This window comes from Barbus barbus (assembly GCF_936440315.1).
Source record: "Barbus barbus genome assembly, chromosome: 37".
Lineage (NCBI taxonomy): Eukaryota > Metazoa > Chordata > Actinopteri > Cypriniformes > Cyprinidae > Barbus > Barbus barbus.
The window spans coordinates 25,467,140-25,755,497 of record NC_136715.1 but is presented as its reverse complement, the minus strand read 5'-3'; the positions used below and the strand labels follow the sequence as shown (position 1 = coordinate 25,755,497).

The window sequence follows — 288,358 nt, the reverse complement described above, 5'->3', positions numbered from 1 at the left end:
TGCAATAATCATGCTCGCTAATCATCATCTTGATATGCCACACCTGTGAGGTGGACGGATTATCCCGGCAAAGGAGAAGTGCTCACTAACACAGATTTAGACAGATTTGTTAACAGTATTTGAGAGAAATAGGCCTTTTGATAAAGTCAGACATCAAAAGCCATAGGCCGTTACACAACCCTGGCCTCACATGGAAAGTGACCTAGGAGCCCATGCCCCATTCTTGGCAGTTCCGATATGGTCTAGCGCATCTTAGAAGAAAGAACAAGCAGAGTTTGATTTCACGGTCCGCCGTCAGAGGGCAAAAGGAAGTTCCCTGACTGGGAATCGAACCTGGCCCGTGGCAGTGAGAGCACCGATCCTAACCACTAGACCACCAGGGAAGGGCTACCTTTTTGCTGGCCCATGGTCAGCAGTTCCCATATGGTCTAGCGGTCAGGATTCCTGGTTTTCACCCAGGCGGCCCGGGTTCGACTCCCGGTATGGGAAGGCAGGAAGGCTCCTCTTTGCTTCCGTCCTCGAACGGCAATCGTGTCTCACTGAAGTAGAAGGCATTTTTTTAGCAGCAGTCGAGCTACACAACCCTGGCCTCACACCAGCCACGTACATGGAAAGTGACCCAGAAGCCCATGCCCCATTCTCTGTATTTTTAGTTTTAGTTTTTGACTAACCACGCATAAACTTTCCTTTCTCATAAATACAATCATGTACATTAATGCTGCAAACATATTAGTGTAGCCCAGTTTATGCTGTTTACAGTGTTATTAGACTTTAACTATTTACATGTTTATAAGCAACTGAAAAAAGCACAAATATCAGGGCATGTCAAAACTTCTCCAGACCCTCAAAAATCCCTTAGACCCCAGAGGGTTAATGACCAGCTCATTGTATCTGTTCAGCGATCACAGGATCCCTTTGGGTGTTTCTCGTCTTGCTAGATTATTCTCACATGGATAAAGTCAGACATCAAAAGCCATAGGATGCTAACACAACCCTGGCCTCACACCGGCCACGCACATGGAAAGTGACCCAGAAGCCCATTCTTGGCAGTTCCCATATGGTCTAGCGGCCAGGATTCCTGTTTTTCACCCAGGTGCCCTGGGTTTGACTCCAAGTATGGGAAGGCAGGCTCCTCATTGCTTTCCTCCTCGCACGGAGTTAAGCGCATCTTAATGCGGCAGCAGCTTTTTTGGAAGCAGTCGAGCTACAGAATTCTGCTCTGGGAATGTCGTCCCTTCGATAGCTCAGCTGGTAGAGCGGAGGACTGTAGGGGAATCGTTGGCAATCCTTAGGTCGCTGGTTCGATTCCGGCTCGAAGGAGGGCTGTTTTAAGGCGCCCAGCAGCTTTTTTGGGCCTGGCTTCTCACTGAACAACTAGAGCTTGATTTCACGGTACGACGTCGGAGGGCAAAAGGACGTTCCCTGATCGGGAATCGAACCCTGGCCGCGGCGGTGAGAACGCCGAATCCTAACCACTAGACCACCAGGGAAGGGATGTTTGCGCGGTGGTCTCTTGATAGCATGAGATGAAGCAAATAAAAATACAGATCTCTGCCACGTCCGAAACGGACAAGACTGGTGCAAACACAAGTCCTAGCAGCTTTTTTGGGCCTGGCTTCTCACTGAACAACTAGAGCTTGATTTCACGGTACGACGTCGGAGGGCAAAAGGACGTTCCCTGATCGGGAATCGAATCCTGGCCGCGGCGGTGAGAACGCCGAATCCTAACCACTAGACCACCAGGGAAGGGATGTTTGCGCGGTGGTCTCTTGATAGCATGAGATGAAGCAAATAAAAATACAGATCTCTGCCACGTCCGAAACGGACAAGACTGGTGCAAACACAAGTCCTAGCGACCAGTGGGCCAGTGGCGCAATGGATAACGCGTCTGACTACGGATCAGAAGATTCTAGGTTCGACTCCTGGCTGGCTCGCTCTGCAGTTATTTTGCGTCGCCTTCACTCCATAGCAGACCGCAGACAAGATGGCGTTCCAACCTGTGTTTCTTGTTATTGTTGTTCCTATGTTTGTTTCTGTTTTGTAACCAAATATTCTGTAGCATTATTCCTAACTGCCACCTGAGCACTGAGAAAAATGTAGTAAACTAAATGAAACCGAACTAACAAATAATCAGCAACTTATCCAATTCAAACTGGGTCTCAGCTTCTTCGTTAATTTCACAATAAAGCACCAGATCAGCTAGTTTGACATAATCTTACATTAGTACTATTTAAAAGTAAATAAAAGTAAATGGAGAATCATTGTTCTGAATATTTTAATTAATTTGGGGAATTATGGGAATCGAGTCAAAACTGCAGTCAGGTCGAGACCCCGATGAGGATGGCGAGCATGCAGATGAGCTTCCCTGAGATGGTTTCTGACAGTTTGTGAAGAAATTCTTTGGTTATGCAAACCGATTGTTGCAGCAGCTGTCCGGCTGGCTGGTCTCAACAAGATCTTGGAGGTGAAGATGCTGGATGTGAAGGTCCTGGGCTGGTGTGGTCACACGTGGTCTGCGGTTGTGAGGCTGGTTGGATGTACTGCCAAATTCTCTGAAACACCTTTGGAGACGGCTTATGGTAGATAAATGAGCATTCAATTCACGGGCAACAGCTCTGGTGGACATTCCTGCAGTCAGCATGCCAATTGCACGCTCCCTCAAAAATTGCGACATCTGTGGCATTGGGCTGTGTGATAAAACTACACATTTTAGAGTGGCCTTTTATTGTGGCCAGCCTAAGGCACACCTGTGCAATAATCATGCTCGCTAATCATCATCTTGATATGCCACACCTGTGAGGTGGACGGATTATCCCGGCAAAGGAGAAGTGCTCACTAACACAGATTTAGACAGATTTGTTAACAGTATTTGAGAGAAATAGGCCTTTTGATAAAGTCAGACATCAAAAGCCATAGGCCGTTACACAACCCTGGCCTCACATGGAAAGTGACCTAGGAGCCCATGCCCCATTCTCAGCAGTTCCGATATGGTCTAGCGCATCTTAGAAGAAAGAACAAGCAGAGTTTGATTTCACGGTCCGCCGTCAGAGGGCAAAAGGAAGTTCCCTGACTGGGAATCGAACCTGGCCCGTGGCAGTGAGAGCACCGATCCTAACCACTAGACCACCAGGGAAGGGCTACCTTTTTGCTAGCCCATGGTCAGCAGTTCCCATATGGTCTAGCGGTCAGGATTCCTGGTTTTCACCCAGGCGGCCCGGGTTCGACTCCCGGTATGGGAAGGCAGGAAGGCTCCTCTTTGCTTCCGTCCTCGAACGGCAATCGTGTCTCACTGAAGTAGAAGGCATTTTTTTAGCAGCAGTCGAGCTACACAACCCTGGCCTCACACCAGCCACGTACATGGAAAGTGACCCAGAAGCCCATGCCCCATTCTCTGTATTTTTAGTTTTAGTTTTTGACTAACCACGCATAAACTTTCCTTTCTCATAAATACAATCATGTACATTAATGCTGCAAACATATTAGTGTAGCCCAGTTTATGCTGTTTACAGTGTTATTAGACTTTAACTATTTACATGTTTATAAGCAACTGAAAAAAGCACAAATATCAGGGCATGTCAAAACTTCTCCAGACCCTCAAAAATCCCTTAGACCCCAGAGGGTTAATGACCAGCTCATTGTATCTGTTCAGCGATCACAGGATCCCTTTGGGTGTTTCTCGTCTTGCTAGATTATTCTCACATGGATAAAGTCAGACATCAAAAGCCATAGGATGCTAACACAACCCTGGCCTCACACCGGCCACGCACATGGAAAGTGACCCAGAAGCCCATTCTTGGCAGTTCCCATATGGTCTAGAGGCCAGGATTCCTGTTTTTCACCCAGGTGCCCTGGGTTTGACTCCAAGTATGGGAAGGCAGGCTCCTCATTGCTTTCCTCCTCGCACGGAGTTAAGCGCATCTTAATGCGGCAGCAGCTTTTTTGGAAGCAGTCGAGCTACAGAATTCTGCTCTGGGAATGTCGTCCCTTCGATAGCTCAGCTGGTAGAGCGGAGGACTGTAGGGGAATCGTTGGCAATCCTTAGGTCGCTGGTTCGATTCCGGCTCGAAGGAGGGCTGTTTTAAGGCGCCCAGCAGCTTTTTTGGGCCTGGCTTCTCACTGAACAACTAGAGCTTGATTTCACGGTACGACGTCGGAGGGCAAAAGGACGTTCCCTGATCGGGAATCGAACCCTGGCCGCGGCGGTGAGAACGCCGAATCCTAACCACTAGACCACCAGGGAAGGGATGTTTGCGCGGTGGTCTCTTGATAGCATGAGATGAAGCAAATAAAAATACAGATCTCTGCCACGTCCGAAACGGACAAGACTGGTGCAAACACAAGTCCTAGCAGCTTTTTTGGGCCTGGCTTCTCACTGAACAACTAGAGCTTGATTTCACGGTACGACGTCGGAGGGCAAAAGGACGTTCCCTGATCGGGAATCGAATCCTGGCCGCGGCGGTGAGAACGCCGAATCCTAACCACTAGACCACCAGGGAAGGGATGTTTGCGCGGTGGTCTCTTGATAGCATGAGATGAAGCAAATAAAAATACAGATCTCTGCCACGTCCGAAACGGACAAGACTGGTGCAAACACAAGTCCTAGCAGCTTTTTTGGGCCTGGCTTCTCACTGAACAACTAGAGCTTGATTTCACGGTACGACGTCGGAGGGCAAAAGGACGTTCCCTGATCGGGAATCGAATCCTGGCCGCGGCGGTGAGAACGCCGAATCCTAACCACTAGACCACCAGGGAAGGGATGTTTGCGCGGTGGTCTCTTGATAGCATGAGATGAAGCAAATAAAAATACAGATCTCTGCCACGTCCGAAACGGACAAGACTGGTGCAAACACAAGTCCTAGCGACCAGTGGGCCAGTGGCGCAATGGATAACGCGTCTGACTACGGATCAGAAGATTCTAGGTTCGACTCCTGGCTGGCTCGCTCTGCAGTTATTTTGCGTCGCCTTCACTCCATAGCAGACCGCAGACAAGATGGCGTTCCAACCTGTGTTTCTTGTTATTGTTGTTCCTATGTTTGTTTCTGTTTTGTAACCAAATATTCTGTAGCATTATTCCTAACTGCCACCTGAGCACTGAGAAAAATGTAGTAAACTAAATGAAACCGAACTAACAAATAATCAGCAACTTATCCAATTCAAACTGGGTCTCAGCTTCTTCGGTAATTTCACAATAAAGCACCAGATCAGCTAGTTTGACATAATCTAACATTAGTACTATTTAAAACTAAATAAAAGTAAATGGAGAATCATTGTTCTGAATATTTTAATTAATTTGGGGAATTATGGGAGTCGAGTCAAAACTGCAGTCAGGTCGAGACCCCGATGAGGATGGCGAGCATGCAGATGAGCTTCCCTGAGATGGTTTCTGACAGTTTGTGAAGAAATTCTTTGGTTATGCAAACCGATTGTTGCAGCAGCTGTCCGGCTGGCTGGTCTCAACAAGATCTTGGAGGTGAAGATGCTGGATGTGAAGGTCCTAGGCTGGTGTGGTCACACGTGGTCTGCGGTTGTGAGGCTGGTTGGATGTACTGCCAAATTCTCTGAAACACCTTTGGAGACGGCTTATGGTAGATAAATGAGCATTCAATTCACGGGCAACAGCTCTGGTGGACATTCCTGCAGTCAGCATGCCAATTGCACGCTCCCTCAAAAATTGCGACATCTGTGGCATTGTGCTGTGTGATAAAACTACACATTTTAGAGTGGCCTTTTATTGTGGCCAGCCTAAGGCACACCTGTGCAATAATCATGCTCGCTAATCATCATCTTGATATGCCACACCTGTGAGGTGGACGGATTATCCCGGCAAAGGAGAAGTGCTCACTAACACAGATTTAGACAGATTTGTTAACAGTATTTGAGAGAAATAGGCCTTTTGATAAAGTCAGACATCAAAAGCCATAGGCCGTTACACAACCCTGGCCTCACATGGAAAGTGACCTAGGAGCCCATGCCCCATTCTCGGCAGTTCCGATATGGTCTAGCGCATCTTAGAAGAAAGAACAAGCAGAGTTTGATTTCACGGTCCGCCGTCAGAGGGCAAAAGGAAGTTCCCTGACTGGGAATCGAACCTGGCCCGTGGCAGTGAGAGCACCGATCCTAACCACTAGACCACCAGGGAAGGGCTACCTTTTTGCTGGCCCATGGTCAGCAGTTCCCATATGGTCTAGCGGTCAGGATTCCTGGTTTTCACCCAGGCGGCCCGGGTTCGACTCCCGGTATGGGAAGGCAGGAAGGCTCCTCTTTGCTTCCGTCCTCGAACGGCAATCGTGTCTCACTGAAGTAGAAGGCATTTTTTTAGCAGCAGTCGAGCTACACAACCCTGGCCTCACACCAGCCACGTACATGGAAAGTGACCCAGAAGCCCATGCCCCATTCTCTGTATTTTTAGTTTTAGTTTTTGACTAACCACGCATAAACTTTCCTTTCTCATAAATACAATCATGTACATTAATGCTGCAAACATATTAGTGTAGCCCAGTTTATGCTGTTTACAGTGTTATTAGACTTTAACTATTTACATGTTTATAAGCAACTGAAAAAAGCACAAATATCAGGGCATGTCAAAACTTCTCCAGACCCTCAAAAATCCCTTAGACCCCAGAGGGTTAATGACCAGCTCATTGTATCTGTTCAGCGATCACAGGATCCCTTTGGGTGTTTCTCGTCTTGCTAGATTATTCTCACATGGATAAAGTCAGACATCAAAAGCCATAGGATGCTAACACAACCCTGGCCTCACACCGGCCACGCACATGGAAAGTGACCCAGAAGCCCATTCTTGGCAGTTCCCATATGGTCTAGAGGCCAGGATTCCTGTTTTTCACCCAGGTGCCCTGGGTTTGACTCCAAGTATGGGAAGGCAGGCTCCTCATTGCTTTCCTCCTCGCACGGAGTTAAGCGCATCTTAATGCGGCAGCAGCTTTTTTGGAAGCAGTCGAGCTACAGAATTCTGCTCTGGGAATGTCGTCCCTTCGATAGCTCAGCTGGTAGAGCGGAGGACTGTAGGGGAATCGTTGGCAATCCTTAGGTCGCTGGTTCGATTCCGGCTCGAAGGAGGGCTGTTTTAAGGCGCCCAGCAGCTTTTTTGGGCCTGGCTTCTCACTGAACAACTAGAGCTTGATTTCACGGTACGACGTCGGAGGGCAAAAGGACGTTCCCTGATCGGGAATCGAACCCTGGCCGCGGCGGTGAGAACGCCGAATCCTAACCACTAGACCACCAGGGAAGGGATGTTTGCGCGGTGGTCTCTTGATAGCATGAGATGAAGCAAATAAAAATACAGATCTCTGCCACGTCCGAAACGGACAAGACTGGTGCAAACACAAGTCCTAGCAGCTTTTTTGGGCCTGGCTTCTCACTGAACAACTAGAGCTTGATTTCACGGTACGACGTCGGAGGGCAAAAGGACGTTCCCTGATCGGGAATCGAATCCTGGCCGCGGCGGTGAGAACGCCGAATCCTAACCACTAGACCACCAGGGAAGGGATGTTTGCGCGGTGGTCTCTTGATAGCATGAGATGAAGCAAATAAAAATACAGAGCTCTGCCACGTCCGAAACGGACAAGACTGGTGCAAACACAAGTCCTAGCGACCAGTGGGCCAGTGGCGCAATGGATAACGCGTCTGACTACGGATCAGAAGATTCTAGGTTCGACTCCTGGCTGGCTCGCTCTGCAGTTATTTTGCGTCGCCTTCACTCCATAGCAGACCGCAGACAAGATGGCGTTCCAACCTGTGTTTCTTGTTATTGTTGTTCCTATGTTTGTTTCTGTTTTGTAACCAAATATTCTGTAGCATTATTCCTAACTGCCACCTGAGCACTGAGAAAAATATAGTAAACTAAATGAAACCGAACTAACAAATAATCAGCAACTTATCCAATTCAAACTGGGTCTCAGCTTCTTCGGTAATTTCACAATAAAGCACCAGATCAGCTAGTTTGACATAATCTAACATTAGTACTATTTAAAACTAAATAAAAGTAAATGGAGAATCATTGTTCTGAATATTTTAATTAATTTGGGGAATTATGGGAGTCGAGTCAAAACTGCAGTCAGGTCGAGACCCCGATGAGGATGGCGAGCATGCAGATGAGCTTCCCTGAGATGGTTTCTGACAGTTTGTGAAGAAATTCTTTGGTTATGCAAACCGATTGTTGCAGCAGCTGTCCGGCTGGCTGGTCTCAACAAGATCTTGGAGGTGAAGATGCTGGATGTGAAGGTCCTAGGCTGGTGTGGTCACACGTGGTCTGCGGTTGTGAGGCTGGTTGGATGTACTGCCAAATTCTCTGAAACACCTTTGGAGACGGCTTATGGTAGATAAATGAGCATTCAATTCACGGGCAACAGCTCTGGTGGACATTCCTGCAGTCAGCATGCCAATTGCACGCTCCCTCAAAAATTGCGACATCTGTGGCATTGTGCTGTGTGATAAAACTACACATTTTAGAGTGGCCTTTTATTGTGGCCAGCCTAAGGCACACCTGTGCAATAATCATGCTCGCTAATCATCATCTTGATATGCCACACCTGTGAGGTGGACGGATTATCCCGGCAAAGGAGAAGTGCTCACTAACACAGATTTAGACAGATTTGTTAACAGTATTTGAGAGAAATAGGCCTTTTGATAAAGTCAGACATCAAAAGCCATAGGCCGTTACACAACCCTGGCCTCACATGGAAAGTGACCTAGGAGCCCATGCCCCATTCTCGGCAGTTCCGATATGGTCTAGCGCATCTTAGAAGAAAGAACAAGCAGAGTTTGATTTCACGGTCCGCCGTCAGAGGGCAAAAGGAAGTTCCCTGACTGGGAATCGAACCTGGCCCGTGGCAGTGAGAGCACCGATCCTAACCACTAGACCACCAGGGAAGGGCTACCTTTTTGCTGGCCCATGGTCAGCAGTTCCCATATGGTCTAGCGGTCAGGATTCCTGGTTTTCACCCAGGCGGCCCGGGTTCGACTCCCGGTATGGGAAGGCAGGAAGGCTCCTCTTTGCTTCCGTCCTCGAACGGCAATCGTGTCTCACTGAAGTAGAAGGCATTTTTTTAGCAGCAGTCGAGCTACACAACCCTGGCCTCACACCAGCCACGTACATGGAAAGTGACCCAGAAGCCCATGCCCCATTCTCTGTATTTTTAGTTTTAGTTTTTGACTAACCACGCATAAACTTTCCTTTCTCATAAATACAATCATGTACATTAATGCTGCAAACATATTAGTGTAGCCCAGTTTATGCTGTTTACAGTGTTATTAGACTTTAACTATTTACATGTTTATAAGCAACTGAAAAAAGCACAAATATCAGGGCATGTCAAAACTTCTCCAGACCCTCAAAAATCCCTTAGACCCCAGAGGGTTAATGACCAGCTCATTGTATCTGTTCAGCGATCACAGGATCCCTTTGGGTGTTTCTCGTCTTGCTAGATTATTCTCACATGGATAAAGTCAGACATCAAAAGCCATAGGATGCTAACACAACCCTGGCCTCACACCGGCCACGCACATGGAAAGTGACCCAGAAGCCCATTCTCGGCAGTTCCCATATGGTCTAGCGGCCAGGATTCCTGTTTTTCACCCAGGTGCCCTGGGTTTGACTCCAAGTATGGGAAGGCAGGCTCCTCATTGCTTTCCTCCTCGCACGGAGTTAAGCGCATCTTAATGCGGCAGCAGCTTTTTTGGAAGCAGTCGAGCTACAGAATTCTGCTCTGGGAATGTCGTCCCTTCGATAGCTCAGCTGGTAGAGCGGAGGACTGTAGGGGAATCGTTGGCAATCCTTAGGTCGCTGGTTCGATTCCGGCTCGAAGGAGGGCTGCTTTAAGGCGCTCAGCAGCTTTTTTGGGCCTGGCTTCTCACTGAACAACTAGAGCTTGATTTCACGGTACGACGTCGGAGGGCAAAAGGACGTTCCCTGATCGGGAATCGAATCCTGGCCGCGGCGGTGAGAACGCCGAATCCTAACCACTAGACCACCAGGGAAGGGATGTTTGCTCGGTGGTCTCTTGATAGCATGAGATGAAGCAAATAAAAATACAGATCTCTACCACGTCCGAAACGGACAAGACTGGTGCAAACACAATCCCTAGCGACCAGTGGGCCTGTGGCGCAATGGATAACGCGTCTGACTACGGATCAGAAGATTCTAGGTTCGACTCCTGGCTGGCTCGCTCTGCAGTTATTTTGCGTCGCCTTCACTCCACAGCAGACCGCAGACAAGATGGCGTTCCAACCTGTGTTTCTTGTTATTGTTGTTCCTATGTTTGTTTCTGTTTTGTAACCAAATATTCTGTAGCATTATTCCTAACTGCCACCTGAGCACTGAGAAAAATGTAGTAAACTAAATGAAACCGAACTAACAAATAATCAGCAACTTATCCAATTCAAACTGGGTCTCAGCTTCTTCGTTAATTTCACAATAAAGCACCAGATCAGCTAGTTTGACATAATCTTACATTAGTACTATTTAAAAGTAAATAAAAGTAAATGGAGAATCATTGTTCTGAATATTTTAATTAATTTGGGGAATTATGGGAATCGAGTCAAAACTGCAGTCAGGTCGAGACCCCGATGAGGATGGCGAGCATGCAGATGAGTTTCCCTGAGATGGTTTCTGACAGTTTGTGAAGAAATTCTTTGGTTATGCAAACCGATTGTTGCAGCAGCTGTCCGGCTGGCTGGTCTCAACAAGATCTTGGAGGTGAAGATGCTGGATGTGAAGGTCCTGAGCTGGTGTGGTCACACGTGGTCTGCGGTTGTGAGGCTGGTTGGATGTACTGCCAAATTCTCTGAAACACCTTTGGAGACGGCTTATGGTAGATAAATGAGCATTCAATTCACGGGCAACAGCTCTGGTGGACATTCCTGCAGTCAGCATGCCAATTGCACGCTCCCTCAAAAATTGCGACATCTGTGGCATTGGGCTGTGTGATAAAACTACACATTTTAGAGTGGCCTTTTATTGTGGCCAGCCTAAGGCACACCTGTGCAATAATCATGCTCGCTAATCATCATCTTGATATGCCACACCTGTGAGGTGGACGGATTATCCCGGCAAAGGAGAAGTGCTCACTAACACAGATTTAGACAGATTTGTTAACAGTATTTGAGAGAAATAGGCCTTTTGATAAAGTCAGACATCAAAAGCCATAGGCCGTTACACAACCCTGGCCTCACATGGAAAGTGACCTAGGAGCCCATGCCCCATTCTCGGCAGTTCCGATATGGTCTAGCGCATCTTAGAAGAAAGAACAAGCAGAGTTTGATTTCACGGTCCGCCGTCAGAGGGCAAAAGGAAGTTCCCTGACTGGGAATCGAACCTGGCCCGTGGCAGTGAGAGCACCGATCCTAACCACTAGACCACCAGGGAAGGGCTACCTTTTTGCTGGCCCATGGTCAGCAGTTCCCATATGGTCTAGCGGTCAGGATTCCTGGTTTTCACCCAGGCGGCCCGGGTTCGACTCCCGGTATGGGAAGGCAGGAAGGCTCCTCTTTGCTTCCGTCCTCGAACGGCAATCGTGTCTCACTGAAGTAGAAGGCATTTTTTTAGCAGCAGTCGAGCTACACAACCCTGGCCTCACACCAGCCACGTACATGGAAAGTGACCCAGAAGCCCATGCCCCATTCTCTGTATTTTTAGTTTTAGTTTTTGACTAACCACGCATAAACTTTCCTTTCTCATAAATACAATCATGTACATTAATGCTGCAAACATATTAGTGTAGCCCAGTTTATGCTGTTTACAGTGTTATTAGACTTTAACTATTTACATGTTTATAAGCAACTGAAAAAAGCACAAATATCAGGGCATGTCAAAACTTCTCCAGACCCTCAAAAATCCCTTAGACCCCAGAGGGTTAATGACCAGCTCATTGTATCTGTTCAGCGATCACAGGATCCCTTTGGGTGTTTCTCGTCTTGCTAGATTATTCTCACATGGATAAAGTCAGACATCAAAAGCCATAGGATGCTAACACAACCCTGGCCTCACACCGGCCACGCACATGGAAAGTGACCCAGAAGCCCATTCTCGGCAGTTCCCATATGGTCTAGCGGCCAGGATTCCTGTTTTTCACCCAGGTGCCCTGGGTTTGACTCCAAGTATGGGAAGGCAGGCTCCTCATTGCTTTCCTCCTCGCACGGAGTTAAGCGCATCTTAATGCGGCAGCAGCTTTTTTGGAAGCAGTCGAGCTACAGAATTCTGCTCTGGGAATGTCGTCCCTTCGATAGCTCAGCTGGTAGAGCGGCGGACTGTAGGGGAATCGTTGGCAATCCTTAGGTCGCTGGTTCGATTCCGGCTCGAAGGAGGGCTGTTTTAAGGCGCCCAGCAGCTTTTTTGGGCCTGGCTTCTTACTGAACAACTAGAGCTTGATTTCACGGTACGACGTCGGAGGGCAAAAGGACGTTCCCTGATCGGGAATCGAACCCTGGCCGCGGCGGTGAGAACGCCGAATCCTAACCACTAGACCACCAGGGAAGGGATGTTTGCGTGGTGGTCTCTTGATAGCATGAGATGAAGCAAATAAAAATACAGATCTCTGCCACGTCCGAAACGGACAAGACTGGTGCAAACACAAGCCCTAGCGACCAGTGGGCCAGTGGCGCAATGGATAACGCGTCTGACTACGGATCAGAAGATTCTAGGTTCGACTCCTGGCTGGCTCGCTCTGCAGTTATTTTGCGTCGCCTTCACTCCACAGCAGACCGCAGACAAGATGGCGTTCCAACCTGTGTTTCTTGTTATTGTTGTTCCTATGTTTGTTTCTGTTTTGTAACCAAATATTCTGTAGCATTATTCCTAACTGCCACCTGAGCACTGAGAAAAATGTAGTAAACTAAATGAAACCGAACTAACAAATAATCAGCAACTTATCCAATTCAAACTGGGTCTCAGCTTCTTCGGTAATTTCACAATAAAGCACCAGATCAGCTAGTTTGACATAATCTAACATTAGTACTATTTAAAACTAAATAAAAGTAAATGGAGAATCATTGTTCTGAATATTTTAATTAATTTGGGGAATTATGGGAGTCGAGTCAAAACTGCAGTCAGGTCGAGACCCCGATGAGGATGGCGAGCATGCAGATGAGCTTCCCTGAGATGGTTTCTGACAGTTTGTGAAGAAATTCTTTGGTTATGCAAATCGATTGTTGCAGCAGCTGTCCGGCTGGCTGGTCTCAACAAGATCTTGGAGGTGAAGATGCTGGATGTGAAGGTCCTAGGCTGGTGTGGTCACAGGCTGGTTGGGTGTACTGCCAAATTCTCTGAAACACCTTTGGAGACGGCTTATGGTAGATAAATGAGCATTCAATTCACGGGCAACAGCTCTGGTGGACATTCCTGCAGTCAGCATGCCAATTGCACGCTCCCTCAAAAATTGCGACATCTGTGGCATTGGGCTGTGTGATAAAACTACACATTTTAGAGTGGCCTTTTATTGTGGCCAGCCTAAGGCACACCTGTGCAATAATCATGCTCGCTAATCATCATCTTGATATGCCACACCTGTGAGGTGGACGGATTATCCCGGCAAAGGAGAAGTGCTCACTAACACAGATTTAGACAGATTTGTTAACAGTATTTGAGAGAAATAGGCCTTTTGATAAAGTCAGACATCAAAAGCCATAGGCCGTTACACAACCCTGGCCTCACATGGAAAGTGACCTAGGAGCCCATGCCCCATTCTCGGCAGTTCCGATATGGTCTAGCGCATCTTAGAAGAAAGAACAAGCAGAGTTTGATTTCACGGTCCGCCGTCAGAGGGCAAAAGGAAGTTCCCTGACTGGGAATCGAACCTGGCCCGTGGCAGTGAGAGCACCGATCCTAACCACTAGACCACCAGGGAAGGGCTACCTTTTTGCTGGCCCATGGTCAGCAGTTCCCATATGGTCTAGCGGTCAGGATTCCTGGTTTTCACCCAGGCGTCCCGGGTTCGACTCCCGGTATGGGAAGGCAGGAAGGCTCCTCTTTGCTTCCGTCCTCGAACGGCAATCGTGTCTCACTGAAGTAGAAGGCATTTTTTTAGCAGCAGTCGAGCTACACAACCCTGGCCTCACACCAGCCACGTACATGGAAAGTGACCCAGAAGCCCATGCCCCATTCTCTGTATTTTTAGTTTTAGTTTTTGACTAACCACGCATAAACTTTCCTTTCTCATAAATACAATCATGTACATTAATGCTGCAAACATATTAGTGTAGCCCAGTTTATGCTGTTTACAGTGTTATTAGACTTTAACTATTTACATGTTTATAAGCAACTGAAAAAAGCACAAATATCAGGGCATGTCAAAACTTCTCCAGACCCTCAAAAATCCCTTAGACCCCAGAGGGTTAATGACCAGCTCATTGTATCTGTTCAGCGATCACAGGATCCCTTTGGGTGTTTCTCGTCTTGCTAGATTATTCTCACATGGATAAAGTCAGACATCAAAAGCCATAGGATGCTAACACAACCCTGGCCTCACACCGGCCACGCACATGGAAAGTGACCCAGAAGCCCATTCTCGGCAGTTCCCATATGGTCTAGCGGCCAGGATTCCTGTTTTTCACCCAGGTGCCCTGGGTTTGACTCCAAGTATGGGAAGGCAGGCTCCTCATTGCTTTCCTCCTCGCACGGAGTTAAGCGCATCTTAATGCGGCAGCAGCTTTTTTGGAAGCAGTCGAGCTACAGAATTCTGCTCTGGGAATGTCGTCCCTTCGATAGCTCAGCTGGTAGAGCGGAGGACTGTAGGGGAATCGTTGGCAATCCTTAGGTCGCTGGTTCGATTCCGGCTCGAAGGAGGGCTGCTTTAAGGCGCTCAGCAGCTTTTTTGGGCCTGGCTTCTCACTGAACAACTAGAGCTTGATTTCACGGTACGACGTCGGAGGGCAAAAGGACGTTCCCTGATCGGGAATCGAATCCTGGCCGCGGCGGTGAGAACGCCGAATCCTAACCACTAGACCACCAGGGAAGGGATGTTTGCTCGGTGGTCTCTTGATAGCATGAGATGAAGCAAATAAAAATACAGATCTCTACCACGTCCGAAACGGACAAGACTGGTGCAAACACAATCCCTAGCGACCAGTGGGCCTGTGGCGCAATGGATAACGCGTCTGACTACGGATCAGAAGATTCTAGGTTCGACTCCTGGCTGGCTCGCTCTGCAGTTATTTTGCGTCGCCTTCACTCCACAGCAGACCGCAGACAAGATGGCGTTCCAACCTGTGTTTCTTGTTATTGTTGTTCCTATGTTTGTTTCTGTTTTGTAACCAAATATTCTGTAGCATTATTCCTAACTGCCACCTGAGCACTGAGAAAAATGTAGTAAACTAAATGAAACCGAACTAACAAATAATCAGCAACTTATCCAATTCAAACTGGGTCTCAGCTTCTTCGTTAATTTCACAATAAAGCACCAGATCAGCTAGTTTGACATAATCTTACATTAGTACTATTTAAAAGTAAATAAAAGTAAATGGAGAATCATTGTTCTGAATATTTTAATTAATTTGGGGAATTATGGGAATCGAGTCAAAACTGCAGTCAGGTCGAGACCCCGATGAGGATGGCGAGCATGCAGATGAGCTTCCCTGAGATGGTTTCTGACAGTTTGTGAAGAAATTCTTTGGTTATGCAAACCGATTGTTGCAGCAGCTGTCCGGCTGGCTGGTCTCAACAAGATCTTGGAGGTGAAGATGCTGGATGTGAAGGTCCTGGGCTGGTGTGGTCACACGTGGTCTGCGGTTGTGAGGCTGGTTGGATGTACTGCCAAATTCTCTGAAACACCTTTGGAGACGGCTTATGGTAGATAAATGAGCATTCAATTCACGGGCAACAGCTCTGGTGGACATTCCTGCAGTCAGCATGCCAATTGCACGCTCCCTCAAAAATTGCGACATCTGTGGCATTGGGCTGTGTGATAAAACTACACATTTTAGAGTGGCCTTTTATTGTGGCCAGCCTAAGGCACACCTGTGCAATAATCATGCTCGCTAATCATCATCTTGATATGCCACACCTGTGAGGTGGACGGATTATCCCGGCAAAGGAGAAGTGCTCACTAACACAGATTTAGACAGATTTGTTAACAGTATTTGAGAGAAATAGGCCTTTTGATAAAGTCAGACATCAAAAGCCATAGGCCGTTACACAACCCTGGCCTCACATGGAAAGTGACCTAGGAGCCCATGCCCCATTCTCGGCAGTTCCGATATGGTCTAGCGCATCTTAGAAGAAAGAACAAGCAGAGTTTGATTTCACGGTCCGCCGTCAGAGGGCAAAAGGAAGTTCCCTGACTGGGAATCGAACCTGGCCCGTGGCAGTGAGAGCACCGATCCTAACCACTAGACCACCAGGGAAGGGCTACCTTTTTGCTGGCCCATGGTCAGCAGTTCCCATATGGTCTAGCGGTCAGGATTCCTGGTTTTCACCCAGGCGGCCCGGGTTCGACTCCCGGTATGGGAAGGCAGGAAGGCTCCTCTTTGCTTCCGTCCTCGAACGGCAATCGTGTCTCACTGAAGTAGAAGGCATTTTTTTAGCAGCAGTCGAGCTACACAACCCTGGCCTCACACCAGCCACGTACATGGAAAGTGACCCAGAAGCCCATGCCCCATTCTCTGTATTTTTAGTTTTAGTTTTTGACTAACCACGCATAAACTTTCCTTTCTCATAAATACAATCATGTACATTAATGCTGCAAACATATTAGTGTAGCCCAGTTTATGCTGTTTACAGTGTTATTAGACTTTAACTATTTACATGTTTATAAGCAACTGAAAAAAGCACAAATATCAGGGCATGTCAAAACTTCTCCAGACCCTCAAAAATCCCTTAGACCCCAGAGGGTTAATGACCAGCTCATTGTATCTGTTCAGCGATCACAGGATCCCTTTGGGTGTTTCTCGTCTTGCTAGATTATTCTCACATGGATAAAGTCAGACATCAAAAGCCATAGGATGCTAACACAACCCTGGCCTCACACCGGCCACGCACATGGAAAGTGACCCAGAAGCCCATTCTCGGCAGTTCCCATATGGTCTAGCGGCCAGGATTCCTGTTTTTCACCCAGGTGCCCTGGGTTTGACTCCAAGTATGGGAAGGCAGGCTCCTCATTGCTTTCCTCCTCGCACGGAGTTAAGCGCATCTTAATGCGGCAGCTGCTTTTTTGGAAGCAGTCGAGCTACAGAATTCTGCTCTGGGAATGTCGTCCCTTCGATAGCTCAGCTGGTAGAGCGGAGGACTGTAGGGGAATCGTTGGCAATCCTTAGGTCGCTGGTTCGATTCCGGCTCGAAGGAGGGCTGCTTTAAGGCGCTCAGCAGCTTTTTTGGGCCTGGCTTCTCACTGAACAACTAGAGCTTGATTTCACGGTACGACGTCGGAGGGCAAAAGGACGTTCCCTGATCGGGAATCGAATCCTGGCCGCGGCGGTGAGAACGCCGAATCCTAACCACTAGACCACCAGGGAAGGGATGTTTGCTCGGTGGTCTCTTGATAGCATGAGATGAAGCAAATAAAAATACAGATCTCTACCACGTCCGAAACGGACAAGACTGGTGCAAACACAATCCCTAGCGACCAGTGGGCCTGTGGCGCAATGGATAACGCGTCTGACTACGGATCAGAAGATTCTAGGTTCGACTCCTGGCTGGCTCGCTCTGCAGTTATTTTGCGTCGCCTTCACTCCACAGCAGACCGCAGACAAGATGGCGTTCCAACCTGTGTTTCTTGTTATTGTTGTTCCTATGTTTGTTTCTGTTTTGTAACCAAATATTCTGTAGCATTATTCCTAACTGCCACCTGAGCACTGAGAAAAATGTAGTAAACTAAATGAAACCGAACTAACAAATAATCAGCAACTTATCCAATTCAAACTGGGTCTCAGCTTCTTCGTTAATTTCACAATAAAGCACCAGATCAGCTAGTTTGACATAATCTTACATTAGTACTATTTAAAACTAAATAAAAGTAAATGGAGAATCATTGTTCTGAATATTTTAATTAATTTGGGGAATTATGGGAGTCGAGTCAAAACTGCAGTCAGGTCGAGACCCCGATGAGGATGGCGAGCATGCAGATGAGCTTCCCTGAGATGGTTTCTGACAGTTTGTGAAGAAATTCTTTGGTTATGCAAACCGATTGTTGCAGCAGCTGTCCGGCTGGCTGGTCTCAACAAGATCTTGGATGTGAAGATGCTGGATGTGAAGGTCCTAGGCTGGTGTGGTCACACGTGGTCTGCGGTTGTGAGGCTGGTTGGATGTACTGCCAAATTCTCTGAAACACCTTTGGAGACGGCTTATGGTAGATAAATGAGCATTCAATTCACGGGCAACAGCTCTGGTGGACATTCCTGCAGTCAGCATGCCAATTGCACGCTCCCTCAAAAATTGCGACATCTGTGGCATTGTGCTGTGTGATAAAACTACACATTTTAGAGTGGCCTTTTATTGTGGCCAGCCTAAGGCACACCTGTGCAATAATCATGCTCGCTAATCATCATCTTGATATGCCACACCTGTGAGGTGGACGGATTATCCCGGCAAAGGAGAAGTGCTCACTAACACAGATTTAGACAGATTTGTTAACAGTATTTGAGAGAAATAGGCCTTTTGATAAAGTCAGACATCAAAAGCCATAGGCCGTTACACAACCCTGGCCTCACATGGAAAGTGACCTAGGAGCCCATGCCCCATTCTCGGCAGTTCCGATATGGTCTAGCGCATCTTAGAAGAAAGAACAAGCAGAGTTTGATTTCACGGTCCGCCGTCAGAGGGCAAAAGGAAGTTCCCTGACTGGGAATCGAACCTGGCCCGTGGCAGTGAGAGCACCGATCCTAACCACTAGACCACCAGGGAAGGGCTACCTTTTTGCGGGCCCATGGTCAGCAGTTCCCATATGGTCTAGCGGTCAGGATTCCTGGTTTTCACCCAGGCGGCCCGGGTTCGACTCCCGGTATGGGAAGGCAGGAAGGCTCCTCTTTGCTTCCGTCCTCGAACGGCAATCGTGTCTCATTGAAGTAGAAGGCATTTTTTTAGCAGCAGTCGAGCTACACAACCCTGGCCTCACACCAGCCACGTACATGGAAAGTGACCCAGAAGCCCATGCCCCATTCTCTGTATTTTTAGTTTTAGTTTTTGACTAACCACGCATAAACTTTCCTTTCTCATAAATACAATCATGTACATTAATGCTGCAAACATATTAGTGTAGCCCAGTTTATGCTGTTTACAGTGTTATTAGACTTTAACTATTTACATGTTTATAAGCAACTGAAAAAAGCACAAATATCAGGGCATGTCAAAACTTCTCCAGACCCTCAAAAATCCCTTAGACCCCAGAGGGTTAATGACCAGCTCATTGTATCTGTTCAGCGATCACAGGATCCCTTTGGGTGTTTCTCGTCTTGCTAGATTATTCTCACATGGATAAAGTCAGACATCAAAAGCCATAGGATGCTAACACAACCCTGGCCTCACACCGGCCACGCACATGGAAAGTGACCCAGAAGCCCATTCTCGGCAGTTCCCATATGGTCTAGCGGCCAGGATTCCTGTTTTTCACCCAGGTGCCCTGGGTTTGACTCCAAGTATGGGAAGGCAGGCTCCTCATTGCTTTCCTCCTCGCACGGAGTTAAGCGCATCTTAATGCGGCAGCAGCTTTTTTGGAAGCAGTCGAGCTACAGAATTCTGCTCTGGGAATGTCGTCCCTTCGATAGCTCAGCTGGTAGAGCGGAGGACTGTAGGGGAATCGTTGGCAATCCTTAGGTCGCTGGTTCGATTCCGGCTCGAAGGAGGGCTGCTTTAAGGCGCTCAGCAGCTTTTTTGGGCCTGGCTTCTCACTGAACAACTAGAGCTTGATTTCACGGTACGACGTCGGAGGGCAAAAGGACGTTCCCTGATCGGGAATCGAATCCTGGCCGCGGCGGTGAGAACGCCGAATCCTAACCACTAGACCACCAGGGAAGGGATGTTTGCTCGGTGGTCTCTTGATAGCATGAGATGAAGCAAATAAAAATACAGATCTCTACCACGTCCGAAACGGACAAGACTGGTGCAAACACAATCCCTAGCGACCAGTGGGCCTGTGGCGCAATGGATAACGCGTCTGACTACGGATCAGAAGATTCTAGGTTCGACTCCTGGCTGGCTCGCTCTGCAGTTATTTTGCGTCGCCTTCACTCCACAGCAGACCGCAGACAAGATGGCGTTCCAACCTGTGTTTCTTGTTATTGTTGTTCCTATGTTTGTTTCTGTTTTGTAACCAAATATTCTGTAGCATTATTCCTAACTGCCACCTGAGCACTGAGAAAAATGTAGTAAACTAAATGAAACCGAACTAACAAATAATCAGCAACTTATCCAATTCAAACTGGGTCTCAGCTTCTTCGTTAATTTCACAATAAAGCACCAGATCAGCTAGTTTGACATAATCTTACATTAGTACTATTTAAAAGTAAATAAAAGTAAATGGAGAATCATTGTTCTGAATATTTTAATTAATTTGGGGAATTATGGGAATCGAGTCAAAACTGCAGTCAGGTCGAGACCCCGATGAGGATGGCGAGCATGTAGATGAGCTTCCCTGAGATGGTTTCTGACAGTTTGTGAAGAAATTCTTTGGTTATGCAAACCGATTGTTGCAGCAGCTGTCCGGCTGGCTGGTCTCAACAAGATCTTGGAGGTGAAGATGCTGGATGTGAAGGTCCTGGGCTGGTGTGGTCACACGTGGTCTGCGGTTGTGAGGCTGGTTGGATGTACTGCCAAATTCTCTGAAACACCTTTGGAGACGGCTTATGGTAGATAAATGAGCATTCAATTCACGGGCAACAGCTCTGGTGGACATTCCTGCAGTCAGCATGCCAATTGCACGCTCCCTCAAAAATTGCGACATCTGTGGCATTGGGCTGTGTGATAAAACTACACATTTTAGAGTGGCCTTTTATTGTGGCCAGCCTAAGGCACACCTGTGCAATAATCATGCTCGCTAATCATCATCTTGATATGCCACACCTGTGAGGTGGACGGATTATCCCGGCAAAGGAGAAGTGCTCACTAACACAGATTTAGACAGATTTGTTAACAGTATTTGAGAGAAATAGGCCTTTTGATAAAGTCAGACATCAAAAGCCATAGGCCGTTACACAACCCTGGCCTCACATGGAAAGTGACCTAGGAGCCCATGCCCCATTCTCGGCAGTTCCGATATGGTCTAGCGCATCTTAGAAGAAAGAACAAGCAGAGTTTGATTTCACGGTCCGCCGTCAGAGGGCAAAAGGAAGTTCCCTGACTGGGAATCGAACCTGGCCCGTGGCAGTGAGAGCACCGATCCTAACCACTAGACCACCAGGGAAGGGCTACCTTTTTGCTGGCCCATGGTCAGCAGTTCCCATATGGTCTAGCGGTCAGGATTCCTGGTTTTCACCCAGGCGGCCCGGGTTCGACTCCCGGTATGGGAAGGCAGGAAGGCTCCTCTTTGCTTCCGTCCTCGAACGGCAATCGTGTCTCACTGAAGTAGAAGGCATTTTTTTAGCAGCAGTCGAGCTACACAACCCTGGCCTCACACCAGCCACGTACATGGAAAGTGACCCAGAAGCCCATGCCCCATTCTCTGTATTTTTAGTTTTAGTTTTTGACTAACCACGCATAAACTTTCCTTTCTCATAAATACAATCATGTACATTAATGCTGCAAACATATTAGTGTAGCCCAGTTTATGCTGTTTACAGTGTTATTAGACTTTAACTATTTACATGTTTATAAGCAACTGAAAAAAGCACAAATATCAGGGCATGTCAAAACTTCTCCAGACCCTCAAAAATCCCTTAGACCCCAGAGGGTTAATGACCAGCTCATTGTATCTGTTCAGCGATCACAGGATCCCTTTGGGTGTTTCTCGTCTTGCTAGATTATTCTCACATGGATAAAGTCAGACATCAAAAGCCATAGGATGCTAACACAACCCTGGCCTCACACCGGCCACGCACATGGAAAGTGACCCAGAAGCCCATTCTCGGCAGTTCCCATATGGTCTAGCGGCCAGGATTCCTGTTTTTCACCCAGGTGCCCTGGGTTTGACTCCAAGTATGGGAAGGCAGGCTCCTCATTGCTTTCCTCCTCGCACGGAGTTAAGCGCATCTTAATGCGGCAGCAGCTTTTTTGGAAGCAGTCGAGCTACAGAATTCTGCTCTGGGAATGTCGTCCCTTCGATAGCTCAGCTGGTAGAGCGGAGGACTGTAGGGGAATCGTTGGCAATCCTTAGGTCGCTGGTTCGATTCCGGCTCGAAGGAGGGCTGCTTTAAGGCACTCAGCAGCTTTTTTGGGCCTGGCTTCTCACTGAACAACTAGAGCTTGATTTCACGGTACGACGTCGGAGGGCAAAAGGACGTTCCCTGATCGGGAATCGAATCCTGGCCGCGGCGGTGAGAACGCCGAATCCTAACCACTAGACCACCAGGGAAGGGATGTTTGCGCGGTGGTCTCTTGATAGCATGAGATGAAGCAAATAAAAATACAGATCTCTGCCACGTCCGAAACGGACAAGACTGGTGCAAACACAAGTCCTAGCGACCAGTGGGCCAGTGGCGCAATGGATAACGCGTCTGACTACGGATCAGAAGATTCTAGGTTCGACTCCTGGCTGGCTCGCTCTGCAGTTATTTTGCGTCGCCTTCACTCCATAGCAGACCGCAGACAAGATGGCGTTCCAACCTGTGTTTCTTGTTATTGTTGTTCCTATGTTTGTTTCTGTTTTGTAACCAAATATTCTGTAGCATTATTCCTAACTGCCACCTGAGCACTGAGAAAAATGTAGTAAACTAAATGAAACCGAACTAACAAATAATCAGCAACTTATCCAATTCAAACTGGGTCTCAGCTTCTTCGGTAATTTCACAATAAAGCACCAGATCAGCTAGTTTGACATAATCTAACATTAGTACTATTTAAAACTAAATAAAAGTAAATGGAGAATCATTGTTCTGAATATTTTAATTAATTTGGGGAATTATGGGAGTCGAGTCAAAACTGCAGTCAGGTCGAGACCCCGATGAGGATGGCGAGCATGCAGATGAGCTTCCCTGAGATGGTTTCTGACAGTTTGTGAAGAAATTCTTTGGTTATGCAAACCGATTGTTGCAGCAGCTGTCCGGCTGGCTGGTCTCAACAAGATCTTGGAGGTGAAGATGCTGGATGTGAAGGTCCTAGGCTGGTGTGGTCACACGTGGTCTGCGGTTGTGAGGCTGGTTGGATGTACTGCCAAATTCTCTGAAACACCTTTGGAGACGGCTTATGGTAGATAAATGAGCATTCAATTCACGGGCAACAGCTCTGGTGGACATTCCTGCAGTCAGCATGCCAATTGCACGCTCCCTCAAAAATTGCGACATCTGTGGCATTGTGCTGTGTGATAAAACTACACATTTTAGAGTGGCCTTTTATTGTGGCCAGCCTAAGGCACACCTGTGCAATAATCATGCTCGCTAATCATCATCTTGATATGCCACACCTGTGAGGTGGACGGATTATCCCGGCAAAGTAGAAGTGCTCACTAACACAGATTTAGACAGATTTGTTAACAGTATTTGAGAGAAATAGGCCTTTTGATAAAGTCAGACATCAAAAGCCATAGGCCGTTACACAACCCTGGCCTCACATGGAAAGTGACCTAGGAGCCCATGCCCCATTCTCGGCAGTTCCGATATGGTCTAGCGCATCTTAGAAGAAAGAACAAGCAGAGTTTGATTTCACGGTCCGCCGTCAGAGGGCAAAAGGAAGTTCCCTGACTGGGAATCGAACCTGGCCCGTGGCAGTGAGAGCACCGATCCTAACCACTAGACCACCAGGGAAGGGCTACCTTTTTGCTGGCCCATGGTCAGCAGTTCCCATATGGTCTAGTGGTGAGGATTCCTGGTTTTCACCCAGGCGGCCCGGGTTCGACTCCCGGTATGGGAAGGCAGGAAGGCTCCTCTTTGCTTCCGTCCTCGAACGGCAATCGTGTCTCACTGAAGTAGAAGGCATTTTTTTAGCAGCAGTCGAGCTACACAACCCTGGCCTCACACCAGCCACGTACATGGAAAGTGACCCAGAAGCCCATGCCCCATTCTCTGTATTTTTAGTTTTAGTTTTTGACTAACCACGCATAAACTTTCCTTTCTCATAAATACAATCATGTACATTAATGCTGCAAACATATTAGTGTAGCCCAGTTTATGCTGTTTACAGTGTTATTAGACTTTAACTATTTACATGTTTATAAGCAACTGAAAAAAGCACAAATATCAGGGCATGTCAAAACTTCTCCAGACCCTCAAAAATCCCTTAGACCCCAGAGGGTTAATGACCAGCTCATTGTATCTGTTCAGCGATCACAGGATCCCTTTGGGTGTTTCTCGTCTTTCTAGATTATTCTCACATGGATAAAGTCAGACATCAAAAGCCATAGGATGCTAACACAACCCTGGCCTCACACCGGCCACGCACATGGAAAGTGACCCAGAAGCCCATTCTCGGCAGTTCCCATATGGTCTAGCGGCCAGGATTCCTGTTTTTCACCCAGGTGCCCTGGGTTTGACTCCAAGTATGGGAAGGCAGGCTCCTCATTGCTTTCCTCCTCGCACGGAGTTAAGCGCATCTTAATGCGGCAGCAGCTTTTTTGGAAGCAGTCGAGCTACAGAATTCTGCTCTGGGAATGTCGTCCCTTCGATAGCTCAGCTGGTAGAGCGGAGGACTGTAGGGGAATCGTTGGCAATCCTTAGGTCGCTGGTTCGATTCCGGCTCGAAGGAGGGCTGCTTTAAGGCGCTCAGCAGCTTTTTTGGGCCTGGCTTCTCACTGAACAACTAGAGCTTGATTTCACGGTACGACGTCGGAGGGCAAAAGCACGTTCTCTGATCGGGAATCGAACCCTGGCCGCGGCGGTGAGAACGCCGAATCCTAACCACTAGACCACCAGGGAAGGGATGTTTGCTCGGTGGTCTCTTGATAGCATGAGATGAAGCAAATAAAAATACAGATCTCTACCACGTCCGAAACGTACAAGACTGGTGCAAACACAAGCCCTAGCGACCAGTGGGCCTGTGGCGCAATGGATAACGCGTCTGACTACGGATCAGAAGATTCTAGGTTCGACTCCTGGCTGGCTCGCTCTGCAGTTATTTTGCGTCGCCTTCACTCCATAGCAGACCGCAGACAAGATGGCGTTCCAACCTGTGTTTCTTGTTATTGTTGTTCCTATGTTTGTTTCTGTTTTGTAACCAAATATTCTGTAGCATTATTCCTAACTGCCACCTGAGCACTGAGAAAAATGTAGTAAACTAAATGAAACCGAACTAACAAATAATCAGCAACTTATCCAATTCAAACTGGGTCTCAGCTTCTTCGGTAATTTCACAATAAAGCACCAGATCAGCTAGTTTGACATAATCTTACATTAGTACTATTTAAAAGTAAATAAAAGTAAATGGAGAATCATTGTTCTGAATATTTTAATTAATTTGGGGAATTATGGGAATCGAGTCAAAACTGCAGTCATGTCGAGACCCCGATGAGGATGGCGAGCATGCAGATGAGCTTCCCTGAGATGGTTTCTGACAGTTTGTGAAGAAATTCTTTGGTTATGCAAACCGATTGTTGCAGCAGCTGTCCGGCTGGCTGGTCTCAAGACGATCTTGGAGGTGAAGATGCTGGATGTGGAGGTCCTGGGCTGGTGTGGTCACACGTCGTCTGCGGTTGTGAGGCTGGTTGGATGTACTGCCAAATTCTCTGAAACACCTTTGGAGACGGCTTATGGTAGATACATGAGCATTCAATTCACGGGCAACAGCTCTGGTGGACATTCCTGCAGTCAGCATGCCAATTGCACGCTCCCTCAAAAATTGCGACATCTGTGGCATTGTGCTGTGTGATAAAACTACACATTTTAGAGTGGCCTTTTATTGTGGCCAGCCTAAGGCACACCTGTGCATTAATCATGCTGTCTAATCGTCATCTTGATATGCCACACCTGTGAGGTGGACTGATTATCTCGGCAAAGGAGAAGTGCTCACTAACACAGATTTAGACAGATTTGTTAACAGTATTTGAGAGAAATAGGCCTTTTGATAAAGTCAGACATCAAAAGCCATAGGCCGTTACACAACACTGGCCTCACATGGAAAGCGTGTCTCACTGCAGTAGAAGACTTTTTTTAACAGCAGTCGAGCTACACAACCCTGGCCTCACACCAGCCACGCACATGGAAAGTGACCCAGAAGCCCATGCCCCATTCTCGGCAGTTCCCATATGGTCTAGCGGCCAGGATTCCTGTTTTTCACCCAGGTGCCCTTGGTTTGACTCCAAGTATGGGAAGGCAGGCTCCTCTTTGCTTTCCTCCTCGCACGGCGTTAAGTGCGTCTTAATGCGAGAGCAGCTTTTTTGGAAGCAGTCGAGCTACAGAATTATGCTCTGGAACGTCGTCCCTTCGATCGCTCAGCTGGTAGAGCGGAGGACTGTAGGGGAATTTTTGGCAGTCCTTAGGTCGCTGGTTCGATTCCGGCTCGAAGGACTGTTTTTTTAAGGCGCCCAGCAGTTTTTTTGGGCCTGGCTTCTCACTGAACAACTAGAGCTTGATTTCACGGTACGACGTCGGAGGGCAAAAGGACGTTCCCTGACCGGGAATCGAACCCGGGCCGCGGCGGTGAGAGCGCAGAATCATAACCACTAGACCACCAAGGAAGGGATGTTTGCTTGGTGGCCTCTTGATAGCATGAGATGAAGCAAATAAAAATACAGACCTCTGCCACGTCCGAAACGGACAAGACTGGTGCAAACACAAGCCCAAGCGACCCGTGGGCCAGTGGCAAATGGATCCCTTTGGGTGATTCTCGTCTTGCTAGATTATTATCACATTGATAAAGTCAGACATCAAAAGCCATAGGCCGCTTCACAACCCTGGCCTCACACCGGCTATACACATGGTTAGTGAAAAACTAAAATTATGATGTCACTTAAATAAGGCCATAAAAAGCATACAGAATATTTGTTCACAAGACTTTTGAGAACTGGATCTTGTAGTCTAGAGTTTTTGCTTCAAAATAATGTGAAAATCATCTTACTTGCTAACAGAAAACAATATATTGATTTAAATTTTCTATGTCACTTTTTGAGTATAAAGGGTTTATGCGAGAATGTGTCAACCTTCACATTCACACCTGAGAAGACAAAGGCCTGCATAATGAGCTGCATAAAGAGCTTCATAATGAGCCATTCAGTCAGGTGACTGAGAGGGAAGAGTTACAAGAAAGAATATGAGGACAAAATACATTTATATATTTTTTTGTTTGTAGTTTATTTAGAATATATTTAGCTATCACACAAAATAACTTGATATTCACTTGCGAGTGCAATTAATAATTTTATTAGGAACAATCAAAGCTGACTTTTTAGCATTATTACTCCAGTCACATGATTCTTTAAGAAATCATTCTAATAATCTGATTTGCTTCCCAAAAAATGTTCATTATTATTACTACTATTATTTTTTTTAAAACAAATCAAGCTCTACTTGCACTTTCAGAAGCCAGGCACAAATAACTGCTCAGGACGTGAAAAATACACTCCTTCAAGCCGGAATTGAACCAGCGAGCTAAGGATTGCCAGCTATCCGCCTACAGTCCTCTACTCTACCAGCTGATATAATGAACTGGTCATTAAAGTCATGTTCAGGTGAAAATACACACGTCATGCATTAGAAAACACGCATGGTGTTGCATGGTAAGCGTTAACTTGAGGATAAACAGCCTATCGTCGCTCTGTTAAGGTACAAAAATGACAAATTGTGAAATTAAATGGCTATATTCACATTGGTTACACTTGATTAATTTATATTTTGTTTAATAAAACTATTCTACAAGAACCATCAGACTTAAAGGACTCTTTGTATATGTTGTGTTGTTTCAGTTCAGTGGCAAAATACATTTTATTTTGTATTTTTTATTGTTTTATTGCCTTCATTGTTTACACCCAGCATACAATTACTGAAAACAATTCCCCTTTTCATTGTGTTACCTCTGGCGATAAGGATGAGTGTTACTCTACCAATATTCAATATTTAAATTTAGTTCCTACTCTGTACATGATTTTGGATGCACCACTAGTAACTCTTAGACCATGATTAGCTTGTTAAGGTGTGTTTGATTAAAGCAGCAAAACTCTTCAGGAATGTGGCTCTTCAGGAAGTTGGCCACCCCTGAGTTGTCCTAACATTATTGTTATACATAGCCTAAACATTGATGATAACATAACTTTAGTAAACAGAATATGAAGTTTGCAGCATTGAACTGTACTGTAGATATTGCCTGTTAATCTCCTTTATATAAAAGGCTTGGCAGTAAAATTAAACTATCTGCTGTGTCATTATTTTTGCTGAATTGTTTTTTCTGTTTCTCAAATAAATGAGGCAGGATGCAGTGCTCAGCTCTTATCCCCTCACAACGCTGAAATTTAGGGATGTCCCGATCAGGTTTTTTGTACTCCAATCCAATCTGAGTCATTGAATATTGGGTATATTTCAATACCGTGTCCCGATCCGATACATATATATTCCTAGTGTCTGGTGTCCAATTAAAGAACATTAAAGTTATTAAAATCAATCCAATTGATACAGAGTTGGGCAGAGAGTAAAAGTAATGTATACAGTTTTTTACAATCATTTTTACACAAATAATTGAACCTTGATGTCAAAACAAAACTCAAAACAGTCATTATAATGCCAACCCCTCAGAGGTCTTTGGAGGATGCCAATGCTCAGACAACATATAGAATTACCAAATTTTGCCATAAGTCAAACATATTAAGGTTCTGTAATATATAAATATATTGTGGAAACTTAAATTCCTGTAGAGCTGCTTTGCAACGATTTGTATCGTAAAAAGCGCTATACAAATAAATTTGAATTGAATTGAATTTGTATCACAGGCTATCCAATATTCAAAACTTTGCATATTGCATTCATATCTATAAAGAGGCCTTGTATTTGCAGAAGCATTGGTTCAAAAAACTAATGTATTATGATTTATCATAGGAACATTAATTTAGATCACCCACACACAAGATACCCATAGTTTCACTGTTTAGTTTTTAGTGCAATCATTAAATATAGTTGTTCAAAACACATGATGCAGCTTTCATTATGGTTCTACACATTCATGCATCATTGTAATAGACTAGAGAGAAAAGTACATGCACTGGAATCATTAAACTAAATTTGAAAATGATGTATGACATAATCAACACAACAGGTTTTTTAAAAAAACTTTAAATAATAAAAAAAAACATTAGGCCTACAGTAAAATGCCAACTGGAGTGTCTCTAACTGCACTGTTTTTATCAACCCTGTCTTGTGGATTTGGCCACAGGTTCTCATCCACATCATAATGGATGTTTTCATTAGTTATGTAAACATCTTGAAAAAAATCTTCTGGTATGGCAAATACAGGCCTGACATCAGTCTCCTTTGATATCATTGCACATATCATCTTTGACTTGGTGAAGAGGGACCTGTTTGTGAGGTCTATTGTGAACCTTCCACCTCCATGTGGAGAAAAACTCCTCAGTCAGGGTACAGTAAAGAAAGGGGAATATGGGGTAAATACAAGGTGATAAACTGTGGATGGGCCTGAAACCATGATTGCTCTCAGTGCCGTCACTAGGAATTCCGGGCCCATTGCACTGATTTTGCTATAGGTCCACTCAAAATCACATTCAGTGTGGGGTGGTTAGGCCCCCAGCGAACATCGTTCTGGGCCCCTCTCAACCGCTGGGCTCTCAATCTTTCATCCATGTCATGGCCTGCCTCATCCAAAAATAGGAATGGTTTTCATCAGCTTCCAGCTCTATCAAACTCTAAAAAGACTGTAGGAAAAACAAATACTGATAAGAATGACATAGAATTTTTGGGATTTATTTTCTCCCAACAACAGGCATCTTGAAACTGATCATACCTGAATATATTCAGTCCTCAGTTGTTTCACTTTCGTAACGTTGTTCATAATTTTCCATAAGAGTAATGCAACAGTTACAGTTGTGGTCAGAATTATTGGAACCCTTGGTAAATATGATCAAAGAAGACTGTGAAAATTAACCTGCTTTGTTAATCCTTTTGATCTTTTATTTTAAAAAAAATCACAAAAAGCTAACCTTTCATTGGATAATAAGAATTTAAAATGGGGGGAAATATCATTATGAAATAAATGTTTTTCTCAAACACACGTTGGATACAATTATTGGCACCTTTTTATTCAATACTTTTTGAAACCTCCATTTGTCAGTTTAACAGCTCTAAATCTTCTCCTATAATGCCTGATGAGGTTAGAGAACACCTGACAAGAGATCAGAGACCATTCCTTCATCCAGAATCACTCCAGACGCTTTAGATTCTCAGCTCCATGACGGTGCTTCTTCTCTTCAGTTCACCTCACTCATTTTCTACAGGGTTCAGGTCAGAGGACTGGAATGGCCAGCAGAAGCTTGGTTTTGTGCTCAGTGACCCATTTTTGTGTTGTTTTTGAGGTTTGTGTTTGGATTATTGTACGGTTGGAAGATCCAAACATGGCCCATTATAAGATTTCTAATAGAATCAGTCACTTATTGATTTTTTATCTGTTGGTATTTGATAGAATCCATGATGCCATGTGTCTGAACAAGATGTCCAGGACCTCCAGCAGAAATATAGGCCCACAACATCACAAATACAGCAGTATATTTCATTGTACACATGGGGTACTTTTTACCCCTGTGTTCACCAAACCCATCTTGAGTGTTTGCTGCTAAAAAGCTCATTTTTTAGTTTCATCTGACCATAGAAGCCAGTCCCATTTGAAGTGCCAGTCCTGTCTGATAACTGAATATGCTGGAGTTTGTTTTTGGATGAGCTAGGAGAATTTTTCTTGAAATCCTCCCAAACAACATGTGGTGATGTAGGGGCTGTTTGACAATTTTTTTTAAGGTTTTCTGACCCCGAGACTCAACTATTTTCTGCAATTCTCCAGCTGTGATCCTTGAAGAGTCTTTAGCCACTCAAACTCTCCTTCTCACCGTGCATTAGGACGATATAGACACACGTCCTCTTCCAGGCAGTTTCATTACATTTCCTGTTGATTGGAAATTCTTAATTATTGCCCTGATGGTGGAAATGGGGATTTTCACTGCTCTAGCTCTTTTCTTAAAGCCACTTCACCAATTTGTGAAGCTCAATTATCTTTTGCTGCACATCAGAAATATATTCTTTGTTTTTTCTCATTGTGATGGATGATTAAGGGAATTTGGGCTTTGTTTTCCCTCCTATTTATATTTCTGTGAAACAGGAAGCCATGGCTGGATAATTTCATGTTCATAATCACCCTAGAGTGCTCAAAATTGTGAATATGAATGGGAGTATACTTCAGAGATATTTTACTCTTAAGAATTTCTAGGGGTGCCAATAATTGTGTCCAACGTGTGTTTGAGAAAAACATTTATTTCATAATGATATTTCCCCCCATTTTAAATTCTTATTATCCAATGAAAGGTTAGCTTTTTGTGAATTTTTTAAATAAAAGATCAAAAGGATTAACAAAGCAGGTTAATTTTCACAGTCTTCTTTGATCATATTTACCAAGGGTTCCAATAATTCTGACCACAACTGTACATAGCATTTTGAGCAGTTGTATCAATTGATAGTTAGATCATTGTAACGAAATGAATAGACAATCAATTCAGATGTAATGTGGGAGATGCATTTTGAAATAGTAATATTTTGATGTTAAGTTGTGTCATTTTGAACCGGTGATTTTAGCTCAATGAACAAAAGATCTTTGGTTTATGTGTATTGTATCCAAGCATTTGAAAAAAGTGTTAAATATTTTGAAAAATGTGCATTTTGATCATCAGTTGTGAATTATGTGTCTAGAGTTTTAAAAAATTATATTAAGGTTCTGTTAATAGTCCAAAAATGATTGTAAAAAACTGTAATATAATATAATATAATATAATATATAATTATAAGATACACTCTCTCTATCTATGCACACGCTATATAAAGACTTTCATAGATGAAAACATGTCACAATTGTAGACATTGTAAACAGACTGTGTGGTCACAATTGTGAATATGAGACTTCTGATATACAGCAAACATCTTGTATTTTATATGTACAGTAAGTAAAATAATTTCAACATGGTCAAAAAGCAGATAGCTTGCAGTATCAGAACACCAGTCTGTCAGTAAAATCTGAAGACGCAACCCATAGCAGCACGTTATAACAATGACGGCTCAGATAGTTTGACGGGAGTTAAAAGTAAAGGATAAATGAAAGAAAGATCGTAACAAATGTGTGTATCAAATACACTGAACACAGAAGCTCAAACATGTGTGATGCGCTAGAACAGTCCTTGCAGGTTCTCGTGTGTCACACATGCACATTTCTTCTTTTTTTAGTTTATTTGATCATCTTTTCCTTTTAACAGCAGTTGGCAAACCCACTTAAAGATGCATGACGCCACCTACTGCATGACACCAGTATGACAGCTGAAGGATTGGGCTTAAGGCATTACAGACTAAACAGTATGACTTTCTGTAAATCTGATTTGGAATGATGTATACTATGAAAAATGCTAAACAAATAAAACTGACTTAACGTAATAGCTTTTTATCATGAGGGTCTTTGGATGATACATGTTAAGATTCTTGCAAATTGAAAACTTTATCATGTTCCTCGTATGATATAAAGACCCTTAAAATATGTTAGAGTATTCAAATGTTTTAAATTTCTAAAGGCACTGAACTGTAGTTGATACAGAACCACCGCTGTTTTAAGAGTTTTATGACCAATGAAAAATGCAACTTATAAAATGCTGAATAAAAATCTGTAACAGTATATGTTTAATGTCACTGTGAGTCCACTGCATTCTCTGGTTGGCGTCAATGTTGCTGAGGACAAAAGTATGCTTATTAGATTAGATTGTTCCATCACTCCAGTGGGTAGCCCATTGTTTTTTGTGCAAAATAAAAGTCTTGTCCTGAAATTGTGTTTCTTGCCGCAGGATCTTCACAGCCTTATACTGGGGCACTTTATCTTTATACTGAACCCTTTGGAAGAAACCACACTGTAAAAGAGAAAGAAGCACAATGAGATAAAACATTTTAAAAATGTTTTTTTTTTTTTACAACCAGGTTAAAATCATGTGAGAGATTTTACCTGCTCTTCTAAGGTTTGAACTTCCATTCCATTGTCATAATAACAATGTACTCAATTGGCAGGTGTGGCAAGACATTAATTTACACCATGCTTGGTCTATTTCAGCTTTTTAACTGTTATTTTGATAAAGCTATTCGCTGCTTATCAGATCTTCTTTTGATGCCCTTCTCACACAAGCTAAGCTAAGAGTCTAACAACTCTTACTCACATCTAATAATTTGCACATCCTTTCATCAAACTTTTAGTCAGTCAGTGTATAGTCAGATGTATTCCTTTAATGTCCTAATCATCAATCTCTATGTTACACTCTGCATTTACTGTTACTGTTGTACTGAATACAAAGCAGATTTCCATCATCCTGCAGGCTTTAATTTTTTTTAAAGAAGATTATAATGTTTCTTAAATGGATAGTTCACCCAAAAATGAAAATTCTGTCATTAATTACTCACCCTCATGTCGTTCCAAACCCGTAAGACCTTCGTTCATCTTCGGAACACAAATATTTTTTTTTGATGAATTCAGAGAGTTCTCTGACAACATATGTACGCGGGTACATTGTTTACGTTCAGATCAAAGTGTAAACAATGTAAACAACGTATCCACTGTTGGAAACGTTTTCCTTCGTCAAAGCAGAGACCAGGAGACTTTGGGATAAGTTACTCTTTATTGAGAACTCACTGTAGTCGCTGTAGTCATCCAAGTCTGACTCAAACAGTATACATGGTAGTTTATATACATTTCGAGGGGGAGGGATACATAGAGGTGGAGACAATCTAAACAAAGCATGCAAATACAGTACAGGAATCGGCCCATTACCAGAATTTCCCTAGCCCTGACATCATCAGCATAACAGTGTGATTCAAATGCATAGGTGCTAATCCAATCAGCCTAGAGACAAAAGGTTAATGTCAGACACCTGGATTGCTTGACTTCATCATCTATCCCTGAAATGCTAAATTAAGTCTACTAAACCTTCTCAGTTTATATACTATTGTATTGGAACCTAAATTAAACATTTAATAAATTTGTAATACAACAGTTCCCCCTTTGAGAGTTCTAATAACTCTCACAAAATACAAATTTAGACACTTAAAAGTTCATTCTTGTAACTTGTGATCGTTACAGGCACATAGCAAATGCTCTGTGTTGATTTTCTGTAATTGCATGCTGACACAGAAACAAACATGCAATTAGGGTCCGTGAAGTTCTTACGGGTAATAGTCTTTTCTGGTTGGAATTGTCATTTTCTCGTGAGAGGCGTGAGTCATTTGTTGAATGAAACACTTGATACTGTGGACGCATAGATAGTACGCCAGTAGGAGAAACAACAGAAGAATTGCTATTTCCTTGATCCACAGCCAGGGTTTACCTAAATTTCCGAACCATGAAGAATTATCTTCAGTCATCTTGTGTAATATTTCTGAAAGATCAAGAATGTCTTGTTGGATTTTGTTAGTAGTACGACAATCTTGATCATGTTGATGGATGACTGAAGTTCCCGTATGTGAGTCTCTGCGTTGTGTATTTTTTTTGTTTGTTCTGTCTTCCGTGACAGTTGGCTCGGCAGTGGGTCTAGTTGTCTTTTAGAGGTTGTGGCTTCATATGCAGGTGAGAAGGTTGGTACGTATGGGTCTCGGGACAGCCATCAAGTGGTATCTGCACAGAGTAAGAAAGAAAACAAAAGACGACAGAGCAGTATTTGTTCTAAAAGATTGCAAACCCTAAGGTTGTGTCCTTTGTTCAATCTGAGTCTGCTATTGTTGTTCCTTCTTTCCCTATTTCTTAATTCCTGCGACACCTAAAGAACAGTGAGGTAAGGATGGACAAGTGAATGGGGAAGGCCTATGAGGGAGTCTTCACCGCAGGGTTGGCCCCCGAAGCCTGTTGCATTCGGTTCTTCCCTGGGCTCTCACTGGTCTGTGTGTCCTAGTCTGTCCCTGTAGTTGGTGTACAAACTTTACTGTGCGACATCTCCATCCTCTAATGGAACATCAGTCATAAGAAACATCATAACCCAGAGAGGATAGGTGAGTGACTGGAGTGTGCTGTAGTATAGCTTTGAAGGCTGTGAGTGTACTTAGCTAGCGTTCTCTCAATGGACATTACTCGTGAAGTTAAGCACTCACAGCCCTAACAGTTAACACCTAAGCAAGCTGCTCCAATAGTTCGGTGAAGTGGGGAGGGTCTGCTTCAGAGAAGCAAGTAGACTGAGTAGGAGCTGAATAAAGCTGTTAATTTCTCCTAATGTCTTTTTACTTTTCCTACACTCTTTCATCCAGTGTCCAGTTTTACCACAGTAATGACAACTGCCCTCCTTCTTAGGACATTTACGTTTCTGGTGGTTCTCTGTATTGACCTTATAGGATGATGCTGCAATCTTTACTCTGGCTTTAACATCAGAGTCTGTTTCCCAAGTAGCTAACCTGTCTAGGTTACTTCTGAGAGTTCTGTTAGACCAAGTTAGATCTAGAAATGGCAAGGCTCTTCTGTATTCAGCTACAAGGCCATCTGCCCAGATGCGGACTAGGGGTCCTTTGTCATCTAACACACTTTCAGAATCATCAACTATTCCACTGTAAGTTATGGCTGACTGACAAAACCTTTCAGTGTATTCACTTACAGTTTCTTCTTTCCTTTGCATACAGTTAGTGATTCTGGACCAGTCTATTTTGGGTTCCATGATATTCTTTAGAATTTTCAAAACACCTTCTCTCAAATCGCCTTTACTGGCATGTTGTAGTTCAGAAGTAACAGCAGACTCAAAACTGTTGAATTCAGATTCAGTTAGAATTTGTGACATTAGCTATGTGACTTGTGCCAACGACATGTCATAGAGACGCATTTTGCTGATCAATGCTCTTCTAAATTCAGAAAAATTTGTGCGTGCTGAGGGTAAACTCTGGGATAGTCTCTCTATATCTTTAGGTCCTAGAACTTTGGCAACAGTTTGTATTTGGACAACAGAAGAGTTGGGAGGAACACTTTCAGTTCCCTCAATTCCCTGCGATCTTCTCCTAGCGCCACATACCTTCACTGAATCTACAGGCACATCAGTTACTGATTGGATGGTTACATCTGTTTCAAAGAAAGCTTGTAAGTCAGGATAATTGTTATCAGGCTGACTAACTTCTTCCACATCAGTTTTTGCTGAAGCTTTGTTGCGGTTCAATTTCTTAGTCAAAGAATATACTCTAGCACGGAGCTCTTTGTTCTGTTCCTCTAGCTCTGAGTTACGCTGAGACTGTTGTGTAGCTAGCGTTAAACCAAATTCTCTGTGGCAGCATATAATGCCTTTCACGTTGTTCTTGTGAATACATGCTCCTAGTACCTTTTTATACTCATCTACAGACCAAGTCTTGTCTGGATGCATCTCATATTTCTGAGTTAGTTCTTGTCTAACTTTCTCAGTGACTATTAAGTTCATTTGTACTCCTAACAGTGATTTGAATTTGCTATCTGACCACAAAGGAGTTGCTAGACCACCTTTTTCAGTTGTGGGGATCAGTCTAGCATTCTTTCTAAACATTTTGTGAGTTTCTTTGTTACCACACAATCAAAACACTAAAACTTCTCTGTTCAACAGAGGGTATGCTTGTTAACACATCAACTATTGTTAACCTTCCTTGCCAGAGCAACGGATACCGCCAATTACTAGCACTTTACGCTAATCTTCTCTGCCGAAACAGAGGGTAACAAATATTAGCACGTAATGCTAATCTTCCCTGCCTTAACAGAGGATAAATTTCATCTCTAAAAAAAAAACTTTAGAGGATAACTTAGTTAACCAAACCCTACAGCTGTCTGTTAACTCTTCTCTGACGGTGCAGAGGATAATACATTTGTACTGGTCTTAAAGGTTCTTTTGGATAGAGTGGCACTCACCAACCCTTGGTTTTACAGAAAGATTCAGTCTGGAATGCAGTCAGATCTTTGTTGAGCTTGAAGTTTCAATCTGGATTCAGAAGATTCAGTCTGGAATGCAGTCAGATCTTTGTTGAGCTTGAAGTTTCAATCTGGATTCAGAAGATTCAGTCTGGAATGCAGTCAGATCTTTGTTGAGCTTGAAGTTTCAATCTGGATTCAGAAGATTCAGTCTGGAATGCAGTCAGATCTTTGTTGAGCTTGAAGTTTCAATTTGGATTCAGGTGAGGAGCTCTATCTGGGTCACGGCACCAAAACTGTTGGAAACTTTTTCCTTCGTCAAAGCAGAGACCAGGAGACTTTGGGATAAGTTGTGTCACTGTAGTCGCTGTAGTCATCCAAGTCTGACTCAAACAGTATACATGGTAGTGTATATACATTTCGAGGGGGAGGGATACATAGAGGTGGAGACAATCTAAACAAAGCATGCAAATACAGTACAGAAATCGGCCAATTACCAGAATTTCCCTAGCCCTGACATCATCAGCATAACAGTGTGATTAAAATGCATAGGTGCTAATCCAAGCAGCCTAGAGACAAAAGGTTAATGTCAGACACCAGGACTGCTTGACTTCATCATCTATGCCTCAAATGCTAAATTCAGTCTACTAAACCTTCTCAGTTTATATACTATTGTATTGGAACCTAAATTAAACATTTAATAAATGATGATGCATTTATATAGCGCCTTATTGTGTATTGCTGTACACCCAAACCGCTTTACAATCATGTGGGGGGTCTCTCCTCAACCACCACCAGTGTGCAGCATCCACTTGGATGATGCGACGGCAGCCACAGCACAACGGCGCCAGTGCGCTCACCACACACCAGCTACAGGTGGAGAGGAGAGAGTGATAGAGCCAATCAAGTGGATGGGGATTATTAGGAGGCCATGATAGACAAGGGCCAGTAGAGGGAATTTGGCCAGGATACCGGGGTTACACCCCTACTCTTTACGAGAAGTGTCATGGGATTTTTAATGACCACAGAGAGTCAGGACCTCGGTTTAACGTCTCATCCGAAAGACAGTGCTTTTTGACAGTATAGTGTCCCCGTCAATATACTGGGGTGTTAGGACCCACACAGACCACAGGGTGAGCACCCCCTGCTGGCCTCACTAACACCTCTTCCAACAGCAACCTAGTTTTCACCGGAGGTCTCCCATCCAGGTACTGACCAGGTTCAACCCTGCTTAACTTCAGTGGGCAACCGGTCTTGGGCTGCAGGTTGATATGGCTGTGGCATAAATTTGTAATACAACACCACGTACGGTGTTGCTGACACAGAATGTATGTGATACTCTCCACAATGGCGCTTTAGGGTGATGCAGAAGAGACAAATTGTTGAATAAAGTCGTTATTTTTGTTTTCTTTATGCACAAAAAGTATTCTTGTAGCTTCATAAAATTACGGTTGAACCCCTGATGTCACATGGATTATTTTAACAATGTCCTTGCTATGTTTCTGAGCTTTGATAGTGTTAGGATCCTTGCTGTCTATGGGAGGGTCAGAGAGCTCTCAGAATTCAGCGAAAATATCTTAATTTGTGTTCCGAAGATGAACAAAGGTCTTACAGGTTTGGAACGACATAAGTGTGCGTAATTAATGACAATTTTTGGTGAACTATCCCTTTAAACCCTTACAGTGTTGAGTATGTAACACCCTTATAGTGAAAAATTTGTGGAGTGGAGAGAGATATTTGTGGCTGACCTTATCGCATGAGTTTCACATTCAGATGCAAAATATATTCATTTAGAATAAATCATGCAATGCAATTTACTAAGGTATGTGCTGGTCAATTTACTGGTATTCGCATCATTATTTAATGTCACGTGCACTTAATTATCATAGGCTTTGCTTGTTTGTGACTCTATGCTAATTATGGAAATGATCTGTATTTTTTTATTTGCTCATTTGCTCAATTACTATCTATTGTTAAAGGAAATTAATTGCTTGTTCTGCCTTGCGTCACTGATACCACTGCCATCAAAAGTCATTTACAAATGTAAATCTCATATCAAGTGGCTTGTAATTCTGTAAATGTGCATGCTAATTCTATTTCCTAGGGAGAGATTCTCTAGCAGTTTAGCAAAATAAGAAGGTCTGGCCCTGGTGCCTTGTCTCAATGATTCTTCAATGACAGCTACTTGTATTACATCATGGATGTTAAGTTGTTAGGCATGCCTATTATTATTCAAATACTGGTTATCATGCCATGACACTTAAAAGTTTGGAAAGCCACAGCACAGCAGCACACTCCACTGCAGAATTGAGCTGTACCACATGACGGATGTGCTGGAGGAAGATCAGGCTGGATGTGGCTCTTAGTGAAGTTCAATGGCCTGCTTCTCCACATCAGATGGCTGCAGCTGCAGTTGAGCATGGTAATACTCGGTTTCATACTGAGGCTGCCTCTCTGTGCGCTTGAAAAAGCCACACTGCTCCACCAGACAGGAATATATAACAGAAATATGCAAACAAATGTCGGTACAGACAGAAGAAAACAGGAGTAACTAGCAATGGGTAGTTAAATAATTAGAAGTGAGGAAATATTATGATAAACGTTATAAGACAATAGAATGCATAGAAGGAAAAGGGAATCAATTTAGTCACATATGCACAATGACCACTTTTACATAGGTGCACTTCATTAAGTACAGCCATGAATAAGAATTCTGTCATCTTTTATTTATATGTTATGTAAATTATGGTCAATCATAATAATCAATGGCACCAAGGAAGCTTGATGTCACTGTTGAAAGACCTGTCATTAGATGAGCGAATTTCCAATGTTTCATAAAGTGAAAGATTTTTCATTTGACCACTGCAGTTTTCTCAGTTCCTTCTTTCTTAAACATCTTAAAGAGTGAGCAACTCTCTTTGCTGCAAAGGTGCTTTACTATACAAATAAATGGAAAAAAATGTAATAAAACATGGAGGTTTTTTTTTTAGGAGGAGAATCCAGAAGTAAATTGCTAGACTGTGTCCATAAGAGTACCTGACTGGCAACCAGTAATCAAGCTGTGATCAACGTTACTAAATTGCCACTCCACTAATTAATCAGACAGCAACTTGACTATGTCATCAAGCCAAATTATATTCTTTTGGACATTCACCAGGACAGTAGTCAAACAAGTGACAATTCACCAAGATCATGGGTGCAGGTTGTGGGGTAATATCATGGTTTCACTTTGTCTGCAATAAAGATGCTTGTTAAGTGGGTGCAGGTGCATGCTTACCTTCCACAGTAAACACACGAGTAGTGCGAGAACAATAATTCCAGCCAGGACAGCAATGAGAATGATCCACCATGGGATGCTGTGCTGGTCTGAGTGCCCATGCTCTGGGTAAATCATTACTGACACCTGCACACAAGCAAAAAATAATATGCTAACATGAACATGCTCAGATGTGAGAATGTGTGATCACCAGTGAGTGTGTGTGACCTGTGTAGCAGCGTCCTTCAGCACCAGATGTCTAATGTTGGATTTTATGGTGATATTGGCTCTGACCAGCAGCTCCACAGCACTGACAGATGAAAACTCCTAATGGACAGAAAATAAAAAAGTGAACACTGTACTGATAGTTCTTCTTCTGCAGTCGAATTGGATGAGCCGATAAAACAACCCACAAATACACCAGAATATCAGATTAACGTTGTATTAAAGCTTCATCAACACTGCAGCAATTTTATAAAAATTTTATTTGTTCAAAAATACAATGAAGGTAGTAATATTGTGAAATATTATTACAGTTTAAAATAACTGTTATCTCTGTGAATATGTTAAAATGTAATTTATTCCCATGAAAGCTGGATTTTCAGCAACATTGCTCCAGTCTTCAGTGTCACATGATCCTTCAGAAATAATTCTAATATGCTGATTTGCTGCTCAAGAAACATTTCTGATCATTTTTTTTGTCAAATACGTTTTTATTCAGTCATCAAATAATCTTACAATAATAACATGTTCCAGGATTAATTTTATTATATGCACACACACAAAAAAAAACCTTGAATATAATACCACTACCCCGGCCTGTTAATATACAATACAGTGACAATCAAAACAACTTTTAAGTTACAATACATTGAATTAAGGAATAGAAGTGCTCTTTAAGTAACAGAAGAAAGGGTCCCAAATCTTGTGAAATTGTCCAGTGTTGCCTTTTAAAAGATATCTGGTTCGTTCCAAGTGCAGAGTAGATATCAGTTCCTCAAACCACAGTTTGACAGCGGGAGGATTAACCTTTTTAAACATTTTAAGCATCAGAGGATGCTGATTTAGCTCAGTTTTATTTTCTGTCATAAAATACAGGGATTCTGGTGTGAGGTTTTTAAGTGCAGAGTAGATATCAGTTCCTCAAACCATAGATTGACAGCGGGAGGATTAACCTTTTTCCAGAACAGTAATAACAGTTTCTTGGCTGTTATCAAACAATACGTAAGGAATTTCTATTGAGCGCTGTTCAATGAACATGTATAATTATAATGACCTAATATAATGAGCACAGGGTCTGGATCCAAGTTTACATTAAGGAAATCTGAAAGCACTTTATAAAAACCTCACACCAGAGTCCCTGTATTTTATGGCAGAAAATAAAACTGTGAGCTAAATCAGCATCCTCTGATTTGCATTAATCACAAATAGGAGAGACACTGGGGAAAATCCTGTGTAATTTCTTTTTAGAGAAGTGTATTCTACATAGAACCTTAAACTGAATGAGGCATAATCTAGTGTTGACCGACTGTTTATCAATATCCTCCAAGCCGCTCTGCAAAATCTCCTCAGCGATTCCAAGACCAATCTCTCACTCCCATTCCTCCCTGATCAATTTTGTAGAAGGGGAAATAGCTGCTAGTATGAGAACTGTATGAGACAATCATCAATGACTGAAGACAGGAACTCGTCTAGGGAAACGTGTACGCAAGTAATTCCTTATTTGTAAAAATCTGAAAAAAAGTTTTTTTGGGAGGTTATATTTCTGTTGAAATTGCATAAAGGAAGCTAAAGCCCCATCAACATAAAGGTCCTTGATTGTGCATATACCCAATTCCTTCCATTGGGTAAAGGTTGTATCCAACCTTGAGGGGGGAATGATGGGTTATTTGCATTTGGAATTAAGAGAGAGAGTGATTTTATCTTAAGGTATTCTCTTATCTGTCTCCAAACACGTAACTGACTCTTTATGACAATACTATTAACTGCTGTTTGGTCTAATATCACTGGGGAAAGTAGCACTGCTCCAAGATCATAAGGATGGCAGTAATCCTGCTCTATCTGAAGCTAATCTGAGGTAACAGCCGACTGTTCTAACCAAAGTGCAAAAACTTGTAAATGAGTAGTCCAGTAATAAAGGCGAAAATCTGGAATGGCCAAACCCCCCTCATGTTTGGGTTTACAAAAATTAACTTTTTTGATTCTGTGACTCTTATAATTCCATAGAAAGGGAAGAATAATCAAATCTAAGTGTTTAAAGAAGGACTTGGGTAATAGTATTGGAATATTACAAAATAAATATAATATATAATAATTTTTATCACATTTATTCTGCCCATTAGGGAGATCGGGGGAGTCCTCCAATAATGTATACAGTTTAAGGGGTTGAAATTAGCTTTGAAGAGCAGAGAATGTTTATAAGTAACCACAATTCCCAAGTATACAATTTTTGTCCGTGGAAACTTTAAATGGGGAAGAATGTATTACAGACAAATCCTTCAAACCAAGGGGCATGAGTTCACTTTTTTCAAAATTAACTTCAAAGCCAGAGAATTTCCCAAAGGTAGTGATGGTCTCGAGTATAACAGGAAGGCTCAACTGTGGTTGAGTAATATAAAGCAAAATATCGTCTGCATACAGCAATATTTTATTAATGGTGTTTGAAGTACTGAAACCATGTACTTTGTACCAAGTACTTTGCCAAGATGGCGCCGCTGAGTTCGGAAGCCTTCCAGGTCGCTCCGCTTAGATTGTGCTTTTATTTACTTTTTTACTTACTTTTACTTTCTCTTTTTACACATTTAACATTGGCACTGATCACTTATGACAAAGAAACACTTTTGGACATTGGAAAAAGCTACACTAACCTGTTCAGGACACATTATCCACGAATCCATCGTGGCCACTGGAGATTCTTTGGAACGCGGAGATAAACAATAACCCCCCGAGGTGACGGCTCAAGAAACACCACGGTAACGCGCTGGGATCTGTGACAGACTCTGGAAAAGGGCTCATAGTCCTCCTCTTCCGAGCATTCTGCTCACAAATGTCCAATCCTTGGAGAATAAAATGGACGATTTTAGAGCCAGGATTAGATTCCAACGGGACATAAGGGACTGTAACATCCTTTGTTTGTCTGAAACATGGCTTACGCCCTTGGTCCTGGACACTGCTGTAATACTAAGCGATAACACTTCTGTTTTTCGGATGGACAGAACAGCAGAGGCCGGTAAATCCAGGGGTGGAGGAGTGTGTTTCATGATCAACAAGAAATTACCCCAGGAATATCTCCATTCTGTCGCGTTCCTGCTCACCTCATCTAGAACATCTTTCCATTATTTGCCGCCTATTTGATCTGCCCCGGGAGTTTTCATCGATCATTGTTAATGCTGTTTACATTCCACCACAGACAGACACCAGCTTGGCTTTGTCTAAGCTTCACGATGTGCTCAGCGGCTACATCAACAAACATCCTGACGCTGCCTTTATCGTCGCGGGAGACTATAACAAAGCCAGCCGCAGGCAGGTCATGCTGAACTTTTATCAACATGTATCCTGTCCAACTACAGGACCTAATACACTGGATCACTGCTACTCTCAGTTTAAGAATGCCTACAAAGCCTGCTACCTACCGGCTTTTGGCAAATCGGACCATGCCGCCATTTTCTTCACACCGGAATATAAACAAAGGCTCGTTCAGGATCCCCCGGTGCCGAGAGTAGTGACGCGCTGGTCTTCCCACTCAGAAGCTATGCTACAGGCGGCTCTTGATGATGTCGACTGGGACATGTTCCGGGCTAGTTCATCTGACGTCAGCGAGTTCACGGATGTAGCATTAAGCTTTATAAACATGCTAACCGAGCAAGCTACAGAAACAATAACTATAAAGACCTTCTCCAATCAGAAACCGTGGGTGGACAGAACAATCCATGCTGCGGTTAACAAATGCACTGCAGCTTACAATGAGGCTCTTTTGACCGGGAATATGAGCGAGTACAAAGCATCGTGCTATGCTCTCCGATGCGCAGTAAGAGCCGCCAAACACAGATATAGAGAGAGAATTGAGTCTCATTTCCAGCTCAAGGACTCTCGACGGATGTGGCAGTGTCAGGAAGCAGCAGGCAGAGCAGCGATAATCCTGTAATCACTGTGTCGGAGGATGAGGTTCGGAGGGCGCTAAAGAAAGTGAACGTCAGGAAAGCAGCCAGACCTGATGGGATAACTGGCCGTGTTCTGAGGTCCTGTGTAGAGCCCTGCATTTCGGCCCAGGCACGACGGGCCCCGACTTTTTTACACCTCTAGGGTCGGGCTTCGGGCCAATTTCCATGTCATAGTCCAGATGCGGGCCGGGCCTCGGGCCTGTTTTGGGTTTCTCCTTATTTTTATATTGTAGACATCTATCGATTAGTGATGAAAAAAATTGCCGCGCTGGTGGAAACAACACGAGACCGTGCCGTGACTGAGAGCAGCTCGATGGTGTTTAGTGTCCCGCAGCAGCAGCAGCGTGCACAAGTGACTTCAGCACAGCTGAAGAGTTCTGCGTTCAAAGGCATGCAATAGGCTAAAGCTTTCTGAAAAATCCCAGCAAGCATAATCATGAATGTATCTGCGGGAAATAGTAAGGAGATATTTGAATTATTTACTAATAGAGTCTGTGTCGCAATGATGAAGTTGCTGATCCTAACTCGCCGTCTACTCATTAGATGCGCCTTTAGAGAGAAATGCATCTTTATTGATTATGATTAAGATTATAATAAAAGAGTTTTTGTTTTCGATTTTTTTATTTTGTTAAGTGATAATTTAAAGCTTTCTATAGATATATTTATCATGTCTGTGAGGCATGTATTCACTCAGCTTCGGTTCATTTTTGTGAAGCGCTCCTGTTCAAGACGGCAGAAAGCACATCATGTTTGTTTTCTTTGTTTTATAAAATAACTACCTTTTGTTGGTATTGTGAGTGCACACAAATACTGTACAAGTAGACCCTTTACAGGTCCGAATGATGTATTACTCTTACCTTTATCAAAAAAAAAAAATGACAGCGTAGGCTATTTTAATTTGTTTCCACTGAAAAAAATCCAACTGTTTGCGCTGGTGCCTCCATGTCCTGCAGAGCGCGCTTTAGCTTCCACTCTCCGCACAAACTTAGATATAGGCTAGCGCACATTATTATTATAGCGCAGGTTTAACGTTTAAACATTGTTATATACTTGAACTGTTTAAGTATATCTATGGATTTTATTTTAGGCAAGTCGTGATGATATGAGTAGGCTAAATTGATCAAATATAGGCTATGATCAGCTCATGCAGCTGGCCGCTTGGTCGTTACTTTAAAAAAACTAAAACTTATAGGCTATTTAACGAACAAAAATGCTCCAAACGTTTTTCTAAATTAACTTAATTAGTGATCAAACTCCATCGCACACCTGCAAGTAATAGGTGCGTAGGACAAAGGACCAACCAGGTGGATCGCCTCAACAGACAAGCAATTCCCGCACACTATCGTAACTTGCAAAAAAGTAATATTTATTAACAACGTTTCGGTCACACGACCTTCATCAGGAGTATACAAATGTTCAAATTCATCTCTTTTAAGATGAACACATGACCACTTAACGAAGCTCCATCTGTAAACAATTAAGCTCATTAGGAGTATAAATTAACATCACATCGTAAACAGTTACAAATTATGATAGTTACAACAACCAACAAAGATCCCACTACAAATTCACAAGATCATCTAAAATACATAAACAACACGTTGTCTTCAAATAACATCAAATTATTACACAAATCAGTCAAAACTCCATAACCACTCAAACTCATTATAAATTCATAATAGAAACGGCACATCATTCAAAACAATTACACCACTATAACATTACATTAAATGGTGCTTCATCGTTCATACCCATAGGTGATAAAGTTTGAAGGGTATAAATCCAAAACAATTCACGTCTCTGTAGAAGTAATTCAATGTCTCCACCCCTAGGTGGCAAAGTTACTTTCTCAATCCCACAAAAACGTAAAGAGGTAACATCGTGATTCAAATTTAAAAAGTGTGCCGCAACTGGATAATTCATATCTTTTCTTCTGATCGAACCCTTATGTTCACTAATTCTTTGTTTCAATTGACGTGATGTTTTTCCCACATAGCCTATACCACAAGGACAACGGATCAAGTACACAACATGAGTGGAAACACAAGTAATCACAGATTTGATGTTATATTTTTTACCAGTTCTAGGATGACAAAAAAATGATGTTTTAAAAGTATTATTACACTGAGCACAATTCCCACACCGATAATTGCCCTTCTGTATAGGACTAAGTAAACTCTGAGATGCACAAGAACTGGCGCTCTGAAAACGAGCATGTACCAAGCTATCTTTTAAATTCCTGGCGCATTTATATACAATCAAAGGAGGATATCTAAAAATATCCTTCAACTCCGAATCAGAAGACAATAAATGCCAGTGTTTTTTAAAAATTGATTTTATCATGTAAGACTTAGGTGAGTATGTTGTAATACAAGCAAAGGAGTACTTTCTTGTTTTCATTATCTTCTTTTTTAGCAATTCAGACCGTGTCTTTTTAAAAGCTGTATTATATCCATCTTCGACCCAATCCAAAGGATAACCTCTGTTCAAAAAATTATTTTTCATGATTTTCGATTTCTCAATAAAATCGGAATCAGAATGGCAAATCCTCCTACTGTTTCGGCTATTAAAATAGTTCAGTTTTGTATAAACTGTTTTAGGAGAAGGGGAAAAAAAGAAGGGCTCGGGTCGGACTCGGGCCAGTAGTTCTGACAAGCTATCGGACTTGGGCCGGGCTAGGACCTGAGCGTCTCGGGCCAGGGCTGTGCTAGGGGCTAAATTTTAGGCCCGTGCAGGGCTCTAGTCCTGCGCTGATCAGCTCGCTGGTTTGTTCACTTCTATCTTTAATGAGTCCCTTGCTACCTCCGTGGTTCTCACCTCATTTAAAAAATCTGTCATTATCCCTGTGCCAAAGAACAATAAACCCTCTTGCCTGAATGACTATCGCCCAGTTGCCCTCACATCAATAGTCATGAAGATTTTTGAGAGACTTGTAAAGAGCCACATTTGCTCCTCCATACCTGTTACCTTGGACCCTCTTCAGTTTGCTTATCGCCCAAATAGATCCACTGACGATGCCATCCCAGATAGCAGACGGATGTGGGCCACTTCAGGCAATGATGCGGCACTGGTGGCCTTCTTATGGCCTGCACCAAATGTGTCTGAGCCTGAAGTGGCCCACATGTAAAATGGCAAATATGGCCCAAAAAATGTAAATCACATCTGGGCCATTTTAGGCAAAGATGCGGCACTCATGACAATGTGTAATCTGAATCTGAGCCTAAAGTGGCCCATATGATAGATAATAAACATGGCCCAAATATGACAAACCAAATGTGGGCCACCTATGGCAAAAACGTGGCACAATTGACAATGACTAATCTGGATGTAAACCAAATATGGCCCACATATGTTTCAGCAAATGTGGCCCAATTATCTTAAAACATATCTGGGCCAGGTTGGGCAAAGATATGGCACAGTGGCATTGGCTCATCTGGATGTGAGCCAAAAGTGGCCCACATATAATCCTGAAAATGTGGCCCAGTTATCTTATAACATATCTGGGCCAGGTTTGGCAAAGATATGGCTCAGTGAATACTGGCTCATCTGGATGTGAGCCAAAAGTGGCCCACATATAATGTCGCAAATGTGGCCCAGTTATCTTAAAACATATCTTTGCCAGGTTTGGCAAATATATGGCACAGTGGCACTGGCTCATCTGGATGTGAGCCAAAAGTGGCCCACATATAATGTTGCAAATGTGGCCCAGTTATCTTATAACACATCTGGGCCAGGTTTGGCAAAGATATGGCTCAGTGACCACTGGCTCATCTGGATGTGAGCCAAAAATGGCCCACATATAATGTTGAAAATGTGGCCCAGTTATCTTAAAACACATCTGGGCCAGGTTTGGCAAAGATATGGCTCAGTGACCACTGGCTCATCTGGATGTGAGCCAAAAGTGGCCCACATATAATGTTGAAAATGTGGCCCAGTTATCTTATAACACATAATAATAATAATAATTCATTACATTTATATAGCGCTTTTCTGCTTTTTCTAAGCACTCAAAGCGCTCTACATTGTGAGGGGTGGTGTCTCCTCGTCCACCACCAGTGTGCAGCATCCACCTGGATGATGCGACGGCAGCCATAGTGCGCCAGAACGCCCACCACACACCAGCTTACTGGTGGAGAGGAGACAGAGTGATGAAGCCAATCAGTGTAAGGGGATGATTAGGAGGCCATGATGGTCAGAGACCAATGGGAAATTTGGCCAGGATGCCGAGGTCACACCTCTACTCTTTTCGAAAGACATCCTGGGATTTTTAATGACCACAGAGAGTCAGGGCCTCGGTTTAGCGTCTCATCCGAAAGACGGTGCTTTTTTTTTTGACAGTATAGTGTCCCCGTCACTGTACTGGGGCGTTAGGACCCACACAGACCGCAGGGTGAGCACCCCCTGCTGGCCTCACTAACACCTCTTCCAACAGCAACCTAGTTTTCCCAGGAGGTCTCCCATCCAGGTACTGACCAGGCTCAACCCTGCTTAGCTTCAGTGGGCAACCAGTCTTGGGCTACAGGGTGATATGGCTGCCTGCAATATGGCTCAGTGACCACTGGCTCACCTGGATGTGAGCCAAAAGTGGCCCACATATAATGTTGCAAATGTGGCCCAGTTATCTTATAACACATCTGGGCCAGGTTTGGCAAAGATATGGCTGAGTGACCACTGGCTCATCAGGATGTGAGCCAAAAGTGGCCCACATATAATGTTGCAAATGTGGCCCAGTTATCTTATAACACATCTGGGCCAGGTTTGGCAAATATATGGCACAGTGACCACTGGCTCATCTGGATGTGAGCCAAAAGTGGCCCACATATAATGTTGCAGATGTGGCCCAGTTATCTTATAACACATCTGGGCCAGGTTTGGCAAAGATATGGCTCAGTGACCACTGGCTCATCTGGATGTGAGTCAAAAGTGGCCCACATATAATGTTGCAAATTTGGCCCAGTTATCTCAAAACATATCTGGGCCAGGTTTGGCAAAGATATGGCTGAGTGACCACTGGCTCATCAGGATGTGAGCCAAAAGTGGCCCACATATAATATTGAAAATGTGTCCCAGTTATCTTAAAACACATCTGGGCCAGGTTTGGCAAAGATATGGCTCAGTGGCCACTGGCTCATCTGGATGTGAGCCAAAAGTGGCCCACATATAATGTTGCAAATTTGGCCCAGTTATCTCAAAACATATCTGGGCCAGGTTTGGCAAAGATATGGCTGAGTGACCACTGGCACATCAGGATGTGAGCCAAAAGTGGCCCACATATAATGTTGCAAATGTCGCCCAGTTGTCTTATAACACATCTGGGCCACGTTTGGCAAAGATATGGCTAAGTGACCACTGGCTCATCTGGATGTGAGCCAAAAGTGGCCCACATATAACGCTGTAAATGAGGCACAGTTATCTCAGAATGTATTTGGGCCAGTTTTGGCAAAGATATGCTACAGTGGCACTGCCTCAGGTGTGAGCCGAAAGTGCCACCCATATGGCAAGGCAAATATAGCCCATATAATTCATAATAATTTGGGCCACATTTGGAAAATATACGGCACAGTCAGCATTGGCTAATCAGGGTGTAAGTCTAACTTGGCCCACATTCGAAATATGCCCCCCAAAAATGTAAACCTACGTGGTAAGTCCATTTCTGGCTTAGATGCAACACTTCTGACAATGGCTAATTTAGCTTAAAAAGGACAGACTTTGAAACTGCCTTGAATTTTTTTTTAACAACATTTAACAATATTTTTTGGTATAGATGCAGCAGGCACTTAGGCTGTGTGTCGTGTCCACCAATGCGTTTTTTTTCACGCGACTGGTGTGTTTATTCAATTGTTTTCAAGTGCCGCGTTTTTAAAACGCCATGCATTTTTCTGGCTATAAAGCGCTGAACACTCAGCGTTTTTTATAGATCGGCGAGAGTTAAAGAATGTTAAACTTTGGTTAAAACGCTCATCGCTGTCACTTTCTACCAGACCGTCCAATCACAATGGAGGAGGGGCGGGAAAAATACCACACCGACCAACTGTCACAACATTCTTTCTGAACAACATCAAATAGCAGAGTAGATGGAAAAATTATATTTCTGGTTTCCGAACATACGTGTCTATACCATATGACATCCGTACTATACAAACATTATTAGTATTATACAAATTATCAGCGAAATCAGTTACAAGTAAACTGTGCTACGGATATTCTGTATAGCAAGAAAGCGTCTCAAAAAAAAAAAAAAAAAAAAACAACAACAAAAACGCTGCACTGCCAAAACACTTTCAATCGCCCACAGCTAGGCGTTTTCTGCAGATTGCCTAGCATTTTCGGCTGGCTAAAAACGCTTTGGTGGACATGTCCTTAGGCTGGATGTGAGGCTACATGTACTTACATCTATAACATATATGCTATTGCTGACATATGTTTTGTAGGTAGAGTGTCTCAAAAAGTTCAAGTGTCTAAGTTCAAACTTATGAAGAGTTTTTTATGGTTTTGGGATGTGCAAGAAGATACTTTAGTTGCTGTTTGTGCAAAGCTTGGGGCACAATGATTTTGCCAAGTACTGTATCAACATATTTTTGTTGATCTTGGAACATCATTCCTGTCCATAAAAATAGTCCTAACCCTAACCCTACAATCAGAGGGAAATGATAATAACACTGATCTAGAAGCATGGTTGAAAGCCTAAACTTGGCATAACTTCAAACTTCAATTCTAATTGGTCGATATGAATGCTGTTCCAGGATCAATAAAGATGTTGAGCCAGGAACATGTTGTAGCCTACTCGGTGAAACCTTGCTTATACAGGTCCTTTTAAAAAAAATAGCATATTGTGATAAAGTTCATTATTTTCTGTAATGTACTGATAAACATTAGACTTTCATATATTTTAGATTCATTACAACACAACTGAAGTAGTTCAAGCCTTTTATTGTTTTAATATTGATGATTTTGGCATACAGCTCATGAAAACCCAAAATTCCTCAATTTTAATCTCAAAAAAATAGCATATCATGAAAAGGTTCTCTAAACGAGCTATTAACCTAATCATCTGAATCAACTAATTAACTCAAAACACCTGCAAAAGATTCCTGAGGCTTTTAAAAACTCCCAGCCTGGTTCATTACTCAAAACCGCAATCATGGGTAAGACTGCCGACCTGACTGCTGTCCAGAAGGCCATCATTGACACCCTCAAGCAAGAGGGTAAGACACAGAAAGAAATTTCTGAACGAATAGGCTGTTCCCAGAGTGCTGTATCAAGGCACCTCAGTGGGAAGTCTGTGGGAAGGAAAAAGTGTGGCAGAAAACGCAGCACAACGAGAAGAGGTGACCGGACCCTGAGGAAGATTGTGGAGAAGGACCGATTCCAGACCTTGGGGGACCTGCGGAAGCAGTGGACTGAGTCTGGAGTAGAAACATCCAGAGCCACCGTGTACAGGCGTGTGCAGGAAATGGGCTACAGGTGCCGCATTCCCCAGGTCAAGCCACTTTTGAACAGAGAAGCAGCACTGGACTGTTGCTCAGTGGTCCAAAGTACTTTTTTCGGATGAAAGCAAATTTTGCATGTCATTCGGAAATCAAGGTGCCAGAGTCTGGAGGAAGACTGGGGAGAGGAAAATGCCAAAATGCCTGAAGTCCAGTGTCAAGTACCCACAGTCAGTGATGGTCTGGGGTGCCATGTCAGCTGCTGGTGTTGGTCCACTGTGTTTTATCAAGGGCAGGGTCAATGCAGCTAGCTATCAGGAGATTTTGGAGCACTTCATGCTTCCATCTGCTGAAAAGCTTTATGGAGATGAAGATTTCATTTTTCAGCACGACCTGGCACCTGCTCACAGTGCCAAAACCACTGGTAAATGGTTTACTGACCATGGTATTACTGTGCTCAATTGGCCTGCCAACTCTCCTGACCTGAACCCCATAGAGAATCTGTGGGATATTGTGAAGAGAAAGTTGAGAGACGCAAGACCCAACACTCTGGATGAGCTTAAGGCCGCTATCGAAGCATCCTGGGCCTCCATAACACCTCAGCAGTGCCACAGGCTGATTGCCTCCATGCCACGCCGCATTGAAGCAGTCATTTCTGCAAAAGGATTCCCGACCAAGTATTGAGTGCATAACTGAACATAATTATTTGAAGGTTGACTTTTTTTGTATTAAAAACACTTTTCTTTTATTGGTCGGATGAAATATGCAAATTTTTTGAGATAGGAATTTTGGGTTTTCATGAGCTGTATGCCAAAATCATCAATATTAAAACAATAAAAGGCTTGAACTACTTCAGTTGTGTTGTAATGAATCTAAAATATATGAAAGTCTAATGTTTATCAGTACATTACAGAAAATAATGAACTTTATCACAAAATGCTAATTTTTTGAAAAGGACCTGTATTGCTAGCAGTGTCATATAGGCCTAACTTCTAGAGCAGACACGGATAAACTTCCAATGAGGCCTCAAGATGAGTTAAAATTATGACAAATTAGTCAATCAAGATATTTCTTATTATTTGGCTATTTTTATAACAAATGTACTGGATTTGTTGTGGAGAATAGGACTATAAGGAGACATTAAAGTCAAAAAGGTTGATTCACTGTTCCTATGTGTCTCAAGTGACCCCACAAAGGGTAATATTTGAAACCCCCTTAAAATATTCAAATATTTTAAAATAATCCAATTCAAATATTGAAAATATATATAAAAAAAAATATTTTAAAAATGAAATAAACATATTTTAAATAAATAAATAAACATTTAATTTTATTACATTCAGGGTTCTCAAGTTTTATCAAAATCTTGATGCGGTTAGGGGAGGATCCCTAATGGAGCCCCAATTTTACCCATTGTTCATAATTAACCAGCACAAATTGAAATTATAACAATTGGTAAATCTGATAAATGACAGAGCAATTCATCACATCAAAAATACTCTTTAATGTTATATTTCAAAATGACAAATATACACAAATTACAAAAATATAACAAATTGCTCAAGAGTACACACTCCAGCTTATGAAATGTGTTTTGTGTTGTAAGTGTTTGTTGCACATTTTGATGCCTTGATAACAGGGGTAGGGGGCTCCCAGACATTTTCACTGTCATAATGGATGACAGTGTTCCGTCCAGAGCCAACCTGTTTTGGTTTTGTTCAAACCTATCTCCATCAGGACGTGTGTTCGCGCGATGTTGTTGGTTGCCTAGTAACGAACGTACAGTGGCCGAGAATGTTCCGTCAACTTTGTTCGCGCATCTATGTTGCCTATACGTGCTGGCAGCAGGAAACGTCACTTTGGCTGTATCCGAAATCGCCCCCGGTTGGCATTGCCTTTTCAGCGTGAGAAATACACGGTGTGGCGTACAGCGTGTGAACTGGTTGAATTGCGTGTGTCTCACGGCCACATTTCTGGCTTAATATAATTTACATTTATACAACTGTAATTTTTAGGCTATAAATAATCTTTCTTAAAGATAAAAAAATATATCATTTTAATTGACATTATAATTGATGAAATACGATTAAATGAACGACAAAGCTCTTGTGAGAAAATATTATTATTTTGATAATTAACTTTTTCAGCCCCCTGCATTCATGAAAAAATTGTCACATTTTTTTGCTTCAGCTTACTTATTTATTAGAGATACGATCTCTATTTTGTTTATAACAAAATATTTATTGCATTTGAAGTTGTCTTTGAAAAAAAAAAATCAAACTGATTCGGCCCTTTAAATTTAAACATAGCCGTAAAGCGCGAAAAAGGCGCTCGAAACCAAAAGGTCAGAGGATTGTCAGTTGGAGGGAGGACGAATACTGCAAACAATCAAGGTAAGATCGATACATTTATATTTTCTTAGCGATTGCTTCGTTATATCCATGTTGTGTGAGTTAATGGAATAACTTCTAATTTCGAAGTAACATTATTTTGGCAGTTTATAGCTCTAAGCTAGATCTATTATGGTTATCGAATGCGAAATGAACAAGTATCGATTGAACGGCGCGCCAATACATTTAGATTTGCTCATGTTGCTCCGATCTTGCCAACCTTCAGTCAGTTCTGCACGGTGAAAGTATTTAACTCTTGTCTTATTTTGGCACAACAATGAAAAATGTATATATAATAGCCTATAGTGTAATTTTTCATTCATGTTTATACATTGGGCATACAGTAATACTGCAGTAACTGCACTAGTTTTATTACTTTGTGACAGCATTTTTCGTTAACTAGCAATAATGCACAAATTACTACATGCTTTTTCTTACAATAAAAGCTTTTATGAGATGATTACAAAGTAACAATAGCCTAATAGATATTATTGAGCAAGTTGATTCAGGTATTATTACTCTATGTATTTCACATTTTTAGTATACCCTAGTAATTTTAAAATTAGTTTGCCAGCTTTTTTTTTTTTTTTTCATTTAATGTTTTGAGTCAGGATGTTTTTCACCTTAATAACACATGTTGATGTGATTTGCTACAGAAAACTGCTGGTGGGAATAAAATGCTACAGTTTAGAGTTCACTGTCACCATTAAGGTAAGCTGCTGATACATTTCATGTGGTACAAAATAAAAAAGTATCAAGGAAATTTTTTTTTGTTTTGTTAGTTTTTTTCGTTTATATAAGCTACAATTTAAAAGTGTAATTTAAAGTGTAAAACTTATTTTTTAAAGTGTAATTATTATTTTTAAACAGTTCTTATAAATACATACAGTATGTAATTCCATCCAAAAAATTTTTTTGAGGTGACTCAATCATGATCATGAGGTGACTAAAGATTCCCAGTTCCCAGCCATATTATACAATGATTTATTGCTTGTCTTTGTTGAATAATACAGAAGATAAAGAGCTTAAACAACTAGTATATTAAATCGCATTATTAGTAAAAAAAAAAAAAAAAGTAAAAAAAATAATTTTTAAATAAAAAACACATTTAGATTATTTTCCAAAATCGTTCGACTAACATTATTACTTGTTCGGCCTCAAACTCTGACCATGATGACATTGTGTCACTACTAAAAGAGATTGAATCTGATCTTAGATTTGTTAGTCTACCTCTACTCCGTGTGTTTCTCTGCACAGACCCTGTGCACCCAGAATGCGATCTTCCCAGATGTCCTTCATCTCCACCCAAAACCGCTTCGCCCCCCTCCGCGAGACGGAACGCGATGCTGTGATCGTCGGAGGCTCCATCGTCCGGCACGTCCGTGCTACGTCAGCTGAAGGTAGAGTGCACACTCACTGTTTCCCCGGTGCTCGTGTTCTCAATGTTTCTGCGAATGTTTACCCGCGATCCTGAAGGGCAACGAGAACATCGGTGCTGTCGTGCTGCACACGGGGACAAACGACATCAAGCTGCGGCAGGCGGAGACACTGAAGAGGGACTACAGGAGCCTGATCGAGACGGTACGCAGCACATCGCCCACGGCGACGATCATCGTGTCAGGACCGCTTCCCACGTATCGACAAGGAAACGAAAGGTTCAGTAGACTGTTTGCTTTAAACGAATGGTTATCGTCATGGTGTAAAGAACAGAAACTGCTCTTTGTTAATAATTGGAATATTTTCTGGGAGCGTCCTAGGCTTTTCCGTGCTGATGGTCTGCACCCCAGCAGAGTCGGAGCGGAACTCCTGTCGGACAACATCTCCAGGACGCTACGCTCCATCTGACTAGTAAGACAATTCTCAAATAACTGTCATGATGACTTTTGTTCTACCCACTTAAAAGATAGAAGTGCTTGCGTTGTCCAATCTATACAGACTGTGTCTGTTCCCCGAATAGCGAGGTCTAAATATAAATTTAATGCAGGATCTAGAAAAAATCTGACCGTGATTAAACCAGAAAAACGCAAAATAAACGAACAAAAACTATTTTTAAGCTTGGGCTCCTAAATATTGTAGGTAGAGTGTCTCAAAAAGTTCAAGTGTCTAAGTTCAAACTTATGAAGAGTTTTTTATGGTTTTGGGATGTGCAAGAAGATACTTTAGTTGCTGTTTGTGCAAAGCTTGGGGCACAATGATTTTGCCAAGTACTGTATCAACATATTTTTGTTGATCTTGGAACATCATTCCTGTCCATAAAAATAGTCCTAACCCTAACCCTACAATCAGAGGGAAATGATAATAACACTGATCTAGAAGCATGGTTGAAAGCCTAAACTTGGCATAACTTCAAACTTCAATTCTAATTGGTCGATATGAATGCTGTTCCAGGATCAATAAAGATGTTGAGCCAGGAACATGTTGTAGCCTACTCGGTGAAACCTTGCTTATACAGGTCCTTTTAAAAAAAATAGCATATTGTGATAAAGTTCATTATTTTCTGTAATGTACTGATAAACATTAGACTTTCATATATTTTAGATTCATTACAACACAACTGAAGTAGTTCAAGCCTTTTATTGTTTTAATATTGATGATTTTGGCATACAGCTCATGAAAACCCAAAATTCCTCAATTTTAATCTCAAAAAAATAGCATATCATGAAAAGGTTCTCTAAACGAGCTATTAACCTAATCATCTGAATCAACTAATTAACTCAAAACACCTGCAAAAGATTCCTGAGGCTTTTAAAAACTCCCAGCCTGGTTCATTACTCAAAACCGCAATCATGGGTAAGACTGCCGACCTGACTGCTGTCCAGAAGGCCATCATTGACACCCTCAAGCAAGAGGGTAAGACACAGAAAGAAATTTCTGAACGAATAGGCTGTTCCCAGAGTGCTGTATCAAGGCACCTCAGTGGGAAGTCTGTGGGAAGGAAAAAGTGTGGCAGAAAACGCAGCACAACGAGAAGAGGTGACCGGACCCTGAGGAAGATTGTGGAGAAGGACCGATTCCAGACCTTGGGGGACCTGCGGAAGCAGTGGACTGAGTCTGGAGTAGAAACATCCAGAGCCACCGTGTACAGGCGTGTGCAGGAAATGGGCTACAGGTGCCGCATTCCCCAGGTCAAGCCACTTTTGAACAGAGAAGCAGCACTGGACTGTTGCTCAGTGGTCCAAAGTACTTTTTTCGGATGAAAGCAAATTTTGCATGTCATTCGGAAATCAAGGTGCCAGAGTCTGGAGGAAGACTGGGGAGAGGAAAATGCCAAAATGCCTGAAGTCCAGTGTCAAGTACCCACAGTCAGTGATGGTCTGGGGTGCCATGTCAGCTGCTGGTGTTGGTCCACTGTGTTTTATCAAGGGCAGGGTCAATGCAGCTAGCTATCAGGAGATTTTGGAGCACTTCATGCTTCCATCTGCTGAAAAGCTTTATGGAGATGAAGATTTCATTTTTCAGCACGACCTGGCACCTGCTCACAGTGCCAAAACCACTGGTAAATGGTTTACTGACCATGGTATTACTGTGCTCAATTGGCCTGCCAACTCTCCTGACCTGAACCCCATAGAGAATCTGTGGGATATTGTGAAGAGAAAGTTGAGAGACGCAAGACCCAACACTCTGGATGAGCTTAAGGCCGCTATCGAAGCATCCTGGGCCTCCATAACACCTCAGCAGTGCCACAGGCTGATTGCCTCCATGCCACGCCGCATTGAAGCAGTCATTTCTGCAAAAGGATTCCCGACCAAGTATTGAGTGCATAACTGAACATAATTATTTGAAGGTTGACTTTTTTTGTATTAAAAACACTTTTCTTTTATTGGTCGGATGAAATATGCAAATTTTTTGAGATAGGAATTTTGGGTTTTCATGAGCTGTATGCCAAAATCATCAATATTAAAACAATAAAAGGCTTGAACTACTTCAGTTGTGTTGTAATGAATCTAAAATATATGAAAGTCTAATGTTTATCAGTACATTACAGAAAATAATGAACTTTATCACAAAATGCTAATTTTTTGAAAAGGACCTGTATTGCTAGCAGTGTCATATAGGCCTAACTTCTAGAGCAGACACGGATAAACTTCCAATGAGGCCTCAAGATGAGTTAAAATTATGACAAATTAGTCAATCAAGATATTTCTTATTATTTGGCTATTTTTATAACAAATGTACTGGATTTGTTGTGGAGAATAGGACTATAAGGAGACATTAAAGTCAAAAAGGTTGATTCACTGTTCCTATGTGTCTCAAGTGACCCCACAAAGGGTAATATTTGAAACCCCCTTAAAATATTCAAATATTTTAAAATAATCCAATTCAAATATTGAAAATATATATAAAAAAAAATATTTTAAAAATGAAATAAACATATTTTAAATAAATAAATAAACATTTAATTTTATTACATTCAGGGTTCTCAAGTTTTATCAAAATCTTGATGCGGTTAGGGGAGGATCCCTAATGGAGCCCCAATTTTACCCATTGTTCATAATTAACCAGCACAAATTGAAATTATAACAATTGGTAAATCTGATAAATGACAGAGCAATTCATCACATCAAAAATACTCTTTAATGTTATATTTCAAAATGACAAATATACACAAATTACAAAAATATAACAAATTGCTCAAGAGTACACACTCCAGCTTATGAAATGTGTTTTGTGTTGTAAGTGTTTGTTGCACATTTTGATGCCTTGATAACAGGGGTAGGGGGCTCCCAGACATTTTCACTGTCATAATGGATGACAGTGTTCCGTCCAGAGCCAACCTGTTTTGGTTTTGTTCAAACCTATCTCCATCAGGACGTGTGTTCGCGCGATGTTGTTGGTTGCCTAGTAACGAACGTACAGTGGCCGAGAATGTTCCGTCAACTTTGTTCGCGCATCTATGTTGCCTATACGTGCTGGCAGCAGGAAACGTCACTTTGGCTGTATCCGAAATCGCCCCCGGTTGGCATTGCCTTTTCAGCGTGAGAAATACACGGTGTGGCGTACAGCGTGTGAACTGGTTGAATTGCGTGTGTCTCACGGCCACATTTCTGGCTTAATATAATTTACATTTATACAACTGTAATTTTTAGGCTATAAATAATCTTTCTTAAAGATAAAAAAATATATCATTTTAATTGACATTATAATTGATGAAATACGATTAAATGAACGACAAAGCTCTTGTGAGAAAATATTATTATTTTGATAATTAACTTTTTCAGCCCCCTGCATTCATGAAAAAATTGTCACATTTTTTTGCTTCAGCTTACTTATTTATTAGAGATACGATCTCTATTTTGTTTATAACAAAATATTTATTGCATTTGAAGTTGTCTTTGAAAAAAAAAAATCAAACTGATTCGGCCCTTTAAATTTAAACATAGCCGTAAAGCGCGAAAAAGGCGCTCGAAACCAAAAGGTCAGAGGATTGTCAGTTGGAGGGAGGACGAATACTGCAAACAATCAAGGTAAGATCGATACATTTATATTTTCTTAGCGATTGCTTCGTTATATCCATGTTGTGTGAGTTAATGGAATAACTTCTAATTTCGAAGTAACATTATTTTGGCAGTTTATAGCTCTAAGCTAGATCTATTATGGTTATCGAATGCGAAATGAACAAGTATCGATTGAACGGCGCGCCAATACATTTAGATTTGCTCATGTTGCTCCGATCTTGCCAACCTTCAGTCAGTTCTGCACGGTGAAAGTATTTAACTCTTGTCTTATTTTGGCACAACAATGAAAAATGTATATATAATAGCCTATAGTGTAATTTTTCATTCATGTTTATACATTGGGCATACAGTAATACTGCAGTAACTGCACTAGTTTTATTACTTTGTGACAGCATTTTTCGTTAACTAGCAATAATGCACAAATTACTACATGCTTTTTCTTACAATAAAAGCTTTTATGAGATGATTACAAAGTAACAATAGCCTAATAGATATTATTGAGCAAGTTGATTCAGGTATTATTACTCTATGTATTTCACATTTTTAGTATACCCTAGTAATTTTAAAATTAGTTTGCCAGCTTTTTTTTTTTTTTTTCATTTAATGTTTTGAGTCAGGATGTTTTTCACCTTAATAACACATGTTGATGTGATTTGCTACAGAAAACTGCTGGTGGGAATAAAATGCTACAGTTTAGAGTTCACTGTCACCATTAAGGTAAGCTGCTGATACATTTCATGTGGTACAAAATAAAAAAGTATCAAGGAAATTTTTTTTTGTTTTGTTAGTTTTTTTCGTTTATATAAGCTACAATTTAAAAGTGTAATTTAAAGTGTAAAACTTATTTTTTAAAGTGTAATTATTATTTTTAAACAGTTCTTATAAATACATACAGTATGTAATTCCATCCAAAAAATTTTTTTGAGGTGACTCAATCATGATCATGAGGTGACTAAAGATTCCCAGTTCCCAGCCATATTATACAATGATTTATTGCTTGTCTTTGTTGAATAATACAGAAGATAAAGAGCTTAAACAACTAGTATATTAAATCGCATTATTAGTAAAAAAAAAAAAAAAAGTAAAAAAAATAATTTTTAAATAAAAAACACATTTAGATTATTTTCCAAAATCGTTCGACTAACATTATTACTTGTTCGGCCTCAAACTCTGACCATGATGACATTGTGTCACTACTAAAAGAGATTGAATCTGATCTTAGATTTGTTAGTCTACCTCTACTCCGTGTGTTTCTCTGCACAGACCCTGTGCACCCAGAATGCGATCTTCCCAGATGTCCTTCATCTCCACCCAAAACCGCTTCGCCCCCCTCCGCGAGACGGAACGCGATGCTGTGATCGTCGGAGGCTCCATCGTCCGGCACGTCCGTGCTACGTCAGCTGAAGGTAGAGTGCACACTCACTGTTTCCCCGGTGCTCGTGTTCTCAATGTTTCTGCGAATGTTTACCCGCGATCCTGAAGGGCAACGAGAACATCGGTGCTGTCGTGCTGCACACGGGGACAAACGACATCAAGCTGCGGCAGGCGGAGACACTGAAGAGGGACTACAGGAGCCTGATCGAGACGGTACGCAGCACATCGCCCACGGCGACGATCATCGTGTCAGGACCGCTTCCCACGTATCGACAAGGAAACGAAAGGTTCAGTAGACTGTTTGCTTTAAACGAATGGTTATCGTCATGGTGTAAAGAACAGAAACTGCTCTTTGTTAATAATTGGAATATTTTCTGGGAGCGTCCTAGGCTTTTCCGTGCTGATGGTCTGCACCCCAGCAGAGTCGGAGCGGAACTCCTGTCGGACAACATCTCCAGGACGCTACGCTCCATCTGACTAGTAAGACAATTCTCAAATAACTGTCATGATGACTTTTGTTCTACCCACTTAAAAGATAGAAGTGCTTGCGTTGTCCAATCTATACAGACTGTGTCTGTTCCCCGAATAGCGAGGTCTAAATATAAATTTAATGCAGGATCTAGAAAAAATCTGACCGTGATTAAACCAGAAAAACGCAAAATAAACGAACAAAAACTATTTTTAAGCTTGGGCTCCTAAATATTAGATCACTCGCACCCAAAGCAGTTATTGTAAATGAAATGATCACAGATAATCATTTTGATGTACTCTGCCAGACTCGATAAAACAAAAACAACAAGCAGCCGAAAATGAATAGTGGAATAAAGTCGTTATTTTTGTTTGTTTTTTTGCGCACAAAAAGTATTCTCGTCGCTTGATAAACTTATGGTTGAACTAACATGAACAAACAGTGAATGACTGTAACATTAAAAAAGCTTAATAAATAATGCAGTTCATGTTAGTTAATACTAGTTAATACATTAATTAATGTTAACAATTAAGGCCTTAGAGTTACCAAACTGTTTAATGCACTGGTAGTTCCAGTCCATTTTCTCCCCATTCAGTATTAATGTGCTATTGCTATTAAAACACTATTGTAAAATCAGCATTCAACAGTGTATTTTTTTTTGTGTGTATCCAATAAAGGCTTGCAAGATTGCCATGATGACGCAGATGGGCCCAGCCAAGGTGGTCAAATTCTTTAATTTTGGATGGCTCCATTTGCCAATGTCTTCTAGTGTGTTTACTTCTGCGTTGTCTGTTTTTTTTTTTTTTTTGGATGACCAACAGGAAACATGTTTTGTTTTGTTTTTTGTTTAGTTCTAAGATGCTTTATATGCACATATTTTGTGTTTTTATTATTATTGCTATTATTTTTTTTTTAGATTGCTTTCCAGTTTTGAAAATGGAAACTTGCACTTGGTTGTTCTTTGACAATATTAATAAATAATGCAAATGTTTTCAGAAATGTGTTTAAATCATCTGTTGTAACTTCTCTTAACATAAAAAGGGGGCATTTTTAAATTTCTCTTTAGTTTATATCTCTTAGTGTCAATGATATGGCACAGCATGCACACACAAAAACACACAGTTATGGTTTATTTATGTAATTCTTGGCTAACATGTGGCTGAACAACTGGCCTACTTGTGGAGCAGATCTGGCAAACAGGAGTGCATTGCAAAAGTGCCACCATTCCATGCTGCATGAGGAATGTTGGGAAAGACCAGGGTTTGTATAAAAATCAACTGTGGCCAGGTGTGGTTTATTTGGTTTGTTGTTGGGTTACATGTGGCATTGCTATGGCTTAATTGTGGCCCAAATCTGGCAAACAGGAGTGGACTGCCTTAAGTGCCATAATGTTCATCGGCCCCACATACCGCGTGGAATGATGGCACTTGGGCGGTCCGCTCCTGTTTGCCAGATTTGGGCCACAATTAAGCCATAGCAAAGCCGCATGTCAGCCATAAAAAAAACAAACAAATGAAGCAGAACTGGCCCACATCTGGCCCAGACACCAAAATTGCTGTGGCCCAGATCCGGCCCACACTTGACACTTTCATCTGGCCCACATACCGCGTGGAATGATGGCACTTGGGCGGTCCGCTCCTGTTTGCCAGATTTGGGCCACAATTAAGCCATAGCAAAGCCGCATGTCAGCCATAAAAAAAAAACAAATGAAGCAGAACTGGCCCACATCTGGCCCAGACACCAAAATTGCTGTGGCCCAGATCCGGCCCACACTTGACACTTTCATCTGGGCCAGTTCTGCTTCATTTGTTTTTTTTTTACGGCTGACATGCGGCATTGCTATGGCTTAATTGTGGCCCAAATCTGGCAAACAGGAGCGGACCGCCCAAGTGCCATCATTCCACGCGGTATGTGGGCCAGATTTGTACTTTGAGTTTGAGGTACTTCACCTCAAACTCCATCACCCTGAACATAGGAGCCCCACAGGGCTGTGTCCTGAGTCCCCTGCTCTACACGCATGACTGCGTGTCCTCTCACAGCTCCTCATCTATTATCAAATTCTCTGATGATACTGTGGTTCTGGGCCTCATTTCCAACAATGATGAGACCGCTTACTTGGATGAGGTAGAGAGACTCACATCATGGTGCCAGGACAGCTGTCTCTCTCTGAATGTGAGAAAAACTAAAGAGCTGATCATGGACTTTAGGAAGAGACAGCAGCGGCCCTACACTCCTCTTATGATCAGTGGGACCCCTGTGGAGAGGGTGAGTAGCTTCAAGTACCTCGGTGTGAACATCTCCGAGAACCTGACTTGGACTACACGCATCCAAACACAGGTTAAGAAAGCCAGGCAAAGACTTTACCATCTGCGACAGCTGAGGAAATTCAGGATCTCACCAGCAATCCTCAAGGACTCAAATCACCCTGGTAACCATCTATTCACTCTGCTACCATCTGGTAAGCGCTTCCGTAGCCTGATGATCTCAAAAATTGAGAGACTTAGGAGGAGCTTCTTCCCCCAGGCCATCAGGCTCCTAAACTCTAACTCTAACCCTGTGTCATAACATCTCACGACTCCATGTAAATATCACTACATCAATAAGTTATTCATATTTTTTCTACCTCGTATTGCTGCTATGTAAATACCCTGTAAAACCTTTTTGCACATTCCTTCTTATACTACTATTTAAGTCAACAACATACTGACCTGCACATTTATATTTATATTTTTATCTTATTTTATTATTTTATTTTTTCTACTTTTCTTTTTCTCAATATTTATGTACATTTGGTGTTTTGTATTCTATATAATTGCACTGTCCTTGGAGCGGACCTGACTTACATTTCACTGCTGGTTATACTTTGTATAATTGTGTATGTGACAAATAAAATCTTGAATCTTTTGAATGTATGCAAGAGTTAAAACGAATGGTTTCGGCAAGGGGCTCTACAGTCAACGCAAACAAAAGGAGTGAAAGAGGACAGTCCTGTCTGGCTCTTCTTTGAAGATAGAAAGAATCTGAAATTGTTTTATTTGTTAAAACCCGTGCTGATGGATTACTGTTTAAAATTTTATTCCAGGTTATAAACACATCTCCCATATCAAATTTCTCAAGGACAGCGAACAAATAACGCCACTCCACTTGGTCAAATGCCTTTTCGGCATCCAATGAGATCACAATCAAATTTTCTCGGGTTGCCTTAAGGTGATAAATTATATTAAATAGTCGTCTAATATTATGCATAGTGCTTCTTCCTGGAATGAATCCATTCTGATCTATGTTAACCAATTTATTAATTAATTTGCCGAGTCTATTAGCAAGGGTCTTGCATAATACTTTTTGATCAACATTGAGAAGGGAGATAGGCCTGTATGCCTCGACTTCTTCAGGATTTTTACTTTTTTTAGGAATTACAGTGATAATTTCCTCGGAAAAAGTCGGTGGTAGTCCAATTGTTAATGCTTGCTGAAACGTTTTAAGCAAATATTGAGTAAGGATGTCACTGAATTTTTTATATAGCTCGGCTGGCAGCCCGTCAGGACCGGGAGTTTTCCCGCTCTTCAACATGTTTGTTGTGTTCTTTAATTCCTCTATAGAAATATCTTTATTAAGAGATGCCCGATCTTCTGAAGATAGCGTGGGGAGATTACATTTACGTAAAAATGTATCCATTACTTTTGCGTCCAAATCAGTGTCTGAAGAGTATAATTTTGAGTAATTGGCGGGTAAAGGATGTTTGATCAAAAACAACTTCAAATGAAACTGGGGCGTGGTCTGAAATTAGTACATTGTGAATTTCAGAATTTAGGATATTGGAAATAAGATTGCTGTCCACTAAAAAAAAATCAATAGGGGTGTATACATTATGTACATGTGAGTGAAATGTATAATCTCTTTCGGTTGGGTGCATAAGTCTCCATATGTCTACCAAACTAGAATTATTAACAAATGCTTTTGGGATTTTGAGCGATGATCTATCGAGATATGTGTCAAGGACACAATTAAAGTCCCCACCTATATATATTTACACAATTATATAAAGAGTCAATGCTGATTAAAGTTTTCCAGTCACATTATTCTGATCTTACTTGACTCAGTCCAACGACATCTTTTACACTAGTCCTGAATTAACTTGACTCAGTCCAAAGACATTCTTTACACTGGTCCTGAAATTTCAAAGTTGTTTCTGCAAACTTTACCACTTTGGCTGGATCGGTGAAGTAGAACTCTTTGCCGTTGTGTGAGACCCTCAGTTTAGCAGGGTATTCCAGTCCGTATTTGACTCCAGGTTTATCCTTCAGCAACTCCCTCACATGTTTAAAAAGTGCACGTCGCTTTACCACAGCAGGCGGGTAGTCCGAAAAGATGTTGATTCTTTGGCCCCTGAAGAGAATCTGCTGCATACTTTTGCATTATTTCTTCCATCTCGTGGACATAATGCAAGCGCAGAATGAAGGCTCGAGGCGGCTCATAATTTCCAGGATGGGCGTGTAGAGCTCGGTAGGCTCGGTCCACGTGCGGGGGTTTCTATAAGGACAGGGCCTCTGCGAGGAGTTGGGCAACGAAATCTCTAGGCTTTATTTCGGATTCAGCCCCCTTTTTGATGTTCAGTATATGGATATTTTGTCTTCTGCTGCGGCTTTCGAGGTCAGTGTATTTTTCTGTAAGCTGCTCCATGGTACACTTTAGCTTTCCCAGATCTTGTTCCATCTTAACCATTGTGTCAGAAGAAGTGGAAGCAGAACTTTCCAGGCTTGTCAATTTCGCAGCGTGGTCGTCCATAGTAACTTTAATCTCTTGCTGGGCCTTAACACCCCCCTCTGTAATTGAATCCTGGACTTTTTAACTGCAAGACCTCAGTCAGTCCGTGTCGGCCGCAACTCCTCCAGCACTACCACACTGAGCACAGGTGCCCCACAAGGCTGTGTGCTCAGCCCGCTGCTCTTCATGCTGCTGACCCACGACTGCACTGCCAAGTCCAGCTCCAATCACATCATCAAGTTTGCTGATGACACAACTGTGGTAGGCCTCATCAGCAACAACGATGAAACACTCTACAGAGAGGAAGTGGCACAGCTTGCGAAATGGTGTGGTGCTAACAACATGTCCCTCAATGTGAGTAAGACAAAAAAAAAGCGCTATATAAATAAAGGTGACTGACTGACTGACAAAAGAGGTTGTGATGGACTTCAGGAGAAACTCTGTTGACCACCCCCCACTGACCATCGACGGCTCAACCGTGGAGAGAGTCGGCAGCACTAAATTCCTGGGGGTGCACATCTCAGAGGATCTCGCCTGGACCACCAACGTCACGTCACTCAATAAGAAGGGACAACAGCGCCTCCACAGCAAACCAAGAGAACATTTTAGTGCAAATCTTGTGATTGGAATTTCTGTCCATTTAAAACTAAGAAACGTTAATTAGAATATTACTAGAATACTCATTTCTGCACATGGAAATTTTGTTTACTTGTTACTAAGTGTCTTGATCAAAAGTCTGAGTATCTATCAAACATGCTAATCCAGGGATTATTGTATTGTTATGTTGTACATCAGTCAGGTAACAACAAGATTTTTTTGGCAGAATTTAGGGATAAGAGACCTTCCTAAAAAAGTCTGGTTCGTCAATATTTGGACCTTAGACGTTTATTAACGTAATCGGGAAACCATAAATCTCACCAGACAGAATAATGTATCTGTAACGGGCCAACAAGACGTGAGACATGCGGATCCATGTGGAAGCTTTATTCAAAGGCAAGGTAATCAAACAGACATGGGTCAAACATTGGCAAACAGGTATATAAATGGCAAGACAAGAGTAGTCCTAGGGCAAGTGTGGGTCTTTGATCGGCGAACTACATATGGCGTCGATGATGGCAGCTATTGTGCATTGCTCTTCAGTGTTCGTGTTGTTTTTGTTCGTTTTTCCTGTTTTTCAAATACGATCAGTTTTACCAGGGATGATCTGCTGAACATTCGGCAGAACACACCACAAAATCTTTTACCGGATTTTGATTTTTCGGACATTTTGCTGGACATTGTAGTTGGCGGAGCCATAGCTCTGGTCAAACGCTACAGGAGGTGCAGACGGGGAAACGAGCTGGTGCGCTCGTGAAGCTTCGTTAGCGCGGATTTCGAACGGCGTTGCCTAACATCCATCTGGTGAATCTCCGCTCTCTACCCAACAAAACGGACAAACTCCTTCTGCTCTCCCGGACAAACAAGGATTTTTCTAACTCTGCTGCTCTGTGTTTCACGGAAACCTGGCTGAATGGCGACATACCGGACAGCGTGCTACATCTGCCTAATTATCAGCTGATCAGAGCAGATCGGGACACGGAATCAACAGGGAAATCGCGCGGCGGCGGGACGTGCTTTTACATCAATGAGAGGTGGTGTACAGATGTAGCTGTGTTAAAGAAGATGTGCTGTTCAGATCAAGAAACGGTCTTCATTAACTGCAAGCCGTTCTATTCGCCGCGGGAGTTCTGCTCATTCATTCTCGTGAGTGTTTACATTCCACTGCAACCGCACGTGAGCACAGCTTTACAGAAACTCGCTGATCTGATCACAGAGAGTGACCAACAACACCCAGACTCTGTTTTAATCATTCTCGGGGACTTTAATATAGCAAATCTCTCCCGCGAACTGGCAAAATACAGACAGCACATCACATGTCCCACCAGAGACAGTAATATATTGGATCACTGTTACACAACAATAAAGGACGCATATCACTCGGTTCCACGAGCAGCTTTAGGACTCTCTGATCACTGTTTGGTTAATCTAATTCCGTCCTACAGGCAGAAACTTAAGTCTGCAAAGCCTGTATTAAGATCTGTTAAAAGATGGACTAACGAAACAAGCCTGTTTCGACCTCACTGCAAGCCTGTTTCGACCTCACTGATTGGACTCTTTTTGAAGCTGCTGCAAATGATCTGGACGAGCTCACAGAGACTGTGACATCTTATATCAGTTTCGGTGAGGACATGTGCATTCCTACCAGGACTCATCTATTCTACAACAATGACAAACCATGGTTCACTGCCAAACTCAGACAGTGTACAAACAGAATCTTTTTGTACAAACAGGCAAAATACACACTGGAAAAGGAGATCAGAGTGGCAAAGAGGAACTATTCTGACAAGCTAAGGAAAATATTCTCTCCCAGTGATCCTGCTTCAGTGTGGATAGGAATGAAGGATATCACCAGTTACAAGACACCATCCCCCAGCTCTCTGGAGAATCAACACCTGGCAGACGACTTAAACGAGTTCTTTTGTCGTTTTGAACGATCACCCCACACCCGTCCTGAACACCTCTTCACACAACCATTAACAGGGGGAAGTCGTGGCCTAATGATTAGAGAGTCGGACTCGTAATCGAAAGGTTGCGGGTTCGAGTCCCCGGCCGGCAGGGATTGTAGGTGGGGGGAAAGCTCCTGAATGTACAGCGCTCTCTCCACCCTCAATACCACGACTGAGGTGCCCTTGAGCAAGGCACCGAACCCCCAATTGCTCCCCGGGCGCCGCAGCATGGCTGCCCACTGCTCCGGGTGTGTGTTCACGGTGTGTGTGTGTGTGTGTGTGTGTGCATTTGTTCACTACTTTTTTGTGAACAAATGCACACACAAATGCACACACAGTGCATTTGTTTCACTACTATTTGTGTGTGTGCACTTGGATGGGTTAAACGCAGAGCACCAATTTCGAGTATGGGTCACCATACTTGACAATACGTCACGACTTTAACACCTCCAGCAACCCCTCTCTCCCCCACATCTACAATTCAAATCAGTGAAGAAGATGTGTGCCAGGTCTTCAGATCATTAGGATCGAGTCAGTTAGAAATACCAAGGGTTCACACAAAACAAGGGGAGTCTGCTTTTAGCTATTATGCAACCCGCAGTTGGAACCAGCTTCCAGAAGAGATCAAATGTGCTAAAACATTAGCCACATTTAAATCAAGACTCAAAACTCATCTGTTTAACTGTGCATTTGTTGAATGAGCACTGTGCTATATGTCCGAACTGACTGCAATAAATTTTAGGTATAATCATTTTCTTTAAATTTATTTTAAATCATTTTCTATATCATTTTAAAATTCCTTGTTTTTATTATTTTTATTTCCATGTTTTTATTGATTTTAATGTCTATTTCACTTACTTTTATGTAAAAGCACTTGGAATTACCACTGTGTATGAAATGTGCTATATAAATAAACTTGCCTTGCCTTGCCTTGCCTTTCAGGAAAAACAAAAGAAGGAAAGCACCAGGTCCAGACGGTGTGTCACCAACCTGCCTAAAAATCTGTGCTGATCAGCTGGCCCCCATCTTCACACAGATCTTCAATAGATCACTGGAGGTATGTGAAGTCCCCTCATGCGTCAAACGCTCCACCATCATCCCTGTCCCAAAGAAACCCAAAATTACTGGACTTAATGTCTACAGACCTGTGGCCCTAACGTCTGTAGCCATGAAATCATTTGAAAGACTGGTTTTGGCTTATCTGAAGGACATCACTGGACCCTTACTGGACCCCCTGCAGTTTGCCTACAGAGCAAACAGGTCTGTGGATGATGCAGTCAACATGGGACTGCACGTCATCCTGCAGCATCTGGACAGACCAGGGACTTATGTGAGGATCCTGTTTGTGGACTTAAGCTCCGCTTTTAACACCATCATCACGGAAATCCTTCAAAATAAACTAACCCAGCTCTCCATCCCCACCTCCGTCTGCCAGTGGATCAACAGCTTCCTGACAGACAGACAGAAGTTAGTAAAGCTTGGTAACTTCACATCCAGCACCCGCACCATCAGCACTGGAACTCCTCAGGGCTGCGTTCTCTCCCCACTGCTCTTCTCCCTCTACACCAGCGACTGCACCTCTAAAGACCCCTCTGTCAATCTCCTGAAGTTTGCAGACGACACCACACTGATCGGCCTAATCCAGGACGGCGACGAGTCTGCTTACAGACAGGAGGTTAAGGAGCTGGCTGTCTGGTGCAGTCTCAACAACCTGGAGCTTAACGCACTCAAAACTGTGGAGATGATTGTGGACTTCAGGAGAAACCCCCCTGCTCTCCCCCCACTCACCATCATGAACAGCACTGTGACTGCAGTGGAGTCATTCAGATTCCTGGGCACCACCATCTCTCAGGACCTGAAGTGGGATATTCACATTGACTCCATTGTCAGGAAGGCCCAGCAGAGGTTGTACTTTCTTCGCCAGCTGAGGAAGTTCAACCTGCCACAGGACTTATTGAAACTGTTCTACTCCGCCATCATTGAATCCATCCTCTGCACTTCTATAACTGTCTAGTTCAGCTCAGCGACCAAATCTGACCTCAGAAGACTACGGAGGGTAGTCCGGACTGCTGAGCTTGGTACAACCCTCCCCACTCTCCAAGAACTGTACTCATCCAGAGTGAGCAAAAGGGCTGGTAAAATCACTCTGGACCCCTCACACCCAGCACACTCCCTCTTTGAACTGGTCGACGCTACAGAGCTCTGTGCACCAGAACGACCAGACACAGAAACAGTTTCTTCCCTCAGTCAATACATCTCATGAACACTCAACAATAAACGTGGAACACATACATTTGAACTGGTCGACGCTACAGAGCTCTGTGCACCAGAACGACCAGACACAGAAACAGTTTCTTCCCTCAGTCAATACATCTCATGAACACTCAACAATAAACGTGGAACACACAACTAATACATTATCCATTCACCACACTCACTTATTTCATTTTTATTTTTCTCATTTCTAATTCCTAATTTGCACATACTTGACCTGTACATACATAGTTGTCTATATTATATATGATGTTTTTTTTTGCTGCTTTGTACATTGGTTATTGGCTATTTTTTGTTATTTTGTTTTTATTATCTGTGTCCTGTCCTGTTGCTTTCTTTCTGTTGCACTGTAGAGCTTCTGTCACTACAACAAATTCCTTGTATGTGTAAACATACTTGGCCAATAAAGCTCATTCTCATTCTCATATCCAACAGGGGCAAGGCAAGAGAGATAATCCAGGTACACAGCAATAATCCAAATGAGGTGCAAACAAAGTCCGAATGGCAAGGCAAAGGGTTAATCCAGGAAACACGGGCAGGTATCAAACACGAGAAAACTAACACGGCAAAACTATAACAACTGAGAGGGCTCTGTAGAGTAGCTATCGCTAGGATATATGCTAAACAATACTCAACGATCACAGAGAGGAAGTCCAAGGCTTATAAAGCGTGTGATTGTGTGATCAGTGAAATCAGCTGTGTGTGTTGTTAGTGCAATGGATGATGGGAACTGTAGTCCAATGGTGAAGTGCCAGTAGTGTAGTGTAGTGCAAGAGTCCATGGAGTGAGCGAGTGACCTCTGATGGTGAGCGAATCGAAGTTCATGGCCAGGATTCGTGACAGTAAAGACCTTCCCTATCTGTTCTCAGAGCGTTTTGTTTAAATGGAACAAAACCCTTTTCGAAATAAAACAGCAACTCCCCTAGATTTAACTGAAAAATTAGATTGGTAAATCTGTCCTATCCAACTAGCTTTTAGTTTGTCTTTAGAGTCCACTTCGAGATGAGCAGGACTGCTGCTACTCTCTCTAGGAGTTGTGGTCTTAACTTGCGTTGAATCCCACCACGCCTCACACTGAAGTACTGCAATCCGTTGTGCATGACAACACATACAGTATATGAACCGGATAAACACTGTGCACATTTATGGATAATATTTCACTGGCTGTGGGCCTGCACTATATGTGTTTGTAGTGATTGCTTTGGCACCGTTTTCTTGTCTGACATTAAGTGTAAATGTGTTTCCATCTTTTGAAATCATTTTTATAATGTACAGTAAATATTAACTGCATTCTGTATTTGCCCGACTGTGTTAATATTAAAAACAATCATTCACCTCAATGAAAGTGCTGTTCCACATGTGTGCTCGGATCCTGAAAGGGATTGATTCGCCATTTTGTCTACTGTCCTGGTTTGCACTCACCAGTGTGAGAGACTTCCTTCTCTCAGATGCAGAAACAGCTGCAGTGATTTTTCCAACTGGGCTTTTGGGAATAAGGCCTTCTTTGGTCTCTTGATGCGAGCGCACCTTTCTGCTGCCCTGTTCACAGATAAACGTCTCACTCAGTACTTGCATTTATCAATGACCAGCGGCTTCATTTGATGAGTGTTTGAGTGTACCTTGGGTTTTCTATCTGCGGCGGTTGGTCGAGGATCAGGCGCAGAGGGTTGAGCGCTGACTGGAGTTCACAGTGAGTGGGTGGCTGGCCATCCACCTGCAGAGTACCTGGATACAACAGTCACTTTCTACTGATCAGCTCGTACGGCCACAGAATGTTCAGATTGGCCGAGCCAAAAGTGTGGAGAGACTGCCCAGTATTAGACACCTGTTATCACACAAGACAATAATCATTACAAATTCTGATTTCTATCCTGTTCCATCCATTTCTACTAGACAGAAATAAATGAACAGGAGAGCAAAAGGAGACCTCTGCTAAAATCTCAGATAGACTGCATCTCACATTTATCTCCCTTGCTTCAGAAGAGATTTCAACATTGTCTCAAAGTGTGCTGAGTTTAAAGCCCCACTTGCCAGAGATGAATAATTTAGACATGCAAATGGATCTGGACAGGACAGTTATGGGAATAGCAAGGCTTTCTCTTTACTTGCCAATGTACTGGAAATAGTGGGAGGGAAAAAAAATAATTATCTGACTCTCCAGGGCCCATATCCCTAAAGAATTTTTGTGCAAAAAGTGGCTCCTAGCGGCCAAATTCTAAGAAAATTCTCAGAGTCATGACGTTTTCTTAGAATTTCCCCTAAAAGTGACACGAAAATCCCAGTTAATATAAAAGCTATTCCTCAAGATTCCTAGCGCTTAAAAGGGCTCCTAAGGCGAGATCTGCTAAGAGCAGGGAAGAGGACTTTTAGTGGCTTAGGAGTTCCCCTAAGCAGCTGCACAAAATGGCCAACAGAGGAGGCAGGAGAGATGTCCTGCAAACACTGGATGACAGGGAATTATTGAGACGCTACAGATTGGATCGTGCAGGAATCATGTTTGTGGTGGATCTCCTTAGAGATGCAATTACTTCACCAACTCGATGCCACAACGTTATTACACCGGAGAAGAAAGTAATCACAACCCTGAGGTATTTGGCAACAGGGAAAATGCAACAATGCAGCAGTGATGACTTGGGTCTGTCCCAATCCTCCGTCAGCAAAGTCATCATAGCCTGTGCAATATTACACAATATTTGCAAGGTTAGACAGATTGCAGAACCTCTGGAGGATGGCGATGAGGATGAGGATGAAGACAACAATGAGGATGGTGGTGAAGAAGATATTCACATTCCACAGGGGAACCTAGCCCAGAGTGGACTGCCTTACAGGTCAAACTTCACAAATTTACATTTCAGGCAAGCTGTAGCCCCATGTCATTTGAGAACTTGTGATGGTATTAAGAACTACCACAGTTTTACTGCACATCACCTGCAATTGTTAAATGCAAGACACAGAACACAATCTGCAAATGGTTTATTTTTTAGGTGTTCAATTTTAAGGCGGTAGTACTCCTCCTGAAGGGAAAGGACTTTTTTTTGTTGTTCAAACACATCAATTGTGAGTTGCAATCTTCTCTCCTGCAGGGATGCTGACGGAGCAGGTGCTGCGGATGGGAATGGTGTTTGATCCGCCGGGCTATCCTGAGTAGCAGCTGCAGATGGTTCAGGCGGCAATCTTGTCGGCAAACTTGATAGGCCCAGTTCTTGTGATGGCTCCATTCTACAGAAATACATAGGCCTAGTTTAATTATTGTTTTGATTAAATTAATTTAATACAATGAGCATGGATGAAATGGCTTCTGCAATGAATAAACACTGTTGATATGAATAACCCTGTGTCCTACCTTTGCTGCATTTCAAGGGCCTGCATCATTGACGTGTCAATGCCTGTTGGCAGCCCGGAGACACTGACCTCAGAGTGTCCCAGGACTTGAAAGACAGTGTCGGCCACCTGGGACAGCCGCTTTGCAGGTGGTCCACCCCCTAGAAAGAAACAGTCAATGAACACAGTACTTAGGCATGTAAATTAACTTTGCCAGCAGGAGCAAGTTGCCAGATTATGTGGTAGGCTATAACCCCTACATCTTACTATTCATTTTCCAGATATTTTCTTGAATGTGAAATATTATTTACAATTACAGTCTGCATAAGATTAGAGTGTATAATTATGTTTATTGATTTGAGGGTACATCCGTTGCTCATTATCACCAAAAGTTCATTTTCATCAAACTTGTAGGATCAACCAATCACGGCTTTTGAAATGATGACTCATACCTAGCAACGGGGTCAACCACACCTCCTCACTAAGATAGGATTTTCCATCCATTCCTTGCTCAGAGTTCACTGAAAATGTTCTGGAATCACTTCTAAGCTAAAACTCCTGGCAAGGAATTTTTAGGTTAAGTTAGGAGCTCTCTGAGAGGATTCTCAGAATCTTTAGGGATACGGGCCCAGGTCTTTCACCAATTATTCTGAATCAATTCTTTAATTCTGTGGAAATACACTTTTTGAGTGTCTGCACTTTACTTGAGTACTATTTTTCTGGAAACTTGTGACTTTAACTTCACTACATTTGAAAGATAAATATTGTACTTTTCACTCCACTACATTTCAATCAAGGTCCTCGAACCAGAAAGTCGTTACTATGTCGCAGCTTTGAAAGTCAGTGGGTGATTCTTTTTCTTCTCTAAAATTTGACTTTTTTTTCAGACATTCTATCAGCAATCACTGTTGTAGGGCTACGTGAAGTGATTTCCCAGCATTTTTTGAACACTGACCAGTTGCAAATGTGATATTTCTTTAGGCAAGGCAAGTTTATTTATATAGCACATTTCATACACAATGGTAATTCAAAGTGCTTTACATAAAAGGAAGTAAAATAATCATAAATAATAATAATAAAATAAATAAATAATCACAACAATAAAACCAGAAATTTAAAATGTTTAAAATTATTTCAAAATTGATTTAATATGAATTTAGAACAGTTAGAAATAAAAATGATTATACATAAAATATAGTGTAGTTTACAACAATTAAAAAATAAGTTAATATTGTGGTATATATTAGACACAATTTTGTCTGATTTTGCAAAATTGTCTAAACTAAAATATTACCTATAAAGCCACAGAAGAAATGTTTTGCATCTCCTAACAAAACACAATAGGTGTTTGAATTGAAGCAGCACTGCACAGACCGTTCTGTGTATGACATCAAAGTACAGCGAGAATGATAATGTCAAATAATTCTTGCGGTTTTTTTGTTAGTGTTGCTGTTGTAAACTTATACAGCTACAGTTGTTTGCTGGGTTTTAAAGCAGGTTTTATTTTTTTTTCTTATCAGTCTGTATTTACAGCAATTTCACTGTCCAGTCAGTTCAAATGTGGATGAATGTCTATACACAGATGTGAAAAGCTCTTCATTACAACGATACTACAAGCTAGTCAGTGTATTCAATAGGTATAATGTATTGTAAGTTGCTTCAGGTGCATAAGGTATTGCAAGAATTACATACAATTACATACATACAAAAATAATAAAACAGTGTGCTGACATAAGAAAGGAAATTTACTTTTGGTACTTTTTGGTACTTCAGTACTTTTAAAAGCAAGTACTTCTCTACTTTTACTTAAGTAAAAATCTGTCTTTACAGCTTTCACTTTTAATGGAGTAATACTTGACCAGCAGTATCTGTACTTTCACTCAAGTAATAGAGTTGTGTACTTTGTCCACCTCTGATCAGATCGGTTGTATTTGCACTAAATGAAGTTCCAAATGTAGGTTTGGGAGGAGCCTAATCATTCAGTCCTTTCAATCATCATTACGAGCCTATATAAGCAGCTCTCATTGCACAGCCCCAGCGTCAATTCTTCCGGTATATGACTCCGCCCTGTCTGAACAGCATCCCAGCTTGACGAACTCCTGCACTTCTGCTCCAACGAACAATGATCTGCAAAGACACTATTATAATCCGGCTAAACTTTCAGCTCATGACAAGGGAAATTGAGCTGGCCAATGATCTCCAACAGATTTTCCCAGCTGCCTCCATCAAACATGTTTCTCCTGCCCGGGTAATGTAGGCATCCGGGCACTACAGCCGCTTCAACTCCTAACATTACTCAAATTCCAGCTAAACCACCTTCATCCATAAAATCTATCGTTCTTAAAATAGGATCGCAGACAGTCAAATGTTTGAAGCATGCTCGCCGCACCAAACATCTATTTCCCACAAAGACAAACAGAAATTCAGCTCTGCTCACCTTTTCCGTCACTATTCCGGCCCAGTCACTGCTCCGAGCAATTTCCCTTGACATCCCAAAACCATTTATAATGACCTGATGCCTAAACGGCATTCCTAAATGTATAATTTCATTGCATAACCTTCATATCATGAGCGTGTAATGTCACAGCTCCATGCGCTCCTACTCTACAGCGTATGGTAAATGATAGACATGTCAATCTGAGCAAACAATCCAATCCAAATGCGCTCCAGCTGTTAAACAGTGGCCGATTGGTCTATGCATATCACCCCCACCCAATCTATCCCAGATCAAGTTCCCATTGGTCAGATTACTGTTGCTTTTAAAATGATGTTTTCAGTACTGAATCATCATTGCGACATGACTGGATCCCGGAAGTCTCAGCATTAGGCAAATAGCATGTCATGGAATACCGTAAGCTTTATCTCAAGATCTATACATCACTTTATGTTGTGCATAGGCTCATTTTAATCGAGATGAACTGCTCTAAATATCGATATTGTGATGATCCAAGGGGCTGTGGTACTTTATTTTGTCCAGCAGGTGTCTCTAGGTAACACTTTTTGTGTCTCCAGGTTAATTGTGTCACAGGTGTGGAAAATTGGTTGATTAATATTGTATATTTTTGTTTACTCACTATAACATTATCTTATTCAAAATGATAGACATGTTTAAAAATGTAATCCATGTACTAGTCTATGCAAAAGTGTGATATCCTACTGTACTGGATGTCTGAATTCTTATTAATGGTCTTGGAGTGCCATCTACTGGTCATACTGAGTGTAAAATGTTTTGAGGGATATGCGACGGTCAAGGGTGCAGGTGTTGCCTGTGAACTTAGAATAACCCGAGGAACTTTGGGTGACTTCCAGAATATGACAAATACGTGTAAACAACTGTGATGAATGTCTTCTGGGAGCACTGCCAACCAATGGGAGTAGAAGAAGAACTTTTACTTTTAAAAAAATGGCGAATATGAAAAATGACCAGGTGGACTAGTAATTAAAAGTGGTAAATCAAATAGACAAGGCCAAATAAGAAAAACAGGAACTACCAAATATGGGCAATAAAAAGCATATATATACTGTACTGACACTCACAGAACTCAGACGCAGTTTGATGTGGCGGCTGTGTTCTCGGCTTTGTTATCTTGTCATAATAAAGTCTTTTCTTTCACATTTGAAACTCTGCTGTTTTTGAGCCTTTCTGATTGCACCAACTGAGATCCAGACTAGACAACTCCGGCGTGCCACGACATAGCTTGGCGTCACGAACAGGATTGGACTGGGGTCCGGTGTCCTGGAGGACCGTTGCGGGCGGGAGGCCTGGGTTGACACGCAAACAATCAGAAATTAAAAGAGGCCTCAGGTAAGCAATTTTTGCTTATATATATTGGATATAAGATTGTTTGCGTGGTTGACTAGGGTGGCGCCTGTGATGGTGGTCTAGGATAGGGCCTCACCAATCAACGAATTTAAGAATATTAAAGTAAAAAGGTGCATATAAGATTGATGAGTTTCAAGTGTTAAAGAATACGCCCATTAGTTAAAAGAGCACAGATGGTGCCAATATAAAGTAGTAGTGAAAAAGCCTAGTGAAGAAGGGCAAGTGTGAGCGTCTAGTTAAGAGGGGCGCTGGATGCCGGCAAACGCCTGGTTGAGAGGCGTTGAACCTGTGGTTACCGGCCCTGAGAGAGAGGGCGCTGCTCGGACAGGTTGTTTGCAAACGGGACCGTTGGTCTGTGTTCGTTATATGTTATATGTGAGTGTTGGTACACTTGAGCAATATATGTTTGTCTGAAATTGCAATTGCACGGTTATTTGATAGAACTGCAGAGAAAAATCACTTTAACTATTGAAAGAGAATATATTGAATGGAATATATTAGAATAATAAAAGTTGAAAGAACTAAAAACACTCCAAAAAATTGGCTGTGTCGCTTGTTTGGACATTCTCCACAGTGTCGACGCTGTGATCCAAATTGTGAGACTAAATTGTTGATAAAGAGAGAGAAGAATTAATTAACCTTTGTGGAAAGAGAGAAAAGACAGTTGAGCTCTGACTCTTTGAGCAGGAGAGAAGGAGGAAAAAAGGCCGGCTGTGTGTGTGTGTGTGTGTGAGTGTGTGTGTGTGAAAGTATATGAGCTCATTGTGTGTGTGAAAGGATACATAAACTGACTGTGTGTGTGCGTATGTGCCCGGGCAGAGTGCAAGTGTGTGTGAGAAGCAAGGAAGAGCTAAGGAGGAAGGAATAAAAGGGAGATTTGCCATTATTTTGTGCCTGTCTCATCCAAAATAGAATGAAACGAACAGAGAAAAAGAAACACATTGGAAAAATCAAATCACTGGGACAGTGAGAGAGAAAAACAATTACAGGAGGCTTTGATTAAAACAAAAGGGATCCACAACAATTTTTGGTTGGAATCAAGTTTTGTTGATTTGGATGGACAGGTACAAAAGCTGACAGAATACAAGAAAAATAATTTTCTTAGGAAATTGATTGAAATTACAAATTTGAGAGAAAAATCAATTGAATGGCCAGGAATACCCTGGGAAGATGTGGTGTACAAACATATAACAATTTGACAATTGGCAACAAATTTAGTTAGGCTCTGTGCTCCAGCATCTTCCCAATTGGAAAATAAATTAAATGTAAATGACATTAACGATTAATTAGATTAATTAATTTAGAAAAAGATAAAAAAGGGGGGTAAAATGACAGAGATAGAAGAAAAGAGGGAAAAAGAAGGGGAAAAAGGGGTAGAAAACTTCTAATAATGCGGGAAAAAAGGTTATTGATTGATTATATGGAACCCTTAAACCCAATGTGGTGTACAAGAGACGAATTGAACATTAGTATATTCAAGATAAAAGGGTTTTGCATAAAATTAATGCCATCTCTCACTTACATGAGAGGAGACTGTGGAGTTTTGAAGCTTTCAGCTTGGGGGAACACATCATTTGGACAAAAAAATAATCTTCAGATAAAAGAACCAAAAGGCATTGGGTCACCCTTTAAGTTATTAACCAGAAAACATATTGGGATTATTTTGAAATATTTGAGGTAAACCAATCAGATTCTATAAATAAGGTGATAAATCCTCAGCCCAGTAAAAGTCCAGGTGTAATCAGGGGTCGGATACTTTTAGTGGTCCTCGTCTGATGAGCTTGGTGAAGATTAGCTATTAAATTTAAATAACTGGGATTAGAGAGGTAAATCACCTAATAAAGAGAGAAATAATTAAATTAAAACAATTTACCAAGCAAATTGATAAATAAAGTTTCACAGTGTCTGCTCCAGTAGAGGTATTGGCCTCTGAGAATCCAGCATGTAAAGAAATAATAAGGGAGCTCTCAAAGAGATGGGCAGAGAGAACAAAGAAATTGGCCACCAAGTGGCCGGTGGAGGGAACATTTAATGTGGCTATGTGTAAAGAAATGGAAGTGTTGATTAAAAATCACAAGACCAATGACAAATCTAGAAAACGAAATGACAAGAGGGAACAAGAATTAGGGGTGTTGAATTTATTCAAACAATATGGGATCAAATTACTAAAATTGGAAAGGGAAAATAAAAAGAATGAATTAAAAGAAGAAAGACCACCTCCATATGTCCCTTGCGGTGACCAGGCCGTCAATCAGATGCCAATCATACAGGGAAAAATAGATATAAAAGGCCCGACAGAATTTGAGGGGTATGTACATGAAACAAGCTCAGAAGAAGAAATAGAAGAGCAGAGCTGCCCAGAATCATTGTCATTAGAGAGTAGGGAGAAAGAATATGCTTGCAGGGTCGTGAAGGAGGGGCTGGAGCCACAGGAGGAGGGGCTGGAGCCACAGGAGGAGGGGCAGTGGACATCTACACCAGCACCACAGCCAAGACAAGAGAGAAAGAGAGCAACCTACAAAGAAAAGTCAAGGATTGAAGGAAGGGGGGCCAGAGACTACAAGGAGAAAAAGAAATCAGGTGAGCCTCTCACACACCGTGAACTTACAGCAATGTTAAAAGAAATGGAGGAGCGTTGTAAGCACGAAACAGCAGCAGGTGGAGACAGCGAGAGAAGTGAGGAGAGTGAGTCTGAAAGATCATCTGAGGAAGGAGCGCCCTCTGCTGACTCCATACAGGAAGAACTGGCTGAGATGGAGGAAAGATGCAACAAGACAAGAGAGAAAATCAAGCAAGCTCTCAGCATGACAAGAGAAGAATATGATCAAGTAGAGAGATCACTACAACAAGAAGCAGATGGAACCTCCTTTGACAAACATCGACGTGATATTTGGAGGGTACTGAGAGCTGAGTACCCAATGCAAACTGACCCAAGCTGCCTGAAGGGGGAGCCAATGGGAGAAACAGAGAATCCCACCACTTACATTCAGAAACAACTAAGACGATGGAAAGAAGAACTGGAAAGAGATCCTGAACAAGACAGAGTACTGACAGCACTCTTCAGGACTGCAATTGTGGAAGCCATGCCTGCATCAGTAAAGCTGAAGCTGGAAGATGTGGTAGGTCTGAATTCGAAGTCACACAAAGAATTCAGAGACCATGTGGTTCATGCTGTGGAACAATACAGAAAGCAAGAACTGAAGATGAGAAACCAAGAAAAAGAACTACAAAGAAAGCTGACCCAAATGCAACTTGAAGAGCTCCTGAACAAGAAGAAAAGGATCCAAGCAGTACAAAAGGAAGACTCATCAGCTGTTATGGCACCTGTCAACACTTCAGTGCCAGTCAATCCACCAGCACCAATGAATGTGGCTGCACCTGCAAATCAGATTGTGACAGCACAGGCGCCACCTGCTGGACCAAGCAATGCACCACAAGGACAACCAGTGGTCATATATCTCAAGCCAGAGCAAGTAAACAACAGGAATTGGAACAGACCGCAACAAGGAGGACGTGGTAGAGGCAGATTTAACAACAATCAACAGAGACCAGGAATATGCTGGGGATGCAATCAGCCTGGACATCTTAAAAGAGACTGTCCATCCAATCCTTGGATGCAAGACCAACTGATGACATCAGGGGTTAATTATGAACAACAACCAGTACAGACCCGAGCTCAAGGACCTGTCAACCCGTGGCGAGGTCCTAATCAAGGTTACTAGGGCTGCCCAGAGAATCCTGAGGGGAGGAACCAACTTCCAATGATATCTTCGGATGCTGATTAAGAACCAATGTTGCGAGTTGATATCGAAGGAAAACCAATAACTCTTATGCTCGACACGGGGGCATCGTACTCATGCATAAATCCAAGATATGCCTCGCACCTCCCCATGTCTGGAAAATATATAAAGACAGTAGGATTCTCGGGAGTGACTCAGCTACTTCCTATGACGGCCCCTGTAAGCATAAGCTTAGAAGACACAGAAATAAGATTACCAATTTTAGTTTCAGAACATACACCTGTCAATTTGTTGGGTAGGGATGCTATATGTAAATTGAAAATGCAAATATGGTGTACTCCAGATGGAATTTATATAAATGATAAGGCAGTGAGACAAATGAATCTGACAGATTTACAACAGACACAAGAGCCATGTGCTAACATATATTGGTTAGGAGATTTGAATGAAGATGTAGAAAAAACACTTAGCAAATGGGGAAGATACATAAGAGAACAACTTTGTGAACCAAGTCTACCAAAAACTGAATTTCATTGTACTATGAAGTATGATGAAAGCAAAGACCCTGATTTTGAAAAAAGATGGTTAAAAGACACAAAAGGACTGACAATCACTATGATGTCACAATATATAGTGATAGGACCAAAAGGCGCAGCTCTGCAGATAGATAGAGAAAAATTAATTGATGAATGGTTTGAGGTGTCCAATTCAGTTACCCATGTTACTTTGTATGTAAATAAAAATTGTGTTTCTAAAAACTTAGGCCCCATGATGCATGAAGCAGAAAAAAGCGAATGGTAAGCTACAGAGAATCTTCTAATATTTCAATCAGCAGATAATATGATGTAGGGTTAGTAAAATCTGATCCAATTAGAATAACACTTAGACTTGGAGCTAAAATACCCAGGAAAATACAGTACCCTTTGAAACCAGAAGCTGTAGAAGGAATAAAAAAGACAATTGAGGGATTAATGGCAGCAAGAGTACTCATTGAAACTAATAGCCATAGTAACACTCCAATATTCCCAGTAGCTTATGTAATTGATTGCACATTAGACTTTGAGTGCTTCAACAAGACAAAAGGGAAAAATGACCTGGGAAAATTCAAGGGAAATTATGTAGTTATTTGGCATTTAAATAGAGAAATGTATCAAGACCCAGAAGTGTTTAAATCAGACTATAAAGACAAACATGACAATCATAACGGTTAAGGATAATTGCACAGAAGCTACCATATAGCTTTCCCCTAATTATCATTATGGACGAACAATCAGAAGCAGTGGCAGATGACTATTGGGTATGTGGAGGAAAAAGATTACTAATCACACTCCCAAAAGATTGGAAAGGTATCTGTACTAGAGTAAGATTGTTGCAAGGAATAACAATAATTGAAGGAGACATAGATAGTGTAAAGGATCCCAAACCACAAGGAAGCAGAGCAAAGAGAGCGTATGCTCCAGATCCAGATGTATATTTGGATGCAATTGGCCAACCTAGAGGAATACCAGAAAAATTTAAAGCGAGAAATGAGGTAAAGTCTGGTTTTGAGTCTATACTTATATGGATAGCCACCAACAAAAACACTGAATGGATTAATTACATTTACTATAATCAGCAGAGGTTCATTAATTACACCAATGATGCCTTAAGTGCTCTTGGAGAGCAACTAGATGCAACAAGCAGAATGACATGGCAAAATAGACAAGCATTGAATTGGCTATTGGCGGAGAAAGGGGGAGTTTGTGTGATGTTTGGTTCTGACTGTTGTACCTATATCCCAAATAATACAGCACCAGATGGATCATTCACCCAAGCGATGGACAAACTGAAAAATCTGAGAGAAGAAGTAACCTTGAATGCTGGAGCAGATCTGCAGATTGGAGACTGGTTAAATTCAATTTTTGGGTCTTGGAAAGGGTGGTTGATTAAGGTGGGCATCGTAATAGCTATTGCTATTGTTGTGTTTTTTGTATTGTTTTGTTGTGTTATACCTTTCATCAGATCCATGCTAGCCAGTGCTGCAGCCAAACAGATGCTAAGCATATCAGTAAGACCAACCGGAGTTGACATTGGATATGCTCACGGATACACTGTGGGCCCTGGACTGGACGAACTAGACGACTTTGACCTAGAAGAGACTATTCTGTGAAACCTTTCCTGAAAGAACAACGGAGTGGTAGGGAAGGGGTGCCTTTTAATTTTTTATATACTTCTTTATTTTCACTTTTGTAGATATATTAGAGGTGTTGGATAGTGTAGGGAGAGAGATAGGGGTACTATGTATTTTCCTTTGGCATATGCCCCTTCCTGAAGTCATTTACTCCTTATATCATTTATATTTCATTTATATTGAAATTTATTTGCTAATCTTAAATGTATAATGTAATTAATGAAAGAAAAAGGGAACGATAAGGGTCTGAAGCAGGTCATTGTCCATGTTATGAGGCATTGCAACCAGAAAAAGGGAATGACAAAGAAGGATTAATTGGTATCTGAAAGGTGATTGAGGGTCTGACCCAAGTCAGGAGTGCAATAACAGTGTTTATTCATTTAGCCCAGCCTTCAGAGATCAATATGTATTTTTTCTATACTTATTTTTTATGCTATTACACTAACATTCCATTAGTTACTATAACAATGATTGCTGTACACACTGGGACATGCCGCCAGAAAGGAAGAATGTAGGATCGACGAGCACTTCAGTGCTTGGCAACATGAGTAGATTCAACTGGGGTTTAAAAACCCACCATCTACTCCAACACCAGATAGGGCTGGAGGAAGCTCCTCTGGCAACGAAGGATAACATCACCAGATAGCGCTCTGGGCTACCGGAAATGCCTAGAGTTCCTCTGGCTGCGAGGGACAAACCAGTGTTTTAAATCGATTTTCCAGATGTGTTGATTAATCACTCATATATTCTACATGACCATGACAACCATGGGCAAGGCTTGAACATTTTGTGCACATGCTTACACACACATTGATGATTGAATTGTTGATCCCCAAAAGTATGTTTAGATGGGAAGACAGATTCTTTTACTCTCCTCTAGTCAAGGGTGAGGAGAGATGTTTGGGTCTGGCTTCCTCTGGAGTGCGGTATCATGAAGAAACCATTTGATAAGAGGTTATGAGAGGCCATACACTGGCTGAAAGAGGGTATGAACTGAGGGGTGGACTCATGGAACTGCACTCTAGGTAATGGACGTGATGGTGAGACTTAGTAAGTCTCAAAGAGAGGAATATATTGTATATTTTTGTTTACTCACTATAACATCATCTTATTCAAAATGATAGACATGTTTAAAAATGTAATCCATGTACTAGTCTATGCAAAAGTGTGATATCCTACTGTACTGGATGTCTGAATTCTTATTAATGGTCTTGGAGTGCCATCTACTGGTCATACTGAGTATAAAATGTTTTGAGGGATATGCGACGGTCAAGGGTGCAGGTGTTGCCTGTGAACTTAGAATAACCCGAGGAACTTTGGGTGACTTCCAGAATATGACAAATACGTGTAAACAACTGTGATGAATGTCTTCTGGGAGCACTGCCAACCAATGGGAGTAGAAGAAGAACTTTTACTTTTTAAAAAATGGCGAATATGAAAAATGACCAGGTGGACTAGTAATTAAAAGTGGTAAATCAAATAGACAAGGCCAAATAAGAAAAACAGGAACTACCAAATATGGGCAATAAAAAGCATATATATACTGTACTGACACTCACAGAACTCAGACGCAGTTTGATGTGGCGGCTGTGTTCTCGGCTTTGTTATCTTGTCATAATAAAGTCTTTTCTTTCACATTTGAAACTCTGCTGTTTTTGAGCCTTTCTGATTGCACCAACTGAGATCCAGACTAGACAACTCCGGCGTGCCACGACATTAACCAGGCTGCTTTTAAGATGCTGGCTTTTCACCCTGAGGGGGAAAAAAGGAAAGGGAACAATTGGGTTTGGTCTCTGCTGGTCTCGCGGCTTGGTGGACATGCTGACTTTTCCTCCTCTCCAGTCCAAGGCTTGATGTTGTGGTTTTTGTATTTGTAGTTTTTTTTCTTTTATTTTAAATGTAGTTGTGTCTGTTTTATAATTAAAATACTTATGTGCAAATTTGATCATGTGGTATGGCCTCTCCATTTATGTTGCTGCTCCTTGAGCCAAGGGGTTGTAACATATGGGGGCTCGTCCGAGATTAACTAAATTGGCTTAGGGTTTTGGTATAATTTGGATAGTTCTTTTAATTAGAATTAGAATTTGGATAGTTCTTTTAATTAGAATTAGAATTTGGATAGTTCTTTTAATTAGAATTAGAATTTGGATAGTTCTTTAATTAGAATTAGAATTTGGACAGTTCTTTAATTAGAATTAGGACAGTTCTTTAATTAGAATTAGAATTTGGGTAATTCTTTAGATTTACAGGTTGGTTTATCCTTTAGGTAAAATTATTGGTTGGGCAAAATAAGTTTTGGGGAGTGCCATATGAAGGTATTTTTTGTTTTGATTAGTGGTTTTGGACTGGAGGGAGAATTGTCCAGCAGTTGCACTAAATTGTTCAGATGTTGCGGTTTAGACTGCATAAGCCAAAAATAACCCGTGTTAGGTTGAAGAGCGCTTAACGCTTTTTGTTAATTTAGTTTGTTATTTTAGTTTGTTGTTTTTGGTGCGTCGGACGCGGGTAGACTGGTTAGCAGTTGAGCTGCATGTGGGCGTGCAGAAGACTAGGGTTGAGTATAATTAGTAGAGTGTGTATATTATTTAGATACGGGGTGGCTTAACAAATTTTTCTGGCAGTTGAAGTGTGAACTGTTGGGTTTGGTGAGTATTAATATTTTGTTGTTCAAATGACCTTTTAGTAACAAAGTCAGGTAGAAATGGATTTGTTACAGGATTTCTTTGTTGCTCCTACAATGGGTAAATTAGAGCATCTTTCAAAAGAGCAATTATTTAAAGTAGCCGAACATTTTGAGTTTGAATTGGCTTTAGCGATAAGTACTAAGGTAAAACCTCTGCGAGGGGCTGCAGAGGAGAAATTAAGAGAGATGTTGGATTTGACTTCTGAGACCCAGTCTGAGGAAGAGGTGATACCTGAAGGTATTTCCACACCTCATGCGTTGTTAGATCCTAATAGGTTAACCTATGAGCAACAGTTAGAAATCATTAAGATACAAAATAAAGAATGTAAATTGGACAGAGAACTTGAGTTACAGAAATTGAGAAGCCAAGAGCGAGAACAAGAATGGAATTTTGAAACGTTTAGAATGCAACAAAAAATGGAAGAGGTGAAATTAGCTCAGGAGGCTGAACGGTTAAAATTGATCGGACAAGGGAAGTTTTCTGGGGGTAATGTTGATTCTTCAAATGGTCAGGAAATTGCAGAGGCGAGTGGAAATCGAATGACCGGTTTAGTACAGATGATTAAACTCTTACCTAAATTCAATGATCGAGACCCAGATGTGTTTTTTTTTCTCTATTTGAAAGCTTGGCTGAGGTTAGGGGATGGAACGATGCTGAACGTACACTTTTACTACAAAGTGTTTTGGAAGGAAAAGCTCAGGAAGCTTTCATTTCACTTTCTTCTGAAAATCGAAGGAATTATAAGGTAGTAAAAGGGGCGGTTTTAAAAGCGTATGAACTTGTCCCTGAAGCGTATCGGCGACGTTTTAGAGGTTGGAAAAAAGATGAGCGCAAAACGCACGTTGAAGTGGCAAGAGAATTGACAAGTCTCTTTAATCGTTGGCTTACATCGTTGTGTGTTAGGACTTTTGAAGAGCTTTCTAATCTAATAGTTTTGGAGCAGTTTAAAAACATTATTCCAGAGCGTGTCACGATTTATGTAAACGAACATAAGGTGACGACGGCTGCTGAGGCTGCCATTCTTGCAGACGAATATGTACTAATCCACAAAAATATCAATGATTATGTTTATAAAAAACCAAGTAACAGCGGAAATGCAGGGAGAATGAGTCCGAACAGATCAGAGCATGTTAGGAAAATGGATCCAGAGTCAAGTTGCCGGTATTGTTTGGAGAAGGGTCATTGGAAAAAGGAGTGCCCTATATTAAGAAATAAGTATAAGTCCGTGGTTCCAAAAGCTGTTGGTCTCGTGTCTACTACTGGTTTGATTTTTAAATCAGATGTAGGAGAAGCAAAGACTTATGGGGGAAATAAGGGGCTTTTGCAAGCAGGATACGAACCGTTCATAACTATGGGGACTGTGTCATTGAAAGATTTTATGAGAGTGCCTGTTACGATATTACGTGACACAGGATCATCTGAATCTTTCTAATTGGATTCGAAACTACCGTTTTATTCTAAATCAGATACGGGGAAAAGCGTTCTAATTCAAGGTATTGGATTAGACGTATTTTCGGCTCCTTTGCATCGAGTTCAGTTAGAATCTGACATCGTGAAAGGTGAGGTGGAAATTGTATTAAGATCAGTTTTTTGCCTATCGAGGGGGTGGATTTGATTTTGGGAAATAATTTGGCTGGGAGTAAAATATGGGGTACGGAAATGTTTCCCGTTGTTAACCCTTTGGGGTCGGCTGTATCGCCGGCGATACGAACTCGGTTTTTTTACGATAAGTGCAAAAGACACTAAAAATGCTCTGTTGATTTTGGTCACACAAATAAGTGTTATACATCAATCGAAACTGTTAAGTGTCTACTTTTTTTTCAGTACACTCACGATTACAACAAAACTTTGTGGTTTTGGGGAAAAAAGAAAACAAACATGATGCGCTCTCTGTCTTCTCCTTCTCCGCGATATGTTTATAGTAACGCGTCACTAAAATGAAGTGTAACTCAGCAAATACTCAACACAGAAACATGAGTTATATCTATAGAAAGCCTAAAGTGTCTGCTTTCAACTGAAGTAAGTGTTGCCGAAAACAAATGTTCTGTGATAAAGTAATCCGTATGAAACCGACACGATGTTCAGTCTGTCCAGTCTAACTCATTATTTCTAATGTGATCCCGCCCCCTCGTGTTCACATGTAAATAACCACGTGACGCGCGCGCGCTTGGAGACGCCCAACAACAAACACACAGTCACGAGACTCCATCTCTGCTGCTGTTAGTTTCTGGAAGAAGACGCGCTGAGTAAAGGCTGGATTTACCTCAGAATGAGAGGAGAGTTACAGAGTCCAGAATACATCGATCGATCTGATAAGTAAGTAAATGCTTCTTTTTTGCATTAGTTAGCTGTTATTGTGACAAACCTGAACGCGTTTAGTTGGGTTTTCCCCAAACGACAACATGATGAATGCTACGCATCTAAGAATGTTTAATGTTCACAAATATATTTAATATCGTCCTAAACAATAACAATTAGTTTCTCAGATATAAAATATCCTTTTTTAATGGTACAAAGTACATCCTTTTGTAGTTCACAGCATACGTGAGTCTATGGCTGCAGAATCATAACAGCTTCTATAAAATCATACATACTAGACTATATGACTGCAAAATCATAGTTGGTTTTCTCCCAAACTGTAATTCCAGACTACAGTGTTTGAATATGATGGACAATTCATTGTATTTAAATTTCTTACGGCACGATGATGTTTTCATGCCCTATATAAAACAATAATATGAGAGTATATTGTAACATGATGAATGCTACGAGTCTAAGTATGTTTACAACATGTTTATTATTAATAGTCTTCTCTGTTCAAAAAATAGATTTAAATAAAGTGCTAAACAATAATAAATAGTTTCTCAGATATAAAATATTTTTTATAGTACAAAGTACATCCTTTTGTAGTTCACAGCATACATGAGTCTATGGCTGCAGAATCATAACAGCTTCTATAAAATCATGCATACTAGACTATATGACTACAAAATCAAAGTTGTTTTTTTTTGGGGGGGGGGGGGTCCCCAAACTGTTGTTTTCATGCTCTATATAAAACAATAAAAGTAATATGAGAGTACATTGTAATGATGAATGCTACGAGTCTAAGTATGTTTACAACATGTTTATTATTTAGCCTACTCTGTTCAAAAATAGATTTTAATAACGTACTAAACAATAATAATTAGCTTCTCAGATATAAAATGTCTTTTTTTTGTGTACGATAGTACAAAGCATGCATGAGTCTATGCTCACAAATTATTTTTTTTTTGGTTGTTTGTATTTTATTGAATCAGGTACCTGAACCACAGATGAATCCTGATGACTTTCTTCAAGATGTTTTCCTCTGAGAGCGCTGTACCAACATCAGATGGTCAACTACACTGATATTCTATGGTAAAACAAGATCCTTGACTACTGATTATGTTTTTTTCTTCTTGAATCCATGGAAATAAGTAAATGTTGTTGAACAGAATCTGTTGCAGGAATGACTCAAAGTCTGTTCACATCTCTGTGGTTAGATCAGTGTGCACAATAATGTGTCTTTGACCTTCATTATGTATGCTTTAATTATACTGTGTTGTAAATAAAATACAAATAATTTAAAAACCCCATTTTTTCAGTCTCCTCACACTCTGTTTTACCTGCCTCAGTCACAGTCACACTGATGGGCCATTAGCAGCTTTAGGGGAGGGCCCTTTGTCTCTCAGGTGAGAATCACTTAATATTCAAGGCTATTACCACTCCCTCGCATATACGCTTTCTATCACAAAACATGTCTTTAAAAATTTAAATCAATATATTGTTTTCTGTGAATGAGTAAGCTGAATGATTTTCACATAATTGTGAAGTAAATATTCGAGCCTAGAAGACTGATTACACAAAAGTCTTATTCAGGACGATTTAGTGTGGCTTTTATGCCTTATTTAAGCTACATTTTTTTCCCCAAAACTTACTGACCACGCATAATATTTTTTTTATAACAAATGCAAACATGTACATCCACCTTGGTCACATATTATTGTAGCATAGTTTGTGCTGAATACAAAAAAATACATGTTAGTCAATAGTATATTATAAGTAGCTGAAATAAGCACAAATATCAGGGCATGTCAACACATCTCAAGGGCCCCAAAATTACCTCAGACCCCAGAGGGTTAAAGCCACTCCGGTCTGCTTGGTCGAGTCAGGCAAATGTGTGCAAGAACTGCCTGAAGTTTTCTGTTCCTGTGCCGTAACACGAGCGATGAGTAGGAACAAAGGAATGGATGAGTATGAAGACCAGGAGGGATTTCCTTATGACCTTTCTAGGAATTTGTCTTGGTTTGTTCCATCGATCTCTCGGCAGGATTTGATTGAAGAGCAAAAAAATGATGTGCAGCTGAACGTATTGTTTGAATCTGTTAAATCAGAATATGAGATGAAAAGTTTGGCTAGTGGATATTTTACACAGAACGGATTGTTACTTCGTAAATGGACGCCGTGTTATGATAAAATTCTGGGTGACCCGGTGGTTCAGATAGTGGTACCAAAGGGATTGCGGGAGTTCATTTTAAAAACCGCTCACGGAGACATTGCTGGTCACTTTGGAGTAAAGAAAACCTATCACAAGGTGATGCGTTATTTCTTTTGGCCTCGATTAAAGCGAGACGTGGCTGCTTTTATAAAAACTTGCCATGTCTGTCAATTGGTCGGAAAACCGAATTAAGTGTTCTCTCCTGCTCCATTGTATCCTATACCGGTGGTAAAAAATCCCTTTGAGTATTTAACGATTGATTGTGTGGGGCCATTACCTCCTTCTAAATCTGGTTCCATCTATGTTGACCGTGATGTGGCAAACAACGCGATATCCTGCTGCGTATCCGTTGCGCAATATTACTACAAGGTCTGTAGTGAAAGCTTTGACTCAATTTATTTCCATATTTGGAATTCCTCGTGAAATTCAGTCGGACAGGGGAACAAATTTCACATCACATATGTTTGCCCAAATTCTAAAACAGTTGCGAGTAGTTCATCACAAAAGCAGTGCTTTTCATCCTGAGAGTCAGGGATCCCTTGAACGCTTTCATCAAACACTAAAACAGTTGTTGAGAACGTACTGTATTGAATTGATGAAAGACTGGTAGGAGGGACCTCCTTGGTTGATGCTTGCTACTCGCGAGGTCATTCAGGAAAGTTTGGGTTTCAGCCCAAATGATTTAGTATTTGGACATACGGTGAGGGGACCGCTTGCGCTTTTGCGTGATGATTTATTGGAAACCGAACCACCAACAAATCTTTTGGATTATGTAAATGGGATCCGATTTAGGTTGTATTTGGCTAAGGCACAATCTAAAATGAAAATCTGGTTTGATCGTAAGGCAGAAAGTAGGGAATTCAGTTCTGGAGATCAGGTTTTGGTGTTGCTGCCGAAGACTGGTTCCTCTTTTGCTGCCAGATTTTCTGGACCTTATACGGTGCTTGAAAAACTCTCAGAACAAAACTATATGATTTCCACTCCAGATAGAAAGAGGAAGGCTCAGTTGTGTCATGTAAATCTATTGAAGCCTTATTTGTTTCCAAAAATGGGACTAAATTACGCTGTTGGAGGTGCTGAAATTAAACCTGTTGCGATTGCTGTAGGGGACGAAAGTGGGGTTGAGAAGGATATTTTTGATGAATGTTTAATTCAACCTAGACTTCGAAATTCTGAGCAGTTAAGTAAATTGGAGGTTATGCTTGGGCATTTATCCCAGGATAGTTGTGAGGAATTAATACATCTGATATAGGAGTTTCAAGCGCTTTTTTCTGATATTCCTTCAAAAGGAGTTGTTGGCATTAATTTGGTCTTTACAGCATTTCGACGTGTATGTGCTTACAGTCCTTGTGTAGTCCAAATCAACGACTTATTCGTTGGGCTTTGTTTTTACAGTCTTATAGCCTCGATATTCGTCATATTAAGCTGGTAGATAATATTATGGCGGATACTTTGTTACGAGCTCCATTGAACGAGTAACCTAGTACAATTTTGTTGGTTCTTGTCTTTTATTTATTTCACCTCAGTTATGTTCTCAAGGCGCCTGAGAGCATTGAGAGGTGGAGTTGATAAGGTGTAGGTGGTAAATGAGAGATGGTAAGTGGAACCAATAATTTTGTTTGATTTCTAAATTTGATTAAAGTTTATTTTGTGATTTAGATTGTTTTGTATGTGTTGTGTTTCATGTATTATGTTTACAGAGTACCTTTTTATAAGGGCCTCTGTCTTTGGGAGGGAGGTGTGATGATCCAAGGGGCTGTGGTACTTTATTTTGTCCAGCAGGTGTCTCTAGGTAACACTTTTTGTGTCTCCAGGTTAATTGTGTCACAGGTGTGGAAAATTGGTTGATTAACCAGGCTGCTTTTAAGATGCTAGCTTTTCACCCTGAGGGGGAAAAAAGGAAAGGGAACAATTGGGTTTGGTCTCTGCTGGTCTCGCGGCTTGGTGGACATGCTGACTTTTCCTCCTCTCCAGTCCAAGGCTTGACGTTGTGGTTTTTGTATTTGTAGTTTTTTTTTCTGTTATTTTAAATGTAGTTGTGTCTGTTTTATAATTAAAATACTTATGTGCAAATTTGATCATGTGGTATGGCCTCTCCATTTATGTTGCTGCTCCTTGAGCCAAGGGGTTGTAACAATATGCAATTTACTATCACTTAGTAATGTTTCGCAAAATTCGCGAAAGCATATTTGCTATACAGTTTACATTCACATACGTGACATTTTTCTCACAAATCTGTACAATTTGATCTCTAACTAAATCAAGTTTACTTGTTGCATTCCACTAGTTGAGATCTTATAGATATTTATCCTGACTATCCTTTATCATGCTTTTTCAGATCTTTGTCAACTAAAGTGATAATTTCTCGCTTCATATCATGAAAATGAAGCACTTTAATGTTAGCAAAGTTTAAAGCCATTGTTAAGAGTGATCAGACACTCCTTATCCATGATTTTTCTCTTGCTGTTTTACTTTGCTACACCCAAAACACACCCATCTTCGCTCCTCTCCATTTTCTTCCTCTTCAGTTGTCTCTGAAGCAGTCCCTAGCGTGAGGCTGCCTCCGCAAGAAGGAACTGCTCTGGCTGCTCCTTTGCATACCTCTCTTTTTTTCTTCCTACAATCTTTCTTTCAGAAGTGCCCTAGCGTGAGGCTGCCTCCGCAAAGGCGACTGCCTTTTCTCTCCCCTTTGCTAATTATCCACAACCTACATCAACTGAACGGCCATCTTGCTCCATCTTTATAGCAACCCACCGCTATGGAACCTCCACCTGTCTGGGTGTTTTCACACCTGGTAATTTTAAGGAGTCTGAATATGTTCCACTGGATGTGGCTCATATATAAGCACTTCAAAATATTGCAGACCTTTGTAAATCAAGTCCATCTTGGAAGGTGGTCTAAGTATGGTTCGCTTTCAGCTATCAGTATGGTTCTCTAAACCATGCAGGCTAACTAAAAGTCGGCCATATGCTGTGATGCTACAAACTTCGGCTTATGAAGAAGGATACTTTAAACGGCCTGTATCATCAGTACTTGATGTCTCACCTGTTACTTTAGCACATTACATTATTTCATTACTCTGTTTTGCAGCAGCTTTATGATTAAACTGTGTTACTTATCTGCCGCAGCAGAGATTTCTCCCTCTGCTTGTCATGTCCACTACCCCGTGGTTGAAAGAATGGGCCTCCCAAGTGTTATCTTCCATCGGGACAACTCCAGCGAGTGCACTGTAGTCTTTTGTTTCAACAAATACAGATCAAGTTCTGCCGAACTAACGCAGTTCCTCAGTTGGTTAATCTGGTCTTCCGTTTGCATTAGCAGAACTTATAACAGGAGTTAAAATTCAAACTGCCATCTCTCACACTTTCTCCCTCTCCAAAATGTAGGTAATTGCTCCATATTAAATCGGTCGTTCCAGTAATTCCAATTTTTCTATAAAATAATATTTGGTCAGCAGTGCCCTGCTAATACTTAATAACCCATCCATCTCCCTCCTTATCAATACATCCAAAAAATCTCTACCCAGTCAACTAGATTTTCATTTGCCATTCCTCAGCAATAGCAGGATTCCCGTAGGGCTGTCACGATCACTGCAATATCGCAATACCACGCTATTGACGAGCCAACCGCAGAAGAATGCAAGAACCGCAGCAACCAATATATGTTTGTGTTTTCTTTCTCACAAGTTCATGCCCTTTTCGTTTTACACTTTGTGCATGTGTACTGATTAATAAATAAGATAATTATAACATGTGTACCATGCTGATTTCTACAGAGGTTCTACTTACAGAGGTAGATTTGTACTTAAGCCCAGACAGACAGTGAATGAGAAAGAAAATGACTGAGCGTGGGTGATTACCTGCATCTGTCCTTAAGGCCAAGTCTTATATTCATGAAAATAGCTTGCCGTGCTCAAAGAAAGTGAATCTGACACTACAATGTCAGCGCACTGACTGACAGTCAATCTAGAATAAGCAGGTGAAATATCAGCAGAAAGTCTCTTGTCCAGTCAGATTCAAGGGTCAGAACTAACTGTTATACATATATGCTTACAATAGCCCAACAATCTTATTTTCAGGTTCATGATATGTGGACCGTTATTTCGCCATTCTCTTCTGTTCACTTTCCGTTTAAACGCTATTTAATCTGGGTTTATTTAATCTATATGCCGATAATATCGGATGTCGGGCTATTCAGCCACTCAAAATTACAGCAAGGGAAATTCTTTCACTGCGACAGCCCTAGATTTCCACCACGCCACTCATACCGCCTCCGTGCTGTGAGCCTTCCACTCAGCGTGAGATTTCCCTCAGGAAACTATAAATCTTGGACCCCTTCCTCCCTCTCATTAAGTCTGTCACCTAGCAAATCTTCAATATGTCTCTGCCGCAGCAGCGTCATTTTCCACCATTCTCAAATCAGCCCTGTTATTTCTTACTGACACTGCAGTGATTTCCCCCTACAAAAATTTCCACAATTTTACTGCCCCAGCAGTGATTTCTAACCCATCAATAATTACTGCAGCAGTCTTTTCCTCCAAAAAAATTTGCAATCACTTAGTATTACTGTCTTCAGTAGAACTACCCATAGCTAAACTAAACTTGATTGAACTCTGCACAGTCATTGCATGCAATTGAGTCATTACTGATCAGAATTGAACTGAATATTCATTATTGTTTTACTTCAGCTGACTTATAGCAGAATTCAAATTGATCATCATGAGTTGGCATCATTAATTCTGTTACTTTACTGTCAATGCTGCAAAGCCACTTCTATTCAATTCTATCATTCAGTCAATTTATATATTTTAAAGTTCTATAAAAACGTAGGGGGGGCACTGCTGCAGCAGTGCTTTCTTCCACCAGTCTCAGAGGAGTTACCATACTAAACTCTGTTTCTCACCTCCTCAACAATGACATCTCCCAAATCTTTTGCAGCAAATGTCATTCCAACTTCCATTTCTCACTGCCACAGCAGGGATTTCTCCCCCCAGTCTCAGAGCAGGTATCATACTAAACTCTATTTCTCACTGCCGCAGCAGTGATTTCTCCCACTGGTATCAGCAGATGTCATTCTAAACTCTATTTCTCACTGCCGCAGCAGTGATTTCTCCCACTAGTCTCAGGACAGATATCATACTAAACTCTATTTCTCACTGCCACAGCAGTGATTTCTTCCGCCACTCTCAGAGGAGATACCCTACTAAACTCAATTTCTCACCTCCTCATCAATGACATCTGCCGCCTCTCTTGCAGCAGATATCACTATATATCACTGCCGCAGTGTTTTTTCACCCCTCTCCTACAGAAGCTCTCTCGTTAGCCATGAATGGGCAGGCGACCTCGTGAAATGTTATTTGTTACACTTTGCACTGTTCAGCAAGAGACATCAGAACCTTTCTTTTTTTCATTTCACCTTCTTTATGAAACTTGGCAGACCGTTCTCAGCGTGTAGGACATGTTACTGGAGTACTGCTAAAAAAAAAAGTTGGTAAAAACCGACAAATTAGGATTATGAGTTCCGCGATATTGGCTCATTTCATGTCAGAATCACTGATAATTAGTTTTGATCGATCTCTTCAGTGTTGACTGGAGCCGCAAACTGTTTCAGATTTTTCAGTCCAATTTGGTGAACTGGTTCATTCAGTTCACTAAAAAGAACTGGTTGAAAAGAATGGTTTGTTTACTAACTGGACATTACTAATAATGCTCTAAAAAACTTTCATTTATGCCATATGGAATACAATATAAATTCAACACACAAAACTCACGTTTTGTGTGTGTGTTCTCTCTGTGCAAACAGTCAGTGATGGAACTGTAAACAGACAGGACAAAATATCTGATAAAGTATGTCAAAACAGATGGTAACACTTTAAAATACTGTTCCATTCTGAATGAATAACTACAATATAATATAATGCTTAATATAAAATGGCGGCGCGCACAGACGCAGCGGCTTCTCTCTCTCCTGACAGAACGGTGTTTTCATGTTTTTTGTCTTGTAATTCGCAATGTTTTTGTACATCTTCCTCTCGTCTACCTGTCTTTAAGCGCGCATACAGTCGTGAGTTTCTGCTCGATGTCGGCAGAATCACATTTTTAGAGTTAAACTCAGCACACGCCGAAGAGCTGCTGGACCTCGGACTGCTCCGAAAGCCTACTCCATCACCGACCCCCACTACTGCACCTCGCCCACAGCGGAGGCGCTACAAGCGGCGTGAGAGGAAGTACTCCAGTACTCCAGACCAAGAGACAGTACTACTAGGATAGCCCATCGTTTCAGCGACAGCAGAAACACTCGGAGCCTGTGGCAGGGGATACAGACCATCACGGACTACAAGCCCCCACCACAGACCTGTGACAGCACCATCCACCTGCTGAACGAGCTGAATACCTTCTTTGCTCGCTTTGAGGCACAAAACAGCACCACTGCACAGAAGACTCCACCTCCTCCCGGCGACCAGGTGATGACGCTGTCCCCGCACAGTGTGAGGAGATCCCTCAGCAGAATCAACGCACGCAAAGCTCCGGGTCCTGACAACATTCCTGGGCGTGTACTGAGAGACTGTGCAGTGGAACTCACTGATGTCTTCACAGACATCTTCAGCATCTCGCTAAATCAGGCCGTTGTCCCCACATGCTTCAAAGCCACCACCATCATTCCAGTCCCGAAGAAGTCATCTCCATCCTGTTTCAATGACTACCGTCCAATAGCACTCACTCCTATTCTCATGAAGTGCTTCGAACGGCTAGTCATGCACCACATCAAGTCTGTCCTCCCCCCCTCCCTGGACCCCTTCCAGTTTGCATATAGGTCCAACCGCTCGACCGATGATGCCACTGCCCTCCACCCAGCCCTCACATATCTGGACAAAAAAGACTCATATGTCAGGATGCTGTTCATAGACTTCAGTTCAGCCTTCAACAAAATCATCCCTCAACAGCTCACTCACAAACTGGTCCAGCTGGGGCTCAACATCTCTCTGTGCAACTGGCTGTTGGACTTCCTGACCAGGAGACCTCAAGCAGTATGGGTTGGCAGTAACACATCCAGCACCATCACACTGAACACTGGGGCCCCCCAAGGATGTGTGCTGAGCCCACTCCTCTTCACTCTGCTGACCCATGACTGCACACCGTCACACAACTCCAACCTGTTCATTAAGTTTGCGGATGACACAACTGTGGTGGGTCTCATTAGCAACAGAGATGAGACAAACTACAGGAGCGAGGTGAGCCACCTGGCCGGGTGGTGCAGAGACAACAATCTCTCTCTGAATGTGGAGAAGACGAAGGAGATTGTTGTTGACTTCAGGAGAGTACACACTCAGCATGCCCCTCTGACCATCAACGGTGCGAATGTGGAGAGAGTGAGCAGCACCAAGTTCCTGGGTGTGCACATCACAGAGGACCTCTCCTGGACTAAAAACACTGTAGCACTGGCCAAGAAAGCACAGCAGCGTCTCTACTTCCTCCGCAAACTGAGAAGAGCCAGAGCCCCTGCCCCCATCATGTGCACCTTCTACAGAGGCACCATCGAGAGTATCCTAACCAGCTGCATCACTGTGTGGTATGGCGCTTGCAACGCATCCTGCCGCAAGTCACTTCAGCGCATAGTGAGAGCAGCTGAGAAGATCGTCGGTGTCTCTCTCCCCTCCCTCCAGGACATTTACAGCACCCGTCTCACCCGCAAAGCCCTCCGCATTGCAGGTGATCCCACCCACCCGACACACAGCTTCTTCAGTCTGCTGCCATCAGGGAGGAGACTGCGGAGTCTCCAGGCGAGGACCAGCAGACTGAAGGACAGTTTCATACATCAGGCTGTCAGGAAGCTGAACTCCCTCCCGTCCTTGCCCCCCCTCCCCTCTTTTACCCCATGCAACACTGAACTCTGACACTATGAGCCCCCCCCCACCACCAACTTATAAACTGTAACCAGCATATCTGCACAGTTTTGTTTTTATTTAACTGGTTTGCACTCTATCTATTCTGCCATGCGCCTTATGCCACTTTATCTATTTCTTTATTTTTCTACAATGTCCTCATTTGTATAGCTGTATAGTTGTATGTACATATGTTTAAACTGTATTATCTGTATTTGAACGTGTTTAATGTTAACTGTATGCACCAAGGGTCTGAGAGTAACGCAATTTCAATTATCTGTATGTATGCGCCGTACATGTGGAAGAATTGACAATAAAGCAGACTTGACTTGACTTGACAAAGAAACAAATGACTAATGCACTATTAACATTTTAGTAACTACTATTAACTAACAAGAAACTCTGATTAACAATTTAGTAAGTAATAGTGATCGGTTGAAACTGGTAGTTCACTACTAGCTAGTCAATAACTACTATGTTTTCATATATCCTTTAGAACTACTAAGAACTACTGTATACAGGTTCATAGCTAATGTGAATTATGCATAATGTATAATTAATTCTAAATTGAAGATCATGCTAACTCACTAGCAATGACTCAATGACTCAGCTATTACCAAATCCTTCAAAAGGAACTACTGATTATTTGGATTAGTATTCTAAAGTGAAAAGCGTGACAACTCCCTAATATTGGCTGAAGTCACTGTAAGCTTTTGAGAAATATGTAAGGTTTTGGATAGCATCATTCTGAAGAAATTACTAATTGTTTGGATCAGTATTCTACAGTGAAGATCACGGTAACCCAATAGTAATTTAAATGTTACCAAATCTAGCTAAATGAATTACTAACCAGAACCTTATAAAAACCTCAAAATTGTCAATGATTTCAGTAGTTACAAGGGAGTTATCACGATCTTCACTTTAGAATACCGATCCAAATAATTAGTAATTCCTTCTGAAGAATTTGGTAATACTCGAGTCATTACTAGTGGTTTACCACGACTTTCCCTTTAGAATTAATTACACCTTATGCATTGTTCATATTAATTATGAACCTGTATACTGTTGTTGGGGAGGTATGAAAAAAGTAGTTACTGATTAGCTACCACTACAACTTTTGACTAAGCATTATTACTTACTAATTAATTAATCAGAGTTTCTTTTTAGATACTACTAGATAGTAAAGTGCTTATATTGCGTTACTTATGTGTTCTTGTCTAGTTATTCAATTATTGATGGAACAGTATTCTAAAGTGTTACCAAACAGATATATGCATTTGTGTGAATGCAGCTGGTTAGATCTACGATGTTATCAATAATAAGCAAACCTCAATAATGATAAAAAAGGGAAATCAAGCACTGCTCTTGTCTGGAAACATTCAGATACTGAACGCACTTATAAATCCTGATGCCACCCTTTGTTTATTTCTTATGAGTTTCATTGTTTTTATTTATTACTGACTAGTATAACCTAAATTACACTATTTTTTACTCATTCTTAACATGAACATATGCTAGTTTGTACAGAAACTTACAGACAAGAATGTGGAATTTAACAAGGAATTTATCAAAGAAAAATATCTGAAGTGCAGCACTTGAGATGTGATGCAAGATCTTCTGAGGAATAAAATATTCTTATGCATACATGAACTTACAATGAATTCGTAGTCCACTGCGCTGCCAATGTCCTGCAGTGATGTCATAGTGCTCTCTCCCCTCACTGCTCCACTGAAGAACAGGTGATGGGGGCGAGCCAGTCTGCAGGAGACCAAGACAACTTATAAACTAAATTAATAATAATAATATTTTTCTGTACTAACTGAGACTTGTAATAGCACTTGCACGTTGTCGCTCTTTTGTTGGTTTTGATTGCTTCTTATGTCCTCATTTGTAAGTCGCTTTGGATAAAAGCGTCTGCTAAATGACTAAATAAATAAACCACAGTCAACACATTTAAAGAACATTTAGAGATATTCTAAATGAATGTGAGAGCAGCAGTCATGAGAAAATAAGCTGTTATTTAAGAAACCATGTGTAAACATAAAAAATCAGAGAAGGAAGTGAACAGCTACCCGCTAAGCACAAGAGGAAGCTCGATCACCACTCGCGCATACGCTGTGACAGGGGCTAAAGCAGGCTGCTCGCTTATCCTGTGTGTGATTTACACATATTCATTTTACATCATTTGTGTAAAATTATTTTGCTTTGATCACAAAAGAAACATTTTCAAATAGCAGGCAGAAAACAGAACTGAAAAGGCTGAACTCACGTAGACAGTGCAAGATGAATGGAAAGCGACGTTGTTTCTATAGTGATCCCAGAAGTGCTCAGAACAAGATAAAATTTGACCTGACATAATTAATTGTTAGACAGTTTCTTGAAGGTCAGAACAGTGTAAGTGTGCATGTGGGACCGTTACTATACCGTTGCTTCTCTTTTCAGCGGATTGCCCAGTTCACACAGCGCCTGAGAGCCATTCTGATTAACTTCACACAATACCTTCAAGACAACAACACACAACTCAGTCAGGATTAGGAAACAATGAGAAATATGATTGTGAAAAGAAAGACTGCTGACTGTCACTGAGACACAAATAGACCTGCTGCCCCATGAGTCCAGAGTACGAGAATGTGTTGGGCAAAGACGCCAGTAGCTGGGTGGCATGGGCATCATCTCCATCTTCCTGTGGGTTTTCCGGGTCAGATGGCATGTTAGTCACATTGACCTCCAGCCCTACTGACCTCTGATCCGACAGAGAGAACACTGGCACATCAGACTCATCTCTAAATGCAAAGCATGTGGGAGTAATTAAAATAATGAAGACCTCCTGACTGATGAGTAGAGTTATTAATACTAAAATCTTGTATGGAAATATGTGAGATGTCAGATTAAGACTCTGAATGTCCATGAAGCAAAGCATGTCAGCACTGTCTGTATTTGTGCTCTGCACACACTGTAAGCATGCAATGACTGAGGCAGAACATACTGTATGTGTACAAACACTTACCGTGGTAGAGGAATAAAGGCATTTGAAATGGGTGCTTTTGTGCCAAACTGATAGGAGAGTTGAAGGTTGCTCTGGCATAGTTTATCCTCACCACACCCTTCTCTGACAAAATTGACCTGAGAAGTAGACAGAAAGCTTGCACTAAGCATATTTGCTGTTGTGATACTGTTTTTGAGTTCCCGATGGGATACTAGAATTACCATTCCATGAATGTTAAATAAAATATAATGTACACACAGCTTGCCCTTTTCACAAAATAAACATGAAGTGGATATCTGACTACTTACCAAATTAATACACAGCATGCAATATCAATTTTGAGGGTAATATTGCAATATGCAATGCAACATTGAGTGAAAATACTTTTATTATGTGAAGATTTAAGGTCGCACGACTATTGCAATAATGGTAACTGTAATCTAAATCATTAATGTAGATTTTGAAATTATTAGATACTATAAAATACTTTGTGTGGTATTCATCATGCAGCCAATACCAGGATACAGTATGACAATATCACAACACCCGTAATGACTGTTGCTTGCTGCACTTCAGATTGAGCTCACTGATGTCCACACAAATATAATGGGAATACTAACATTAATACTAAGTGTGTGTGTTGAGCACCAGTGAACATGTAAGGTAAATGTGGAACAGAAGTAAAACATGAACATGTGGAATACATTGTTAAAAACTGTCTCACTGAGACAATAGAAACCATGTATCCAAAGGCACTAGATCTAAATATAAAGCTCCACCACTTTTCATAATTTGTCACAACAGCCATAATCGTAATTGTACTGGCCTTATTAGATTTCTCTGGCATCTAACTATCCAGTAAGTTAAACAGTGACTCAAAAACCTCGCTGGACACCTCAAGTCGTTTATGAAGTTTATGATTCAACTGTGAAACTGTAAAAATATACAAAAGATACAATCACTAAATATGAAATTGGAAAATTACAGATTGACAATAACGCAAGGATAATTAAACTAAGAAAATATACATCTTATTACCAAATAACCTTCTCAAATGTATCACACAATAAATTTAACACTGTATACTTACAGACATTGCGTCTAACAGATGAAAAGAAAGGTGATGTTTAGAGATGTCACACAGCTACCACATTTTGCTGAACTATTGCAGTACTTCCTGCTTCCTGAACTAAGAGGCTGTCTGTGCTTTTCAAAATTAAAGTCCTCACTAGAATACACATTTACAATATGATAAATCCACAAAAAAATCTAAATAAATTCAGTCCTGCACACTCCCCGCCTGGGGTTTTTAGAATCCCAAATCAACTTATAGCTTATCATTGGGTGACAGAAGAAGGACAAGTTCAGAGACAGGACGTGACAGGATCTTCTGAATGCCATCCTTAGTCACTTTAACATCAGCTTTCCTCACCAATCCATCTTTGCTTGGTGATGTTTTTACAACGATTGCCATTGGCCACTCATTTCTGTTCACTTGAATGTTCTTTACCAAGACAATATCCCCTTCTTTCAAATTAGTTTTTTTGTCTTGCCACTTTCGTCGGTGTTGCAAAGTACTAAGGTATTCTTTTTTCCATCTTGTCCAGAAGACATCTGCTAACCTTTGCACTTGTTTCCATTCTTCCTTAAGCAACTCATTATTCCCGAAGTCTCCAGGTGGGGGAAGTGTTGCACCTGTCTTTTGTGTCAAAAGAGTTGCAGGGGTGAGAATAAAGGGAAATTCTGGGTCAGAGGACACTGGGATTAAAGGCCGTGAATTCATCACTGCAATAACTTCCGCCATGAACGTCGTCAAGACCTCATGTGTGAGATGGGAAGACTTCTCTTTAAGTAGCATGCAATCAAGAATGAGACGTGCAATCCCGATCATTCTCTCCCAGTGACCACCCATATGAGAGGCATGAGGTGGATTGAATATCCAGGTGCAATTGTGTTCTTTCAGATATTTCTGCACATTCTCTGAGCTGACACAAGATTCATCCATTTTGAGCTCACGGGAAGCTCCAACGAAATTTGTCCCACAATCTGAATGCAGTTGTTTAACTGGCCCTCTGATTGCAAAAAATCTCCTTAAGGCATTGATGAAACTACTAGAGCTCATTGCGTCGATTACTTCAATGTGGACAGCTCTTGAGCACATACATGAAAACATAACTGCCCACCTCTTGGAATTAGCTTGACCTCCTCTGGTCTTACGGGCAGTCACTTCCCATGGTCCGAAAACATCAACACCCACATAGGTAAAGGGTGGAGCTACTGTCAACCGTTCCACTGGCAAATCAGACATCTGCTGATGCTCTGTCTTCCCTCGCAGCTTCTTGCAGATTACACACTTGAAAAGTTTGTTGTGATACTGTTTTTGAGTTCCCGATGGGATACTAGAATTACCATTCCATGAATGTTAAATAAAAGATAATGTACACACAGCTTGCCCTTTTCACAAAATAAACATGAAGTGGATATCTGACTACTTACCAAATTAATACGCAGGCATGCAATATCAATTTAGAGGGTAATATTGCTATATGCAATGCAACATTGAGTGAAAATACTTTTATTATGTGAAGATTTAAGGTCGCACGACTATTGCAATAATGGTAACCGTAATCTAAATCATTAATGTAGATTTTGAAATTATTAGATACTATAAAATACTTTGTGTGGACCACTTCATATTCATCATGTAGCCAATTCCAGGATACAGTATGACAATATCACAACACCCGTAATGACTGTTGCTTGCTGCACTTCAGATTGAGCTCACTGATGTCGACACAAATATAATGGGAATACTAACATTAATACTAAGTGTGTGTTGAGCACCAGTGAACATGTAAGGTAAAAGTGGAGCAGAAGTAAAACATGAACATGTGGAATACATTGTTAAAAACTGTCGCACAATCAGTTTTGCCACATGATGTGTACCCGAGATGATAATAGGGTTAACTTCACAAGTTTCCAGACTTGACCTCACAATACGACCCCTTACTCGAAGTAAGCCATCGCTGTCAAGGACAGGAGATAGTTTCCTCAACACACTCTTATGAGGAAGGTTGTGAGTTGCAGTAATGCTTTTAATCTCTGTTGGATAACTCTCATATTGAGCAGTCTTCAACGCAAGGATTTTTGCTTTCTCCAGCTCTTCTTCAGAAGGACCTTTGCAGCAGATATGCCATCCTCTGCAACTATCATCTTGCGAGCATTTGAAAAAAGATCTGGCAATGTGAATCAGACGTGCTATTGCTCTGATGAGAGTGTTAAAGTTAGAGAATCTGCTCAATCTCTCAGAATTCCATGTGACCTTGGGAATTTCAGTAAGGTTTGAAACCACAAGCGGGCGTATTTCAGAATCTGAGGTTGGGTCCACAAGCACAAATGACTTTTGTGATTCAGACCGAAGCTGAGAATTATGCAAGAATTGTGGGCCTGTGAGCCATGAACTGGCACCTAGCGATGCTGCAGGTACAGATCTGGATCCGTGGTCTGCTGGGTTAAGCTCTGTGGGAACATATCGCCATTGTGCAGGCGAACTGGATTTATGTATACGTTGAATCCTGTTGTTCACATAGACATAGAACCTCCGTGTTTGATTATGAATGTAGCCTAGTACTACCTTGCTATCAGTATAGTACCAGATATGATCAAAAGTCATGTCCATCCATTATCCAAGATGAAAGTCTTGAAAGTATGAACTGAAGATGGCCTATGAGCTCCTCTGAGACACACATCCCCAACGACAACCCAGCCCAAATCCAGTTTTTGAGCGAAAGGGGCATTATTTGGACCATTAATTTGTTTGCGTACTTTGTGTACTTGCAGGATGTCTCTGCCCAGTAAAAGAAGAATCTGAGCATCAGAGTCGAGAGGTGGTATTTCTTGTGCTATGTGTCTCAAGTGGCTGTGATGGAACGCTGCACGAGGAGTTGGAATTTCTGTACGATTGTTTGGAATCTGATTACATTCTAGAAGAGTAGGGAGAGGTAGACTTATCTTTCCATCAATGGACTCCACAATGAAATCTGAAATTCTTCTCCCTGCTGTCTCTAAAAGGCCTGCACATGTTTTCAGTGTGTAGGGCAATGGGGTTGTTTTGATGTTAAAGATGTCAAAGAAATCTTTTCTCACCAAAGAGCGGTTGCTTTGCTCATCTAAGATAGCATACATCCTCTTTGCTTTCTCTTTGTGTCCAGCTGGATAGACGGAAACTAGACACATTTTCGAACAAGACCGTGCACTCAGACCTTCTCCGCAGACTTCCGTGCACTCAGATGTAACCTCATGACTATCTGATTTGTATTTCTCCCCGCCATGCTCTGAGGTAGGGGTAGATGACTGAGATTTCCAGGGGGCAGGACCTGGATGAAGGGCCGAAGGATGGCGATCACTACCGCATTCTTTGCACTGAACTTCTACAGTGCAGTTTTTGGCAAGATGGTCTGTAGAAGAACAGCAACGGAAACAGACAGACCGCTCTTTCAGGAACTGCATTCTATCTTGTAGAGATTTCTCTCTGAACCCTCTGCATCTTCTCAAAGGATGAGGTTTCCCATGTATTGGACAGCTTTTGTTCGGGCTAACTGATCTCTTTTCCTGTTCAGATTGTATTTTAGTTGAAGGATTAATTTGAGTCTTGTGAACAGATATTGGCATTTGTCTTTGTCTCTCAAACCTTTCTCCTTTCCCGTATTTCACATGAGGAAATGTACTGAAACTAGGATCTGTACGTGCTTTTGCTTCTGAACGAACAAAATTTGCAAACACTGAGAAAGGTGGAAAAGCAACATGATGTTCTTGCTTGTATTTGGATCCAAATGACATCCACTTTTCTTGAATGTTATATGGAAGTTTTTCCACAATAGGATTCACCCCCTTAGAAGTGTCCAAGTATGCCAGACCTGGTAAGTATCCTTCAAACTTAGCAGCTTCTAGTTCTGAGAGGATGTCTCCTAAATCTCGAAGCTTTTGTGGATCTTTGTTTGTCACTCTGGGGAAGTCTTCTAGTTTGGCAAAAAGAGCATGTTCAATTGCTTCTGGAGAACCATTTATTTCTTCAAGCCTCTGCCATGTCATTGTCAGCGCACCTGATGGATTCCTGATGTAAACCGCTTTCAGTCTCCGTGCATGTTCAGAAGATTCTCTACCCAGGTATTTGATTAAGAGATCAAGCTCTTCTGCTGGGGAAAGACCCAGACCAGAAATAGCACCTTGGAAAGATGATTTCCATGCCCAGTAATTAATGGGCTTGTCATCAAAGTAAGTAAGCCCTGCTGTCACAAGTTGCGTACGAGCTAGATACTTTGCGAGGTCATATGTAATGTCTCCTTTATCAGGAGGTCTACTCTGCATTTGATAGTGATAAGGAGGGTACTGCATTTTAGTGGCATTTTGACTCATATCTGCTCCAAAGTCCAAGGTTTGTGAACTAATTGGTACATTTTTTAAATCTGACTCACTTTTAATTGGGCTTACTAAGTGAGAAGCTTGAAGTGGTGGTTGAATTTCTTGTCCTCCACTAGATGGCAGTATACCACTACTGACTTTAGATTGTGATTTCACATAATCTGCTGTTCTGATTCGACTGTCCTCGATGGGAACAGGAACTAATACTCTGCTGGCTGCGCTACGTTCTGTTTCTAACAATGCTTCCTCCAGTACCTGAGCTTCTACCAAAGCAGCATCCTTTTCTTTTTCCTCTTGCAAAGCCTCCAGAGTTGCTTGAAGTCGTGCCTGTTCAACTTTCAATTCTATTTCTCTTTTAGCATATGCTGCTCTGGCTTGCGCAGCTTCCGCTTTTGCTCTTGCTTTGAAAACCGCTATGCTGGCACTTGAGTGGCGACTGGATGCCCTTGAAGAACGACTGTATGCTTTTGAGGAATGTGTGCTGACAGAGTGCACATCTTCAACTGCGCCTTTAAGATCTGCTGACTCTGTCTGACCTTCTGCCATGCTTATATGATACTTAATAATATGCAGAAAAATCAGATTGATGTGATGGAGACTTTGGAATGTTTAAATCTTGATTCCATAAGGTTCTTGAGCGTCTTTCTCAGTCTGTTGTATTGTTGTCTTTTCACTGTACTGGCCTTATTAGATTTCTCTGGCATCTAAGTATCCAGTAAGTTAAACAGTGACTCAAAAACCTCGCTGGACACCTCAAGTCGTTTATGAAGTTTATGATTCAACTGTGAAACTGTAAAAATATACAAAAGATACAATCACTAAATATGAAATTGGAAAATTACAGATTGACAATAACGCAAGGATAATTAAACTAAGAAAATATACATCTTATTACCAAATAACCTTCTCAAATGTATCACACAATAAATTTAACACTGTATACTTACAGACATTGCGTCTAACAGATGAAAAGAAAGGTGATGTTTAGAGATGTCACACAGCTACCACATTTTGCTGAACTATTGCAGTACTTCTAGTACTTCCTGCTTCATAAACTAAGAGGCTGTCTGTGCTTTTCAAAATTAAAGTCCTCACTAGAATAAAACATTTACAATATGATAAATCCACAAAAAATCTAAATAAATTCAGTCCTGCACAGTAATCTTGATTATTTTTCCAGTTCATTGTGCAACCCAACACAGGGTACTACAAGAGAGATGAAACTAACACAGCTATGAAGGACATGTCTTTCATGAGACAAATGTACAGTGTAGAGTCATTATACACAAACATCCAAACACAGAATGCAGCAGTTGACCAATCACAACCAAATTCAAGAAGTAGAGCACAGAAAGTACATGTGTTTTACCTCAGAGTAGAGTGTGTTTGAGAGACTAAGGCTCAGTATAGGACTCAGCTGGTTATGGTGTTTATGTCCCATGTGGTGGTGATGTCTGCTTCTCCGTATAGTGTGTGTGATAGCCAGAGAGACGGGTCGCAGCTTGTCCCAAATGTTTTCCTAGTGAAATGAGAACAAAAGAGTTCCTTCTCATTTCACCTAATATTAACATGCATATCAAAATGCATCTCCTGTGACCACTTGTGATCTGATATCACTGAATGAATGAATGAATGTTCTACCTGTAGAACAAAAGTCAATGTTCTACCTGTACAACAAAAGTCACTGTTTGGCAGTCAGGATGTTTTTGTCCACGTAGCTCCACTTCCACCACTACTCCGGCTCTGATAAACTGCAGCCCAGGAAGTGAACTCTGTGAGGAAGACCCAACTTCCTGCGCTCTACATCTGCCTCAAAATGTACACCAAGTGCTGATATGGGAGAGCAACACAAACATTCACACATATGTGTATGTCTGCACTTATGCTGTATGTTGTGATGGAAGATGTGGTTTATCTTACTGATATGTGGTGAGTAGGAGTCTGGCTAAGCAGTGTACGTGTAGCAGGCCTTCACATCCACACTAGATAAAGACGTTACTAGACAGGCGTTACAAGTGATGTTAAAACATGTAATAAAGTTTCCAAACAAGATGTCATAGACACGATGTGAAGACACAATAAGACCTATGTGGTGACATAATTACAGGTATTGTTGAGTATTCATCTAACTGCATAGCCTTAAGGAAAAAAATAAATAAATAACAATAATAATAATAATTATATATATATATATATAGTATATATATTTAGTCATTTGGCAGACGCTTTTATCCAAAGCGACTTACAATTGGGGAATACAAAAAGCGATTAATCTTGAAGAGGCAATCAGACAGAGGAAGTGCTCTTAACACCAAGTCTCAGTCATTGTTCAAATAAGTACAAGCTAGTAAGCGGAGAGAAAGATAGAGGGAAAGGTTTTTTTTTTTGAGTTTAGGATGAAGTCATGTACTGCCGAAAGAGATGAGTTTTCAGTTGTTGCTTGAATATTGCCAGGGATCCGGCGTTCCGGATAGGGGTGGGAAGATTATTCCACCAGCCAGGAATGGTGAACGAGAATGTTCTGGAGAGTGATTTTGAGCCTCTCTGTGATGGTACCACAAGGCGTCGCTCACTAGCAGATCTCAAACTTCTGGAGGGGATGTAGGTTCGTAATAGTGAGTGGAAGTAGGAGGGTGCTGAGCCTGTGGTAGTTCTGTACGCAAGCATCATGTCTTGAACTGGATGCGAGCTGACACTGGTAGCCAGTGCAAGGAGATGAAGAGAGGTGTAACATGCGCTCTTTTGGGCTCGTCGAAGATCAGTCGTGCCGCTGCATTCTGAATCATTTGTAGAGGTTTGATTGTGTTTGATGGCAGACCAGCCAGAAGAGCATTGCAGTAGTCCAGTCTAGAAACAACAAGGGCCTGGGCAAGAAGTTGCGCAGCATGCTCTGTCAGAAAGGGCCTGATCTTTCTGATGTTGTGTAGTGCAAACCTGCAGGATCGAGCAGTCTTTGCAATGTGCTCTTTGAAGGTCAGCTGGTCATCAAAGATTACACCAAGATTTCTGACCGAAGTTGATGGGGTAATCATTGATGAGCCTAACTGAATCGTGAAGTCATGCTGTAGAGTCGGAGTGGCAGGGAAGACCAGAAGTTCCGTCTTTGCCAGGTTGAGCTGTAGGTGATGTTCTTTCATCCATGCCAAGATGTCCGCCAGGCAGCCTGAGATCCGTGCAGCTACCGTTGGGTCATCTGGTTGAAAAGAGAGCTAGAGCTGTGTGTCATCGGCATAGCAGTGATAGGAGAAGCCATGTGCATGTATGATGGGACCCAGCGATGTAGTGTATGTGGAGAAGAGGAGGGGTCAAAGAACCGATCCCTGAGGAACTCCAGTGACCAGTTGATGTGGTTTGGATACCTCCCCTCCCCAGGCCACCCTGAAGGATCTGCCGGTGAGATAGGATTCAAACCAGCGAAGTGGAATCCCAGTGATGCCCAGTGATGAGAGTGTAGACAGGAGAATCTGATGATTGACAGTGTCAAAAGCAGCAGAAAGATCCAGCAGAATGAGGACTGACGATTTGGAATCAGCCTTTGCAGTTCGCAGGGCTTCAGTGACTGAGAGTAGCGCAGTCTCTGTTGAATGGCCACTCCTGAAACCTGACTGTTTAGCATCCAGTTTGTTGATAGATAGATTAGGATAGATAGATAGATTCAGCAATTAGGTTGCACTTATTTCTTGTGTGACCAAGTAATCAAAAATATATTCAGTATATCACACTCATATGGAAATATTTTTGTTGCATTATTCCAAATTAATAGATTTTGACCCACAAAATAAATGTATAAAGATTAACAAAAAGAAACATATTAACAAATAAGTAGAGTGGAATCCCAAAATTAATCTTAGAATTTCACAAACATGAATTAAATTAACAAATAAATAAAATGACATTTTCAAATAAAAAACATATTCACAAATATTTTATGTCATCACAAACACAACTTTGCCTGGCATTCATTTGTGAATTGCGTTCTGTGCATTTGTAAATTTCTGCACATATGTCCTGTACATTTGTGAATGTCTTTCTGTGCATTTGTGTATCGCTGCAAACATTTCTGGATTTTGAAACATTTCTAGTGACAAGACGTGCTGACAAATCCACAAATGCATGGACTCCACCCACCGTCTACTCAAGCCAATCAGATAACAGCCACACTTCGCTGACCAATCATAGCATCTTCTCGCTATAACCTTCATTCTTCTGCATTGGCTCAGCAAATATAAGGGTGTAATGACCCTGAGTCTTCTCCTGATCCTATTGGGGCAGAGTGTCTGAGATTTTGATAGGTCTTCCCCCATGTTAATTGATAATTAGAGTACATAGGAGTGTTGTGTGTTAAATGGGATAGGCAATCTCTGTGGGATATTTTCCCTCAGGAGTGGCTCTTGGTCAGTATCTAAGACCTTGCTGACTCTTTCACATTTTGCTTCTTTTGCATTTCTTATATAATTTAGTTTTTGTTCTGGTTATATTTGTAAGTTTGTTTGTTTTTCTTTATTATCCATAGACATCGTGTATGTTTATTATCATTACTGACTGTTGTTGTATTAGTTTAATTCAATAAAACAATTTGTATAGATGTTGTTTAATTCCTATTTTATGTTGCGGCTTTAAACAAGCAGGTCGTAACAAAGGGCCATAAAAAAGTTCCTTCCACTTGCTAAGAAAAACATCTTAACGTAGACAACTGTGTTTAGCTGCAGCCATTGCTCAGACTCTGCCGTTAGCGTGGGTGTGTGTGTGTGTGTGTGTTTGAATTTTGGCGCATGCGCAGAAGCGTAATTTGTGAGGTTCACGCACAATCGCGCTGATTCGCACACGTACAAAAAAAAAAAAAAAAAAAAATTGTTGAGCCAACTTAAATTTAAGGCAACCAGCTTTTAGCAGACTTTGAACTGAGTTCTCTCAACTTATTATTCTTATTTTAAGTTGGGTCAACTTTTTTTTTAACAGTGTAAAATGAATTGCGTTTTGTACAATCACGATAATTGCAACGATGAGAGCGCATATGAACAGTTAAATTAAGTGCCCCCATCAAACCCACCCCCCTCTACTTTTTCCCCAGAAAACTGAACTGAAACAAAGAATAAAGTTAAGCAAAAAGTAATTTTGTTATGATTTACAATGAGCTGTATCTTTTAGGCATATATGACTAATAAACTTGCATATATAAATTCAATATATATTGTTAACAAATGGTAAAAACATATAGTACCATATACATTTTTATATATATTGTTAACATATATGGTCATATCATTTAATACAATATACCATTTTAATATAGCGTTCAGCGTCAGTTCAGGCAGGCCGCGTAGTCAAGCTCCGCTATCAGCTGATACCCATCTAGACCTACTTAGGATCTGATTCCTAAGCACTCAATTGGTCCCTATTAAACAGGGCGCCGTATTTAAAGTCATTCTTCAGTGTGCCTGCTTGGCTGCTTCCTCTGCATTGCTTGCAAGAGCGCAGCTTCTGGCAATAAAGATGCGATTTTTCGTATATTTTGCTGTAACGTTACTCACCCAACTGCTGACCATGTCTACTGCCGCAAATGATGAAGACCAATGGCAAGTCGAATCCATCGAAGAAACACAGCATCAAATCAAGCAAGCAGAGGAAGCCATTCAAGACGAAAGCAACGCCTCTGTCCGTCGAAGCTCTCGTCTGGCAACTAAACCATGTAACGTTAGTCCTCCCAGCATCATTGACTGGCCACTGCCGAAGTTACTGGAAACCTTATATAGACACGATATCCCGGCTCCAACTGGAGCTACGCATAAGGAACTGTTTGCTTTGCTCTGTGAAAAAATTGACGTCCCAGCAGTAGATCTTCCTCCTCCTCCTCCATTCTCCAGCAGGAAACAGGCGCAGAAGAGAAAGAACCTCGACACGGCTTCCACTCCAACCGATGTTGCACCAAAGCGGGCAGGTGTTTCAGCCGTCTCAACCCGAGCAGTCTACTCTTCTTCAGTTCAAAGCAACGACCCAGTGTTGTCAGCGTTGTCCAACATTCAGTGTTCGCGCTCCGACATGAACTCCAGAATTCAGGCTCTGGAGTCCGGCTCAACTTCTAGGTCCTCGGCAAATCTTCTCTTCCCCGGCCAGTCTTCCGAGAACTCCTCATCGGCCACGGCACGGCTGCCCGTGTTTACGCAGCAGCAGGATGATGACGTCATCAATTCAGTGACTATACCACGGAGAACGATGGGAAGTGCAGTTCCCGTGTCTACAGGCTCTCCATTCTTTCCGCCAGCGGCTGCGATTTCTCATCAGTTAAGAAGCCAAATCATCGCAGGTAATGATGGCAATCTAGTTAAAATATTGCTGTTCTCAGAAATGAGTGAGAAGCGTGTTGTTGATTGCGGCGATGTGTCTGTCATGCTTAAAGATAGCGATCACCGGCTTTCAAAAATTTTAACGCTAGCTGAATTTAACGTGGCATTTGGGGTTTACAGAGACGTCATATGTGAAATCTATCCGTCTCGTAGAGCCGAGCTGGACACATATTTAGCAATTATTTCTGACTTGGCTTTGACTTATGGAGGAACTCTCTTCTACGACTATCATAAATCATTCTCTGCAAAAGCTGCTATGTTTATTCAACGTTTTAATCAGAGACTGGACTGGTCAGTAGTCGACTTAACCCTCATAAGCAGACATTTCACTGGTCATCAAGCTCTCTCCTGCTCGATTTGTGGCTCTCATTCTCACACTCTCAATCTATGCCCCAAATCTGTGTCTCCTCCAACTTCTAAGCCTGGCTTTCAAACTGTTGACTCTAAGGTAACACCATTTGCTACTCCATTGTGCTATAATTTTAATGAAAATGTTTGCAAATTCTATAATTGTAAATATGTTCATGCTTGTAGTTACTGCGGGGACAGCCACCCAAAATCTGTGTGCCCAAGACGAACCCGTTTTTTGAAAAAGGAGAAAAAGAAATAAAGCCATCAACCCCAATCAATGTTCCAAAGCTGGGACAGGCACTGAAAAATCATCCTAACCGCTGCTTCGTCAATTATTTAATAACGGGACTTATCCAAGGTTTTTTTGCAGGATTATTATGGTTGCCTAATCATTCTTTTTCCTGTTGTAATTTGCTTTCTGCTGTAAAGGAACCTGAACTCATCGATTCTTTGTTGGAAAAGGAAGTTAAGAAAGGATTCATGATCGGGCCTTTTGATAAGTCTCCATTCTCAATTTGTCGGATTAATCCTATAGGGATCGCTACTCGGAAATATTCAGGAAAGAAGCGCTTAATAATTGACTTGTCTGCCCCCCATAATGACGCTGCTCAAAGTATCAACAGTCTTATTCCTCTAGCTCCGTTTTCTCTGTTTTACGCAACTGTTGACGATGCAATTAAATTCATAAAAATAGCAGGTAGGGGTGCATGGCTCGCAAAGGCAGATATTTCAGACGCCTTCAAAGTTATGCCTTTACATCCATCGCAGTGGCATTTATTTGGCGTTAAATGGAGGGAAAAATTATATTTTTCGGTTAGGCTCACTTTCGGCTGTCGCAGTAGTCCAAAAATATTTGATACACTATCAGAGGCACTATGTTGGATTCTCCTTAATAACTGCAAATTACCGCACGTGCTCCATCTTTTAGACGATTTTCTGCTTGTGGACCATAAAAATGCAAAGCCAGATAGATGCATTTCGGCGTTAAAACACACTTTCGCCGATTTAGGTGTTCCCCTTTCGGAGGAAAAAACTCTAGGCCCTCTTAAAGTTATTGAGTTTTTAGGCATTACATTAGATTCTAACTTAATGCAAGCCTCGTTGCCTCTTGAGAAATTAAATCGCATTAGAGAAATCATGAGAAATGCTCAGATGTTAATTTCTTTTTCAAAAAGCGATTTGCTTCCTCTACTAGGCCATCTTAATTTCGCAATGCGTATAATTCCACAAGGCAGATCTTTTATTGCTAGACTCCTCGATCTATCCAAATCAGTTAAAGATCTTAAGGACATAGTTACTTTAGATGCAGGCTGCAGATCAGATCTCAGGTTCTGGTCTTTGCTCCTTGAAAATTGGAATGGCATTTCCTTTTTTCATTATGATGATCTGGAGTCTTCTGCAGCCCTTAAATTGTATACAGATGCTGCGCCTTCTGTCGGTTTTGGGGGGGTTTTCAATGGTCATTGGTTTGCTAGTAAATGGCCAAAGGAGCTGCTATCCGTGCCCGATAATAACATGTCCACCGCTCTGTTGGAATTATATCCCATAGTGATAGCTTGTATTCTGTGGGGCAAACAATGGTCTAGAAAACAAATTCTGTTTTTTTGCGACAATGAGGCAACTGTTAATATTATTAACAAAGGTCGCTCATCAGTTCCATTTATTAACAGATTCGTAAGGCGCCTTACTTGGTTATCGGTCATGAATAACTTCATTTTTCGTGCTGCTCATATTCCAGGCTTAAACAATCAAATTGCTGATTCTCTTTCTCGATTTGAATTTCAGAAATTCCACCTCCTGTGTCCAGGTTCAGCGTCAGCCAGCTTGGTGTGCCCTCCTTTCAGCCAAACCGTGATAGATTAGACATGACCCTTAAATCTTATTTACATTCAGCAGCAAAGTACATGCGCAGTGGTCTAGCAACATCGACATTAAAAATGTACGACACTGCTTGGTCTCATTTTAGTTCTTTCTGTACCACCTTCCCTGTAGATATACTTCCTGTCAATGTTTCATATGTTAGTGCTTTTATAGTACACTGTTTTGAGTCCCAAAAAAAATGCAGCCTTCATCCATCAAAAGTATAATCGCCGGCATCCAATTCCACCTGCGCTGCTTGGATCCATCCACCATCAGCTTGCTCGAAAACTCATCAATTCGTCTCCTGCTTAATGGACTTAAAAAAGAGAAACCAAAAGGCAATGATCATCGTCTCCCTCTCACACTTCCACTTTTAAAAAATTTAATATCACGTCTGCGAGAGGGATGCTTTGGGATTTATTCTGATATGTTGTTAGAATCTGTTTGCTTACAGCTTTCTATGGCTTTCTCAGAGGTGGCGAGTTTTCAACGCGCACAGATTCCTTTAATCCGTCACATGACCTCACTATATCTGATGTTTCAATATTTTCTCACCACTTCACCCTATTTCTAAAACACTCAAAAACTGATAGAAATAGAGAAGGATCTATTGTTTGTTTCTGAAACTAACTCTGCTTTTTGTCCTCTGTCATCTATGTTGGCTTATCTGAGGAGTCGTTCTCAAGCTCGTCCGGAGGATCCATTATTTACAACGGAGGAGGGAAAGCCTATGTCTAAAGCTTGGTTTGCATCCCGTTTCCGCTTGCTTTGTGAATGCTGCGGGCTTCCCCCAGAGCGTTATTCGGCTCATTCATTGCGCATAGGGGCGGCTACAACTGCAGCTTCCTCTACTCCCGTTTCTACCCTAAAAGCTATGGGAAGATGGTCTTCGACAGCTTATGAACGGTACCTCCGGCCAGATACTCAAGCCATTCTTAAGGCTCAGAAAGCTATGAGTGATGCTTGTAATCTGTAGTTGAAATAAACATTGCTTCAGTTACATATAAGATTATTTTTTTTATTTACAACCTTATTAGCTCTAGCTTCATTCCTCTTGCTAGCTTCACGTAGCTCTATTGGCTCATTCTTTTCAACTAAATGAGATTGGCTTTTTGAAACGCTCATTTAATCCTCTGCTGGCTCTTCGATTTTAGCAAGAAGAGCCAGGGATGATTGCCGGTATGGTCTGTTTGGGGGGGATTTGTTTTTTTGCTGCTTTCCCAGTAAATGGGAGATGTCCCCAGAAGCTGCTGCTGTTCCCTGACTAGCTTTCATGGAGCTCATGAAAGTGATGGGTAACTCAGAACAGAGCCATACCGCCAAATGTAACTTTAACATAATGCAAATAAAAATTTGGATATTTGACAATGTCTGTTATTTTTGACTCAAGTGGTCCTGACTGAAATATAGCGTTCAGCGTCAGTTCAGGCAGGCCGCGTAGTCAAGCTCCGCTATCAGCTGATACCCATCTAGACCTACAGCTGATCTGATTCCTAAGCACTCAATTGGTCCCTATCAAACAGGGCGCCGTATTTAAAGTCATTCTTCAGTGTGCCTGCTTGGCTGCTTCCTCTGCATTGCTTGCAACCCTCCTCCTCCCCTAGCTCCTCCCTTAACTTCTGTTTAACTTAATCAGTGTCATTCTGTTGTCATTGATGCATGCTCTGTTCTCAATGGGGGGATTTGTTTTTTTGCTGCTTTCCCAGTAAATGGGAGATGTCCCCAGAAGCTGCTGCTGTTCCCTGACTAGCTTTCATGGAGCTCATGAAAGTGATGGGTAACTCAGAACAGAGCCATACCGCCAAATGTAACTTTAACATAATGCAAATAAAAATTTGGATATTTGACAATGTCTGTTATTTTTGACTCAAGTGGTCCTGACTGAAATATATATTGTTAACATATATGGTCATAACATGCAATACCATATAAAAATGAACCATATACATACTTTAAATATATGTCTATATACAAATTTTATTATGGGAATTTCATATATGTTATAAACATACACATACATATATCCAGAAGATGGATATATGTGATAATAATATATTCCCTTATATGTAACATATATGACAATATCGCTACTGATATAGGGACATATATGTCATATATTAGATTTCCGTATGGGTTATTACAATGTTATTGTTTCGCTGGACTAAAAGTGCTCGCTGGGATGTTGTTCTGTGGACCCTTACCTGTCTAACTAAACTGGGATTTCAGCAGTGGACGCGTTTGTGGCTCGTTATTACAGTGATAAAGGTACGTACGGCTTTTTTATTCTGCCTGTTTTGATGTGTACTGCTTACACAAATGTAGCAAATACATTCCTTATAAGCTTTCCATCGAAAAACAGCGATCTGTCGTCGATGCATGAGGATTAGACCTTCAGAATGATATATAGTTTGCCAAGATTAATTATATTCTTTCACGTTAAATTCATTCATAAACATTAAACTAGTGGGGAAAAAACGCTTCAGTGCGCCGTCGCTCTGGTAAACGTTAACAGGTTAACTTTCTTTACAGTTAAGACACAGTTACTTGTCTAGAAAATCCTTCTTGATTTAAGAATATTTAGATATTTTGGTTGGAAACAAGACAAAATCTAAGTAAGAAATTTTTTTTTTGCAGTGCACCGTTTGCGGCCCACGCAAGCCCGCCGCCGTCTGTGGCTCACTTAAATTCGCCGGCCTCTCCGCTGTCAAGCCTGCCGGCTCCAACCCCGGAACTCCTGGATATGCCGCTAACCCCAGAGTTCTCTGTGCCTCTCCTTACTCCAGCGCGCCCTCCAGAGCCCGCTCCTCGCAAGCGCCCTCCAGAGCCTGCTCCTCGCAAGCGCCCTCCAGAGCCCGCACCTCGCAAGCGCCCTCAAGTACCCACGCCTCCAGAGCACCCTCAAGTGCCCGCGCCTCCAGAGCGCCTCCCAGACTTAAATTTCCCCAATAATGTTTTTTGGGGGAGCCATATAACCAAGGCCAGTCAAGTTTTTCCACACCAAACTCATCCAACCATGTCTTTATGGACCTTGATTTGTGCACTGGAACACAGTCATGCTGGAATAGAAAAGGGCCTTCCCCAAACTGCTCCCACAAAGTTGGAAGCACAGCAGTGTCCAAAATGTCTTGGTATGCTGAAGCATTAAGATTCCACTTCTCTGGAAATAAATCAACCCCCTGAAAACAACACTATATCATTATCCCTCCTCCAACAAACTTGCTCAAATAGTTGTATCAATGTAGTCTGGCAGGTAACGTTCTCCTGCCATCTGCCAATCCCAAACTCACCCATCAGACTGTGTGATTGGTCACGCCATAGAGCATGTTTCCACTACTCCAGAGTCCAGTGTCTGTGGGCTTTACTCATTCTATCCCATGCATGGAATTGTACTTGATGATGTAAGGCTTACATGTAGCTACTCAGCCATGGAAACCATTCCATGAAGCTCCCACAGCAGAATTTTTGTGCAGATATTAATTTCAGTCGAAGTTTGGAACTTTTCAGCTTTGGAATCAGCAGAGCATTGGTGACTCCATTTCCACTGACAGACTGGTCATGTGCAAAACATCACCACTGGTATTTAACAACAACTGGCAGGATAGCGATCTATTTTTTTTACGGAGTGTCTATTTACACTAAGTGCAAATAGCCCATCTTGTTGGCAAAGGCTATTTACACTAACTCCGCCCACTAACGTGTGATTGGGTTAGTCAACAACAAAAAAAGAAGTCAGTTCAACATCAGTCTCAGTGGCGTAGATGGTAAAGTGCATGCATTTTGACGCGATCAACCCGAGTTCGACCCCACCTTTTGCCAAACATTTTTTTCTCCCTTTTCAAATCTCATATCGCATCAGAAAGGCATTTATTTTCAATAAAAATTAAGGAAATAATCAAAAAGTTGAAAATAAAGTATCGGGTAGGGTTAGGGTAGGTGTAGGGAGGGCTTTATTGTCCCAATAAGGTGGCATCCATTTAATAAATTTGAATTCAAATTATAATTTACACTCAGTACGTTATTATTGCGTACTGTTTTATAATGTACTACAATACTGAGGTGCAGATAATTGCCACTATTTGCAATAAGTAGTATAAATAGCAGAAAATCTTGCTATTTTAACATAGTGTAAATAGAATCTATAGCCATTTGCACTTAGTGTAAATAGCATATAGTTAAAAATACTGCTATTTGCACTTAGTGTAAATAGAATCCATCGCTATTTGCACTTGGTGCAAAAGTACCATAGTACCATAAAACCAGGATATATGGAGAAAAGACATCTGGATTCCTTTAGAGAAGGGCCACTTTAAGCGCCTGGCTGGTTTCAAGATTCAAGATTCAAGAGTTTTTATTTGTCACATACACAATTATACAGAGTATAACCAGCAGTGAAATGTAGGTCAGGTCCGCTCCAAGGACAGTGTAATTATAAAGTATACAAATATTAAGAAGAAGAAAAGTAGAAAAAATAAAATAAAAGAATAAAATAAAATAAAAGATAAGATAAGATAAAAAATATAAATATAAATGTGCAGGTCAGTATGTTGTTGACTTAAATAGTAATAAGAGGAATGTGCAAAAATAATGTGCAAAAAAGTTGTACAGGGTATTTAAATAGCAGCAATATGAGATAGAGAAAAAATATGAATATCTTATTGATATATGATATTTACATGGAGAAAAATTATGAATAGCTTATTGATATGGTGATATTTACATGGAGTAAAGTGATGTTATGACACAGAGTTAGAGATTAGGAGCCTGATGGCCTGGGGGAAGAAGCTCCTCCTAAGTCTCTCAGTTCATCATAAATAAAGTCGAACGAAGAAAACTCCCTTTTGTCACTTTTGAATAAAACCAGAACTCATACTCCCGGATTTTACTTTACATTGGCGCCATAATTCAAAGGCCTGGTTACAGCCGACTCGAACTAAAGACAACTCCCAACTTTCCAAAAAAAAAGTGACCTCTTCACGAACCCATGCTTCTCCCAGAGGAGGAGGGAAGCGCGCCTTTTCTGTTGCGTTCTCTAAACAGACAAAGAGAGCCACACCTTTGCTTAAGGATATTTGGTTTTAAAAGGGAATGAGTTATACTAAGTTTCTGCGACTGAAAGTATACTCGAAAACAAAACACTATAGACAATATAGTTACCACCTATATGAAGAATGTTTTTCTATGTTTATAAGCTTGTTGCGTTATTTTGAACTTATGGTAGTCTTTTTCCAGAATGTATAACTGTAACTGATCACTAGATGTTCAGTTCACATGCTCGATGTGTTTATTTAGAATTTAGGATCACTTAATCGATGCATTAACTGCGTAATGGATAGAATCGATATATGTGTTTTGGTTATTATGTGGTAAATTATGTGGTGTTTGGTGTCAGACGAAAACTAATGTCATGAATAATATTGTGGTGTGAATGAAAATGATCTGTTTTCATCAATGCATGATTACAATAACGGATAGAAATTTGCTTTCAATAATTTCTTCATGTGATGAATAACTGAACAAGATAATGTATGCACAAGATGCAGCTGTGCAGGGCGGGGCTCCGCCCTACAGAAACACTTGCAATTGGATCAAACGCCCCACAGGAAGAATCCGATTGGTTCAGGCGCCCGTGGGCGGATCCCAAATCGGCCCGTTAAAAACAGATGCACAACTGTGAAAGTTCAGTTGGAGTTGAAAACTGAAAAGGAAGAGCTCACGCTCACCTCGCTCGTCTCTCGTTCTGCTTACGCGCTGCAAAGCGCTTCTTGCCACTAACATCACGGCCGAGCATTGCAACTGAGACCAAGACTCAGTTAAACTTTGAGAGAAACTAACATCTGAAGCTAAGAACTAAAACGACTTCCTGAGACCATCATCAAGTCAGCACGAAGCCAACCAACCACTGAAGAGTACCCTCGTGACACGACCTACCAAGCAGCCAATCAGCGCACAATCTTTTCTTGAGACCGAAAGAACTGACCTCGACTGAGAACAAAGTTGAAGTAGAGCATCTTTTGAACCCGAAGAAAAGACTGAACTCAAGAGAAAGTAAGACAAAATCTCCTTAAATCGTCTGAAACTGGTTGTATTTATCTTTTAAGAGTAAAGATAGAGTTCCTGCGTGTATGATTCCCTCAGGTTGAAACGAGCATTAGAACCTAAGACTCTCTTCAGATCAAAACAACTCATTACCTGTATGTATGTATGTTTAAATCGTCTGTTTTGTGTTGTCTAGGGTAGTATTGTATTAGAGTAGTAAATAAACTTTGATTCCATTAAGAAATCTCTTGTCTGTGCTATGTGATTTTGCAAATCGTAATTATTTGCCAAAAAGATTGCGTTAACTACGCTCATGAGCTTGATAACTAAAGTTAACTATTTGGGTTGTTTTATCGTTGGCCAGCGAATAAGATAAACAAATTGTTAAGAAATAACGTGCTGATTTTAATACTTGCTGGACAAGTCGTTAATAAGGTATCGTTAACCAGGTATAAGTTGGACATTCTGATTAATAGCAATTAATCATATAAATCATATGATCATCTTAAGAGTGATTCCCTAAAACCTAAAATAAAGATAATATGTGGTTAGTACACTACAATTAGCTAAGCCATCACTGGTTATCAGTAATTGTGCACGACATATTATTCTTCCTTTTCATTTCAAGTCAACATTTATACATTAATTGCTTTTGAGTGATTTATTTTTTTTACATCTTCATATATATTTTGTACGCAACTGCATTTAATATGGGTGTGCGGCACAGCTAAAATTATTTATCAAATGGATGAAAAGTATCAAGCTATGACTTCAACACATTTTATTATTGCACACAAATCCATTGCATTACTGTGATAAAGCAGTACAATATATACAGTTTATATACAGTGGCCTTCAAATTTTAATGATGAAATATTTTTTCTTCCTTCAATAAAATCAAATCAAAAAATTTTGGCAATGAGAAATAAAAAGGGAATCGATACTTTCTGAAGGCACTATATATTTATAGTGTTACCATTTGTTAACAGTGTTATCATTAACATTTTAACCCAAAAACTGATACCTGCCCACTAAAACATTCAGAAACTACCAGCTGTAACGTGAAGCAAATGATAAACATCACACCTCTGTCAGCAATCCATCTATGGGTTCGTCCTGTTTTCACACAGAATAACCTTACATTGTGGCAAGCAAATATGAACGCACAGACAGAAGATAAACGTGTAAATATTTCCAGGTAAACAGACTGAGAAGTCATGTTTGAGCGCTGTAACAAATAAATCACCAAATAAATGTCTAACTCAATGAACTCGTATGGCTATTATCACATACTGTTTCTGCAGGACTGTAGAGAGAGGTGATTTTTGAATGTTGCAGTCGCAGGCCTTCATCCTGTTCAGTCTACAAGTCACAAAACGTTTCCATCTTGCACTCGCTTGCTTTCTTCCTCCATTTCATGCAGACCATACATTGTCTTTCACATCAAGTACAAAAATATATTTCTATTGACAAAAGCAAACGTTGGTAAATATTAGTTATCTGCAGACAGATCTGTGGGGTGTACAAAGTTACTAACTGTTCAGTTGGGTTACTCATATAAGCATTTAACATCACATCACACATGGGAGTAGATGCCTTACAATATCTAAACACAGAATGATGTTTAAGACACTGTTTCTGCTTTTCTCATTTAAAATAAAATACTTGAAGACAGAAGACCCATTTGTTTTTCTGCCTTACAAACATTTAAAAAAGGACTGAAAAAATACTCTTGTAACCAAGACTAGTTCATGTTCAGGCACATACACTAGTATAGAGGTGAAGTGTGTCATTTCTACTCTTTCGTCCATCTTGAACTCTACTGGTCATGTCAGAAGTTGTTGTGTCGGGAGGCTCAAACAAACAGACCGCTGTTTTGAAAGCATCACAGGATTTCACTCTTCAGCAAGTCAAATTACCAATGTGACTCTGAACGTGAAACCGTCAGGAAAGTATCTTAGTGACAGACAAATGACAGACTTCACCTCTGAAGAGTGAAAAACACAGAAAACACAAGCTCTGGTTGAACAGACAGACATCTCATCCATAGTTGTAGGTGAAGTTGTAAGTGCTGGGCTCTTTCGGCACAGGAGGCGGAGCCTCAGGGATGGTGATATTCTCCAGATCGAGGAGGCGGAGCTTCATTTCCATGCTCATTAATGTGTCAAGGTCACTTCGTGTGAGATCGCTTCCCAACTCCTTCCCCAAGAGTGCAGACAGCCCATCTGTCCAGATGCAATACTGATCCACACAAACAAAAAGCACAAAGGTCACTTCCACAAATAATACATTTTTCCCAATAAAATGTAAAATATCATATTCAAACAACAGTCTGCAACACAAACAGTCTGTGAATCTGTGGACTCAAGGCCTATGGTGTTCCAATAAAGCCGCACTTCACTCTGGAATACAAGTCTGTCGTGATGCCTTAAGCATGCAGTTTGATGCTTATAGTCTTGTCTTTTGCATACTGCTGTTTGTAAATATTGCTGTAATGCAGTTCTAGGATTACTTTCACTGAAATGTTACTATCGCGTGCTAGTTTTGCAGATGTGATTTTGCAGACACACAGACACAAATCATCGTAGACACAAATCGTCAGGGACCATCTAAGCTATAGAGTCAAAACAGGGCCACATATACTTGCAAAATAAATAAAGTACTGCAAAAGAAAAAGTTTTGCAACAAAAATGAAACTATTGAGAAAACACAAATGAGCTTTTTTTGCAGACAAAAATGAATAACTGCAAAAGAAAATTAAATATTGCAAGAAGCAAAGAAGTTTTGCAAAAAAAAAAAGAATTGCACAATATAAATGAAATCAAGCAATGATTTTTACATGGCCATATCTACTAATTTATTTGCAACGTTGCTTTTTTTCGTTTCAGTCAAGTGTGAGCTTACGATACCGTTTGATCCCGTGTCTCACTTTCTGGCATTGTTTTGACATGGGGGTGGAGTCAAGGGGCGTGTACAACAGGCGTGGCCATGCCTTCCTGGAAGTGACGTCATCGGCCAGAGACGCAGATCACAGCTGATCAAGGCACCATCATTGAGCAGAGGCATGCGGGTGGATTGTTTCCTTTTATTCACTAGCAATAAAACATGCATGGTTTCATTTGATTAAATCTAGTTTGAGCGTGTGGAATGGAGCTCAAGCGTAGTTCAAGCAGACCACGGCATGACTGCAGCATCAGCTGAGGCTCAGCTGATCGTAATTCCTCCCACTACAATTAATAAGATATATAAGATCATCCGTACTCACACTTGCCTTAGTCAGCCTTGAGTTCTTTCGCACAGAAGCGCGTTAAAACAGTTTTAGCCTGTCGCACAGACACTCGCTTCTAGATTGGCTTAAGACAGCTTCTAAACACTAATTCATTGCACAGATACTCGCTTAACAGCCTTCTAGTTCGTCAAAAACACTCACTCAGGACAGCTTTCAAATGGATTTGAAAAGATGTTGACCATACAGTTTTCGCTTCAGATTACTGTCATGTTTTGAACACACGATTCTAAGACTAAGTGACTAAGAACAATTCAGTCGAGATCGGCCCTCCCTGCATGGAGTTGTAGCCTACATCATTAAGAAGATCAAGCATCCTTAACAGATGTAGATATACGTCACTCTCCATTCATCCAAATGAGTCTTCATGAAGCTAAGCCAAGTTTCTTTTTCATACTCATGGTTAAAGTTATCAGGTATTGGCAACACGCTCGTTGCTAAGCATAATTGCTCAGTACTCGCTGTCGCTATAGTCTTCTCATCTCATTGGCCATAGCTTGTTGGAAACTGCTTATAGCTATTTAGTCACTATTTGGAACCTGCTGTTTACCAGGATTTATGCTTATCATTGGGAACATTAACGTTGTTAAAGCTAGCTATGTTTTAGCAAATATGCCGTTGAACAAGCTTCTGTTCGTTATTGTAATTGTACTGTTGCAGTCGTTTGGTTATAGTCAATATGCTTAATACTCTCTGTTGTTATGGGAAACGTATCATTGCTTAAGCACAGTTTGATTTCTAAGCAGTGTGGAATCATGTGAAGTAGCTATTTTCAGTGAGTAGCTAATGCTGTTTGAGTCGTTAAATATCTCTAGATGATGTTATATGCCATTTAGCATATTCATTACCTGCATTGCATTTTACTATTGTCAGCATTTCATTGTTACTTCTCTGCTACTCTCTGTGCTCACGTAATGGATTTAATACAGTACACTGCGTAAACCGTTTATATATTTGTTGCCGTCAGACAGTCCGAAATAGTAACTGAAATGCTCTGTTAAATTCTGATTTATAATCCAGATGATCTAGCAATAAGTTGCATATTTGTTAACACCGATTGGAGGAGTGCAGCATGCGGAGTGGCCGATAGGTCCCGCCTTCTTATGAGCCAGTTGCTGATGGATTAATCTGCTTCGGCTGCTGTTGGAGGCTCCAGTTGCTGTGGAGGCAGTCGGTGCTCTGAGACGCGCATTTAGGACAGCGCATAAGCATTGACTGGTCAGCCTGAGAAAACGCAATTTCGTGATTTGTGTGCTTTGAAACCATTATGAGACAGTCATTGTCAGATTTATTGGCAATTTTTATGACAATGTTTATTCAAGAGACTTGGTGATAACCTTTGATGGAGTAGTGTTTCCCTGTTCAAGGATAGAGGAGCTTAACTGAGAGGCGTTTCAAGGACTGATTTCAGGACTTTGATGAGAGACATTTCCCTGGCTACATGTGACTTCATTTCAACTGTGCTTTAGTCTGATTTCAACTATTAAGAGGGTCCACATTAACACAGCTATTTAGCCTATTCATTCTTCACACTTTTTCTCTAGGGCTGCAGGTTGGCGTAGCTACATTTGTAATTATTCTTAAATCGCTCATTTAATATTAGTGTGATAATGCTCTTCATGCTAGCACATTATCACCTTCAATGGCTACGTCAAAGGAGACAATGTTTGCCTAGCTTCCCGTGTTGCTACATCATTTTGTTGGGGGGATAACAACTCAAGCATTATTTCTTCCTCTCACGGAGTTATTCAATGTTATGTCCAATATTCCTCAATTTTCTAGTTTTATCCTCACCAGTTGTCTTACCATAGTACAGCATTCCTGATAATTATTGAAATATGTCATCTCCACCAGCCAAGATGAGCGTATCCACTAAAGTGACAATCAGCCTGAACGCAGAGGCTGGGAAGTTGAACAGAGAAGACCAATCGATGAGAGTGGCAGGTACACAGACCAAAGTCCACTGATGGTTCGAGGACAGCTGATTGAGGAAGTGCAGTAGTTTATCAACCTTGTGAGCATAGTGGCCACTGATGGAGGGACATAGGCTGAATCAACAGGCGAATAAGGAATATCAACGGAGACATAGAGACAGGCTTTCCAAGAAGACATGGAAGACATTGGCATCCAATAGGAAGCCATGGATAATGTGGCCATGGATTGAATACTTAGGAACGTCTGGTTTCCCATCGTACCAACACGTGACCTTATCTGATAATGATAAAATCTCTGCAAAGTAAGAAGCTACTCTCTTTATATATTAAGGCATACCACCTCCCCTAACCATTCAGAGAGTGCACTCCCTGAATGATCTTAGAACTGAACTTACTACGTCTTTGTATTGGGGGTTCAAACCTCAGTGAGGTTTGCCTGTGGATAGCTCAGAATCTGAATCCTTCAGAGCTAAGCCTGGCACCAAATCTAAAATTCAGGACCTCTACAATATTTTGACTTGAACAGAGTGGTCCTGACTGAACTATATGTGTATTAGCAGCCTTTGCTCAAGTTAAAGAAATTGCTAACATGAAAATCGGCTGTTTATTTCTCTTAATGTGCATACTTTTATAGAATAAAAATGTGCATTGTTTCGTTTTGTTAACTAAATTTGTATTAACAGTGATTGTTTAAAATCTCTTCACCTGTGGGAGGACGCCAGTGCACAGGATCATTCTTTGTTTACATTAGTTCAGAGTTACTGCTAGTTTTAATGTAAAAGAATGTAATTAACTTAAACCAGGGGAGCCCAACCGTGTTCCTGGTGATCGACTATCCTGCAAAGTTTAGCTCCAACTCTAATCAAACACTCCTGAAGCAACTAATTAAGGTCTTCAGGATCTCGTGAAAATTAAATTCAGGTGTGTTTGATTAGAGTTTGTTGGACAGTCAATCGCCAGGAACAGGGTTGGACACCCCTGACTTAAACTATACATCATTAAAAAGGTCTAAGACTCGAGCTTCATATCAATCTCAACTTCATTTTTCATGCACATAACTCCTGACATAAATTAAGAAATGACTGTCACTGTAAGATTCAAAAACTGAGGCTTTAGTCTTTTTGGTTTAGTTTTGTCGTGGCCATGATATATAAATTTTGTGGGAACGTGATATGTCGGTATCGCAAGCTCACACTTGGCTGAAATGAAAATAAAAGCAGCGTTGCAAATAAATTAGTCGATATGGCCATGGAAAATATGTATTGCAAAATTATTGCTTTTGCACGGTTTCATTTATATTTTGCAATTCTTTATTTTTGTTTGCAAAAAGCACATTTATTTTTTCTCAATACTTTCATTTTCATTCACAAAACTTTTTCTTTTGAAATACTTAATTTCCTTTGCAAGTATATGTGGCCCTGTTTTGACTCTATACTCAGCCACCGCTGCACATAACATATGTATGAAAGTGATACTCTAAACCTTAATGGGTTTTTAATATATGTAAAGCTGTACAGACATGTAAAATACTGTGTGCTCATTTACAAACAAATAAGTGTTTAATCGGTATGAAATTCTACTGTCAAAATGACATTTGTTTTGGTCATTGTGTTTTGGATAAGGCTCGTATATATGGTATATTGAATTTTTTTACCAAAAATTGTAATTTCGATTTCTTTCCTGCTGAAAAATCCAGAATAAGCCAGCATGAATTCCATGCTGGTCCAGGCTAGTTTATACTAGTTAGTGATGCTATTGTGCTGGTCAAGATGGTGGACCAGCATAATGGAGCTGGTGAAGCTGGTTTTGAAAATTTACATTTTTTATTTGTTTTAGTAAGGATTATATTATTGATAAATATTATCTAAAGTTGTGAATAAATAAATAAATATTCAAACCAGTGAAACATTTCAAAAGAAAAATTTTTAAAATCAGTTTAAAAGAGCTTGTGTACATTGCAAAACTAAAACATTCAGATATATCAAAAGGAAAGAAAAATAACAGCATAATCAAACAGATTGTTCAGTAACAGGGGGTTATGATAAGTGCTATTGCTAATAAAGAGCTCTTAATAATGAAAGATCAAAATGGAAAATTGCTGTTGTTAATGCTCATTTGAGAACACGTGTTAAAATCCAGCTGTCAGCCACTGATTCCAAAAAAGTGTACAAAGTAAAAGGTATGTCATTGCAGCCAGGAGCATGAAATATTGTAGACAACAGTGATAGCATGCAATTTCAAAAATTGCTGAAGTAGAATTAATTCAACCAAAGTCAAGGGCAAAGTGCCTAAATCACCATAATAGTGACTTCAAACAGACCATTCAAAACAAATAAAGACAAAATTATTTATAATAATTGAACATCGTGATGTTTTTGCAATTGTTTACACATGCTCTGGTGAGATATCATTGATTTCATTTGCAGTTGATTTCATCTAAGGCTGCGAGTCCATTGTAGTTGTGTTGTTTACTTGTCTCTTCTCTTTTTTCTGTTCTTGTTCCTCTTATATTCAGTGATTCTGTTTGTTAACTGCAAGTGTATGGAAGTAGAATAATGACAATAGTTTTTGAAACATAAAGCATGCTGAATTCCACAAAACGAAAAAAAAGATGCATTGCAATTAGTAGTGCTTGCATTTGATTGCCTTGTATTTCTAGGGCTTGCATTTTTAGGTCCTGAAATTTAACATAGTTGTTTATTTAAGCTGTGAATATTTTTCAATTCAAAATATTTCACACACATTTTCATAATTAAAAATTCAATCATTCATATTCACCTTACAGAATTCACTTCCAAAATATTAAATATTAGTTTTATTGTCATTCCGCTACATGTGGGGACATACAGTGGAACGAAATGTCGTGCCTCGCAGGACCACGGTGCTACATAAATACAGACATACAACAATGAAGTAAAAAAACCACTATAAACCTATACACAACTAACCTACTGACAGATTTAACTATAAGTATAATATATATAAGTATTTACCCTATACAAACTAAAAAATAGAAGATAAAAAATACAAACTATACGAATGCTTTACATAAATATTTACCCTATACAAACTAAAAATTAAAAGATAAAAAATACAAACTATACGAATGCTTCACAAATACTGTACATGTGCAAAGAGAGACATTTTGAGTCAAGCAGGTTGGGGAACAGAGCAGGATGATTTCCCCGTCACACTCCAGGATTCCCCAATGACGCGTAACACGCCTCATGTGATATAACTAATACAGTGATATAAGACCTCAGATCTCAGAACACACTTTACTGATGATTATGCAAACTATATCGACAGTGAAGCAGATGTGGAATATGAACTAACGCGCAAGGTTTCACGGTGTTTCTCTCAGAAATCGGTTAAAGAAAACGCATTACGCGGCTCAGTAGCAATGACAGCTATTATTAGGCTTGTTTGACAAGCGCCTCGCCTCGCCTGATGAAATAAGCTAAGCGCAGTCAAGACGGACAGTTCTGACCTCTAGAAGTAGAACAGATAGCTACGAGATCAAAGGCGGATATCGCGTTATTCTCATTCATGTGCTGTGCTGCTGATAAACGTGATATAATTTCAGTTCTGCTGCTTTTATATGTATATAAATATGATGAACAAGACACTCAAAGTGCTTGCTATTTAATCCCATATGAAAGAAAGGCTTATTTATCATCCATTTCTACATTAATACAAATGAACAAATTGTCATATTTTTTTATAGAAATATGACAACAATCACATATCTCACACAGAGATTGCACTGTCATAGTGTTTGGGAATAGTCAAGAATAATTTAAATAGACAATCACATGAAATCTGATAAAAAAAAATTAATAAAGAAAACATTTTAGCAGAGAACGCAGCATCACAGTTGTGTGAACCAATGAGCTGCGTCTCAGTCAGTCGTTTCCCATCATGCTTTTGATCAGCACAGCAAGGTTATTATAGTTTTGAATTTTTAAATTTGTTTTATTTTAATATAGTTTTCAAATTTGCTAAGGAATTCAGTTTAGTTTTTATTAGTTTCATTAATATTTTTGTTAGTTTTAATTTAGTTTTTATTTTGTGAACACATTTTTATTTAGTTTTTATATAGCTTAGTTTCCGTTTTAGTTTCAGTTTTAATTAAAGTTTAGTAGAATCAACAGATCACTTCCAGAGCGAAGGCCAAAGAAAGACTTAGCATATTTTAACCTTAGTGAGGCAAACTTTTAGCGACAAAATTAATCCATGCTGAGATTGATAGATGGTAAAAGTATACAAATATACACCAAAGGAATTAAGCCTTTTTACAACATAAATCTACACAAGTTGCCCTTAATGTCATATCTAATGGTGTGTTGAGATATTTAATATGAAAATAAACATAGCTTAATTTGGTTACGTGTCTTTTTTTTCTTATTTAACCATAATCATAATATTGTAACTGTCTTGTCTTGCGCACTTTTCCGTGAACATCCGCGCATAAATCATAACTGTGTGGAACTAATGAAATTCAATAATAACGGCAATCGTAGGCCTATTTAAAGGCTCACATTTGAATATGTTATTTTCTTTATTTATGAAGAATTATAAGCGTGTGTATGATGTGATTTAGCCTATGCATATTTATTTGTTCGAAAGTTTGGCAGTGATCACAAAATGCTAGGGCAAGTTTTGTATTGTTTACAGAAAGGTGCATTCTCATCTTTTTTTTCTGTTAATTATCATGTTGCGTGTCTGTTTTTCTTCAAAGCACCAACTTGGCTAATGTTGGTTTGATTGCTTGTGTTAGATGAGAAAATAAATAAGTTTGTCTTCCTGATGTTGTAGATTAATGTGGGTCCGGTTCGGGTCTGGTACAGAAATAAATGAGTGCTGCTGTCTGATAACGGGTCGGGTGTTCTGTTAAGTACTACTGGTGTACGTTTACCAAACAGGACCCGTGCAGGTCTCTGCTTTAATCCGCTTTGCGTCTCTCCGTCAGAGATGTGCGGTATTTACAGGTATTTCCCTAAACCGCCACACAGCTCATATATTTTTCAGCCAAGGGGTGAGAACGTAATGATTACGAAAACGATTATTTATTTTTGTTTATTATTTTATTTCAGTTAGTTTTTCAATAACTGTTGTTAGTTTCATTTCGTTTTAGTTTTTCAAATATTTTGACATTTTTATTTTATTTCAGTTTACGAAATAGTTTTTTCATCAATCGTTTTCGTCTTAGTTTTAGTTTTCGTTTACGAAATAACCTTGCAGCACAGTCGGTGGAGAGCAATCCGACACAGCCCCCCCCCCACGAGAGTTTTTTGGCACACGTCAGCATGACATCAGAACAAGGCGGACGTAACTCGGACACTTTTTATTTATTTATTTTCAAGTTCAAGTTCAGTTTTATTTCTAGAGCACATTTAAGCACGAGACAAAGCCGACCAAAGTGCTGCACAACAAATAATAATATATGATGAAGAGAAAATAGTAAACAAATTAAAACCATTTTGGGCCATTTAGGGACCCAATACAACAACCAAACCGTGTTAAAAGCCAGAGAGAAAAGATGCGTTTTAAGATATGACTTGAACTCAGATAAAGTGGAAGCCATTCTAATGTGAACTGGTTGTTCCAGAGGGTAGGGCCAGCCACTTCAAATGCGCTAGATCCTGTTTTAAGCAAGGTATAGGGGTCCGGAGGAGAAGTTTAGCCTCTGATCTTAGAGCCCTCGTCGGAGTGTAGGGGTGGAGTAGATCAGACAAATAGGACGGTGCTTGATTGTGAAGAGATTTGTAGACAGGTAGCAGGATTTTAAAGTCAATGCTATAGTGTACTGGCAGCCAATGCAAAGATCGCAAGAGGGGAGATACATGATCAAACTTTTTACACCCCTTCAAGAATCTAGCTGCTGAATTTTGAACTACTTGTAACCGCAGGATTTGAGACTTTGATATACCAAAGTAGAGGGAGTTGCAATAATCCAGCCGAGATGTAATAAAGGCATGGATAGCAATCTCTAGAGAGCTTTTTGAGAGAAATGGCTTGATTTTAGAAAGCGAACGAAGATGGAAAAAACTAGAACCTACTACAGCACTGATTTGTTTAACAAATTTTAAATAATTATCAAACACCACACCCAGATTCCGAACATGGGGAGAGATAGAGGAATTTAAGTTTCCGAGGTTGGGTTGAATACTTGCCCCACGTTCAGATGGACTAAAAACAATAACTTTGGTTTTACCTGGGTTCAAGAACAGAAAGTTTTTAGAAAGCCATGATTTGACATCAGCAAGATAAGCATTAAGGGCATCAAAGGCATAATTTGTTTTCTTAGCCATAGGCAAGTAAATTTGTAGGTCATCGGCATAACAATGAAAGGAGATGTTGTGTTTCCTGAAAATAGACCCCAGAGGAAGAAGATAAAGAGAAAAGAGTGCCGGAGATAAAATAGAACCCTGAGGAACTCCACAGGTTAGGTTGCCTGGGGTCGAGAAAAAATTTCCAGTTTTTACCACAAATCTCCTATTTGTTAAGAATGATCTAAACCAATTTAAAACCACCCCCCCAGTCCCACATGGGACGCCAAACGAGAAATGAGTACCTCGTGATCTACAGTGTCGAAGGCAGATGACAAGTCTAGCATCACTAACACAGCAGAAACATCAGAATCAGTAGTCATTAAAATGTCATTTAAAACTCTTACAAGGGCGGTTTCAGTGCTGAGGGGATCACGTGACCCTTCGACGGCAATGCAGGCTTAGTCCTTCGCTCTGCTCACGTTGCCATATTTTGTATGATCCTGTCAGTAAAATTTGAACCACTCTGCATTGGACCTGTCATGAGTGCTAAGGCAGACAAAGGGGATCGAAAAAGAGTGATTGAGCAATCGCCAATGAAAAAAAAATTCAGAGATTCTGCCATCTCCAGAGAGGACCTCGACGATGCTATTGCTAGCCGCATCGAACTAGCATTTAAAGAGCAGCAAAACACGTTGAATTCGGTTGTGAATTTGGCAGTAAGAGAGGCGATGGACTCTGTGCTGATTCCAGCATTACGTGAACTGCGTGAAGACATACAAGCGACCAACAAGTCTGTTAAAGAGCTAAGAGAGGAGTTTGAGACCATAGCTACCGCGGCGAAGCAGACACGTGACCGCGTAGATTCTGTTCAAGCAGCTGCACGTGAGGATAGGAGGACAGTCACGGGCTTAAGAAATCAGCTGGAGCGACTCACCGAGAAGGTGACGGATATGGAGGACAGGTGCAGGAGGAACAACGTACGACTGGTGGGGCTGCCAGAGGGGGCTGATTTCTAAGTGGATTCCTTCCTTGAAGGGCCGTGACATTGAGATTGACTGGGCACATCGCGTGTATGACGGAGGGAGGGGCTCCAACCGGCCGCGCACTCTCATCTTCCGTATACTGAGATGGCATGACAGATCAGATATCCTAAAGGGTGCTCGAAAGGCTTATCCGGTGAAATGTGCACAGAACAATGTCACACTGCTATTTGTTCCCAACTTTAGTCCAGCTACAGTGATCAGGAGAAAGGCATTTGGTCCAGTTTTGAAGAAGATGACAGCGCTTGGTCTCCAGCCCTTCCTCATCTATCCAGCCGTAATCAAACTTCGGCACAAGGGGGAACAGAAAAGCTTCGATTCTCCTCAGAAAGCGGAGGATTTTATCAGCTCCCTGTCCCAGCAGAAGACATATGCCGCGGCTCTGCGTGGGGGAACGGCGGTCGCTGTTTCTCCAGCCCGGCGGGAGGAGCTTGATGGTCGGGATGAACATGGTCTCAGCTGCTCAGGAGCGGATGATGGCAGAATGGACATGGATACTGGCTAAACCAATTTTTTGCTTTTTCTTCTCTCCCCTCTACTACTGAGATATTGGGTCTCATTCACTAAACATGCGTACGCACAAATTTTTGCGTGAAATGTGCGTACGGACATTTTCGTGAATAAATCATGATTCATCAAAAACTTTCGTACTAAAATTTAGAAATTTAAATGCCCCCCCGATGGAGGTGCCCTGGCGCCGGCTCTGGCGCACAGATATGTTTGCTGAGAGTGACGAATGGCTGTTCAGTTGCTTTTAAATAGCACATTTTTTCTGGCTTCCACCTCCGACAGCAAAACCTCACGTTCATTATTGTTAAAGTTATTTTTCTCTGTCTTTTGTTTCGATGCCATAATTGTCTTTCTCTAGATGAGTGCCGCTTTGCAGAAAGCCCTTATATGGAGCTGGTTTGGGTGTGTATTATGCTAATCACTAACCTCGTGCACGCGGGCGCTCTTTTAGAAGACTCCAGATTCACTAACAGAAGAACGAGATTAAGAACAAGCTCATGTGCGTACGCACGTGTTGTGAATTAGGCGGAAAGTTTTCATGAGAAGTTCAAATGTGCGTATAAATACGAAAAACGTACGCACTTATTAGTGAATGAGACCCATTGTTCCTATATATCCGGTACAACGATCTCGTTGCTGGCAAGACTGACACCCCTTTTTTCTCTTTTGGAGGGGACTAATGGAGAGTTGGTTTAATTAAAAAAATTTTTTGGCAGTACGAGCTTTTTGGGAGGCATGTCCTGCGTTGGAGTGGATCGGTCACGAATCATCACTATTTTTTTGTTGCTTAGTCAGACCTATGTTCTGGGTAATGTGCGGTCTGAGTTGTTCCTTGTTTAAGGTTGTCGGTTGTTCATGTTTTTATGTTGTTTTTACTTTTTACAACAGACATTTTATACTTTTATTTATTTTACCTTATTTCTAAAGGGATTTTTCCTCTAGGAGGTTTGGTATCTAAAATGCACATCAACGTTTACAAGCTATATATTCAATGCATACTCTAAATATTGTATCACTAAATGTGAATGGGTTAAATTCTGCTGTTAAACAAACTCGTGTGTTAGAATATTTACACCGTAAATCTATTTCCTGTGCCCTAATTCAAAAGACACATTTAAAGCAATCCGACGTGGCACGTTTCCTGCGCTCAAAATAAAACTAAGGGAAAGTTAACCGGAAGTTAAATTTAACAATTGAACACCTTGGTAGTGATGAGAAGGGTAGATTTGTTTTTATCCGATGCAAAATATATAATAATAGGTTAGCATTGGTCTCTATTTATGGTCCGAATGAGACAGACAGTGCATTCCTTTCACAGATTTCCAAAACTCTGCTTGAGCAGATTGATTGTCCTTTAGTGGTGGGTGGGGATTTTAATGCTGTCATAAATCCTGCTTTAGATAAATCTCAATCTGATACAACAGCTAATCCATCCTCTAAATTATTGAATTTATCACTGAACTTAACGTAATCGATCTTTGGAGAATTCAGAATACTAAATCTAAGGACTTCACTTTTTTTCTCTAATAGACACAAGACTTTCTCTAGGATAGACTACATATTTCTCAGCCCATCTTTAATTTTGTCTGATTCCTCCATCTCTATATTACCAATTTTATTATCTGATCATTCTGCTGTGCTGTGCAGTGTTCCTCTTTCCGATGTTAAAGCCAAGTCCCCTAGATGGCGCTTTAATGTATCATTATTAAGTAATCAGACATTCATTACTTCTTTAAAAGAATATATTAAGGAGTTTCTTGAAATTAATATGCCCTCTGGTGTGGATCCTCAAAAACTGTGGGAGACGACTAAGTGTGCTATACGAGGTTTCTGTATATCTTTCTCTTCTACTCTTGCCAAAGCGAAAACCCGCCAGTTTACACAATTAGAAAATAAAATCCAATCATTACAAAACCTACAAAAACAACATTTTACGGAGCAACAGGCTACACAGTTGTCCTCTTTAAAAGAAGAATATGATTTGCTTTCACAATCAAAGGCGGAATTTATTTTACATAGGACTAGGCAAAAATATTATTTTGAATCGGAGAGACCTAGTCATTTATTGGCTCTTAGGTTGAGAGAATGCGAGTCTAAGGCATATATTAGCGCAATAAAATCATCGGATGATCAGGTTACCACAAACCCTGTGGCAATTAATGAAATATATAAAGGTTTCTACACAAATCTATATAAAGCCGAGACAGATTTTGATGAATCAATCTGTAAGCAGTATTTAGATAAATTGGAACTGCCTCGGATCTCACAGATGGATAAAGAATCTTTGGAGGCTCCATTAAGTTTGGAGGAACTCCATGTCTCTTTAAAAAGCCTTCAAAAGGGCAAATCGCCGGGCCTAGATGGTCTCCCCCCGGAATTATATTTAGGAATTTGGGATTTGGTAGGGACACTTATGCTTAATTCATCAAAAAACATCACTGATTTCATTACTTCTTAAAAAAGGGAAAGATCCATTAGATTGTTCCAACTACAGACCAATTTCGCTTATCTCATGTGATCTAAAAATTTATGCAAAAGTTTTTGCTTCTCGTATGGAGAAGGTAATTCATAGTCTGATCAAGGAGGACCAAACTGGTTTAATCAAGGGGCGCAATGCATCTGATAATATGTGTCGACTCCTTCATATTCTTGACTTTGCAGACTCCCACCCAACCCCTTGTGCAGTCTTTTCACTGGATGCAGAAAAAGCCTTTGACAGGCTAGAGTGGAATTATATGTGGGCAGTTTTGCAATGTTTCGGCTTCGGTGAACACTTTATTTCTATGATTAAGACATTATACCACTCACCTGCAGCATCAGTCATAACTGGTAATGTTATTTCCCCCCTATTCCCTTTACAGCGGGGAACGAGGCAGGGCTGTCCGCTTTCTCCCTTATTGTTTTGTCTATCTCTTGAACCCTTAGCACAAGCCATCAGGAAATCTGAAGTATCGATTAAGATTCATGATCATAATCATAGTATTTCTTTATATGCTGATGATATTATTCTATATTTAGACCACTGTGATGTTTCAGTCCCTAATATAATTAAGGAATTTGATAATTTTAGTAGCTTATCAGGATATAAAACAAATTGGAGCAAATCTGCTTTAATGCCAATTAACAATATTAAAGTTAATTCTTCTATTCCCTCATTCATCCCTATTAAGGACTCTTTCACCTATCTGGGCGTTACCATATATAAAAACATTCATAAGATTGCCAGGGACACTTTTAATAATATTTTAGTTAAGGTCAAGAATGACATTCAAAGATGGAAGAATCTTAACGTCTCCCTTCAAGGAAGAATCTCCACTGTTAAGATGAATTTGCTACCTCGATTTAATTTTTTTTTTTCTCTATGCTACCGCTTTCTCCCCCTCCAGGTTACTTTAAGGAGATCAACTCCATAATTACTAATTGTCTGGAATGATAAATGCCCCAGAATTAAACTTACCACATTACAACATCCTAATAGCGCAGGAGGACTGGCTGTACCAAATTTTGAACTGTATTATCGGTCGTTCCAGCTTAAGGCTCTTCATACTTGGGTCGATCCTCAATCTACAGTTTCTTGGGAGAGTGATTGAAGCTGACAAGGTTAAACCAAATAGACTCCAAGATATTTCATTTACTGGCACAGGGAAAAAAGGGGATAATTATAAATTTGGTCCGGTTGTGGCCAACTCTATTAAAATCTGGAAAACGGTTGAACGTCGGATAGGAGGACCCTTCAAATTTTGTAATAGTACACCTTTATGGCACAATTTTAACTTTGTATGCGGAAATCGCCCATTTGTCCAACCCTCTTGGACTTCTTTAGGTGTAAACACGTGCGGTGATATATATGATAACCAGGGCCTATGTTCATTTCAGACGTTAAGAACCAAATTTTGTCTACCAGCATCCGCATATTTTGTCTTTCTTCAATTACGTTCCGCTCTCAAAGCGTATGGCGTTCCTTGGTCTTCTCCCGTTTCCTCTCATCCTATGCGGGACTGGATTGCACCATCTGCTGGTCGGCCATCTGCTTCCTTAATATATAATAAGATTCTTGATTGCATTATAAAACCTCTTTCTATTAAAACTATTTGGAATAGGAAATTATCTGACCTTAATTTATCTGTCGACTGGGAGAGGGTGTGGTCTAATCTCAGTTTAACATCTAAAAATCTGGCTCATCGTCTTATTCACTTCAAAGTCATTCATAGAGCATACATAACTCCTTACAAAAGATTCAAAATGAAACTACAATCAAATTTAAACTGCCATATATGTAATACTACATCATCAGGTACTTTTCTGCATATGTTTTGGGAATGTCCTATCACTATCAGTCTATGGAAACATGTAAACGTGGTTTTATCATCCTTACTGCAAATTGATTGGTCAGTTAACCCAAGTTTGTGTCTTCTTAATGATGATTCTGATCTCTGTATAAGTTCGATGCAAAAGAGAATGTTGTTTGCTGGTTTTACAGCTGCGAAGAAGACCATAACTGGTTTACACCGCATATGTGTGGGAAAACATATTGGATCCGTAGCCTCATGCAAATAGTCTCCTGTGAATGTACAACAGCACGAATCAATGGGGCCAAGCCTTCTACCATTGATGCTTGGCAGTGCTTTCTCTTTGAAATACGTGACTGTATGGAGGAATGATTTCTGTGGGTTTCTTTTTTCTATCCCTCCAGGACTTTGAGATGTTGAGTATAGGTCTGTTGTTTTTTTTGTTTTTTTATTTATTTATTTTTTTTATTATTATTTTTTTTTATATGTTGTGTTATGTATGAAAAATTAAAATAAAAAATGTTGATAACAAAAAAAAGGGCGGTTTCAGTGCTGTGGAGTGGTTTGAACCCTGATTGAAATTTTTCGAAGATGTGATTATCATTTAAAAGAGACGGAAGTTGTAGGAGCACAATTTTTTCCATTACTTTTGATATAAACGGTAAGGTGGATATAGGCCGGTAATTATCTAAAACAGAGGCATCAAGAGAGGGCTTCTTGAGAACCGGGGTAACCATAGCCATTTTCAAGTCGTCCGGAATAGATCCGGAATTCAAACATTTATTTAACAGTAATATCACCTGTATCTGAGCCCTCAAATTTGTAACTTTGTCAATGAAGTGTCTCAAGAAGTCCTCAGAAAGTGCAAAGGAAGAGTTTTGAAAAGAATTAGTAGGAGGATTTAAAGCAGAGTTAATAACAGAGAAAAGTATTTTAGGAGAACAATGATGCTTTTCCATAAGGTTAGAAAAATAGGTGTTCTTGGCTTTCTTGACAGCTCTCTGATGTGAAGACAAACAATTCTTCAGGATATCAAAAGAGATTTGTAGTTTGTCTTTTTTCCATTTTCTTTCCGCCTTTCTGCAGGATTGTCTCAGGGAACGAATGTTATTATCAGTCCAAGGTTCGGATTTGGGTTTTAGTTTAAAACACTTGACAGGTGCAATGGAGTTTAAAATGTCTGTCTAAAATGTATTTAAAAAATTGAAATGTTGTTCAGTATCAAGATTAGCGAGAGACAACTCAACCGACAGGGACAAGCCAACTTTACTATAAAGCAAAAATGAGACGAGTATACGCGAGTTTGTCTTGTATCAGAAGACGTCACCTGGGGAATGTCAGGAAGACACAACATAAACACAATAGGAAAGTGGTCGGATATGAGGGATTCAATCACTTCAACATCAGTAATAGCCAAACCAAAAGTCAATATTAAGTCCAATGTGTGTCCTAAAAGATCTGTGGGACGGTTTACCCATTGCAGCATATTAAAAGAGTCAATGGTGTTCAGGAATTCCGTGGATAACTGTTTAGAGGGACAACACACATGGACATTGAAGTCACCAACTAAAAGAAACCGGTCATATTTAGTAACCAGGTACCCTATAAACTCAGAAAATTCTGCTATAAAGCCATTTCCAGAGTGCGGTGGCCGATATATCAAAACTAGGACAATTGGTTCAGACCAGTCAAGCGGTAATAGCTGAGATTCAAAGCTAGTATACGAGGCAGAGGATAATAACCGACAATGCAAATTAAAATTTTTCCTAGTGATAATAGCCAATCCTCCTCCCCTACCAATAGGTCGGAGAGCATCGTAGAAACAGTAGTCGGCTGGAACAAGTTCAGAATAGGGGCTTAAGTCTCCTTTCTTCACCCACGTTTCAGTAATGAACAGGAAGTCCAGACAGTGAGAGGACATAATATCCTTGAGAATGTAGGTTTTTTTAACCAGAGAATGAGCGTTGATCAGCGCCATCAACGCAGAGTATTTTGTGAGATCAGGGTTTTACTCACGGACCGAAGATTAGCAGGGTTTGCTCCCATCGAGCGAGGTCGAAGGTAGATCCGAGGCTGTAGATCTAGGGGAGGATGACCAGGAGAATCAGGAAGGGTTTGAGGGGCCAGTAGGGTGCATCGAAGCCAGCGTGATGACTGGACCGGTAGATACCAAACCACAAAACGCCAATAATCCGAGGTCTGAGCCAGAGGACATAAACTGGGGGGAATGCCAGCTCGCAGACAGGATTTTAATCGGATGATCAATCCTCTGCGTTTCCTGCGTCTTCTCCGACACTTTCTAGGGATGATGTCAAGCGGCCAGCGACGAAGAAAATCTGGAAGTCACGTATAATAGACCTGTATGGGATCTCCACAAACTTTCCTAGATTCGTTTCAGAGACAACCATACAACTACTGCGAATGTCCAGGAGTGATTGACGATCATAAGTGAGAGTCTCAACTTGATTTAATGACGTGAGAAAACATATAAGCAACCAACAGCAGGACAAAATAAAAAACATAGGTGAGAGCGGCAAGTGGCATGCCATGTACATAGGCGCCATCTTGGAAAAGTATGCGAATGAAAGTATCTGAAAAGTTTCCGAAATTTATTTTAAAAGATGTTTATGGTAACTATTATTTATTTGTTTTTATATTTCTTTTTTGTTATTACTATTATTTAGGTATTTACTGTTTTGTAGTCTGGTTGTGTATGTATTTTATTGCTTTGACTATTTACCCTGTGAATGTTATATGTTTAATAATAAAAAATAAAAAACTCAGACACTTTTCTAACCAGCATGCATCTCTCGGTGATCAATGGTGATGCAGATTTTGCTCATCTCAAACAAGCCTATTAAAAGACCAAACTCAGATCTTACTGATCATGCAAACAGATGAGGATATAAACACAAGCTACTGAACGCACAAAACCGCACGTTAATTTACAGTAAATTAATAATTTACTCAAACTGACTAAATAAATATTGCAAATATCTCGCCTTAGACAATACTTTCCCTATGTACTCTACACAAATAGCCTATTTTTAAGAAAAAAAATTACAGTTTTTTACAGTTTCACCAAAATGTAATTTTCCTGCTCCAAATGTTGTGTTACTAGTGACCCGACTGACTTACTACAGTTGAATTTTTGCCAACATCTTCATCACTGTACATGCAGTATATAATTCTTAAGAAATTACTGTAATGCACAAAGTTTTTGTTTTTTTTCTCCAAAGTTTGTAGTACATTCCTAGTGACTAGACTGACTTACTATAGGTGAAATTTTGCTAATACCTCCCTTAATGTACATAAAGTACATCAACATTTTATACTACAACCTTTGGAACATGAACAATTCCTTTTTGGGGTCTTACAGATTTTTGTTTTTGTTTTTGTTTTAAATAATTGTAAATTGCACATACAGTAAGGGAAATATTGGCAAAATGTCAACGTACTACAACCGTTGGAACATGAAAAAAAAAATCTTTCCAGGGATTTTTTATATGTAAATCATTGTGTAATGTACATATAAAAATGGCGGTATTGGCACAATCTCATCTGTAGTAAATCACTATGAGCAATACAAGCTTTACAATTTGAAAGTGTGTTATTTTAAATGTTAAAAGTCATTTTAATTTAAATACATTGGACATTTTAACCCAGTCGGTGGAATTGTCAGACGGCCCCTTACGTGCGAAAGCGCGTCAATGCTTTCTCCGGTTTACATTTGCAGCAACAATACACCTAGGCGGTTTTAAACTCCTTTTTTATGTCGATATAAAATGGTTGCTTACTGTTAAAACTAATCGTGGTATTGATATATTTGTAGGACTGTCGCCTCTATAGATCAGTGGTAAGGGAAAGCAACGCAAATGCAGCGCGTTGCGTTCTTCTGACCTAATTTGCTTGCCTGTATATTGTCCGCATAATCATCAGTAAAGTGTGTTCTGAGATCTGAGGTCTTATGTCACTGTATTAGTTATATCACTGAGGAGCATTACGTGTCACTGGAGAATCCTGGAGTATGACGGGGAACCCCAGTATTATAGCACACAGCGTCACACAAGCCATGATACAAAGTTACAGAAACTAAGCAACCGAAATAAAGAATAAAAAATAATCAAAACTTCTACTTAGCGCTTGCTCCATTTCTGCAAATCAGTTTTTGTGAATGAATGGCCTTCATCAACAGCCGATTGCGCCACCTGCTGGTGAGCGGCTGACATCAGCTGGAGATCATGCATCGGTGCTCTACTGCTATTCCTGCGGGTCCCGGATGTGTACCGCTGATTTTTCTGCCGAATGTTAACCACTGAATTTGTGGCAGCGAATTTGGAAAGTGAAATAAAATGACAGAAATTTGCCTGTCGAATATTATACATCGCCTTTTCAACAGATTGAATATTTTGGAAGTGAATTCTGTAAGGTGAATATGAATTATTGAATTTTTCATTATGAAAATGTGTGTGAAATATTTTGAATTGAAATATTCACAGTTTAAATAAACAACTATGTTAAATTTCAGGACCTAAAAATGCAAGCCCTAGAAATACAAGGCATTCAAATGCAAGCACTGTTAATTGCAATGCATCTTTTTTTTCGATTTGTGGAATTCAGCATGCTTTATGTTTCAAAAACTATTGTCATTATTCTGCTTCCATACAAGTGTCATCACTAATCTTGTAAAGTGAATCGACTTTATTTCACTAACTGCAACACTGCTTCAGTGTTACATTTACCCTATGGATTGGGGCCATATGAAGTGAACTGGCTCTGGAGACAGCAAGAGCGTGCAAGTGTTTTGCTTAATACAAGTTTTCTGTTACTGTCGATTAGAGTAAATATCTGCTAGTTGGGAGGATTCATTCATTTACCTCATGTTTTGTTTAAAAAGTTTATGCCGATTGTGCATGTTGTTTGCTGTTGGCTGTAATTAGAAATTACAAAAAGACTCTTTGCTACCTGTTAATTTGCGCTTAAGTCGCAAACTGTACCACACTTAGGCCCCGTCCACACGAAGACGGGTTTCTCTGTATACGCATACATTTTTTACCGTATAGGCGTTTCGTCCACACGAAACCGGCGTTTTCGAAGAGTGAAACCAATCATTTTTGAAACCGGGTCCCAGGGTGGATAAATTTGAAAACGCCGTTTTCATGTTTTCGTGTGGACGGCGAATCCGTATATTTTCTGAAACGATGACGTCATCAGCCCACGTCTCGCCCCTAATCAGACATCGCTACGTCACATAACAGCGACAACAACAACAACAACAATGTCAGACTACGTGCCTGTGTTCGTGCTGCAGAACCTACTGAGCTCATTAGTTTTATTAAAGCAAAATCTTCTGCTTTGTGTGTTAGTTTATATTCAGCGCGCAAGGTTTACGCACATGGTCCAAGTCTTCTTCTCTGTTTTTTTGTGTATCTCTGTGGCAGAATTACAGCGCCACATATTGGTCTGGCATGTGTACTACATCGTTTTCAGTCGGTTTCAGTGATTCCGTGTGGACGCAGATATTTCCTGAGACGACTCCGTGTTTACGGAATTTGAGGCAAAAAAAAAGATCTGATACGGAGAAACCCGTCTTCGTGTGGACGTAGCCTTAGTTTCGATTTTGAGCCATTTGCATGCTATAAGCTTTGTTGTGATAATTAGAAAGGTGTCGACAGCTGTTTCCACTCAAGTGGATTAGCTGTGTATTGTGGAGTCAGTTCACTGGCGCGGAAGCATTCAGCCCTCGTGTTTAGCGACTTTTTCCTGTGCGACTTTAACTGAGCAACGAAACCGGCAACATACTTAAGTATTTATTTCCTATTTTTAATTTTTATAGTCTTTTTTTTTTTTTTCTATCATGTGTTTCCAATACATTCCGGTTGTCATGCAACAACGCTCTTACATCAAATGCAGACGGCAACACAATCTTGCTCCCCTGCGTTCTATCTGCATCTCTTCTTCTATACCTCTCTCTTTCTCTGTAGATCTCTGGAATTATCAGTCTGCAGTCTCCCTCCAGGTTGGTACTGGTCTTCTCATTTCTAACAATTGGAAATACTCAACCCACGCTCCCCTATGCAATAATAACTCATTTGAATCTCATGCTATTACTGTAACAGCTCCGGTAAAACTCCATGATGTAGTCATTTATTGCCCTCCTGGGCAACTGGGCGCCTTCCTAGAGGAGCTGGATGGGCTGCTGTCCTCATTCCCTGAGGATGGCCATCCACTTATAGTCTTCGGTGACTTCAATATTTATTTGGACAAGCCTTATGCTGCAGAATTCCATTCACTCCTAGCTTCATCTGACTTCAAACACCTTACCACCACAATCACTCACAAATCTGGCAACCAACTGGAATTTACACAAGCAATTGTGTTGCAGACAACATTTTGGTAAAATCCCTGCACATTGGCCACTACTTCATAACATATAACCAACATTTTCTTGCTACCTGTGAGCCTCCAACCCCTCTACCAGTTTCCTTTAGACAAAACCTCTTTTCCCTTTCACCTTTCCCATCTTTCCACTGTAGTGTCTTTCTCTCTTCCCTCACCCACACTGTGCTCCACTTTAACTTCTTGTCTGGACAATATAGGGTAAATGTACCTATTAAGCTCACATACCCATTAAGCACACTTCCATTTTTGAGATCAGATTATAAAAAGAAAAACTAAATGTATTATCCTACTTGATGTCTTAAACAATTGATGTGTTTGTTACTATATACCTCCTATAATTTCAAGTCAATCAGATCATTGCACACTGAGATATGAGTCTCCATGTGTTCACTCTGTCTGGTGGCCATTTTGAAAGCTGTCTAAAAACTTTCACCAAAGGAGGAGCCCCATAAATGTGCGTTTTTTTAAATGTTTAAACCTTTATTTTGAGTAAGTTTCACTATTTATTGTAAATTTAAGAGATTAATGTTCAGACTTTTGCATATTATAACCTGGAACTTGGATGTGGGAAATAATTCCATTAGATCCAAAAGATAGTTTTAGCAACACAGCACAGATGCTACAGAACACAGTTAGCTGACTAGCTGTATAAGATTGTGTGCTACGCTAATATATTACTTCACAGGCATTACTGGCTTGTACTTTTACATCCATAATATTATAAATTGACAGTTTATTGCTGGTCTGTCGTTTTACAATGCTGTACTTTTTAAAGGTTTCATATTTTAAGGTGAGCTTAAAGGCTGCACTACTATGAAAATACAGCTTCAGTGTGACATCAATAAGAAAAAGTATAATTTCATAGATATTGTTAATAATAGTTGTTCATATTAAAATATGTATGAACTTAATACATGACATTAGACTATTTATTTAGAAAAATCCTTTCATTTTATTAAATATTACATGAAATATATTCAAAATGCTGCTCCCATTAAGCTCAGCTCTCTTTAAGCTCTTTCACATTGAACGTCTATGTAGTTACTTCATAAACAGACTTTAAATATTAACTGATGGTTGTCACTTTAAGTTAAGTTAATCGATTTTCTATGGAATCAGCTGACTCAAATATGCAGACTGGCTCTGATCTTTGGCAACTAGCATCAACTTCTCCAGACTGTAAATGGGTGGAATCGGGGCAAAAATCATGTAGTGTACTCCAGTCTTAAGAGACTTTAGATAAGTTAACAACCATTTAAAAAGAGGTTTCATAATGAGGCTACTTTCTATGTTCATCCCCATGAATTAAATGTTTTATTGGTTTGTTTTGTTTGATTTTTGAATGTTATTTAGCTGAAAGTGGACTAGTATAGATATTTATATGTGCTTAGATGACACTTCACTTTGAATATAAAACTGATCGACTTGAATGCCTTGTTGCTTGTTTTTAGTGTGTTTTTTTTTTTTGTGACTGACTTTGTACCTTCAAAAACAACAACAACAACAACATATATATATATATATATATATATATATATATATATATATATATATTTACAATTATTCTTTAAAAAATTTCCTTAAAATAAACAATTTTTAATAAAACATGATGTGAGCTTAATGGGAACAGAGGTGTGCTTAAAGGGTACAAAAATGTACCCATTAAGCACAGCCAGACTTTTTGAATTAATGATGTATATCTTAATTGAAAAGCTTTCGTCATTTAAAATAAAATTGAATATTTTTGTGTGAGGGATTAATATTTTTATTTTAATATAACTTTTTGTACTGAAACCCATACATAAAAATGTCTCAATGTAGATTTTGCTGCAGGGATCTTAGGCTGCCTGGCGGACATCTCGGCATGGATGAAAGAACATCACCTACAGCTCAACCTGGCAAAGACTGAGCTTCTTGTCTTCCCTGCCACTCCAACTCTACAGCATGATTTCACTATCCAGTTAGATTCATCAACAATTACCCCATCAAGTTCGGTGAGAAATCTTGGCGTAATCTTCGATGATCAGCTGACTTTTAAAGACCACATAGCAAAAACTGCTCGATCTTGCAGGTTTGCATTGCACAACATCACAAAGATCAGGCCCTTCCTAATGAAGCATGCTGCACAATTCTTGTCCAGGCCCTTGTCATTTCTAGACTGAATTAGTGCAATGCTCTTCTAGCTGGACTTCCATTACGTACAATCAAACCTTTATAAATTATTCAGAATGCAGCGGCACGACTGGTCTTCAACGAACCCAAAAGGGCCCATGTCACACCTCTCTTTATCTCCCTGCACTGTATCCCGGTTGCAGCTCGCATCAAGTTCAAGACATTGATGCTTGCATATAGAACAGCTACAGGCTCAGCACCTGCCTACATCCACTCGCTATTACGAATCTACCTTCCGTCCAGAAGTCTGAGATCTAGCGACGCCTTTTGGTGCCATCACTTTCCAGAACGTTTTCGCTCACCGTTCCTGGCTGGTGGAATACTTCCCACCCGTATCCGGAATGCTGATTCCCTGACAAGCGATACCTGAAAACTTGTCTCTTCCATCATCATTTGACTTAATCTTAAAAAAAAAACATTGCTTTCGCTTTCCTTGACCTGTCCCTCTCTAGCTTGTATTACTCTGAACAATGCCTGAAACTTTGTAATTCATGTTTATCTGCCTCTTTATGATAAATTGCTTATTGTATTCCTCAATTGTAAGTCACTTTGGATAAAAGCATCTGCCAAATGAATAAATGTAAATATGAAAACTGAGCAGTGTTTAACACTGAAGGTATTGCTGTGCCATTAAACGTAATCTGCATCATGTGTTTTTCTTATAATAGTTTCTTAAAATTAATTGGATAATTGGCCTCTATTTAGCTAGGAACACAACTAAGAAACATGATAGGTAACGCATGAGTTTTGTTGTGGTTTTGCTGGGATAATACCAGCACCCAAAAGATCCACCAGCACATCAGCATTCCAAGCCGGTCCCAGCCTGCCAAACATACTTTTCCTGGTGACCAGCAATGCTGGATTTTTCAGCAGGGTTAACTATTAGGGATGGGGAAATTTGTACAAATAATTAATAATTAACACCCTGGCATCATGTCACTAGCAGTGTGAACAAAGATTATGGTGTAGGTGCATATTAGTGATATTTGTGATACAGGCGTTAGATCCTCACATAAAAAAAGAATAATGATCATAATTTATCAAAATATATAAAAAAAACAAAAAAATATTTCTAATGGAAAATGGCTCCACAGGAGAGCAGAGATAATGACAAAATAAATATGAGTTATTTCACACTAAATAAAGCTAAAGTCACATGTGATATTTATTATAATATAATAATGAATATTATAATCTGTATTGGTGATACTAGCCTTGATAGTAGAAAAAAAAATATTTCTTTAAATATTGTTAAAATACTTGCTCAGTAAGGATTCAGTGTATGCTACTATCCCTTTGTTGCTAAAAGAGTTGCGACGTGGATCTATTCGCAAACTTCATTTTACAAGAGAAGGTAATCCAGAATGACATAAGATCACTGTCATTTCTGTCACCATTTCCTCACCCTCGAGTTGTTCCAAACCTACATGAGTTCCTTTATGTCGAACACAAAGAAGATATTTTGAAGAATGTTGGTAATTTCTGGTCCCCTTTTACTTTGAAATTACAATGGAAGTTATTAAGGGCCAAAAACTTTTTTGGTTACACATATTCTTCAAAGCATCTTCTTTTCAAAATATCTTCTAATAATTTACTCATAAGGGTGAATAAATGACAGAATTTTCATTTTTGTCTGAACTATCAACTAATGATGAATTATCAACTAAAAACAATGAACTAATTCACTCAACTAGACACAAGTGCAAATCAACTGTATCCAAGGAAACACATGAACAACAGAAAGAAACATGAGAAGTGATTACAACAATGAAGCAAAATACAACCTAAGAAACCATGGAAGTGATCAAATTGGAAAACAACACAACAGATCATGTGATCACTACTATCTGTGTGAATGATGAGTAATATTTTTAGTTGATTCACAGCCCTAATTAACAATGCATAAAGAGTTTAGTGAATAACAAACTGTCTGCATTTCTAACAGAACTGTGATTTAAGTGCTGTTTTTGAGACTTGCCTCATATTTGTTGGGTGCCACAAAGTTGAGAGCCTCGTCAGGATCATAGAGGATGGAAAATGCCAAATCTAACACTTCCTACAAACACAGCACCATTCAAACACGTCAGTCATACATAAATAACAGAAAAACAGAAAATACAATATGTAATATTCTTTATGGTTTGTGTATTGTGCATTCTGTTTCATAGCAGTTTTACAGATAGTACTGCTTTAAAAAGTGAACCAAACTAAACAATTCCTTAAGAGGAGTAAAACCTTGAGAGGAACCAGACTCAGCCGAAGGAACATATTTAAATAAATATGTATGCAATAAATGTTTGCTTCATAAATGCATTATTCAATAATGATGATGAAGTCAGTGATTAATTGTTTATTTGAAGGACGCAGGCAGGCTTTAAAAAAAGACATTAAACAACAGTGTCATGTCAGATCTTTCTCTCTCTATATCAGTTCTGCACAAAACAGAGTAGAAGGAGAAGATGAAGTAAGTGGCTTTACCTTGTTCTGCTTGAGTGCGCTCTTCTCCTTCATGTGCGGACAGTCTTTCCCCGTCAGCACTGCTTTAATGTCTGACACGGGAACTGTGGGGTCAATAACAGTAAATGTAAACACACTATGCAACACGTGATGTGAATAATAGTCAGTAGTTTTATGTCACGTAAGTGCTCTCACTCTTATCGGTGAGCAATTCAAATGGCACTTCACCCTGTGGAGACTCGTCCAGATCTCCATAGTGCAGGACCTTGTGATTTAACGACAGACGGCAGAACCAGAACTTCTCTGTGAGAGGAACCAAAGATCATTAGAAGAGGAAATTCACATTACAGAAGAATAGCGCAGAAGCAGCTGTCATGGGCAGATGTGTGCTTTCGGCACCTTGTCTCCGTCTGTTGCTGAGTTTGCGAAAGCAACTTCCCTCACACAGACGATTGAGTCGTTGCTGTTTGATCAGCTCCAGAATCTCTGGCTGGATCCGCTCACGTAGCTCACTGACAATCAAGAGGAAACACACTTGAGACCAGCTGATCCTCAAACTCAGATTAATTTATATGAGCATTTGGCTTGGTTGGTCTTGCTCAGTACTTTTGTCTTGTTTTCCAGTGCAGATGTCTAAAGATTCTTAAATCAAGATCCATTTACCTGAGAAGCAAAATGACAGAAGATAAGTCTTGTTTTCTGCGAAACTGGTCAAAATGAAGTGAGTTTTTTATTAAATCAAGAACAAGTATCTGCCAGTGGTCAAAAATAAACTTAACTCAGTTCAGTAATTTTCATAACTCACTGACAGATATTTGTTCTTGTTTTAAGAATAACCTCACTTCATTTTGTTCAATTTCTCAGAAAACAAGGCTGAAGACTGTTCTTCATTTTGCATCTCTAATATCTTGATTTAAGCAGTGTTGGAAGGTTACAATGGAAATGTAATCGTTACAGATTACAAGTTACCCTATTTAAAATGTAATACATAGTGTAACTATGATTTGGCAACGCTTGCGCAGCACTTGCAGCTGTCATACAAAAGTAAACACGGAGGACATAAAGTAAGCGATTATGCATTTATTTATAGTGTGATTGCTGCTGAAGCTGGCGAAATTATGTGCAGGCAATATGAAAAATAAAGACAAGGATGTGACAAAAGACAGCAGAGATTTGAAGCTTTTATGATACGAGCCCTCATGTTTTGTTTGTATATAGAGTTGTCACTTTAATTCTTATGATTTCTGACACATCACACTTCCACTGATTACCTTTCGCAACTGTCTTGATAACCTTGGTTATGTATAAATTTTTGAAGTGTCTCCCGTCAGCGTAGAATTATGACAAATGTCGATCTAGAGTGAAGTAATAGCTGCATGAAATCCGACATGACTGTTCACACTGCGGTCGCGTTGCAAAACATCGGACATAGATCGGATTTAGTACCATATATGGAAGTGGCTCATATCGGAATAGAAAAAATCAGATTCAATGCGATTTGTGATTTTCACACAGTCATGACAAAAAACGATCCGGGGCCCGTGTGAGCAAAATAATCAGATTTGGGCCACATTTGCCTGCAGTATGAACGTAGCCTTAGACAGGTTGTAGCCTAAAGCTTTCAGCGGCAATTTCAAACAAGAGAACCAAACAGAACAGCATTGTTTTTCTAAACAGCCTTTAAATGGCTGGAGGAATTGTGCACATCAAAAACAGGCAAAGCAACAAATGAATATTATTCAACATATCCTCACATTTTACAGAAAATATTCAAATGTAACCCCCTTTGTAATCGTTACCATTTAATAAGTAACTTTAATTTAATTACACATTTTTTTCTCAGTAACTGTTACTCCCCAACACTGGATTTAAAGGTCCCATGACATGCTGTTTTTTTGGATGCTTTTATATAGGCCTAAGTGGTCCCTAGTACTGTATCTGAAGTCTCGTTCCCGAAATTCAGCCTTGGTGCAGAATTTCAGCCAGTACGAGCCAGTCCCAAAATGAGCTTTCCTTAGGAAGAGCCATTTCTGTGTCTGTAGCTTTAAATGCTAATGAGGAGGAGAGAGGCGGGGCAAGGTGGAGGGTGGGTGTGTGTCCTGCAGCTTGCGGCCACGGTACCATGCGCTAATGTTGACAGTGGATGTATCACAATGGCTCGTAAACACGCAGTCGTTCAAGCTTTTCAGTTTGACCCAGAATCTGATCCGGATGGAGAAGCACCAGATGAAGAAGTTGCAACGTCTCCGAATGGTTTGTTTAAAATATTGTGTCTGGATACGGTCAGTGTTTCCCACACATAGACTTTACCTGGGCGGACCGCAACAATATCCACCGCCCGCTGCCATCAGGTCCCACGTCTCACACACACGAGCGCGACTTTAGAACAATATTTAGTAACTTTCAGACCCTTTAGGCGGCTTTTTTCCCATAACGGGTACATACTAACAAACCTAGTGATTAAAAAAAAAAAAAAAAAAAAAAAACATTCCTTATCATTCAGTTGGAAGATGTCTCCAGTACTGCCCCGCGAGCAAGAGGTCTCTCTCCCGGCTCAGTGTCGCCTCTCTCGGCGTCTGTTCTGAGCAGCGAGCGGCAGAGAAGCAACGCTTTCAGTTTGTCTTAAAGCAGCAGACTCATCAATAAATCATTTAAAAAACAGCGTTTACAAGCACTTGTCGCTTACTGTCTGTTTGGACTTTTAAATATGAACATAATTTGTCTGTTAATATGCGCAGTTTATTACTCAGATGCAAAACAGTGCTTCGCTCATTTGCAAACCATGATGTCTCTCGAGGAAAAAAAAAAATTGCGCTCGCCTCGCACGGTATTAGCTCATTTTCTCATGGGCGGGCAAAGCAGAGAAAGGGGAGGTAACCTTTTCCCCGTATGACGACATAAGGGGAAGATTCCAGATTGGGCCATCTGAGCTTTCATTTTCTCAAAGGCGAAGCAGGATACCCAGGGCTCGGTTTACACCTATCGCCATTTCTAGCCACTGGGGGACCATAGTCAGGCTAGGGGAACTCATATTAATGTTAAAAAACCTCATAAAGTGAAATTTTCATGCCATGGGACCTTTAAGGATGTTTAGGAATTTATATTGGAAAACGAAACCACTGAGAAAGAACATCATTTTTGTAATGCATGCAATATTTCATGACATGACTATGAATTTAATACTTTCTGCTTGTTACGGTCGGTGGCTTGGTCTGTGTTTGTTTTCTTTATGTCCCTCCCTTGTTCTTCTTGGCGTCGCTCTATCCTTTTGGAGCGTGTACACGCTCTATCCCTCTCTTAGGTGGACGCACCTGTTCATGATTTGAGTGGCTGATTGATGGAGCTGATTGATATAAACGCCAATGAGGAGGAGAAAGAAGAGCGACGACAGATCTTGTGGGCTAGCCAGCAAACAAGTGTCTTTATATCTGTATTTAATTTTTCATTGTTAGTTGTTGTCCGTTTTGTATAATTTAGTTCCCTGGTTGATTTTGTTTGTTATTATTGTGACGTCTGTTGTGAGTGAATAAATAGATTTGAGCGATTTTCGCTATTTACTCGTTCTTGTTTATGTTACAAAGATCTATTCTCTTAGAGCTGATATTTTTATGAGAGGTTGTAACATAAAGTGGGGGCTCGTCCAGGATCCTGAAGTAATTTAGACGTATTGTAAGGATAAGGTAAGTTGACGCTCCGGTTATTTAGAGTGATCCAGCTGGCCGTGCTTAGCACCGGACCTTCCATCGGATTACTGTTTATTGTGTTGAGTTTATTGTTTTAATTTATTATTTTTGGAGGTATTCCGGGGAAGAGATTTATCTTAACTGGTAACCCTCTGAAGATTAGGAAGGTTGTAGTTAGGTTTGTGGATAGGTAGGTAGGTCCGGAGTGTGCTTACTTGATTCCTATTTTTTATAATGGTGACGTTTGATTTGAACGACTTTATTAAGAAACCGAGGGTCGAAACATTGGACAACTGTCGAAAAGAGGATTTGTTTGTTATTGCTCAGCAATATGAGATATCTGTTTCTAGAGTATTACTTAAAAAAGAGTTGAAAGCTTGTTTGCTGGCTGGTCTTATTGAAAAAGGGGTGTTACCTGATGACCTGATGCAGCAGGGTGACCCATCAGTCGCTGTTACGGGAGATCAGTCTCCTATAGCTCCTGTTACTCCATTGAATGTTGGTATTCACCATTGTCTATGCCAAAATTTGAGCCATTGTCAATTTCTACTGACATGTCATCAATGTCTCTAGTAGGGGCTCGTCTGAAAGTACGGTTAGCTCGACTGCAGTTGGAGGCTCAAGATAAAGCTCAGGCGCAAAAAGACGAATTGCAACATCAGTTGGAGAGGTATCGTATTGAGGCAGATACTCAAATTCGGCTGCGAGAGTTAGAATTGGGAAAACAAAAGGAGACGGTGCTAGAAAATCAATCGTGTGTAGACTCTAGAATGAATAATGTTAACTCCGTAGCAGTTGCAAATGGTGCAGGTAATTCTGCGCCTGCCTTTATTTCAGATTCTTTGTCGGCAGTTGCGTTTAGTGAGGCGAAAAATATTGCCCTAGTGCCGCCTTTCAGAGAAAAAGAGGTTGAAGCATATTTTCAGGCTTTTGAGCGTATAGCTATGGCTTTGAAATGGCCAAACGAAACCTGGTCGTTGATGCTGCAGTGTAAGCTCACGGGGAAGGCACAGGAGGTGTGCGCGTCGTTATCTTTAGAGGAGAGCGTTCAGTATGATGCCGTAAAAAAGGCCATCTTGCGTGCATATGAGTTAGTGCCAGAGCACTATCGGCAACGTTTTCGTATGACAAAAAAAATCTGCTTCCCAAACGTATGTTGAATTTACTCGGGAAAAGAGTGTATTATTTGACAGGTGCATTAAAGCCTGTAAGGCTACTGATTATGAATCTCTGCACAAACTTCTACTTATTGAAGAGTTAAAAAATTCAGTCCCAGAACGTACAGCTCTTTATTTGAATGAACAAAAAGTAACTACTGTGCAACAAGCAGCTATTTTGGCCGATGAATATGCTTTGATGCATAAAACTACCTTTGTTAGATCTCCATCGGAATCAGGACTTAGTTCTCAAAAAGAAAACAACGTTTGCCATATTGATTCTAAAGTGAAGCCTTTAGGAGTAAAGTTTAAGAAGGAGTGTAGTTATTGTCATAAAATGGGGCATTCTATTACTGAATGTTATAGTCTTAAAACACTTTGCTTCCGGCTTTGCTACTGTTCGGACACTCTTGCTCTTGCTCTGCGCTTTGCTCCCTATTTTTGCACTTTTCTCAGATCTCTCTAAGATTTTAACTTCAGCAGATCATCACAGTGCTCAGACAACACATTTTTTGGGGAAAATTAAGACTCTTTCCCAGCAGTTTACATTCCAGAGACGGAAAAACACAGCTGTCTACATTCAAACAGACGAGATAAAATGCCTCTCGTGGAATCTATTTGCTGCAGAAACTGCCACAGACTTCTACAAAGGATTGTGGTTCTTGAAACAAAGTTACTTGCTGGACTTACAAAACAGGCGGAACACACAGCAGATGGTCATCACGGACCCCCATCAGCATACAGCCGGTGAGTCCTGTGAATCTAGTGAATCTCAACAGTTTATACAAAGTGTAGAGGAAAAAGCCGAAACAGATCGACAGACAAATCGATGGCACAAACAGGGAGCGAGACCCAAAGGCAATCGAGACATCAGATTATCACGAGTATCTCGTATTGCCGCCATAGCATCCTCTACCCCAGACCTTCATCAACAACTTCAATCTTTTCTGGGGCCACAGACAACTGTTTAAACTGGATGGCCTCCACCCAAACAGACTCGGTGCAAGAGTACTAAAGGACAATATCTATTTCTCCCTCCGTCATCCTTCAGCGGTGTGTGCCAATCTACTCGGCTTGAATGGCACACACACACCTGGACAGAATATGAGTGACCACAGGACTTCATGTCAGCTTTTGAGTCAACATGTGGTTGACACATCCCACAAGGATACTGATAACACTACGCAGCCACAACAAGCACTGCTCATGGACATCCCGGCTGAGCCCTGCCCACAGAGCGCATCACATGCAGACTGTGACGTATTACAACAGCTCCAAGACTCAGCACCCAAGCACGACTTTCTGGAAAACAGCCAGGGAAGCCAGGACAACATCTCACAGCCACCGGAAACACCAGAGCCAGAGCCCTGCTCACCAGACACACTTTCCCTCTCTCCAGCATCTCCACTTCTAAGCTTCTCACAGAAAATGGAGGAACTGGTGTATGCTGGGACCAAACTCTCCCACTCTTTCGCTGTAAGCCCCCAGATATCAACTAAAAAACGGCGGGCCCCACAACCACCAAAGACTGCAGGCCTAGCTCACCCTCCTCCTCCTGCGAGAGCTCTCCGGCTGCTGCCACAACGCCAGGGCCCAAACCCCTCTCCATCTGGTGTAGGTGAACCAAAAACAACTGATAACAGCTCTCAGTGATATGTGTCGGGTCCCCGCTATATTAGCCACAACATTCACAAATGTTTACAGAAAAAGCGGGAACCCAGTGTGCCCGTAGCCTCCTCTATTTCTGTTTTATCACGTGATAGAAAGTCTAAGGCCTTCTCAAGCCGTACGGCTGACCCATCTAACCTGCGGCCTATAATGCATCAATCTAAGATTGCTGTAGAGACTAAATGTAATTCCATCAAGTTAGCATTTTTAACCTGTTAACCTTCACCCCCATTTGGGGCCTCGCAGGTGAAAATAACATACCTAAATTAAAATGGTAACAGTTTGTGACAAAGTGTGCTTACACAAACAAATTAGGTATCTTTGGAAAGAAGAGACTCTGGGCTTTACTATCTATTATCCAGAGTTGATAATGCTCAAAAAGATAAAAAGTTATAGGCACTGACGTGCCTTGAAAAATATTTTTCCACACTGAATGTTTTTTTATTTCATATACAAATACATGAAATAAGTCCTGGAGCAATCCAGAAAAGTAATGGATGGAAAGCCATGTGTCTCATGAGTTCATATTTCAAATCTGAAGAAGATGCCATGAAAAATGAGATTCCTGCAATATTTTTTCTGAAACTATTTATAGTCCCCCCACCCCCCTGTTTGAGGAAAAATAACCACCAAATGGATTGCAGAATTATACAAGCTATTTTAGTCATTATACATGTTCCTGCATAGTTTTTCAACTATAAAATAATAGACAGATTTATTTGAGCACTAAAAAATACAAAAATAATTATTTGAGTAATAAAAGAGGAAAAAAAAAACTTTGTATATAGTATGTATACTGAAGTATTCTTCGTTATTCGTTATTACAATGATAAATATCACTGCCAGACGTGAAGTGATATTGCCAGACATGGTCATAGAGTCAGTAAACACACGCTGATGTGCTTCCATTCAGATGATAATCAAACAGATGGGCCATATAATCAATAATAGCTGATCAATGAATCACAATGATAGCCGTCATAGAGTCGCTAATAAACACGCTGATGTCTGTCCATACATATTATAATCATGCAGACACGGCCACATTCCCCACACAATACACACACACACATATAAAAAATGTAGAAGAAAAAAAAAAACAGTTTTTTATGGATAAAGCAGATCGCTAAGTTACGCCCCGCTCAGATGACAGTTGCGTCACTGCCGGCAGGAGGGAGCGCCAAATTCAAATAATCTATATTCCGCTTTTCTGAGACTTTTTTTTTTTCCGTAGACGGTCTCATTATGTTTGTAAAACCGTATGCTGCAACACCGTGTTGTTTTTTTACCACCAAGACGCTGTTTTTGAGCGTAATTTATTCCATAACGGACGCGAACAATAACTCTCTGAAGAAATGAAACGTAAACAAAGGAATATTCATCCTTATTACAACGTTATTGTTTCGCTGGACTAAAAGTGCTCGCTGGGATGTTGTTCTGTGGACCCTTACCTCTCTAACTAAACTGGGATTTCAGCAGTGGACGCGTTTGTGGCTCGTTATTACAATGATAAAGGTACGTACGGCTTTTTTACTCTGCGTGTTTGGATGTGTACTGCTTACACAAATGTAGCAAATTTGTGCCACTCATTCCTTATAAGCTTTCCATCGAAAAACAGCGATCTGTCGTCGATGCTTGAGGCTTAGACCCTCAGAATGATATATAGTTTGTCAAGATTAACTTTGTCCCGTTTCATTTATTCTATTAGAAAACAATGACACATGCAAACAAAGAGCGTTCAGTGCGACGTCGCTCTGGTGAACGGTAACAGGTTAAATCTTCAACCTGCTATCTTGACACACTTCCTACAATCTTTTTCAAAAATGTGCTCAACTGTCTAGAAGCTGATCTCTTAGAAGTAGTGAACGCCTCACTTCTTTCTGGGACTTTTCCAAACTCCCTTAAAACTGCAGTTGTTAAGCCCTTTCTGAAAAAGCGCAATCTTGATAACACCATGTTGAGCAACTATAGACCCATATCAAATCTTCCTTTCATAGGTAAGATTATTGAAAAGGTAGTTTTTAATCAGCTGAACAACTACTTAAACTCAAATGGATACCTGGACAATTTTAAATCTGGTTTCCGAGAACATCACAGCACAGAGACAGCACTTATTAAGATAATAAATGATATTCGCTTCAATTCTGATTCTGGCAAAATATCAGTGCTGGTACTACTAGATCTTAGTGCTGCGTTTGACACTGTCAATCATAACATACTTCTAGAGAGACTGGAAAACTGGGTCGGGCTTTCTGGGATGGCACTCAAATGGTTCAGGTCATACTTAGACTTATGCTCTCCTATACTCACATAATAACCTCTCCCTTCTAAGTGGACGGCCATGACATGTGGAGTCCCACAAGGCTCAATTCTTGCACCGCTCTTGTTTAGCCTGTATATGCTCCCACTAAGTCAGATAATGAGGAAGAAACAAATTGCCTATCACAGCTATGCTGATGATACCCAGATTTACCTAGCCCTATCTCCAAATGACTACAGCCCCATTGACTCCCTCTGCCAATGCATTGATGAAATTAACAGTTGTATGTGCCAGAACTTTCTTCAGTTAAACAAGGAGAAAACTGAAATCATTGCATTTGGAAACAAAGATGAAGTTCTCAAGGTGAATGCATACCTTGACTCTAGGGGTCAAACAACTAAAAATCAAGTCAGAAATCTTGGGGTGATTCTGGAGACAGACCTTAGTTTCAGTAGTCATGTCAAAGCAGTAACTAAACCAGCATAAAATCATCTCAAAAACATTGCAAGAATTAGATGTTTTGTTTCCAGTCAAGACTTGGAGAAACTTGTTCATGCCTTTATCACCAGCAGGGTGGATTACTGTAATGGTCTCCTCACCGGCCTTCCAAAGAAGACCATTAGACAACTGCAGCTCATCCAGAATGCTGCTGCCAGGATTCTGACTAGAACCAGAAAATCTGAGCATATCACACCAGTCCTCAGGTCCTTACACTGGCTTCCAGTTACATTTAGGATTGATTTTAAAGTACTTTTACTTGTTTATAAGTCACTCAATGGCCGAGGACCCAAATATATTGCTGATATGCTCATTGAATATAAACCTAACAGACCACTCAGATCATTAGGATCGAGTGAGTTAGAAATACCAAGGGTACACACAAAACAAGGGGAGTCTGCTTTTAGCTATTATGCGGCCCGCAGTTGGAACCAGCTTCCAGAAGAGATCAGATCTGCTAAAACATTAGCCACATTTAAATCAAGACTCAAAACTGATCTGTTTAACTGTGCATTTGTTGAATGAGCACTGTGCTATATGTCCGAACTGACTGCAATGAATTTTAAGTATAATCATTTTCTTTAAATTTATTTTAAATCAATGTCTATATCATTTTAAAATTCCTTGTTTTTATTATTTTTATTTCCATGTTTTTATTGATTTTTAATGTCTATTTCACTTTCTTTTATGTAAAGCACTTTGAATTACCACTGTGTATGAAATGTGCTATATAAATAAACTTGCCTTGCCTTGCCTTGCCTTGCCTAAAAAGAAACAAACACGGCATGACGCGGTAGGTCAGTCTCGGGGAGTGGTGTTGCTTAAAACTGTCTCTCCTCAATCTTCTCCTGTTCCGAGTGATAGTGCTGAGGACTGTTTCAACCTTTTGTGTTTGAGGGTTCTGTGTCTTTGACTGGAAGGCAAGGCAAGTTTATTTATATAGCACATTTCATACACAGTGGTAATTCAAAGTGCTTTACATAAAAGAAAGTACTGTTGAACTGCAGCTGTCTTCTAACCATGCTTCATTTAGAAACATAAAATCCAGGTTGCTTGTGGTTATTAAATCGTTGATCAGAAATTATTTATTTTTAAGTGAGCGAATGTTTAAAAATGCTAACTTGATGGAATTACATTTTGTCTCTACAGCAATCTTAGATTGATGCATTGTAGGCCGCAGGTTAGATGGGTCAGCCGTACGGCTTGAGAAGGCCTTAGACTTTCTATCGCTTAATAAAACAGAAATAGAGGAGGCTACAGGCACACTGGGTTCCCGCTTGTTCTGTAAACATTTGTGAATGTTGCTGCTAATATAGCGGGGACCCGACACATCACTGAGAGCTGTTATCAATTGTTTTTGGTTCACCTACACCAGATGGAGAGGGGTTTGGGCCCTGACGTTGTGGCAGCGGCCGGAGAGCTCTCGCAGGAGGAGGAGGGTGAGCTGGGCCTGCAGTCTTTGGTGGTTGTGGGGTCCGCCGTTTTTTAGTTGATATCTGGGGGCTTGAAGCGAAAGAGTGGGAGAGTTTGGTCCCAGCATACACCAGTTCCTCCATTTTCTGTGAGAAGCTTAGAAGTTGGGATGCTGGAGAGAGGGAAAGTGTATCTGGTGAGCAGGGCTCTGGCTCTGGTGTTTCCGCTGGCTGTGAGATGTCGTTCTGGCTTCCCTGGCTGTTTTCCAGAAAGTCGTCCTTGGGTGCTGAGTCTTGGAGCTGTTGTAGTACGTCACAGTCTGCATGTGATGAGCTCTGTGGGCAGGGCTCAGCTGGGATGTCCATGAGCAGTGCTTGTTGTGGCTGCGTGGTGTTATCATGTTGACTCAGAAGCTGACATGAAGTCCTGTGGTCACTCATATACTGTCCAGGTGTGTGTGTGCCATTCATTGTTGTCTGAGCACTGTGCTGATCTGCTGAAGTTAAAATCTTGGAGAGATATGAGAAAAATGCAAAAATAGGGAGCAAAGCGCAGAGCAATAAGCAAGAGCATCCAAACAGTAGCAAAGCCAGAAGTGAGGATCAGCGCGTGGTGAAAATCTTACGCGATACAGGGGGATCGCAGTCCTTTGTGTTAGCAGATGTGTTACCTTTCTGCCCAGAGACTGCATGTGAAACGAGTACTATTGTACAGGGAATTGAAATGGGTTTTGTGTCCGTTCCCCTCCATCGAGTATGGCTTACATCTGACTTGGTGTCAGGGTTCTTCAATTTGGCAGTTCGTTCTTCTTTTCCTGTAAAGGGCGTTGAGTTTATTATGGGAAATGATATTGCCGGTGGTAAGGTTATGCCAGTGTTACATGTTACTAATATACCACAGGTTGAAACGTACCCTGATCAACTCGCACAGAAATTCCCTAATGTGTTTTTAGCCAGTGCAGTGTCAACAAGAGCGCAGGTGAAGGCAGCATGTCAGCATGATGAAGTTAATTTGTGCGATACCTTGCTGGCTGATGTTTCTGAAGATGGTAAGTTGCTTAACGAACAAATAGGCGAATTGGAGTTAAATCTTAAAACTGTGGCTGTGCCAGAAAAGGCTGCATTTTTGCCTGTTTCTCGTGAGTTACTTATTGAAGATCAAAATAACGATCATACCTTGAGAAATGTCGTGCAAGTGCTAATCGCAATCAGATAAGCACCTGTATTATTGGGACAAGGACGTTTTAATGCGTAAATGGAATGCACACTCGTTCATTGATGAAGATAATGAGTGGGGTTCTGTGAACCAAATTGTTGTCCCTTCTAAGTTTCGACAGCATGTTTTGGCTGTGGCGGATGATCATCCCTGGGCGGGACATCTCTGTGTGACTAAAACATATGATCGTATTCTTCAGCACTTTTTCTGTCCCGGTTTAAAAACGGAGGTTTCTCGATATTGTAAAACTTGTCATACGTGCCAGATGGCTGGTAAGCCTAACCAAGTGGTTTCGCCTGCTCCGCTTCACCCAATTCCAGCAGTTGGTGAACCATTTGAAAGAGTTATTGTGGATTGTGTTGGTCCACTTCCGCATACTAAAACAGGGTACCAGTATCTTTTGACAATAATGTGTGTAGCCACACGATTCCCTGAGGCAGTTCTGTTGCGTAAAATCATGGCAGCTACTGTGACGAAAGCGCTTGTAAAATTCTTTACTACCTTTGGATTACCAAAGATAGTTCAGACTGATCAAGGCTCTAATTTTATGTCAAGGGTTTTTCGAAAAACGTTGAACGCTTTGAGTATTTCGCACGTTGTGTCTAGCGCATTCCTCCCAGAATCCCAGGGTGCCCTGGAACGTTGGCATCAGACTTTAAAGTCTTCTTTGCGTAAATATTGTCTCGAAACTGAGAGTGATTGGGATGACGGTGTCCAGCTGGTGCTGTTTGCTGTTCGCGAGGCGAGACAGGAGTCCGTTGGATTCAGCCCAGCTGAATTGGTTTTTGGCCATAATGTGCAGGGACCTTTAAAGGTTTTAAAAGATCAATTTCTTTCGGTGGAGCAAGCGACAAAAATAAATGTTCTTGACTTCATACGCGATGTCGTGAGCAATTACATAACGCTTGTGCCGCTGCAAAACATGCACTTTGTTGATCTCAAGAGAAAATGAAGCGGCAAAATGATAAGTGCGCAGTTGTGCGGAAATTTATGCCGGGGGAAAAGGTTCTGGTACTGCTGCCCTTGCCGGGTGCTGCTCTTGCTGTACGTTTTTCGGGGACCTATGTTGTTATGAAAACATTGAGCGAGACCGATTATGTGCTTCATACTCCAGATCGACGTAGGAAAACGCGTCTATGCCATGTGAACATGTTGAAAGCGTATTCGGAATGATCAAATGACACTGTCGTGACAGGTAATCTCTCTGAGTTAATCACAGAGAATGAAAAAGTGAACCCTGTATTGTTCGTGTTGAATGCACAGGTTAGTGAGGACGGATTGGAAGTGCACCGTGAGATGCTAATTGGTGGGCTTTTGGATAACTCTGAGTGTTAAAATTCTCTACAGGAGCAGTTGTCTTACTTAGATGCTGATCAAAAGCAGGATGTTATGGAGCTGATTAAAAAATTATCCTGTTTTGTTTAAAAACGTTCCCTCCTGTACTTCAGTTCTACAGCATAATATTGATGTGGGCTCTGCTGCACCAATTAAACAACACGCGTATCAATGTTCTATAGATAAAAGACAGGTAATGAAAACAGAAGTAGAGTATATGTTGCAGAATAATTTTGCTAAGCTGAGTAAAAGCCCGTGGAGTTCTCCTTGTGTCTTGGTTCCAAAACATGATGGATTGATCAGATTCTGTACCGATTTTCGAAAGGCGAATATGGTGACGGTGCCAGACTCATTTCCTTTGCCGCGAGTCGAAGACTGTATTGACAATATCGGAACTGCACAGTACATCACAAAGTTGGATCTTCTAAAAGGATACTGGCAAGTCCCGTTGACTCCGCGTGCATCTGATATTGCTGCATTTGTAACACCAGATTGTTTTGCTCAATATACGAGAATGGCGTTCGGACTGCGAAACGCGCCTGCGACTTTTCAGCGTTTAATGGAGTTGGTTTTAAGAGACGTTGATAAGTGTAATGTATACTTGGATGATGTGGTGATTTATTCTGCCACTTGGACTGAGCATATGTCAACACTACAGACCATTTTTAGTCGTCTTTCTAATGCTTCTCTCACACTTAATTTGAAAAAGTGTGAATTTGCGAAAGCAACTGTCACTTACCTAGGTAAGCAAGTTGGACGAGGAAAGGTACGACCAATAGATGCTAAAATCTCTGCTATTCTGTCGTATCCTGTTCCTACGACCCGGCGGGAACTGCGGCAATTTTTAGGAATGGCTGGATACTATAGGTGCTTTTGTAAAAATTTATCTACGATTGTGGCACCTTTGACAGCTTTATGCAGTCCTAAGAAACCATTCACTTTGGAGGTGGATGCGAGTGCGACAGGAGCGGGAGCTATCCTGTTGTAAGATGGTGTTGACGGGTTTTCTCATCCAGTGTCTTACTTTTCTACTAAGTTCAGTCGGCCTCAGCTGAATTATTCGACCATAGAGAAAGAGACCTTAGCGATGTTAATTGCGTTACAAAATTTTGATGTTTATCTGGGGGCTGCTTCCTTACCTGTGGTGGTTTTTACTGACCACAATCCGTTGGTGTTTCTGTCACGTATGTATAATCATAACCAGCGCTTAATGCGTTGTGACTTGATGGCCCAAAAATACAACTTGGAAATTAAGCACAAGAAGGGTAACGACAATATCGTTGCAGATGCTCTTTTGCGAGGATAATGTAGCCTCCCATGTATGTTGTAATTGCTTGTTTGGCTCGTGTACACTCAACTTAAAAACATATGTTTTTTTTTTTAGGTGGGGGAGTGTTACGGTCGGTGGCTTGGTCTGTGTTTGTTTTCTTTATGTCCCTCCCTTGTTCTTCTTGGCGTCGCTCTATCCTTTTGGAGCGTGTACGCACTCTATCCCTCTCTTAGGTGGACGCACCTGTTCGTGATTTGAGTGGCTGATTGATGGAGCTGATTGATATAAACACCAACGAGGAGGAGAAAGAAGAGCGACGACAGATCTTGTGGGCTAGCCAGCAAACAAGTGTCTTTATATCTGTATTTATATTTTCTTTGTTAGTTGTTGTCAGTTTTGTATAATTTTGTTCCCTGGTTGATTTTGTTCGTTATTATTGTGACTATTATTTACTCGTTCTTGTTTATGTTACGAAGATCTCTTCTCTTAGAGCTGATATTTTTATGGGAGGTCGTAACACTGCTCTGATTTAAGACCTTTTAAGGCCTTAAATTGTGGAAGGGTAGACATTTTAAGACCCACAGAAACCATGTAACGAGAAACTATGCTTCTAATCACAGGTTGAGAGTTGTAGGTCCAACCCCACATCGCTCCATTTCATGCTTACTTTAAAAATAATAAAGACCTATAATTGGGTTTAATTTCCTTCAAAAGACATCAATGCATTAGAGGTTTATAACTACATGATTTACTGAATAGGAGATCCTTGATCTGGAATACAGCTTACTGATGCAGTTGCTCTTTACTCACATTATAGGAGGTGACTGGAAGTCGTCCTGACTCATTCTCTCTGACTGACGCAGACGCAGGATCTCTGAGTAGCTTAGACTGCGCAGTTTGACCCGCAGTTGCTCCAGAGACGGTGGTTTCATGGCCAGAGCTCTAGTGATTTGCTCCCGCACCACTGTCATCACCTAAAATACACACACATAGTGTTCGCTGACAAAAACACATGCACATGAAACTGTCTGTCATCTAGCAGACACTCTCACTAACACTCACCTTGTTGAAATCTTCTGCAGTGGCCCTCATTTCTTTCCATGTCTTATTGAGCAGCTGTATGCAGACGCAGAAAAACTCTTCCCAAGCACGCTCGTGGGTAAAAAACATGGGATGGAAGTCGTTACACCCTTCATTCGCTGCAGAGACAAGACAGGTTTACATCTGCATTTCCACAAGTCTCTGTTTATATGACTGTCACAGTACATCACAGAAACACACATTGCAGAAACATTTTTCACAGTGTAAAAGTCACAGTTAAAAGTGTAACAAAACTGGATATTGAATGACATTAAAACTTTTGCCTGCTTCACACAGAAGTCTGCTTCATCACACCTGCCTGTGTATTTTCAAGTGATCATTTACAGTCCGTTCTTTAACTGCATGATTCAGTCTATTATAGTGTTGTCACGATACTGGAATTTCTAACTTCGATACGATACCTTGAAAAATACCGAGAAAAAAACTGCCACAATATTAAGGGGGTTATTTTTTTATTTATTTGAAGATAGATGCAACAAGTCGAGAACATGCGGTATATTTTACATGAACAAAAAAATGTCTTGAGGTACTGCATTTGTTGATTTATTTATTAATCTTTTATTAATCTTAGTTAAATGTTAATTGAAACTAACATTTACTAATGTATGTACTAATTAAAATCCAAAGTTCTATTTGTTGATATTCTCATTTGCTTCATAACCAAAATATTTCCAGATATTGGGCCCTATGAAATCCGTTTTATTTTTCCCCAAATTCGGTTTAATTTTTTTCTACATTCAATTTTTTCCATTTTAATTTTTCTGGATTCCGTTTTTTTCCGTTTGAATTTTTATGGACTCTTTTTTTTTAATGGTCAAATTAAATGCTATTAATCTAAAAGCATGTCTAATTCATTAAAATCAGGAAAATTATACAATTTAACATTTAATTTATTAAAAGTGTAACAAAAATGACACGTTTAGGGCCATATGAAATGTTTTATTTTTTTCTCACCTTATGTTTTATTGTTACCAAATTCTGTGTTTTAGCATGTCTATTATTTGAATGCATACAAACAATTTTTATTTATTCTTACAGTAGCCTTATGAAATGTGTTTTCCCCCTCAGAAATTCTGTGTTGTGTATTTAAATTTTACTGGATATCAGATGAAGGCATAAAACAATTTTAATTAATTTATATTTGAATTAATGAAAATTAAACATTTACATTTTTGGCAAATGAAGGGGATTTACTATTCAAATTAAAATATTTTGTGATTATTTCTTTTTAAAAAATTAACAGTAGTAGTAAGTAGTAGTATTATGTACATTCTACTAAATAATAGTAATATAGCCTATTTCTGGCACACGGTCTTTAATAGGCTAAGTTAAACCGAACTTTTATTTTGACGGGTTGCCGTGAATACTTTTAAAGTTCTGTGTGTGTATGATATGACGCTAGTTTTACTCAAATTAAATGGTAAAATGCTCGTAAAGTGCCTTTCAGATCAGTTCTGGAGATATTGTTGATGTATTTATGTCCTCATTGAGACGGCAGACGCTGAAATCACCGCGAGCGCCACATTAGTAAACAAAACCGCACGTGCAGCACATTCACACAGAGACGCTCAGAACATGCAGGATTCATATTTAAATCGACTTTTGCAGCTTAATATTTACAGATACTAGTCCATATTGCGATTTGATTTAAGTGTAATGACCTACTTTTGATTAATTCATCCAAACTTTGACAAATTCCGTGACATTCCGCGTTAAACTGTAAATTCCGTTTTTATGACTGGATTCCGTGCGCGTTCTCTGCATTTCGGAGATCATAGATCCTACAGATAGCGCTCCTGCTGTGTTCTTTAACAACCAGAGCAGTCGTCTTTCTATTCACTTCACTTTTGCTATTTAACCAGAGCGAAGGAGACGAGTGCGGCCACGTGTGGTGCTTGTCCACGCGCCTCTGGAGAGAAGTGAAAATGACAGCTCGGCTAGTATCGGTGTATCCATACTTCGGGAAATTAATATTGGTACCGTTCAGGTATTTCAGTATCGATATTTATCGAAATATCGATATTTTTGACAACACTAGTCTATTAAAATGCACTTAGAATGATCACAAATTTCAAGATATGGGGGCAGAAAATGTATGTGTTTATATAATTGCATATAGTTAAAGAATATCAGACGAAAAGTGCCGTTTTTTCCCTCCGAATATCAGCATGATTACAAATATGATACACTACAACACGTGTCAAACTCAGGGCCCACGGGCCAATTCCGGCCCGACACATAATTTATGTGGCCCTCGAGAGCATTGTCTTAAAATAAAAATCTATGCAGCTTTATATCGTAAATTATGAAAGTGCTTATCAATATGACAAGTTTCTGTTTCTATTTGGCGTTCTATTTATAAGCAGAAATGGACTTTGGTGTGCATATGATATGCAGTGGTTAGGATTACAGGTGTGGGGTTTTTCGGTTGATGACGACTGCGTGGACGGCTCAAAGCAATAAAGCGGACCTCATCAAGTGCTTCACCGACTGAAAAACACCATAGCCTATTCTCCATTCTCGAATTAAAAAATCGATTGTAGCTTTCAGACTCGACTTTCTTCTCGTTTTAATCGTTTGTTTGAGGCAGTTTCTACGGAGTTATTTTAATGACAAATGTCCTGAGCACATTATATAGCCTATGCAAGAGCGCATTAAATGCGTGAGTGCAAATCTCTCATTCATTCACTCACAGAAAACGGTTGCGCTTTCTATCGGTCAGACATCACATGCGTGCACTCAAAAATGATCTTCTCTCTTGAGTTTAATAAACGCAACCTGGAGTGTGGGCATCCAATGGCAGAAACGCACATATGCCAACTAATGTAAATCAGTATTTACATAGCATAACAGTAGTAATCTAAATGTATCTGTTTCGTACAGGTCCAGCATTGTCCCACAAAATCAGATTTACAGTCCTGCAACAGATCTATAGGGTGGTCACCCTTAGCTCAGAGTAATAAAATATTAGGCTAATTACTAATTTGAATCAGTAAAGTTTTAACGAAGACAATACAAAATGAAAAGAAAAAGAAGCTGGTTTTTTTGTGATCAGATCAACCGGTAAACTCCTGGAAAATCTAAGGATCCAGTAAGAGAATGCATTCAAACAGTAAGTTCAAAACAGCGCTAATGCAGAGAAAACATGGCCGATGTCATCAGAGATGGCGGATATAATAGTACTCACGTACAGATGTCAGTAAAAAAAAAAAAAAAAAAGATATATATATATATATATATATATATATATATATATATATTAGAAAGCTATTTGGCTTAAAAGTGTTTTATACTGGATGCTGGTTGAAGGTGTTTTAGATTACGCAGTAGTCAGTGGTTTAGTAAATCTGGATCAGTCAGGTCAAGGTAGCTCATTTAGTGGTCTTTTGGCGTCCCCCTGTGTTCCTGTTTGGTATCGCAGATTGACTTATGCATTTTTTTTTTTTAAAAGTGCTGTAAACTACTAAATATAATGTAGAAATGTTCATTTTCTGTGATGCTGCTTCGCAACTGTGTATCATGAAAAAAGCTATACAAATAAATGTGAATTGAATTGCAAACAATTAATAATTTATTTATTTTGGCACTATATACATTCACTGCAAATTATGAAAATAAAAAAGTACTTTTTTTAGTACTTTAGTTTGTATTTATTTATTTTTGGGTGGGGGAGTGGGGTTGAGTACCGCCACTTCTTTTTTTTCTACTACAAGCATTGATTGCGTATCATATGCACGCCAAAGTCAATAGGCTTGTTCGAGATGAACTATACCAGAGGTGTCAAGTAACGAAGTACAAATACTTCGTTACCTTACTTAAGTAGAAATTTTGGGTATCTATACTTTACTGGAGTAATTATTTTTCAGCCGACTTTTTACTTCTACTCCTTACATTTTCACGCAATTATCTGTACTTTCTACTCCTTACATTTTAAAAATAGCCTCGTTACTCCTATTTCATTTCGGCTCGTTTTCATTCCGGCTTGTCATCGTCATGGGCGTTGCTAGGCCATTTTTAGGGGGGCTTTAGCACCCCTAAATTTCCCCCTAAAAATCTTGCGATTCTTCCCCTTTAAATTTCAAACGGCAACAGCCTTCTGGCTCCTCCCCATCTTTCTGCGTGTCTTCAATCCACAGACTGCGGTGGCGCAGAGGAGAGGACAAGGTGTGTGTTTATCGATTGATTGTTATAATATCTACATCTGTGCAGTTCTTTGTCTTAAATACAGTTTACAAAAAGTCATGGGAGAGTAATCGGTTTCCAATCTTCTGTAAAGTTTTCGCTGCATTCACCACTCATCACACCACAGCTGTTTGCTTCAGCGAAAGCCCTTAACACATTATACGCATACTTTATAAAACGATCACGTTATTGCTATTTTCATTTGAAAATTTAGCTTTCAATATAGAACTTAATATTACAGTGCATGTGGCATTAACTACCATACAGTTATGCATAGAAGTGATTAAAGACAGTGACAGACAGCACTCAGTCAGTGCACTCATTTTAATTGCATATCAGAGTGATTGACAGAGATTGAAACATTGTGTGTCCTTCTCACAGACTGCTTCAGTTTTGCAGGGTTTTTTTATTTTTTTACTTTTAGAAGTTAATCACAGCACCCACATAGTTTAATCCATTGTCCAGCCTTATAGCTGTGTTGTTTATATTGCTAATATGGATAGTCAGTGTAAGTTTAAAGTGATATGATGTTTTATGTTTACAATTTTCTGTTTGTACTTGAGCATAGAAAAAGATTTGTACTAGTAATGCAAACAGTAACATTTTTGGTTTGTACAGTAAACAGGTGTGTGTGTGTGTGTGAGATCAGGTAGACTTGTATTTGGCTTGTACTCGGATGTTATACCCATCTATGCAATACAGTGGAATACTGCAATAAGTTTAGTATACCATCCTACCCTATTAATACATTTTTTTGTAAATATTTATTTATTTTTTATTATTATACCATCATTGGGGGCTGAGCCCCCCTAAAATGAACATCCTAGCATCGCCCTTGCTCATCGCTCAAAAAAAAATAAAAACCTATCCAGATAAATCGCGCCATCCGGATAGAGTGAATTGTGGTTGGATGAGAATATTCCGACACCCTATTGGTTTGTACGCGATCCATCGCACCTGCACATGACACAAATCACGTCACACTCAAAAAAGATTATTTCTTAAAAGTTATTATTTCTCCACTACTGGCTCATTTATCAAACGGGTGCTTTCTCTTCGTCCGTTGCCCTCACAGATTCCTGCAGCTAAGCTTGGATGTACATTTACATTCCAATAAAGGTTATTGATGACATGCCTCTGAAGTTTGACTTTTTGCACCATTACAATACTTACAGGCAACTAGTCATCATATCTTCCGCTCCATGAAACACGTTAATGCTCAGTAGTACACATATATGGGTTTTTAATGTATTTGCATTGTACTAAAATGCGTTCATTTTCAGTGGGCACATATCCGGCTGAAACAGGTAGCCTAGTGCATCCCACATTTTTCAACATTAACATTTTAATATAACATTATAGTCATTATGGCCTTTAGAAAAATGTTTTTTTGAGGAGGTGGGGTAGTGCACAATAGGCCCCTGTGCCGCGGCCTAAGCTTTTGTCCTTAATGGCATTTTTTTTTCCTTCCATTACTTTTACTTTTATACTTTAAGTAGTTTTGAAACCAGTACTTTTACACTTTTACCTGAGTAAAAAACTTGAGTTGATACTTCAACTTCTACAGAAGTCTTTTTAAACCCTAGTATCTATACTTCTACTTGAGTAATGAATGTGAATACTTTTGACACCACTGACCTATACTAGCCTGCCACTGGCTGGCGAGAGTAGCCGCTTGTAGTCGGGGCGGAATTAAAAGTGGAGACGTCAAGTCGGACACTTTCTGCTCCTGGTAGTGACACCCGGACGGTGTTTGCATACTCTTATCACAGATAATGCGAATTAAATGCAACATATGTGAAATACACAGAAATGTTTTTATGAGCAACAGAAACACTTTTTATATACTGCTTAATACAGCGCAATCTGTTCAAGAATAAAGTTCAGCATAAACATATAGGCTACTAAATACCAATATAGTGTGGGTATATATGCTTTTATCAGTGTTTTTGATAAAAATTACTCAAGATAACAGTGTGACTACACTAAAAAAACTTTACTGTTATAAAAACAGATTATCTTAAAAAGAATCTTATTTGTAAGTCGCTTTGGACAAAAGCGTCTGCTAAATGACAAAAGTAAGTAAGTAAGTAAAAAACAGATTTGTGGAAATTAATTGTTAGAATAAACACATGCAACACACCTTGTGCTTGTCATCACAGAATCTATCTAATGAGAAAAAAGTGTGTCGTCATCAAGGCTCTCACAGCCGATTTTGAGCAACTGCAGCACCTGACCTCGGTGGCTGGTCTCATTTTGCTCTTGCGGTACTTTGATGGCACATGTGATTGTAAGGTGGCTGTAGCGCCGATCAAAGTCGGACAAATGTCCTAACCATTGCATTGCTTTTGTCAGGCGGCAGACAATCTTTGCAGCGCCGCATGAAGTTGAACAAGCCTAATTTCTGCATATAAACTGCATGCTAAATAGAAACAGAACATTGTGCTATACGCACTTTCACGAGACTGGGCTCATTTGTTTTATTAAATGCCATATCTGTCACAATTATTTGGTGTACCATAAATGTTACAAAAAAGTTAACAAAGATAATGTAATGACCTGTGTCTGAGGATACTTGTCTTTATTTACTTTGATTTATGGAGTAATTTGGATTTCTTAACCTGATCATTTAAAACTATTTATGTTCAAATAACACAGAGCAATAACATATATTTTTACATCTGTGCAAATGCATATGCAATATTTGTAACTTGAATAGAGACAGTTATTTAACAATAGTTATTTAACAAAAGTAGTAACATTTGTAGTTTCAACCGGCCCTTTGATGGCAGCCATAATTTTGAAGTGGCCCTCAGTGAAAATGAGTTTGACACCCCTGCACTACATATTAGATACCACATTGTGCTCTATTTCAACAAAATTAATTCCAAACAAAGCACCATTTTGTGTCTCCAAGCAACATTATGGTGTTTCATTTCTGAATGAATCGCCCGTTTAAATGATTTGTTTCAATAACAATATGAGTACTTATTAAGAGTGACTTGCTGCTGTAACGGTTTGGTTTCTGTTTAGTTCCCTGTTTTGCCCATATTTGGTTTTCCCAGTCATTAGTTAATTAATCTATCATCCCCATCACCTGTGTTTGATTAATTATCTTGTTTGTGCCTTTGTCCCAATCCCTTTATAAGTCCTGAGTTTCCCCTTAGTGTTTGTCCGTTCTTAAGTTAGTTAATGTCTTATGTGAGTTGATGCCGTTGAATAAAGAATACTCCTTTTGTTTTAGTCCTTCGTCGAGCGCCTTATTTGCCACAACCACCCGACGCATAACAGAAGAACGGACCACTACCGTAAGATGGAGTTTGCGGATCGCATCATTGCCCTGGCTGGCCGAGATCTACCGCTGGACGAGTTTGCGAGGGAGTTCAGCGGACTCGCTGTTTGGACGGGGCTTGACGACGAGACGCTGAACTCCTTGTTCTGGATCGGGGCGAATTACAATCGCCCCGTTGACCTCCCAGACCTCCCACCATCGGACTCAGCTGGAGGGAGGGGATCCTCCGGTGTCTGGAGAGTGTCCAGCCCCGATCCAGGACCAACCCGCCGTCCGGAGCGATGATGTATCCACTCGCGGCGAAGAGGATACCGCCGAACAAGGCGATGAACGTTCGGCCCGCGGCGAAAAGGATACCGCCGTGTCAGGCGTTGAATGTTCCGCCCGCGGCGAAGAGGATACCGCCGCAGGAGGCAATGAACGTTACGCCGTCCATGGCGAAGATGGTTCCGCCGCCTATTACGGCTCACCCCGAGCCACCGAGGGAGGAAGTTCAGGTGCCGGTGGGAATTCTGATTGCTTATGAGGGAATGTCATGGACTCCAGTGCCTGCTCCTCGCCAGTGCCCTCCAGTGCCTACTCCTCGCCAGTGCCCTCCAGTGCCTGCTCATCGCCAGTGCCCTCCAGTGCCTGCTCCTCGCAAGTGCCCTCCAGTGCCTACTCCTCGCCAGTGCCCTCCAGTGCCTGCTCATCGCCAGTGCCCTCCAGTGCCTGCTCCTCGCAAGTGCCCTCCAGTGCCTGCTCCTCGCCAGTGCCCTCTAGTGCCTGTTCCTCGCAAATACTCTCCTGTATCTCCGCTGGTCCCGTCCAGCTCTCCTGCGTCTCCGCTGGTCCCGTCCAGCTCTCCTTCGTCTCCGCTGGTTCTGTCCAGCTCCGCGCCTCCCGTGCGCCCCCAAGAATCCGCGCCGCAAGAGCGCCCCCAAGAGTCCGTGCTGCAAGAGCGCCCCCAAGAGGCCGCTCCTCCAGAGCGCCCCCAAGTGTCCACTCCTCCAGAGCTTCCCACAGAGCCCGCTCCTCCAGAGCTTCCCACAGAGCCCGCTCCTCCTGAGCTTCTCACAGAGCCTGCTCCTCCAATGTGGCCCCTAGAGGGGAACATCCCCAAAAAAAAATTGGGGGGGGGCCATATAGTCTCTGCCTGTGTGGCCGGGCCAAGGCCACTGAGCTCCCTGATCCACCTTGGGCTCCCAAAAGAATTATACCGCCATGGCCATCCAAGTTACCTGACCTGCCATGGCTCCCCGAGTCTCCAGTCCCGCCATGGCCGTCCAACCTCCCTGATCCGCCATGGCCGTCCAACCTCCCTGATCCGCCATGGCATCCCGTGTCACCGGATCCGCCATGGCCTCCCGAGTCTCCAGGTCTGCCATGGTCTCCTGAGTCTCCTGATCCTTCCCTTGTCTCCTCCCTGTCCTGGTCCAGCTCCAGCCTCCAGGGCGCCCGCCCCCCCCTCCCCGATGTTACTGTTACGGTGCGGGATGCACCTTCCGGGAGGGGGGCGATATCTGTAACGGTTTGGTTTCTGTTTAGTTCCCTGTTTTGCCCATATTTGGTTTTCCCAGTCATTAGTTAATAAATCTATCATCCCCATCACCTGTGTTTGATTAATTATCTCGTTTGTGCTTTTGTCCCAATCCCTTTATAAATCCTGAGTTTCCCCTTAGTGTTTGTCTGTTCTAAAGTTAGTTAATGTCTTATGTGAGTTGATGCTGTTGAATAAAGAATACTCCTTTTGTTTTATTCCTTCGTCGAGCGCCTTATTTGCCACAACCACCCGACGCATAATAGCTGCCACATACTGGCCGTTTTAATTTCACATTTAAAGTCCAGTGGCATGCGTAAGTTTGGGCAACCCTGGTCAAAATTTCTGTTGGTGTGAACAGTTAAGCAAGTGGAAGATGAAATGATCTCCAAAAGGCATAAAGTTATACATGAAACACTCTTTTGCTATTTTTTTAAGTAATATCAGCACAAATATCTGATTTGTGCTGAATCGGATATGTGAAGGACCTGCACAAATATGGCCTTCATGGAAGAGTCATCAGAAGGAAACCTCTCCTGCGTCCTCACCACAAAATTCAGCATCTGAATTTTACAAAAGAACATTTACACAAGCCTGATGCATTTTGGAAAGAAGTCCCGTGGACCGATGAGGTTAAAATAGAACTCTTTGGCCGCAATGAGCTAAGGTATGTTTGGAGAACAAAGGGCACGGAATTTCATGTTCATGTCTCATGTTAAAAGAACACCAGTCCAAAAGAACACATCATGCTTTGGGGTTGTATTGCAGCCAATGGCATGAGGAACATTTCATGGGTAGAGGGAAGAATGGATTCAATTAAATTCCAACTAATTCTGGAAGCAAACATAACACCATCCGTAAAAAAGCTGAAGTTGAAAAGAGGATGGCTTCTACAAACGGATCACGATCCTAAACACACCTCAAAATCCACAATGGACTTCCTCAAGAGGCGCAAGCTGAAGGTTTTGCCATGGTCCTCACAGTCTCCTGACCTAAACATTATTGAAAATCTGTGGATAGACCTCAATAGAGCAGTGCGTGCAAGACGGCCCAGGAATCTCACAGAACTTGAAGACTGTTGTAAGGAAGAATGGGCGAAAATCCCTCAAACAAGAAATGAAAGACTCTTGGTTGTGATACTTGCCAAAGGGGGTGTTACTAGGTACAAACTATGCAGGGTGCCCAAACTTTTGCTGCAGGCCATTTTCCTTTTCTGTTATTTTGAAAATGTAAAAGATGAAAAAATAAAAAGTTTAAAATAGGCTATAATGGGAATGTGTCATCTGTAACTTTATGCCTTTTGGAGATCATTACATCTTCCACTTGCTTAACTGTTTACATTAACACAAATGCCACTGTATCTTCATTTTTTAAATAATATCAAACATTAGCAGTACTTAAACATAAACACTTAAGTTTAATGTTTAAAATATAAAAACATTATTTATGCATTTGTAACTACAGGTTAAAGCATCCAATGTCTCTTTAAGCTGCATTAAACAGAGTGTAAATACATCTAAAGCCACAGCTTCTGTTTCCTTTGCATCCCAGACAGCAAGCAGTGTCGGCCCAGATCCGGCCCACATCTGGCCCGCATGGATTTCACACGGGCCAGATGTGGGCCAAAACTATGTTGCTGTCTGGGTGTAACAGAAGGACCAGGCTCCTCCCAGAGCCAGTTACCCCGATCCACCTCACCTGAATTTTAATCACCGGCACCTGCACCTCATTATCACCAACCACATATAACCACAGTCACCAAAGTCACCAGTTGTCCGATCTCCGGATTACCACATGGACCATCTCTGCTACCTTACGAAGCTGAGTATTACTACCTGCGATTACTTACCTGTCCCTACTTACCTTCTGTCTTCTCCATTCCAGTCCTCTTCCTCGTCTGTTCCGTTGGCTCGATCGGATCCCCGCATCTCTCAGCCGCTCAGCCGCGGCGAACCCCCAGGATCTGTAAGATCAGAAAGACTGATTACTATTGACATCCCGCTCACCTGAAACCTCACGAAGAGACACTCACCACATCTGAAGACTCCTCACGTTTGCTATTCACAATTGCACGCTGTAAATAAACACCTTGTTACTCCACTTACCATCTGTGTCAGACCCGTTCCATTACACTGGGATTGCAAAGATTAATTTTGTTGATACTGATTTCATTTGCTTGGTAACAGCCCAAATGTCTTATTATTCTAATTGACAAATTGTAAGAATTTGACTATAAATATTATGCAAACTTTTAGAAAACAAAATGGCTTTATAAAGGTAAAACTGCCCATAAAAGCTAAAAATCAACTTATTGGAAAATATTAATTTCTATCACTGCTGTGAACTGACCACCACACAGAATACGAAGAACATCAAAACTTCAGGAGTCAGCTGTCCATGGAAGTCCTTAAAGGGCACCTATTATGCCATCTTTTTACAAGATGTAAAATTGGGCTTGGGTGTCCCCAGAATGTATCTATGAAGTTTCAGCCAAAAACACCCAACAGATAATTTATTACAACAGCTGGAAAATGTCATTTTTGGGGTGTGTCTAAAAAAAGAGGTAATTTGGAGTGTATGGCTTTAAATGCAAATGAGCTGCATATTACCGTCCCATCTATTTAAACTGCTTGGCCACTGTTATTCCTTGGGAAAAGTCGATTAGTCACCAGAAGAGACGAACAGCAGCGCGTAAGTGTTTGAATACTTGTTCGTAGATCACTGAGGCGGAAGTATCCAAACTTCTCCTGTCCAGCCATCCTACAACATGTCCTCTTGACCCAATCCCCTAACACCTTCTCCAAGGCAGGGATGGATTATGACTGATTATAGGCCCCCCTCAATTGAAATTGCGGTCATTTTTCTTAAGTTCAAATAGCTATGGATTTTATCTACACTAAGTGCAAATAGCTATAGATTATATTTACACTATGTTAAAATAGCAGGATTTTCTGCTATTTATACTACTTGTTGCAAAATAGTGGCAATTGCACTTAAGTATTGTATTACATTATAAAACAGTATGCAATAATAATATATTGAGTGTAAATTATAATTTTAATTCAGATTATTAAATGGATGTCAGCTTATTGATACAATAAAGCCCTCCCTACACGTACCCTAACCCTACCTGATACTTAATTTTCTACTTTTTGGTTATTTCTTTAATTTTTATTAAAAATAAATGCCTTTACGATGTGATATGAGATTTGAAAAGGGAGAAAAAAAGTTCGGCAAAAGGCGGGTTCGAACTCTAGTTGATCAGTTAAAAATACAACAGTCCATGCTTTACCATCTGTGCCACTGAGGCTGTTGGTTTATAGCAGCTTTTTATAATCTTGACAGTCCCAATCACACTTGGTGGGCGGAATTATTGTAAATAGCCTCTGCCAAAAGGTGGGCTATTTGCACTAAGTACTCCATTTACATTATCAAAGAACATTATCATTGACTTAGCCAGAATTAAAGCACTCTCAAAAACTCCCATTAATCACTGAAGTTGCTTACATTGTGAAATTAATATCTTGCTTACATCGTATGCACTTCTGCACTTTGTTGTTTCTGATGAGAGAAATCGGCAGAGAGCAGAATTCATTCAGGGAGTGCGCGCACTGAACAAAACAGCTGTTTCAGCGATGACTCATCTGGACGCCTCTTAATGGCCATTGTATTCATAAGCTCAACAGAATCACGTGTGATTGGTTATAATGCGCAGTGCTGTAGAAAAACACGGCTGTCTCTGATTCTGCTACCATTGCTACACTGATGACACACAGCTCTATCTGTCTTTTCAACCAGATGATCCAACGGTAGCTGCACGGATCTCAGGCTGCCTGGCGGACATCTCGGCATGGATGAAAGAACGTCACCTACAGCTCAACCTGGCAAAGACTGAGCTTCTTGCCTTCCCTGCCACTCCAACTCTACAGCATGACTTCACGATCCAGTTAGGTTCATCAACAATTACCCCATCAACTTCGGTCAGAAATCTTGGTGTAATCTTTGATGACCAGCTGACCTTCAAAGAGCAATGACTAATGACTAAATGTAAATGTCTCCAGAAGAGGGTGTCGCATATACGTCTCTCTGCATTGCATATCTACAGCAATAAATAGCTGGGAGAAGCAGTATAACTGAGAGCGAGAGAACCGGTGTTTAGCCGTACATATGGGAAGCCAAATGCATTGAAAGTGGGATGAAACAGCACGATGTTACCGAGCTCGTGCTGCGCTGATCTGTCATCGCCATGGATCCATAGACTGAGCCGCGTGACCGCGCTACCGAACGAATCTCGCGCTACGAACGGCGCAAACTAATCTCACAAGCACGGTGCTGATCATTAAAAAATACTTAATGTACTCACACAAATACGGTTAAAACGCTAGGCACTATAACGACATGACATTCACAAATGTGTCTGGAGTGATACACGTATTTAGGTAGATTTTGAGTAGGGGTGTAAGAAAATATCTATACACGCGAGCATCGCAATATTTTATTTGGTGATACTGTATCGATTCTCTAAAACGGAATATCGATATAAAAAAAAAAATCATACAAGATTCATGGCAGTTGTTTCGTTTTGAGTTCATTTCCCGACCGCTAGTCTTTATCTCTGAACTTAAACAGTGACAGAAAATACTAGCATCAGGGCACTCCACTAATGTTAGCGTTAATATAGTTTGCTGCCAGTAATTACTAAGTAATGGATTGAAAGCCACATGTCTCATGAGTTTATATTTCAAATTTGAAGAAGATACCATGAAAAATGAGATTCCTGCAATATTTTTTCTGAAACTATTTATAGTCCTCCCACCCCCCCTGTTTGAGGAAAAATAACCACCAAATGTATTGCAGAATTATACAAACTATTTTAGTCATTATACATATTCCTGCATAGTTTTTCAAATATAAAATAATAGACAGAATTTTAGACATCATATAAGTGATTTATTTGAGCACTAAAAAATACACAAATAATTATTTGAGTAATAAAAAAGGAAAAAAAAAATGGAAAAAAATTGCTTCGTATATAGTATGTATAGTGAAGTATATATTCTGATTGCCAGACATGAAGTGATATTGGCAGACATGGTCATATAGTCAGTAATCACACGCTGATGTCCATACAGATGATAATCAAACAGAAGGGCCATATAATCAATAATAGCTGATCATTGAATCACAATAATAGCCGTCATAGAGTCGGTAATAAACACGCTGATGTGCGTCCATACAGATGATAATCATGCAGATACGGCCACATTCCCCACACAATACACACACACACATATAAAAAATGTTGAAGAAAAAAAAAAGAAGGTTTTTTTATGGAAAAAGCAGATCGCTAAGTTACGCCCCGCTCAGATGACAGCTGCGTCACAGCGTGCGTCACTCAGGAGAGAGCGCCAAATTCAAATAAACTATATTCCGTTTATCTGAGACTTTTTTTTCCGTGGACGGTCTCATTCTGTTTGTAAAACTGTATGCTACAACACTGTGTTGTTTTTTTACCACCAAGACGCTGTTTTTGATCGTAATTTATTCCATAACAGACGCGAGCAATAACTCTCCCGAAGAAATGAAATGTAAACAAAGGAATAGTCATTCTTATTACAACGTTATTGTTTCGCTGGACTAAAAGTGCTCACTGGGATGTTGTTCTGTGGACCCTTACCTCTCTAACTAAACTGGGATTTCAGCAGTGGACGCGTTTGTGGCTCGTTGTTACAATGATAAAGGTACGTACTGCTTTTTTACTCAGCGTGTTTGGATGTGTACTGCTTACACAAATGTAGCAAATACATTCCTTATAAGCTTTCCATCGAAAAACAGTGATCTGTCGTCGATGCTTGAGGCTTAGACCTTCAGAATGATATATAGTTTGTCAAGATTAACTTTGTCCTATTTCATTTATTCTATTAGAAAACAATGACACATGCAAACAAAGAGCGTTCAGTGCGCCGTCGCTCTGGCAAAGGTTAACAGGTTAACTAAAGAATCATGCAAGCACTTGAATATTTCCCCCTTTACTCGTACTGCACAAAAAGTAGTTCAATAATGTTGAATGTTATAGGGACTGATTATTGCAAATGCAGATCCCAGTGCAGTTCTGCAGTGTGTTCTGGTTAAACTATTTTATTTATTTATTTTTTGCTAAGGTTTGCATATGGTGGTGTGTTCTTAATGACAGCTTTCCTAAAAAATATATATCCTATTCCTAAAATAAGAAATACCCCAATATATCGCCTTGCTTGCAGTATTGCAATGTATCACAATATATCGTATTGCAACATCGTATCGCCAGATTCTTGCCAATACACAGCCCTAATTTTGAGGCACATTACCTTGAAAAATTAAAGTAATCCACTGCGGCCTCAGCAGCTCAGATGTTGTGAGAAAATGAAGACTCTTATGTTCAGTCTTACATCCAAACACATAGCACGGGGATTGCTTGCGAGACATTGTTGACGCAACAGCTGCTCGAGCATGGAGAAAATGGAGGACAGCTTACAACCGCTGAGGGCGGAAACTATGGCAATGCAGGTCTATCAATCAACCCCTGTGGCCCGGTCCTACGCAATGTGACGTCACACTGCGTGAGAATCAAAACGGCAGGCCTAGTGACACTGACTTGGTCTAAAGGGGATTGAAAAATGTGTGGGTGGATTTTTATCATAGTAGGGTGGTTGTGTTCACACACTGCCAACACACATTGGATTTTGCATAATAGGTGTTCCTTAAGATATCAGCACAATCAGCAAAATAATGTCTAATTATTGTTATCAATAAAATCACAGAAAATATTGAGATTTCATTTTTTGTCAATATCACATACCCCTACTCTGGATTACAGCAATAATGTCTGTAGGATGAGTGAATGATGAGAGAATAATAAAGTTCATTTTCAGGTGGAAATCGCTCTGGATCTCCTCTAAAGCTGCTCTAATTGAGCCTCAGAACAAAGTCCAACTCATTCATCAGTGAACTGAGGAATCGAAAAGATGGCAGAATACTTACGCAGTTCTCCAACCTGCAGAATATCACACAGCGTGCGTGTCAGCTCAATGGCAGAGCGGCCAAATGGACACTCATGTTTATCTTCTCGACTGCAGTTTTCTAGAACAATCTGCAAAACAAAACCACAGTATGTATAGGCCACTGACATTTGGATCATTTTTATCTTTTGCTATTTTATTATTATATGTTTTTATCAATAGAAAAGGTGAAAGAGGACATAGGAAACAGAAGGGAGAAGAGAAAGGTGGAACACAAAAGACCCAAGCACATGAGCATCACCACACCACATGTTCCACTGAAAAGAAAGGATAAATAATCAATTAACTTTTTTTCTTTGAAAAGTGATGCAAGATATAAAAAGGGTCATCTGGGAGAATAACACAATATTATAATGTAGTATTATTATTGTGTAATTATTATAGTTGACCCTGTTTTGCATAATTACTTTTACTCAACAATTACAAAGAGGACATTGTGCTTGAGAAAATACATAGAAAACAAAAGAGATGAGAGTTATGGATGTGTGTTCTTACTCTGATATATGTGTCCTGATGCACTTTGGCAAGGTAAAGCATGTTGTCTAGTGCCAACATTCCCGGGGGTGTCTGAGTGAAATCCATTGCAGGATTCACAGGATTCTGAGCACAAAACATAATACACACATCAGCACATCGCTATCACCAATTATTATCAAACCATCATATCATATCAGCACATCAACATCACTGATCATCATCAAAGCATCACATCACACACACACCATTACATGACTATTAGCAATCATAATCAAACCATCACATCACACGTCATCACATGACTATCACCAATCATCATCAAACCATCATATCACATTAACACATCACCATCATTGATCATCATGAAAGCATCACACACATCATCTCATCACTATCACCAATGATCATCAAACCATCATTAGCACATCACCATCACAGATCATCATTAAACCATTACATCAAACACATCATCACCGATCATCATAAAACCATCACACACATCAGCACGTCACCATCATTGATCATCATTTCAATCATGACAACTCTCAGAAGATTTTAGCATGGTGATGGATATGACAATGTTGATGTATTTTGCTGCACAAATAGCATATAAAATAACCCCTCAACAAAGAAAAGAAGAAGAAAACAAAACAATTAAATATGAATGCTGCTGCTATACAATAATATGCTTAAAATCATCCCTCCGGATCCTCCCCGTTGACCTGGCTCATCGTCTCTCTGTCTTCGCCTCGGGCTCCTCCACCACCTGCTCAGCCACCGTTGGTCGGCCCCCTGGAGTCGTCGGCCCTTCCTCCTCCATGGCACCTCCCTCCGTCGCCTCCACCGTGGGTCGACATCATGACTGTGGCCTGGGTCCCGCCTGGCTCCTCCTGCTCCAGGTCCCTCCTGTCTTCTCCCTCCTTCGTCACCTCCCTGGTCTCTGTCTGCCGGCCACCTCCCGGGTGTCCGTCCTCCTCCCAAGTTCCCACCCATCCCTCCCTCTGTTGTATCTACAGTGCAAGGATGCACCTTCCGAGAGGGGGCGATATGTCAGGATTATGGACCTGTTTTGCCCCTGTTTCTATTTGGTCATGTTCCTGTCCTCGTTTAGTTTGATTAGAACTCGTTGCGCCTGTGTTTGATTAATTACCCCTTGCATTTAAGTTCCTGTTTGTTCTGTTCTCCCCCCTTCTTCTTTCTTTCTATGTGTGTTTTCTCAAGCTCCTATTATGGATTATCCCTTGTGCTTTTTTCATTAAAGACTGTGAATGCTACTCTGTGTCTTCAACATTCTTCTCGCAGCAGCGTAACATGACAACCCCATGCGTTATCACTGAAATTTCAAGCAACTAAATTACTTTCTGCTGCCGCTGTAATAATTTGCAACAATAATTTGACTTCCTGCTGCTAATATTTTTTCTAGCATTGCAGATGGGGAAGTCGTGGCCTAATGGTTAGAGAGTTGGACTCATAATCAAAAGGTTGCGGGTTCGAGTCTCGGGCCGACAGGGATTGTAGGTGGGGGGAGTGAAAGTCCAGCGCTCTCTCCAACCTCAATACCAAGACTGAGGTGCCCTTGAGCAAGGCACCGAACCCCCAACTGCTCCCCGGGCGTCGCAGCATAAATGGCTATTAAATTCGCTACATGCAATCTGAATAACTATGCATACTGCTGCACAAAGGTACTTAGAATTGCTATAAGCCACTTTTAAATAAACAAAACACAAATGATGCCTATTCGCTTGAAGAGTTCACATACCATCCATTTTTAGATGCAAAAGTACTTAGAATTTCTATAAGTGTCTTTATTAAACAATGAAACGCAAACAAATAATGCCTATTTCACTTTGAAGAGTTCACAAAATCTCTATATGCCCTGTTAAATAAACAAAATGATAAAAGCCTATTTAAATTTTAAAGAGTTACTTACCCCATGTGTTATCACTGAAATTTCATGCAACCAGATACTTTCTGCTGCCGCTGCTATAAACAACGGTAAAATTTGACTTGATTTGCTATGCATACTACTATTAACAATTCGTGTTCTAAATTCCCTATGTATCTTTATAGGGAAGGACCTTTATTAAGGACTTTTATTATGAATGTATGCCGCTAGTTGACGTTGCTTTACTTTCACTTTCCCAGTCGTTTGCTCCGTTATTTCTTTAGGTGTTATTGTGCGTGATTGAATAGAGACCACATTTAACACTTTGTGAACATAAGTTGTACAATATCCGATCCAGTTGCAGCAATGTTGTACCATCTGCTGTGAGCAGTTAAATACAGATAAACAGTTGAAGAGTGCGCTGTCTCCTGTCGCGCTTTTTACACGAGTTCCGTGGTGGATTAGTATCAATACCCCTACCGATCTATTAGTCCCGTACATTTTGGTCCTTCGAGCCGGATACTATATTCACTGCGGTGATATGGAGCAACAGAGCCAGCTTCATTCCCCGGATACTACGCACGCTGTTCGCACACAGACGAGAGCACGCCAGCTTTCCACACGTCTGCAAGCTTATGATGTAGCCTTGCCGAAGTCTCTTATACCAGACCCTGTGCCTCACGACAGTTCGTACTACCTATCAAGGACGGATTCTCCAGCAGCACCGTTGAACCTCAGTGGACAGACCGAGCCAGTCTCGACTGTGGAGCAGCTGCCCATGGATGATCTATCGCTGGTGCAGTATGGAGAAGTTTACGCTGTGGATATTGAGAGATCTGCCAGTCTTTCTAGATTTTCAGTAGCTCCTCCAGGGTATCACAGCCCATCAGAGTGTGATTCATTCAGCAGTGGTGCTGCATCACCCACGTTCCAGGTAGATGTACTAGCCAGAGCTATTTCACCACCTGTGGTCAGACCAAAGGCTACTGCAGTTTCATCTGTAGAGCTTCCGCCTTTAGGCCAGTCATTTCTCGCTCAGACGACCCACATTGATGTTTCTCAGCAGTCAGCTTTGTGGCACGGGACACGAGCTACCACCCCTGCTGCACATTGTTCTATTTCGCCATACCTTGGTGTTTCCCCCCCTTATCTGTTCCACAGGTAACGCGACAACAGGCAGCTCTGTTTAGCACAGCAGATCCTGCATGTCAGGTGATCTCATCACTGCCACATACTGTTACATCAGTGCAGCTGCCTTTGACCACTACGACATACAGGCCCCTAGTGCCCCCTGTATATCAGTTACAGGCTCACGCACCAAGCCAATCTACACGGCAGTCCTTTGCTGCGTCTGACCCGTATCGCCCTCCACTATTGACTGATGGGCATTATCCGGTTCGGCCTCCCGTTCACACTCCTGTGCAGCCTTGGTATCACCCTTTAGTGGTTCACCAGCCACCCCCGCCTCTTCCAGTTTACCAGCCTAGGCCTGCTACACCCCCACTACAACCAGTTCCTATGCCAGCCTTGCCTAAGCTCGTGAACGACAGCGAGAGGGAGTTTACAGACCTGAAGATGGGCTTGGATAATCTTCTCAATCCTCACACAGAGCTCACTGAGCACTATAAGTACAGAGTACTGATGGAGAAGTTGGTTCTGGAGGAAGCTAGATTGATTGCCCAAGCCTGCCGGCATCATCCTGCGCCCTATATGACAGCGATGATAGCGTTGCAATGTCAGTATGGCCAGCCGCATCAACTGGCACAAAGTGAGATCGCAGCCCTGCTGAATTCACCTGATATCAGAGTTGGGGATGCGAAGGCCTTTCAGAGTTTTGCACTCAATGTTGACTTGCTAGTTGTTATGCTGATGTCACTCGAGGGTCCACGGGGGCGAGAGCTCTCCTGTACGGGGCATGTTGACAGATTACTCAGTAAATTGCCCAAACACTACCGAGACAGCTTTATAGAGCACTTACAGTTGCGAGGCCGATTGCACACTGACAGCCTTAACCCATATAACCTGCATGATCTTGCTGACTGGTTGAAGTTTAAGGCGGAAGCGCAGCGTTTATCGACCAAGATGGTGCAGCGCTATCAGACTGAGAGAGTACAGATCTCACGGAAGGATCGCCAACCTGTTCCTAAGCCGCAGATTCGATCCACTGCCGTCTATAATGGCAGTGATCAGCCCACAGAAGCTAGCACAGGGCAGTCTGTCCGTATCAGTGCAACTCATGCTCAGTCATCAGCTGGGAGACTGAAACGTTTGTGTCTGTTCTGTAAGAGTCAGGAGCATTACTTGTCACAGTGTAACAAAATCACTGAGTGCTTACCTGATCAGATTCTAAAGTGGGTAAAGGATGGCAAAAGATGCTGGGCGCAGAAATGTGGGCGCACAAGTCATAAATGGGAGGAATGTACGTTGAGGCAGCCCTGCAAGGACTGTGGTAACATACATCTCGGAGTCCTGCATTCCATTGCCCAGGATGGTCCTAACAGTGTGCTGCTGACAACATCTCATGAGCGAGCATATCTTACTTCTCCTAGTTTGACGGGACGTGTGTACCTGAAAGTAGTTCCAGTGCTGCTATGGAGAGGCAAGAGGTCGGTTTCGACCTACGCTATCCTGGACGATGGAGCTCAGCAGAGTATCATCCTTCCTGCAGCAGTCCAGCAGCTAGGAATTCAGGGAAGGGAGGAGATTATGGCCCTTCGCACCATCCGACATGACATCACAGAGCTGAAGGGGCAGTCAATTGACCTGCTGCTTTCCCCGCAGTCAAGGCCAGAGGAGAAGCACAGTCTTACGGGTGTTTTCACCGCTCCTCTCCTCACGTTAACTGAGCAAACCTACCCCGTCAAGAGGCTCCAGCGATGTTATCACCATCTCAGAGGGATCCCCATTCCATCTTTCGATAGGGTCCAACCCCTAATTTTAATCGGGTCCGATTATCCGACTCTGATTACCCCTAAGGAGCCCATCAGATTGGGACCAGCGGGCTGACCCGTCGCTGTACGCACGCAGCTTGGTTGGGTCCTCCAGGGACCAGATGGATTGCTCCCACATCAGGTATCCTCCCCACAGTGTTTGTTCACTTCTCTTACACCACTACGAGACCCCATTTATCAACATGTCGAGCGACTCTGGCAGCTTGATGCCCTTCCATTTCGCAGCGAGAAAGTGATAATTCGGTCTAAACAGGATCAGATGGCTGCAGACATGTTGGAGACCAGGACGCGACGAGTAGACGTTGACGGAGTCTGGCGCTACGCTACTCCACTCCTTCGTGCTCCAGACGCTCCACCGCTGAAGGGGGCGATGGAATCCGTTCTGTCCAGCCTCAGGAATACTGAGAAGCGCCTGAGCAGAGACCCTGAGAGGGCTAAGGTGTACGACGCTGAAATACAGAAGCTCCTTGATTCAGGGTATGTTGTCAAGGTACTACCAGAAGGCCAGCACGTAGACGAGGAGTCGTGGTTCATACCACACCATCTCGTGCAGCATAACGGCAAATACAGGCTTGTTTTCAATTGTTCCTTCGCATACCAAGGTGTCTCCCTTAACCAGCAGTTGCTACCAGGTCCTACCCTCGGTGCCTCACTGCTAGGAGTCCTCCTCCGGTTCCGGCAGTACGCAGTCGCCATTAGTGGGGATATACATGGTATGTTCCACCAAGTGAGACTCCTACCCGAGGACAGACCCCTTCTGAGGTTCATTTGGAGGAGCATGCGCCGCCAGGACCCATCAGACATCTACGAATGGCAAGTCTTGCCTTTCGGCATGACCTGCAGCCCCTGCTGCGCTACCTTTGCACTGCAGATGCATGTTTGCTGCCATTTCGGTCGGGAATGAGGATGTGTTGCAGTCCATAGAGCGAAGCTTCTACGTGGACAACTGCCTACAGAGCCTACCCACTGTTGAGGAGGCCAAGCAACTAATCGACAAGATAAGGCATCTCTTAGCCTCTGGGGGCTTCGAGATCAGGCAGTGGGCCACGAATGTCCCCTCCGTTGTCCAGCACCTGCCAATTAAGGCCCGTTCAGAGAATATCGAACTGTGGTTACAGCAAAACCATTCGGACCCGCTGGAGCCGGCTCTTGGCTTAATGTGGCACTGCCTAGAAGACAGCCTGGGCTACAGAAATCGTGCATTAGCAGAGCATCACCCGACCATGAGGTATATCTATAAGGTCTTAGCAACGCAATATGATCCCTTAAGGTTCTCCATTCCCTTCACCACCCGAGCCAAGGTTCTTGTCCAGAGGCTCTGGACCAGACCGAGGGATTGCGACGATCCGAATCTTCCTGCAGACCTGCTGGAGAAATGGAATACGTGGGAGAAGGAGTTACCTGGTCTCTGTAAGCTCCGACTTCCTAGGTGCTATCTTCCTGTCGACTTTGATGTGGAGGAATCAAGATTCAGCCTACATGTTTTCGGTGATGCTTCGGAGGTTGCTTATGGATCAGTGGCTTACCTCCGTGCCGAGAAGCAGGGTAAGATCCACACTGCCTTCGTTATGGCTCGCTCTAGGGTGGCCCCCAAGCGGCAGCTGTCGATGCCACGCCTCGAGCTGTGTGCAGCACTGACCAGCGCCCAGCTTGCACAGTTCCTCAAACAGGAATTGACCATTGCCATAGAGACAGTGACGTTATGGACCGACTCGACTACAGTACTCACCTGGATCCAGTCCGAGTCCTGTAGGTACAAGGTGTTCGTCGGGACGAGGGTGGCGGAAATACAAGAGTTGACCGAGCTCCACTCTTGGCGGTATGTTGATTCTTCGAATAACCCGGCGGACGACATTACCAGAGGGAGGACGCTCATGGAGCTGGCGAACTCTGACATGTGGATTCGAGGCCCAGGATTCCTCCGCGAACCACCAGACCGATGGCCAGCCAAACCCCTTGTAGAGGCCCAAGAGGATACCTCAGAGACAAGGAAAGCTGTCTTCTGTGGATTAGTTGCAGATCATCGCAATCTAGACATGCTTGATTCAGCTCAGTACGCTTCTTGGAGTGCCTTGGTCGATGCGACCAACCAGTCTCTCTATGGGATGGCCGCCCAAGATCTGAATAAAGAATCCTTAGATTACAAGCATGCGGAAGCGCTCATCTTGAGCCAATGTCAAAAGGATTCCTTCCCAGAGGAGTTCAAGGCTTTAAAGTCAGGGAACCAGGTGCCCACAGCCAGCCGTCTAAACACGCTTGCGCCTGAGTTCGACCCCGAGTTTAGCCTGATTCGTGTGGGAGGTAGGCTACGGCAATTGGATAGCTTCAGCGAAGCCGAGATACATCCAGTGGTTCTAGATTCCCACCATCAGGTGACCAGACTCATTATAAAGCGCTTTGACGAGCGTCTACTCCATCCACGACCTGATAGGGTCTTCGCAGAGCTACGTCGCCATTTCTGGGTTCTAAAGGGCAGGCAGGCCATCAAACGACACCAGAGAGAGTGCGTAGAGTGCCAAAAGTGGAGAGCTAAGCCGACTCTACCTATTATGGCTGACTTACCCTCAGCTCGTCTGCGAATATATAAACCCCCCTTCTTCTCCACCGGAGTTGATTGCTTCGGGCCCTTCATGGTCAAGATTGGCTGTCGCCAGGAGAAACGATGGGGTGTCATCTTCAAGTGCCTGACGAGCAGATGTGTTCACCTCGACTTGCTCAACAGCATCGACACCGATGCATTCTTACTGGCATTAAGACGCTTCATAGCACGTAGAGGAACCCCGTCTGAGATCTTTTCAGATCAGGGGACTAACTTTCGGGGAGCCGAGACAGAACTGAGAGAAGCTTTCAAGGAGATGGAGCCCAGACTGCAGGAGCAGCTGGCTAGCTACCAGATCACCTTTAAGATGAATCCTCCCGCCGCACCCCACTTCGGAGGCGCATGGGAAAGGGAGATCCGATCAGTAAAGTCTGCACTGCGAGTAGTAATTGGGAGCCAGTCTGTGCCTGAGGATGTCCTGCAGACTGTACTGATCGAAGTAGAAGGTATCCTGAACAGCAAGCCCTTAGGATACGCTTCATCCGACGTGGCGAACTTAGATCCGGTTACCCCCAATCATGGGGCGGCGAGACGCCTCACTTCCCCAGGTGATATACACCCCTGAGCCCTTGTCCAGGCGTCGTTGGCGTCATTCCCAGACTATCGTTGATCACTTCTGGTCTTACTTCACAAGACATTACCTCCCAGATCTTCAGACTCACCAGAAGTGGCAGCGGGTAACGCCAGATCTAACTGAAAACACAGTGGTCATGATAATCGACCCGCAGCTTCCCAGAGCCCAATGGCCAGTTGGTCGAGTTGTCAAACTGGTCCCCAGAGCTGACGGACACATTAGGTCAGCTCAAGTACAGATCAATGATCACCTATACTTACGACCTGTGGCCAAAACTTGTCAGACTTCCGGCACTTCCGGATGGAGGTGACACTGACCCCAACGACTAGGGAATTTACTTTTAGACATATTAGCTATGCTAATCTGGGGGCGGCTGTTCTAAATTCCCTATGTATCTTTATAGGGAAGGACCTTTATTAAGGACTTTTATTATGAATGTATGCCGCTAGTTGACGTTGGTTTCCGCTAATCCGCTTTACTTTCACTTTCCCAGTCGTTTGCTCCGTTATTTCTTTAAGTGTTAAATGTGGTCTCTATTCAATCACGCACAATAACACTTTTTACACGAGTCCCGTGGTGGACTAGTATCAATACCCCTACCGATCTATTAGTCCCGTACAATTCGATAATAACACAATCTGAATTCTATGATACTGCTTCTACACTCAATTAAAGTACTATAACTGCTATAAACCCAACTGAATACACAAATAGTAAATTCCAGTCTAAGCGTGTCCTACTATTAGCTACATTGTACATGGGCTACTGATTGGAAATTATTTATTACAAGTAGTATTTTTATATTTTAAACAAATTCATGAATAATTATCTTTAAACTATCACTAAACATGAATTTCATAATAAACTCTTCAAACACTGAACCAAGGTAACCAGTGAAATAAAGATGTGGCCCCTTTAAGAATGAGCGCTTCCTCTTCTGAAGTGCATTGCAATGTGGCACAAGTACACGTATGAGCAGGTAGATAATTTTCTGTTGCTCATTAACTTGTTATGGTTAAATGGGTAAGGCTGTTGACAGTATGACGTTTATGAAAAACAGTTAAGGGTTCACCTTGACTTTAAACAACTGTGAAACGCCACTACAAACTGACCCCACTAGTGAGGTGTGCATCTCAAGTCAAAGTCACCTTTATTTATATAGCGCCTTTAACAATACAGATTGTGTCAAAGCACTTAACAGTATCAAATTGGAGGATAGAGTGTCAGTAATGTGCGCATCTGAAAGCGATCCGCTCGCGGTTAATGTAGAAATGAATGCCCACAGAAGATATTAAAAGCATTGGAGATTTCGGGCAAATAAGGTAATCCCCAATTCACTTAACTGTTCTAAAATCCGCAATGCTTCACGTGAATGCTAACCAGCTATGTAAATGCAAGGCAATAAACACATTGGCTGCATCTGCAGCATGAACCAATCAGCTTGTGGCAAGTCGTTTAACTCTCTGAATACCATCAGTTACGTTAACAACCCGTCAGTCTGCGCCATCTAGAGTTTCATGACTGAACTACATATATATAATCACATCACAGGACAAGCATCAGCACATCACCATCACTGATCATCATTAAACCACCACATCATCACATCACTATCACTAATCATCATCAAACCATCATCACACACATCAGTACATCACTATCACTGATTCATCATTTAATCATTTTGAAAAAATCACAGGTTATTACATAAGCAAACACCCATCACTCACAGTGAAGCCCAGCATCTTGTAGTCTTTAGTGTAGATGGCTTTCCTCTTTTCTGTTCCACTGGGATCATTGTCTCCATCAAACGCGATTCTTCTGAGTTCAAATATGATATCTCTTTGTGTCTAAATATAAGAGAGGTAAGAATATAACAAGAATATAATTTTAAGCACATAATTCAAGCTGTCTGAATTAGTTAAAAGAAGACAATTTTCCTGTGCATCTTGGTAAATGTTGCAGACAATTCAGCAATGTTTTACATTTTATGCCATGAGTATGCTGGTCAAACAGTGGCTATGAATATATCTGAAATTTCATGTAAGGGATATTCTACAGTCAGTCAGTTAGTCAATTTCCATCAATACAATTTCCCAAAATTGTAGTTCTAACAACTACTCACAAACAGCATCAACATGTTGGAGATGGAACTTCAGCTCTCCAAATGTAAGGCGCTTTCTCACCAGAGAAACATTTTCATAGTTCCTAGAACAATTGGCGGAGGTTCCCGCTTTTTGGCGTGTTTGCACCACAGGAACTGGGAATGGATTTAGTTCTAGGAACTCTGTTTGGGAAAACTAAATTAGCTCCTGCTTCAGAGTAGGGTCTAAAACAGTTCTATAGGAACTATCAGTGACGCAGTGTACACTGATTGGCCAAACGCATACGAAACACCGGCTACTTTTATTTACTTATTTATCTATTTTTAAAAAGCCATGTAAACACATTTACTCCACGACCATGGAAAACAGCGATAACAGCATTTACCTGTTGATTGCAGCGTTGTGATCTTTTCTCAGCCTCGATGATAACACTGCAAGTTGTCATAAGAGATTTAGTCAGATTTTCGTGCTCTTTTAATCGCGTAAATTGTGCGTTTACATTCCATCTCTGTTATAACAAAACCCACGACAAACATCAAAAACAGCTCCGAACGTGGCATTCTCCATTTACCGGTTGTTGTTTTTGTTTGTAAATGCCGCAAATAAAGACATCACTATCTGACATTCCTTCCTGCTTCAGAGTTCCTGCTGCTGGTGCAAATGCAACCAGGAAAACAGCCCAGGGTGAAATTGGTTCTCTAGTACCCACCCTGCTGGTTAGTTCCTAGAAGTAAATTCCTAGAACTACGCAGTGCGAAAGCGCCTTACATGTAGTTAGAAGCATATTACTTTTTAGTATTACATGTAGACACAAGCTCTCACAATTGTTGCAGATACCGTTTTTTCAACTGCTTACACACATTTTCAAAACTTTGCCTCTTTTTTCAAAATTGTACACACAAATTCAAGTGCACACACAAAAAGCAAATGCCTCACATCTCTTGCAAAATGAAGCACTGCATTCAAAATATCACAAACACATTTCAAAAACAAACATTTGCAAACAGCTTTGCCATAATATTAATTCCTGTTAGATTTGTGTGTTACATAGAGAATTGTGTTGTATTTTGCAAAAAGTGTTATTGGAATTTAAAAACTGAGTCAAAGGCTGAGAATTAGTGTACGGTTTTGCAGATTTTTTTATTGTTGTTGTGAGAATCAAAACTCATCACCAAACACCAATGACTTGTATAGACACAATAAGGACAAAAGTGTTGGGACGCCCCCTTCTTTAGAACAGAAGAAGGCACTAACAAAACTGCGGCAACAAAAATGGAAACATAATTCATGTATTTAAAAATTGTATTTCAATCTCTGTTGAAACAGGTTTGGACGTGTCTAAAATGTCAGTACCCTTATGTACAAGTCATTGGTGTTTGGTGATGAGTTTTTGGCACAAGCTCTGCATATAAAGTCACACCAGAGGAGTTCAGCTGGGATCAGGACTTGTCTTTCTGCAGACCAGTCAAGTTCTTCCACACTGACTCAATCAATCATGTCTTTTTGAACCGTGTCTTATACACAGAGACACTGTCATGTTAGAATAGAAAAGGGTTCTGTCCAAACTGTTGCTATAACATTAGAAGCACATTCCTAGAATATCACTATATGCTTAAACATTAAGATTTATACTCATAGAAATTACTAAAGTAGTCAAACCTGTTTGTTAGAAGCAGGTAACCCAATACTTTTGGCAATATAGTATATGTTAATACCTTCTTCCTGCATGTCATGTGCAGGGCTCTATATTACACATTTTCAAGGTTTACATACAGTCTGGGGAGAGTTGTACTTCCTAATTATTGCAGGTTTGCATATAAAGTTCAGTGTTTGTTGTCCCTTGACAGTATGAATCTTACCACTTACAGTGCCCAGCTCTCCCAGACTAGTCTACTAAAAGTTTAAATGTCCTTGTTTCATCTTTGTTTTATGTGGCCGGCTGCATTTACTGATATAGATAGGTTTCACTCTGCAAACACTTAACTCTTCTGGTCTGCACTACTTAAACTGTCAACCCAATAAATACATTTATTCACTTGAACCATACATTCTGTTCCCTCTCTAAATGTCAAGTCAAACATTTTCAGACTTTAAACAATTGTCAATCACTTGCCTGGTCATTTGGGTCCATTTTGGTCATCATGCGTTCCTCCAGAAGGTTGAAGGTCAAAACCTGAAGCACGTACAGCTGATGTGCCATTTCAGCTTTGACTGGTCGATTACCTCGGATGATGTGCTAGAAGGCAAGTTTAAAAGGACAGACCATCAATGCTGTTACTCGCAGAGGTGTTTCCTAAAACAACACTCTCAATATCGCTATTATCAAAACTATAAACTGGTATTTCTATACACACATCAGTTCTGGCATACGTTCTGTGGATAAGACAGATCTGATCTGTATTCCATCAAAAGATGCTTATTGAATATTGATGAAAAAAAAAAAAAAAAATGTACTAAAAAAACATGCAGTGAAACATTAGCCATGAAAAGCTGTGGCCATAATTTTTGCTGCTGACCTTGCTGTGCATGCATTTGCAGGAGTTTCCACATCACACATAACATTTACATGAGAGCATTTAAATGAATCATGAAAGGTGATTTACTAAGGTTTGCACTGGTCAATTTACTGGTATTTGTGTCATTATTTAAAACCCAAAAAAGCATGTCTTGACCTATTCTGCACCACTATTGTTAGTCAGCCACCTGCACTTGATTATCATCTGCTCTGCTCAGTTGCGACCCCAAGCTAATTAGCGCTGCTCTTGGTAGATTGTGTTGGTCATTATGGAAATGATCTGAGTCCGTGTTCTTTAATTTGCTCATTGTCAGTATATCAGAACTTTCCACTTTCATCCAAGTTTATATGGGATTATAGCACTTTCGCACTAATATGCCCTGTTTAGTAAATCTGGCTCAATAGACAGTTGTCATTACTTAGTCAACTCAGTTTGGTTACACTTTTTTTAAGTGTCGGTTACTGTGTAATTTTACTATTATGTATAGAATTTACAACATGTGCTTCCTATAGGGTTAGGATTAGCATTAGTGTTAGCTGCTTGTAATTATGTATTATTTATTGTTACTGCTATATTAAGTACATGTAACATGTAACAAGGATATTGTAAAATAAAGCGTTTTCAATTACTGCACTGTTCATTTACTTTTACAAAAGAATTGCAACAATTACAAAAATGTGTGAAAGGCCAACTTTTAACTTTTGACATTGGTGTAAGGCAAATGAATCATCATCACTTGTGATATACATTGCGATTAATAGAGACTATTATGATTTGTCTGTCTGTGGTGGTGCGTGATCTCTATAATGACAATAAATCAACTAATAAACAATCCTATTTCTTGACAGGGTTAGCAGAATATGAAAAAATGCATGCTGTTTGCTGGATTTATCACAGGTGAAATCACAGCTGATTTACACCATCGCTTTTGCATCTGTGTGCTCAGAATCTGCAGTTCCTCATTAGCAGAAACATTTAGCAACTCTGTCTAGAATACCAGTAACAAAGGCAATCTGATGGCATTATGTATGGATTTACACTTACATTGAGTATGATGCCACGGAGGTGTTTCTGAGCCAGTGTACTCGCCATCTCCTGCCATAAACACACACATAGATCACACACATCAACTGCTCTGTGAATGTCTGAGCCAGACTATCACCACAAACACACAGCACAGACAGAACCACAGCAACAAATACACAACAAACTATTGAGAGTTTTTAGAGCATCCAACAAATTGATTAATGCAGAAAGTCACATTGTTTAATTCCTGAATGAACCTCAATTTTGAACAAATATGGACTGTATGTAACATGGGGTTTGGGTGTTGTTTGTGTTTCTTGTTTATTGCTCTTATGACTTTTATTTTGGAGTTTAGTAATGGTTCCTGTCTAGTCCTGTGGTTCCTTTGCCCTCTTGTATTCCTGCTATTGGGTACTTTGTTCATTGTGTAAACATATGAATAAACGTATCCCTCACAGACTCACTGAATGCTACAGATGTATGTTACGTTTATATGTTATTAGATCTGTTACACTTGTGAATGACGGTCTGGGAACACATCGCTCAGGTTTGTGTCATTCCTGATGTGATTGGACCTTTCAAGCACCAGTGAGTTGGTTTGTGTGTGTGTTCACCTGGCGTCTGTCCTCTGGGGTTTTGAGGAACAGGGCGTTGATGAGGGCTATGGCATACGTCTGGATCTCCTGATTGGACCTGCAGGGATGATCGTACACACACACAGTTAGAGGTATCTTGCTCTTGAATTCCAACACTTCTGGACTCTAGACCATATGTCACTCTGTCATGTCTCCAGCTGACTGGAGCTCGACCTCAGGAGACGAGAGGGCCACGTTCAACTGGCATCACCACCACCATCGTTGAAGGTACAATACAATTACGCAGTTTTGAGTAATGAGCTCTTGAGCAAAATAATTAAAAAGGGTCATGAAATAGAGAATCAATGTTCAATGTTATTTACCCATAAGAATTTACTTTACAACTCCCAGGTTAAAATATGAATGAGTGCTTTCTACCCTTCTGAAATGTCCAGATTTGAAATCAAGTACTTAACAAGTGTCATTGTCTTATGTAATTAAGCAGGAATGTTCTGAACAACTCCTGGCTGTTTATCAATCACAGGAGTGATACTGCTGTTGGATAAAAATGTTGAGTAAGACCGTCAAACTCTAATGTGCAGGGACCTGATGAAGACAGACAGAGACGTAATGAAAGAAACAAAATGACAACCAGGAATACAGAGAACAAGAACAAAGCGAACAGGATCAACAGCAACCTTTACATACAACAACTGACAAAGCAACAAAGGCTATACATGCATATAAATAATCTAACAAGACCCACCTCGGTGTTTGGTAAATTACTCAAAAAAGTAATCAAATTACTAATTACTACTTTAAAACTGTAATTTTATTACATTACTGATTACTACATTTAAAAAGTAATCAGATTACTAATTACTTTACTGTCAAGTTACTTTCAAGTTTACTTTTCAAATGATCAAACCTAAAAAAATACACTGCAAAGTGACACTCGTGGTTCTTTAATTAATTTAATATTGACTGAAAAATTACATAAGTATTATTTGTATATGCTCGCAGTATCAACAAAACTTAAAAACAAAGCAATAACAACAAAGAATGCGATGCGACATGGCTTAATCCAGCGGAGGATATCATTCTTTTCAGGATTGTGGACTGTTTTGTGTGTGTTTTGCTCCCCGTGTGACCCAGTTTCCCCATGTTAATTGTGTTAATTTGATCCCAGGTGTGTCTCCTTAGTTCCCTGATTATCCTGTGTTTAAAAGCCCCAGTCCTTCTATGAATGTTTGTCGGTCATTGAATTGTCCGCCTTGGTCGGGCGTCGACCCGCCATCGCCTCTGGACTCCTCTGTCTGCGCCTCGTCGCTCCGTCCCACCGGCTCCGTTGGGCTCCTTCCTCCCTCCAGCTCCACCTTGGTCCTCAGTCGCTCCGACTCCGCCGCGGATCTCCGGGTCTCCGCCTCCACCTCGGTCGCCAGAGCCCTCAGCTCCAACCTGTCTCCCCGGATCCTCGGCATCCCCCTGGCTCGTTGGCTCTCCGTCTCCGCCTCGGGCTCCTCCACCACCTGCTCCGCCGCCGTTGATCGGCCCCCTGGAGTCGGCGGCCATCGCTCCTCCATGGCTCCTCCCTCCGTCGGCTCCACCGTGGGCCAACTTCACGGCTGTGGCCTGGGTCCAGCTGAGCGTCTCCTGCTCCGGGTCCCTCCTGTCTCTTCCCTGGCTCCTCCCTCCTTCGTCACCGCCTTGGTCTCTGTCTGCTGGCCCCCTCCCGGGTATCCGTCCTCCTCCTGAGCCGCCTCCCTAGTTCCCACCCTCCCCTCCACTTTGGATGTTTCTACGGTGCGAGGACGCACCTTCCGGGAGGGGGGCGATATGTCAGGATTGTGGACTGTTTTGTGTGTGTTTTGCTCCCCATGTGACCCAGTTTCCCCATTTTAATTGTGTTAATTTGATCCCAGGTGTGTCTCCTTAGTTCCCTGATTATCCTATGTTTAAAAGCCCCAGTCCTTCTATGAATGTTTGTCGGTCGTTGAATTGTCTTCCCTGCCTGTGATGTGTTTCCTGTGCTTCCCATGCTCCCAGTTGGATTAAAGACTCTCGTGTTTGTGAACTCCTCGTCTCCTGGTCTCCGTGCTCCCGGGCAGAGTGTGACAATTCTGACTTGTCATTTATTTTTTACTTATATTAGTGCTGTTGTGACAAGAACTTGTACACCTTCACTTGTTGAATTTTCCCAAACTATAATGCCAGACTAAGATATATGTGCAATCGAGTGCAACATTTTGAAATACCTTTCATTGCATCTAAACGTTGTAGGACTCGTCTGCATTTTATCTCGCATTCTCCGGTGATTTATTAAAGGGCATACTGACGCGCATTTTTACTTATTTTTTAACACTGCATTTGTAACTTAAGTAACGTAATTTTATTGACTTTAGTAACTTTAATCAAATTACATAAATGTAAAATGTAACGCATTACATTACTGTGTTACCAGAAAAAGTCATTAGAATACAGTAACGTTACTGTGTAACACATTATACCCAACTCTGACCCACCTGATAATCAAAATTACAAAGACTACAAACAAAACAGCAAACAGGAAGTATCCCTTTTGAAAATGAACCATGATTTTGCTACACTAACCATAGTTTAACCATGGTATTTGTAGTGGAACTGTGGTTATACAAATGGTAATCAATATGCCAAAATTTAAAGATACGGCAGTGCCATGCATTTTGTCCTCAGAGGCAATGCAGGTCAGTACATTTAACACCATTAAGACACCAAGCGTATCACTGTATGAGTGCTGCTAATAAATTCAGTACATACCAACATATGAGAAGTAATAAAAGCACTTTTAAAATAATATGCTAAAAGTTAAGCAATTAAGCAAGCAAAAGCAATTACAAAGCAAACTGTTGCAGACGTTTTTCTTCTGTCTCGGGCACAGCTCACACAGTGCTTGCCATCTCAAGTATCAAAACAAACGACGCTGTAAAACAGAGCGTGGATGTGGTGTGATGAGGTTAGCCAATCATAGCAGTGGTCGTTTACTTCCGTTTCTGAAAGAGCCGCTTCAAATGGAGTCCTTTCCACGTGAAAGTGAAAATGAGGATGGAATTTTGTCATTTATCAATATTAGATATATATATACTAACTTTGAGAAACTAATCTGAAAGTCTGAAACTGCATGTCATGACCCCTTTAACAGTCCTGTGATGTTTCACTCTAGGTGTCCAGTCAGACGCGGCCCCGTCCACCTGTCAGTTCGTGAGTGTGTGTGTGTGTATGTGCGTGCAGGAGAGAGGCACGTGACCTGCGCTGTGGTGAGTGTGTGCGTGTGTGTATGTGCTCACACTTGCAGGTGTGCGATGAGCTGCGCCACAGTGGTCTCCTGCGCCACCCGCTGGTATAGGCTGTGGCTGTTCAGCACCATGCTCTCCAGGATGGCCAGTGAGCGCTGCAGAATGGACACGTCCACCATGGGCTGGTTCACGTATCCCGCGATCTGTCACACACCACACGTCAATCACATCACTGACATCATCATTTACCACATCAGCTGCAATCTTCCAGACAATCTAACTGAACACTGACAACAAATTCATTTCCTTTTGGGGGTCAGTTTTTTTTTTTTTTTTTCTCTTCAGTCACTCACTACATTTGAATTTATTTAATCAAAAATACATTGAAAATAGTGAAATATTATTCAAATGTAAAACTGCTGTTTTCTATGTGAATACTGTATCTGTTAAACTTAAAATCAGTGCTATCAATCGATTAATCGCATCCAAAATAAAAGTTTGTTTACATAATATATGCGTGTGTACTGTATATATTTATGTATATATATAAATACACAAATATTTACATGTATTTAAATGTATATATTTATATTCATATAATTTATATAATATAAATATATTTAATATATAAACATAGATTTTTTCAGAAATATATACATACATTTGTGTGTATTTATATATACATAATAAATATGCACAGTACACACACCTATATTATGTAAACAAAAGCATTTATTTTGGATGCGATCACTCCCGATTAATCGTTTGACAGCACTACTTGAAATTGATTGCTGTGATGCGCAGCTGAATTTTCAGCATCATTACTCCAGTCTTCAGAGTCACATAATCTTCAGAAATCATTATAATATGCTGATTTACTGCTCAAGAAACATTTCTGATTATTATCAATGTTGAATAACAGTTGTGCTGCTCAATATTTTTGTGGAAACTGTGATACATTTTATTTTTCAGGATTCACAGATGAATAGAAAGTTCAAAAGGGCCGTATTTATTTGAAATATAAATCTAACTGTAACATCATAAATGTCTTTACTGGCCCATTAGATCAATTAGTGTAGCCTTGCTGAATAAAATTATTAATGGCTATAAAATTATTGTACTGACCCCAAATTTGAATGCCAGTATATGTGCAAATTATTAGTTGAACTGACTTATTAAACTAGATTCAAATTACATAGTGATTGTGAACTTTAAATACAGTAGCAGCACTTATCCATGAACCCCCATTATGCATCAGACAATCATCTAGAAAATACTTTTTCCAATGCAAAAGCTCAATTAAAACACTAAGGCCCGGTTTCACAGACAGGGCTTAGACTAAGCCAGGATTAGATCATAGTTCAATTAGGACATTTAAGTAATTTTTATAAACATGCCTAGAAACAAACACTACTGGGGTGCATCTTGAGACAAAACAAAGGCCCTGATATATTTTAAGATCAGTCAGTGCAAGTTTATTTCAGTTGAAACAGCTCAGACTTGCATTTTTGTCTAAGACTAGGCTTAAACCTTGTCTGTGAAACCGGGGGTGAATGTATTCAATTAAATCCTGAAATAATGCATGTACTGAAGAGAAACACATATGAGACCAGTTTCCCATTTTCAGAGATTTTCAAGATCGAATTCCAGTAAAAGTCAAATGTTTTTTTAATCAAAGCAGTTGAGAAAGGCTGCTTTAGAAAGAGACATACATGTTAAATTTGTTTTACTTGCCTGTTTGATAAAGGACACAGAAATCAGATCCCAGGACACGATGCCATGATCCATGAGCTCCAGAAACGCTGTGAGAGTGAAAGCCAACATCTCTCCAAAACTGCAGACATAAAAGACAAATCACTCTGCAGCAGCACCCAACACACGTCTGAAAACACAGACTGCAACAGATTACAGCACTGCCAAAACAGGGTATGCAACATATGCCACGGGTCCCAAATTGATACTTTTTACATAAGGTTACTAATAACTACAAGCAAAATTTTTAACAATAAAGAAAGGATTTTTTTCAATTAGATACAGTATGCAAACAAGTAATGGAGTAATGATGCTGAAAATTCAGCTTTGATTTACAGGAATAAGTGACATTTTACCAAAAATTCACATTGCTTATTTTTAAATTCAATATGACTGTTTTAACTGTATTTTTGATCAATTAAATGCAGCTTTGGTGAGCAGAAGAGAAAAACACTCTTAGTGCCCACAAACTTGTGAACGGTAGGTAGTGTACATATTCATCAGGAGGCAAGTGCTGTAGTATTTTTGTGATTGGTCTGTTACGTATGAGCTGAGCCTCAATCAAGCCAAATATGGACAGTCGCAAACCCCTCACAACTGTGTGTAGGACTCGTACTGCGTGCCGCTCTCCACCAGCCGTGCCAGCGTCGCCAGGCCTTCCATGTTGATGAACTCTGTGGCGAACGTGGGGTCAGCAGAGAGTTTGGCCAGCTCTTTCAGAGCCTCCAGACGCGCGTCAATCCCATGAGACTGGATGCGCTCCAGCAGCTGTCGAGCCGCTCGCATCTAACACCACAAAACACCAGTTAGGCTGGTTAGCATCAGGTCTACAGTGAGTCTACACTGCTGATCTTCATCTCAATCCAGCAGAGGGTTTTGTGATTGCGGTCAGACTTACAGGAGAGATGGCCAGTCTTAGGATGGTGCCGTTTTTCATTTCACCGCGGCTCTGAAACACACAGACACATGGAGATCAATCAAACAACCGCAACACCTCACTAGAGCTTTGTGTGTCTGTACACAGTATATCTGGCTTCATGAACACAGCCAAAAAAACCTTCCCCAGTTATAATATTTATATGATATGATATAAATATTGAGAAAGCGTGTAATGTTTTTATTGTTGTAGTTACCAATGTGAAAATAAACAATGATCAAAAGTCAGTTCTGCAAATCAGACACTAAAGCATAAGCATAATCTGTACTGGTTATTAAAGACGAGTATCAGTGGAGCTCCGGTAGATGAGGATCTCTGTGAGTGAGAGTCTGACCTGTTCAGTGATGTAGAGCTGTGGCCCGTCAGCGTAACGCAGAGCGAACTGCTCTGAACCCGACAGAGACCATCTACAACAAACATAACACTCACAGCATGAGCCCATAAAACCCACACAGACTGAAGTACTACAGACGGCTCAACTTTCTAATGATGATATAACAATCACCCTTGTGAGAAAATCAACTCTAAAGATGTGAAAAGTCTTAAACCACACATTATAGGACAGCGTTAGAAGATTTATTTAAACGCACATTCAACCATTAAGAAATTACAGTCATGTTAAGTATATTATTGTCATCACAATTGACATTCAAAAGCTGGGATTTAGTTTTATATAAACAATCATTGGAAAACTTATATTTAAAACTCATATTAATTATTTATAAGCTTAACTATAAACAAAAAAATGACAGAATTGTGAGATGAAATGTCAATGACCTTTTTTATTGTTTAGTTTGTGGAAGAAACAAAAAAATAGAGTTGCAAGATATAAATTCAGAGAAAATAAATAAAATTTTGCTTTTTATCTCATAATTTTAAGGGGGAAAAAAGTCACAAATGCCTCTTTTATTCCGTGATGGAAATGGGTTCTCATCATTGTGATTTCTGAAGTAAAATGAACAGAACGCTTCACATACTCGCACGTCTATCTGAGGGCAGGACTGCTTTACGATGAACAGGACGTGTGCCACACAAGTCCGTTTGTCATTTGTCAGCTAAGTTCTGATTTGTGATTTCTGATCTGTACATCTGATTTGTGTACAGTCAAGTTACAAATAAACAGAGAAAATAATCACTTGAGATTAAGCTTCATTCATTTACTGCATTATAAACGTATTCATTACTAAAATATAAACCGTACTTTAAAATGTGATAACCTGCAAAACGTTAACTTAAAGAGCTATTTCTAGCTGATTTAACCCATTAGGTTGATTTGGTGATATTAAATAATATTTATATTTATATAGTATATATAATATATTACTGGGACACAAAATAATTTCATGAGTATGCAAATCTAGTCCCAGGGTGATGTCCCAGAAGATGAAGGCTGACAGTGCACAATGAGTGAAATAACACTAGAGTTATAAAGAGAGAGAGCGAGTGAGTTGAGGTCAGGTCGGCTCATCTGTCTTGGCTTCAGGTTGTTCAGAGCTCTGTATGTTCAGATGGATGCCAGGGTGAATTCAGTGTAGAGATAGACTTACCCATCACACACTTCCCTAATGATGGACGCCAGCGGCTTCTTCTGAAACACACACACATTACACACTCTGTCCTGTGAATCTCCAACTGCACATAGTTTCTCCTCAAATGCTACAGCAATCACAGTTACTATTTTTACCTATAAACTCCCACAAATAAATGTCCTTCAAACAGGTTTCACAATCTCTCAGTCATTTATTCTATATCAGTATCTGTCCATGACACATTTTCGAAAGTATGTGCTGTGAGAGGAGAAAAAATCTCAGCAGGGCAAACAAAAGCGCCAGTTCAACAGCATATGTGTGTTAGTAACACTAGTAAACAGTACCTGGTCAAATTCAATGAGTTGAGCATTTGCACCGGGCCACTCGATGGCCACCTTCACGATGTCTGACGGAGGCGGCATGGCAGGCATCGGCCCTGAGGGGGAAAACACAAGCCATCAGCTCACATATCAGAAACCACACATTTAGAGCGCATGTTACACCTCTCTTCATCTCCTTGCACTGGCTACCAGTGGCAGCTCGCATCCAGTTCAAGACAATGATGCTTGCGTACAGAACTACTACAGGCTCAGCACCCTCCAACTTCCACTCACTATTACGAACCTACATCCCCTCCAGAAGTTTGAGATCTGCTAGTGAGCGACGCCTTGTGGTACCATCACAGAGAGGCTCAAAATCACTCTCCAGATCATTCTCGTTCACCATTCCTGGCTGGTGGAATAACCTTCCCACCCCTATAATGCTGGATCCCTGTCAATCTTCAAGCAACAACTGAAAACTCATCTCTTTCGGCTGTCGCTCTCTGCTATCCCATTGGTAGTCAATGCATCACTTCCCTGCTTATTTGCATATCTGTCACTTCTCCAGCGGGCCCCGAGTCTCACAGAAACTGAATGACTTCGGGTGGCTTTGTGGCTGTGAATCGCTGTCAGTGTGAACGCTGCTCGTATCAGTATGCCACACACTCGCTCCAGAAGTCAATGACTTTGACGTGTTTTCTTACAGCAAAGATGAATCTTTATCTATCTTTACTTAAACACTGTTTGTCATGAGCTGACAAAATTCAATATCATTTTTAATTGCAGGTGTGTCAAAAAAAGGATTATAATTACAGAAAGAGCACTTGTATTTCAACTCAATATGTTGATTTAATGTTTTAACCGACAGAAAAACATTTAGCTTTTAACTGCCAAGGAAAATATGCATATGAGTTTGCATATGGTTTATGAACCTCTCAAGCCAGTTTAATTGTCAGACTCTAGTAAAAGAATGTCTTTGTAGGGTTTCTCAGACAGCAATGATTTGATAGTGACTGTCAGACAGCAGCAGCAGCATTCGAATGCATCTTTAAATGACAGAAACGAAGACATGCATTTGCTGTGATTGGTTTTCAACTATTCACCACAGAGGAATTTTAGGAGAAACATCTGAGATAAACTGATATTAGCGAAACAGCTGTAAATTGCATCTTCATAAATTCATCCACTTGGTATTTCAATTCTTGAGTTAACATTTGAGTTCTTTTACCAAATTACCATGGTCACTAAACACGAAACATGTTTCTGTCATCGATGTCACGGCTTCTAATATCACAACTAGCCTGACAACTAACTAACCTGACTAGTACAGTGTGTTTTATTCTTGTAGAGGTCAATGCAATGTTATCTTTAGCGCTGTAGGTGTCGTGTAGATGAGTTCAGTTCAGCACAGATCCAGATCATGTCAAGTAACGATGAAAGATTGTTTAAACGACAAACAATGACACTGGCACACATGAACGTTACTTAATAATGGGCGTCGATACAATGCGAATTAAAATTGCACCGCTTTTGGTCGCGATTACACGCGTTTAACTCCGCAATCATCGCAAATCACAAAATGTCAAACTGAGAAATCCGCACAGAATCGACTGCTGAAATGCACGCAAATGGCGCACATCTAACCGAGACACCGCTGTCATGCAGCATCTGAGTGTGTTTATCGTGTTTATGATGAGATGTGTCGTTTTCATCAGCGCGATGTTCTTACCCAAGACGAGCGATGAAACAGCGATGGTGTGAGCTGCTGTTCAGATGGAGGCTGATGGGCGGAGTTTACGCCATCACATCTTCTTCTTCATCACCACCACACTCTTCTTCATTCTGATGCGCACATTCACCTGTTATAAAACTGATCGGGGATCCGCGCCAAATAATATAATCCAGTACAGAGAATCAGAGATCGCTTTAATCCGTCTGATCCCGCCCACACCTCGCACCAGCCAATCAGCACTCGAGCTGCAGTGGCCGACGCGATCAAGCCCCGCCCTATGATTCACTGCAGCAGCAGCATCAGCATCACTCCAGGACTAGATCTAGTTATGACTGGTTAACTCGAGACAGGTGGGTAGAGTAGCTGTAAAAGTACTGGAAGTATCAGCACTAATGTTAATAGTGACACTTCAGCTACTGATGACACGAAAAACCATAAACTACTGCTGAGATTAAAAAATATGCCATATGAAGAATGAGTGTAGTGTATTAAAATAAAAATGCAAATGTTGACCTACACAGAATTAAGTATCAGCTATCATGTTAATGATGAAAGTAATTCAATCACTGGATAAAGCCAGTCTATCAGTGAAAGAATAAGAATCAGTTATAAACCACAGCAGAGAGGAGACATCATTAGCACACACGTCAGATCTCTCTTATAGGAGGTAAAATGGCATTTTGGGGTGCATGTGAGGAGTCATGTTTCAATCACTCTGTAACTTATAGGGTACGACAACGGGGCTAAAGGCACACCTTAAGAAAAGAAGTGCTTTTCCCTGCACCTAAGTGCATAATTGCAGAAAAAATATATTGATATATTGAATTGAACATTAATGGAGCAACAGATTTTGTGTGAAAATAAATCATACAAGTCGTTTGTTTTGTTTAGAAATCGTATGAGGTGGCAAGGGGGGCCTTTTACTCCACACACAGGGTAAAAGGCCCACAGTATTGATACAAATACTTCAGCTATTTTTATTATTTTTTAATAATGTCTAAGTTAATACTTGTTCAAAACAATCACGTTAGCAAAGTGTGTACTATTTTCTGCTTATTTTGAAAAATAAAATAATTATTTGTCATTAAAATATGTTAATATATATATATATATTAAAATACAGAAACAATCATTTTTAAAAGTAAAGATTCTGAAACCATTGAAGGAGATCCCACAATAATTGAATATTTACAGTAGTAACAGCAAATTATATTTTATTATATGATATGATTAATATCATGTTTTTAAACATGATGGTTTCATTTTAATCATGGTGATTATCTCTAATATGGACACCCAACATAATATAATATATGATATTTACCATCTCACTCTAACCATGTCATGTCAACAAATGGAAAAGTCAGCCATCTATTAATTATCATGTTAATTACTGTGCGCTTTTAGCCCCATTTTTACATATTATTTCGTTATTTAAAAACTGTTGCTTAATCATTTTAAACAAAACTGAAAATCGTTAAGAAGACCTTTGTCTCAAAATGTATGCATTCATTTTCGGGGTTCTTATTTGCTACTTAAATCTACAACATTTTAAAAAACATGAAATATTAGATCAGGTAAGCTCAGAATCAACTTTGCTGCGCCGCGACTGCGTCAAAAATCAGACAAATATACACGTGCATCTTCAAAAGCGGATGTTTTGGAAAGTGCTACGCCACGTTTTTGTGCCATCTAGTGGTCTAGAGGACAATAATATCAAAGGTGCATTTTACCCCGTTGTACCCTACATTTAATTTAAAATACGTAGCCATCATACACAGATACATGCATGAAGTCTGGTTCATTGGGTTTGTAGGATGACATCATGACAGTTCAGCAGCTGTCTTAGCATAGACCAGCTGAACTGTTCTCTTATGTCACCCCTATTTCTTCATTGTTTTTATAGCCTTTCTACCAGAGGGGAGCAGAGATGGTGAAGGTTTTGGAAGAAACAAGGTGTCACTCATTCAGTGACCTTAGTTGGCTCATATACTTGTACGAATGTATTGAAGTGGTGTTCTTCCAGCGGAAGTCCTGCAAGTCAGCATCAAAACCTAAAATCTGAAGCCACTGGAGTGAGTTTAGTCCATGTTGGCTAGTTGAGGACCAGACATGTTTCCACATTCTGGATCATCTGCAGAGGTTCAAGTTGTATTCAGGCTGTCATAATTATTTCAAGATAATGTGACACTCGACACGGAGCTGTCCGCGTCCTTAGACTTGGAATTATGCATTTCTATGGCAACACTATCATCAACAAAGGCTTGCAAAACTCGTAATTACAACTTTAAAGTTGGGAATGTTCTGAGAGCCACAACTTGGACCATGTGACAGTGGTACCACCTGACCACCACAGCTTCATTTAGGTGCTACTTAGCCATTGATGGTGCCATAGAAATGCACAATTCAGAGTCTGACAAGTAGAAAGTCACGTTATTTCGAAAGTACAGCAATTAAAATATGGTATGAACACAGCTTTAGTAGTGCTAGTTGGCTAACGCAACATTTCAGTAGTGCAATCTTGAAATGGATAAAGAGCTGAACTGCTTATCCTGACAGCAACCCAAGTAACCTTATGATCATGCACCAGCGAGGCTGTTTATGGAGAACAGGAGGGGACCAAACACTGATCCTTGAGGCACCCCATGTGACTCCTACATTCCTCTTCTTCAGTAGATCTGCCCGTGAGCAGACCATCATGATAACAGCCAAAGCATTTGTTTATGGTCCTTTTGAAAGTGTTTTATTGAAGAGACTCCTGATTCCTTACTTTCCTCAAACCTTCACTCACAGATGAATATCATACAGCCACAGGACAGCCCGACCATCACATCACATCTGTCGTCCACACCATCTGTGAAGAACCCAGCATAACGACAGCATGTTTGCTTGCTGAGCTCTTGATGTCATTAAACACTGCACAGGAAACATCTTCAGATAGAAAGTCCAGCTGCCAATTCATGACCTTCTCATCAACATCAGGTTCAAGTTACATATGAGACCAAGTTCAGAAGTCAGGTGGTGTTTAAAGCTTTATTAACTATACTATTTAACTAGCAGAATATAGTGTAGCTCACCCATGTTCCTCAGACACAGCAGGCATTGTTACAATTCATACATACATAGCAGAAATGTGCTAGTCAGGAACATCCATGGAGCAGTAGATGTCAACGAATTCATGAACACATGATGTGTGGATAACAGCAATATTCAATATCATAAGAGATTCGGGGTGAACCTGACAATAATACAGAAAACAAACACCTTATTACTGAGGTAAGGAGAAACACCCCCTTTAGCCGAAATCACAAATAAAAGACCAAAATAAATGAAAAACATGAATAATGATGTTTGATGTCCAAGTCTTGAGTTTTTCATGAAATCTTAGAGATAATTATCATGTAGTCCAAGAGCTGATGTGCAGTACATGTCACATCTGGAATGACAATATGGACAACACGGAGCGGATATTACAGGAGGAAACAAACAAACAAACCAAATACATAACATGATTACAAATGCCCAACTTTTTTTTTTTTTTATAGGAATCTGTGTGACAGCTCATCATATATACACATATATAATGAACATACATATAAAATAAAAAAACATGAACAGACAGGAGTCTGTCATGACACAGGAAAGCCACTGCGATCTGAAGGTTTATGATCTACGGACCACAAACAGCAGATGACATGCAGATTTCTGCTGGTGTCATATAATATCAAACATTATACTGTAATATTAAATATCTCCATCATGGACAGAGACATCAAAAAGATCTTTATCGACTTATTCTCAACAGAAACGAACAACAACAGGCGAGACGAGGGACACGTCCAGTCAGATGTGTGTTTGTGATGCGTGTTGTACAGGACAGACTGATGAAAGCAAACACACAAACCCTCTGCAGGTCTACCAGCCGCTGTTGTCCCAAGAGTCCTCAGCCACTTTCGACGTGCTCTTCTTGTCCTTGTCATCTCCAGCTTTCTCCCAGTCATTGTTCCAGGTGTCCCAGTTGTCTGCAGCACTATTCTTGTTGTTGGACTGAGCTTCTGAGCCCCTCTCTACAGAGCTGCTGCTGAGAGCTGAGTTACTACCGAAGGTTTCCCAGAAATCACGCTTAGGCCCCTGGTTCTGATATCCTTCTTCGTAAGCAGAACTGAAATCAAACCAGCAAAACAAACAACAGTGTCTTTTTTTTTTTTTTTTTTGATTGACGAGTGCATGAAATGCGTTCAGAAATCTATAATAAGGACTTTTGCATTTTGGTTCACAACTCTGCAATCGTAATCAAAATTATGTGTTTCCTCTGAATCCTTAACCCTCAAACAACAAAATCTATATCTCAAATCTATATCCAATTGCATTATAAAAATACATTATATAAAAAAAAAAACCTAGGGCTGTCAGTTTAACACGTTAACTTTATTTTTTCATAACTAATTACGCGATTAAAATATTTTATTGCAGTTAACGCATTGGCCCCGCCCCCAGGCCTGTACGTCATCTTACATTTCATATAGTTGACGGTTGACAAATATGATGAAAGGCAACAACTCCCGATGCCCTAAAATTCAAGATATTGGGGCAAAAATGCTCCTGTATGAGTTTTTGTCTCATATATCACATGATAAGCGATATCACATGAGCAGCGAGAGCAATATCACACAAATGCTGCTTATGTCTGAATACCACGAGTGCAAATGTGATTTTACACAACAGTTCAGTAAATAAGAAGTTAATATTGTGTTATATTTTAAACACAATATTGTCTGTTTTTGCTAACAAAAATATTACTAATATTAGTGAAAGACTAATGTTGTCCACAGGATAACAAATCTTTATAGATCTCACAGTTGAACTCGGTGTCAATGATTCCATAGATTGACTTGCTGTGAATTAATTGCAGAAATATCATTGTAACTGCGTGAAGTTTAGTAGTGAAACCTAAGTTTAATCAGTTTGCAAAGAAATCTGTAATATCCAAAAACCCTTTATTTTCATATATCCTAATAATACTGACATTTGTCAAGTCGCCAGACATGACTGAATGTACTGATGTCCAGTTAAAATGGAGAGACAATATTATTTGTCTGTTATATACAGATCATAGAACAATACTTCCATACAAAGATGCTTAAAGAATCATATTACATTTGAAGAGCGACATGGCCATCATATTGTCTGCATGAGCCATTTGTGCTGGGACCTGATAATTACTGCTCGCAGATATATTTCAAAATTGAAAATATAACATTTGAAATGTTTTGCAGTCAGTTTTGTTTAGCTTGCTTGCTGAATAAAAGTATAATTTTTTTAGATGCTGTATTGTACTTTTCCCCATAATTGTATGTTCAAAAATCATGAAAATTCTCTTCATATAATTAATGCTACTGAATAAATCTGTAATTACCCATCATCAGAGGCCTCTTGTTTCCCACCAAAGAAAGATGTCATGTCCTTCCAGCCTTTAGCGCCTGCACCCTGAACCTGCACAAACACACAGAGTCTCAACACCACTGACCCCGAACAGTTCAACCACAGAAAACCAGCTGAAAATGATTTTAGACCCCTTCACCCATATAAACTACCAATAATGGCACAGTAAAAACATGTGACTTCATGGATTTAATCTCACTGTAGTTCCCAGTGTTGGTGCTGCTGACCTTGACTCACTTCAGTTCAACATAAGGAGCGTGTGTCATTAGTTTATGACTGAAATGAGAGCCTGGAGCAGCAGCAGATGTGTTCACATGTATGAACCGTGCTGGCGAAAGGAGTTGGAATGTGCACGGTCTAATTTTGAGCTGCAGGCAAAAGTAGTGTAAAATGTCTGTTTTGGTCGAATTTGAGGTTCTCACAAAACTGAGTTCCTTAAGCCCTCTTCTAGCAATCCCAAAGCTCCAAATAGCAATTAAACAGCTAAAATGATCTTTATTTGTACATTTCCCGAGAAGTACCTATTTCTCTGCTCACTGCTGCTGCTTCTCAACACAAGCTGTAGGTCTATTGTTGCAAAGCGCAGCATTCCAGTTTTGTGACTATTCATACTGATTTGTCAATGACATGAGTACAAAGTGAAATATGATTTTCAAACCCATGCTGATGAAAACAAAACAATTGCAAAGCGCGTGCATAAGACGCACCTTTCCAAGAACGTGCGATCTCCCTATAAAGTACATTATTGCGAAATGGGTCTTGGCGAGATTCACACAAACATAATCTGTTATGTCTTACATTAACTTTTAATTAATGACTGGGGAAAACTCTGATGTGTAACATTCTATTAGATTCATGCATTACAGTAGGTCTTAATATAGAGCTGTCTCAATGTTAATCAAACAATAAAAAAAGACAGAATCACTCGCTGCTCTTGATTAAACTACTGTTTACTTGCATCTTTGCTCTGTTGCTTGGTGATTTTGCTTTATCGCCTTCAAATGGCTGTAGCTCAGTCATTTTTGTACGATTCCAACTAGTCATAAATCATTGAAGGTATTTGAATGGAGAAAATGAAAATAAATCAAAACAGCTTTTGAAAATTTGCTAATTCCAACTCATTTTGCCAGCACGGGCCACATTTGCATTTCGTTCAACTCAACAAACCAATGGTTTTGGTGAGAAAGGGTCTTTCCAAGTTATTTTGTTAAAAAGCAGTGATGTATTACTGTAAACATGACATGATTTTATTTTTAAAGACCCCATGAAACAGATTGCTTTCTTAAGTTCTCGTCTTTCCTATTAAACAGTAAGTTTGGGCGGCTCATTCTTCAACTCATGAGACAAAAAAAACGAATTTGAGCCAGCAATATTTCAGTCTGTTACTCCAGAAGACAGATACTGTACATATGAAAATGGTTTTATCTGCTACAACTAGGAGCACAGAGAGCTGTAATCTGGATTGTTTGTTTGTGTAACACCATTCCAGCTTCTATGGCTATTTTCATGGGGAGAAATGTTATGGCTGAATTATATCATGTTTTTATCTTTTTTTTCTGCTAAAACTCCAAATAATCTGGATTGTCATGGGGTCCTTAATACAAACATCCATGGCTGCTGACTGATTTCCACAGAGAGTCTTCTCATGATTACATAAGATCTTTTATGGCTAAATCATCGTACTCACCACCATAATCACAATGGCAGCAGAAAGAGAGAAAGAAAAGTGAGTTGAGACACAGAAAGAGCACAAGGGTTTCTCTCTGCTCCCGATCAGCTGACGTGTGTCACTGCATCACATCAGATGATCGTGAGCAGCCGGCAGGCTCGTACCTTTGTGGCCAGACCTGTGATGCCGACGGCCATTTCATCAAACAACTTTCCATCTTTCACCTACATGAGTCAGAGCAGTGTTAGAGAGCAGTGGACATCAGACTGAAACACGCTTCAGACTCGCCTCTATGTCGTCTAACATTTGCACTGATCAGCTACAGAAGAACTAGCTCCATGATGGCATCTGTAGAGTTCATTCAGTGAGATCCACGGCTGATGCTGAACCTCACATAGAAACATTTCACCACAAAAAAATCAGATAAACATACGTATAAAGCTACAATTTTTGACAGTTTATGCAAAATATCACTGTCGTGATTGCAATGCCATAACAGAATGAGATGGAGGTCAAACTAACACTGCTGATGATAGTACTTGTTAGTGTATTTGGATGCATATGATATACTCTACCATCCAAAAGCTTACCATCAGTAAGATTCATTTTAAAAGCAATTCAGCAAGACTGCATGCAGTTGATCAAAAATTACAGTTAATACATTTATAATGTTACAAAAAGATTTATATTTCAAGTAAATGCTGTTTTTTTTTTAAAACATTCTAATAATCAAAGAAACCCTAAAAACAAAATGTATGACAATTTCCACAAAAATTTCGGGCAGCACAGCTGTTCAACATTGATAATAATCAGAAATGTTTCTTGAGCAGCAAATCAGTATATTAGAATGATTTCTGAAGATCATGTGACACTGAAGACGGGTAATTATGCTGAAAATACAGATTTGATCACAGCAAGCAATTACGGTTTAAAAGATATTCACATAGAAAACATTTATCTGAATTATATATTTTATCATCAACTAAATGCAGCTTTGGTGAAAAGAGACTTCTTTCAAAAACATTTATAAAAATCTTTCCTGCCCTAAACTTCTGAACGTTGCCATGAATATTTTTAAAACCTGGATAAATTTACTCGTATACAACATTAGTTTTATCTAAATGTAGAAAATGTACTTTGGCATGAAAATCTTTCTGCGTCTCATTTACCGGCAGCGCTGTGAGAAACACACTCGCTCCTAACTAGACTAGTTACATGCTAGTAACAAACATGCAGGTTACCTTCTCCTGCGTGGGCTTGATCACACTGTCATTTAACGTCTGTCCCAATTCAGCAGCCTGAGAGAGAAACACATGGGTGAACACACACTCACACAAAATGGTGCATTTCACACACACAAACAAAACCTGATGAGTCACAGCACATACATGACAGACCATCAACACTGTGAGGAGGCATGATCTGTCACATGACCTTCAAATGGGAGTTTTTATTAGCTGCAGTGAATGGGGGGAATCAAGTGAAGTAATGATCTGCATACTGAATGCTTGTCACATGTCGAGCATCTGACTCAGTGTTCTCACACACACAGAAACACACATGCGTGCAGCATGCGGTGAGTGTTACCGGCTCAGGCGGTGGTTTATAGCCCCGTAACTTCATCCACAGCAGCGGCGGCAGAGACAGAATAAAGCAGCGTATATAAACTACGGCTGGCAGAGGTCTTACTGCTGGACTTTAGGGAATAGTTCTGCCAAAAATTAAAACTTACTGAAAATGTGCTTCCCCTCTGGCCATCCAAGATCAGGATGAGTTTGTTTCTTCATGAGATTTGGAGAAATGTGCCATGTGAGAAATGGGTGCTGTCAGAATGAGAGTCCAAACAACTGATTAAAACATTTAATTGGAGGAAGTGTTATGATGTGTTATGGACTCATTTTAGTTAGAGGTCATGGTTTGAAGTTAAAAACGTCTTGATGGATTTGTGTCAGCTTTTGTCTTCTCCAGATGTTAACTGATGGACTGGAGTGGTGTGGATTATTGTGATGTTTTTATCAGCTGTTTGGACTCTCATTCTGACGGCACCCATTCACTGCAGAGGATCCATTGATGAGCAAGTGATGGAATACTGAATTTCTCCAAATCTGATGTGAAGAAACAAATACATCCTAATATTGCATGACCTGAGGGTGAGCACAATTTCATTTTTGAGTGAACTATACCTTTAACATGGTCTTCTGTGATCAGCGTTCCTCACATCACAATCACCACTTTTCATTTAGATTATGATGGTTTAGTTCAGTATTTTCTAGAGGTGCAGCCCATGTGTTTGTTGTATATCAGCCCATGTGTGCCTGCATTCACACACACTAGTTCTTTATCTCACAATTGGAGAGTGTGTGTGTTTATTTTAATAAGATTCAGTAATCAATATCAGTTTGTTAAAGTGAAGATGGATCAAATAGCAGACCTGCCAACCTTGGAAAAATGTATTGAGTACCATCAGTGTGACGGGACAGGACAAGGTTCGGGGGGAGGGGGGCTAATGTCAATGTCTAATGTCAAAATTATAATTGCACAATGAAAGTAAATGTTAAACATTTTCCAAAGGTTAGAACTCAGGGTCTGCACTCCGTCACACACATCTTTGTGCTATTCCTGGTATACAGTATTTTAGAGTAAGCAGTTGGGATGCAACAATACAGTTAGCCCACGGTTCAACAAATACCTCCGTTTTTTTTGGCACAACTCCAGTACGCTTATATACACTGTAGAAAAACATTAGGGGTGCTCCGATCAGGATTTTTGAGGCCGATCACAGAAAGCAGTATCTGCCGATACCGATCTTTTTAAAGCTGTCTTTTTATCATGTAGAATTATGTTGATACTCCGATCAGTATTTTTAGACATTTATGCAGTGCCTGAATTTCATTATTGAAAATGGAGGGAATTCCACGAGTGCCATCTATTATTGCCTTGTTTATCTAAATGTGCTTTTTTCCTTTAAACCTAGCAAAAAAGCCATATGTGTTGACTGTGAAACACAGTACACTTTAATTATATGACATTTTCATGTCAATCCATGTTCATATTTACCACAAACAATGTGCTGTCGCTTTAATTCGGCGCGTGCAGTACAGCAAAGATAGCCTCGGTGCGGAAACCATCTCGGCACTGCTGCAGACGCACCGCTCATGGAACGCACTACCGGACCACAACCGTGTGCTCTGATCCTTTAACAAGAGCGCGGAAAAAATACACACCGCATATGCACTGCAAACGGAATATAATAATAATGTGAACCTGGTGTCATGCGTGTGTGCTTCGAGCTTACAGTCTCCAGGAGAGCGCACGAGTGCTGATTGGTTAAACACTGGCAAGAATTAACACTAAAAGCAATTTATATACTTTAATAACAATGCAACACTGCCTCTATAGTGTAAGTGACAATTCCTGTGTCAACTATGCAGCGTGCAGCTAGCTTATAGCGCAGAAGCGATGCGGTTTGAAGCCATTTGGACATTTTGAGAGAGAAAGAGAGAGCTTGCGTGGTGATTCACACAGGCTGGTTATGAAATTATGTCTCACAGAAAGTTTCAAATGACTTCATATGTTATTTAATGAATATGAATTGTACCTCACCTTCAGCATTATAATTATTTTACCTGCGCCGGACAGAGATTGAGATCAGTTTTTGAGATCTGCCTTTTTTTGAGACCGCCGATCAAACATCCCAAAGCGATTATAGGCCGATAATGATCGGTACCCGATCAATCGGAGTACCCCTAAAAAATTTAAAATTTATTTTGAGAGAAGTATTATTTTTATGGACTGGCCATTATTTAGTGCTATAAACATGTAATGTCCGTTTCATTCATATTGAAAGCCGGAGGGCGCCCTCGTGCAGAAAATCCACATATGCATCACAGAAGTACTAGAACTGATGACGCTCCAGGAAATCCCTAATATGGACAAAGGCATTGCTGTAGCTGAACAAAAACAATATAGAAACACTTAAACTGATCAAACAAAGACAATAAGCACTCGACTACAACAATGTATAGTTTATCTGGGTTCTTTAAGCCATCTCCGGTATTTTCATAACATATTTATACTCATTGCCAATCGACATAGCTTATATTACGGTAGAGATTATTTTGCGTCATTCTGTGATAAGAAGCCACATCAGATCACAAAAGGAAATTATTACTAACATTCAACTGATGTTGTGGAGTATGTTATAATATTTGTAATTTTTGTTGGACAACAGGTTTAGAAACGCTTCTCCTTACAAGTCATCACAAGGATAGATGTTTGGCGTGTATTGTTTTGTCAAATGCTCATTATAGCGGGGAGGCGTTTCCTCATCTCAGCGCGCAGACTCACGGACACGCACAAACAGAGCCAGTATGGAAAGAAATAAAATGCACCAAAATTATTTAAACGCAAAACCGAAAAAACACTTTGACTGGTCGATCACTTCTTTTGCGGTTGCTTGATTTGAGTACCACTACAGAGGCGTCACCAGGTTTTGACGTAGTTTAGAGTGACAATCGTACCAGCGTACTTTGAGGTCAAAATGCGTATCCGCTACACAAAATGCGCAGGTTGGCAGGTCTGAAATAGGTCAATTGATATTTTAAATCAGTCCTCGTATAAAACAGACTCGAGTGATCAGATTGGAGCGTTTCACGTCACACTGATGAGACGTACCTTCAGAGTTGCTTGGCTGGCCAATTTTGTGGTCTGTTAAGGACAGAAGATGAAAAAGTGTCTTTATAATCACAATCCCATTAGTTATTATACATGAGCAGCTGACACACACAAAGTCACAAAAATCATTCATCACAATTAATCATTAAACGGTTCAGCTTGAAGAGGTCATGCTGGTTTTTCCTGGCTCAAAATGAGGCAGAGGTGGTATCCGGATTATGTGCACACATTGTACCCACCCTTTAACTGGCGGTAACAAACACTTTTTACATGCAACGTATTTTAGGTGTTCTAATAATTACATAATTGAAGAAAATTATAATTATCAAGTTACATTTTACAAAAACAAACCTGTTGAACATTAAATTAAATACAGCATAACACCTAAAAGTTATGACCTCCTTGATCCACGATTTAAAGGGTTAGTTCACCCAAAAAATAACATTAGCCCATGCTTTACTCACCCTCAAGGCATCCTAGGTGTATATTACTTTCTTCTTTCAGACAAATACAATTGGAGTTATATTAAAAATTGTCCTTTCTCTACAAAGCTTTATAATGGCAGTGGGTGGGTGTTTCTGTTCAACATTCCAAAAGAAGTCAAATAAAGTGCATCCATCCATAAAAAACCGTGCCTTACACGGCTCCGGGGGTGAATAAAGGCCTCCTGTAGCGAATCGATGCATTTTTGTAAGAAAATATTCACCCCCGGAGCCGTGTGATGCATGCTTTATTATGGATGGATGTGCTTTATTTCACTAATTTTGGACAAAAAATTTTTTTTTATATCATTTTGACTGGATTCGTCTGAAAGAAGAAAGTCATATACACCTAGGATGCCTTGAGGGTGAGCAAAGGATGGGCTAATTTTCATTTTTGGTTGAACTAACCCTTTAAGAGAGAGATTTAAGAAAGTATATATAAAAAGGTGTCCTTTTATTATTACTTAGACAAAATGCTGCCCAATTCTTTGAGAAACTGAAATATGTCAAATAACAAAACTAAATTTAAATTTTATAACAAAAAATAAAAATAAAACCATTTTATTTTTTTATTAAGATTTTAATCGCGATGTAAACAAAAATGCTGCAATACATGCAGCATGAGCAGTTTTTAATCTAAATTACTTTGTATAATTTCGAAATTTCAAGCAAAAACAGGATGGTTAGACTGTAGTTTTGTGAACCTATACTACATAAAACATATCTGAATGAAACAAACTGCAGACAGGCTGAATGAGAATTTACTCTCTGCCAGCAGGTGGCGCTTATGAAACAGCAGCTTTTCCTTGGTTACTGCTGTAAACAAAACAGCACTCCAGTTATGAACACTTCCCCCAGTTGTATCGCAATTTGTTTAACATCTCAACCGATTTGAATTGTCACATTGTTATTGGTTTTCAACCTAGTAATGGTAAGCTCATCATCAGAATGAGAGTGCAGGTTATGATCGCACAATATGAGTGACATATGAGCATCGAATGAGCTTCCTCTGAGTCAGAGCAGCGATCGCGAAAGAGAAAACACTGAGACAGTGCTGGAAGCTACTAATGCTCATCACATTGCATAATTCAGTGGAAAATGCACAGAAATTATGATTCTGTCATAGAATTATGTCATCTGTCATAGATTCAGAAATGTAAAGTGAATGTGTAAAGATATCAGTATTTCTTCAAATGTGAACACTTTTGGACTAAAAGCCCTAATGGATGCTGTTCAGTGGTGTTTGCACGTGACTGTCTGCCTGAGTTTCACTACAACCAGAGGCGGCACAAAATTTGACGGCCGCCTCATAATTCTCTATGCAGGAAGAACCCAGCTGTACACCGTTTGACAGACACAACACACAGAGGAGCCACATTATTAACACCAGCTTTGGTGTCTCACTGCTTCATAAAACATATTCAAGGCACAAATATTCCTGATCTAGCAACTCAGATTGGCTGATGTCCTTCACTAGAAGGTTTAGTGGTGTGATGAAAGTTAGGTGAACAGTCGGTCTCATGTGTGTGTGTGAGCAGCAATGTACTTACACTGTCTTTAGCGACCGACGCAAATTTACTGGCTCCAACGGTGAAGCTGCTCCAGCCCTGAAACACACACAACACAGGCAATGGTAACGATGGATGATGGACAGACCTTTGTCAAAGCTGCTGCTGCTGCTGTTTTACCGAGTAGATGGAAGACATGGCATTGTTCATGAAGTCTTCATCTTTACTGGGCAGGTTGGGAGTGTTTCCAAATCCCACATATCGATTCTCCTGCGCACCAGATGCTCCAGTACTGAAACACCACAAAATCACAACCATATTCACACATAATAACAGACCACAGATCACAGCTGTTCACACATATGAAATAATATGATCGTACAGATGCGTGATATGGACACTTGCTGGGGTGAGGGGCAATTCCCATCCCCATCTAGAGCTTTCTGTTTATTTGACTGTCAACATAGAAGAATGTTGAGATACATACACGTATACAAATGTATACAACAGTTCTTTGTGGTCCTCGAATCTGATTGGCTGATAAGAGTGCGATACTAGAGTGATAACAGAGCTCGTCCAACAGCGTCACCATTTGTATCGCTCCGCTTGCCGTAATTCTCACAGCGAGTGTCGTGGCAGATGCCCAAATCCACTATAAGGTTTTGGCAAAATCTCATCGTTTATGTAACTTCAGTGCTGTATATCAGAGCGCTGCTTTTGTACTTTTGACTGAATTGTCTTGCAACTTTTACGATGGCTGTTGTTTATTAAATATTATTATTTATTGGTAAACGGTGTGTAGGTTTGTAATGGTGATTTTAGTTTCATTGTTCTGCCATTAGATGGTGACTTAAGTTGTTAAGACTGTTGAGACTTTTAAATTTAAAAAAATACTGAACTGCAGTTTTGAACAAGGAGGTTGTTTTTTTCTTTCAAAAAGTCGTATGCAGCCAACAAATGCACCGAGCAGCGTTGTCATCAGGAATAACCCCTAACAGATGAAAGGATAGTACGAGCCTATCGGACATTCAAACTAATTGTGAATATGAGTCTGAGCTGAAGAATAAAAGCTGGATCAGATGCAGGTAATCACGATTGCTCAGTCAATCTTTCTCTCATTATACTCTACTATACACAATACGCCGCTTTTAATACAGTAACGCAATAAGCTTTTAATGAATCAACTCAACGTTCCTTTGTTATTAGTTCTAAAGTGATGTTTTGGAATTGGTAACAGAGACTTGGGCTCAGCTGTTAAACTGTCAAACTGTGATTTGAATCCATGGCGGAAGGAAGTAGTTCTGCACAAAAGAGTGTTTTTAAAGACACCGTTGTTATTTTGTTTATGTATTTACACACTCGTGCCATCAAACTGTTGTATAAATGCAATATCACACTCGTAGACGTGAGATATGGCTATATATCGGCAAGCTATATTACCTACGGCCGAATCACAGCTGTGCCGATATACAGCCATATCTCACGTCTACTCAGGTGATATTGCTTATGTGACAATTTTTCACTGGTGAAAAATCATGCATTTACTAAACTTTTAAAGCAAGCTTGCTGTTTTAAGCATATAGTTTTGTTGATTAGATTTTTAAACCACAATTTATTTTGTGAATAAATGTCTCATTTTCGCATTTAGTGTCATGAATGTGACACACACGTTTTGGAAAGTTCAGGGACAAAATGATGCCCATTAGCTTCCATGCAATTCACCAAAAATCAACACTTAGGGGGGACTTTTTTATGCTTACCTTAATTTCTCATGTTTTGTGTGTGTTTTTTTTTTTGTTAATGCAAAAAGATGAACAACTACTTTTGTCATTTCCATGAGTACAAATCTTAATGTTTAAGCATATAATGATATTCTAGGGAGTTGTGTGCTTCTAATGTTATAGCAACAGTTTGGACAGAACCCTTTTCTATTCTAACATGACAGTGTCTCTGTGTATAAGACACGGTTCAAAAATAAATGATTGATTGAGTCAGTGTGGAAGAACTTTACTGGTCTGCAGAAACCTCTGCTTTGACTTTAAATGCAGACCTTGAGCCAAAAACTCATAATCAAACACCAACGATTTGTCTTGTACATATATGTGTGCAGTCATTTTAGACACTTCCAAAACTGTTGCAACAGAGATGGAAAGACAATTTTAAATACATGAATTATGTTTCCATCTTTAATGCCACAGTTTTGGAAGTGCCTTTTTCTGTTCTAAAGAGGGGGGTGTGCCAATACTTTTGTCCATATAGTGTATGTACAAGTCATTGGTGTATGGTGATGAGTTTTTGGCTCAAGGTCTGCATTTAAAGTCACAGCAGAGGTTTCTGCAGACCAGTCAAGTTCTTCCACACTGACTCAATCAATCATTTATTTTTGAACCGTGTCTTATACACAGAGACACTGTCATGTTAGAATAGAAAAGGGTTCTGTCCAAACTGTTGCTATAAAATTAGAAGCACACAATTCCCTAGAATATCATAATATGCTTAAACATTAAGATTTGTACTCATAGAAATTACTAAAGTAGTCAAACCTGTTCATTAGAAGGGGTGTCCAAATACTTTTGGCAATATAGTGTATATACACACACACAAACTTAAATAATATTTAAAAAAGAGGTAAAAATAAGTGTTGCAGTGCACTTCCACAACTTCCCGAAAACTACAAAGCATTTATTATAATATAAAAATAACACAGAAAAAAAATATTAGACTAAAGAATTGTTAAAAACACACTGCTGAATATATAACAAAAAAAACTGAAAATAAAATTAAGTCAATCATCCAGCCCTAGTCTAGAACTAGTATCTCTCAAAGTACTAGAAATCGATAAGATCAAAATCCCCTAGCAACAATTATCCTTGTTTTCAATATTTTCGCATTTAATAAATGTTTTTTTTTGGCTAACGATATAATCAAATATGACAATGACTGAAGTCATCTCAGCGTTTAGTACGTCTCTTTGAATCAAAACTCTGCTTGGTCAGTGGAGGCCTTCTGTCTTCAAACATCTGAATGTAATGATGGATGAGGGAAACACAAAACTCACTTCTGATAGGAGTTGACATCATCAGTCAGCCAGTCCTCAAACGCCTTATCAGAGAAGTGAGTGTGATTCTGTCCCGCAGCGGCACTGGACCTACAACGACAGCATTGCACGTGTCACCAACAGCATCATCATTCATCGTGTGCTCTTTCAGATGCAGTGAAGGGAAGGCTGGTACCGGTGGGCAGCGCTCAAGCCGCTCTTGGCCTGTGGAGGAGTCCAGTTCCTGGCAGACGAGTTCTCGATCGTCCACTCCTTCCCTTCAGCCAGCGTCGCCACCTTCAACACACAGAACACCAAACTACTGCAGAATACTGTCATGTGTACAAGCAGCCAGCAATCAAACAGACCTTCAGCACACAAAATCCGTTCGCAACAATCACAACTTCAGTCCAGTTAGAGAGGCAGATCTTATACCCTTACGATATCTTGAAAAAGGAAGTTATTAACAAGGGTCTAAAAGGTACTACAGCATAATGTGTTGCACGATATACTGGTACTAAAAAGGTATTGCGATACCCTGCTTTTAAATACGGTGCGATTCAATAAGAGCCGTATTTCCTGGGTTGCATCGTCATGTGACAGCAGGACAGTGTGTGTGTAGCACTCTGCTTCCACTCCCTGCATACACACTAGCTGTACCAAACTTTATATATATATATATGCGCAGACTGCTTGAACTTATTGACAATTTAAGAGTGAATAAACATGCATGAATGAGAAAATATAGCATGGGACGTTTTTTGTGGGCGGAGTCTATCTGGTGGCAGAAAATGACAGTTTTAAAACAGCAGTCTATGGAAGCCATGGGAAAAAAAAGAACAAAAAAAGGAAATTTGAGTTTATATTTTCTGACTTTCTGACTCGCAGTTCCAATATTATATCTCACAGTTCTGATAAGGAAAACAACTCGTCATTCTCTCTTTTCCTCTCGGCTCAGAAACATGAGTTTATATCCCTGACTTCTGGCATTTTTCCTCAGAATTGACAAACTCGCTTTTGCGGAGTTAAATCGAGTTATAAAGTCCGATCTAGGAGTTATAAACTTGCATTTGCAAGAAAAAAAAATCAATTGTGAAATGTTACGTAAAATGTTACTAGTAATAGGTTTATTATTTCATGCTGTAGGGCTAATACAATACGTCCCCTATGAACTGCATATGTGATTATGTATTATGTAAATCAATTTATGTATTCACTTTTTAATGTCATGCCAGCATCAAGGCTTTTTTTCATGGCGATTTCTGAATAAATTATACAAGGTATTCAATTAACAAAAGCTTATAAAAGACATTTCAGATCTACACTACACAAAAATTCTAAAATACATTTAAATAAATCAATTAGACACACCTCTGAATAAAACCGTTGTCTATTTACATTAAAAACAGTACAATCCAATGTTTCACAATCATTTTATTTTTTAAATCAAATTTATGCTTTAAAAGTAGAGTAATCATAGTAGTTTTCATCGAAGTGACGTAAGAGACATCTACTCCAAATTGGTCTGTTCAGATCTCGTTCAGGAGTTATTGTGCTTCAATTGCCAAATACAGTTGGGATATTCAAATTCAAAACTCTTTTCAGATCATATGTTTATTGTCAGTAGTAATTTTACCTCATGTGTCACCCAGATTATTTGAAGGCTTAAAAGACGGAGGGTCCCATTTTAACGATCTAAGAGCATGGTCTAAAGCGCAAGGCGCACTTAGGGCATGTCTGAATCTAAAAGGGTTGTCCCTATTCTCTTAATGAGTAATGGGTGTGTTTTGGGCATAATCTGCAATAAACCAATCAGAGTCTCATCTCCCATTCCCTTTAAGAGGCAGTTGTGCTCGCACCATGGCGGATTCGCTATTTTCATGGCAAGCGCAAAAGACTGAATGCGTCTCCAGAGAAGAACGGATCTGCTCGTGCGAGAGGAAACAGGTAGGTTAATACATGCAATGACTATCCATTGTGACATGTAGGCATTGTTATATTACATGTAGCCTACACAATAATAATCTTTTACATTGTAATCCTTTAGTTTTTAATATTTGGCATGCATGTGTGCTGCTGCGCGTCCCTGTGTGTGTAATAAGCTGAGTGTACACGTGTTGTAGACTCGCCTATAGGCGCATATTACTAACGTGCTCTTTAAATAACAAAAAAATACTGCACCATTGACTTCAGACCAGGTTTTAGTTGGTCAATGGCACGGCCTATTTCAGTTGCCGCAGACATCTCCCTCTCTAGTCCTGGACTGTTTTCTTTCTTCATACTTAAATGTTTATATTATTTTTATTTATTTTTAAATAATTGTTTATTTTTTAAATTTAGTGTGGCCTCCCCTTTTTTGTAATGTTACTTCACCCAGAGCCAGGTGGTTGTTACACTTGGTTAAATGAAGATACACACGATTTGAGACTAGCTTGTAGGAAAGCAGAGCGTAGGTGGAAGAAGGATAAGTTACAGGATAAAATATTACAGGAGGCTTTAGTTACTTATCAGAATGCAGTAAAAACTGCCAAAACAAACTATTTTACTGAGTTAATCACAAGGTATAATGGGAATTCAAAAGTGTTGTTTAATATGATAAATTCTGTTCTTAATCCTTCTGCCACCTGTTCTGCTCTTCCTGCTACGGTGTGCAATGATTTGTTACATTTTTTTTTTTTTCTTCAGAACATTAACAATATTAGAATGCAGATTGTGCCTGGTTCTTTTGACTCTTCAGCTACTAATTGCACATCTGTGATATTTAATCAATCAGTCTTGTATCAGAGCAAATTGGTCAGCTGAAACCTACAAATTGCTGCCGTGATATCATTGCATTAAAAAGTATTAAACAGACCTTTCAGATTATCGGCCCAAGCCTATTGACATTAGTTAATAAATGTCTTACATCAGCAGTAGTTCCTGCAAGTTTTAAACATGCTATTGTAGAGCCCCTCTTGAAAAGATCAACCATGGATCGGAGTGTATTATCAAATTATCGTTCCATTTCAAAATGACCATTTTTATCTAAAGTTTTAGAAAAGTCCGTTTTAAATCAAGTACAGGCTTTTCTAGCTCAAAATGACATTTCAAATGTTTCAATCTGGATTTTAAGTAAACCACAGCACAGAGACGGCCCTGCTCAAAGTATTAAATTATATTTTTATTGACTCTAGACTCTAGTCCTTATTTCTCACCTAGAAAAGGTATTCGAGGCATGGCTTTTGAGTGGTTCAGATCATTTATTTCTAATAGAACATTTTGTGTTAATATCGGTCAATTTTATTCCAAATCCGCTCCATTGAGTTATGGTGTTCTACATGGTTCTATTCTTGGTCCAATCTTGTTCTTTTAAATAGAACCCAATGGTGTATGCTGCCATTGGGTTCTATTTTTCAAAGGGTCTCTTTTTGTTGTTTTGCTGAAGACACTCAGGTGTATCTACCTTTACGGAAAACAGGAGACTATCTATTTGAGACAAAAAAAAAAATCATGATTCTCAATTTATCCAGAATCGTGCAGCTCTACAGAAGAGGGGTGTAATAAATGTGACTGAAAAACTTTTTTTCTAAAATGTTTCTTGTTAGTCATTGAAAGGAGAACTTTACAACCATTTCTTCTCACTACATTAACAATAAACACCATTGTGTAAATAATGGTTTCAAATAAAGAAATGTTGCAGTAAAGTAATTGATCATTAATTGAAAAAATTATTTCTGGATTAGAGTAGTTAAGAGTTTTTCAACAGAGGAATGAATGAAAGAGTCATCAGATCAATGGATGATGAAAATAATGTGTTCCTGGTGTCGGCACGGCTCACCTTGTCTCTGAAGAGCGCAGCGGCTTTGCTGTTGTATTTCTCCTGCAGGCTCCAGCTGGGGTCATAGTCACCCTGCAGATCCAGGAACATACGGAACTTACTGTTTCCTCCCGCCTTCATCTTCTCCAGCTCCAAGTCCTTCCACTTGTCCATCGAAACAGACCGTACAAAGCTATGAAGAGAAAACTCTCAAATGAATGAATCACACTTGAGATATACTTCAGACCTAAATCAACCGCTGCAGAGAGACAAACGGAGTCTGACCTGAGGTGGACGCCGAGGCCTCTGTGCTTGCCCGAACACTCCAGACAGATCCAGATCCCATACGTCACGCTGACCCACTGCGGGTTAAAGGCGCCGCACTCGAAACACACCTGACACACAAACACGCCATGCTTTAAACACACCGCATGAGAGAGAGAGAGGATGAGGAGCTGATGAAGACACTCACATTGTTCTCGTCTTCAGACCGGACCTCCTTCAGCACACGTCTGGTTCTGGGACTCGCCATCTGCCCTGAAACACACGGAGGACAACAGCACACGCTTTTATTCAATTAACAGATAGCAACTGATTAAGATTCATCATGCCTTCAACACATATTTTTCAAATATGTTTTATGCAATGACCTTGAGACTTTTACATATTATGAAAAAGAAAATTATATAGAATTTATAAAAAAATATTTTTTGAACTTAGTTAAATTTAAATATTTCAGTTACAAAAACGTATCCATTTTTAAAAAATATAGAATGTATTGCCGTCCCTAATGAAACTACTACAGCATCTGCGAAGAGCTTGAGCAACAAGATGTGTGACGACACAGAAAACTCAAATTGGACTTCTTTGGGAACAGAATATTTTTATTATAATGCGTAATTCTCTGTCATGCTTTAATTTAGTAAAAAAAAAATATTATGCAAAAAGTGTTTGTCTGTATTTAGGACAAATAAACTGCTATCTGTAAAAAAGTCTGCCATTTTAAACCAAAATTAATGTTTCAAATGTCATTTCCATCACAGAATGTGACTAATCCGAGCATCTGAGGTGTGCTGGAAATGTTAGCGTATATCTGTGGTTAAATATATTAGGAAGTAAATGAAATGAACACTTCTCACACTCTCACTTTAACCCATTTAATCCAACTGGTCACTTTTGAGGGTTTTCATTTATAAAGCTCTAAAAAATGTTACTGGCTGGAGTTTTAGTGGACTTCCTGTAAATATGTACAAAATAAAGGGTCTCAGTTAAATATGTGCAGTGTCACATGATTAGTGCAAATTGTCACATGACCAGAGCAGTTCACCGCTTGAAAATGATGGCTGCATCAAAGTTTATTAATATAAAGATGACAAAGATTTTTGGTACATGTCATCTTTAAGGTGTCTAGCATTAACATACAAATTCAGAATTGTTGAGTATGGTCACAGAATGAGTTGATTACAACAATAGTGACCGGTGCATGTAGGTCAATTACAGATATTAGTGAAGGATACACTAAAATGTTGCACTGACAAAGTTACAGTGAATATTGCACTGAATTCAAAGTTCAAATTAAGTTACAAAACTGATGTTGTGATACTGGTAGCACTAATATTATTATATGTTACAATGAAGTAACAATTTTGAAATACCTTGATGGTTGTATTTGTTTGTTTTCCTTGTCTTTTATCTCAGTGTTGTACAAGGGGTTTTATGCATAATAGTAACCCTAGAATATGACCAAACTGTTTAAAATAGCTGGGCCTCGTGAGATATATAACTATTTTGATGACTGCAGAAATATGTTAATTCGGTACTCAACTTACCGACCATAAAGCACACTTTAAAAATAATAATTAATTACATTGCAAAAACCTAACGATGGCACATAATTTGGATATTTTCGTATCTAGGAAAAAATAGTGATTAAACGTAAACACACTCTTCTATAGAGATTATTCCTCAAATACTGAATGATCAACACAGACGTCTATCACAGAGCTTTAGAGAAGTATCAATAAGATGATCGATCACCGACGCGTCTCTTACCTGCTGGGTTTGTCCTCGGCTCTGAGGATGATTAGGAGGAGGATGGTCTCATTTACTCATGAAAAGTCACGTCAAGCGATTTCCATCCGAGACGAAGCGTTTCTTAACGTTTAACGCGTGAAATCACCGGTTCATCCGACTCGACTGACCATCGAACACTGCTGCGCTGGCAGACAGCGGCATTCTGGGACATCCGCGCTGCGTCATCGACGTGCGTCGTGACGCTAGCGTCTGTGAGCCCCTGCCGGAAGAGAAGCGGAGTAGCATAATAATTTTGGTTTGTTTTTGAAATATGTATTATTTCGTATTTTGGAGAACAGCAAAGAAAAACACAGTCACGTCTACATGACAAATATATATATATATTGATTTTTTTATGCAAAATGTCGTATTCACAAATGTAAGTTCTCCGGCAAAATAAATAAATAAAAATAAAAACTTTTTTTTTTTTTCTTTTAGGAAGGAAATTGAGCATTATATTGATACTATAAGATTTTATATTAAACAAAAAGCAATTAAAACGGTGAAAGTTTGTAAACGCTTTAATATTTTTGTATTTAAAAAAAAAAAAATAGTATTTGTATACAGCCCCCCCACCCAGCACCAGACGTCATTTGGACGTCGTTTTTGGGGCTAAATCAAGTCGGCCCGTCATGGCCTTATTTAGACCAAAAATCGACGTTGAAATTTGGTCTTTGTTTGGTCCGTCGGATTTGGTCCAAATTTAGCCCAAAAATCGACGTTGAAAATTGGTCTTTGTTTTGTACGTCGGATTTGGTCCGGATTTAGGCCAAAAATCGACGTTTAAAATTGGGTTTTGTTTGGTCTGTCTAATTTAGTCCAAATTTAGCAGAAGCACATTTATTTCGAACTGTATAGCCCTAAAATAGCCATGCACATGTAGCAAGTGAAGAATGATCTGACGTATATCTGAAGCACTGTTAAATATATTGAAATATATTTTAAAAGTAACGTTACATTAAACAAAGCTTAAAAATTGTTCCTCGGGATACATGTTTACGAATTAATGCATTTTTAATCAATGTTTTTTTTTTCAGTGTTATTTCTATACCACGTTTACCGTTTCTAACGCTATTATATAATATAACGTATTATATTATATTATATTTACGTACATTCTGCGTGACTTCTACGTGCTTTAATGTGCGCGCGCTGAGCTGGAGCAGAGGAAGTCACCATGGAAACGAGGTGGCAGCTCAACTGTCAAACAGCTAAACGCAGTCTCTCACTGTTGTTTTCACTAATTTCAGGTAAGTTTAGTCTCTAAAATTACACAAATAGTACATGCCATAATTAGTGTCTTCGGAAAAGTCCGTTAGCATCAGGCTAACTATAAGAGCTAACTATAGACGAGCAATTTGTCAACTGATGAATGGAAGTAAGCTAATTAATTTAACCTAAAAGTATGCACTGTACAGTTAATTGGATAAATCACTCACACAGAGCGTGAAAATGGGCTGAAACTTAAAACAGGTTTTGATCTTTAAACACATATTGATACCACTTGTTCTGTGATTTCAGAAGTGTCAGAAAAAACCCTCTACAACACAGAAGTTCCTGATTTAAACATTTATGAAGGGAGCTGCTCATAGAGAAATAGAAAACACAGGTGATCTGAGCAAGATTATTAAATAACTTTATATGCATCTTTCACAATATATTTCGCCTATATCACAATGGATCTGTAATTTTATTTTGCAAGATTTATATGTTTGTTTGTGTGTATGTGTGTATATATATGTATATGTGTGTGTTTGTTTGCTTGTTAGTTATTTCAATGTCCAAACATAAGTAACATAAGTAAGAGCATTACTAAATAAGTAAATGTAAAAATGTACATTGTTGTTTATTTTTTATTTTTATATTGTATATTCTGTAAATTATTCTTGTTCTTTTCTGTCACCTCTGCTATAGTTTATATATAATAAACCTGGCATTGTATAATAAATATTGTTGGCTCTGTGACAGATTGTTTATGTTCCTAGATTCTTCCACGCTGATGGCCGTGCACTAGAGTATCTCCTGTCGAAGAGCATCTCTAGACATTATGAAGCATATGACTAGTAAGTAATACCTCAAACATACACTGCCTGAAGTTTAAGTGCCAGATTTGTCATGTATTTGAAAGAAGTATTTTATGCTCACCACTGCTGCATTTATTTGATTAAAATACAGTAAAACAGTAATATTGTGAAATTACCATTTTTAATAACTATTTCCTATTTCAGTATGTTTTAAAAAGTGATCAAAACTGAATTTTCAGCATCATTATGCCTGTCTTCAGTGTCACATGATCCTTCAGAAATCATGCTTAGCGAAAACGAATAAATTTTTACATTATATTCACATAGAAAACAGTTATTTTAAATTGTAATAATATTTTACAACATTACTGTTTTTATTTATGATCAAATAAATGCAGTTTTCTTGGTGAACATGAGACTTATTTCAAAAACATAAACAACTGACCACAAACTTTAATAACACAAGAGATTCGAATATTAGTCCATTTATTCGAATAAAGTGCAAGAAGCTCTTAAAAATATTAACAAAATAGTAATGTTTTCCTCTGGTGATTTGTATTGTATACCCAGAATGCAATGCACAGTGACGTAGATTCCCATTCTCTATACCCAAGCTACACACTCTCAAACCGTGCCTACACTGGACGCGACAAAGCAGCCATTGAAAATTATTTGAACTTTGTGCAGAGGTGGAAAGACTAAACTAAACTCGGCAGGGCTGCGGCTTCATCAATCTAGAAGTCATCCTGCCTCTCTGAATTGTCATGTTCAGAATATATTGCAGGAGATCTCAACATTGTCTCTCAAGGTCCACTTACATGCGGAGTTTTGCTCCAACCTAGTGTGCACATGAACAAACTAAATCCCAAAGTATACTTCGTTTTTGTACGCATACGCTAGCATATGTGTACAGTCGAACGCATAGCCTTTCAAAGTATACTCCATTTGATGTTGTGCGCGAACGCGGGGGTCGACACATGTGCTCTAGAAAGCTTCATCCATGTCTAGTGTCTGCTCAAGTTATGACCGATAACAAATATTTTTGAACTCTTTTAAACGCCTATAAGTGTTCGTCTGCTGCCATCTACTGTGTTAGTTTGATGCCCCTTTTTTTAATTTTACAAAAGCGTTTGTTTACCACAAAGTATATTTTGGTCATCCCTTTAAAAGTAACTTTTAAATTATATCCTTTATAGAGTTTTAAAGTGCTGTAAATAATTGTGTGAAATACTTTAAAGTGCTGTAAATAATTGTGTGAAATACTTTAAAGTGCTAGAATTTCTCTCTCAAAAGGTTGTACAAACCCTGAAATGCATAATGTAATGAAATTCAACTATTTCTGCCACAACAACATGGTTATAGTTAGTGTAACTACTTCTGGTTATATGTCAGCACTGTTTTACTTGTTTATAACAGATTTCTGTGCAGAATTCGAATGCTTCTCACTAGAGCTCACGGCAACATTATTCATTCTGCAGCGAATTCAAGAGCTTCTCACTGGATCTCGCAGCACTGTACAGTAACCGTGTCACGAAATCAACACTGCTTCCTTAGTAAACCTGTTCTGAGCTCAGAGAAGTTTGTTTGTGCTGCGTTGATCCGAACTGATAAACGGTCCGCGCTGCACAGCTCAAACGAGTAGCGCGGTTTCACTAGCTTTTGTTTCGCTTGCTGTTTAATGATTCTCATATGCAACAGAAATAGCAGCGCTTATGAGGTGGGGCAATGTGGTGGTCGTGCTAGTGCGATCGCTCACAAAATTTACACGCACTGGCAGAACATTTTTTCACAAAACGGTCTGGAGCCCTGTATAGGAAGTGACAAAAAACTGTGCTGAAAATTCTAGAAAATTGTTCTCAAAAAAGGAAATGCCCTAGGTGGAAATGCCCTAACAGTAGGGAAAACTCAAGTGTATACTTTACATTTTGGACAACCATTGCTTTTTATTATTATTTATTTATTATTGTTTTTATTGTTACATTTATATTTTGGTTATTGTTTTCTTTCTCACTTCAGATGCTGGAGAAAAAACAGCCAGGCTGTAGCATTCAAAGTGGAAACTTCTGTCGTGGCTCAATAATCCAGGATTGGAATGGTGGAAGGAGCAGAAGAACTAGAAGATCAGAGATCAGGCAGAGATCTACTGGTGCCACTGAATGAACAGATGTACCTAATGTGTTAGTTAAACCAAAAATTTTCATCACTCACCTTCATGTCGTTCCAAACCTCTGAGACATTTGTTCATCTTTGAAAGATAAATGTTGATCTTTTTAGATAAATTTCTGCCCCTCCATTTCACAGTTTATGTAACTACCACTTTCAAGACTCAGAAAGGTAGTAAAGGTATCATTAAATTAAACTGCGACTCCAGTTGTTTAACCCCAATTTTATGAAGTGATGTGAATGTTTTGTGTGCACAAAAAAACATTGCATTTTTATTTACAAAATAACACGTTCACGAGAGCACCATGATGCATCAGTGTGGGGTTGCACTGTTGCACTTTTTTTGTTGTTGGGGTTTTTTGCGTACACAAGGTATCTGTTAAAAATATCTTCATGTTCTGCACAAAAGGGTCTTATGGGTTTGGAGTGACATGAGGGTAAGTAATTAATGACAGATTTTACATTTTTGGGTGAAATATGTTATAATGTGGTTATAATTAGTCATTGTTCTGTTTTATAAACATTTTAGATATTTTAAAGATTTTGAAAAATTGTTTATATAGAAAATATGGATTCATTTGATGAAAAGTTACAGTAAAGACTTTTAAATTGTTTGAAAAATATATTTGAAATTGTTTCAAATAAATACTGCTCTTTTGAAAGTTCTATCCAAAGAATACTGAAAAATCTCACGGTTTCCACAAAAATATTGTGCAGCACAACTGTGTTCAACATTGATAATAATCAGAAATGTTTCATGAGCAGTAAATCAGCATATTAGAATACTTTCTGAAGATCATGTGACACTGAAGACTGGAGTAATGATGCTGAATTTTGTTCACAGGAATGCATTACATTTTTACAATGCATTCATATAGAAAACAATTATTTGTAGTTATATTTCACAAAATTGCTGTTTTTATGGTATGTTTGATTGATCAAATTCACTTAAGATGTGATCAGGTATGTGTTTCTTTTATGTGAAAGATGTATTTAATGTGTCAATAAATGTTTTGGTACTCTTTTGTGAATTGTCTTGTCATATATAATTATAATAATGAATTCACGGTTGGAATTAGGCATGAAAAGACGTCTTTTCAACTTCAAATTTTCAACCACATTTAGACGTAATTTGGACGTCTTTTTATAGACGTCTTTTCGACGACCCGAAAAAGACGTCTTTTCACCTTTCACTTTTCTACCACATTTTGACGTTGTTTAGACGTCTGGCATTGTCGTCTTTTCCACGTCTTTTCAACGTGTTTTTGCTGGGTGTATGTTTATTGTTTATATCATGTATGATGTTTGTCATATACATGTAATTTCATCTTGTTAATAATAATTTAATAAAGAGAGAGAAGCAACACCACATCTCACAGGTAAAAACATTAAACAAACAAACAAACAAAAAAAAAAAACAATTATTATATGTATTTTGTTTTGCCTTCGCCTTACTTAGATCTTTAGTGTAATAAGTTAACCAGCAGGGGGTTGTGGGTCATTTGGACCTAGGCCTGATCTCTACACACACTTTTGAGTGACTTCATTGCATAAAAACTCTGAAATCATTGGTGATTTCAGGCAAAGACTGTACCATCTGCGACAGCTGAGGAAATTCAGGGTCTCACCAGCAATCCTGAAAACTTTCTATTCAGGGACCATATAAAGTGTGTTGACTCAGTGCATCTCAGTGTGGTATGGAAACAGCTCCAATCAGGACTGCAAAGCACTACAGAGAGTTGTGCGCTTAGCTGAGCACATCTCAGGGTCTGCTCTCCCCTCTCTGCAGGACATCTACCTCAAACGCTGCAAAAGTAGAGCTGTTAAAATAATCAAGGACTCTAATCACCCTGGTAACCATCTATTCACTTTGCTTCCATAGCCTGATGGCAAAAACTGAGAGACTTAGGAGGAGCTTCTTCCCCCAGGCCATCAGGCTCCTAAACTCTAACTCCGTGTCATAACATCACTTGACTCCATTGCTGCTATTTAAATACCCTGGACAACTTTTTGCACATTCCTCTTATTACTAAGTCAACAACATACTGACCTGCACATTTATATTTATATTTTTTATCTTTTATTTTATTCTCTTATTTTTTCTACTTTTCTTTTTCTTAATATTTGTATACTTTATAATTGCACTGTCCTTGGAGCGGACCTGACCTACATTTCACTGCTGGTTATACCCTGTATAATTGTGTATGTGACTAATACAAATCTTGAATCTTGATGTGGAATAACTGACTTGATTTACATAAATATATTAATTTAGCATACAACAAAGCGATTCACCCTAAATACAGTGTACGGCGCTAGGGAAGAAACATGACTAGGGTGATGGCGCAGTGGATAAGACACATGCCTTTGGTGTGAGAGACCCGGGTTCGAATCCACTGTGAGACACCAATGTGTCCCTGAGCAAGACACTTAACCCCTAGTTGCTCCAGAGGCGTGCGACCTCTGACATATATAGCAATTGTAAGTCGCTTTGGATAAAAGCGTCAGCTAAATGAATAAATGTAAATGACATCATTAAATGATCTTGCATCTTGACTTTGCAAATCATATATTGTGTTAATGCATATTTTAATGTTTCATCAAAGAATTGTTTAAAACAAGACATGGTTTGTCTTATTATCTGATTAAACGTTGGTTACAGAAAGGCTCCTGCAATTTAAAAGTTAATTAAATGTTAGGTGAACGTTGTCCAAACCATCACGCACAATGTTTAAAAAAAAAAAAAAAAAAGTTAACTCATTCCCAGAATGAGCCCATTAAAAAAAAAAAAATTAAATGATACAAGAAGATTATACATAAATCACATTTTACAACATAAGTACAATAAACAGTACTGCAGTGGTTCATGTTAAATAATATACCACGTCAACAAACATTAATAAATTCAGAAATGCTTATCACTCAATCTGTAGTTATACACAGAGATTCACACCTGAATGTAACGTCCACTGCTTCCAAACACTACTAAAGCAACATGCCTTTACCACTGCAGAAACTTCTCCTGGTTCCTGGGAGTATGCTTCAAGAAGCTTTACCAGCACATGAACTATAGCCTGAAGCTGTTTTAAATGACCGGTCAGTAGGCTTAGTGCAAACCTGCTGAGCTGATGCTTTCAGTTTGAGTAGCTGAAATGGATAGTTGAATATGTTGCTGTTTATGCAGAGAAAATTCAGCTTGACTATTAGACAATGACCAGAAACCAGAATGATTTAAAGGTATTAAGGATATATCCTAGACTAGAGAAAGATCTTATAGATAGCTAGAACATTCCTCCAGAAGCAGCATACAGTGCATTCAGAAAGTATTCAGACCCCCTTCATTATATATTTATTTTTATTTTTAACTTTGTGCTTCTGTGAGCGGAGAAAAACATCATAAAGCTAGACGCTATATATTTTATATATGAGGGGCCGTACAAGCCATACTATAACACACATACATTCTCCTTACATATACATACATATATTTCTGCTTTCACACATATACATTCTCCATTCTCATACATACATCTCTAAAAAAATGTTGTATCCATTACTTTGTTTAAACAGGAAGTCACTCTCAGTCAGACCAGGAATTACATGTGCAGACTTGCTCAGCTCATCCTAACACAACTATGCTATTCAAAGTCATCCTGTTTGCTTTTCAAGTACATTTTTTATTTATCTTAATTTTAAAATATCGTTATGTAACCCACTTGTTCTACAGATCTATGCACAAAGGATGCACTGATCAGGATGTTTCGTGACAAACTCCAATTGGTGATTTTTTATATTTCAACATGACATGTTGTCAAATATTATGATTTTTTTCATTGATGTCAATTTTATTTTATTCTAAAATTATTTTAATCAGTTCGATGATAGATCTGTACTAAAAATGTGTTAACTGTCAGAAATGATTTTGCTTAATATATGGGTGTAGGAGCGCATGATCGTCACAAGAAGGCGCACTTCCGACCAAAAGAAAAAAAACTTTTGTGCGGCACCCCGGTCATTTTACCCACAGCATATGAAATTCAGATTCAAATGGAGTTAACAAGGTTTTTGACCAGCGAATGCTGGAGATAGAGTGTTTTGTCTGTCATTAGAACGGCTGTAACTGTTATCTGAGGCAGCAAGTGCATTGCATTATGTTTTCATACATTTTTACAGGTTATCTAATGTTTATTGTAGCTGTATGGGCGCTTAGCTTTTCTTGTTGTTTAATACCCTTGGCCAAAATCTCAAATTAAGCGTTTATGCACAGGATATTTAAAGAGTGTATAAATATCTCTTATACCAATTCTTGACAAACACAATATTACACACACACACAAATAAGCATCTTCCTGAAGACAAAGAATCTGAGGATAGAGATGGCCTTTCATGGTCTTGTTTTGAAGTTCTTGTAGTATTGAAGTTCCTACAAACGGGGACTCAAGAACACCTTCAACCATCTGCCTAATATTGTGTAGATGCCCCTTGTGCTGCCAAAACAGCTCTGCTGTGTCAAGGCATGGACCCCACAAGACCTCTGTGGTATCTGGAACCAAGACAAAGTAGCATTCAAATTAACATATCAAAATGGCATCCACATGAATGCCAGGACCCAAGGTTTCCCAGCAGAACACTGCCTCTGCCTTCCTCCCATAGTTCATCCTGCTGCCATCTCTTCCTCAGGTAAAGGACACACACTGATCTAAAAGAAAACTTGATTCATTAGACCAACCTTCTTCCACTGCTCCGTTGTCCAGCTGTGAACTTTCTATCATGGCCAGCATAAAGCTTTCAAAATTTGAACTACAGTAGTTCTTCTGTGTGATCAAGTGAGACTTGGGCGTCCATGATCCTGATGTCAATGTACTGGTTGCCCTTCCTTGCACCACTTTTGGTTTTTAGGTACAAACACCATTACATACTGGGAACACCCCACAAGACTTGCTGTTTTGGAGATTGTCTAGCCATCACTATTTGGCTCTTATCAAAGTCACTCAGATTTATTCACTTGCTCATATTTCCTGCTTCCAACACAGTGATACAATGCAGAGTCACCTGACCTGCCAATGAAAATGAGTGTGTGTTATGGTGGAGTTTATGCCAGGAGCGTAGCACCAAATGTTGGGCCCCAGTCACACAACCAAGGGGGTGGGCCCCTCATAACAATACAAGTCTTGTGGTTTTGGAATGACAGGAGGGTGACTAAATGATGACAGAACAATATCAGAGAATAGAGTATCAACAAGCAAAGACAGAACTTCATAGAAAGGCTGTGACGGGACTACAAAAGGACTTCAATACAAAAATATTCCTTATTCTGTATGAAAAAAAAACATTGCATATAAAGAGATGTAACATGTATGCAACATAAAAACCTTTTAATCAAATTTAAACCTTTAGGAACAGCCAAGAACAACATATTGAATTTCTTGCAATAGACTAATTACAGTGACTTAACAGTGATAGGTTTTCTGCTGGGACTGTCGCCAGCACTGTTAAAGACATTATATCAGTAAAGGTAAGTCTGGCCAGAAACGCTTCCTCTGCGGGAGTCTGTCTGTTTGCCATCAGCAGCATCATGGCAATAGTAACGCCTATGTCATGGGTTTGCAAGAACTTATTAGATCCAATCCTTGAATACACTACAAGTGGCTTTGGATGAAAGCATCTACCAAATTCAGAAATGTAAATGTAAACACAGGACAGGAGAGCAGGCAGCTCACATTAATCAATATGATACAGGTCTGTTAAGACAGTTTTCTGTGATGATCTGGGAGTCATGATTAGACTTTCAGCAGCACAACACTCCAAAACAAGAAAACATGATGGTGTAAAACACATCAGCAGACAGCAGTGCCCACACAGAGACTGAGAGCAATATAGGACATGACACGACAGAAACATGACGTCACTTACATAACCTACCCACAAACAAACACGCCACATTACAACCTATTCCATTAAATTCAGCAGCTTTATTTCATCACCATATCTCATGTAACAGATGTTATTTCATGTATGATGATTAAACTAAAAAATTTAAATCCACACATTTATAAACAATATTTTTTTTTCAGTTGAATGGGAAAAGTCATGAATGGCTTCTCCGACTAAAAAGGCAGTTTTATTTTGTGTCTTTGCAGACTTTACGCAGTGAGGACATGATCCTGATCACCAATCAGTTAGTTTTAGAGGCAGTTTATCTATTTTGTCTGGTGAAAACATACAGAGCGGCAGTGAAATCAGCACATTGATACTGGACACGAGATAACAGACTTACACTCTCTCACACATACACACACACACACACACACAGAGAGAGTGCTCTCCCACCAGAAATGAAATGCAGCGTCATAGCACCTGCAAGTGATAATGTTACAATGACTTTAAGTTTAAGGCAGAGAAATGTGACACTTAAAAGTTCAAGTCTATCATCACGCCTGCTCATCCTTTACAACACTGAAAACACTCACAGACACACACATTTAAACACACAGACAAGTATGGTTGAATGTTCAGTCCTTAAGTATGTGATGGAAAAAAGCTCTTCATGGTCCAGGCTGCATTTGTGACCTCAAACTGCAGTGAATAATGGGAATAAAGCGCTCATTCGGTAAAGAATGGATGCTCCAAAGCATTCAGTGCAGAGATTCGTTTCAACGGGTCGAACGTCAGCATTTCCTGTTCAGACAGAGGAAGATGAGAGTCAACAAAATAGTGTTGATTTAGTTCATTTATTTGTTTAGCTATTTTGGGTAGAAACCAGTCAAAACAAACATTTAAATTAGTGTAATATAGTATTGCTATTTATATACTACTCCGAGGTCATGTTAACCGAAAATTTTCCATCCTTTACGAAAATTTTTTAGCAGTGACTGAAAAAACTGAAGGCTGTCCGTTACTTTGACAGATTACTCTGAGGGTGATCTATTGTAATTTATAACTGTAATTCCCACACCTGTCCAGTTGGTGGCGAGTGCGCTCCAGTGTGGTAGCAGAGCACGGGATCATCAGCTCCAGAGCAAAAATAAAACCGTCAGAAGTCTTTTGCTATGCGTTTATCCGCTAGTAAAGCGAAAGAGATCAGTTCACATGCGCTGCCGCTTCGCTTGATCTGAGGTGTCTACAGCGATCTATCACGCCACATTAAAAAGTGCCAAAACTGTATTTATTGCTTGAATTTCCTAATAAAATGGACAGAATTTGAAATCTGAGACTTTATTTCATATCAAAAGTAACAATGCACAAAGCTTAGCCTATTGTGATTTATTGGATGGGAGGCGCACTATATGTACGGTTCATTCATCAACAATCAAATGGGATTTATGAATCGACATTGGTTCATAAAATTGAGAATATTAAAATCGAGAAAACTTTTGTTTGTTTGTTTTATCCAGCCCTAACATATTTTGTTGTTTTTAGTGGCCTCCACTGTCACTGCGGGGTGTGATGTTGAACATGAAAAGTGATGCAGTCTGTTCATCTGTTCTCTTCATAAATAAATGCATAAGCCTATATGCTGGTCATGTAGGTTCATTATTAAAAATGAAAATGTGAATAAAAATACAAGCAATTAAATGTGTTATTAAAATTAAAATATGAAAATTAAGATGATGTGTAATAATAGAATATGACGGAATTTGTACAACCCCGTCCGTCAAAATGATGGACAATGTTAACAATGTTAATGTTAAATGTTTAATGTTAAAGTCTAACGCAACCTCTGATACTACTATAGTTTTTAACTATTATATTTTTACATTTTAAACTTAATTTTAATGTTTTAGTCATTTTGTTGTTTTTATTATTTGTATTTGGTTTTAGTATTTCAAATAAAATTGGCAACTAGCTGAATTATATATATATTCTTTTTTTCTAGTTCAGTTCATTTAAGTTCATTTATTTTAAGTAATAAAAACATTTTATGGATGATAATAATAACATTATTAACCCTGATACAAAAGTGATTTTTAAGTGAGAATCTGAGAATATATGCGATTTCTTTGCCCCATAAAAATAATATTTTTTTTTTACAGTTTTACAGCTCCTTTAGAACATTGATGTTTTGTTTGTAGCTGTATGTGAAGTGACAGCGAATGTAAACGCACCAATAAGAGCTCCGCCCCCTTCTCACTGATCTCAGGAACGCAGTCTGTGATTGGCTGAGGGGTTTGAGGGCTGAAGTTCTGCCGGGACAGAGTGACATCAGTGGGCCACTCATCTTCATCCGGCAGGCCGATCACCCTGTCAATCAACACCAGTGTTAATCACATGTTGATTTAATAAAGCAATGAAATACGCAAAGTCACTGGACAAGAATCTCATGTGAAATGTTGACCGTCTCTCTGTCAAAGAGCTTTATGTTGAGTCAGAGGTTCAGGTTCATCAAGTGCTCTGACATGTAAGCCATTGCTGCTGTCGCTCATGTAATGAGAGATGTCTGCTGTTGATGATCTGCCATGACGTACTGCGCTTGTCTCTCCAGCATCAGCCTCTCAAACATGAGCATGTGTGTTTTTTTTTTTTACATACGCAAAAATCTTGCCCAGCTGGTCCACCTCTGAATCTCCACAGAAGATAGGTCTGAAAGATGAGATGTCACATTACGAATCATTAATGTCCAATGAATTAATGAGCTAATCAACAGACCTGATGGGAAAATAGAGCCATTAATCAATGGTTTATAAAAATTTTCATAAGCATAGTTCTGAGTGGATGAGCCACATTCAAAGCTGCTGAGTAGTATATAATCTGCCATTGTATATTACAAATATTGTTGGCTCAATGATGAATGATATCGCTTTGGATAAAGGCATCTGGTAAATGTAGCTGCGCAAGTCCAAACAGAACAAACCCATAAAATCTCAAAATAAAATCATGTATTTCAGATTCTTTTACTTAATTAAACAGGCTGCATTCAACTGCAAAACAGAGTAACTGCACGTTTCAAATACTCAAGGCATGTTTTATCCAATATGAAATTGGTTTGTACTTATTAATATACCTATAAGAATTAGAGGTCTATTGATACTGAATTTAGCTGATACAATGAATCAATAACCAGATTATTGTGTCGATATTTGTAAAGTCGATATACTGAATGTTCTAAATCAGTGGTTCTCAAAGTGTGGTAGGAGTACCACTAGTGGTCCGCAGAGGAATCACTAAATTAAATATAAATTGATGTTAAAACACAATACATTTCAATTCAATCTTTGAGTAAAGTTGTTTTTTACATTTAAGTACAGTAAAGTTATTTAACTTTTAGATACAACACATTAATTTAAACATTGTTTTTTTATTTACCTGTTTGTTAGCACTGTGCAGTGTTAATGTTCAAACTGTATTTACAATGTTAAAGTGGCTGACAACAATAAATATTCTTTTTAGGAATAAAACTGCCTCATTTTTGAACTGTGCAGAGCTGTAGCTGAATAGTTAGGCCTACTACACTACTGTATTTTAATGTTGGTCATTATGGTGGTACTTGGAGAGCTAAATATTTTCTGAGGTGGTACTTGGTTTAAAAAGTTTGAGAACCACTGTTCTAAATAAATGTTCTTTCCTGTGAATTTGGTTCATTAATCAAGCTAATTCTTATGAAATAACCTACCAGCATCAGCATCTTTGAGGGCTTTAAAAAAAACAGCATAATTTTGATGAGACACTAATAAGGCACTCAATAGTTGCACATGTGCATTTACAGCCACCCAGAAGATGCTTTCAGCCTGATTAACTATTAAACTGCACAAACAGTGCTTTATGAGCATCACAGTCAGACTCACTTGCGTCTGAACATCTCAGCGAAGATGCAGCCGGTGCTCCAGATGTCCACCGGTGTGGCGTAAGTGGTCTGGAGCAGCACCTCAGGAGAGCGATACCACAGCGTCACCACCTGAGCGGCAAGAGAAAACAGCATCAGCTGTGTTGGCTCTGCAGTGCGATCGGCGCTCAAGACGCGAGAGCAAGCGTTTCAGTCTCACCACCGGTGTGAGCGCCATGTGGCAGCTGTAGATCCGTGCCAGACCGAAGTCAGCCAGCTTCACCTGCCCTCTGCTGGTCACCAGTATGTTCTCTGGCTTCAGGTCCCGATGGAGAACTCTATTCGAGTGCAAGAACGCCAGACCACACAGCAACTGCTGCATCAAATCCTGCATCACACACAAACACAATGCATCTGGGTTATGTTTTATTCGTGTTTTTGTTACAGTGTAATTAGTGAGTACTGAGTAATATTAGTAACTGCATGTATGTACTACAGGGTGAGGGTTTGGTTGAAATAAAAACATACGTGTACTTACAGTGTACTGGGTAACAAGGAAACTAAAAGACTTTCAAATCACATGAACTAATATTTTATTCACAATAGAACATAGATAACGTAAGAGAACGTTTTTAAACTGAGAAATTTTACAATTTTATGCACAAAATGAGCTCATTTCAAATTTGATGCCTGCTACAGTTCTCAAAATAGTTGGGTCGTGTTTACCATGGTGTAGCAGCTCCTCTTCTTTTCAAAACAGTTTGAAGACATCTGGGCATCGAGGTTATGGGTTTCTGGAGTTTTGGTGTTGGAATTTGGTCCCATTCTTGCCTGATATAGGTTTCCAGCTGCTGAAGAGTTTGTGGTTGTCTTTGACGTATTTCTGGTTTAATGATGCACCAAATGTTCTCTATAGGTGAAAGATCTGGACTGCACGTAGGCCAATTCAGCACTCTGAGTTTTCTACTACGAAGCCATGCTGTTGCAATAGCGGCAGTATGTGGTTTTGCATTGTCCTGCTGAAATACATGTCGTCTGGAGGGGAGCATATGTTGCACTAAAACCTTATACACCTTTCAACATTCCGTGATTTCCAACAAGAATGTCAAATTTGGACTCATCTGACCATAGAACACTTTTCCACTTTGAAACAGTCTATTTTAAATGAGCCTTGGCCCAAAGGACATGACGGCGCTCCTGGACCATGTTCACATATGGCTTCCTTTTTTCATGATAGAGCTTTAGTTGGCATCTGTAGATGGCACGGTGGATTGTGTTTAACGGCAGTGGTTTCTGGAAGTATTACTGGGCCCATTTAGTAATTTCAATGACAGAATCATGCCGATGAGTGATGCCGTGTCGTCTGAGGGCCCGAAGACCACAGGAATCCAATAAAGGTCTTCAGTCTTGTCCCTTACGCACATAGATTTCTCCAGTTTCTCTGAATTATTTGATGATGTTATGCACTGTAGATTATGAGATTTTCAAAGCCTTTGCAATTTGATATTGAAGGTACCTTGTTTTTTTAAAGTATTCCACAATCTTTTTACACACTCTTTCACAGATTGGACAGCCTCTGCCCATCTTTACTTCTGAGAGACTCTGCCTCTCTAAGGCCCCGTCCACACGAAGACACGTTTCTCTGTATACGCATACATTTTTTACCGTATAGGCGTTTCGTCCACACGAAACCGGCGTTTTCGAAGAGTGAAACCGATCATTTTTGAAACCGGGTCCCAGGGTGGATAAATTGAAAACGCCGGTTTCATGTTTTCGTGTGGACGGCGAATCCGTATATTTTCTGAAACGATGACGTCATCAGCCCACGTCTCGCCCCTAATCAGACATCGCTACGTCACATAACAGCGACAACAACAATGTCAGACTACGTGCCTGTGTTCGTGCTGCAGAACCTACTGAGCTCATTAGTTTTATTAAAGCAAAATCTTCTGCTTTGTGTGTAAGTTTATATGCAGCGCGCAAGGTTTACGCACATGGTCCAAGTCTTCTTCTCTGTTTTTTTGTGTATCTCTGTGGCAGAATTACAGCGCCACATATTGGTCTGGCATGTGTACTACATCGTTTTCAGTCGGTTTCAGTGATTCCGTGTGGACGCAGATATTTCCTGAGACGACTCCGTGTTTACGGAATTTGAGGCAAAAAAAAAAAATCGGATACGGAGAAATCCGTCTTCGTGTGGACGTAGCCGGAGACATCCCTTTTATAGCTAATCATGTTACAGACCTGATGTCAATTAACTTAGTTGCTAGATGTTCTCCCATCTGAATCTTTTCAAAATGTCTTGCCTTTTCAGCCCTTTGTTGCCCCCGTGCCAACTTTTTTGAGACCTGTAGCATTATGTTCTTTATGTTCTACTGTGAATAAAATAGGGCTCATGTGATTTGAAAGTCTTTTAGTTTTCACTGTATTCAAATTTAAAACCCGTCCCAACATTTCCGTAATTCGGGTTGTATGTACATGTGGAATAGGACTGTAAAATTAAGTGCTAATAAAGTGACACTTAAATGAAATGTGTTACCTACATCTGTCTCGGGTGATTGGAACATGGGTGGCTCGTTTAATTTTAAAGCATGTCAAACCTTTCTGTTCACATAGGTGAGCTTTCGCTGCTGCCCATCAGGACATGTTAGTGTTTGCATTACATATGTAATGATGGCACATGCGTTTCTAATCACTGTCCAAAAATACAGCAAAAACAGTAATATTGTGAAATATTTTTTTCCATTTAAAATGTTAAATATCTTTAAAATGTAGTTTATTCCAGTGATGCAAAGCTGGTTATTATGCTGATTCGCTGCTCAAGAAACATTACTTAAAGGGGTCATCGGATGCCCATTTTCCACAAGTTGATATGATTCTTTAGGGTCTTAATGAAAAGTCTTTAATATAGTTGTGTTAAAATTCCTCAATGGTAGTGTAAAACAACAGCGTTTCTACCGTGTCAAAAACAGCAAGCTGTTTTATTGCATATCGCGTTATATGCAAATGAGCTCTGCTTACCCTGCCTCTCTCTTCCGAGCCACTCTCTGAGAGACAATAAACTTTAGCCGCATTCATCGTGCAACTTGCTAACTAGCACATTATTAGGAAAGGCGATTTGCAAACATTCATTAACAAAAACCTTACACTCATTTCTTCTGGAGATGAAGCTGGATCACGAATGATTCGTGCGAAGATAGATGCATTTAGGTAAATTAGGGGTGCATTCCCTTTAGAAACAAATGCAATCCACTGCGTCTTCAGTGCCTCAGATGCCGGGAGTAAATGATGACTGCTATGTTCATTAATACATCCAACAACAGAACACCTCAATCTCTTAGGAGTCATTCTTGTCTACATCTGCTTCTGCGTCGGAGCAATGGCAGACTGATGACCGCTCACTCGGGTGCGTCTAAGGTAAGACACCAGTTAGGGCTGGGCGATAATTCAATAACGATAATTATCGCGATATAACTTTCCTCGATAAAACTATATGAAGAGTCCAATAAATGGTCGATATAATGTTTATGCGCCAAAAGCGCCTCATTTGAAGCGCGCCACACAGACCGTTTATCCGCTCAGATCAAAGTTCAAACTGCTGCGCGGCATGAGCTCACTAGAGCAAATGCGTTGACTCGGTCATGCGAGCACTAAACAGCACTGTGAGATCCAGTGTGAAGCGCTTGAATTCAGCAATGAACACAAATGACTCCGTGATTTAAACTAGTTTAGAGCCAAACAGGAGAAACACTGTGTGCAACAAGACAGTCAGAAGGCTTTTCAATCTACACCTCGCCATCATTTACCATGGATTTTCTGTAGTAACCCTCACTGCACCATGGTATTATGACAGAAATGTGGGATATTCACAATGAATTTTATTACAGGAGTAATGGTGTATAATTATAGTGTATGTATTTGTGATTAAGCTATAGCATGTGTGCATTTATACAATGTTTTTAGACTACTGTTTTTCATACAAATAGGCTACCTAAAAACCATATAGTTATATTTTTACCATGTACTGAGGTGCTATGTGTGTGGTTTTAATTGTGTGTATCATGATTTAAATGTATGGGAGATCATAAGCTTAATTAAAAAAAAAAAAAAAAAAGGGTCAGAATAAATTTAACCATATAAAACTGAGGTTGGTACAATTTTTACAGATGTTACGGATTTTAAAAATGAACAAAAATTTGCCTCTGCATCCTAACTCAAGCCACTATCAAATGTGCATTTCTAAGAGACAAAAAAGGGATATTGTTAATATTATCAGGCAACCCAAACCAGTTTCTTGATTTGAAACAATATCACTCATTAGAACATGCAGAAACTAAGAAATTAATTGTTCTATTTAGATATATATTTTATTAAGGAAAATTTGCAAATGGAGCAAAATTCTGGCTTTAAACTTGAAAAAAATAAAGATTTTACATTTATTGTGATAATTATCGATATCGACTGATATGAAAAAAACTTATCGTGTTCATTTTTTTTGCCATATCGCCCAGCCCTAACACCAGTCCAGTTTGTGCTGAAACGCTATTGTCAATCAAACAATCATGGGAGGGCCTGGGTCTGTGTGACGTCAGAGGGTCGATTTGAGAAAGGGGAAATGATTTAACGAGATTAAAAAAAAAACCACTGGGTGTATCTTAATCATTATAGGGTGGTTGTGTATACACACTGCCAACACATATTTCAGTTCAAACAGCTTGTAAAAATGCATGTCGCATTCGATGACCCCTTTAATATCGATGTTAAAAACAGATCATTATTTTTTATTTTATTTTTTTGTGGAAACTGTGATGCATTTTATTTATCAGGATTCTTGAATAGGTGAATAAAAAAAAATTATAATTAGCATTTATTTGAAACAAATCTTTTGTAACATTATAAATGTCTTTACCGTGACTTTTGATTAATTTAATGTGTCCATGCCAAATAGAAGTATTTCTCTTTATTTTTCTTAACGACTCTACAGTCTTAGTGCAGTGCTTTCATGCCAAAGCTGAATTCAATAATGAATTTAAAAACAAAATTTAAAACATAGTAAAAACATCTTTCTGGAGTCATTTTCCCAAATGCAACTATGGTTGCGAAGTCTGTCGTTACTAACAGAGTTCAAGGACAATTGAGACCATAGTTAGCTAGTCTCAGACGTCACGCCCACGGAACGTTGGCTGAACGTCTGATGCATATGGCACACTTATCTGGAAACACTTGGCTTCTTGGGCAGGTCTTAGCCATTTAAAGCAGACAAAGTTCCCAGACCTTCAGCCGTCAGTCTGAACGCGAGACTAATAGTTAGCTAATGATGCTTTTGGGAAATGCACCCCTGAACAGTTAGAACATGAAAATTTCAAGAGGTTCGGAGCGTCTGAACTAGTGGACGGAAGTCTTGTCTCAGTCGGGAAACTCTTTTGAAAGCATTCAGTTTGAGCCTGAACTTCCTTCACTGTATATTTACTTAATTTAATCATTGAACCGCAAACAAACATTTGGACTTGATCTATTTTTATTCCAATGTGTTACTACATGAAGCTTCAGATGAAGTCTGACACAATAAACATCCGAATCAGCACAGAATTCCTTTTTCCTCCTCACATAGTTCTCATTGCTCAGTCAAACGACACAAATCCTCTGAAAATCGCCACAGGAATGAACCTACAGAGCTGGATATGCAAGTCTTGTACAGGCTTCTGCAGCGTGTGAGCGAGTGAACGTGTTGGTGATCTTACTCTGATCTGGTCGATGGGCAGTCCGGGTGCTGTCACTTTCTCCAGATACGTCCTGAGGTCCTGATCCACGTGTTCAAACACTAGAGTCACTTTAGTTTCCTGGTCTGTTCTCAGTGTGGCGCACACGTCCATCAGCCTGAACACACACACACACACAAATCAAATGTGCCTATTTGTATGCAGCTAATAACCTGCTAAGAAATTTATTTTATATTTAAAGTATATTTTCCTTTTTTTCCCCAAAAAATCTTTTCAAATATCAGTATTTAACATCTTGTTTAAAACATCAAAACATAATTTATGCATTTGTAACTGCAGGTTAATAGCATTCACGTCCAGTGTAGTGAGCGGGGCGGGGGCGAGAGCCATGGGAGTGGAGCGACACCTGCGCCACTCACCGGTCTCGAGTCCCACGGAGGAGCTCCGGAAAGATAAGAGGAGGAGCAACGACAGTGCAAGACGAGAGAGGACCAGGCCTGGACTTTATTTTGTGTTTTGTGTGCGGCAGTCATCCACGAGGGGCTGCCGCATTACTTTGTGTTTATTTTATTTATTAAAGTCTTTAAATGTTTACCGGTTCCTGCCTCCTCCTTCACGAACCGCGTTACATGCTGCATTAAACAGCCTATATAAATGCCACTTCAGATGCAGCTTCTGTGCCACCTGTGCATTGCAAAGAAAGATTGTGAGGATATGGATTTAATTTGATTGGTAACAGCCCTATAGTGTCTTACTATTTGAATTGAATTTATTGATTAAATGCAAGAATTCAACAAAAAAGATGCATACATTTAATTAGGTTAGAAGAAATGTGTCTTATAAAAGGTAAAAATACACAAATTATAAAAATAATTGTAAACAAATTGGAAAAGTTCACTTCTGTTACTTTTGCAAGCTAACCACCTCACGCTATGAAGAATATCAAATCCTTCATCACACACCCCTATTTTAGACACAGTATTGTCTGTTTTTGCTCATTTGCCAACGAAAATATTACCTATAAAGCTACAGCAGAACTGTTGCGTGTCTCAGAGCACAGCAGTAATTTGTTTCCAAATTAATGATTCAAAGGCCCATTCATAAAGAAATTATTTTACTTCATTCCCAAAGGAGGAATCAGCCATGTGAACAAATCAAATGAATGGATCAATGAATCACTGACTTAAGACATTAACCACCACCTCCTGGCAGTCTTTGATTATTACTTGTAGTATAATTTTATTGAAAAATAATTTCATATTTCCATATTAGTAAAAAAGTGAAAAATTTGTAATTTATTACCTGTAGGACAATTTTTTGGTCTTTAAATAAAACTAACCCGTTTTGGTTACCTGACCTCCATTGTATGGAGAAGGGGGAAAAAACTATTACTAAATATATTTACCAAATAGCCTAAAAGTTTGAGTAATACATTCAGTGTTGAACCATATTAAAATCTTTTGTAAAGTTTTTTAACCTTTCCTCATTTATCAAAATATTGGCTTTAAATTATATTTTCGGGTAACTTCTCAGCCAAATCGGATGTGCGTTAGTTAGATTAATTAATCACCACACCATGTAATTAGATTCAAAATTTTAACCACTTGACAGATCTATTTTTGAACAAGACTAGTACAGACAGTGTTTAATAACATACACTGTTAAGAATGTTTGTAATTTTTACAGAAAAATACTGGGAAAAAAAATACTGCAATATATACCGGTTAAAGGGATAGTTCATCCTAAAATGAAAATTCTGTCATTTACTCACCCTCAAGCAGTTTCTAACCTGTATGAATGTCTTTGTTCTGCCGAACACAAAGGAAGATATTCTGAAGAAAGTTTGTAACCAGGCTGTTTTGGGGCACCATTGACTTCCATAGCAGGAAAAAAAAAATACTATGGAAGTCAAGTTCAGTTCAAGTCGAGCTTTATTGTCATTCCGCTACATGTGGGGACATACAGTGGAACGAAATGTCGTGACTCGCAGGACCACGGTGCTACATAAATACAGACATACAACAATGAAGTAAAAAAAAAAAAAAAAAAAAAGAAGAAAAAACTAATATATATATATATATATATATATACACACATACACACACACACACATACATATACACACATACATAAGTATTTACCCTATACAAACAAAAAAATAGAAGATAAAAAATACAAACTATACGAATGCTTCACAAATACTGTACATGTGCAAAGAGAGACATTTTGAGTCAAGCAGCTGGTTGGGGAACAGAGCAGGATGATTTGTAGTGCATGAGCATGTAAACATACATATATTGCTGAGTCTCTTTTGGGAATGTGTACCCGCAGCAGTGTGTGTAAAGTGTCTAGTGCACATGGAGGAGAGTGTGTTACTACAGGTGGTTTTGTACAGGCCCACTCACCTGTGTTTAGCACACTTCGAATTGCACAAAAAAAAGGTTCCATACAGCTTTTTCTTTGGTGTGGTAAGGTTGGGGGGTCCATGTTTCAGGAGGTAGGGGTTTGCATGGGGTTTCAGAGGGGGGCGGGTGGTTTGAGTTCAGGGCTCTCACAGCCTGCGGGAAAAAGCTGTTGAGCAGTCTGGCGGAGCGGGCTCTGATGCTCCGGTACCGTCTTCCTGATGGTAGGAGCTGGAAGAGACAGTGGGAGGGATGGGTGGAGTCCTTTACGATGCTGTTGGTTTTGCTGGAGCATCGTGTAAGGAAAATGTCCAGGATGGAGGGGAGAGGGTCACCGATGATCTTTGCAGCCGTGTTCGCTGTCCGCTGGAGGGTCTTACGGTCAGCAGCACTGCAGTTCCCGTACCAGACAGTGATGCAGCTGGTCAGCACACTCTCAATGGTGCCTCTGTAGAATGTGGTGAGGATGGGTGGAGGGAGACTTGCTCTTTTCAGCCGGCGGAGAAAGTGTAGCCGCTGTTGTGCCTTTTTGGAGAGTGACATGGTGTTGGTGGTCCAGGTGAGATCCTCTGTGATGATGAAGGTGCCACTTCCTCTCTGTAGTGCGTTTCATCGTTGTTGCTGATGAGACCTACCACTGTTGTGTCATCAGCAAACTTGATGATGTGGTTGGAGCTGAACTTGGCAGTGCAGTCGTGGGTCAGCAGTGTGAAGAGCAGCGGGCTGAGCACACAGCCTTGTGGGGCCCCTGTGCTCAGTGTGGTAGAGCTCGAGGTGTTGTGGCCGACACGGACTGACTGAGGGGTCTTCCGGTTAGAAAGTCCAGGATCCAGTTACAAAGGGAATTGTTAAGGCCCAGCAGGTTTAGTTTATTTATGAGCTGTTGTGGGATTATTGTGTTGAATGCCGAGCTGAAGTCAATGAACAGCATTCTAACATAGGAGTCTTTATTTTCTAGGTGGGTAAGAGCCAGGTGGAGGGTGGAGGAAATTACATCGTCCGTAGAGCGGTTTGGACGGTATGCAAACTGGAGCGGGTCGAGTGTGTTGGGGAGGCTGGTTTTGATGTTGTGCATGACTAACCTCTCAAAGCACTTCATCATGATTGGAGTCAGTGCTATGGGACGGTAGTCATTTAGACAGGACACAGGTGATTTATTTGGTACCGGTATGATTGTTGTGGATTTGAAACACGTGGGGACGACTGCCTGGCTCAGCGAGGTGTTGAAGATATCTGTTAGGACATCTGTCTCATCTGTCAGCTGTGCAGCACAGTCTCTCAGAACACGGCCAGGTATGTTGTCAGGTCCCGCAGCCTTGCGTGGGTTAATCCTAGATAGGGTCTTCCTTATGTCGGCTGGAGACAAACAGAGCGCCCGGTCGTTGGGAGGTGTGGGCAGTTTTTGTGCAGGTGTGTCATTCTGCATTTCAAACCGTGAATAAAAGTGGTTGAGTGCATCGGGGAGGGATGTATCATCATCACAGGCCTGTGGCAGGGGCTTGTAGTCAGAGGCTCCGTGTGTCTCTGCTGTCTGTGAAGTGATTGTTGATTTTGAGCGTATGACCGTTTTACATTTTTGATGCCACAGGACAGACTGCCTCTTGCTGTTTTGAGGGCTGCTTTATCTCCTGATCTGAATGCTTCTTCTCTGGTCTTTAGCAGCCCACGAACCTCTGCTGTCATCCATGGCTTCTGGTTTGCACGTGTGGTGATGGTCTTGGTGACTGTCACATCATCAGTGCACTTTTTGATGTAAGCAGTCACAGTTTCAGTGTACTCATGCAGGTCTGTGTGGTTGTTGTAGGTGGCTGCCTCTTTAAACATGTTCCAGTCTGTGTCCTGGAAGCAGTCCTGAAGTGCTGAGGTGGCATTGTCTGGCCATACTGTGATCTGCTTTTGAACCAGTTTGGCGAGTTTGAGAAGTGGTCTATATGCTGGGTTTAGCATAACAGTGATGTGGTCCGAGTACCCGAGGTGGGGGCGGGGTACAGCCTTGTAAGCGTTCTTTACTGTCGTGTAAACAAAGTCCAGTGTGTCGTTTCCCCTTGTTGCAAAGTTCACATGTTGGTAGAACTTTGGCAAAACTGTCTTTAAGTTTGCGTGGTTGAAGTCACCGACTATGATGAAAAAGCCGTCAGGGTTATTTGTTTGTTGTTCGCTGATGGCGCTATACAGTTCACGAAGCGCGTCCTTAGCGTTTGCACACCGGGGGGGGGGGGGGGGTGTAAACTGCTACAATAACAATGACCGTGAACTCCCGCGGCAGATAGAACGGTCGACACTTCACAAACAAACTCCACCAGCGATGAAAAGTGTTTTGATAATACCGCAGCAGTTACACCAGTCTTTGTTGATATACACACACAAGCCATCTCCTCAGGTCTTACCAGACAGTGATGAATCTCTATCCGCTCGGAAGGTGGTTAGCCCGTGCTGCTGAGTGGCGGAGTCCGGGATGTTGTCGTTTAGCCATGTTTCAGTGAAAACAAACACGCAACAATCCCTTGCCTCATGCTGTGTAGACCGACTGAGTTGAATTAAGTCCAGTTTGTTTTCCAGAGAGCGAACGTTTGAGAGCATGAGTGTTGGAAGAGCTGGTCTTGTGGGGTTAGCTCTTAGCCTAGCTCGTATACCTCCGCGCTTACCTGCCAAAATCGTCAGTAGGCGAGGCCGCGGTCTCGAGGTCCGGCTCCAGCAGTAAACAAAGGCCTCGTAGCTTCTCAGTAGCCGCCGGCGAGAGTTGATGTTTGTATGCGTTGCCGATATCCAAAAGACTTTGGCGATCATAGATGAGTTTTGGGGTGATTTCCTTATGAGTTAGCGGTAAACTGACACTATTTGGAGATGAACAGACGACATTAAAAGACGTAAACGCACCGTCTTTGGGACCCAGAGTAGCCGCCGCGTCTGATCGCGCCGCCATCTTGGATTTTGTCAATGGTGCCCCAGAACTGCTCTGTTTCCCACATTCTTCATAATAACTTCCTTTGTGCTCAGCAGAACAAAGACATTCATACATTCATTTTTGGCTAAACTAGCCCTTTAACTCTGCACTACACACATATCTGCACAGTTTTGTTTTATTTAACTGGTTTGCACTCTATCTGCCATGTGCCTTATGCCACTTTATCTCTTTATTATTCTACAAATGTCCTCATTTGTATATCTGTATAGTTGTATGTACATATGTTTAAACTGTATTTATCCGTATTTGAACGTCTACTGTCAGTGTTTAATGTTAACTGTATGCACCAAGGGTCTGAGAGTAACGCAATTTCAGTTCTCTGTATGTATGTGCCGTACATGTGGAAGAATTGACAATAAAGCAGACTTGACTAACTGGTTAACTAAGCTAGAGTGAAAAAAAAAAAAACTATATGCTTTAACATCACATTGTGATTTTATTGTAAAATACTGTTAGTTTTATAGTTTTTGCAAGTAAAAATTGTCAATTTAAATATACAGTGAAAACCAGTAGTTACAGCACCTGCATTATCAGTGGTTATCAACGCATTTAAAGGTAAAAAGGAGATATCAGTACTTCAAGTAATTTGGTAAATTAACATATCACTTACTTTACGCTTATAAGCTGTAAAATATACAGGTACCAATATGCCATCCTGATACTTTTGAAACATTGTCACTGTACTTTTCACAGTCAATTCTTCTGGCAACAATAGCGGATTTTAACCATAAATTTAACAGGATATGTTCAACAGTGTAAGAGACCCTCTAAAAACATTAATCTAGTATTTGAATAGCTGAAACTGATGCTAAAGATGGGTGGGTGGGGGGGGTTATGTTTTAACCTAACCTTCATATTTGATTTTGCAATTATCATCATTACATGGTCCATAAAGTTCTTTTCATTCTTTTCCCTCTCTGATACACTGTAATGTGCTACTTTCCAAACAAAGTAAATATGTAACATAATTAGTTGATTTATCAGTAACAGCTGACAAATCTGTGCTGTGTGAATGAATAAACAGAAGACCCGTTTCTCCAGACTCTCTCACTTTCAGTGTTTTAAATCTTTGTTAATGTGCAGGTCATTGCAGAGCTGAACACAGACCACCACTGGAAAGAATCACACAGGCCTAAACTATCAAATAATGAAGGAATAATGTGTCATTTTTATTTCACATCAGGTCTTGCTTCTGCCTCAGACAAGCACTGCATTGCTTGTCTGAGGCAGAAGCAAGACCTGATGTGAAATAAAAATGACATCCGCTCTGGATTTATCGTTTTAAAAATGAACATGACAGTAATTTCACTGAAGCCGCAGTAAAAGGTGATGCAAAACCCAAATGTGTAAACGAATGTTTGAATGAGGTTCCTGTTGAAGTTGGTGCACAGAACATTTGTGAGCATGTGTGTGTTTCGGTACCTGACGATGTTGGGATGGTCAAAGTGCTCAAGTCGTTTGAGCAGCGCCACCTCTCGCACCGTGGACAGAGGAAGGCCGTCCTGATTGGTCTGCACTCTCACACTCTTCAGAGCCACAAACTGTCCGCTGTCTCTATCTCGAGCCTTGTAGACGGTCCCGTAAGCGCCGCCGCCGATCTCCGCCACTGGCTCGTACTGCACCGCGCTCTCCTGCGCCATGACCTGCAGCAAACAGCTGGACCAGCCCATAACACCTCATGACACGCTGTGACTGCTGTATGACACCAAACTCTGCCATTTAGGGGTTTCTTAAACTGGAGTCTAGGAAACCCCAACAAAGTTTATCATTACATTTATGCATTTAGCAGACGCTTTTATCCAAAGCGACTTACATTGCATTCAAGTTACAGTTTTTACATTTTATAAACTCTTGCTTTCCCTGGGAATCGAACCCATGATCTTAGCGTTGCTAGCACCATGCTCTACCATTTGAGCTACAGGAAAGCCCTGTATATCTTATATATCATATAATAATAAATTCAATTTTACATTATTTTCATTATGCTTTCTAAACACTGTTGTGAAAATATCTGTAATTCTATCGAGAGAAAACAAACAAACAAAAAAATTTGGTAACACTTTATTTTAAGGTTTCCTTACACACGTTCAGAGTTTGGTATAACACATTACACAGTAAATTTATGTAATTTGATTACAGTTGCGTATGTCAATAAAATTGTTACTTAAGTTACAAATGCAGTGTAATAAAAAACATGAAGTAAATATATTTTGCGCGTCAGTATGCCGTTTAATAAATCACCAGAGAATGTGAGCTAAAAAGCAGACGAGTCCTACAACATTTAAATACAATGAAAGGTTGCCTATCATATTTCAAAATGTTGCACTCGACATATTTTAGTCTGGCATTATTGTTTGGGAAAAGTTCCACAAGTGAATGTGTACCTTATTTTTAAATGCAGTAATCAGTAATGTAATCAAATTACAATTTTAAAAAAGTAATTAGTAATTTGTAATGGATTACTTTTGAGTAACTATCATAATAACAATAAATCATGCATAATTGCATGCAAGTAACCCTAAGCTAAACCCTAATTAATATTACTCGGTACTAAATGTAACAAGTACACCTTAAAATAAAGTGTAATCAAAGTTTTCACTTAATATAAAAAAAACGTTAAAACATTTTACAGTATAAATTGGGGTTTAGAGAGTACAGAATAAGAATATAGAGCTGCCATTGTATTTGAGGAAGGGGAACAGTGGCTTTAAAAGTTTGGGAACTTGTTGTATAACTGACCATTGTCTCAGACAGCTGGTTGGATACTTGTTGGACTGTCCAAAAATGTATCATGGTGTTTTATATTAGTGAATCTTTCAAGAAAAAAGGGTATACTGTTAGTATTGCAGTCTGAAGTACAGATTATACATGGGTTTGGCCTGTAACTGTCCCACACTCGCAGGATGAGAGTCTCATCAGTTACAATATGACTCTCACTAAACTTACAGAGTCAATAAATCACATCCGCCGAACAATGCATCAGCGCTTCTGAACACGACATCAAACGACCCGCGATTGGTGCAATATAACAAACACTCAATGAGAGACACTCACCACGTTTCTCCTCGCGTGTAGAGCTAGTCAAACTAGTTTAGAAGAGTAAAGCGCGCATCTCATCTCTTCCGAGCAGTTTCAGCGGCGCTGTGCTGTGTTCTGTGGTGTGTGTTGTTGGGTGGCGTGCTCAGCTGATATTTCATGAGTTTATTTCATGAAAGAGTGTGAGTGAAACTCTGGCCTGTTCTCAGTCTGTCTCCATTCACTTCCTGTCTGATCTCAGGGCGGAGCGACACGATCAGACCCCTCACACTTGAACCAATCACCTCACCTCAATAACACTCTCTAAGCATTAAACCTATCTCACCCTTTAACTATTAAATAACTCCATTTATCATTAAAAGTACACAGTCATAACAGACTTTATCATTAAACAGTTTATTCACATTTTGAACGTAAAAATATTTGGTAATAAGCACATGCAGTTATTTATTTTTCCTCTACCCTGCATATTTTGTAATTTGTCTTGGCTTAAAATATATCAGAATCAGAATCAGAAAGAGCTTTATTGCCAAGTGTGTTTGCACACACAAGGAATTTGTCTTGGTGTTATGAGCTTCCAGTACAGAAAGTACAAACATAGTGCAGACAACATATAATTAATGTGATAAAGAACACTAATGAAGAGAATATACAATAATTAAGAATAACAATAGTAATAAAAATAAAAATATACAGAAAAGAGACATGACCATAGAACTGTGAATGTGCATGTGTCCTATGTACAGATGAAGTACAGATGTATTCTCCCTTACATTAAAATGAGTCATAAAATTAGTGAAACTTGTATCATTTTAAGAGTAAGGAGTTTATGAATCTACTAACATAGTCCACACAACCCCCCAAAAAAATGAACAATGACAGAATTGTCACTTTTGAGTGAACTGTCCCTTTAGGTATTGACAAAGGTGTCACAAGTAAAGACTACAGTGATGTAGGGACACTGAATACACCAGCAATGAGCCTAAAGGATAATATGGGATATACACGTTACACTATTTATTCATGATTTGATACATTATTGATTAAATCAGTTATTTCTTAATGAGAAATAAAGGAGAAAGTGTGATTATTATTTTCTGTAGTTTCTTTATTCACACCTTGCCCAGTGTTTAAATCCGAATAAAAAAAGTTTGATCTACACAATCAAAACAAAAGCAACTGTTTGTTCACAAAATTTAACACAGCATTTTGAAAATATATGCACAGATGAATCATTGACAAATAGACCAGTAACATGCATTAAGAAAATGATCAGGGTCCATTTGGATTTCATGCAGACTTTAATTGTACAGATACCATATACGACTATACGTATTAAAGAAAAAGTCATCCAACAAAATAAAAAATAAATCAAATCCACTATTCCCCTTTTAAAAAGGGACCAACACATGGTCTGATGAGCCTCAGCATCACATCCACCTGGCACCTGCACAATATCCCAACAGTAAAGCAAGGACTGGACTTGAACCCGAACAAACATTTCTGGAGAAACCTGAAAACGTAGACAGAGCGAGAGAGGATCTGCTGAAAAGAATGACAGAAAATCCCCAAATCCAGGCGAGCAAATCTTATCACATCATACCCAAAAAGTCTTGAGCTGTAATCGTTGTCAAAGGTGCTTCAACACGGTATTGAGTTAAGGGTCTGGATACATATGCAATGTCATATTTTATTTATCACTTATTTATCACTGTCACTATCTTCTCACAGGTGAATCCAGGCAGGATTTGTGGGCACCAGCCCACAAGATATGGTGGTTTTGGTGCAGTACAAACAGTGAAAATGTTTCCCAGTGCTAACTAAACCTTTCAAAAGCGAGACAATGTACACCTCATGGATGCATGTTTTCTGTTGGATTTAACCTGAAGGATGTTGTCCTGGAGCTGCCTACATCTCTGAAGTTGTTTTAGGACTTCAATGATTCAATGAGTGGAAATGAATGATCTTTAATGAAGTGAAGTGACATACTGCCAAGTATGGTGACCCATACTCGGAATTTGTGCGCTGCATTTAACACATCCAACGTGCACACACACAGCAGTGAACACACACACACACACACACACAGCAGTGAACACACACCCGGAGCAGTGGGCAGCATTTATGCTGCGGCGCCCGGGGAGCAGTTGGGGGTTCGGTGCCTTGCTCAAGGGAAATTTAATTTACTTAATATGACTATATATTATGTACCTATATAATATTTGGCATATGTTAATTTATTGTAATGTGTGTTTACATCTATTTGCATTTACATTTAACAGGCACTTTTATCCAAAGCAAATGAGTGCAATAGAAGCAATCAAAACCAACAAAAGAGCAATAAAATGTAAATAATATGTAAAGTGCTATGACAAGTCTTGATTAGTGTAATGCAGTACATGTAGCAAGGTTATTTTTTCATAATAAATAGAAAGAAAACAAGTAAAGAATAGAGAACACTAGTGCTGGAGGGTCAATTTATTTAATTGTATTTTTTAAATAAAATTAAAACAAGTAGTTAGAATAGAAATAGAACAGAGAGTGCAAGAGGGTCAAGTGTAGATGGATAAGATGTGTCTTTAGCCGTTCCTTGAAAGGTTTTCTTGAAAAATTCTTGAAGGACTTGGATTGAGCTGGGCAGGTCATTCCACCAGGAGGGAACATTTACGGTAAAAGAGTGTGAAAGTGATTTTGTGCATCTTTGGGCTGGCACTTTAATGCAGCTTTCACTTACAGAACATGAGCTTCTAGAGCAGGTATTTAGGTAAAGGAGTGCAGAGCAAATTGGTGAACAGAGGTGTGAAATGCATTCTTTTCAGCTCGTTAAAGTCTAATCTTGCGGACGCGTTCTGGATTAATTGTAGAGGTTTGATAGAACTGGCTCGAAGACCTGCCAAGAGAACATTGCAATAGTTCAGCCTTGACAGAACATAAGCTTGAACAAGGAGTTGTGTAGCATGTTCTGAAAGAAAGGGTCTGATCTTCCTAATGTTGTATATAATGCAGTTTTTGCAATGTGGTCTGAGAAATTCAGTTGATCATAAATCACAACTCTGAGGTTTCTGGCTGTTTTTGAAGGAGTTATGGTTGATGTGCCTATCTGGATGGTGACATTGTGATGAAGTGATGGGTTTGTTAAAACCACAAACACTTCTGTCTTGGCAAGGTTGAGTTGAAGGAGATGGTCCTTCATCCAGCAAGAAATGTCTGTTAACAAGCTGAGATTTGAGCAGCTATTGTTGGATCATCAGGATTTTCAGAACAAGTTGGACTAAAATGACGGAGTGCATTGAAGTATTTTGTTAATAGTGTTGAAAATCAAAAATCTGTCTGGTTAACATAGCATGCTGACAAGCATTTCATCTGATTGGTGTAGTGTTTAATAATCAAGAGATTGTGTCTGAATCTTTCCTGGGATGACATTATTCCTCTGTTCTTGACCCCATTATGATGAGAGCATGCTGAGCTAAACACACAGTTGTCTTCTCTCGGTCGGCAGACATATCACCCTGCAGCCCATGACTGGTTACCCACTGAAGCTAAGCATGGTTCAGCCTGGTCAGTGAGGCCAGCAGGGAGTGCTCACCCTGCAGTCTACGTGGGTCCTAATGCCCCAGTATAGTGATGGGGACACTATATGGTCAAAAGCACCGTCTTTCGGATGAGATATTAAACCGAGGTCCTGACTCTCTGTGGTCATTAAAAGTCCCAGGATGTCCTTCGAAAAAGAGTAGGGGTGTAACCCTGGCATCCTGGTCAAATTCGTCCATTGGCATCTGACCATCACGGCCTCCTAATCATCCCCATACACTGATTGGCTGTATCACTCTGTCTCCTCTCCACCAATAAGCTGGTGTGTGGTGGGCTTTTTGGTGCAATATGGCTGCCGTCGCATCATCCAGGTGGATGAGGATATCCCCCTTCCATGTAAAGCGCTTTGAGTACCCAGAAAAGCGCTTTATAAATGTGGCAAATTGTTCTCTATTTTTACATATGTCTGAGTGAAACGGCTTCTTAAACAAGAAACAAATGTAGGCTGGGACTTGATTATGTCCTTTGGAATTTGACTGGATCACTGTTGTTGGCTAATTGTGATTGCAATCTCATACACCTCTGGACTATTTTTCAGGTTTCCATAAATGTCCTTGAAAAAAATAAAACCAATATAGATTGTGAAAAGCTGCATCTTTCTTCTATCTAGACTCATAATGAGCAACATTATTCTTTTTCATGTTGTTCCTGGCCTTCAGTCACTCACTGTGTCCTGCACTGTGTTTTTTTGTTTGTGCAATTTACTTACTAGTATTGTGTTGATGAAACAACTTAATTTCACTGAACACTTGTTTAAGTTCACTTGATTACGTGCATTTGTTAAGTAACATGGACAAAAGAGGATTCAGTGAAACGGTGAAAGCTGATTTTCTCTGTAGAGTCAAGAGTCACAGAGTCACTTCACTAGGAGGAAGCATGTTTTTTTGGCCTATCTTTGCTCAGTAGGAGCAATAAATGCAGAAGGAATCAATCTAAATGTGAGACAGATGTAAGTCGAGTGTGAACATGCTGACATGTGTCATCAGTAAAGTAAGTAAAGTAAAGTAAAGTAAAGTAAAGTAAGTAAAGTCGTGACGTATTGTCAAGTATGGTGACCCATACTCGAAATTGGTGCTCTGCGTTTAACCCATCCAAGTGCACACACACAGCAGTGAGTAGTGAACAAATCCACACACACACACACACACCGTGAACACACACCCGGAGCAGTGGGCAGCCATGCTGCAGCGCCCGGGGAGCAATTGGGGGTTCGGTGCCTTGCTCAAGGGCACCTCAGTCGTGGTATTGAGGGTGGAGAGAGCGCTGGACATTCCCTCCCCCCACCTACAATTCCTGCCGGCCGGGGGCTCGAACTCGCAACCTTTCGATTACGAGTCCGACTCTCTAACCATTAGGCCACGACTTCCCCCTCCCACGACTTCCCCCTCATCAGACATGAGGAGCGGAAGTTCTGTAAGCACCGCCTTCTCTACAGAATGGGTGTCAATGTTGATCTGGTGTCACCTTGATCTCTGAAGACCGCAGCGTTCACTGTTTCACTGAGGATTATATCATCTGGACAGAGATCATGGCTTACCAGTTCAAACTGGCTGAAAAACTGGTCCTACTCAATGACCGGGGTCAAGGAGTGCTGATCAGGATGAACCACATTAAAAAGGTGAGAGGAAAATTGATTCTTGTAATATTCACAAACCCGTGAAAAAGACTAATATAGGCAGAACGGATTTTTGTTTGTTTGAACTCGCATTGAATATGTGACTGATTGACAAAAGAATGAACTGAATTATGTTACTGTTATGTTTGTTGAATTGTTTGTAGAACCAAACAAGGCTCAAATATCCTGCTGCTTTATTAAGTGTTTTTACAGTATGTGTTTTTATAATTCAGATTGGTTTTGAACGTATATTATAATAATTTTATTCAGAGGGCTTTTAAAACCATAATTTATGTAGTGTGTTTTGTCATGTTTTCCGAAGAAAGTATATCCTGTCTCAGTTTTGTAGAGAAAGGGGAAGTGCACACAGGAAATTAACAGGACCTATCAGGCCTCTCTGTAAACCACATCTCCCTCACATACACTGCAAACAGGCTGCACTTCCTGTCTGTCTCAGAACCAGTGTTACACATATTCACAGCAGACCTTCTAAAGGACTAATCCACTGTCAAGACTAATGCAAATGTTACAGTGCAATAAATCAATAGATACATTCTCTGACCAACCCTAATGGCTTTGCACGGCTTTGTCGGCTGTCTTTGCACTGCCTCTACAGTGACTTTTGCTGTAAAAGCTAAATGTTATGCAGGCCTCTACACAAGGTTAAAAATCATATTTATCTATGCTTGATACCCACAATAAAATTGGGCATGTTGGTGTTGAATGCAGCCTATGTCATATCATTATGAAACTCTGTATGTGCCTTCTGCTAATAGCATTTTATTAATTTGTGCTATTGTTTTGATAGATTCCTTGAGACATACAGAGAACAATGATACCACTAATGTCAAACTTGCAGTCTGACATTTTAAAATTGTTTCTTTTTTTGAACTCATGATTGAGTATTGGTCTGATTTTCACAGACTTGTCTTCAGAGCATCTTCAGAGCATGCCATATGTTTGTGGTAAAAAAAATTAAATCACACTACAAGTGATTGTATTAAGGAATTTTTTTCAGTGTTTTTTTTTTCCACAAAGGTGACAGACATTAATTTGTTTTCAATCCGTGTGAATTGCGTATACAAAACTATTTTTGAAAGTATGAGGAGGATGGCTCCCCCAGAGTCTAGTTTCATCCTCATCTATCTGAAGCATCTTTCCTTTAGCTCACTGAGGATTTTTAAGGTGTACAGGTCCTTTTCAAAAAATTAGCATATTGTGATAAAGTTCATTATTTTCTGTAATGTACTGATAAACATTAGACTTTCATATATTTTAGATTCATTACAACACAACTGAAGTAGTTCAAGCCTTTTATTGTTTTAATATTGATGATTTTGGCATACAGCTCATGAAAACCCAAAATTCCTATCTCAAAAAATTAGCATATCATGAAAAGGTTCTCTAAACGAGCTATTAGCCAAATCATCTGAATCAACTAATTAACTCTAAACACCTGCAAAAGATTCCTGAGGCTTTTAAAAACTCCCAGCCTGGTTCATTACTCAAAACCGCAATCATGGGTAAGACTGCCGACCTGACTGCTGTCCAGAAGGCCATCATTGACACCCTCAAGCAAGAGGGTAAGACACAGAAAGAAATTTCTGAACGATAAGGCTGTTCCCAGAGTGCTGTATCAAGGCACCTCAGTGGGAAGTCTGTGGGAAGGAAAAAGTGTGGCAGAAAACGCAGCACAACGAGAAGAGGTGACCGGACCCTGAGGAAGATTGTGGAGAAGGACCGATTCCAGACCTTGGGGGACCTGCGGAAGCAGTGGACTGAGTCTGGAGTAGAAACATCCAGAGCCACCGTGTACAGGCGTGTGCAGGAAATGGGCTACAGGTGCCGCATTCCCCAGGTCAAGCCACTTTTGAACAGAGAAGCAGCACTGGACTGTTGCTCAGTGGTCCAAAGTACTTTTTTCGGATGAAAGCAAATTTTGCATGTCATTCGGAAATCAAGGTGCCAGAGTCTGGAGGAAGACTGGGGAGAGGGAAATGCCAAAATGCCTGAAGTCCAGTGTCAAGTACCCACAGTCAGTGATGCTGGTGTTGGTCCACTGTGTTTTATCAAGGGCAGGGTCAATGCAGCTAGCTATCAGGAGATTTTGGAGCACTTCATGCTTCCATCTGCTGAAAAGCTTTATGGAGATGAAGATTTCATTTTTCAGCACGACCTGGCACCTGCTCACAGTGCCAAAACCACTGGTAAATGGTTTACTGACCATGGTATTACTGTGCTCAATTGGCCTGCCAACTCTCCTGAGCTGAACCCCATAGAGAATCTGTGGGATATTGTGAAGAGAAAGTTGAGAGACGCAAGACCCAACACTCTGGATGAGCTTAAGGCCGCTATCGAAGCATCCTGGGCCTCCATAACACCTCAGCAGTGCCACAGGCTGATTGCCTCCATGCCACGCCGCATTGAAGCAGTCATTTCTGCAAAAGGATTCCCGACCAAGTATTGAGTGCATAACTGAACATAATTATTTGAAGGTTGACTTTTTTTTGTATTAAAAACACTTTTATTTTATTGGTCGGATGAAATATGCTAATTTTTTGAGATTTGGAATTTTGGGTTTTCATGAGCTGTATGCCAAAATCATCAATATTAAAACAATAAAAGGCTTGAACTACTTCAGTTGTGTTGTAATGAATCTAAAATATATGAAAGTCTAATGTTTATCAATACATTACAGAAAATAATGAACTTTATCACAATTTGCTAATTTTTTGAAAAGGACCTGTATGTACTGTGATTCTGCTTTAGAATTATTTGTATTTAAAAAAAAAAGTATTATAGAAATAAAGTTAAATTGAATAGTGAGGCCAGAAAATCTGTTAAATATCATGTACAGGTTACACGATCATGTCCTGATCAAAGCATCCTTCATCATTCAACATTGAGGGGCAAGAATGTTTTTGGGTTGTTTGGCATTCTGATTTTTTTATGTTATTTTTTTCATGTATATGTTTTTTTTTTCTTCAGGTATGCACAGACCCAAAGAGAAGGCCATCATACTTTACTGACAAAAGCATGGAATCTACTACAAAATACATCAACAGAAAATTTCCCAACATTGACATCAGGGGTGGCAGTGTGAGTATTCACAAATAAAAAGGGATTCAATGTTGTCTTTCTATTTGGCTCAAATCTTGAATTTAATTTCCTTGTTTTTTCAATATGTATCTGCAGCAACATCTGAGCAGCATACAGAAGCAGAAGTCAGCCATATTGGAGGGCCTGCACAGTTATTACGAGTCCTTCATAGATGTCATGGAGTTCAGGGTAAGCATGTCAACAGATTAAACTCCTTGTCAAGTTAAGTCAAATTCATTTGCTGGCCATCTTGGTAAAATAGCCAGGCTGCAGTTTCTAGTCATGCAAGTACAGCTTAATCTACTTAAACTTAAACTGAGAAAGATTCATTTTCAAAGACTCACTGAAGGATAAAAGACTACATTTTTACAGCTGTTTGCAAAAAACAAAACAAAACAAAACAAAAAACCAATATGTCAAATGAGCAATACAAGCTTAATTTGTAAGTTGGTATTTAAAGTGGGGAAAACAGTGGCAATAGATAGACACTAAAGATAAAGTTAAAGTAGAAATAACCAAAAATGTCTATTAAATGTAAATATAAATATGTGTCTTAATTTGGGCCCTGACTTCTTTAAAGGTAGTCTCAGTTTGCTAATGCTTGACCTGTCATATTGATAAATGTGTTGAAATGTTATATCAGCGAGGTAAATCTTTCAGGAGCTAAACCTAAAAATGTCCCACTAACCTTTGTCTTAGCCTGATGGAGAGAAAATGCCCAGAAGCTAGCAGCTGACTTCAACACTTTAGTTGGGCATTTCTGAGGAAAAATATCGATAGATTTGTTGATGAAATGTTTGTAAGGCTTATGTCAGTGTGCCTTAATATTAATATTAGAGTTAAAAAGTGTTTTGAAGAGCCACCACATTCCAAAGATGAACATTATCTTACACATTAACTAATGCTTTACTAACTATTTGTAATAAAACTTGGTATGTAATGTGACTGATTTATACTTTCATATATTTTCATTATTCTTCTTATAATATCAGTCATTTTTATCTTATATTTGTTTTTAATCTCTATTCATTTATTTACGCATATATTTTCTCTTTAGGACCATGTTTATGAGTTGCTCAACACAATAGATGCCAGCCAGTGCTACTTTAACATAGTAAGTATGACTCTTGAAGACAAGATAGAAAATCAAAGGAAGCAGATATTCTTTTACATGAATCTGTGGTCATAATCCATTTCAGGCTGTAAATTTTGACTTCACCAAGAACTACCTGGACCTTATCGTCACCTACGCCTCAGTCATTTACATGTTGTCTCGCATCGATGACAAGAAGGCAATTGTCGGAATGTATAACTGTGCATATGAGTTCTCAAATGGAAACAGGTAACACACCATGTGACCACATTTTTAGACACAGTCACAGTGCTTTTTTGGACAGTTGTATGTACATTATCAAGTGGCTGGCCATAATTTTATTGGCTTGTATTTGTCTGTTGAAGCAGCTAAAAAGTCCTTGGCTCAAATACATAATACAAATGCATGAAATATTTAAGTGAGGGTAGTAGAATATCAGAAATATATAATAATGCACTATATTTGACCCTGCAGCACAAAACCAGTCTTAAGTCGCTGGGGTATATTTGTAGCAATAGCCAAAAATACATTGTAGGGGTCAAAATTATAGATTTTTCTTTTATGCCAAAAATCATTAGGAGATTAAGTAAAGATCAAGTTCCACAAAGATATTTTGTAAATTTCCTACTGTAAATATATCAAAACATCATTTTTGATTAGTAATTTGCATTGCTAAGAACTTCATTTGGACAACTTTAAAGGAGATTTTCTCAATATTTAGATTTTTTTGCACCCTCAGATTCCAGATTTTCAAATAGTTGTATCTCACACAAATATTGTCCAATCCTAACAAAAACATACATCAATGGAAACATTATTTATTCAGCTTTCAGATGATGTGTAAATCTCAATTTCGTAAAATTGACCCTTATGACTGGTTTTGTGGTCCTGGGTCACATATGATTGTGTGTGTGTTATAATTATGTGCAGTGATCCCTCGTTCCCTCGACTTGGTCAGATGTTTATAGAGTACGACCATCCCTGGAAAAAGCTTTCAGAGGAGTTTGGTCCCCACACCAAGGTCAGTCCCCTTTAGATACACTGCAGTAACTCTGCAGTGATTTCCATATGTTTAAATGTTGGTAACAAAATTATTTTATAGACAATTATATATACAAAATAATATTCTTATGACATGCAAAATGAGTGTTTTCATCCTTTTATCAGCATCAGTCTTATTATATTCTTGTGCTTAGCACGAACAGCCCTGTTTCTGTTTGCTGTGCAGCCATATTAAAGAGAAATGAAAACCTAGTAAATATTGAATCGATTTAACTTAAACAAATAGTCATTCTAGTCTTAAAGTGATTTAGTTGCAGGGTTAACATGAATAACTGTGTTGTTGGTCAGTCTGTGACAGAAGCTCTCCTCTCACTGCTCATGTTGTATCTACGGAGGAATGGTTCTGCTGACCAGTGGCGCAACGCTCAGCTCTTGTCTCTGCTGGCATCCCCCGCTACCATGCTCACCCCTGTATGCTGTGACACAGTATGTATATCTTCCACTGTGCAGATCATCAGTTATCGCTTCAGCTGTGTGGTTTAGCTTGGCTTTTTGAATATATATTTTGATTATATTTTTGAAGTCATGATCAGTACACAGTTGAGCATTTGGTTGTTTGTATAAAGGACTGACACTGAACATTGTTTTCAGATGGCTTGTGAGTATCTGTCCATGGAGGTGATGGAGCGCTGGATCCTCAGTGAGTATCTGTTATGTACAAGGAGACATGCAATTTCAGTACAATCTTCCAATATTTGTTAAATACTGTATGTCAACATCACTAGACAAATCATGAAAAAACATGCTGAAGTAATATTTTATGTTCATAAACCAAGATAGCTGCTCTAGCTATGGCTCTGAATCAACAGTGGAAACACTTTGGGTTTAATTTCACTGGACTCAAGAACAGCATGTGAGAACTGTGAGAAGGTTGCTGCTGTCGCTTTCTGCCAAAACCACTCACCTTTCTGTCTTACTTTGCTTACCTATAATATTATACACTATATTTGATTTAAATAAAGAAAATGGCAAAAACCAAACATAAATGTTAAAAAGGGAAAGCATAGTGCATTGGTAGTCTGACTGGGGCTGTTAGAGAGCAAGTAACCACAGAAGCAACAAATAAAGAATTGAACTTGGGTTTCATTTACTATCCATGTGTGAAATCTGTGCACAAATGTTTACACAAAGAAATCATGATTCATCAGAGATTTTGCATTAAAAATATGTTCTCTGTTATCTTATGGTTGTCAGTTGGCTTCCTGTTGTGCCATAGCACTCTAAATGCCAATGCTAACTCTCAGAATTTATGGAAGACTGCCCTCCGTAACGGCCTGTACATCACAGTCATCAGAGACGAGGTTCTTAACATACACAAGCTCTCGGAGGACTTCTTCGACAGTCTCAAAGGGTAAGGCATGCATACACAGCATGTATCAACAGCTGGCCACTCAGTAAAGGAATGCTTCTTTAAGATTTTGTCGTATACACAGAATTATTTCTTATAATCTAAACAGTTTATCTTCACATTTGTTTATTTCCAGATACAGTAAGCGCATTCCTGATATCAAAGAATGTAAAGAGTATGTCATCACTAACTGGTGAGCATCTTAAGTATTTCAAATGTCCCAAATGGGCATCAAGCTTTTAATAGACTCCAGACTGCAGACAAAATTTTCACCCATCTCACGGGGTTTTCCAGCGGGGCATTACGGAGAGAGAAGCGCAACTTCCTGAGAAATGCCCTGAAGGAACTTACCAAAGTTTTGGAAGATGAACCTGCATTGCTTGGACCCAAGGTTTCAACTGGTCTTTTACTTTATTATAATTATTATTATTATTATTATTATTAGTAGTAGTAGTAGTAGTAGTAGTAGTTTTTTATTTAATTAGTAATTTTTTTTCTTTTGCTGTATTTAAATGCGAATAAATTGCAAAAAATGTAGTGTGGTAGGACACACATGAACTCAAATCTCTGTGGCATGACCTAAACAGTATATGTGCTCCCTATAGGCTTTGATTGTGTTCATGGCACTGTCGTTCTCCCGTGATGAAGTGCTCTGGCTTGTGCGTCATGCTGAGAACATCCCCAAAACCAAAACCCCGGAGGACTATGCAGACTCGTAAGTTTCACTGAGCTACAGTATTTATGTGAGGAGCATTCCACATTCAACACATTTGTTATGTATGTGACCTTCTCTATTATATTAATTCACTATTCACTAATCACTTCACTTTAATTTACCAACAAACCAAATATGTTATGCAAAACATTCATATGTTCATATGCTAAATGTTTTTGTTGTACAGCCAGATGGCAGAGCTCCTCTACTACATGGAAAAGCTTCGCACTCTATTGGCCCAACACAGATATGTTATACAACGCTACCATCTTAAGTACTTGTCACAGTATGATGCTCTAGCGCTGAATGACACCATTCAGGTACTCCGGCACATGGCACTGCTCACTAAAGCACAAAAAATGTTCTGCATTGCTATAAGAAGGTTTGCAGTTTTGCTTTATTTTCTATCTTCTCATTTCAGGGTATGTACGTCTGTCCGGAGGAAGAATCGGTTCTTATGTCTTCATTTGTCTCAACTCTGTCTGCAATGAGTCTCAAGCACTGTGAGTTTTCTTTCTGATTTCTCTAAACAGGCTGTATGCTCTGAGCATAGGTACGGAAAAAAGGTTGGATTTAATTGGGTTGGATTTGTTTGGGTTTGTAAACTAAAAATGGATTTGTTTGGGACCAGTGTAAACTAAAAATGTGTAGCATGAATTCAAATACAATTGTTACATACAGATTTATTTACTTTCTTAATACTCTGGTGATCTTTTTATACAGTGGATGCAGGAGAAGAGTTTGACATGAAACCATTCAGACTGGACTGGTTAAGACTTCAGGTATAGCTTAAGCAAAAATGAATTCATTTGAAGCCTAAATAAGAAAGGAAAACAGGCAAAAATGAAATTCCGTAGGAAGACCTTTGGCCACACACTTTCATTCATTTACTGTGGTTGAAGTTGAAATGTCCTGAATACTTTTTAAATGAAAATATGTGGGGAGCATGTTCATCTAATCAATAAGATCTCACAGAAGAATACAGTAGGAAAATGATTACCTTATTTTTCAGCTTTTTTAAAACATCTGTTTCGTTACTGCTACATCTTGAACCATGTTTCTTTATTTAATTACAGCACGCCAAATTTACCTATGTCACCCACTGGGAAACCACAGGGCTAGTTCTTAACCCAGTTAGAAAATTTTTCCTGATTTGAGTTTTTGTGTTTCTTTATTATTATTATTATTATTATTATTATTATTATTAAAATTTAATTTAGCAATTTAAAGTAATTTATCTTTAAAACTTAATCTTTCTCTCAATTTTGCACACAATGTATAACAGACTACATAGATACATTCACTATGTTTGTTTTCATGGCCTTCAATTTGCACACTTGGAGGACAACATTGGGCAAGATGGAATAATGTATCTATGTATAATGTTCTTTTCAGTAAAATAAAGATGATAACATCTGTTTATTCGAAGAAATAATCAGCCAATTAATCAATTAGCAAAATAATCTTTACTTGCAGCCATATTTTGTATACACATGTCTGCCAAATGAATAAATGCAAGTAGTGCACTCTCAACTGGACTAAAGTATCCATAATATCTCTAAAATGCAATTACAATAATCCATCAAAAGTTATGCCAACCATTACAGATCTGATGACTCAATGTTTTTGCATTCTTAAGGCTTACACCAGTATTGGTAAAGCTCCTCTGGCACTCAAGGAATACCCTGAGCTTGCCAAGGTCATGAACATGGCCCAGTTTCACACTAGGATGATGGACAATGTGAATGAACTCCTCTGTGAGACGGCTGATCTCTCTATCCTCTGGTGAGTCACTTCTGAGTCATTGAGTGAAGCTGTGACATTAATACAAATGTACATTTGTGTTTTGTGGTGTAATGATCATCAGTAAATAATAACAATACAAATAGAAATTCTGTTTTTTTTTTGCTGAATTTGCTTTTATTTGTATAAAGACATTTTCCTGGCTGCTCTTTACTATAAAACGGTCACGTTCCCTCTCGGGATACAAGGAGCGCGGAGACGTGGAGATTCAATAAGACTTCTTTTATTGAAGACACACAGGACGAGGAGCTTGGGGAGAGAAGAACACATCTGACGTTCAATACCAGACACAGGGGCAGGGAAACACAGGGCTTATAAACACAAGGAAATCAACGGACACAGGTGTGGACTAATTAAACAGGGCTAGGGACTAATCAACTCATAATGACAGGAACAGGAAGGCAACATAGAGACACGGGAGGAAGGGGAAACAAGACACAGGACTGACATTACGCCCCCCTCCGGAAGGTGTGTCCTCACGCCATCCCATCTAATCCCATCTAGCGGGGGCCCGTTCCCAGAGTCATGGCGGGACGGGGGACTCGGGAGGCCAGGGCCTTATCTTTTCGGACTGCCCGAGGGGTTCTGTGGCCTTGGCCCTTGGCCTGGCCACACAGGCTGTGACCCCCTTACCCCCCCCCCAAATTTTCTTGGGGAAGCTCCCTTGCAGCGCAGACTCTGTCGGGGGCTCTTGCAGCGCGGACTCTGTCAGACGCTCTTGCAGCGCGGAGCTGGACGGAACCAGTGGAGACGCAGGAGAGCTGGGCGGGACCAGCGGAGACGCAGGAGAACTGGGCGGGACCAGCAGAGACGCAGGAGTCCACCTGCGAGGAGCAGGCACAGGAGGGCGCTCTTGAAGCGCGATTTCGCGGGGGCGCTCTGGAGGCGCGGGTTCGCGGGGGCCCTCTGGAAGCGCGAGCGGCGGTGTGCTCGGGGGAGCCGCGGACGACGGCGGGCTGGCTCCGGCTCGGGCCCGATGTCTCCCAGACACCGGTATATCCCTTCCCTCCAGGTCAATCCAGCGGTGTCTGGGAGGTCGATGGGGAAGTGGAAACCGGCCCCGAGCCGGAACAGGTGGAGAATCGCCGCGTCATGGAGCTCCGAATTCCTCGCGAGCCCGCAGAACACCTCCGCGTACTCCACCAATGGCAGCCCGCGGCGTATCAGGGCGGCGAACTCCATCGCCGTGGAGGGGGAAAAAACAGGAACAAACAAAAACTAATTCAAAACACGGAAAACAAAATGGGGGAGAAGCGCCGCTTACTTATGTTTTGGGTCCGGTATTCTGTCACGTTCCCTCTCGGGATACAAGGAGCGCGGAGACGTGGAGATTCAATAGGACTTCTTTTATTGAAGACACACAGGACGAGGAGCTTGGGGAGAGACGGACACATCTGACGTTCAATACCGGACACAGGGGCAGGGAAACACAGGGCTTATAAACACAAGAAAATCAACAGACACAGGTGTGGACTAATTAAACAGGTCTAGGGACTAATAAACTCATAATGACAGGAACAGGAAGGCAACATAGAGACACGTGAGGAGGGGGAAACAAGACACAGGACAGACAAGACACAGGACTGACAAAAACACTATTAATGTTTTTTTTTTTGTTTTTTTTCGGGGGTCTGTCAGTCTCCAAAATTACAAAATGCACATCTAATTATCATAACAGTTTCCATATGACCCACACTCTACATTTCAAGGGCCCGATTTACTAAACAGGGCAAATTAGCGTTAGAGTGCAATTCCATAAAAGCTCAGATGGGAGGAGAAAATTCTGTGTGTGATTTACTGACAATGCGCACATTAAAGAACACAGACACAGCAGATCATTTCCATAATGACCAGCGCAATCTACCAAGAGCAGCGCAAATTACCGCCTGCTTTAAGACATGCTTTTTTGGGCATTAAATAATGGTGCAGATACCAGTAATTTGACGAGCGCAAACATTAATAAATCGCATTGCGTGATTTATTTTAATACTCCCTCCTATAAATTTTGTGTCTGAAAGGGAAACTCCTACAAATGCATATTCAATGAGGTCAGGCACAAAAACACTCCTTTTCAACTCTAATTCTTCAATGCGCGTCTTTAGTAATTCCTGACAGTACTATTTTAACGGCAAAAGATGGTTTGTGCTGGCACAAGTTGTTAGTAAATATGGCCCCTAATCTTCTAAAATCATGTGATAGGCTTGTGTGACATCTGTTTTGTTATTCACATATAACCTTCCCCTCTGCAGATGCTTTGAAATTACAAAAGTTGCATTCACTAATGACACATTGACACCATTTGACATCAATGACCCCAAACTGTGTTGGTTCTTGCATGTTTCCATTGATGTTAATGACCTTTCAGAGCTGTAGGTTTCAAATGCTAATCAGAGGAGAAGATTTTGACTAATGATTTGTCACACAGAAGATCATATTGAGACCATGAGTACGGAGTGTGCTACACAGAAGAATGCTTTTCTTTAGGGACTCATTTAACCACAAATAAATACAGTACACTGTTAAAAATTCATATGGTTAAAGTTACCATGACCAAATCAAGCAAGTGATATTTTTATTGTTATTCCCAACTGTTGAAGTTTGCATCATCTGTAAGTCTTAAAAAAATGCATACAGCTTAGAGATACAGAAAATTATTTTGAGTTGACATGACTGTGATGTTTCAGTTTCCACGCACGTGTGTTTGAGAAGCTGTTCTCTCAGAGCAGTGAGGATGTGTCCATGCATCGCTACCTCACAGCTTTCCCGGTCATCTGTTCACACTTCAGTCAGTGTGTCCATCCTCTCTGTCCAGAAGAGGTCAGTACTTGCTCGCCAATGTTTTAGACATCCCTAATACGTATATAAGTAAGCTTGACCAGCTTGATTGTGCAAGACACTCTTTAGATATTCTTATTCTGTGGGCCATATGAGCCAACTAATTCACACCTTTACAGACAAAATCAATTGCATCTGAGGGACTGTCACAATGTAAATGCACCTGACTAAAGATAACTGAAATACATATATTTCAGTACTGATCCACACATACTTTATTCTTCTTTTTATTCTTTCTTTCTTTAGTTCAAGATTTTTGCCAGCATATCATTCGTAATGCTAGTACTGAGTCGATTTCCTTGTTATTGTGACCACAATTTATGGAATCTATTATTGCCCTCAGACTGTCATCAAATCTTTTATTATAGACTTTGTGTTAAAAACATAAAAATTGTCTGTCTTGTATCTCACAGCCAATTGGTGGAATCAAAAGGAGAATCCAAATTTTTGTTCCAGTATCATCTAGATAATATATGCCACATTTAGACCTAATGGCCAAAAGTGTGAGGTTTTAATGAAATTTTACCACAGATCATTTTCAAAGGAAAATCTGCAACACTATTTGCACTACAACTAAATGCTGTTCTGTCATATGTTTCTTGTTAAATGCATGCATGTGCATGGACTAGACTGAAGATATAGAGAATCAAAGCTTGAAGCTGTGTGTGACCTTTCTGGAGGAGATTTCCCGTCAGACGTGTACGGTTGTGCTGGAGATATGTGCTGAACAGTGTAACCTACATGAGAAGGTACATTGCAAGGTTGCTTAAAACATAGTCATAAAGACATGGAGATCAATCAACATTAAACTTAATTAAAATTATAATTAAAGGGGTCTGGATTTAGACTTTTATTAGATATAATATCAGATATCAATATCTCTGTATGAATATTATAGAGTGGATAGGCATTCTACAGAAGAGCAATTGTTTTTTTTTTTTTTAAACAGACAAGAAAGTAAAACCATTGTAGGATACTATATCATCTACACTTCATAAGCATGCAGTGTTTTTCAGTTGTGTTGTGCTGTGTTTTAGTTATTGCCCAAACACAGTGCTGAGACCATCAGTGCAGCACGCAATAAAAAACTGAAGAAGTCATTACCAAAGAAAGGAGATGTGCCTAAAGAGAAACCAGGGACGGAAAGCCTCAGGAAGGACAGATTCATTGTCACAAAGTATGTATCCTCTTGCAGTATCATTATAATAACAGTTTGCTGTACATATGAACACCCACTGGCTCTCTTCTCTTGTAGTCTGGATAAGATGCACCAGGCACTGACAGAACTGTGCGCTTCCTACAGTATCTGTGCTGATTTCATCGTGTTCAAACACATCATTGTACCTGCCGAATTCCTGCTCTCACAGCTGGAGATCAGAATCAACAAGTATTGCTCCTTTTTAAGTATTTATTATGAAACTGCACTGTTGACAAGATGAGTTTGTTGAAAATCCTCTCAGGTACACATTGTGTCTTAAAGGAATACCCCAAGTTCCCCATTTTTTGAGGTCACAATGAAGCACGTACAATGGAAGTAAAATCAGAATCATGAAGTGTATCTTTTTAGGTGTAATATTATCATGCTAAGTTATAAAATTGGACACAACTTTACACAGAAAAGGTTTTCACACTAAAATGATTTTAACACGGATATTTTTCACGCCTTGTGGTTATTCTTATGAAGCAGAGTATTTTAACTTTTACAGATTGGCCCCATTCCCTTCCATTATGTGTGCCTCACTGTAATCTAGACTTTAGCTTTCAAAAACTATTTTTGTGGTAATCAACATTATGCCTCAAGATCAACTGTCAATTTAACATAACTTGTTTTGAACCCAGAATATTCCTTTAAAGGTTGTTTGAGAGAGAGTCAGCCTTCAAAACTGTAAAATGTAAATGAAAAAGCATTTGCTAAAAACACACCAGTCTGATAAATCATTAATCATGCACTGCTTTGTTCATTCAGCATTACTGCGACCTAATGAATAGAGGTTTACAGGGTTATTGTACAGATGGCCAATTATAACCAGAGCACTCATGAAATCGCCCGACCCTCTGACCTGCTGGCTGGGATTCAGGCATATGTTACAAGTCTGCAGAGCCTCAGCTGCTACATTAACATTGATGTCACACGACTGGTGAAGAGTGTCTTGTTACAGCAGACACAACCGCTGGACTCATATGGAGCACAGACCATCACAGCACTCTATACAAATTGGTAAGTCCTCATAAAAATGTATTAGTTTACAAGGCCATTCCTTCTAAGCTGAGACTTTCCCTCACTACCACTAGGCTGTGGATCAGTGACCACCTTTCATGAAATCAAACAAAACTGGTTCCACTCTGACCAAAGTGTGCATGTGCATGCATGAATGAACACAATGACATTCGAAAGTTTTTCCCGTACTCTTTTTACACAACTCGCTGCCACCAGTCTCTGCTCCTGACCTTCGTCCAGAGATGGTGTGAAGAACTCAATTGCAGTGTAGGCAATGCCAGTTGACCCCAGACAACCATTCAGTTCATGTTCACATCAAGCGTGCCTGATAAATCCTGAAAAGTGACACCAAAACATTCACCCCTGGTGGCTGGCTGCAGTATTAATAAACCCTGCGCTCTCCATCTAAACAAACTGGACATAAGCCAAACTAAAAATCTAATTGCACTTCAAATAAATATTTTGATGTTTTAATGCTTTATGTCATTTTAGGTAGTTCTTATCATGCAGAGGTATGTCGAAGAGTTCGTTTTTCTTATTAGTTTGTTTTTAGTTAGTTATTTGATGCAGACTTGGACTCCAAATGATGTCATCGGCACAAGATGACAGCCCCTATACCTGGGACATTTTGGCTTCGCTTTTCTATAGTGGAAGGAACCGGAGGGTCATCCATCTTTTTTACAGTCTATGGTTCACATACTATAGCAACAAGTGAAAAACTATGCGGACAGACACAAATACACTTTCGGTTTGAATGGCTGCTTCACATGTCACAGCTGACTTTTCTCAAAGTTACCTCTCAAATAGTAGCATTTTGTTTCATTTTTTTCTTGATGTCCCCTTCATCCAGTGCTGTTTTTCTCTCCATTCTTAAGTATCTTGTTGTTGTTTGTTTTACTGACTGAGAAACCGCTTCAGATGAATCAGAGTGAGAGAGTGATCTGAACAAATATGATTAAATTCAGACTGGTTTGCCAAGCTATTTGGCTAATTCACTCAAAAGAAAAAACTGACTGATAACAATGATTAATTCACACATGATTTGTTTTGCTGGTTCATTCGACAGAAATAGGGACACACATGATAACAGATGAAGTATTTGCAGGCAAAAAGTTTGTCAGGTCAGTCAGAATGCTGATGGTGCATACAGTGCTGTTGCTGTCTGAATGTTTTCTGTCAGATTGGTTGCGTATCAATAACGCATTCAAAATGTCGTGAGTTCTGAATTACTGAAACACTGATTCATGGATTCAGGAACTGCCTTTATGAGTGCGTCACTGAATCATAGAACACTTACATTTGTGCTGTTGTTCTAAATATCAGATTTGTAGTCTCCAATTTAAATGTGACACTGGACCACAAAACCTGTCATATGTCACGTTTCGCTGGAGCACGGGAACGAGGAGACTCAGGCGATATAATTCACACAGTCTTTAACAGAAATCAAAAGCCAAGGACTATTGAGCCCGCAGGAGACATGATATGACGTATAACACCGGACACCAGAGGCAGGGAAACACAGGGCTTAAGTAACAGGAGCCAAATTAGATAATTAATCAAACACAGCTGTAACAACTGGAAATAAATGGGACCGAACGAGAACAGGAAAAACCAAGTAAGGACATGGAGGGAGAAACTGGGTCAAGGAACACATGGCACAAAGACAAACACAAAACGGACCATAAATGTGACATTATAAGGGTCAATTTTTCGAAATTGAGATTTATACATCATCTGAAAACTGAATAAATAAGCTTTTAATAGGACAATATTTGGCCGAGATACAAGTATTTGAAAATCTGGAATCTGAGGGTGCAAAAAAATATTGAGAAAATTGCCTTTAAAGTTGACCAAATTAAGTTCTTAGCAATACATATTACTAATCAAAAATAATAAAAAAGTTTTGATATATTTACGGTAGGGAATTTACAAAATATCTTCATGGAACATGATCTTTACTTAATATCTTGATGTTTTTTGGCATAAAATAAAAATTGATAATTTTGACCCATACAATGTATTGTTGGCTATTACTACAAATATACCCGTGCTACTTACGACTGGTTTTGTGGTCCAGGGTCACAAATGTAAGTTGTTAAGAGAAGCAGTCTATCAGCGGAAGTTTAAAATCAGCTCGTAAGTGTATTTACTTGTCTCAGTGTTTAGCGCATTTGCCGTTGCTAGGAAACGCTTATTTTGTTTACTGGGATGAGAGTTGCTGAAATCGCGTTTGGTCTCGTACTGTATCGTGTATCTTGTCAGTGTGTGCACTTGCTTGGCCATTTGTAGTTGATAAACAGGAAAGTGGGTCCAGCTGAATTGAAATGATCATTTGTTGGATTGGTATAATAAAGGTTATTATACCGCGGCAGCGGTCGCGGCAGTCGTCGTGTGAAGCCCTCTTAGTGTGAAGACCAAAGAGTGTAAAGACCATCGACTCTACCGTGCGACTCCACCGGGCAGGGACACCGGCAAGGGATAGTAGTAGCTTTTTATTTAATTTTTTCATTGATATGTTTATTATTGAAATTTTGTTATATGCATGTGTCAATTTGATTTAATTTCTTTATTTTCTTAAATATGTGGGTAGATAGTATTTATAGAGTTGTAACTTTTTAGTTTTAGTTACTTTTTCTTATTTGTAAGTCGCTTTGGACAAAAGCGTCTGCTAAATGACAAAAGTAAAGTAAGTAAAAGTAAATGCCATATCACCACAGCCATATCACCCTGCAGCCCAAGGCAGGTTGCCCACTGAAGCTAAGCAGGGTTGAGTCTGGTCAGTACCTGGATGGGAGACCTCCTGGGAAAAACTAGGTTGCTGTTGGAAGAGATGTTAGTGAGGCCAGCAGGGGGTGCTCACCCTGTGGTCTGTGTGGGTCCTAACACCCCAGTATAGTGACGGGGACACTATACTGTAAAAAGCTCCGTCTTTCGGATGAGACGTTAAACCGAGGTCCTGACTCTCTGTGGTCACTAAAAATCCCATGACACTTCTCGTAAAGAGTAGGGGTGTAACCCCGGTGTCCTGGCCAAATTCCCTCCACTGGCCCTTATCAATCATGGCCTCATAGTAATCCCCATCCACGTGATTGGCTCTATGACCCTCTCCACCTGTAGCTGGTGTGTGGTGAGCGCGCTGGCGCCGTTGTACTGTGGCTGCCGTCGCATCATCCAAGTGGATGCTGCACACTGGTGGTGGTTGAGGAGAGACCCCCACATGATTGTAAAGCGCTTTGGGTGTACGGCAATACACAATAAATGCGCTATATAAATGCATCATTCATTCATTCAAATGTGGTTAATGTGTTTAAATGTATTCCGGTTTAAACAGTTTCTGTTGTTAGGTTTCTGGAGGGTCTCTTGCGTCAGGCCAGCAGTGCTCTCATAGTACACTGTCCTACCACACAATGTTTTGTAAACCAGAATACTGAGAATGAGCAGAGCTTTCATGCTGAGGAATACTCTGACATATGTGGTAAGATGAAAATTAACATAATATTTCAGCTACATAGCTAAATATTGAATCTAAATATTTTATTTCACATTTTTAAAGGCCCACTGGATCTGTATACCGATTTAACTTAATTTTCATACATTAAAGCATTTGTTTCACATAATATTACACGCTTTTCTTATAATAATAATAATAATAATAATAATACAAAGTAATATAATATGTATGAAAAGATATTTAAATCATTCTGTATACAAGTCTACACTCCCTCTTTTTGTATTTACTTAAAATTGTATTATTATATTAAATGGATACATGGCAAAATTCTAATTGTGATTTTATGGTGACATTTCTGTGTAGGTTTGCGATCGTTGGCTGAACTGATTGGCCCTTACGGACTGAAGTTTTTAAATGAGAACCTCATGTGGCACATCATATCCCAAGTTGGAGAACTGAAGGTATGACGTCTTTCAAAATGAAGACATAATTTATCTTTTGACATAATTTTCAAATATGGCTAAATAAATTGGCTAAGTAAAGCTAAATAAAGTGTATAAATGATTGAATTAAATCATGTTGTCACTGTCAGAAACTCGTAAGTGACAACATGGATGTCCTGGTGCAAATGAGAGCTAACTATGACAATCCTGAAGCAATGAGTGACCTTCAAAAGAAACTGACAGGTACAATTACGGAGCCTAAATTTTCAAACATCATTACTCAAGCTTAAATCTGATCTGTCAAGATTTAGAAACATATTTCCTACATAATTGTCTGCAGTTTTTAACATTCTTCCTTTCAAAGATAATCACAACAACTACTTTATAATTAAATATAAATAAATCACAAAACAAATAGGTTACACTTTATTTTAAGGTGTGCTTGTTACAGTGTAAATTAAACATTTAAGTACTGAGTAGTATTAATTAGCTACATGTACTTACTATATGGTTAGGGTTAGGATTAAGGTTTGCCTTAGGGTTACTTGAATGTAATTATGCATATTTTATTGTTTCTATAATAGTAAATACATGTAACGTGTAACAAGGACAACTTAAAATAAAGTGTTGCCAACAAATAAACGTGTTGCCTCTCGCTTGGGTGATAAAGGTCTACTGAACTAAGAAACGGTTACGTTCTAGAGAATTCCCACTGTATGGCAGAAGTTTGTGGGGGTCCTATTATTTCCCAGTATGTGGATACTCCTGTGGACAAAGCAAGCTCTATACAGATATGGTTTTCTAAGTCTGGTGTTGAAGAATTTGACTTGCTTGCACAAAGAGCGTCGGGGGCCAGTTGAATAAACTTACCTGACCAACTAGCAGTTAGCAAGGGGTAATGAGTTGTATTTTTTGGAGGGAAAAAAATTAGATGACTAATTTGTATAACTAGTGATAAATAAATTTGGGATGAATTGAAACCAACATTGAAATCAGCCAACAACCTCACTGATGCTCCATTAATCTCACCCCTTGCTGCTATAATATCTTCCACTGATGGCTGAAACATGAGACTTGAATCAAGCTTTAAATATCCTCTCTTGGCTAATTAAAGTTGTGATGTAAAGAAAGTAGCGACATTTATTTATTTTGTTCTGTATTATGACGTAGTCAGAGTGAAAAAATGTTATTAATATTTATTATTGGCGCTGTTTAGCATGCCTCTGTTTGCAAGTGGATTATGGACAAGCCAGCACACATGCTTACTTTAGAAGCACTTTGCTAGTGCCAATGAAAAGAAAATATCAGCCTAACTATAAGAAGCCTTATGTATTATTTATCAGTAGTGGTAAGGACAGAAAAGAACAATGGAACGCTACCTGATCTAGACTGTTTGGCAAGAGCAGTTTCAGTTTCTTGAGCAAACAAAACTGAATCAGGAGGGGAACTATCTGTCCAAGACCAGTTGTTACTATCTGATGCTTCAACAGGCTGAGCACTTGAGGTCAAATATGGATGTTTAAAAAAAAAAAAAAAAAACTTTAGTTTTGCTAATGGCTTAAACCACTGCCATGTGTTGCTCTTCTTCCACTCTCTATGGAGCTCTTCTCTCACACACACATTTACTCTGTATTAAAATGTGCAATGTGTAATATTTAGGAGGATATATTGACAGAAATGCAATATAATATACACAAATATGTTTACAGGGGTGTATAAAGACCTTACATAATGAACCGTTTTGTTTTTATTTCCTTAGAATGAACAATTTCTATCTACATGCACCGCGGGTCCCCTTACATGGAAGTCGCCGCCATGTTTCTACAGTAGCCCTAAATGGACAAACTGCTCTACAGAGTGCGTTTTGTCACTATGCTGTTCTTGCAAATAAAATACTTACACAATGATGAACAAATAATGATAATATTCGGTTCACTGATTAATTAAGTAAATATAATTCCTTAATTTACCTTTGTAAAGAAACCTCATTGCTCGTCTCAGACGACGACATCTTAATCCTGTGTCGGCCACCATAGCTTCTCTATATGCAATTCGTAACCTTACTGCTAGATGCCACTAAAATTTACATACTGCACCTTTAAAGCTCCCTTAAAAACATAATGCAATAACGTCTCGGTTTACTCATGTAACCATGGTTCCCCGAGAGGGAACGAGATGTTGCGTCCTGGTGGACACTTTGGGGAACGCTGTCTGCGTGACTGGTACCTGAAGCATGTGTAAAACAACTCCAATCCTATTATCCTCAAATAGCCTTCCCTTCAGATAAGGCTGAAGTTTGCCCAGGCCATGAAGAGGTCCATCTACTTAAAACCCGAACTGGGGAGACAGCACAGTCAAGGCAAGGGCTCAAGGAGACCACTACTTAAAGACCCCAGAAGGGGGAGTAGTCTCCGAGCTGGAACACAGCTATCCTCAGACAGCAGATTCCAAACAAGACTTCAGCGTTTACCTGAGAAAGCTTGTGCCCAAGGGGAACCAAACCATAGCTGTCCTCATACTGCTATATTCCAAAGCAAAACACCCTGAGCTGGAGCACAATCATCCGCAGATGGCTATACTCTGAGCAGAGAGTGTTCACTTATCACCCGGCTAAACACAGGAAGGAACATTCCCCGTAACCACTCTAGACTACTGAAGCACCCTGGGAGAGAAAGCTAACAGCTTCACTCCACAGAACATTCAGTATATCCATGCCCAGCGAGGCTCTCCACACACAATACCAATAGGATTGGAGTTGTTTTACACATGCTTCAGGTACCGGTCACACAGACAACATTCCTCAAGGTGTCCACCAGGACGCAGCTTTGAATTCCCTAGAAGGGGAACCAGAAATGGAAAAACTGTGCCAGAAATACAAATATAAGAGAATTGCTTTTACCAATATCCTACAAAATTAAAATTAATGAAATGTAATTTATAGTAGTTCAATATTACATTTTAAAATATTATTGAATAAACACAATAAAATCATAATTTAACAAATTATTGTTTTTTTCTTCATTAAAATGTAGGCTAATCATGCTTTATAAGCTGGGGGATGTTTTACTCATTCATAATTCTTTTCTTATCGTATTCCCTTGTGGCCTTGTACTGTAATTGAAAGATGGTGTATCCTATATTTTTTATCAGGCAGTGAGAATGTTTTGAAGAGAATGACAATTGTTGGTGTGATTCTGTCATTTCGCTCCATGATCCAAGATGCTCTCGAGGAGGTGAATGTCTCTATTTATCTCTCATAATTAGTTTTGATTTGGAACACTTTGGATCAAGTGTTTTCTACATTCATATATATTACAATAATATGTAATGTAATACTTGTAATACTAGTAAAATATATATATATATATATATATTTACACCTGTTTAAGCTTTAAATAAGTACACTAATCATCTCTGCATTTGTCATGGCATGTGTAGCAGCTTATAGTATATAAATCATAGTAAATGCATAACAGTTTTTACATGTTATAATGTACTGCCTGGTTTATGAGTGAGCACAGGACGTAATACTGATTGTTTCCATCTGTAGATCATGGACAGACACTGCCCATTTCTAATGAGACCCATCAAATGTCTAAAGGACTTCATCTACCCTGACAGTGACATCAAGGTAAATCACTGAGTCACTGCTACTGGAATAACATTTCTTCATTTAGCTTGTGTCTGTCTGTAGGGAAGAGAGAAAGAGTAAATGCAAAACTTTAAACTTTGCCACATCAGTATTGTTATTCAATTAAACGGAATCAACCCTGAACTAAATTGAGCTGAATAAAGACACGTCCATAGAGTCTTCCATAGACCAGTTTTACAGCAGAAATTAAAGTTTCATAGTTAAGTTTCATAACTTATTAATTTTACAACATTAATATTGGTGTTTCCTGTTTATTGTGAAGCTGCTTTGCAACCATTAGAAGTGTATAAAGCGCTTCATAAATAAACGTGACTTCTGTGTGACAAATCATAAGAAATACCTCATCTCAAGAATTTTCTCTTTTGTTTTTTTTAACGTGTAGGTGACACTCGGTGTGTATGAAATGGCTTCCGCAGCTGGTTTGCCATGTGAGATCGACCCTGCGCTGGTTTCAGCCATAGCAAACATGCAGACAGGTGAAGACCCAATATAGAAGTTTGCCTATCTGGAACGACGTCTCTAGTCAATATAATTTTTCCATTTTATTATTCATTGTTATCCTTGCCAGACAACTCATCCAATGAGGAGGAGTTCAAAATCAGCTCCCTGCTGCTGGTTTTTATAGCCGTGTCTTTACCCACCCTGTGCCTGGATCCAAACTCATTCTACAGCCGACAAAATGGAGGTAGCGTTGGGCAGAAGAGCAGGAGTTGCAGAATGGGCAATGCAAATGCAATGCAGTCTTACAACAAGTTGATGAAAACAAACAGTGCAAGGAGCAGATTATCACTGAATGTAGATAAACTCCAGAACGTCTTCACTTACTTAGCTGGAGCAAAACCTTTATGATTGATGTATATTGACTTATATAATAGGAAACAGACTTAACCTTGCTTAACATGAGCTACAATTTTCTGTGTATTACTAAAAATATCAGTGCTTTGTTCACCATAACCAACCTCATCATAGCTTTCTGACAGACAAGCCCAATATTTACCGTAAATTAAAAACTTTTAAGATGCATTGTGTTGAAACTCAAAAGAACTTGACTTGTTTTTCAACAGGTCACCAAAACAACATTCATTGCTTGGCAACTGCAGTTAACCATCTTGCTGCAGCTATGTTCACTGTCCAGAGAAAAAATATCCAGACTCAACTTCAAGAATTCCTGAAGGTGAATCATTGAATGCACAGCAAGAATTCAGTATGTTTCATTCCATACACTGACATTAAAAAAATCCACAGCAAACATTTACTGAAAATCTTTGTACCGCTTCACAATAAGGTTCTATTTGTTAATGTTAGTTAACTAAATTTGTTAATATGAACTAACAATAAAAAATTGTTTTAAAGCATGTGTTAATCTCAGTTAATGTTAATTTCATCATTTACCAATACATTATTAAAAATAAATGTTGTTAATAATAATATTATTGATATAAGGACCTGGGCTAACAGGATAACTAATGTTAACAAAGATTAGTAACTACTGTAACAAATATATTGCTAAATGTTAGTTAGTGTTAGTTAATGCACTAATCATTACTCTGACCTTATTGTAAAGTCTTACCAAAATCTTTTATCTAATATATCTGATTATGCTCATCTTGTAGGTGACATCATCTATCTTACTGCAGTTAGGTCAGAATGTGGAGCGATTGGAAATAAAGAACAGAGATTCAGTTTATCTCCTTCTACACATGGTAATACACATTTGGAGGGTAATAGAATTATTAGAATTTAAAAAAAGTTTATTGTACAAATCTTACTTTTGTATTCTTTGGGTTGTAGATAGTGGAGCAGTCACCGTTCTTGAGTCAAGACATGCTGGAAATGTGTTTTCCATATGTACTCTTGAGAAACGCTTACAGAGAGGTGCACAAGACCTTCATCCACACTATGGGCTAAACTTATGAGGATGTGAAATCATAACTTTGTTTTTGTATATATCATAGTTAAAAAATTTAAAATGATATTCAACTGGTTTAATTTTTATTGTGGATACCTGTCTTTAAATGGATTCCAGTGGACTCTGGTGAAACTGGGGGAAAATAACAATATATTGAAAGGTGTAACGAGAATACAGCTGTATATATTAATCATTTAACATTTAACCTTGTTTTAATGACAATTAATAACTGAAAGCTGTATTTCCAAGTAGTTCATTCTCACAAGATGATCCATTATACAAATTCAGTGATAACCATAATTTGTACATTTTGTTTTATCCTCTTTATTGCCTCAGAATATAAGCAGAAAACCCTCTATAATGCTAAAATGATTTTTAGACAATGACTGTGACACATTTATATATTTTTAATTGCATTTAAATTAAAGCTTTTTCTAGAAATGATCAAAAATGTGATTTCAAATAAAAGTGAAAATGTCAATAAATAAAATTTTAAAAATCTTATACTTTTGTCTGTTTTGTTATGCTCACATACACTAGTGTGGTGGTTTACATGAACATGTTTTAAAGTATATTTGTAAACCACTTAGCTCGGTGGGTGAAAAGGAGGTGTCTTTTTTTGGGCACCTCCCATACCTGTTTCTGTAGCATACTGTATGTTGACAAAACGCCTGCAACCGGCGTTGAATTGAGGGGCAGTTTTAGCATTATTCCAGGCCTTGTTTAACATCTGAGAATAATCCTCAGCAACAGGGATCGAAACAGAAGGTTGGGACTGAGAGACTCCTGCCCACACCCCTTGGAGGTATGCCAGCAGTAGAGTGTGACATAGCAGCATTAACACCTCTAGGTCCAGACCGAGTGACTGATGACCCCCGGTGTCCTAGGAAAGAATGTGAAAAGACCGATAATCTGGTGTGTCGGATTTATAACGCGGCCACACATGCGTAAATCTGGTAATGCACTGGCCATAATTTTGGCGGCTCTAAGAAAAATTATAAATCAGAAAGATCGGGACGTTTTGGGTTTGGTGGATGCAGCCCTTGCTACACATGCACAGCTTACTAGGGACATTGGTGCCTCTATGTCATCTGCAATACTTTCTCGTAGGTAGATCTGGTTACTCCTGGTTGAGTTTTTCACCCAGATTCTCAAGCAACGCTTGGCAAAGCAGAACAAGCGTGTTGTAGGAGTCAGTGCAGTATACATTTGGTCACTCTAGGATAACTAGACAGTCATATCAAGGCTGTCAGCCTCCTCAGCCTCCCCACTTTAATCGGCCACAACCATGGGAGTTTGGTGGAAGACAGAATAGTAATTTTCAGAGATCTGATGACAGTCGAAATGCCAGATGGGAACCATGGCGCAAACAGTTGGCTCAGACCCGGTCATCAGTTAGGGATGCACTGCAGAGAAAGCAGAATCCCAGGCGCTCAGGCCCCCAAGGAGGGACTGCATAGCAATACCAAAAGGGTGGCCGGAATGTGCTCCCAACTATGCCTGGACAGTTGGGAGGAAAAAAATTCAGACCATCTCCGACGTTGGACAGACGTTGAATTTATAAGAAAAATGGGGATATTGCAGATCTAAAAAACTATAGGCCAATAACTGTTACAGTTTTTTTCAATTGTTTACACGCAATTTAGAAAACCGGGTTCATTTTTTTAAAAATATAACCACAATTATCCAAACACCACACTCAATTTGCATAATTCCTAGATTGTTTGCAAAATGACACACTTCAGTCAAAACATATACACATATTTTTGAAAATGCTATTATTTTTCATTTAACCAACACCGTCCTCAATGATCAGACACTATTGCAGCCAGTTTCACACTGCTGTGATAAATAAAAAACACATTTCTAAAAAAACTAATTTTAGGAAATAGCATGTGCTAGATTTTTGGCCAGACATTGTTATGTAAGGGATAATTTAGATGAAAAAATTGTGACAAACCCACAACATTCTTCATGATTAGTTTGAGATATAGGGAGAATGTACACAAATAGGCCTACTATAAACTTACCAAGTGCTGCACAACACTGATGCTGCAGACTGAATATTTCAAGTATTTATTTTAATACTTACAGTATTTCTTACCATAATCAGTTACAGTAATCAACCAACAATGAAATCAATGAAACAAATAAAATCTGTAGACAAATAAAAATT

At 40.2% G+C, this 288,358-nt stretch overlaps 5 protein-coding genes across 23 annotated transcripts; 1 reads left to right on the top strand and 4 right to left on the bottom strand.

Moving 5' to 3' along the window:
- Nucleotides 1-100,988: 100,988 nt before the first annotated feature.
- LOC306856588 (integrin alpha-6-like) lies at nt 100,989-103,510 on the bottom strand. Its single transcript, XM_079395950.1, has 3 exons — nt 103,410-103,510; nt 102,341-102,456; nt 100,989-102,116 (listed from the first exon to the last, which is right to left on the bottom strand). Exons 1-3 carry the CDS (start codon nt 103,413-103,415, stop codon nt 101,855-101,857), a joined length of 384 nt encoding a protein of 127 aa, XP_079252076.1. The 5' UTR covers nt 103,416-103,510; the 3' UTR covers nt 100,989-101,854.
- A 19,586-nt stretch (nt 103,511-123,096) lies between these two features.
- LOC306856647 (engulfment and cell motility protein 2-like) lies at nt 123,097-206,781 on the bottom strand. Of its 4 annotated transcripts, none has more exons than XM_079396005.1 (21): nt 206,595-206,781; nt 204,890-204,981; nt 204,564-204,604; nt 203,351-203,423; nt 202,978-203,028; nt 202,675-202,865; nt 202,062-202,161; nt 200,379-200,530; nt 197,095-197,173; nt 196,499-196,549; nt 195,052-195,174; nt 192,564-192,683; nt 182,843-182,947; nt 182,310-182,418; nt 166,258-166,394; nt 166,006-166,169; nt 151,096-151,208; nt 150,892-150,999; nt 150,718-150,800; nt 150,218-150,295; nt 123,097-124,572 (listed from the first exon to the last, which is right to left on the bottom strand). In XM_079396005.1, the coding sequence occupies exons 2-21, from the start codon at nt 204,974-204,976 to the stop codon at nt 124,372-124,374; spliced, it is 2,166 nt and encodes a 721-aa protein (XP_079252131.1). In that variant the 5' UTR covers nt 204,977-204,981; nt 206,595-206,781; the 3' UTR covers nt 123,097-124,371. The 4 variants fall into 4 exon arrangements, with proteins under 4 accessions (XP_079252131.1, XP_079252132.1, XP_079252134.1 ...); XM_079396006.1 differs by having other exon boundaries at nt 123,099-124,572; nt 200,385-200,530; XM_079396008.1 differs by having other exon boundaries at nt 123,099-124,572; nt 200,385-200,530; nt 202,696-202,865; nt 206,595-206,767.
- Nucleotides 206,782-209,616: 2,835 nt separating this feature from the next.
- Nucleotides 209,617-229,493, bottom strand: LOC306857024 (ADP-ribosylation factor GTPase-activating protein 1-like). Of its 11 annotated transcripts, XM_079396654.1 has the most exons (14): nt 229,258-229,493; nt 227,678-227,742; nt 227,491-227,600; nt 227,227-227,398; nt 223,606-223,706; nt 223,431-223,520; nt 220,553-220,664; nt 220,415-220,471; nt 218,383-218,415; nt 214,950-215,006; nt 213,873-213,932; nt 212,014-212,090; nt 210,502-210,759; nt 209,617-210,033 (listed from the first exon to the last, which is right to left on the bottom strand). In XM_079396654.1, the coding sequence occupies exons 2-13, from the start codon at nt 227,735-227,737 to the stop codon at nt 210,513-210,515; spliced, it is 1,176 nt and encodes a 391-aa protein (XP_079252780.1). In that variant the 5' UTR covers nt 227,738-227,742; nt 229,258-229,493; the 3' UTR covers nt 209,617-210,033; nt 210,502-210,512. The 11 variants fall into 11 exon arrangements, with proteins under 11 accessions (XP_079252780.1, XP_079252777.1, XP_079252784.1 ...); XM_079396651.1 differs by having other exon boundaries at nt 209,617-210,759; XM_079396658.1 differs by lacking the exon at nt 213,873-213,932.
- Nucleotides 229,494-238,815: 9,322 nt separating this feature from the next.
- On the bottom strand, nt 238,816-257,581 carry LOC306856968 (cyclin-dependent kinase 4-like). Of its 2 annotated transcripts, none has more exons than XM_079396556.1 (8): nt 257,367-257,581; nt 255,735-256,007; nt 248,967-249,102; nt 243,446-243,613; nt 243,248-243,357; nt 241,995-242,045; nt 241,571-241,706; nt 238,816-240,143 (listed from the first exon to the last, which is right to left on the bottom strand). In XM_079396556.1, the coding sequence occupies exons 2-8, from the start codon at nt 255,980-255,982 to the stop codon at nt 240,069-240,071; spliced, it is 924 nt and encodes a 307-aa protein (XP_079252682.1). In that variant the 5' UTR covers nt 255,983-256,007; nt 257,367-257,581; the 3' UTR covers nt 238,816-240,068. The 2 variants fall into 2 exon arrangements, with proteins under 2 accessions (XP_079252682.1, XP_079252683.1); XM_079396557.1 differs by having other exon boundaries at nt 238,825-240,143; nt 255,735-255,968.
- A 4,771-nt stretch (nt 257,582-262,352) lies between these two features.
- LOC306857020 (nck-associated protein 1-like) lies at nt 262,353-286,685 on the top strand. 5 transcript variants are annotated; one of them, XM_079396645.1, is made up of 31 exons: nt 262,353-262,557; nt 265,543-265,653; nt 265,750-265,842; nt 266,711-266,767; nt 266,853-266,995; nt 267,677-267,767; nt 268,097-268,234; nt 268,400-268,448; nt 269,003-269,159; nt 269,293-269,349; nt 269,451-269,547; nt 269,762-269,871; nt 270,059-270,191; nt 270,293-270,374; nt 270,595-270,653; nt 271,511-271,656; nt 274,359-274,491; nt 275,139-275,258; nt 275,547-275,686; nt 275,765-275,896; nt 276,509-276,727; nt 280,072-280,202; nt 280,542-280,639; nt 280,771-280,864; nt 283,772-283,854; nt 284,172-284,252; nt 284,656-284,749; nt 284,842-284,958; nt 285,338-285,447; nt 285,887-285,976; nt 286,065-286,685. In XM_079396645.1, exons 1-31 carry the CDS (start codon nt 262,468-262,470, stop codon nt 286,179-286,181), a joined length of 3,372 nt encoding a protein of 1,123 aa, XP_079252771.1. In that variant the 5' UTR covers nt 262,353-262,467; the 3' UTR covers nt 286,182-286,685. The 5 variants fall into 5 exon arrangements, 3 of the variants coding, with proteins under 3 accessions (XP_079252771.1, XP_079252770.1, XP_079252772.1); XR_013783067.1 differs by adding an exon at nt 282,381-282,478 and having other exon boundaries at nt 262,371-262,557; nt 275,547-275,896; XR_013783066.1 differs by lacking the exon at nt 280,771-280,864 and adding an exon at nt 282,381-282,478 and having other exon boundaries at nt 262,371-262,557; nt 275,547-275,896.
- Nucleotides 286,686-288,358: the final 1,673 nt, after the last annotated feature.

Excerpts from the sequence above, each read along its gene's own strand:
- LOC306856588 (XM_079395950.1), bottom strand. Across the intron at positions 102,117-102,340 it reads GCCTTTATTCCTCTACCACG|AGATGAGTCTGATGTGCCAG; the intron begins GTAAGTGTTTGT and ends CTTTGCATTTAG.
- LOC306856647 (XM_079396005.1), bottom strand. The coding sequence starts at position 204,976 with ATGCCTGCCATGCCGCCTCCGTCAGACATCGTGAAGGTGGCCATCGAG. Across the intron at positions 202,866-202,977 it reads TAAGACTGGCCATCTCTCCT|ATGCGAGCGGCTCGACAGCT; the intron begins GTAAGTCTGACC and ends TTGTGGTGTTAG. Across the intron at positions 124,573-150,217 it reads TGGCACCCAACAAATATGAG|TATTGCATCTGGACAGATGG; the intron begins GCAAGTCTCAAA and ends TGTGTGGATCAG.
- LOC306857024 (XM_079396651.1), bottom strand. The coding sequence starts at position 227,737 with ATGGCGAGTCCCAGAACCAGACGTGTGCTGAAGGAGGTCCGGTCTGAA. Across the intron at positions 220,665-223,430 it reads GATGTCAACTCCTATCAGAA|TACTGGAGCATCTGGTGCGC; the intron begins GTGAGTTTTGTG and ends GTGGTGTTTCAG. Across the intron at positions 215,007-218,382 it reads CCAGCCAAGCAACTCTGAAG|GCTGCTGAATTGGGACAGAC; the intron begins GTACGTCTCATC and ends TTTCTCTCTCAG.
- LOC306856968 (XM_079396556.1), bottom strand. The coding sequence starts at position 255,982 with ATGGGCTGGTCCAGCTGTTTGCTGCAGGTCATGGCGCAGGAGAGCGCG. Across the intron at positions 242,046-243,247 it reads GCTGAGATGTTCAGACGCAA|ACCTATCTTCTGTGGAGATT; the intron begins GTGAGTCTGACT and ends CTCATCTTTCAG. Across the intron at positions 240,144-241,570 it reads AGGGGGCGGAGCTCTTATTG|GAAATGCTGACGTTCGACCC; the intron begins GTGCGTTTACAT and ends CTGTCTGAACAG.
- LOC306857020 (XM_079396644.1), top strand. The coding sequence starts at position 262,468 with ATGGCTTACCAGTTCAAACTGGCTGAAAAACTGGTCCTACTCAATGAC. Across the intron at positions 266,768-266,852 it reads GCCAGTGCTACTTTAACATA|GCTGTAAATTTTGACTTCAC; the intron begins GTAAGTATGACT and ends AATCCATTTCAG. Across the intron at positions 280,203-280,541 it reads GGAATACTCTGACATATGTG|GTTTGCGATCGTTGGCTGAA; the intron begins GTAAGATGAAAA and ends ATTTCTGTGTAG.